This window comes from Narcine bancroftii, chromosome 1, assembly GCF_036971445.1.
Source record: "Narcine bancroftii isolate sNarBan1 chromosome 1, sNarBan1.hap1, whole genome shotgun sequence".
NCBI classification, from domain to species: Eukaryota; Metazoa; Chordata; class Chondrichthyes; order Torpediniformes; family Narcinidae; genus Narcine; species Narcine bancroftii.
Genome location: NC_091469.1, coordinates 290816165 through 291104522, shown reverse-complemented (window position 1 = coordinate 291104522; position 288358 = coordinate 290816165). Strand labels below are relative to the sequence as shown.

The 288358-nt window shown below is 42.8% G+C and overlaps 6 protein-coding genes and 2 long non-coding RNA genes across 16 annotated transcripts; 3 read left to right on the top strand and 5 right to left on the bottom strand.

Moving 5' to 3' along the window:
• Nucleotides 1–6620: 6620 nt before the first annotated feature.
• Nucleotides 6621–57475, bottom strand: LOC138746012 (polypeptide N-acetylgalactosaminyltransferase 18-like). 3 transcript variants are annotated; one of them, XM_069903688.1, is made up of 11 exons: nt 57166–57475; nt 48833–49028; nt 44062–44228; nt 41638–41821; nt 36477–36674; nt 35294–35408; nt 31067–31252; nt 29093–29230; nt 21951–22046; nt 14147–14311; nt 6621–9303 (listed from the first exon to the last, which is right to left on the bottom strand). In XM_069903688.1, exons 1-11 carry the CDS (start codon nt 57386–57388, stop codon nt 9154–9156), a joined length of 1818 nt encoding a protein of 605 aa, XP_069759789.1. In that variant the 5' UTR covers nt 57389–57475; the 3' UTR covers nt 6621–9153. The 3 variants fall into 3 exon arrangements, with proteins under 3 accessions (XP_069759789.1, XP_069759797.1, XP_069759806.1); XM_069903696.1 differs by lacking the exon at nt 21951–22046; XM_069903705.1 differs by lacking the exon at nt 31067–31252.
• A 12108-nt stretch (nt 57476–69583) lies between these two features.
• On the top strand, nt 69584–72405 carry pyurf (PIGY upstream open reading frame). Its single transcript, XM_069903664.1, has 2 exons — nt 69584–69788; nt 72273–72405. Exons 1-2 carry the CDS (start codon nt 69628–69630, stop codon nt 72403–72405), a joined length of 294 nt encoding a protein of 97 aa, XP_069759765.1. The 5' UTR covers nt 69584–69627.
• A 68-nt stretch (nt 72406–72473) lies between these two features.
• Nucleotides 72474–73500, top strand: LOC138746006 (phosphatidylinositol N-acetylglucosaminyltransferase subunit Y). Its single transcript, XM_069903674.1, has one exon. The coding sequence runs from the start codon at nt 72474–72476 to the stop codon at nt 72690–72692; it is 219 nt and encodes a 72-aa protein (XP_069759775.1). The 3' UTR covers nt 72693–73500.
• A 50878-nt stretch (nt 73501–124378) lies between these two features.
• usp47 (ubiquitin specific peptidase 47) lies at nt 124379–273005 on the top strand. 6 transcript variants are annotated; one of them, XM_069903596.1, is made up of 28 exons: nt 124379–124606; nt 171816–172019; nt 177563–177676; nt 178525–178675; nt 188084–188180; nt 189943–190088; nt 190185–190264; nt 193024–193173; nt 195697–195792; nt 195872–196024; nt 203260–203427; nt 205645–205776; nt 207460–207536; nt 211569–211624; nt 212581–212693; nt 214366–214470; nt 214835–215042; nt 216973–217088; nt 229831–229950; nt 232790–233588; nt 252469–252644; nt 256289–256369; nt 257899–258014; nt 259002–259120; nt 264321–264451; nt 268571–268618; nt 270566–270696; nt 271569–273005. In XM_069903596.1, the coding sequence occupies exons 1-28, from the start codon at nt 124568–124570 to the stop codon at nt 271741–271743; spliced, it is 4101 nt and encodes a 1366-aa protein (XP_069759697.1). In that variant the 5' UTR covers nt 124379–124567; the 3' UTR covers nt 271744–273005. The 6 variants fall into 6 exon arrangements, with proteins under 6 accessions (XP_069759697.1, XP_069759718.1, XP_069759691.1 ...); XM_069903617.1 differs by lacking the exon at nt 124379–124606 and adding an exon at nt 135712–135734; XM_069903590.1 differs by lacking the exon at nt 124379–124606 and adding an exon at nt 140648–140961.
• Nucleotides 133788–135386, bottom strand: LOC138751744 (uncharacterized). Its single transcript, XR_011350147.1, has 2 exons — nt 135297–135386; nt 133788–134451 (listed from the first exon to the last, which is right to left on the bottom strand). It is a non-coding gene; the product is annotated as an uncharacterized lncRNA (long non-coding RNA).
• On the bottom strand, nt 155607–169319 carry LOC138745989 (uncharacterized). Of its 2 annotated transcripts, XR_011346645.1 has the most exons (3): nt 169026–169319; nt 167385–167500; nt 155607–155849 (listed from the first exon to the last, which is right to left on the bottom strand). XR_011346645.1 is itself a non-coding variant. In XM_069903640.1 (2 exons), exon 2 carries the CDS (start codon nt 166639–166641, stop codon nt 166021–166023), a length of 621 nt encoding a protein of 206 aa, XP_069759741.1. In that variant the 5' UTR covers nt 166642–167500; nt 169026–169319; the 3' UTR covers nt 165835–166020. The 2 variants fall into 2 exon arrangements, 1 of the variants encoding a protein (XP_069759741.1); XM_069903640.1 differs by lacking the exon at nt 155607–155849 and having other exon boundaries at nt 165835–167500.
• On the bottom strand, nt 229002–263836 carry LOC138745995 (uncharacterized). Its single transcript, XR_011346648.1, has 2 exons — nt 263061–263836; nt 229002–229513 (listed from the first exon to the last, which is right to left on the bottom strand). It is a non-coding gene; the product is annotated as an uncharacterized lncRNA (long non-coding RNA).
• A 1313-nt stretch (nt 273006–274318) lies between the features above and the next one.
• On the bottom strand, nt 274319–288083 carry dkk3b (dickkopf WNT signaling pathway inhibitor 3b). Its single transcript, XM_069903630.1, has 6 exons — nt 287847–288083; nt 286989–287114; nt 280259–280351; nt 277362–277506; nt 275852–276008; nt 274319–274933 (listed from the first exon to the last, which is right to left on the bottom strand). The coding sequence occupies exons 1-6, from the start codon at nt 288024–288026 to the stop codon at nt 274759–274761; spliced, it is 876 nt and encodes a 291-aa protein (XP_069759731.1). The 5' UTR covers nt 288027–288083; the 3' UTR covers nt 274319–274758.
• Nucleotides 288084–288358: the final 275 nt, after the last annotated feature.

Here is a 288358-nt window from a genome sequence, read left to right as displayed (position 1 = left end):
CTTGTGTCGGCTCTGCTGGTGCTTGTGTTGGCTCTGCTGGTCAACTACTGTCTAGCACAGATGGTGTTTCCTCTGTTTCTGTGCAGGTTGAATCCTCTACATTTATCTGTTCCTGCAGTATCTCTGGTGTTTTCAGCAGGAAAATTTCTAAAAGGGACCTAAGGGACATTTTTTTTTCACTCAGTGGATGTTGAGTGAACTGACAGAGGAAGTAGTAAAGGTGGGTATAATTACAATGTTTAAAAGATATTTAGATAGGTTTGAGGAAAGGCTTAGATGGTTATGGGCCAAGCGTGGGTAACTGGAACAGAGGGTGGGGTTGGTACATGAAAGGCGCTGCCAGAGAAATTGGGATTTAAGAGGGTGCTGAGGGCAATAATGGCTCCCGAAGGGCTTTGGGTGCTGAAGTCTTCCTGATTGTGTGAGGGGTTTGGACCTCGAGCTCGGGCAGCCAATGGATCGAACAGGAGTCTGTGTGGCTGAAGAGGCTGTGGGAGGCTAATCCACGGACACTCGGTGTCTCTGAAGGGACTCTCTTTTGCTTCTCTTTCTTTCGTACTGTAAAGGGCGCCGGGCATTTACTGCTGATTGTGAATCTTGTTTGTCTTACGGCAGACTAAATGGAATTTTGTGAAATATCACATCTATTTTATTACATGACCATAAAGAAATCTTGAATCTTCAAAGCAGGGGCAACTGTAATGTTCAAAAGGCATCACCCTCACCACCTCCCCTTCCCCCATGTCTCCTTTCCTTAGCTCTCTTTCTTCCCTTTTCCCTCTCTCTTTTTCTCCTGCTCTGCATTCACAGAGCCACCCCTCCTCCTATCAATTCTCACCTTCCCTCTCTCCCAGCCTCTGCCTCATATCCTTCTGTCTGTTGGTCTGCACTCCTCACCCTGCCATTTCTTTTTTAATTCATATATATCTTTACCTCCTGTGGACACTGCAAGGCTGGCTGAGTTCCTCCAGCATTGCTGTGTTATTACTTCTTCACTGTGTCCTACTTGTGGTGCTCTGTCTGGGATGTCGAGCCAGTCTGGTTGCAAAAGAACTCTGTCACTGCATCTTGGTATTTACAACACAGTAGATGCCGATTCCGTTAGTTAAACTCATGCCGCCCAATTGACCAATCCCTGTACGTTTTTGGAGGGTGGGAGGAAACTGAAGCCTGTGGAGGAAACTCAAGCAAACCCGGGGAGAACCACAGACTCTTTACAGAAGCACCGGGTTCGAACATGGGTCACTGGCACTGTAATACTTCAGCAAAACACGAAAGCCTGCAGACACTTTGATTGTATTTAAAAAAATGCTGGAGGAACTCAGCCAGTTTTGCAGCGGGCTTAGATATATTACCGACATTTTGGGCCTGGTCCCTTCTTCAAGGTATGAGTGAAAGGCAGGCAGGCCCTATATTAAAAATCTAGAGAGGGATGAATGGGAGGGGGAGTACAGACCAACAAAGTACAGGAGAGAGGACAGATGAGAGGCCCAAAACATCGGTATCATATCTGTACCTCCTATGGACGCTACGAGACCTGCTGAGTTAATCCAGCTTCTCTGTGTGTTTAAAAGACAGATGGATGGGAAAGGTTGAGGATATGGACCAAATGCAGGAAAATGACTCTAGGCTAAAATGGGGCGTTGGGCTGAAGGGCATTTTCCTGCTGCAGAACGCAATGACACCATGAATCACGGAGAGTATCAGCAGCCTTGCTGTGGCTGTGGTGTTCACACGTCGGTTCAACCATCAGAGCGGATGAAAGATCATTTCTAATAACCCTTCTCTGATGAAATGTCATCACCTTGAAACGTGAGCTCTGTTTTTCTCTCTCCACAGATGTCACTTGACTGATGATCTCCAATGTTTTCTAGGATTCCCCCACCCCCCATAGCTCCGCTGAGTGAATGTGTTCCGGAAACTGACGACTCATTGTGGAAGAAGATATGTCCAGTGTTCAAACCTGCCTGCTTACAGATAACTTTCAGTTAATCTGTGCTTAACCACTTGTGATCTGTCAATTTAAGCTCTGCTTCATTATAAGAACCAAAATCACATCCTTTGACCCATTGAAAACAACAGGAGTTCTTTAGGCCCATTCAAGGAACTAAAAACAATTAATATTTTATAAAGACACAATATAGAACATTATAGCACAGAAACAGGCCCCTTCAGCCCTTCTAGTCTGTGCCAAACTATTTTTTTTCCTAGTCCCACTGACTTGTATCCTGACCATAGCCCTCCAAACCTCTCCCATCCATGTACATGTCCAAATTCCTCTTAAATGTTAAAATTGAGTCCGCATTCACCACTTCAGGTGGCAACTCGTTCCACACCCCTCACATTCCATCTAAACTTTTCCCCTTTCACTCTTAACCCATGTCCTCTGGTTTGTATCTCACCTACCCCTAGTGGGGGAAAAGTCTATCTACATTTACTCTGTCTACCCCCCTCATAATTTTAAATATCTCTATCAAATCTCCCCTCATTCTTCTACACTCCAGGCAATAAAGTCCTAACCTGTTTAACCTTTCTCTGTAACTCAGGCCCTCAAGTCCAGGCAACATCCTAGTGAATCTCTGCATCCATGGCTCAAATTTCAAAGCTGTTTGAGGAGATTTGGCATGTCATGGGTTGTGGGGCAGGGGTACTGAGGGGGGTGTCACACTGTTTATGGGCTGTGTCCAGGTCTATTATCAATTGTAACCATTGTTCACGTAAGGAAGGTGACTTCTATCTTGGTTTTCATTGCAGGATGGAGTAGAGGAACAAAGACGTCCTCCTGCAGGGGTCAGGGGCTGTTCAAGTTCATGTTTATTTATCATCTGAGGACATTTACAATCAGTTTCTGCAGACAACACACACACACACACAGGGAGACAGAGAGAAAGACACGGAAAAACAAACACACACGCACACAAAATACACAACACATTGTTATCGCATGTATATGTAAAGGTGTAGATCAGATTCCAGCATCTTCCATCTCTCTGTGTCCCCACATCATGATAGATTCAAGGAGAGGATACGTCTGAGGCTGCAGGGAGGAGGAGGTGGGCAGTGAATGGCCGTGCCGTGACGGAGCGGCTGACTAATGCAATTCAATTCAGGGCTGGACGAGAAGGCATGGAAAATGCTGATCGCCATGGAGCTGTGGGTCAGAAACGGACCGTCAAAGCCGGTGCCTGTGGAATGGTGGGTGGGGGTCCCCCGGTGGTTGGGGGTGGGTGGGGGGTCCCCCTCTGCACCTCTGCAGAGGGCGCTGGTGGGCAGCCCAGTGCGGAGAGGAGAGCAGGAACCGCAACGCGCTGTCCCTCAGTCGTCTGGCTCAGCCTCACCGGCTCGGTCCGGGGAGCTGGTCAACCTTGGGCATCCGCACTGACATTTACAGGGAGGGGTGGTGGTTGCTCACGGGTGGCGAAGACTCGCCTTCATCGGTCAGGGCACTGACTGCGGTTGCAGGGACGTCACGTTCCACACCGCAGGCAGTTCGGAATTATTAGGAAGAGGCTGTGTGTGAGAAGGCATTTAAGATCTTGAAGGGTTTTAATAAGGTACATCGTTACAGTCTTTTTCCCATATATAAATATGTATGCTTTATAAAGGGGGGCGCGGCGTGACCAGCAGAGTTTCTCCACACTCCAACCACGGTATCGACACCCTCATGTTCGTCTTCAGATGTTAGAAAGAGCACAAGAACCAAGAATCCTGGACGCAGTCATCAGGCCCAGACTTGGGCTCGGTGACTCCGTCCGAGGGCCAGACCGGTCAGTCACCGCACGCTTGGCATTCAGTGTCCTCTTTTCTTTGGCTTGGCTTCGCGGACGAAGATTTATGGAGGGGGTAAAAGTCCACGTCAGCTGCAGGCTCGTTTGTGGCTGACAGGTCCGATGCGGGACAGGCAGACATGATTGCAGCGGTTGCAAGGGAAAATTGGTTGGTTGGGGTTGGGTGTTTCCTCCTTTGCCTTTTGTCAGTGAGGTGGGCTCTGCGGTCTTCTTCAAAGGAGGCTGCTGCCCGCCAAACTGTGAGGCTCCAAGATGCACGGTTTGAGGCGAGATCAGCCCACTGGCGGTGGTCAATGTGGCAGGCACCAAGAGATTTCTTCACCACAAATCCCATGTTCTCCCAAAGCAACATGATTCGGGAATCTGTTGCCACAGCAACCAAGCAGAAAAATCTATAGTCGAAAGCTCTGAAGCTGAATGGAGATGAACACTGCGGATTAATCAATGGTTTGACTCATTCCAGAATCACTCCATGTACAGTCTGAGAAATTATTCTAATTGCACTCTTTTGATCAAAGTGTGGGAGTGTTGTCCAACTCACCAACATCTAAATCAGTCCTCACCCCACAGACCGCAGTGCAAAATCATTCCCACACTGATCAGACTGCCTTCTCTCACCAGTCCCACATTCACCCCACTGTCCCACTCACTCCCTGCAGCCCTGTATCAGTCCCATACCAATCCCACTGCCTTCTCTCACCCCACTGTCCCGCCCTGCATCCGTCCCACACCAATCCCACTGCCATCTCTCAGCCCACAGCCCTGTATCAGTCCCACAGCCCTGTATCAGACCCACACCAATCCCACTGCCTTCTCTCACCCCACATCCGTGCCAGTCCCACACACCCCTCTGTCCCACTTGCTCCCTGCAGCCCTGTATCAGTCCCACACCAATCCCACTGCCTTCTCTCACCCCACATCCGTGCCAGTCCCTCACACCCCACTGTCCCACTCGCTTCCTGCAGCCCTGTATCAGTCCCACACCAATCCCACTACCTTCTCTCACCCCACTGTCCCGCCCTGCATCAGCCCCACACCAATCCCACTGCCATCTCTCAGCCCACAGCCCTGTATCAGTCTCACACCAATCCCACTGCCTTCTCTCACCCCACATCCGTGCCAGTCCCACACACTCCATTGTCCCACTCGCTCTCTACAGCCCTGTATCAGACCCACACCAATCCCACGGCCCCACTCTCCCCCCACAGCCCTGTATCAAATCACACACTCATCCCACTCTCCTTCTACAGCCCTGAATCAATCTCACAGCCCCGCTCTCTCCCCACAGCCCTGTATCCGTCTTACACTAATCCTATTGCCCTCTCTCCCCACAGCCCTGTGTCAGCGCCCACACTAATCCCACTCCTCGATCTTAATATTCTCATATGATAAATTGAGTATTCATTGTGGGAACATTATAATTGAGCTGAGGGAACATCGAGCATGTCAGAAAAGTTCAACAGTACTGTTTTTTGCAATGTCGGGAAAAATTGCTGAAAAAAATTCACACTGGGCACTGGGCAACTTTTTAGACTGCATGTCCTTGAACGCAACAGTCCCGGGGCTTGGACGTGCAGTTGAGTGGATGACTGCAGGCTTCCTCCAAAAAATTGTTGGGGTCCTGCAGGATAGATTGCGTGCAGGAATTGACTCCAAATTCCTGTACATTCCTCCATTGTGCCGTTACCCGCCTGCAGTTGAAAAACCATAAGTGACTAAACTTTCTGAGAAGACTGATATGGGCAAAACTACCAGCCACCATTATGTCAAATTTCTAGAGGAGCTTTATCAAGAGTGTTCTGGCCGCCTGCATCACAGTGTGGTACAGTTGCTGCAGAGAAATGGATCAGAGGTCAATCCATAGGACCATAGGTGTGGCAGAGAGGATCACTGGAGTCTCCCTTCCCTATCCCCACCCCACCCCCCCCCCCCCCCACATCAACGTGATCTACCAGGATCGACATCTGAAGAGAACGCACAAAATCATTGAGGACCCCTTCCACCCGACACACAGCATCTTTCAGCTGCTCCCGTCGGGGAAGAGATACAGGAGGATCAGAGTCAGCACCACCAGGCTGAGGAGCAGCTTCTTCCCACAGGCAGAGAGAATGTTGAATGACCAAATAAACTGCTCACACTGACCATCCGAGACTCTTATTTGTACAAAACAATATTTATATATATGAAAACTTGTCCTGCATATGTATTGTTTGTCCACGTGTGTGTTACGTCTGGTTGTGTGTCTGCATGCTTTGCACTGAGGACCGGAGAACGCTGTTTTGCCAGGTTCTATTTGTACAGTCAGATGACAATAAACTTGACTTGACCTGAGCAACCATGCCGTCAACTCTAGAGATGACCTGGTAACAGACCCAGGGATGGTCTCGGGAACTTTATCACCATGAAGTGGGTCTACTCCGAGTGTTCCAAATGTACTCAGCGTACCCAGTAGTGTTCTCATGATATATTTTCAGGTAAATTATTGAAACAGGAATAAAAATCATTTAAAAATAAAAGAATTGGAAATTCACTAACCTATTATATAGGCACAATTAAAATTTTGAGATTGGACAACATTTTGGATTCACTTCAAGACAGAATCGAATGTTAGCCTCACATTCTACAGGTACCAAGTGTTGAAGGACAACAGAAACAATGCATAAGTGAGATTCCCAATACAAAGAGTCAAAGGTCCCCAAATCCCTGAGGATTTCCAAAAGTTTCTGGTCTTTATTCCCATGCCCCTCCCTACCTCTGTTCCACTAAACCCCTCCCTGTCTCTGTAACCCCCTCTGGTCCACTACACCCCTCCCTGTCCCTGTAACCCCCTCCGGTCCTCTACACCACTAGACCCTAGCCCCTTTCACACTTACAAGATATTAACAGCCAATCGAACTAAAAGGAGTCTAGAGTGAAAGGAAAATCTTCTCAACGCCAGCATGAGATGACATTATCTCACACCAGGGATTGACGGCCTCGACCCCTAGTACAATCCCTGGCATCTGAAGATGCTGTCGTTGCAATCAGGCAAGTGTAGAATGGGCAATTGCATTGTGGGATTGTAATGACCCAAGTTTTTGCGCAAGTGCAGTAAGAAAAGATTAAAATGAAGGTGTAAACTTTGCTGTGGGAAAGTTGCAGCGGGAGAGAGAGAGAAAGAGAGAGAGAAGAGGAAATATCTAGGAATAGCGGACAATTTTTAAACAGTGTGGGAAAGTAGGTAGTGCTATAGCACTCAATTTATAAAGACTGTGAGGAAAAACAATAGCGGACCTGACTTCCAAGAATGCAGTGCAGCAGAGAAACCCCTCCATCAGTGCTCCATGCATGCAGCCATGCATACAGCCCTTTCTCTGCTGCATGGAGTGCAGGTCCACCATTATTTTTTTTTCATGTTATTTCTATATTATGCGTGATAGCCCTACCAACTTTCCCACGCTGTATAAATTGTACGCAATAGTGCTGCCAACATTCCCATGGTCTTTATAAATTGTGTGTTATAGTGCTATCAACTTTCCCATGCTGTTTAAAAATTGTCCGCTATTGCTATTGCTAGCACTTTCCCTCGGTCCCTTATAAAGGTTTATATAGGTCGGCGCAGCAGCATCAACAGGGGTTGAGGGGCTCATACTGTGCTGTACATAAAGTTTAATTATGTTATAATTAAGGATGATTGATTTTGTTCAAATATTAGGTCAGGATTTAGGGCAGGTTCACCATCACTCAATGCATCATGACATCATCGGTTGAAGGTAGAACAGTCCTAACCCTGGGGATGGCTCCTTGCAAGTGTGAACGTGTGCATGGCCATTTTAGTGGGATGCAAGTGTAAAAGGGGCTCCTTTTTAGGCCAATTAGCCATTAATTCCTGGGATCAATTGCAAGTGTGAAAGCACTTCTGTCACCCCCTCCGGTCCCTATATCCCTACAGACGAGACTGACTGCTCAGCAGGTTCGGGGTGCAATGGATAGAATCTGACTGCACACTTCATCGGCTGACTGTTGGATGGGAAGAGTTCTCCCAATGACTGATCCAGGTGGCTGAAGTCTAGCTGGATCCAGGCCCACAGTGGGTAGGTTCACTTGGAATGTTAGACATGCCTTTCTTTGAGAGCTGAGGCAGTGTGGAACACACTCCCATGGGGAGGGCTCGGGGGAGCAGCAGAGACAGGGAGGCTGGATAAACACAGACGGGGAATGGTGAAGGAGGTACAGGGAGAGGTGGTGATGTGAGGGCAAGGTGAAAATGTCAGTATGGATCGGATGGACAGATGGGTTAGGTTTTGGGTAACAAATGCTTGGAATCTTGCGCCTCAATTTCCTGAATGGAAATCCCACATCTGTTAGAGGCTGAAGAGCTGATCAGAGCTGGGGACAGACAACTTGTTACAGTCAACATAGTCATTGCTAATGCCCTCAAGAAGCTTGATTAAGATATGAAGGCCATTCAGCCCATTGGAAGTTATCTAGACATAGTTCCTTTGCCTCTCAGCTGAATTGTGTTTGCTTCATGCACTTTTTACCAGGTCCATATAGTAGCAACCTCCTGGGTCTCACCAGCTTGACCGTGTCCTCGCCCAAACCACCAGTTGGCCATTTTAAGAGAAGAGCAATTTGCATGGCCCTTCCTTCAATCACCCCATCCTGAGGTCATTCTAAAGAACGTCGAGGATGGAATTTTCTGTGGTGGTGCCAAACTCTTGGTCGAGGCTGGAGCAACAAAGTGGAGGGTCCTCCAGCGTTATGACTGGGGTCACAGGTGAATTCGGAGATCCATCCAGGCCAGATGCTGGATGCTGCTGTGGCCCCCAGACAAGAGCCATGCTTCTGACGGGCCATTCTTCCCTGTGTTGGGCTGCAGGCAGCTTCGCCCACACCTTGCTGGGTTTGAAGAGATGGAAGAGGGACTCAGAGATACACATTGTGCCCCACTTCATGCCCCTCCCTTGTCCTGTCCATAAAACCGTTGGTGGTTGGATCCGGTGCTCGACACGCATTGCATGGGGTTGCTGCCTTGGTGATGTGAGTGACCTCTGAATCAATGGGAGTTTACGGTTTTGTCCACATGGAATGCACTGGGCCACTCTCACTCAAACAGTCACTGCCATCGCAGTTCTGCATGTCAAGGTAGGGATGGTGTCCCATTACACCTTCACCACTGTCCTAAATGACTATTTACACAGACAAAATCTTTCTCCAGTTTGACTCTGCTTCCACCCTACCTCACAGCAGCCGGATGCAAACCCCACACAACATCATGTCACAGATGAGATGTCCGTTCTTCCCGGAAGCTAGAGACGCAACAAATGCAGCCGACACTTCAAGAAGCAGCATTGAGAGGGAAGGTGAAGGAAGCACTCGAGGTTCACTGCAAATTCATCTTGCGCAAAATGTTCGAGATTGTCCAGTGTTGGCCACTGCACTTCTGAAGTGAAAGTTGGTACTCATAGACACTGTCGCTCCTTTCCTCAATCTCCAGGCACTTTCTTGAGACTTTGTTTTGTACTGGACCTCCCTAAAAGAGATCAAATAAAAATCAGAACATTGGAGGAGTCACGTGATGGAGTAGTGGCCGGTAGGGTACAACCAGCCCTCTCCAGAAAAAAGAAAAAAAAGTCAAGAAAAGACAAACCTTAACAAATATAAAGTATAAGAAATAGATGATAAAGATGCAGAGAAGAGAAAGAAGATGGCTCCCAAGAAGGAAAAAGTAAAAACAATGGGGAAAAAAGAAAAAGAAAAGTCACCGGAAAAGAAAGAAGACCTTACCTACATGAAGGAACAGGGAGCCTTGGTGGCGAAGAACGCCTGATCTCCGAGGTTGGTACCGGCCCCGTGGAGTCGTGACCCCCCGACCAGTGGACTGCAAAAATGGCTCTCTGAGCCAAACAAAAGTGCGCAACTGCACAATCAAAGGTAAAAGGAAACACCGATGGGAGGGCGGCTCAGCCGAGGAGCGAGCAACCACGGCGCAACCAGCTGAGGAACGCCCGAAACCAGGGCTCTCACCTGGAAGATGAGGAAGGTGGCAGGAGAGGGAGTGAGGAACCAGGTGAGGAAGAAAGTCGACGGGGTGAACGGCAAGAAGAGCAGCAGCAGGAGGCCGGATAGATGAGCAGCCCAGAAGGGGAGGATCAACAACAAGAGGCCCAGCAAGAAGAGGCTCAACAAAGTGATAATAGCAACTCATCAGAAGAGATGCAGATACAAAGAAGAGAAGAAGAAGACACAAACACAGGTACAGACACAGAAGAAGACAATCTTCACAGAGAAATAGAAGGTAAAACAGATGGACAGAATATAGATAAAGCCTTTTTTGAAGAACAAATGAGAACATTAAAAGAATGGTTGTCATTAGAATTTAGTGCAATTAAAAGAAAAATGAAAAGAATAGAAGATAAAATGCAAAGTTTAGAACGGGTCATGACAGAAATAGAGAAAAGAATAGAAAATGTGGAAGAATGAGAAACGGCTATAGAAATGAAAGTATATGATTTAAGAGAAAAATTGGAAGAAAATGACAAAAAAAATTAAAGAGGCACAAGAGTTGTTATCTCAGAAAATTGATATGTTGGAAAATTATAGTAGGCGAAACAACAATGGGCCTGAAGGAGGGTGAAGAAGGCCAGACATGAAAGAATTTATAAAACAATGGATCCCAAAGGTCCTGGGAACGACAGAAATGCAGGAAGAAATGGAAATAGAAAGGACACACAGAACACAAGCTCCGAAAACACAGACACATCAAAAACCAAGATCCATCTTAGTAAAATTTTTGAGATATACGACAAGAGAAAATATATTGGAGCGGGCAAGGAATAAAGTTAAAGAAGATAATAAACCATTGGAATACAAGGGTAAAAAAATATTTTTTTACCCAGACATAAGTTTTGAACTCTTAAAGAAGAGGAAAGAGTTTAATACAGCAAAACTGATTCTATGAAAAAAAGGTTATAAATTCATGTTAAGACATCCAGCTGTGCTTAAAATATTTATACCCAGGGAGAAAAACAGACTGTTCTCGGATCCGGAGGAAGCACAAGACTTCACAGAGCATTTGCAGGATAGAAGGAGAGATTAAGAGATGTAATAAGAATGAAGAAAGGTGATAAAGTATATATAAAGATGTAAAAACAATGTATATGTAAAGAACTAAAGAGAGAAAAGAGAGGGGAAGGAAGGAAGTACAGGGGAAAAAAGGGAGAGCTTGTTATATGTGTAAAAAAAAGTGTTTTCTGGGGGGGTTGAGGGGGGAGAGAATAACCGTCACTGCGAAATCAGTTGATGCTTGTGAGCAAGATCGCAATCCAAATGGAAAGGGAAGTTGTGGTTGCTCGGCAAGGGATAAGGGGAAACTCAGAGAGGGGGGACATTTGGGGTTAAGGTAATATTGGGTGTGGGAATTATTGGAATATTTTATGTTTTAAATGTATTGTCATACATTGAGTTTAAAAAGGAAAACTGAGAGATGAAAATGGGTAAAAGGGGGATGGAAGTGGTGAGGAAGCGGAAAAGAGGTGTAAACAATATATAAGATGGCCACGTTGAACTATATAACTATAAACATTAATGGAATACATAACCAAATTAAAAGGAAGAGGCTATTAAATTTACTGAAAAAAGAAAAAATAGATATAGCATTTGTGCAGGAAACGCATCTAACTTAAGTGGAACATAACAAATTAAAGAGAGACTGGGTAGGACATGTAGCGGCAGCATCATATAATTCAAAAGCTAGAGGTGTAGCCATATTAGTTAACAATAAACACAAGGTTACGCATGATACAGTATAATTGGTTACACAGGTTATATATCACTCCTCAAAAATTAAAAGAATGGGATCCAACATTATCAGATAGATGTTTTCGCTGTAAGAAGGAAATGGGAACAACAATACATGCAATTTGGGCATGTATGAAAGTGAATACGTTTTGGGAAGAACTAAATCAGATATTAAATAAAATCACAAAAAATAACATACCAAAAAATCCAGAGACCTTTCTTTTAAGTAACATACAAAGTAATGAATTAGCCCTCAAATTGGATAAAGCGCAAAAAAGATTCATCACTGCCTCAGCAGCAGCAAAAAAGTGTATAATGTTAACTTGGAAAATGGAAGAGAGCCTGAGAATACAGCAATGGTACATGGAAATGAATAAATGTATTCCATTGGAAAAAATAACATATAATTAAAAAAAAAATAAAGTCACATTATTTGAACAAACTTGGGAACCATACATGGAACATAACAGAGAGAGCTTGCCTCGGACCTCCACCCCCTAAATAATAAGACAAAACAATTTGATTCAGTATGTAAAAACAGATGACACATTTTTCTTGTTTATTTTTCATTGTGTGAAGACATTGTTTTATGGTTTTATTGTATTGTATATGTTAAATATTTATTGGTTTTGGAGGGGGGTGGGAAGGGGGGAAAAAGGCAGAAAATGCCACTGTATATATATTTTAGTTGATATGGTTTACAGTGTGAAAAATAAAAAATTATTTAACAATCAGAACATTATGGTGCAGAAAATCCACGGCTCCTGGTCTGAGTGTAGTCCACAGCATTACAGGGTTACTGGAAGCTGTGAACGAGGTGGAATAATCCATCTGCATCCACTCTGCAGAAGGACTTTGCAACAACTTGCTTTTGTAATGCGTAGTGTTCACAGGGTTGAAACACGATGGTCTGCAGATGCTGCGATTGAATAAATGCTGGATGAATTTAGAAGGTCTTGTAGAATCCAGAGGAGATAAGGATTTATAATTGACGTTTTGAGCCTGAGCCCTTTTAACTGAAAAAAACAGGTGTCTGAATTAAAAGCTGGGGTGAGAAAGGGGGTGGGGGGAAGAGTGGGAGTGGGAAGGGGAGGAGTCCAGTCCAACAGACAAAAGGTGTCAGTTGGAAATGATAAGAGAACCATGTCTGTGTGGGTTTTCTCTGGGGACTCCGTTTTCCTCCTACTGTTCAAAATGTGTCAGGAATGTGGGTTAATGGGGTGTAAATTGGACGGTACGGGCTCGTGAGCCAAAGTGGCCTGTTACCATGCTGTATGTCTAAATTTAAAAAAAAAATTAAATTTAAATTTAAAAAGGTGAGAACTAATTTTGGCTCTGTGAAAGGAGACAGAGGGAATAGGGAAAAGAGAAACTGAGCCTGGCTAATGTGTATAATGTCTGCGATATCCCCTGTGGAAGGTGTCAGGAAGTTTTAATGCCGTGGGAGGTGGAATTCTTGGCCTGATTTATCCTGGGTCAGTGTCGGAGTTGTTATCCAGGGACAAGAAAGTAATGGTGCAGATGGAGTGCAAAACAGCCACTAATGAATGAAAAAACAAGGTCATTCTGTTCTGCTGTAAACATCTCTTGAAAGTTCTGGCAGTAAAATGTTTCAGTCTCTGTGCCAATGGAAGGAGACCTGGAGGGATCTTTGGGGATGACTGCAGTGTAGGCTGGATCAGCCCACATTAATACACAGCTCACAGCCTCACTGCACTCACTTCGGAGGTTTGAATCTGGAGCTCGAGTGGTCGATGGTTTGAACTGAATTGGAGTCTTGTGCGGCTGCAGAGACTGCAGGAGCGCTGGAGGCAAGTCCACGGACACTTGGTGACTCTGGTGGAACTTGCTTTTGCTTCTTTTTCTCTGACTGTGAGGGGAACTGGGCAACGTTAAAGGCGAATCTTTGTCTGCCTTTAATTATCAAAAAGATTTTAGACATACAGAACGGTAACAGGCCCTTTTGGCCCATGCCGCCAAATTACATCCAATTAACCTACAACCCTGCCCCCACCCCCCATGTTTTGGAAGGTGGGAGGAAGCCGGAGCTCCCGGAGGAAACCCATACAGACATGGGAGAATGTACAAACTCCTTACAAACAGAGTGGGATTGGAACCCGAGTCACTGACACTGTAACAGCGTTGCGTAAACTCTACATTAACCATGCTTAGGGAAGACTAAAGGCAATTTCCTGTAATATTATATTTCTGTTTTATTACATGACAATAGTGACTGACCCAACAAAGAGGCTGTGTGCAATGGGACACCAGGCTCAGTGCTCCGAGAGGCTCGCTGCCCCCGGGTGAGTGGACTAAGTCCGGCAGGCTAATCATTTCCCCGATACACTTCCCCAAGCTGCTGGCAGTGTCCGCAATCATTCCAAATCCCAATGGATTCATCAACGTGTACAGGAACCTGGGCAGTATGCACTGAGACGAGGCTATTTCAATCTGTCATCGCACCTGGGGCCATGAGGTCTTGTGTGGAACTCTGTGATTATGGGTGGAAGGAAGCAGGGGAAGCTGGTTGTGACTCCACGCCCCTGGCTCGCATCAGGGAACCCCGGGACTCTCACCTGAGTGAAAAGCCAGTGGAGCTGCATCTGCTTGCTTTCGGCATAGCCGCACTCGATCAGCCTGGGCTGACCGTTCACCTCCACCAGGCACCGGTTGTCAGCTGCATCAAGGGTGGGACTCAGCGCTCCCACATGAATCTGCTGACTGCTCATGTAGTAGATGGCCTGCAAGAGGACAGATACCTCAGACCCTCAGATCAACTCCAACTGCCCAATGCCAAATGAACCCGCCCAAAGCCACCAAGGTTGTTACTCTGAATTCAGATGAGAGTTTATTGTCATATTCAGAAGTTCAGACCACAGATGCTCTGAAATTCTTGCTGGCCTGCAGCCTCACAAACCTCCCATTCATTGAAGATTTTCTTTTCCAAAAATATACTTATTCACAATAAATTATTTGCAAAACAAGAAAACCCTTTGAATTTTTGCACCCATAATGACCATTTTTACACCACACATTCTCATCAATGAACATTGCTACATCTGTTTTCGCAGTACCCCGTTACCACCACTGTCGCACCTTGTTGTTCCTCTCCATTGGTTGAGGGGCTTCTCCTCAGTCTCAGCCCCTCAGTGCCCGGTAATGGGAGGACTCTAGAATGTGGACCTTCCCTACAGCCCCCTCACATTGGCTGCACCAAGCCTCAGAGCCTCTCATCCATTGCAGACATCAAGAAGGCAGCCAACATCATAAAGGACCCCCTTCACCCTGGTCACAAACTCCTCTCACTGCTACCTTCACTTAGAAAACCAGCACCTCCAGACTCAAGAACAGTTTTCATCCAGGAGTCACGTGATGGGAGTAGTGGCCGGTAGGGGAACTCCAGCCCTCTCCAGAAAAGTTAAAAAAAGATAGAGAAAAAGCAAAGGCACAAACATAAAAACCAAAACAAAATGAAAGTAAAAGTGTGGAGAAAATGGCAGCGAAGAAAGAAAAACCAAAAACAACGGGAAGAAAAGAAGAAGGAAAGACGTCGGAAGAAGAAGGTGAAGGCCTTACCTGTCCGAAGAGGCCCGCCGCGGAGAGAGAAGCCGGCTCCCGCAGGTCAGTGGAAGTCACGGGCTCGGGACTACAAAAATGGCTCGCAGAGCTGAGTAAAAGTGCGCAACCGCGCATGCGCGACTCCTCACGCATGCGCGATGCGCATGAAAAAAAACACACTGACGGGAGGGGGGAACAGCTGCGGAGTCGATCTCCACAGCTGAGAGAGACACCTGCAACACAGCAACAGGTGCAGAACATGGAAAATAACGACAACAAGAAAGAAGAGGGTAAAAAGAAAACAAGGAAACAACAGATGGTCAATCCAGAGGAAGAAGAAGAAGAACAGAAAGAAGTGGAAGAAGAAGAGAAAGGCAAGACAATGGATGTATCTTTTTTTAAGGAATATATGGAAGCAGTGAAAGAATGGCAATTACAAGAATTTAATGAGATAAAAAGAAGAATTAAGAATGCAGAAGAAAAAATGAATAAAATGGAAATGGCCATATCAGAGTTAGGAAAAAGAGTGGAAAATATGGAAAAACAAGAAACATTTGTAGAAATGGAAGTAGAAGACTTAAAAGAGAAATTAGAGGAATCTAATAAAAAAGTTAAAGAGACACAGGAGCTGTTAGCTCAGAAGATAGATATGATAGAAAACTATAATAGAAGAAATAATATAAAGATAGTGGGCCTTAAGGAAGATGAAGAAGGCAAGAATATGAGAGAATTTATAAAAGATTGGATCCCCAGGGTCCTGGGAAGACCAGAATTACAGGAAGAAATGGAAATAGAGAGGGCACATAGAACTTCAGCCCCGAAACCACAACCGCAGCAAAAACCAAGATCCATTTTAGTAAAATTTTTAAGATATACAACAAGAGAAAATATATTGGAGAAAGCAATGAAGAAAGTAAGAGAGGACAAAAAGCCACTGGAATATAAAGGTCAAAACATTTTTTTCTATCCAGACATAAGTTTTGAACTCCTGAAGAAGAGGAAGGAGTTCAATACAGCAAAAACGATCTTATGGAAAAAAGGATATAAGTTTATGTTAAGGTACCCAGCGGTACTTAAAATAGTTATTCCAGGGCAACAAAACAGACTATTCTCGGATCCAGAGGAAGCAAGGAAATTTGCAGAACAACTACAAAACAAGCAGAGAGATGAAGACTTGTAATAAGAGTAAAAATGATCACGATCTATATGTATGTGTGTAAAGGGGTATATGTGTGTATATATATAGTGTGCATACATGAATGTATCTGTATTTAGAGGAAAATATATAGAGTACCGACAAGAATTAATAAGGGAGGGAAATGGAATAGAGGGAATAAGGAGGGAATTAAAAGAGTGACCTTTGTTACATATGAAAATTGAAATCTTTTCTGGGTGGGGCTGGGTGGGGAGGAGTTACGGTCACTGCAAAATCAGTGAATTCGCAAATCCAAATGGAGAGGGGAGATGTGGTTGTCTGACAAGGGACAAAGGGGAACTCGGGAGGGGGAGGGAGAATGGGGTTAAAGAAGTTTTAAATAGGAGAATAAGGAAAATGTTTGATGTTTTAGAAATGTTGTCTTATAAAGTGTTCAAAACAAGAAAGCAGAAATGGATAAGAAGGAAAGGTGATGATGGAGAAACGGAAAGGGAGATAAACAAAGTATAAAATGGCTTCGCTGAACTATATGAGTTTAAATATTAACAGAATACATAACCAAATTAAAAGGAAGAAACTGCTAAATTTACTGAAAAAAGAAAAAATTGATATAGCATTTGTGCAAGAAACATATTTAACTGAATTGGAGCACAAGAAATTAAAGAGAGATTGGGTAGGATAACGTAACAGCAGTGTCGTATAATTCAAAAGCAAGAGGAGTAGCTATATTAATTAGTAAAAATGTGCCAATTAAAATAGAAGAGGAAATAATAGATCCAGCAGGGAGATATGTAATGATAAAATGTCAGATATATTCGGAGTTTTGGAATCTACTCAATGTATATTCACCTAACGAAGTTTATGCAAGATATTTTTTTGAAGATAGCAGATACGCAAGGGAACATATTAATAGGAGGGGATTTCAACCTGAATTTGGATTCAAATATGGACAAAACTGGGAAAAAAATTAACAGAAAGAACAAAGTAACCAAATTTATAATTAAATCAATGGAAGAAATGCAACTTTTGGATATATGGAGGAAACAACACCCAAATGAAAAGGAATATTCATATTACTCGGCTAGACATAAAACATACTCAAGAATAGACCTATTTTTGTTATCAGCTCGTATGCAAGATAGAGTAAGAAAAACAGAATATAAAGCTAGAATATTATCAGACCATTCACCCTTAATATTGACAATAAAGTTAGAGGACATCCCTCCAAGAATGTATAGATGGAGATTAAACTCCATGCTACTCAAAAGGCAGGATTTTAGAGAATTAACTGAAAGACAAATTAAAATGTATTTTGAAATAAACACGGAATCAGTGAAAGATAAGTTTATACTATGGGATGCAATGAAAGCGTTCATTAGAGGGCAAATAATAAGTTATGTAACCAAGATGAAGAAGGACTATAATCAGGAAACAGAGCAGTTGGAAAGGGAAATAGTAAATATAGAAAAAGAATTAGCAATGAAGGAAGATACAACTAAAAGAAGAGAATTGGCAGATAAAAAAATAAAATATGAAACACTACAAACATATAAGGTGGAGAAGAATATAATGAAGACAAAACAGAAATATTATGAACAAGGTGAAAAAATGCACAAAATCCTAGCATGGCAGCTTAAGACAGAACAAACTAAGAAAATGGTATTGGCATCAAGGAATAAAGACAAACAAATCACATATAATCCAAAGGAGATCAAGGAAAACTTTAGAGAATTCTATGAACAATTATACCAAACTGAAAACGAAGGGAAAGAAGGGAAAATAGATGAATTTCTAACTAAAATTGAACTACCAAAATTACAAATAGAGGAACAAAATAAATTAACAGAACCATTTGAAATAGTAGAATACAAGAGATAATAAAAAAATTACCAAACAATAAAACACCAGGAGAGGATGGATTCCCAATAGAATTCTATAAAACATTTAAAGATTTATTAATTCCTCCCCTCCTGGAAGTAATCAACCAGATTGATAAAACACAAAGCTTACCAGATTCATGTAAAACAGCAATAATTACAGTAATACTAAAGCAAGGGAAAGATCCTCTCGCACCTGCGTCATATAGACCAATATCTTTACTTAACACAGATTATAAGATTATAGCTAAACTATTAGCAAACAGATTAGCAGAGTATGTACCGAAAATGGTAAATCTAGACCAAACTGGACTTATTAAAAAAAAGATGCACAACAGACAATATTTGTAAATTTATTAACTTAATTCATGCAGTAGAAGGGAGTAAAGCGCCAACAGTAGCAGTTGCTTTAGACGCAGAGAAGGCGTTTGACAGAGTAGAATGGAATTATTTATTCAAAGTATTGAAAAAATTCAGTTTACCAGAGAAGTATGTTAATTGGATTAAAGCATTATATAAGGGGCCATTGGCGAAAGTGACAGTAAATGGATATATATCAAAGCAATTTAATTTAAGCAGGTCAACACGGCAGGGATGCCCACTATCACCCTTATTGTTCGCGTTAGCTATAGAACCACTAGCAGAATTGATAAGAACAGAAAATAATATAAAAGGGATAAAAATAAAAGACAAGGAATATAAAATCAGTTTATTTGCGGATGATGTTATAGTATACTTAACAGAACCAGAACTATCAATAAAAGAATTATATAAAAAATTCAAGGAATATGGAGAAGTGTTGGGTTACAAGATTAACGTAAATAAAAGTGAAGCAATGCCAATGAATAATGCGGATTTCTCAAAATTTAAGAAGGAATCACCATTCAGATGGCAAATGCAGGCAGTAAGATACCTAGGTATACAAATAAATAAAAATCTCGGCCAACTATATAAACTCAATTATTATCCACTAATGAAAAAATTACAGGACGATTTGGAGCATTGGAAAGATTTACCATTAACACGAATAGGAAGGATAAACTGTATTAAAATGAACATTTTCCCAAGGATATTATACCTATTTCAGGCATTGCCAATACACTTGACAGAGAAATTCTTCAAGGAGTTAAAGAAAATAATAAGGAAATTTTTATGGAAAGAGGGGGGAAACTGAGGATAGCACTAGATAAATTAACAGAATGGTATAAACAAGGAGGCTTACAACTGCCAAACTTTAAAAATTATTATAGAGCCGCACAATTAAGATACCTATCAAATTTTTATCAAACAAGGGAAAAGTCAGATTGGACTAGATTAGAATTAGATAAAATAGGGGAAAAGATACCTGAACACATATTATATAAATGGGATGAAAAATTGGTACAACATAGAAGTTCTCCAGTATTACATCATCTACTCAATATTTGGAAAAAGATTCATGTAGAAAGGAATAAAACAAATTATCAATTACCAAAACTAATATTGACGCAAAATAAGTTACTCCCTTTTACAATAGATAACCTTTCCTTTAGAGAATGGGAGAAAAAAGGGATCAAAAGAATAGAAAATTGTTTTTCAGGAAATAGATTATTATCCTTTGAACAAATGAAAGATAAATACAATATAACTCAAGATACAGTGCTGGCATATTACCAATTGAGATCCTACTTGAAGGACAAATTAGGAAGCAGTCTGAGTTTACCAGAGGGAAGTAACTTTGAATATGTGATTACAGATACAATGATAATCAAAAGATTTATAACAAATATGTATATTAAACTGCAAGAAATGAAGAATGAGGAAACAAATGGTAAAACTAAACAAAAATGGGAACAAGATTTAAATATAAAGATAAAAAAGGAAACATGGGAGAAGTTATGTTCTGGAACGATGAGAAATACAATAAATACGAGGTTACGTATGATACAATATAACTGGATACACAGGCTATACATTACACCTCAAAAGTTAAATAAATGGGACCCAACAGTATCTGATAGATGTTTTCGATGTAAAAAAGAAATGGGAACAACAATTCATGCAATCTGGACATGTGAGAAAGTAGAAAAATTTTGGGAAGATCTAAACCAAATATTAAATAAAATAACAGAAAACAATATACCAAAGAATCCAGAGATCTTCCTCCTAAGTAACATAAAAAACAAAGAATTTGGAATTGATTTGGATGGTGCACAAAAAAGATTTGTTAAGATAGCTCTAGCCGTAGCAAAAAAATGTATTATGTCAACCTGGAAATTGGAAGATAATTTGAAAATACAACAATGGTATATAGAAATGAATAAATGTATTCCATTAGAAAAAATATCATATAGTTTAAGAAATAATATTGAAATATTTGAACAAATATGGGAGCCTTACATGAAACACAGTAGAGAAAACCTACCGGGGACATTCACTACCTAAATTAATGAAAGGAGAAGGAAATGAAAAGAATTGACTCAGTGGAATTTCTTGTTTATTTTTATTGAATGACAACATTGTTTGACTGGTTTAATGTATCCTAGATTTTGTACTTTTAATGGATGGGGGGGGGGAGGTAGGGAGGGGGGGATGGGAGGAGGGGGGGGGAGAAAATAGCACTGTATATATTTGAAAAGGAAAAAGTATGTATCATGGTTAATGTGATTTATGGTGTGAAAAATAAAAAATTTAAAAAAAAACAGTTTTCATCCAACAGCTACCAAGCTCTTAAACCTCCCATTCTACCCTAACCATTGTACCAGGCCCAAGACCACCGCCAAACCATCACCTTCATTTCTTGGACTAATTGTGACTGTGCATATTTATTTATCTCTCCTTTGATACAGTACTCTTTTACTGCCTTGCATTTCTTGAATGTACAATATTGTTGGTGTATCTTACCTGTGTGACTGTAGTGGGTTGGAATGTTGGTACATCTGTACTTTGTACTCATGTACATGACAGTAAACTTTCATTGAAGTGCACATCAAGTTTATTATCACCTGACTGTACACATACAACTAGACAACAGTGTTTCTCTGCACCACGGTGCACACACATACACAGCATATCACAGGATACTGTTTATCATTTCCACAGCTTGCAGGAAGAAGCTGTTTCCAAACCTGGCAGTGCTGATTACATACAACATAGAACATTCCAGGCCCTTCTGCCCATGATCTTATGCCGACCCATGGAAATCTATTCCACAACTATCTAACCCTTCCCTCCCTCACACCCATAACCCTGTATTTTTGTTGCCCATAATGTTCCAGCCTCCACCACCATCCCTGGCAAGGCACTCCAGACACCCACAACACTCTGTATAAAAAATACATACCCCTTGAAGTCTCCCCTAAACTTTGCTCCCTTCACCTTGCACAGATGTCCTGTGGTGTTTGAACTCTGGCCCCGGGAAAAAATGTTCACCCTATCTATGACTCTCATAATCTTGTAGACCTCTATTAAGTCTCCCTGTGGCCCAGGGAAAAAGGTGCTGAGTGTCAATATCTCTCATAATCTCTATTAAGTCTCTTTTCATCCTTCTATGCTTCAAAGAGAGAAGTCCCAGCTCTGCTAACCTTACATCAAAAGACACGTTCTCCAATCCAAGCAACATCCTTGTGAATCACCTCTGCACACACTCCATAGCTTCCACATCCTTCCTACAATGAAGTGACCAGAACTGAACACAATATTCAAAGTGTGGTCACCTCTCATCCTTCTTTGCTCTAAAGAGAAAAGCCCTAGCTCTGCTCAGTTAAGATTACCAATGAGTTATTGAAAATACTCCAACAGGTGACATACCTGTGGTGACATCCCATGGCAGACGTACATAATGGGAGTGTTGTCTGAGGCTGCACCCTGGTCGAGACAAAGGTCACTCAGCAGACCATTTCTGAGCTGCAACACAGAGAGATGGAGGTTGTGACTCTGGGAACTGCTTATTCCAGCAGCTACTCCTAACCCCTCACCCAACTCCCCATGGAGGATCACGCCCAATTCCCAGAGTGGATGCAGGAATTGTCCAGATCCCCACCTCTCCCTCCCTCCTTTCTCATTGGGAATGCAGAAAGAATGGCAAGATCCCAACACCACACTGTGAGGATGTCCCAGTCACTGGTCTGTGGAGGTTTGGGCACATTGGTGGCCAGGCAGCAGGGGCATCTCTTCGAACGTCATACTCAATTCACACCAGGGTGGGTGGCCACATTGTGTTCCCCAGGGTAGGGAGGTCTAAACCCAGAGTGCACAGAGCCAAAAGGTTTTATAAGGGGTGGGCATTTCGCCTACAAACCTGTCCCACCCAATCAACCTACAGCCTCAGGACGTACTCATGGGCTGAAATGGCCTGTTATCATGCTATATGTCTAAATTAAAAATTAATAGGTTGGCCAATTTATAGGGAGCCAAGGGGCACTTTCTTCTCATGAAGCATCTTAGGTTTGTGGAACACAGTAGCAAGAGGAAGTGGCAGAAAAAAAGGGGCCATTGTAACCTTCAAGAGGCATTTAGAGAGCTTCATGGACAGGAAAGTTGTAGAGGGATAAGGCCAGGGCCAGATGTATGCAAACGGAACAAGGTTCAGGGAGGCAACGTGGTCAGTGTGGATGAGGGGTCGAAGGGCCTGTTTCATGCTATAAACCTCTGCAACCCCAGTGCCCATAATAGACAGCAACTATAGACTCAGTTTCACATCTATCTGCTTTTTTTGCCTTTTCATTAGTAAATCAATCCCTGCCCTTTATTATTCATCGTCCAAAAGTTATAAGTACTGCATTTGTCTCCAATTCACATAAAACATAAATTACAAATGAAATATGATTATCTCTGTCGATACTGTCAAACCCATGCAGAGACGTTTGTTCCCGGAGACCCTCTTAACTGCCCTTGAGGACTGAGTGCTCATTCTCCAGGGATACACGGCCACACAGGTGTCCTCAGAAGAAGGACAGGTAGTCAGCCCGAACTGAATCCTTGACTGCCCGCTGCCTAGGCCCATGGATGGTCCTCGACCAGGCCCAGTAGTAGACTAATGAGGACAACTGACCTTCCCTCCTCCGAACCAGGTGCCCAAAGATCAGGATGTGGGGCTGAAATGCAGTCAGAACTTGAGGTACAACCCCTTCAAGCCCGAGAGCATAGGCTGCACCTTCACACACTCCATATCTCCATGAAACACGGTGTCAACCAAGCTGTTGAAGTGATAGACAGCTGATGAGTCCATGAATCGACTCAACTCGTGACTACACCCACCGCCTTTGCGCCACTTCATGGATTTTTCCCTCCATTTTCACACTCGCTGTAATAGACGGGGTGCCATCATTCCCCACCATTATCTTTATGCATTTTTCGACCTTGATAGTTGGGGACAAGTACCATGACCCCATCCTCGTCTTCCAGTCATGTGAAAGAATTCCCAGCCACAGGGGTAATTGAAGTCGCTGACCCAGCACAATTCCTTTAGGGACCAGGTCTTTCAGAAGATGGATCTGGAATATTTACAAGATACAAACAGTCCAACCACTGCAATAGTCCACAACAGGAGATAGCAAGTCTCACGCTGATTGAAGACGTGCTAACTCAGTCTGCCTTAGAACACACCATCCTAGGAGAATAAGGAAAATGTTTGATGTTATAAGAATGTTGTCTTATAAAGGGTTCAAAACAAGAAAACAGAAATGGATAAGAAGGAAAGGTAATGATGGAGAAACGGAAAGGGAAGATAAACAAAGTATAAAATGGCTACGTTGAACTATATGACTTTAAATATTAATGGAATACATAACCAAATTAAAAGGAAGAAACTGCTAAATTTACTGAAAAAAAAAATTGATATAGCATTTGTGCAAGAAACACATTTAACTGAATTGGAGCACAAGAAATTAAAGAGAGATTGGGTAGGACACGTAACAGCAGCATTGTATAATTCAAAAGCAAGAGGAGTAGCTATATTAATTAGTAAAAATGTGCCATTTAAAATAGAAGAGGAAATAATAGATCCAGCAGGGAGATATGTAATGATAAAATGTCAGATATATTCGGAGTTTTGGAATCTACTCAATGTATATTCACCTAACGAAGAAGATCAAAAGTTTATGCAAGATATCTTTTTGAAGGTAGCAGATACGCAAGGGAACATATTAATAGGAGGGGATTTCAACCTGAATTTGGATTCAAATATGGACAAAACTGGGAAAAAAATTAACACAGAAAAAACAAAGTAACCAAATTTATAATTAAATCGATGGAAGAAATGCAACTTTTGGATATATGGAGGAAACAACACCCAAAGGAAAAGGAATATTCATATTACTCGGCTAGACATAAAACATACTCAAGAATAGACCTATTTTTGTTATCAGCTCGTATGCAAGATAGAGTAAGAAAAACAGAATATAAAGCTAGAATACCCTCGGACCATTCACCCTTAATATTGACTGTAAAGTTAGAGGACATTCCTCCAAGAATGTATAGATGGAGATTAAACCCCATGTTACTTAAAAGGCAGGATTTTAGAGAATTTATTGAAAAACAAATAAAAATGTATTTTGAAATAAATACGGAATCAGTGGAAGATAAGTTTATACATGGGATGCAATGAAAGCATTCATTAGAGGGCAAATAATAAGTTATGTAACCAAGATGAAGAAGGACTATAATCAGGAAACAGAGCAGTTGGAAAGGGAAATAGTAAATATAGAAAAAGAATTAGCAATGAAAGAAGATACAACTGAAAGAAGAGAATTGGCAGATAAAAAAATAAAATATGAAACACTACAAACATATAAGGTGGAGAAGAATATAATGAAGACAAAACAGAAATATTATGAACTAGGTGAAAAAACGCACAAAATCCTAGCATGGCAGCTTAAGACAGAACAAGCTAAGAAAATGGTATTGGCATCAAGGAAAAAAGACAAACAAATTACATATAATCCAAAAGAAATTAAGGAAAACTTTAGAGAATTCTATGAACAATTATACCGAACTGAAAACGAAGGGAAAGAAGGGAAAATAGATGAATTTCTGACTAAAATTGAACTACCAAAACTACAAATAGAGGAACAAAATAAATTAACAGAGCCATTTGGAATAGTAGAAATACAAGAGATAATAAAAAAATTACCAAATAATAAGACACCAGGAGAGGATGGATTCCTAATAGAATTCTACAAAACATTTAAAGACTTATTAATTCCGCCCCTCCTGGAAGTAATCAACCAGATTGATAAAACACAAAGCTTACCAGATTCATGTAAAACAGCAATAATTACAGTAATACTAAAGCAAGGGAAAGATCCACTCTCACCAGCGTCATATAGACCAATATCTTTACTTAACACAGATTATAAGATAATAGCTAAACTATTAGCAAACAGATTAGCAGAGTATGTACCGAAAATGGTAAACTTAGACCAAACTGGATTTATCAAAAAAAGACACACAACAGACAATATTTGTAAATTTATTAACTTAATTTATGCAGTAGAAGGGAATAAAGCACCTACAGTAGCAGTTGCTTTAGATGCAGAGAAGGCCTTTGACAGAGTAGAATGGAATTATTTATTCAAAGTATTGCAAAAATTCAGTTTACCAGAGAAGTATATTAATTGGATTAAAGCATTATATAAGGGACTATTAGCGAAAGTGACAGTAAATGGACATGTATCAAAGCAATTTAACTTAAGCAGGTCAAACCGGCAGGGATGCCCACTATCACCTTTATTGTTTGCGTTAGCTATAGAACCACTAGCAGAATTGATAAGAACAGATAATAATATAAAAGGAATAAAAATAAAAGACAAGGAATATAAAATCAGTTTATTTGCGGATGATGTTATAGTGTACTTAACAGAACCAGAACTATCAATAAAAGAATTATATAAGAAATTGAAGGAATATGGAGAAGTGTCGGGTTACAAGATAAACGTAAATAAAAGTGAAGCAATGCCTATGAATAATGCGGATTTCTCAAAATTTAAGAAGGAATCACCATTTAGATGGCAAATGCAAGCAATAAGATACCTAGGTGTACAAATAAACAAAAATCTCGGCCAACTATATAAACTCAATTATTATCCACTAATGAAAAAATTACAGGACGATTTAGAGCATTGGAAAGATTTACCACTAACACTAATAGGAAGGATAAACTGTATTAAAATGAAAATTTTTCCAAGGATATTATACTTATTTCAGGCATTGCCAATACAACTGACAGAGAAATTCTTCAAGGAGTTAAAGAAAATAATAAGGAAATTTTTATGGAGAGGAGGGAAACTGAGGATAGCACTAGATAAATTAACAGAATGGTATAAACAAGGAGGCTTACAACTGCCAAACTTTAAAAATTATTATAGAGCCGCACAATTAAGATACCTATCAGATTTTTATCAAACAAGAGAAAAGCCAGATTGGACGAGATTAGAATTAGATAAAATAGGGGAAAAGATACCTGAACACATATTATATAAATGGGATGAAAAATTGGTGCAACATAGAAGTTCTCCAGTATTACATCATCTCCTCAATATTTGGAAGAAGATTCATGTAGAAAGAAATAAAACAAATTATCAATTACCAAAACTAATATTGACGCAAAACAAGTTACTCCCTTTTACAATAGATAACCTTTTTTTTAGAGAATGGGAAAAAAAAGTGATTAAAAGAATAGAAAATTGTTTTTCAGGAAATAGATTCTTATCCTTTGAACAAATGAAAGATAAGTACAATATAACTCAAGATACAGCGCTGGCATATTACCAATTGAGATCCAACTTGAAGGATAAATTAGGAAGCAGCTTGGGTTTGCCAGAGGGAAGTAACCTTGAATATGTGATTACAGATACAATGATAATCAAAAGATTTATAACAAATATGTATATTAAACTGCAAGAAAAGGAGAATGAGGAAACAAATGGTAAAACTAAACAAAAATGGGAACAAGATTTAAATATAAAGATAAAAAAGGAAACATGGGAGAAGTTATGCTCTGGAATGATGAGAAATACAATAAATACGAGGTTACGTATGATACAATATAACTGGATACACAGACTATACATTACACCTCAAAAGTTAAATAAATGGGACCCAACAGTATCTGATAGATGTTTTCGATGTAAAAAAGAAATGGGAACAACAATTCATGCAATCTGGACATGTGAGAGAGTAGAAAAATTTTGGGAAGATCTAAACCAAATATTAAATAAAATTACAGAAAACAATATACCAAAAAGTCCAGAGATCTTCCTCCTAAGTAACATAAAAAACAAAGAATTTGGAATTGATTTGGATGGTGCACAAAAAAGATTTGTTAAGATAGCTCTAGCCGTAGCAAAAAAATGTATTATGTCAACCTGGAAATTGGAAGATAATTTGAAAATACAACAATGGTATATAGAAATGAATAAATGTATTCCATTAGAAAAAAATAACATATAGTTTAAGAAATAATATTGAAATATTTGAACAAATATGGGAGCCTTACATGAAACACAATAGAGAAAACCTACCGGGGACATTCACTACCTAAATTAACGAAAGGAGAAGGAAATGAAAAGAATTGACTCAGTGGAATTTCTTGTTTATTTTTATTGAATGACAACATTGTCTGACTGGTTTAATGTATCCTAGATTGTATACCTTAAATGGACGGGAGGGGGGAGGTAGGGAGGGTGGGATGGGAGGAGGGGGGGGGGGTGGAGAAAATGGCACTGTATATGTGTGAAAAGGAAAAAGTGTGTACCATGGTTAATGTGATTTATGGTGTGAAAAATAAAAAATTTTAAAAAAAGAACACACCATCCCATATTCCCCACATCAAAAATGAGAGTCGAAGATGTGACACATTTATCTAGACAATGAGATCGCAGAGTGATGAACAGAAATCCCTGGATGCTTCGTAAACTGGCTCCCTGGCAATCCGCCAAAGCCTCGTAAAATCCTTGAAGGTGAGGCCGAGGCTCCCAGGCCTTCGAGATGCCATCGAAAAGTCATCAACAATTGGCTGATGAACTAATCAGTGATGAACTGGTGATGGGGTCACTAATGTTAAACTTTTAATGAGCAAATTAGCTAAAAGATAGTTGTTCTGTGGTGGGGTAAATCCACCCTGGCAAACTGCCAGCTAATTGCTCAAACTGTGTAGTTGGAGACAGCAGAGCTTTACTCACAAGCAACGGGCTTCTCCTGAGCAAGAGGTTGGCTCGAGTACTCCCACACCACATACACAAACCCTCCTTTCCATTCAAATCCCATTTCAGACGTTCAAATCATTTATCTTTCTCCGTCTTTGGCATGGCACGGTTAGCATAGCAGTTAGCGCAATACAGTTACAGCGCCAGCAATCGGGACTGGGGTTTGAATCCAACGCTCTCTGTAAGGAGATTGTACGTTCTTCCGAGTCTGCTTGGGTTTTTCCCGGGGGCTCCGGTTTCCTCCCACTGTTCAAAATGTACCAACCGGGGGAATGTAGGTTAATTGGGTGTAATTGGGCAGCACGGGCTTGTGGGCCAGAAGGGCCTGTTAACATACTGAATGTCTAAATTTAAAATGAGAAAAATTTAAATTCTTGGCAGTGCAGACTGTGACTTCTGCATCGTCGCTTCCACAATGCGATGGCCCCCCCCCTTCAGTCACACCCCTCCTAGAGTGTAGAACTCCCTCAGGCACACCCCTCTGCAGTGGGGAGCTCCCTCAGTCGCACCCCTCCCACAGTGGGGAGCTCCCTTAGGCGCACCCCTCCCACAGTGGGGAGCTTCCTCAGTCCCACTCCTAGTTCTCTCAGACCCACCCCTCCCACAGTTGGGAGCTCCCTTCAGCCCTCCATCAGGGCCAGCACATTACTCTTGAGCTTTTCAAGTGTGATCCAGGAGCAGAGAGCCATGCTGGTCTTTTCAAACCATCTGCTGGAGACTGCTGACAACTCTACAGCATTGACTCACCGTTCCGTAGGCCAGCATGTCTGTGTACCTCCTCATCTGTGTGTAGACATTGTTCAGGTACCACCTGAAACTCTTGCACCGTAACCTCTGTCTCAAGGCTTTCCGTTCTGAAATGTCTCCAATGTCAATTCCCGAGCTCTAGAGAGGAAGGTTCACATTGGGGCAGCACAGTTAGCAAAGCAGTTAGCACAGAACTGTTACAGCGCCAGCGATCCAATTCCAATCCCGTGCTGTCCGCAAGAAGTTTGGATGTTTTCCCCATGTCTGCCTGACCAATACTTTATAAAGCCACAGCATTGCATCTGTGCTTTTGTATTGTATTGCTCTTGAAATTAATGCTAACATTGCCTTTGTATTGTATATTGGGTTTTTTTGGGAGATAGATTGGGGAAGATTTTTTTAGTGTAGGTCACAAACACTTCAAAACAGATCTCGTTTAAAATACTGGAGCTCTGCTCAAGCCAGACACGGTGACTCCTGCAGGCCTTTGCAAAAACTTTAGTGAGTGCCCAAGAGACTTCTCTTGTTTTGAAGAGGAACAGATTAAAGTGATCGGAGGAGTATTTCAGAGCCGCAGGCTGTCTGGGAGTACAGCTTGCTGTTCTCAGAGGATCATGTGGTTTTTTGCAAGCAGAGAGAGTTGAACAGCTTTTTCTCTGAGAGAGAGAGAGAATGAGAGAGAATTCAATTCCCAGCAGCAGCTGGGACTGGAACAGGACAAGCTGGCAAGCTTGTGGAAAAACCCCATTTTGAAGATGGGTTGTGAGTGCTCAGTTCAGCCTGGTCAAAGCCCTTGTAGTTCATGGAAGAGGAGAGGACTGGCTGCCTAATGGTTCGCTTGAAATAAGTGAAACAAAAAGGAACTCTGTGGTGACCTGAAAGAAAGAGGTTATCATCTGGAGAACCCTGAAGGGGCAAGTTTCTTTAGTAAGACACTGATGTGGCTGATTAAAAGGGATCACTTTGAGACCAGGAACAACAAATCTCTCTCTGAAAACCAACAAGAACCTTCCTGAGCGGTAACCATTTACCTTTCAAGCACCAAAGCCTGGTGAACTTCATAAATGTTAAATTCTGTGCACAGTATAAGAATTGACTACAACCAGTGAACTTGGAAGAATGAGAAGTGAGATTCGACTGTGAATCAAAGAACTTTTCTGAACTTATGCACACATTATAGACACATGCACTTTGAATAAGAAGGGGGTTAAGTTAGGTTAGTTAAGTTAATAGAGATAAGTTAAAGTGTGATTCCGTTTTCATGTTTAAAGATAATTAAAAGCAACTTTTGTTTAAGTAACCATTTGTCTTGGTGAATATCTATTGATGCTGGGTTTATGGGTCCTCTGGGCTCATAACACTACCCACTCAACTACGAGTTGACCTTTAGGGCATTGATTGTGTGGATGGCCAGAGGCTTTCTCCCAGGGCTGAAATGGTTAAAACGAGGGGTCATAGTTTTAAGGTGCTTGGGGGGAATGTAAGAGGTAACTTTTCCCACACAGAGAGTGGTGGGTGTATGGAATAGTGCTGCTGACAATGGCGATGGAGGCAGGTACTTTTTTTTAAATCATGGAACTGAGAAAAATGCAGAGGGATGCAGTCGGGAAATATTAGGCAGTTGTTCAAGTTGGTTATTAGGTCAGCACAACACTGTGGGCCGAAGGGCCTGTACTGAAGGTTTCCACGTCCAGTGAATCCTGCACGAGAACTCCCCCTTGTATCTCGACTTTCTGAATTCTCTCCCCCTTGTTATGCAAGTTTTTGTAAATCAAACTGTGATTGCCAGCAAAGGCCCTCACTGATTAATCTCTTGTTGGAAGAGATTGGTTTTACAATCTGTGCTGCAGAGTGCCAAGAGTGCAACAGAGAGTGGATTTTGAACAAGGTGACAGTGGTTCTGTGCGATCTCCCCTCAGGCCATGCACTGTGTGGCCAAAACAGCACAGCTCTCCGTAGCTCCTCGATTCTTACCTCCCGTGGAATGTTCCAGGCCATGTAGACGTGGCCTTTGAATTCGTCCATCCAGACCTCCGCCACCCTAAGTGCATTCCTGCGGACGTGGGCAGTGAGGTCCTCTGTGTAGGGTTTGTGAGCCCTCTCAATGTGTGCAAGCCGGGAGCACGGGAGCACCTCCACACTGCCTCCGCACTGCCAGACCTGCAGGCAAACACCACTGTAACCTCCGTAATGGAGCTTGGCTTTCCAGCAATAAAGCTGGACCCTCCTCACTGCCAGTCCCACAGACAAACACCACCTTTACCCTTCTTCCTGGCAGTGGAGAAACTCAGCAGGTTAAACAGCGATCTTCATATAGCAAAGATAAAGATAACCAATGTTTCGGGCTTGAGCCCTTCACCAAGATATGGCAGGAACCTGAACAAAATGGTGTGGGGGGAGGGGTTAGGGCATGGGGAGGAGCATAGTCCCACAGGCAGGAGGTAATAGGTGGATAAGGGAGGGAGGGCACACCAGCAAACATGGGGAGGGGATAGCTCTGAGAATGGAGAGGGAAAGGGGGTGGAGAGCTGGAGGAAAGGAGATGAGGGAAGGGAGGAGAAAGTGGGCTAGCAGAACCGGAAAAAGTCGATGTTAATACGATCTGGAGAGGGCCCAGGTGGAAGATCAGGTGTCATTCATCCAGTTTAAGGACTGACGCTTTACACGGATTCCCATCGTGGCCCTGGCCGCCCGCCCTCCGGAGCTCTCTACACCTTTGCTGCCCACCCCTGTAGATCAGCAACCCCCAATATTCTGTCTGGGCACCCTCCAACCGGATGGCGTTAACATTGACTTCTCCAGTTTCTGCCAGACCACTCCCTGTTCTCTCTCCCTCTTCCCCATCTCTCGGTCTCTTCCCCTCCAGCTCTCCACCCCCTTCCCTCTCTATTCGCAGAGCCGTCTCCCCCTCCCCCTGTTCGCTGCTGTGCCCTACCTCCCTTATCCACCTATTACCACTTACCTGTGGCCTATGGTCCTCCCCCCTACCATTTTGTTCGGGGGCCTGCCGAGATTTTGCTTATACTTTGCTTAAGCCCAAAACGTTGGTTCTGTATCTTTATCTTTGCAGTATAAAGGACATTGTTTGACCTGCTGAGTTTCTCCAGAATCATGGTTTTACTTCAACCGCGGTGTCTGCAGACTCTCGTGTTTTATTTCTTGCTCCTGGCAGGGCTGGTGAATGAGTTCACACCACACCTCCTGCGCCCAGCAGCATGAAACCCTGACCCTCTCTCGTCAGCTGCAGCCTTTACAGAACACAGATCATTATAGCCCAGGAAAAGACCCTTTGGCCCACACGTCTTGAATTGTATGTGATGCCCAAGGTAAACACTGAGCTGCTTGCATCTGATCCATCCCCTCCATCCCCGGCCTATTCCTGTTTCTGCCTAGTAGCCTCTTCAACACTTTCCCACCACTCTCCGTGTAAAATACTTGCCCCACTCACCCTCCGTAAACTCCACCCACCCCACTCCCAGCTGAAATGCTATGCAAGAGTTTTGCTCCACTCCTTCCCGACCCTTCGCTGGATGTGCACAGGCAGGGCAAGAGCAGACCTTGGGACAACTGCTTGGTTTTCGTTCTCCTTCTCCCCCCTCCCCCCATCACTTTGTCCAGCTCCCATAGACCAATAGAACACTACAGCACGGTAACAGGCCCTTCCGGCCCACGAGCCCATGCTGCTCAATTACTCCCAATTAACCGTCACTCCCGGTATGTCTGGAACGGTGGGAGGAAACCAGAGCCCCAAGGGAGAACATACAAACTCCTTAAGGACAGCGTGGGATTCGAACCCTTATCCCGATTGCTGGTGCTCTAACAGCATTGCGCTAACCGCTACACTAACCTTGCCATCATAACTTTAACATTTTTTTTAAATGTTAAAATTGAGCCTGCGTTCACCACTTCAGCTGGAAGCTTGGTCCACACCTCCACCACTCTGTGTGTGAAGAAGTTCCCCCTTTCACCCTTAACCCATGTCCTCTGGTTTGTATCTCACCTACCCTCAGTGGAAAAAAAAGCCTATCTACATTTACTCTGTCTATCCCCCTCATAATTTTAAACACCTCTATCAAATCTCCCCTTATTCTTCTACATTCCAGGGAATAAAGACCTAGCCTATTTAACCTTTCCCTATAACTTAGTTCCTGAAGGCCGGGCAACATCCTGCTATAGTTAGATGACCAAAACTGCACACAATACTCCAAATCTGCTCACTTAGACATCTCATGGTCTCTCGTTTGGGTTCCAGACTCGATCGGCTCCCGAATCACCCCTCACCCCTACTCCACCACAAGCTGCAGTGAGCATACTCTGTAAGATGCCCTGCAGCTCGTCACCTCCACCCACCCCCCCCACCCTCAAGGACAAGGGTGTATGCACCACCATCTGCAAGGTACCCTCTCCTGGTCTTGCACCATCCTGACGGAGATAAAGTGGCAGCCCATTCCGTCTGGCTATGAATTCTGGAAACCACCTTCCCCTTTCCCCTCCAGCACCATGGGAGCCTCTTCCTCTTCCACCATGATCACTGGGATGGACAGCGAGATGCTGCTAAAATATTTCTCCCACTGAAGGCAGGCCTCAGTCTGAGGTCTAACTCTCCCAGATCTTAATGAGGCACCCACACTTGGTCACCATGGAAATCTACTATCCAAGGGACAGAAAGGCCTTGCTCGTGATTACTGCATTATAAATCCTGAATCCTCACAGAATTATTGACATCTGCCTGCTTCAGGGAAGCCACAACAAAGGGCACAAACCCTCCTTCCACTACCCATCGCTGCAGGTCACTGAAAGCTTTTCAATTATTCATCGCAATAACAATCTGACCCAGTTTTTAAAAATCTCTGCCACACAGGAGATCTTGTAGAGCTGGAGTCTGGCTTTGAGGGCCTGTCTTACAGGCTAGAATCTATAGGACTCACTTCTGAACATGATCTCTCAACATTAGATTTCATAATGCTCTCAAGTGCAGGTGTGGGTGTGCACATAAGCGCATGCATGATGTTAGAGGGAGAGAGAGAGAGAGAGAGAGAGAGAGAGAGAGAGAGTGTAGGAATGGAGAAAAGGGAAAAGAGAAATAGACAGGTGAATGAGAGATTGAACAATACAGAAACGTGCTGAAGAAACTCAACAGGTCTCGCAGCATCAAGAGAAAGTAAAGGGCAATCAGCGTTTCGGGCCTGGGCCCTTTGTCAGGTGAAGGGAGAGGTGAGGGGGAGAGAGAGAGAGAGAGAGAGAGAGAGATTGTTATATAGTTGGGATAATGTGAACTATTTTGTAATCGCGTAATACACCCTTCTCACTGTAGTAACTGTAGTGCACTACTGTGGAGCTTATGTATGTATATATATATATATATATATATATATATGTATGTATATGAGTGTTTGCGAACAGTTTCCTGAGATGGTGGAAGGCATCAGTAAGTAAACTCTCTTCTGTTATTTGAATCTTGCATCTCCAAGTTATTTAAGAAGCCTCCCAAGTCACAGAGATGTTCGTCGCATATTCCTTTAATGGGCTCTAGCCATTGCTGTGGGTATTTCCATGTGAATAATTGAATGCCCTCTCATTTTGAACTGTGACCCATGGATCTGGGTTCTCCCAGAAGGAAACATCCCTGGAACCCAGAAGGAAAGATCCCTGACACATCCACCCCTTCCCAATCCTCTGATCCTTTGCCTGTCTCTCCAAATCCTCTCTTGCTTTACTAAACATCAGCAGATATGAACCCAGCTAGTCCCTGTCACTCAAGCCCTCCATCCGGTTATGTCCAGTGAAGGGCACGGTCAATGTAATGGTGAGCACAGCGCTATTATAGCGCCAGCAATTCAGGTTCAAATCCAGCTCTGTCTGTAAGGAATTTGTATGCTCTCCCCATGTCTGCATGGGTTTTCTCTGGGTGTTTCAGTTTCCTCCCACCCTTCAAAACGTACCAGGAGGTGTAGGTTAATTGGGTGTAATGGGCAGTATGGGCTCCTAGGCCGGAAGGTCCTGTTAACGTGCTGAATCATTAGAATCTAAAACTAGTTTCAGCAAGTCATCTGGCTCCAAGTCCTAGTTGCCATTGAACTGACCTCAGCTTGGGCACAGCTGAAATGAGGAAGTGGTCAGATCAGTGCTGGGGAAGTCATCTCCAAACAAAATCAGACTTTGGACCCAACTGGAGATGGGGGGAGGGGATGCAATAGTTACCCGTATGCTCAGTTCCACATTCTCGCCTCCATACACCTCCATCCCCTCGTCCAACAGTCCAATCTCCTCAAAGAACTGGCGGTCCACCACAAAGCAGCCAATCAGAGAAGGGCTTCTACAAACCAACGCACAAAACATGGAAAGGTCAGAGGGGCCTGCTGAATGTTTGATGTGTTCCTGAGCTCAATACCACCCACAATGGTTTACCAAGGAGCTGGGCTCTGGTTATCCTGAACATTGGGGATCAGTGTCCTGGTTCAACTAAACACTCAGCAGGGGAACAGACATGTCAGGGGAAGTGACATCTAGTGCTGTTCCGCTTCTTGCCAGTCACAGCAGATACTGCAGGGGATTGAGGCCACTTGGCCCACTGTGCTATCCCATCAATCCTGGTCATGGAGGCTGAGGCTCATCTGGACTCAGCTCCTAGCTATCAGGAATGTCGAGAAGGGGAGGGAGAGGGCGAGAGGGAGAGGGAGAGGAGGGAGATGGAGGGAAAGGTAGGAAAAAGAAGGGATGGAGAGTGAGAGATGGGGAGAGAGAGGGAGACAGGATGGGAAGCCGGGGACGTCACAGTGTATACTGGATCTGTTAGCCATGGCTGGTGGAATTTATTCCTGGTAAGAGCAAGGGCTTTGGAGGGAAGCCCTCCATGGGTGGTAGGGCCTGTGCTAGTATTGAGCAACAGAAAGGATTAGTGTGCAGTCCAAGCAGTCAAAGATTACACATCACTGGCTGGAGGAGATGTGATAATCACATCCCTGCAGGTGGGATCTTGTTGTGCACTGGATTCCACTGGGTGGAATGTATTTGAAGGGACATCCCAGAGACCGTTAACAAGTGAGGTGTAAAACCAGTGCTGGCCAGAGCGACACCTTCAGCAGTGTCCAGGGTCAGGGTCCATGGTCCATGGGCAGGTTCTAGGGGCAGTGTCCAGGATCTCCATGGTCCATGGGCAGGTTCTAAGGGCAGGGACCAGGATCCAGGGTCAAGGTCCAGGATCCAGGGGCAGAGTCCAGGGTCTAGGGGTAAGGTGACAAGGACAGATGTGAACAGCGCAGAAGGCCAGATATCCGTAACCCAGGGTGATGTGTGGACAGCCCAGTTGAGGGCCAGATGTGTGCAGCCCAAGGTTTGGTGGGACAGATATGAGCAGGTGACAGGCATTGAGGTGAGGTGTCACCTGATCGGGGCGGTGGCATTGTTCAAAGCCCACCACTCTTTGGGGGGGCTTAAATATCGACACCACAGTTCCCAGTCGAAGCCTTGGGCCGAGAGTGAGTACTCCTCCACCTCAAAGTTGTCGTATTTGATGTTATCGAAAGACGGGGATATGACCCGCCTTCGATCCGCCTTTATCCGTGACAGGATTGGTTCAGCCCTGCAAGGGAAAGGACAGGCACTCGGTTAGCTCAGTGTTGAGTGGCCAAGGTCAGCAGGAGGTCACACACACAGCCCCTCAATAGTAACTGAACCCCCCCCCCCCCACACTCTGGTCCCCAATGTCCTGTAATGAAGAGAATCTGCCTTGAACATCAACCCTGAACCCTCAGAGACCTGCCCTGAAATGGATCACCTATCAAAGCACAGCATAGTGATGGGGTTGGTAGAGTTTCCCATCTTAGGGGATGTTCTCTCACTGGACAATGCAATCACCTTGTGCGTAAACAAACCTCACTGCTATAGGAAATCAGCGGGTCGAGGAGCATCAGTCGAGGAGAAAGAACCAGCCGATGTTTTGGGTTGGGGCCCTCCATTGAGGCGGAGTTCCTCCAGTGGAGAGTTAAATGAGAAAGTCTGCGGACACAGGGGTGAGGAACAACAAACAAGCGAGCTGGAGAATCTCAGCAGGTCACAATCAACAGATCCTCAACAGGATTAGGCCGGCACGGTTGGTGTAGCAGTTAGCAGAATGCCTTTACAGCCTCAGCGATTGGAACTAGGGTTCGAATCCCACGCTGTCTGTAAGAGGTTTGTCTGTTCTCCCCGTGTCTGTGTGGGTTTTCCCTGGGGGGTGGGGTCCGGTTTCCTCCCACGGTTCAAAATGTACTGTGGGGTGTAGGTTAATTGGGTGTAATTGGGCAGCCTGGATTTGTGGGTTGAAGTGGCCTGTAACTGTGCTGTATGTCTAAATTTATTTTAAAAAGTCATACAACGTCCGGAGGAAGGGAAGGGGAGCCAATGCTCTTCCTTGGAATCTGCATGACCTGCCGCCTTCCTCCAGCACCTGTTGGGATGTCCTCCAACATTTGCTAGCCTGCAGTATCTGCTGCATTGCCATGGCATCCACCCTCTCTGCTACTGTCAGTCTGCACGAGAGCTTGTCAGTGATGTGCACAGTGAAACTCCGACAATCCAGCATCCAATGGTTCAGAGATCCTGATGGTCCGGCCTTTGGTTCGCTTGTTGTTCCAGAATGTGAGTCAGCTGGCAGACTCTGGCCCAGAACTATCTGAACCATAAACACAGGAGCAGAAATAGGCTATTCAGCCCATCGAGACTGCCCCGCCATTCAATCATGAGCTGATCCATTCTCCCACTCAGCCCCACTGCCCAGCTTTCTCCCCATAACCTTTGATACCCTGGCTAATCAAGAACCTGTCAATCTCTGGCTTAAATACACCCAATGACCTGGCCTCTACAACCACAGATTCACCACCCTCTGGCTGAAGAAATTCCTCCGTATCTCCGTGGATGCCCTTCAATCCTGTTGTGTCTTCTTGTCCTAGACTCTCCCAACATGGGAAACCACCTTTCTACATCTACCCTGGCCAATTGTTCAACATTCAAAATGTTCCAATTAAATCCCCTTCATTCTCCTAAATTCCAACAAGTACAGGCTAAGAGCTGTCAAACACTCCTTATATGAGAACCCCTTCATTCCTGGAACTGTCCTAGTGAACCTCCTCTGAACCGTTTCCAACATCAGCACATCCTTTCTTAAATGGGCAGCCCAAATCTGCTCTCAATACTCCAAGAGAGGTCTCAGCAGTGCCTTATAAATCCTCCATATCACATCCCTGCTCTTCTATTCCTCTTGACATGAACGCCAGCATTGCATTTGTCTTCTTTACCACCGACTCAACCTGCAAGTTTACCTTCAGACAATCCTGCATGAGGTCTCCGAGATTCCTTTGTGTGGGGTACTTTCAATTTTCTCCCTATTTAGAAAATTGTCTGTCCATTTATTTCTTTTACCAAAGAGCATGACCGTTCACTTTCCGACATTGGATTTCATTCTCTGCCCATTCTCCTCATCCGTCAAAGTCCTTCTGCAGCCTCCATTTTTCCTCAACACTAGCTGTTTCTCCATCGCAGGGTGGGTCAATAGCTACCAGGGTCCACTGTACTTGTATAGTTCCCTTTCATCTTAGCAGGTTCGTGGATCATTTAATACGCTTGGAAATAACGTCAACACACACACACACACACACACACACACACACACACACACACACACACACACACACACAAATGAGAGCAGCATTGGAACACACCAGGCAGTCATGGCAAATTGTGATTAATAACGGTAAAAGCCATATATTCCCAGAATTTGGAAGGTTTTGGAAGGTGTTCAGTGTTGGTGGAGAGTGTGCGAGGGGAAGAATGTGTAATTGTGAGAATGCACAAAGAAATAAAAACAGATGTAAAGCTTCTGGAGATTCATGACAGTAAATGTGGGTCTTCACTGGCAAAGAAAGGAAAATTATATAGGGCAGACAAAAATAGAAGGAAAAATAAATACATGCTTTGTGTCATCTCTCATACAAGGAGTCACAGAAACTCTCCAGTATGAAAAACAATCTGAGGGTCTATTCAGAGTGAGGGACATCAAGGGACCACAGACCGTGAAGTATTTAGACAGTCAGGAAGGTGATTTAATCCACAGGAAATCCCAGGAATTCAGGAAGATCACCGTGAAAATGAAAACTATTGAACCCTCAATAGTTCTCCAATGGTGCTCATGGCCTGACATGTGTCGAACATGACATGATCGTATTGAATGGCGGAGCAGGCTCGATGGGCCATTTTTGGCCTACTCCTGTTCCTACTTCCTATGTTCCTATGTTCCTATGAACACACCCCTGACATTCAGGAAGGTGGAGAGAGGGGCGGGAAGGAACCACACACCATTCATGAACAGATGGAAAATGTCAAAATCACAGACTTGTACCAGCACACCAAGGGCATTAAATATGTTGGAGAGGGATCAACAGCAGATTTAAGAGAGGGAGGATGGAATTTGACAGGTCTGGTGGAGTATTTAGAGATGGCATCAAGTCATTCATTTACAAAGAACCAGGGCAGTTGTCACAGGGATTCTGTAAACGACACCTTGATGGTGTTTTTATACAAATCCATTCGAAATGTGGGCCTGGAACTGGGAGTTAGATCGACAGTATTAGAAGCCTCTTTTAAACTTCACCACCTGGGTAACCCGCCTGGGACCCAGGTGCGATTACTGGGGCAAAGGTGCTGGAACCATCTTTTAAATTGCAGGGGGATCTACTCATTAAATCACCAACCCAGCGATTTAAGGGGGATCCCGCCCCTACAATGACATGTCACGTACTCACTGGAAGTACTGCCGGATGTTCGGATGCTGGCTGCTTGGTAAGGCATGCACGTAAGTGCTGGCATCACCAGAATAAGCGGGTTGGCCATTTTCATTTTCAAATTGCCTGTGGACGTGACCTAGGTAAGTTTAACGGGGTTCCCTGACTATCCCTAAGGTAGGTCAGGGGCCCGGTTGGATTTCGACGGGGTTGACCGGGTTGGACCCTTTCTTACTTCCGTGTTACTGAGGTGCTCACCAGGCAAATCGCCCAGTTAACCCCATTTTACACAGCAGTTTGAAAGGGCCTACTGTCAAGGACCAAACAATAAGCAGTGAAGGGTCAGAGACAGTGTCGGGGGAGCCCTTCTACACATTTCTCCTTCTGCCCTCTTAGCAACCGCATAGACACCAGTCCCAAAAGGTTGGTTGCAGATGCAGCAGGATATCAAGAAGGCAAATATGGAATACTGGCCTTCATTGCTGGAGGGATGGAATTTAGGAGCAGGGACATTATGCTGCAACTGTATAAGGTATCGGTGAGGCTACATCTGGAGAACTGCATGCAGTTCTGGTCTTGTTACTTAAGGAACGATGTACTGACATTGGAGGTGGTGCAGAGGAAGTTCACCAGGTTGAGGGGGTGGGGGGTTGTCCAATGAGGAGAGAATGAGTACTCGTTGGAATTCAGACGATTGAGAGACCTTATAGAAATGTATAAAATTATGAAAGGCATTGATAAGATAGAGGAAGGTAAGTTATTCCCATTGGTGGGGGAGACTAGAACTAGGGGGCATAGCCTCAAGGTTCAGGTCGGAGGGTGGTGAATTTGTGGAATTTGCTGCCCATTGAAGCAATGGAGGCAACCTCAGTAAATATACAAGACAAGGTTGGATAGATTTCTACATTGTAGAGGAATTTAGGGATATGGGGAAAAGGCAGGTCGGGGGAGATGAGCCCATCATCAGATCAGCCAATGAATGGCGGAGCAGGCTCGATGGGCCGGATGGTGACTCTGACTCCTGTACCTCGTATTCTTATGTCCCTGGCCTTTCGAGGAGAAGTGAGGAGAACCTGCACTAAGTGAGTTCATGGCATCAAGAGGAAATGGCTGTTGCTGGGAATGGCTTTGTTGTGAAGTGTTCAAACGATGCTGTTGCTAGGCTTCTGTTGGAATGTGGAGCATGTATCAGGGCAGGCCAAAACAAAGTGATGAGGGGAAGGATGAACTCTGGTGCAGGGACTCAGCGGGACGGGCTGCATCAGAGAGAACGGTTGGCGTTCTGCGCAGGGACTGCAGCCTCCTGTGTGGCCACAGCACGTCATTGGGGATAGAGGCTGCTTTCTTGAGACTCACCTCTTGCCCTTCCTCAAGGGGCAGTTCACAGACCACAGTGTCACATCTGTGCATGGGAACATTACAAAGTTCACTCACTGGCAGATGAATGATAAAAGGGGAAGAGGAGAGTGGGGTTAGACAGGGTGGGGCATTAGATGGTGGGGAGGGGAGGCGAGGAGGAGGGGATGGTGGAGGGGGAAGGTAGAGGGTAGGAGAGGAGAGGGGGAAGTAGGGGGAGGGGCAGGGTGGGGGAGGGTCTGCACAGGGAGGAAGGTGAGGGGAGGGAGGAGAGGAAGTCTGCACAGGGAGGAGGAGGAGAGGGAATAGGGAGGGGGAGGGGTAGGCAGGGATCGATCTGCATAGTGGGAGGGGAGGATGGAGGGAGTGTCTGCACTGGAAGTAGGGCATGGTGAGGTGTGGATGGGTCTGCACAGAGAAGAGGGGCTTTACCACTGGTCACTGAACTCGACGTGGGCATCAAACAGAGCGACGACGGGTGCTGTGGCAGCTCTCCAGCCACTGATGCGGGAACGGATCAAGCCCTCCCGCCTGGCATGGCGCACCACCTTTATAAACCCCTGCCGGTGTCCATTCACCTCTTCCACAAACGCCCCCAAATCCCGCCATAGGGCACCTGCAAGGGGAGCAAACCGGCGCCATGAGTGACTGGCAGACAGCAACAACCGCCTGCATTGCCCGAGTACCTTTCATAGTGCAGCCCTTTTCAGGGGCTTTGCAGTCAACTAAGCAAGACAAACATTTCCACTGACAGAAACATTGGGTGGAGAGGAGAGATGGATGGGTGGAGATGTTCGGGGAGGTAATTCCAGAGGGTAGGATCAGTTCACTGAAATCACAGCTGCCAGAGGCTAGTGATTCAGGTATGGGAAGATAACGAGGCTGGGATCTCAGAGAGCTGCGGTGCAGAAGGGCTGCAGTCAATCCTTTTCATTCCCAAGCCTGACCTGTTCTCAGCAGCCTCATCACTCTCCTCTCCATTAACATCGCCACCCCCAGCGATTCTCCCAAAACCCTTCACAGCGGCCACCTATTAATCTGCCTCTCTAGGGTGTGGGGGTAACTGAAGCCCCCAGGGAAAGTGACAGAAGGAACGTGCAAATTCCACTCAGGTAGAGCCCATGTGACACAGCAGTGATTCCAATGGAGGCAGAGAGATGGTTGACATTTCGGGGCACCCCTCCCCCCCTCCATTGACACTCTCCCCCCATTGGTGGAACAACCTCTTCCTGCATTCCTCTTTTTGTTTCTGTAACTAGGACAGCGTCAGTCTTCAGGGACTCAATGCCAGGCACTGTCGGGGGGGGCGGGGTGGGGGGAAGGGTTTGACACATATCTATCCTGAGGCCTCCATGTTGATGCAATCATGAAGAAGGCTCGCCAGTGGCTATTCCTCATAAGGAGATTTGTTATGTCACCTAAGACTTGCAAACTTCTACAGGTCTACAGAGCGTTCGGACCAGTTGCATCACTGATATGGAAGTGCCAATGCACAGGACAGGAAGAAGGCCACTGAGAGTTGTGAACTCAGCCAGCACCATCATGGGCATCAGTCTCCACTCAATCGAGGATGTCTACAAGAGGCGGAGTCTCAAGAAAGCAGCCTCTATCCTCAAGGACCCACCACCACCCAGGCCATTCTCTCTTCACTCTGCTACCATCAGGAAGGAGGTACAGGACTAACACCCAACGGTATAAAATCAGCTTCTTCCCCTCCACTATCAGATTTCTGAATGGACAATGAACCAAAGACACCGACCGCCTCACTTTCCATTCTTTTGCACTAATTTATTTATTTTAAAAATGTTTTTTATAGCAATATTTTCACCTGTAACACTTTCGCAAAACAATGTATTTAGTGACATCTTCACGACAATAAATTCTCATTCTCAGATTCAACAGCAGTTCAATTTGGAAATGGCTCTGGTGCAGTTCAGTAAGGTTGGGTCATAGAACAATCAAAGCAAACCATTCCATAACCAAGGGAGTTCCCCCTGAATGAGTGGAAGATTCACAGCTCACCAGCACTAACGCTTACACACACAAGAGATTCACGAGAATCAGAATTTCTCATCATGAACAAGTCACAAAATTTGTTTTTCCAAATAAACCACCTTACAAAATAAATAAAAATAGTTCACAGAAAGTCAAATTGAGGCAGCGTCTGTGGTTCATTGATCATTCAGAAATCTGATGGCGGAGGGGAAGAAGCTGTCCTCATGCCACTGAATACTCATCTTCAGGCTCCTGTACCTCCTTCCCGATGGTAGCAGAGTTGAAGAGGGCATGGGGGGGTGAGGGTCCTTGAGGATAGAGGCTGCTTTCTTGAGACAAAGCCTCTTGCAGATGTCCTTGGTGGGGTGAAGACCATCTTGCCTGTGATGTCGCAGGCCGAGTTAACAATCCTCTGGAGTTTTTTTTTCTTGTCTTGAGCCAAAATGCTCTCCAGGGTCCACCTGTAGAAGTTTATGAGAGTTTTCGGTGACATACCGAATCTCCTCAAACACCTCACAAAGTATAGCCACTGGCGAGCCTTCTTCGTGTTGGCATCATCATGGAGGTTCCGGGACAGATCCTCAGAGATGTTGACACCCAGGACTGCTGTATTCATTGTGTGTACAGCAGTGTGTCCCTGACCATGTAAAGCAGAGTACTGACACCAAGGCTCGCAAGGCAATAATTCGTCCTGGAGTGTGGCCAGGGGAGACTTGGACGGTGAGTCTGAGGTCAGCGACAGTGTTGGCGGGAGATGTGCACTGAGGGAGAGACAGTGTTCATATCTCTGCGCAGGGATCAAGGCTGGTTGTGTTTAGCGGGTGCTTGCTGCCCACGTCCCGGAGACAAGCCACCACCCACCGTTATCACTGTTGTCATCGATCAGCACAATTTCCTTAAGCAGGTGGGCTGGGGTTTTGGATATTACTGAGTGCATGGAGCGGAGGATGACCGAAGAGGCTTCATTGACGAAGATGAAGACCACGCTGATCTGGGGGAGGTCGGAAGGGTAGCTGAGGTTCCTACACCTGGAACAAGGCAAACAGAGAGCGCGACGTCACGACAGCTTCTCAACAAACACCCCCCCACCCCCACCCCCACATCATGCCCACAGACAGGTGAGCACTCTTCCCCACCAGAGGAGATTTACCAGAATGTTCCCTCGATTGGAAAATAAGGTTAGCCGAGCTGGCAGCTTTTCTCTTTGGAGGGATGAAAGGTAACTTAATAGAGGTCTACAAGATTATGAAAGGGCATAGATAGTGTGGACAGCCAGCGCCTGTTTCCCATGGCAGGAGTAGCGAACACCAGAGAACTTCTGTACAAAGTGTATTTAATTTCAATTTAGACATACAGCACAGTCTTCAGCCCATGAGTCTGTGCTGCCCGATTTACACCCAATTAACCTACACCCTCAGTATATTTCGAACCAGAGCCCCCGGAGGAAATCCACACAGACATGGGGAAAACAGACAAACTCCTTACAGATAGCAGGGAATTCGAGCCCAGGTCCCAATTGCTGGTGCTGTGTAAGAGTCGCACTAACCGCTACGCCAACCGTGACGAAGGGAGGGAAGATTAGGGGAGATATTTAGGGTAAGTTTTTTTTTTTTTTGCCAGGGATGGTGGTGGAGACTGGAACTTTTAAGAGACTCTTAGATAGGCTCATGAATGGAAGAAACAGAGGCACAAGGGAGAGAGGATGTAATGCTTTTTTTAAAGAAATATATGGGTCAGCACAACATCAAGGGCTGAAGGGCCTGTACAGTCATGTAGTGTTCTATATTCACCCCTCCTTCACAATGGTGATAAATGGAAGGAGAGGTGGAAGAACAGGGCAAGCTCTGTGGTTTTCAAACGTGCTTTGAGTCGTACTATGTGGAAACTCACCTTTCAGCCCTTCAAGTCTGTGCTCACCCATTTACCCTGATCCAACACCAAATCCCATTATATTTTCCACACATTTCCATCAACTTCACGCCCCCCTCCCCCGATCCTACAGCCTCAGCCACACACCAGGGGTCGCTTACAGCAGCAAATTACCCCCTGACCCCAAGCGTCTCGGGACATGGGGTGAACACGGGAAGAACGTGCAAACTCCACACAGTCAGCATTGGAGGTCAGGATCAAGCCTGGGTTTCTGGTACACTGAGGCAGAGGTCTACTCATGCTGCCATGAAGATTTAATTTATTTTTAAAATTTAAACGTCCAGCTCACCAACAGATCCATCTGGACCAGGAGCCTGGGCTGCCCAGTTAACTTCCAGTCCCCCGGTGGATTTTGAGGATTCAGGTCTGGACACTAAATGAAGAAGACGGGCTGTACAGAGTAGCAGAGTGTGGAAAAGGAAGGTGTCCTCCCAAATCTTTATAAGTCATCACTTTGATCCCTGTTCAAATGTGGTGAAACAAGGAAGTCTGCAGATGTTGTGGTTGGAGTAGAAACGTTGGAGGAACTCAGCCAGTCTCACAGCGTCCCTAGAGGTAAAGATATATTACCGAAATTTTGTGTCTGAGCCAGGTTGTTGCCTGGATTGGAGAGTGTTATTTACAAGGAGAGGTTAGACAAACTGGGGTAGTTTTCTCTGAGGCTGAGGGAAGACCTGATAGAGGTTTATAAAATGATTCTTTTCCCAAGGTAGAAACTTCAAATCGTAGAGGTCGGGTTTAAAGTGAAGGAGCAAAATTGTAAAGGTATTTTATAAGGCAGAGTGGAGGATGGCTGGAACAGGCTATTGGGGGAGGTGCAGAAGCAGGTACGATGGGAGTGCTAAGAGGCTTCCAAGCAGAGACAAGGTGGGGAGCAGAGGGGCACAGACCACATGCTGTAGTTGGACTTGCAGATACGGTGAGTTGAAGGCTCTGCTCCATGGTCAACACTTGGAGGAATGGTGGTGATATTAGGACCATCCTATTTGATCTGCTCCCCTTTCACCCCACCACGCACTCCCTTCCTGCACTGGGAGGTGTGGATGATCGACAAAACACACCTCCCCACGAAGGGAACACAGCCCACTGTTCACTATCCTCACCTTGTTGTTTGTTCCTGATCCATCATCAACACTGGGAGATTGAAAACTTGGCTGAATGGTGCACTAACAACAATCTCTCACTCAATGTCACCAAAACCAGGGAACTGATTGTTGACTTCAGGAAAGGAAAACCAAAGGTGTATGATCCAGTGATCACTGGTGGATCAGAAGTGGAGAGGGTGTGTTTGTTCTTGGGGAGTCGGATCTTTCCTGGACCCAATACACAAATAACATCATGTGAAGAAAGCACATCAGCGCCTCTACTTCCTCAGGAGTTGGCGGAGATTCAGTGTGATACCGGAAACCCTGGCAAATTTCGACAGAGATGTGGTGGAAAGTGTGCTGACTGGCTTCATCACGGTCTGGTATGGGAATACCAATACCCGTGAGTGTAAAGCCCTCCAAAAGGTAGTGGACACAGCCCAGGACATCACAGGTAAAACCCTCCCCACCATCAAGAACATCTATGGGGAATGCTGCTATCGGAGAGCAGAAGCAATCATGAAAGACCCACACCACCCAGCACTCTCTTCTCGATGCTGCCATCAGGAAAAAAGTATAGGTTCCATAAGACTTGAACCACCAGGTTCAGGAACAGCTGCTACCCCTCCACCATCAGACTCTTCAATGACACACTCAATCAGAGACTCATTTAAGGACTCTAATTGTGGACTTTATTGATTTTCTTTTGTTCTCTCTGTATTGCACAGTCAGTTTGTTTACATTCGTCATTTGTTTACATTTCTTTATTTGTTTACATGTGTACGTTGTGTACAGTTCTTTTTGCACTACCAATAAGTGGTAAATCTGCCTGGTCCACAGGAAAAAGAATCTCAGGGTTGTATGTCATGTCATGAATGTACTGTACACTAACAATAAATCTGAATCCTGCACTTCCCTCCCACCAGCATGTGGGAGCACTTCACTAAGATGTCAGTGGTTTAAGAAAGAGGCTGACCCCCCACCCCCCCCCACCACCACCGTGTCCAGAGCATCGAGATGGGCTATAGACACTGCATAAAATAATGTACCCCAGCTCTCCCCACCCCACCAGGAGCCACTGCCAGTGATGTGCGCCAGATTTATTGTCATGAGGATGAGGATCATGTGTCCTTTGTGTTGACCACACTCTGTCCATGGCCTGACAACCCTGGGGCTACAGCCAGGGGACTGATTGCAGGGCTGCAATGGGTTTCAGATCTGTTGGGGTTGGTGTGTGAACCAGTTCTCCCATGGAATGGTGCTGCCTTTGTGTTTTAAACACAGAGAGGACGGCTTTGGGAGGAGAGAGGGATACTAAAGGCATTTGTGCTGCTCCAGCGGCTTTGCAGCCTGCAGATTCACAGCTCCCCAGTGCATCAGTCATCGGTGCAGGGAAGGGAGCCAGTGACAAAGAGAGGATTAGCCATTCCTTATAGCATTGTGTTGAGTCAGCAGACTCCACCTGCTCCACACCCCACAGCAGGGCAATTTCCTGCACATCCTCCTTCATCTCCACTAGCCCCTGCACCCCTCCAATATCTGTAACCCCTTCCAGCACCCTACACCTCTCCATGTCTCTGTAACCCTCTCCAGTCCCCTACATCCCTCCCTGTCTCTGTAACACCCTCCAGTCCCGACACAATGCCCTGTCTCTCTAATCCCCTCTGGTCCCCTACACCCCTCCCTGCCTCTGTAACCCCTTTTGGTGCCCTACTCCACTTTTGTCTCTGTAACCCACTCCGATCCCCTACAACCCTCCCTGTCTCTGTAACACCCTCTGGTCCCCGACACAACTCTCGGTCTCTGTAACCCCCTCCGGTCCCCTACACCACTCCCCATCTTTGTAACCCCCTCCAGTCCCCTACGCCCCTCCCTGTCTCCATAACCCTCTCCAGTCCCCTACAACGCTCCATGTCTCTGTAGCCCCCTCCAGTCCCCTATACTCCTCCCTGTCTCTGTAAACCCCTCCAGTCCCCTACATCCCTCCCCATCTTTGTAACCCCCTCCGGTCCCCTACACCCCTCCCTGTCTCTGTAGCCCCCTCCAGTCTCCTATACTCCTCCCTGTCTCTGTAGCCCCCTCCAGTCCCCTATATACTTCCCTGTCTCTGTGAACTCCTCCAGTCCCCTACAACCCTCCCTGTCTCTGTAAACCCATCCAGTCCTCTATACCCCTCCCTCCCTCTGTAACCCCCTCTGGTCCCCTACACCCCTCCCTGTCTCTGTAACCCACTCTGGTCCTCTACAACTCTCCCTGTCCCTGTAACTCCCCTCAAGTCCCCTATGCCCCTCCCTGTCTCTGCAAACTCCTCCAGTCCCCTAGACCTCTCCCTATCTGGAGAAAAGATATACGGAGAGGGTATTAACCTGGAGGATGGATGAAAATTGTGTCAGACCAGGCTTTGGCCACAAGATGTAGGAATTAGGCCAATCGACCCAATGAGTCTGCTCCATTGAGGCTGGAACGTTAGGGGAATTTAAAAGACTCTCAGATATGAACACGAATGAAAATAGAGGGTTATGGGGTCGGAAGGGCTTTTTTTTGGTAGGAATATATAGGTCAGCACAACATTGTGGGCGGAGGGTCCTGAAGTGTGCTGTAACATTCTATATACCTACCCATCGGGCCGGAGGTCGGGAATAGGCCTGTCCAGTGGAAGCTGGTCGCTGAGGTAACCATTGTAACCGTAGTACTGGAACTTCTTCCAGGCCACACGCCGTGCTTCTGGCGATAGGTGGCGGCCCCACTGTGCGAAGAGGGGGGAGTCTGAGAAGGTTTCAGGATCCATCTGCTCCTCGGGGTCCTGCCGGGATTCTGGAGCAGGAAGGGAAAGTGGTCACCAAACAAACAAGTAAAAGGCCCAGTTGCAGCCCAGCCCTCAGTGGCAGCATAAGATGCACCTGGTTAACTGGTCAACATATATAAACATACGATGTACGCAAATGGTCTGGAAGAGGGGACAGTGTAGTGTTTCTACGTTTGCTGATGACACTAAATTGAGTGGGAAAGCAAATTGTGCAGAGGATACGGAGAGTTTGCAAAGAGATACAGTTGGTTAAGTAAGTTAAGGGACTGGCAGACAGTACGATGTTGGTAAATGTGGGGCTACCCACTTTGGAATGAAAAATAGAAGATCAGAATATTCTTTAAATGGCAGCATGCTGACTTGGGAGTGCTTGTGCATGAATCGCAAATGGTTGCTTTGCAGGAGCAGCCAGGTGTCAAGAAGGAATATTGGCTGGAGAGATGGAATTTAACAGTTCTGGTCTCCTTACTTGAGGAAGGATGAACTGGAGGAGTCACGTGATGGAGTAGTGGCCGGTCAGGGAATTCCAGCCCTCTCCCGAAAAGTTTAAAAAAAACACAAAAAGCACAAAGATACAAGATTAAAATTTATAATAAAGTAAAAATAAAGGTGAGAAGAAAATGGCAGCGAAGAGAGAAAAGTCGAAAACAACGGGAAGAAAAGAGGAAGAAAGAATGTCGGAAGAAGAAGGTGAAGGTCTTACCTGTCTGAAGAGGCCCGCCGCGGAGAGAGAAGCCCGCTCCCGCAGGTCAGTGGAAGTCCCGGGCTCGGGACTACAAAAATGGCTCGCAGAGCCGAGTAAAAGTGCGCAACCGCGCATGCGTGACTCCTCACGCATGTGCGATGCGCATGAAAAAAAACACACTGATGGGAGGGGGGAACAGCTGCGGAGTCGATCTCCACAGCTGAGAGAGACACCTGAAGCACAGCAGCAGGTGCAGAACACAGACAAAAAGACAACAAGAAAGAAGAGGGTAAAAAGAAAACAAGGAAACAACAGATGGTCAACCCAGAGGAAGAAGAAGAAGAAGAACAGAAAGAAGTGGAAGAAGAAGAGAAAGGCAAGACAATGGATGTATCTTTTTTTAAAGAATATATGGAATCAGTGAAAGAATGGCAATTACAAGAATTTAATGAGATAAAAAGAATTAAGAATGCAGAAGAAAGAATGAATAAAATGGAAATGGCCATATCAGAGATAGGAAAAAGAGTGGAAAATATGGAAGAACGAGAAACAATTGTAGAAATGGAAGTAGAAGACTTAAAAGAGAAATTAGAAGAATCTAATTAAAAAGTTAAAGAGGCACAGGAGCTGTTAGCTCAGAGGATAGATATAATAGAAAACTATAATAGAAAAAATAATATAAAGATAGTGGGTCTTAAGGAAGATGAAGAAGGCAAGAATATGAGAGAATTTATAAAAGATTGGATCCCCAGGGTCCTACAGCTTCCTCTGGCTGCTCATTGCAGATACAGCCCACCCTCTGAGTAAAAAATTTCCCCCTCCCCCCTCTCACTTTAAACCCATGCCATCTAGTTCTGGAATCATCTTTCCTGAGAAAAAGGCTCTTGAAATCTATGGCATGTCAGCTGAAATGGAAGAGAAACGTCTTCCACAGTGCCTTTAGGTCAAGGGGCTGTAATTTTCCCAGAGGAAGGTCACACCAGCTGTGCTTCCCAGCTGTTCCAGACGTTTAATGTTGTATTTGGTAGTTGTAGCTGGAAAACACAGAGAGAAATTTCTCCTGATGATGTTTGCCTTCACCACATCGGACAGACTGGCCGCAGACTGGGAGAACACATTGCTGAGAACCTTCACCCTGTCCGCATCAGTGACAGGGATCTCCCAGTGGCCGATCATTTCAGATCCGCGCCCCACTCCCACACTGACATGTCTGTCCACGGCCTTGTGCACTGTCCCCCCGAGACCACCCGTAAATTGGAGGAACACCTGATTTTCTGCCTGGTCTCTCTCCAACCAGATAGCATTAACATCGACTGCTCCAGTTTCTGCCAACCCACTCCTCTTTCTCCACCTCTTCCCCAGCCCTTTGTCTTCTTTCCCTCAGCTCTCCATCCACATCCCCCCTCCTCCTGTTTGCTGCTCCCTCCCTTATCCACCTACTATCTCCGGTCTGTGGGACCCTGCTCCTCCCCTGCCCCTCCCCTCTCACCATTTTGTTCGGCTGGCTGCCGACAGTTTTGTTCAAACCTTAATGAAGGGCTCAAGCCTGAAATGCTGGTTATGTGCCTTTATCTTTGCTCTATAAAGTTCACGCTGCTGAAGATCCAGCTGCGCTGGATGGGTCACGTCTCCAGAATGGAGGACCATCGCCTTCCCAAGATCGTGTTATATGGCGAGCTCTCCACTGGCCACCGTGACAGAGGTGCACCAAAGAAAAGGTACAAGGACTGCCTAAAGAAATCTCTTGGTGCCTGCCACATTGACCACCGCCAGTGGGCTGATAACGCCTCAAACCGTGCATCTTGGCGCCTCACAGTTTGGCGGGCAGCAACCTCCTTTGAAGAAGACCGCAGAGCCCACCTCACTGACAAAAGGCAAAGGAGGAAAAACCCAACACCCAACCCCAACCAACCAATTTTCCCCTGCAACCGCTGCAACTGTGTCTGCCTGTCCCGCTTCGGACTTGTCAGCCACAAACGAGCTTGCAGCTGACGTGGACTTTTTACCCCATCCATAAATCTTCGTCCGCGAAGCCAAGCCAAAGAAAGAAGAAGATAAAGTTCACAGTTTGCCCTGTTGAGTTTCTCCAACGTTGTTTGTGAATGCACTCCTGGTGCCCAGGATGGTTAAACATTTACAATCTTCGCCTGGATGTCCTGAGCTCAGATCTCTTGGCACTGTCCTCAGAGGTGTACGTGGATGGACTGGACAAGGGGAGAGGGGTGAATCGGGTTCCTGAACCTTGAACAACTGCAGGTGATGGAAATGGAACAGAAAATGCTGGCAACACTCAGCAGCTCCAGCAGCTTCCACGGGGAGAGAATCAGATGCTTCCTGTCCTGTCAAGCTTTTCCAGAGTTTCCTGCTTTACTACCCGAGCCTCAGTTCCAGAGACCCTGGTTCGATCCCGACCCTGGGTGCTGTCTGCATAAGAGTTTGCACATTCTCTCTGTGACTGCTTGAAATTTCCCTCACCTCGGGGGCTCTGGTTTCCTCCCACATCTTAGAGAGGTGGGTAAGCATCACATTGTAATTATCATCTAGTGCAGATTACCAGCAAATTAATTTAAGGATTGATGTGTGTGTTTATGAGTGAGAGAGTGGGGGAGGGAAGGGAGAAAGAGTGAGAGAGAGAGAATGGGTTGCAGGGTTGGTGAGAAATGAGGACAGAGGAAATTGGATTGATGCGATTGCTTTTCAATGAGCGAAATGGGCTTGTCAGTAATCGTGTTAGATTAACATTAACAATGAATCAGCCTTTGCTGTAAGCACATGGTTTGCTCAGACTGCAGACACAAAGGATTCAGGAAAGCCTATTTTACATAAAGTCAGGGGCTGTATGCAGGAAATGCTCGAGGCCCAGCCACCTTTACAATTGACAAAGCCCTCCCATGGGGTGATGTCCCTGTATAGAGTGCCTTCACCAAGCGTTGCAGGCCCCAACGTGCCTTGCCCACATTCCTCTCCACTGTACCGCGGACGACACACGCCCACACCACCTGACTTTCATCTCGATCCACAGAGGGAAACACGAGCCTTTTGATGATCCCTTCCACCGACTTGTGACAACCTGTTGAGGAAAAGGATGAGCTGCCCAGGAATGCCTGCGATAACTCTGTAGTTTGTGCAGCTGCCAGCTCCCGTGACCCCAGGTTCAATCCTGACCTACGGCGCTGCCTGTGTGGAGTTTGTATGCTCTCCCTGTATCCATGGGGGGTTCCCCTGGAGAGTCCAGTTTCCTCCTAGATGCCAAAGAGGTGTGGGTTGGAAGGTTAATTGGCTCCAATTGTGTGTGGGTGAAGAGTAAGAATCAGGCTTGGGAGGGGAGGGGGAGTTGATGGGAATGTGGGGAGAATAAATAACAATATTAATGGAAAATCAGGTGAGAAGGAATGGGAGGGTGGGATTTCTCTACTGCGAACATAATGGGCTGAATGGCCTGTTTGGTAGTCAATAATCTGTGTAGCTTATCTTTGTGAGGATTTTCAGTTGGTTGTTTTTCCAGACTCTTTTGTGTAGTCTTCCAAAGGCGCTATTTGCCTTGGCGAGTCTGCTGTCTATCTCATTGTCGATCCTTGCATCTGATGAAATGGTACAGCCGAGATAGGTAAACTGGTTGACCATTTTGAGTTCTGTGTGCCCGATGGAGAAAAACCTCCCAAGATAAGCATATACAGAGCCGTTGTCATACCACACTCCTGTTTGGCTCCGAATCATGGGTCCTCTACCAGCATCACCTGCGGCTCCTAGAACGCTTCCACCAGCGTTGTCTCCGCTCCATCCTCAACATTCATTGGAGCGACTTCATCCCTAACATTGAAGTACTCGAGATGGCAGAGGCCGACAGCATCGAATCCACGCTGTTGAAGATCCAACTGCGCTGGGTAGGTCACGTCTCCAGAATGGAGGACCATCGCCTTCCCAAGATCGTGTTATATGGCGAGCTCTCCACTGGCCATCGTATCAGAGGTGCACCAAAGAAGAGGTACAAGGACTGCCTAAAGAAATCTCTTGGTGCCTGCCACATTGACCACCGCCAGTGGGCTGATAACGCCTCAAACCGTGCATCTTGGCACCTCACAGTTTGGCGGGCAGCAACCTCCTTTGAAGAAGACCGCAGAGCCCACCTCACTGACAAAAGACAAAGGAGGAAAAACCCAACACCCAACCCCAACCAACAAATTTTCCCCTGCAACCGCTGCAACCATGTCTGCCTGTCCCGCATCGGACTTGTCAGCCACAAATGAGCCTGGACGTGGACATTTACCCCTCCATAAATCTTCATCCGCGAAGCCAAGCCAAGAAGAATCTGTACAGCATCCATAAATGATTCCCAACAACAAAGCCCTGAATTCCAGATAAATGGAATCTATTGCTTAGTATCTGAAGTAATTTTTAATTTTGGCAGACAATTTTGGCCCATGAGCCCATGCCGGCCACTACACCTGATTGACCTGCATCCCTGGTACATTGCGAAAGGTGTCAGGAAGCCATGGAAAACCCATGCAAACAAGGGGAAAATATACAAACTCCTCATAGACAGCACGGGATTCGAACCTCGGTCCCGATCACTGGCGCTGTTACAGCGTGCCGTAAAACTGCTATACGCGGCAGTCAAGGATGAAGATATTGTTCAGTGCAGTTGCTGGGAGCTCTGCTCCACGTATGTATCCCCGCACCCTGCGTCACAACTCAAAGGAAAGAAAAATATTCTATCACAAGTTAATCTTACAAACCCCTTTTCCATGGAGCCCCAGGGAATATATTTCATCTTCCATGTTTGAGGTTACACATTGATAGAGTCCAATCTGATTTATGCCTGATTTATTACCCATGTGTAGCCCTCTTGTTACCATTCTCAGTCGGGCAAGGGTTTACTGTGAAGGTGCCACCGCGAGGATAAATCCCAGAACACTCCTGGCTTGAAAATTCACACTCCCTCTCACTTGTGGTCTCACCAGTACCCAGCATGGTTGCAGCAGAACCTCCCTCCATCTCTCCAGCAATCGCCAACGTCCCATTTGCCTTCTTGATTACCTGCTGCACCTGCAAACCAACCTTTGCAATTCGCGCACAAGCACTCCCAGGTCCTCCCGCACAACAGCATGCTGCATTCTTTCTCCATTTAATCACAGACCAGTTTCTCCATCCAAAGTTGATAACCTCACATTTACCATCACTGTACTCCATCTGTCAGACTCTTGCCCACTGATATTCCACTCAGTTTACTTAGGTACGCTACCAATCATTTTCAAACTGCCCCCCTAAACTCACATTCCATCTTAAGTATTCCCTATGCTATAAGTGCTCTGTAAGGGGTCGCTTAAAGTAGGATGTGAGTGGGAAGGGAAGGTTGAGAACCACTGCTCTCGACTTAATTGCTACTGAAATATTTTGCTTGGGAAAAATTGTCATTGGCCCATTTCCTTTGGAGTTCTGAAACCGTGCACATAACGAGTCAACTATGTACAATTAAAACTGTGGTTTTCAAACTTTTTCTTTCCACCCACATCCTACCTTAAGCAATCCCTTACTGATCACAGAGCACTGATGGCGTAGGGATTACTTAGTTTAGGGACCAGTTTGCTACACTCTGTCAAATTGCTGATGTACCTTGCGAACAGTCATGGGCCCAGCACCAACCCCTGCACCACTCTGCTCACTAGTGATTGCCAACCAGAGAAACACCTATTGATCCCAACTACCAGTTAACCATTCCCCTTTATCCATACTATTTACCCCACCCACCATTCCATGCATCCTTATCTTATGGATGTCTTTCATGTGGCAACCTTATCAAACACTGTTGGAAATCAATATAGCAATGTCCGACTGCTCCCCTCTATCTACCACACTCGTTACATCCTCAAAGTCCGCCAATAAACTTATCATACAGGACCTGCCCTTCCTGAATCCATGCTGTGCCTGCCTCATGGAACTATTTCTATCCTGATAGCTCATTAGGACTTTCTTCGTGACAGCTTCAAGCATTTCCCTGACAGTTATGATAGGTTAGAGTGACCTGCCTTGAGACTGCATCCTTTTTAAAACAGTGGTGTGACATTCACTGTCCTCCAGCCCGCCGGGACCTGACCAGAGTCTGGAGAAGTTTGGTAAATCACCATGAACTCCTCGACTATAACTTTAAGTGCGCTGGGATGAATTCCTTCAGGACCAGGGGACTGATCAACCTCCAGGCCCACTTGTTTGCTCAGCCTACCTCATTAGTGATGGCGATTGTATCGAGGTCCTCACCTCCCATAACTTCCATAACCTCTCTCTTTGGCTTGTTAGATACATCCTCCACTGTGAAGGCTGACACAAAATAATCATTCAAAGCCTTGGCCATTTCCTCATAACCCAATGTTAGTTCCCCCTTCTCAAGTCAAGTTTATTGTCATCCGATTGAACAAGTACAACCCTTGTCCTCGGTCCCAGAACCAGACATTACACACATATAGGAAAATAATACATATGCCGGACAAGTATTTTATATACAAGAATAAATAATGAATAAATATTTTTTGTATAAATGAGAGTCTCAGATGGTTAATGTGAACAGATCCTTTGGTCATTAGGAAGTACAGTCACTGTTGCTTCTTCCTTCCTGACAAGTGAGGAGATGTTGAGTGTCCACAATAGGTTACTAGTTAAGTGAACAAGGAACTTGGTGCTCTCCACTCTCCCCACTACAGAGTTGTTGATGTGTAGTGGAGGGTGGTCATTCCTGGTCCTCCTAAAGTCCATGATCATCTCCTTCTCACTTTGGGATTGGATATTAATCCTTAACCTCATCCTATAGGACCTCATCCCACTTTTTTCTATCTTCCTACAAGCACTGTTCATCCCTCCCGATCATGTCCTGCCTCCACTCTGAGATATCCCTGAGCCTTGCACCTATCACAGCTTCCCTCCTTGTCCAACTCCCAGGCACTGGCAATCAGGATCTGTAGATGGACACACTTCCCACAGGTGTAGACTCAGGGGCACTGGAAGTCCCCCTGATGTCCCACATCCAACAGGAGGTGCATACTTCTCCCCCAAGTGATGTGCCCATTGCCTGTCTGTACAGACAACAGAAAAATACCTTACCTTTTCTCAGCCATATTGAAGAAGACACTGGAGCCAACGCCTCATCACAAACTCCATCCAGGCACTTAGCATTACCAGCACCTTCTTCCCCGATATGGCCACTCTGCTATACCTAGTCTCCATGTTATTGACTGAGTTGCAAGGTCTGGGATCCCAGATGTGGGGTCTAGTTTCTGGGGCGGGGGTCCCAGATGCGGGGTCTAGTTGGGGGGGGGGGTCCCAGATGCGGGGTCTAGTTACTGGGGGGTGGGGTTCACAGATGTGGGGTCCGGACACCGGGATCCCAGATGCGGGATCTGATTACTGGGGAGGTGGGAGGGTCCAGGATGCAAGATGCAGGGAAGCTGCTCCCGGGTGCGGGGACCTACCTTCCAGGTGCTGCCTGACCAGGACCTCCAGCCGCCGCAGCCTCTCCTCCAGCCACCGGTCCTCGCTGCGCTGCTTCTCCGGCGGCCGCTCGGCGACGGGGTGCTGCCCCTGCAGGTAACGGGCCACCCAGGCGACGTAGAGCAGGCACAGGAGGTTGGTGAGGGCGGCCACGATCACGCAGGTGCCCAGCAGGGACTTGCCTTTCCTACAGCGGCGCGCCATACGGCGTGCAATGCGCAGAGCAGCTCGCCCGGAGGGGATCCCGCAGCTCCGTCCCTGGGACCCGCAGCTCCGTCAGGGGAGGGGGGGGGGGCGGGGGGAAGAGAGATCCGCTCCGTCCCTGGGACCCGCTGCGCTGTGACTCTGGGACAGATCCCACGACGTGTACCGGGATAGTGACGGGCGCTGAGCTCGGTGCGGAGCCGGACACCGGGGTCTCTCTGCGGCTACAGCCTGTTAACGGGCTCCATCTGCGGGCCGACTTGCCCGGTCGGAGCCACCACGCCGCTCAGCGTTTACATAGCGTCCAGCTCAGCCCTTCCTGTCTCAAGGGCATTAAGAGGGATCCGCATTGGGGTACGAGGGAGCGCCGCGCTGAAAGATGGGCGGTGAGGAAGCCCCGCGCTGTGGGAGGGGCATTGAGGGAGCTCTGCATGGTGGGAGGGGTAGTGAGGGAGTTCCCACTGTGGGAGGGGTCAAGAGGGACCCCCCCCCCCCACGCTGTGGGAAGAGCAGGTGCAGGACCTCCATGCTGTGGGGAGGGGCAGTGAGGGAGCCCCGTGCTGTGGGAGGGACAGTGAGGGAGTTCCACACTGTGGGAAGAGGTTGAGGGTGCTCTGGCTGTGGGAAGGGAATGTTGCATCACAGCCTGGTTTTGGGAATTCGAATAAAAGCACAACGCTGGAGAAACTCAGCAGATCAAACAGCATACTTTATATAGCAAAGATAAAGATATATAACGAACATTTTGGGCTTGAGCCCTTTGTTGAGCCCAATGGATCCCAAAACCCAGCAGCAATAGATATTCAACAAAACAGAAGTTGTTTTTAATTATCTTTCAACATGAAAACAGAATCAAACTTTAACTTATCTCTATTAACTTAACTAACCTAACTTAACCCCTTCTAAGTCTAAGCACCTGTGTATGTAATTTGTGTGTAAAATTAAGAAGAGTTATTTGGTTCACAGTTCAATCTCACTTCTCATTCTTCCAAGTTCACTGGTTGCAGGCAATTCTTATACTGTGCAGAGAATTTAACATGTATAAAGTTCACCAGGCTTTGGTGCTCGAAAGGTAATTGTTTACCACTCAGGAAGGTTCTTTTAGGTTTACAGAGAGAGTTGTGTATTGTTCCAGGATTTCCACAACTGAGGTACCACCATTAGTCACCTCAATGTTTTGCTGATGAAACTTGTCCCATCAGGGCTCTCCAGATGATAACCTCTTTCTTTCAGGTCAACACAGAGTTCCTTTCTGTTCCACTTATTCCAAGAGAAATATCAGACAGATAACACTTCCAGCCATCCGTGACTCTGGAGCTTCTCCAACAAGCTTCTCCTGGCTGACACTGTTTCAGTGATTCTCTCTCTATCAGAGATTCCAACTTCCAGCCACATGTCCTTCTCTCTCTCACTTGCAAACAATAGGACTTATTCTTCTGCTCCCATTTGTTGTTTTAGGTAAACAATTGACCTTTGAGTGAGCACTTTGCAGAGAGGTCAGAAGTCTTGTAAAAATGTCCAACACAGATGACCTGTCTCCAGTCCATTTATTTCATGACATTTCAATTAGCACCTACTTGTGAAATGTGCTTAGCATTCTCCATAGTTTCTGTAAAGTCACTGAATATGAATTATTCAGTATTTCAAATAAGATCTGTTTTAAAATGAGTGTATGTATGTAACCTACTCTAATTTTACCAATTTATCTCCCAAAAACATTTCCAAATATTCCATCACACCTTCATCATCTTGGGAATTTGAGTGCCCAGGAAGGCTGCAGAAGGCAGCAAACACAGCTAGGTCCATCACATGGTCTGACTTCCCACCCATTGCAGGCATCTACATGAGGTGCTGCCTCAAGAAGGCAGCCAACATCATAAAAGACCCATATACATATACACTGTGTATGTGTATCATTTGTCTGTATGTGTGTGATGTCTGGACATGTGTTTTGCACTCTTCTGCACTGTGCACCGAAGATCGCTCTTTCATTGGGTTGTACTAGTACAACACGATCTTGGGATGCGCTGGATGGGTCACGTCTCCAGAATGGAGGACCATCGCCTTCCCAAGATCGTGTTATATGGCGAGCTCTCCACTGGCCACCGTGACAGAGGTGCACCAAAGAAAAGGTACAAGGACTGCCTAAAGAAATCTCTTGGTGCCTGCCACATTGACCACCGCCAGTGGGCTGATAACGCCTCAAACCGTGCATCTTGGCGCCTCACAGTTTGGCGGGCAGCAACCTCCTTTGAAGAAGACCGCAGAGCCCACCTCACTGACAAAAGGCAAAGGAGGAAAAACCCAACACCCAACCCCAACCAACCAATTTTCCCTTGCAACCGCTGCAATCGTGTCTGCCTGTCCCGCATCGGACTTGTCAGCCACAAACGAGCCTGCAGCTGACGTGGACTTTTTACCCCCTCCATAAATCTTCGTCCGCGAAGCCAAGCCAAAGACTAGTACAATCAGATGATAAATGAACTTGAATCAGCCAGGTCACAACCTCTTCTCACTGCTCCCTTTGGGCAGAAGGTACGGAAGCATGAAGACCAGCATCTCTAAGTTGAAGGACAGTTTCTTTCCAACAGCCACAGGGTCTTGAACCTCCCCTCGTTACACTGATCCCAAGCCACAGAAGGTCTGCACTATTGCAAGTCAGTATTTTTGCACAAAGTAACTGAATATTTATTATCTATCTCATGCATTTATTTTCTCTTTGTCATTCAGTTGGGAGCGCAAGGACAGATACAACTGACAAGCAGTTAAAGATCTCTCCAGAGGTGCTGAAAAGGGTAGTCAGTGGCTCTGGGTGAGGAGAAAAGATTTCACCTGGGCTCCCAAGTGAATGGCATTGAGGGGAGGTGGGGGTGAGCCCAGGACGTCAGGATCCACTGCTGAACCCTCCGGAGGTGTCGTGGGTCTATCAGTGAAACACCACGCAAGGAAGGTGCCCACTTGCTAACTCGGAAGGTGCCACCACTCCCTTGGCTACCCCGCAGAGTCCAGGCAGCAAGTCTCAGGAGTGCAATAAGGGATATTGACATCTAGTCCTACATTACATACATATAAAGTTCTCATGTTTTTGTGATTTACCTGTTTGGCTGCAGCAAATTGGAACTTTAGAGCAGATGTACATTGTGTGTATGACTAAACTCATTGTTAACTGAAATGTAAACAGAAATGTTAAGATGTTTCTATTCAAAGGGGACATGACAACTTTAAACAAATAATCCTCTTTTTAGTGCGTTGGTTAAGAAATAAATATTTTCGTGGTCACAGGTGAAAGTCTCTTCACAAGGAGGGACCTTTGGTCCACTGTTGGGGAGAAAGAGTCCTCACCCAAACCTCTTGCCGGCGACGACCATTTTTTTGCAAGGCCTCCACGTTCAGTCCAGTTACTGCTCGGGATCCATCCAAAGTTGCACTCCCCCAGAGACTGGATTCTGCTGCAGGGCAGACATCCCTGTCTGGGGCTTGGTCCGGCAGCACCATCTACAGGCAGGGTCTGCTCCTTCACAGTCCCAAACCACCAGCGACTGGAGGGACTTAGCAGGGGTGGGCAGTGGTGGATTAACTACCACACGGGGCCAAGGCTGAGCTTTAGTAAGCAACCGCCCCCACCTCACCCCACTGACCTTGCCGCCCCACGGCCCCCACCAGCAGATTGTGTTGATTAGCCTCGGATTTCAGAGAGTCCTGCATGTGTCACTCTTCAATCATCTTTTTTGAAACGTCATTTGTACTTTGATGAACAATTTTAGAGTTAAATATCTCAAGTTAGACCCCGCAATGTTGAAAACCCCTGCAACCTAGTCGGTAAAATATATTGGATGGACCCTTCATACCCAGGCAGGATAATCACCACACTACATGGTGGGGATTGATGACCTACTCGTGAGTTGGATACCCCAGGGCGTACTCAGGCCTGGAGCTACCGCCTGCCCCGTCAGTCATTGTCATTGTGGTGCGCTGTTAGCCAGAATCAGACACATACAAGGTAAAGACTGCACAACAGGCTTTAACCCACAAAGACTTCCACAGAGCCAGGCTGGCTGTAGCTTCAGTAATTCTGAGTGAGCTTTGGGAGGCCGGCGCAGGCTTATATCCCAGAGGGTGATTGACACCTATCCAGGTGGGGCTTGATCCCTTCTGGCCGACTGATTGACAGCCGGCCAGGTGTTGTCCTGTCCCCTTATACTTCTGCAAGTACAGAGGTTGCCCCCTGCAGTAGGCTGGTGGTGTACCACCACATTCACTCCCTTCTTTAAAATTGTCGCGGGGGGACACACAGTAACAAGGAAATGTACCCACTATACACATACAATATTTACAGGTTGAGATGGTCTGGCAGCCGCCTGGGTCTCTGTGACCATTGTAGGACTGGCTCCTGGTCACTGGTTGGAGGGGAAGTGGGGGGGCTGGCTGCATGAGTCTGTGTGACTGGTGTGGTGCCGCGCGGAGGGATGGCCAGGGGGTGGAGGGGGGCCGGTGTCAACGTATGAGGGTCATATTGGATGGGTGGGGGTTCAGGTTCATTTCCCAGGGCTGAAGCGGGCCCCTGGTGATCAAGGAGGTCCTGCATGCCCCATAGCTGCCTGGGGACAGGGATGTACGCCCGGTCAGCGTCGTCCTGGGCTGGAGTATGGCATGGTGTGGTGGGTGCTCCTGCTGGTGCCAGGTTGAGATGGTGTCCTCCCTGCCACTGACAAACCCAACGTAGGTGTGGTTGTGGTTTGCATGTAGGAGGAAGACCTGCTTGACTAGGGCTTCAGCCTTGTGTGTCCATATGTGCTTACGCGCGAGCACTGGTCCTGGGGACGTGAGCCATGCTGGGAGAGACATTCCAGTCACCGACTTCCTGGGGAATGAGAACAGACGATCATGAGGGGTTTTGTTGGTAGTCGTGCACAGCAGTGACCAAATGGCATTGAGCGCCACAGGCAGGGCATCCTGCCAGTACTCAACGGCCCACCCTTTTGACCTGAGAACCAGGAGGACTGCCTTCCAGACCACCCCATTTTCACGTTCCACTTGCCCATTGCCTCTCGGGTTATGGCTCATCGTGCAACTGGTCGCGATTCCCCTCGCCGTCAGGTACTGATGCAGCTGTCACTCATGAAATTAGATCCCTGGTCGCTGTGGATGAAGGTGGGGTAGCCAAACATGGTGAAGATTTTCCCCAGGGCCCTGATGACGGTGGCTGTGGAGGTGTCTGGGCAAGGGATAGCGAAAGGGAAGCGTGAGTACTCGTCCACTACTGTGAGGAAGTAGATGTTTTGGTTCGTGGAAGGCAGCGGCCCTTTGAAGTCCATGCCGATACACTCGAAAGGCCAAGAAGCCTTTATAACATGGGCCTGGGGTGTGTGGTAGAAATGGGGTTTACACTCCGCGCAGACCCGACAGGCCTCGGTCATCTCCCTGACGTCCCTGATGGTGTATAGCAGATTCTGGGACTTAATGAAGTGGTACAACCTGGTGACACCCGGATGGCAGAGGGACTCATGCAATGCCTGCAGCCTGTCGTCGTGCATAGACGTGCAGGTGTGAGAGAGGGCATCGGGGGAGACTTTAACTTACTGGGGCGGTACTGGATGTCATAGCTGTAGGTTGCCAGCACAACTCTCCAGTGCAGGATCTTGTCGTTCTTGATCTTGCTCTTGTGGGTAGTGTTAAACAAGAACACCATGGCCTGCTGGTCCGTGAGGAGGGTGAATCTCCTGTCGGCTAGGTAGTGGCGCCAGTGGCTGACCACTTCCACAATCACCTGGGCCTCCTTTTCAATGCCCTTTGGAATGCCCTAGCTTGGAGCCGTGGAGGGTCCTGGAGAAGAAAGCGACAGGGCGCCCCTCTTAGTTTAGGGTAGTGACAAGGGCTACCTTGGAGGCATCACTCTCCACCTGGAAGGGGGAGTCCTCAACCACAGCCTACATCGTGGTGTCCGCAATGTCTTGCCTGATGCGGATGAAGGCTGCCTGCATCTTGGGTGGGAGGGGAAAAGTTGTAGCTTGGGCCAGTGGGCGGACCTTGTCTGAGAAGTGAGGGACCTACTGGGAGTAATAAGAGAACAGACCCAGGCACCTGCGGAGGGCCTTTAGCATGGGGGGGGTGGGTGAAGTAACTCCATAAATGGGTGAATCCTTTCTGGATCTGGGCTGATGACTCCATGGGCCACAATATACCCCAGGATGGCGAGGCGGGTGGTGCTAAACACACACTTCTCCTTGATGTATGTGAGGTTCAGCTCCCCGGCCATCTTGAGGAATTTCTCCAGGTTACCATCGTGGTTCTGCTGGTCACGACCACAGATAGTGACGTTATCCAGATACAGGAACGTCGCCTTCAGCTTGTGCTGGTCTACCATGCGATCCATCTCCCGCTGGAAAACGGAGATCCCGTTCGTGACCTGAAAGGGAACTCGGCGGAACTGGTACAGGCACCCATCCGCCTCAAAGGCAGTGCAGGGCTTGTCCTTCGGGTGGATGGGGATTTGGTGATACGCTGATTTCAGGTCGATCATGGAGAAAACCCAGTAGCGGGCTATCTCGTTGACCATGTCAGCGATCCTCGGCAGGGGGTAGGCGTCCAGCTGGATGTACTGGTTAATGGTCTGGCTGTAATCCACGACCATCCTCGGCTTACTTCCCCCTTTGACCACCAGGACTTGGGGTCTCCAAGGGCTGTTACTGGGCTTTATGACACCTTCTGCCAGGAGTCGCCGCACCTCCACCTTGATGAAGTCTCTGTCTGCAGCGCAATAGCACCTACTTCTGGCAGCAATCGGCTTGCAGCCTAGTGCAAAATGTGGGAAGAGCGCCGGTGGGGTGATGCACAGTGTGGAGAGGCCGCAGGTTGGCGTGCTGTGTAACGTGAGTGGAGGTTGGGGCCTCCCGAAGGCAAGGGTGACATTCTGCAGGTGGCACTGGAAATCTAGGCCTAGGATGACTGGGGCGCAGAGTTTGGGCATGACCAGGAGCCTGAACCCTGTGTAAGTCTCCCCTCCCACAGATATATCATCCGAGCAGCACCCGAGGGTAACAACAGTCTTATCCTTGGCAGCGAGGGCAATCAAGCAGGTGGTGGGGTGGAGTTTTAATCTCAGGGAGTGGGCCACGCTCGGGTGAATGAAGCTCTCGGTGCTGCCACTGTCGAACAGGCACTTTATTACATGTCCATGGACTTGCACGTCCATCATAGAGTGCCCGAGGTCGTGAGGGATGTCCCTGGTCAGCGTGGTGGCAGCCAGGACCGTCTCAGAGTCAGAGTCATTGCTCTCCGGTTGTGCGCAGCGATTTATGGCATCTGGAGGCATGGGGAGTGTCGGTAGGGTGGCCTGGTCATCGCTCATGTTGACCATGTCGATGTCGTAGCCGATGGCATCCGGAGGCATAGAGAGCATCAGTAGGGCAGCCTGAACATCACTCGTGTTAACCACGTCAACGTTGGTCATGGGGTGAGGCGTGTGGCAGCCGTTGGTACCCGGAGGCGTGGGGAGCGTCGGTAGGGCGACCTGGTCTCTGTTGTTCTCAATGTTGTTAGGGGCCTTCTGTATCGGCCACTGCCTGGCTCAAATTGGCGGCAGCACATGGGGGCCCACTGCGTGGCTGGCCTCCTTCCCCAGCCATGTTCATTGCACTGGGGGAAGTGATATTATCACGTCCGGCGGCAGTGACGTCATTACATCAGCCAGAAGTGATGTCATGCTGTGAGCCAGAAGTGACGTTGCTGTAGTTCCTGGCGAGTGGCGCTGGCGAGGGCGGGGGCTGATCCAGGTGCTCAGGGCACATGCTGTGACAGTCGCTGGCGGGGCCGGATATTGCACCGTCGAGGTTGGGGATGGTGGAAGTCATAGCGGGGACAATGGCGCCGCCCAGCACATGCACGTGGAGGGCTCCGCGGGGGTGTCACAGAGGGCCACTGAGCTGCCGGCTGTTTTTGAGAGGCACACTTTAGTGAAGTTGCCTTTCTTGCCGCATCGGGAACAATACTGGTTCCTAGCTGGGCAGTTTTGGCGTGATCATCCGTCTGACCCACACCAGGACCCACAATACATACAAGGGCACATGGCGCCTGCTGCAGAGACATTTTTCTCCCTAGCTCGGTCTGGGGCTGCAGCTGTAGTGTGAGAGGACCACGAGGGAGCCTGGGGGAACCTGGAATCGAAGGCTTCGATGTACAGGGCTGCCACTTTACGGTTTGGAACACTTCCACTGTCTTGGTTAGGGCATATTGTCTTCCAGCAGCTTCTGCCGGATGGCCCCCGAGCATAGCCCTCGGACGAAGGCATCCTGGATCAGCCTCTCGACCTCCTATGCACCCACCCAGGTTCAGCCAGACACGATCGGGCCAACTGTCGCAGGTGTCCCAGATAAGACTCAGCTGTCTCCCCGGGTTACTGGGCTCGGATGTTGAGGAGGTACCTTGCACAGACCACATTCATGGAGGGCATGTACAAGTTCTCGAGAATGTCCATTGCGCTCTTGTACGTGGAGCAGCCTTTGATTGCCTGGAAGGCGTGGTCCCCGGGTTTCTTGGCTTGGGTGTTGAGGAAGTACCCAGCAGAGACTGCATTCATGGGGGGCTTGTACAAGTTCTCGAGAGTGTCCATTGCACTCTTGTACGTGGAGCAGCCTTTGGTTGCCTGGAAGGCGTGGGGACCCAGCTTTGACCGGAGTAGGACCAGCCTCTTCCGACCTGAGTCCAGGATGCCGCCTGCATGCGCCTCGATGATTTCCTCGACCATGTGCTGCCAGATCTCGAAGCGTGTCTGGGCTTCCGGGTGGCATGGGTCAACTTTGAGGCTCCCTGTGATGAGGATTTTTTCCTTGGCAGCCATGGGAAAATTTTGTGGGTTAAATTGTGGTGCGCTGTTAGCCAGAATCAGACACACACAAGGTAAAGACTGTACAACAGGCTTTAATCCACAAAGACTTCCTTCCACAGAGCTAGGCTGGCTGTAGCTGCAGTAACTCTGAGCAAGGCCTCGGGAGGCCGGCACAGGCTTATATCCCGGAGGGTGATTGACATCCGACCGGGTGGGGCTTGATCCCTTCTGGCCGACTGATTGACAGCCGGCCAGGTATTGTCCTGTCCCCTTACACTCCTGCAGGAACAGAGGTTGCCCCCTGCAGAAGGCCGGTGGTACACTCCTGCAGGTACAGAGGTTGCCCCCTGCAGTAGGCTGGTGATTCATGGTGGTAATGACATTCTCCCTCAAGGAAGAGTGGGCTCGAGGAATAAATCACCACTCCCTCAGCAGGGAGAAACGTCCCCGTTTCATTTCCCTGCACTGCCAAAACTCAATGCACTGAATTAACATCGTTTCCATTTGTCCACCTTTCCATCCTCAGCTGCTTAAAGTGATCAACTGACCACTTTTGTTAAACCCCTCCTTGTTCCTACATTTCTGTGCTTACAGTCCTCACAGGCAATTTAGACCCCGGGCACGGTCTCGCTATCTCGCCGTCTTTTCCCATCGATGCCAACAGATCTTTCGTCTCTGCACGGCCGATGCTCCTGTGATAGACGGTGCGGAGAAAGTGACTGGAAGGCAGGGGTCTCTCTCTCCCTCTCTCCCTCTCTCTCTCTCTCCCCCCCCTCTCTCTCTCTCCCTCCCCATCTCTCTCTCCCTCCCCCTCTCTCTCTCCCTCCCCACTCTCTCTCTCCCTCCCCTCCCCTCTCTCTCCCTCTCTAAGAAGGGCTGGAGAGTTCGGTGGGTTTGGCATGACTTCCCGTGTAATAAATTTGCTGGGTTCAGATCAGTTTTAGAGACACGTTCCCATACCTCGTGTTCGAGAGCAACACGTGTTAAGTTCACACGTTCAAGTTCAAACAGCTATCTATTTTACAGTGCTACAGAACATAGACCAAGTTTTGTCCATACTTTTGAAACATATTTATGAGGTGTTTGGCGCAGTTTGTTGTGTAGGTTCCATGAGAGTAACGCGAGCCCTTAGTGAGAAGTGGTTACATGGTGCACCAGTGGTTGTGATGGGCCCCCTTATTTTCCAGGCCCCTAGGCTTCAGCCTCCTCAGCCGAATGGTTAATCCGCCACTGGTGTCCACAGGGAGACAAAGACAGTCAACAGTTTGGGTGGAAATCCTCTTCGAAGGAAAAGGAATCTGGCTCTGCAGATGCTGCCTGACCTGCTGAATCCCACCAGAGGTTTGTTGGTTCATCGATAGGAAAAGGTTTAGAGAGACAAGGCAAATGGGCCTAGCATGATCAGGTTGGGCCAAATGGCCTGTTTCCATGATGTAGAACTCTATGACTCATTGACTTACTGGCACAAAGGTGCAACAGTAACTGCACTTCCTGAGGAGACTGAAGTGGGCCACCATCATGTCAAACTTCCACAGGAGCTCCATTAACAGTGTCCTGGCTGACTGAATCACATTGCGGTACAGTTGCTGAAGAGAAATAGATCAGAGGACCATCAGAGTGGCAGAGAGGATGACTGGAGTCTCCCCTCCCCCAATCAATGTGATGTACTGGGATAGTTGACTGAAGAGGGCACGCAAAATCATTGAGGACCCCTTCCACCCTGCACACAGCATCTTTCAACTCCTCCTGTCAGAGAAGGAGGTACAAGGAGTATCAGAGCCAGCACCACCAGGCTGAAGAGCAGCTTCTTCCCACAGGCAGTGAGAATGCTGAACGACCAAAGGAACTGCTCACACTAACCATCCAAGTCTCTTATTTGTACAAAACAATATTTATCTATTTATTTTTATAGATAAAATACTTGTCCTGCATATGTATTGATTGTATGTGTGTTATGTCAGGTTGTGTGTCTGTGTGTTTTTGCATCGAGGACCGGAGAACGCTGTTTGGTTGGGTTGTACAATCAGATGACAATAAACTTGACTTGAACCCCTTCCCAGACCACTGGGAAGCTTTTTTACTTTAATGGGAACATTTTCAGATAAGGCGATTCTGTAGCAGTCAGTGACTAGAGGAGTTCCACAGGGATCTGTATGGTGCTATGGAGAGAGTGCAGAGGAGATTTATCAGGATGTTGTCTGGAATGGGAAAATAAGTCAGATCAAGGTTAGTAGAGTTGGGAGTTGTAAGGTAAAACATCATGAGATGGGAATGTGTAGGGAGTTACCCTGTACAGGGCAGTAACAAGAAGGGGAGGTGTCCTTGTACTCCTGTTAGGTAAAACATCATGAGATGGGACCGGAGAAGGAGTCACCCAGTACTAAGGAGTAACAGAATGCATCCTTGTACTTACAAGATAAGAGAGACATTGATGGATTGAGAGGCAGGAAGCTAGCAGGGAAAGGATAGCAACAGTTTTAGTCATTGGACAAGTAATGATATGATGATGTTCTAAGCACATATCCAAGGGTATAAAAAATCACCATTTTGCTGATAACGGCAGAATGCATTCTCCGACTAACTTGTTAGTCGCAAGTGTTACAATCCGGTAATAAAGAACAAAGAACCCTGATTTCGACTCAGCCTGGTGTTTGTCTCACTCATTCATGAACAAAGCAGACCTAACAGAGTAAAGAAGGATGAGAGGAGATTTAATCAAGGCCAACAAGATTCTTAGAGGCACAACCAGCACCTGTTTCTCAGGGCAGGAATAGCAAACACCAGAGGACACATTTACAAAGTGAGGGGAGGAAAGTTTAGGGGAGACATCAGGAGTAATTTTTTTGTGGGAATGCCTTGCCATGGGTGATGGTGGAAGCTAGAACATTAGGGGTATTTAAGAGATTCTTAGTCAGACACATAGATGGAAGAAAAATAGTGGGTAATGAGATAGGGAGAGATTAGTATTATTTTTAAGGAAATATGGGTCGACGCAACTACAGGGCCAAAGGGCTGTACTGTGCTGTAGTGTTTTACGTTCTAAAATGAGGCAGGACGTTCCCAGAGACAAGTAAAGATGAGTATGAATTTATCATTCCCGATGGAACCAACGTGCTGCAGACTCACAGGGACATAAGATACAACATCTACAATTAGTATAAATTTCATTAGCGCCATCTGCCAAGACAGAACATTTAAGATAATAAGTTAAGAGGAGAGGTAGATAATGAGTGAACATGCCAGTGAGAAGTTCATAGACCCTGTGGGAGTGCGGGAATCAGCGGGATACCATAGGTGAAGGACGGGCTAGAGGGGATGAATGGCCTGCTATGGTGTTGCCCCTTTAAGAGAGGCCGATGTGCGAGGTCACGGACGGCGGTGCCCGGATGCGGAAGCTGTGAGCCGCGTCGCGGTGATGCTTAAAGCGGTGCGGCGGCTTGTCCGCGGAGCCGGGAGTCGGTGGGGTCTTCTTGTTGCCCCCCGTTACTGCAGCGCTGGGCCCGAGGCCCCGGGCCCACAACTCGACCCCGAGTTGATCGCCTGCCTGGTCTGCCCGCTGTCCCGGAGGCGCCTCAGGTCCGGCTGGCCGGTCGGGTCAGGGCTGTCCGTGGGGTGGGGAGAAGGTCACCCTGGGGGCAGAGGGCAGTGTGGGGAAGCTGGTCTGGTCGGGGTCATTGGTGAAGGTCAAATGGATTTGCGGTCAGTGTGGGGTCATTGGGTGTTCACTGGACATTGGGGTCAGAGGTTAATGTGGGATCATTGAGTGGTCACTGGACAGTGGAATTAGGCTAGTGTGGGGTCATTGGGTGGTTTCTGGATGGTGGGGTCATTGGGTGGTCACTGGATGGTGGGGTCATTGGGTGGTCACTGGATGGTGGGGTCATTGGGTGGTCACTGGATGGTGGGGTCATTGGGTGGTCACTGGATGGTGGGGTCATTGGGTGGTCACTGGATGGTGGGGTCATTGGGTGGTCACTGGATGGTGGGGTCATTGCGTGGTCACTGGATGGTGGGGACATTGGGTGGTCACTGGATGGTGGGGTCATTGGGTGGTCACTGGATGGTGGGGTCATTGGGTGGTCACTGGATGGTGGGGTCATTGGGTGGTCACTGGATGGTGGGGTCATTGGGTGGTCACTGGATGGTGGGGTCATTGGGTGGTCACTGGATGGTGGGGTCATTGGGTGGTCACTGGATGGTGGGGTCATTGGGTGATCACTGGATAGTGGAATCAGAGGCCAGTGTGTGTTCATTGGGTGGTCACTGGATGGTGGGGTCAGAGGGCAGTGTGGAATTATTGGGGAAGGTCGCATTTTGTTGGGGGGGGGGTTTCACGGAACAGTATTGAGTACAGGAGATGGGATGTTATGGTGAAGTTGTATAAGACATTGGTGAGGCCAAATTTGGAGTATTGTGTGCAGTTTTGGTCATTTAACTACAGGAAAGATATCAATAAAATAGAAAGAATGCAGAGTTTTACAAGGATGTTGACTGGATTTCAGAAACTGAGTTAAAGGGAAAGGTTAAACAAGTTAGGACTTTATTGCCTAGAGCATAGAAGAATGAGGGGAGATTTGATAGAGGTATTTAAAATTATGAGGGGAATAGATGGAGTAAATGTAGATAGGTTTTTTCCACTGAGGGTAGATGAGATTCAAATCAGAAGACATGGGTTAAGGGTGAACAAGGAAAGGTTTAGGGGGAACATGAGGGGGAACCTCTTCACACAGAGAGTCTTGGGAGTGTGGAACGAGCTGCTAGCTGAAGTGGTGATTGCGGGCTCAATTTTAACATTTAATAAGAATTTGGACAGGTTCGTGGATGGGAGAGGTATGGAGGGCTATGCACTGGATGCAGGTCAGTGGAGTCTATTGGATGATGGGGTCGGAGGGCAGTGTGGGATCAGCAAGGGATGATTTAATTTAATTATAATTTAGAAATAGAGCATGGTAACAAGCCCTTCTGGCCTGCGCAGCCCAAATACACCCATATGACCAATTAAACGACTAACCCATACATGTGAGGAAACCAGAGCACATAAGAAATAGGAGCTGGAGTCGGCCATTTGGCCCATCAAGCTGGGTCCACCATTCAACAAGGTCATTGACTCAACTCCACCCACCTGCCTTTTCCCTATATCCCTTAATTCCTTTTTTATGTAGAAATCTATCTAACTGAACCTTAAATGTGTTTAATGAAGTCACCTCAACCACTTCTCTCGATAGAGAATTCCACAGATTCACTATTCTCTGGGAAAAAGTTTTTCCTCATCTCCATCTTAAATCTACTTCCCTGAATCTTGAGGCTGTGTCCCCTAGTTCTAGTCTCACCAACTAATGAAAACAATTTTCCTGCCTCTATCTTATATCTCCCTTTCATAATTTTATATGTTTCTGTAAGATCTCCTCTCATTTTTCTGAATTCGAGTGAGTATAATTCCTGGTGTTTTGTCTCTCCTCATTGGTCAACCCCCTCATCTCCAGGATCAACCTGGCAAACCTCCTATGGACTGCCTCCAAGGCCAGTCTATCCTTCCTTCATCAGGAAACCCACGTAGAAATGGGGAGAATATACAAACTCCCTACAGACAGGAGTGGATTTGAACCCTGGTGTCTGGTCTAGTGGGGATAGCGGGTAGGTCGTGGTTGTGGATTCTGCAGGGTTGGTCAATTGGGTGCGTTTGCTTGGTTTGATCAGGGAGTGAGTGATTGATAATTTGGGTCTATATGGTGAGTGGGATCAGTGAGAGGTGGCGACGTGGGTGTCAAGATTTAGTGATCTTGGGTTCAAGGACCCTCTTCACTCAGAGCATGTCCTCTACACATTGCTACGATCAGGAAGGAGGTACAGAAGCCTGAAGACGAGCACCCCTTAGCACAAGGACAGCTTCTTCCCCTCCACCATCAGATTTCTGAACGGACAATGAACTTCAGTCACCACCTCACTTTGTCTTTTTGCACTAATTTATTTTTGAGATGTAATTTATAGCAAAACAACAAATTTTGTGGCGTTCACGACATTAAGTTCTGGTTTTAACTTTTCAAATTCTTGTATCTGCAGATACGAAGAATCCTCCAATCAGCTGATCAATGACGAACTTGGAATAGCTTATCCGATCGTCGATGGCATTCCCAACATGATCCCGCAGGAGGCCAGGTTAATTCAGAAAGCTGAAGGCAACAGCAAGCAGTGAAGGTGGCCGTGGCTCCGGGGACACCCCCGGTGGGGGTGCCGTGTGTTTTACCCTGAGCGTCCTGCAGGATGATGCCGATCCAGCTCTCGACCCTGACTGTCCTGGTGCCCCTGCTGTCGCTGGCTGGGTTGCTGTACTCGGCCATGTTCGATGAGGATTTTCCGCAGGGCTGCACCAGTGCAGCCAGTGTTTGCTTCTACAGCCTACTGCTCCCCATCACCATCCCTGTCTACGTGTTCTTCCATTTATGGAGCTGGATGGGGATCAAACTGTTCAGGCACAACTAGCCCCGGCTTATAAACTCTCTGTTCATGAACATCAGCCCTGAAGCGTTCCCGTTGGACAGAAACATTTGTTCCATTGGGTGCCAGTTTCCTGTTGGCATCACTAGAGCCCTTGTTGAATCAGTTCTGCAGGTGCTGTCGGGGGGTAGTTGTTCATTGGTGTTGTGTGTCCCTGCCGTCCCATTGCATTAACTTCAGTTGCAGTGTCTGCATTTGTTGCAGTCCTGTAAATATTTGGCTGGGTTGGACAGTCAATTCCCTGCTTGATAAGAATTTATACTCCTTCTCTACTGGATGACTGTAAGCAATAAGTTGAGGTAATGGATTTGAGCCCTGTAGTGCAGGCTGGAACTTCCTGTGCCGAGCAGAAAAGGGGCTCAACTGCTGGAGTTGCTGAACTCTCTCCCAGTGGAGAGATCCCAAGGCCACTCATTTGAAGAGTGAAGTGGTTGGTGGGGGGGGGGGCTTCCCTCGGGCTAATATTGAACCCTCATCAAACTTCACCAGAACCATTGATCTGATCTTTGTCTCATGACTCTGTGGGATCTTGTTCTGCACCCTTTCCTGCCAGAGCTGCAGATCAGTGCTGGTAAAACATTGGAAACGTCCTGAGGTGACCTGGCAGGTGGTGGGGGTCCATCGCAAACTCTGGCCGCTGACCCACTTCCCACCAGCCAACGATTGGTTACAACCTGGTCGGTTGCCGACTGTCAGTTTACAGGCTGCAAACGACGACTCACCTTCCTGTAAACGGCATGTGTTTTCTGTTTGTAATGTTAGTATGTTAAATAAAAGGAGCTTGAAGCAATAATCTCTGAATTTATTGAGCAGGCTGTTGCAAGAGGTCTGACTGCTTTGTGATTGGAGAGGCCTGAGGTGTGTGGAGCAAACGCTGAGATCCTGTGTTGTCTGCTGATGTGGGGGGGGGAGGGGGGGGGTTACAAAATGTTCCTGACTGACGGGTCAGGGCGGAGAGCAGAGTTGGGCAGGGAAGTGGGAGATACCTCCTCCTTACGGCAGCAGATTTAGGTGATAGACAATCTGCTTTCTCCCTGCCCACCATGTAGAGACCTCTGAGAGTCTTTAGCCTCTCGGCATCGGGTTCGATCACCCTTCTGCCCTTCACATTTTTAAAAAACAATTTTATGACTTCCAAGAGCACTGTACCAGCAGCCAGTTGACAACAGTACTTAGTTGCCCCCTCTACCCCAACAAGATGTTTAAAAGCTCAGACCTTAACCCCTGGGAGTTGACCTGTGTTCGCAGCAGGCAATTTGAAGGGTCAGAGATAGCCTCGCTATGGTTGACCGGGGATCCTTTGATTTGTCCTTGAGGAGAGGGAGCTGACCGTCTCTGGCATCAGTGTAGATTCACTGGATTGATTCCTGAGATGCAGATCAGAGGCGGGGATGATGGGCTGTCGTTCTCCAGAGTTTACAATCTCCCTCAGACAAAGCAAAATCCTGACCACAATGGGCTCATTGAATATCCATGGATGATGGAACAGGTTTGAGGGGCTGAACAGCCTTCACCAACATCGTTGGGTCTTAATTGATAAGGCCACCTGTTAGTGTGTCTACTGGATTGATGAAAGCCAATGGTTTTACCCCTTCTAGTGCCATTTTGATCAGGTGCCTACCAACATTTTGTTCATGATTGAAACATGAAAGTCTGCAGACGATGTGATTGTAGTAAAAAAACACCAAAATACTAGAGAAACTCAGCTGGTCTTTCATTGTCCATAGGAGACAAAGATATATTGCCCTTGTTTCAGGCCTGAGCCCTTTTTCAAGGAATAAACCCCTTTCTCCAGCTTTAAACCTTTCTCCTCGTTCTGGTCTTCTTCCTGCTCTGGATCTTAATATTTCCAACTGCTGCCGTGACATCAACCTCATCGACTTCACTACTCCCCTCTTTATCCAATCTCACCCCCTTGGAACGCCTGGCCCTCCACTCTCTTTGCACCAATCCAAACCTCACCATCAAACCTGCAGTCAAGGGTGGTGCTGCTGTGGTCTGGAGCACTGACCTCTGGCCAAAGCCAAACAACAGCTCTCAGACACCTCCTCCTACTTAGCCCTCTAACAGGACCCCACCAGAACTCAACAAACCACTGTATCACATACCATCTCTTAACTCATTGTTTCTGGTCACCTCCCCGGCACGCCTGTAATGGAAGATTCTAACCGTGTTTCTTACTTTTGCAGCCTTTGCTTCTGCAAGGCTGAGAACCTGCTTGTTTTTAGAATCAGCAGACATAAGCTAAATTCCACCGAGGGGCCAGAGATGCTGTTATCTGAAGAAAGGACATCTGTGTACCAAGAACATTTAATCTTCCTGCTTGTTTTGGCCACAGACTGTCAGAGGCCTAGCCTTGATGCAAAATAAACCATTGTATTCAAAGTGATAAGCTGAAAATTATGTTATTCGATAGGCATGCTAGCTTGCTCGCTTATGCTGTGCTGGGAATAGGTGCTTGGGTAAGCAGTTTTTGGGTAATATAAACCATGATCCCGCTGATGAAGAGAGAGACTCTCCAAGAGGTGGCAACATCTCTCAGCAAGAAGAAGAACTTCTAGAGTCCAGACAACGTTCCGGTCGGGGAAGGTGGAGAAGCTGCTACCCGCCCCCTGACAACCTACTACAAGTGTGCAGTCGTTGCCTCGCTTCGGCAGTTGGGACCAGTCCAGGAGTTGATAAGTATAGTTGGGAAGGGCTTGCATATTCTAGTTTGAAATCAGCTTTTGAATTGTAATAAACATTTGTATAAACTGAACTGCTCTCGGAGAGTGTGTCTATTTTCTTTTGGTAGCTCAAACACTGACCAATCTAAAACGAACAAAATGAAAGGTATAAGTTTACCCAAGATAACGCCTCCAACCTTATTGTTTCCCAACCCTGCTCCGCCCATTTCCACGCACCCATTTGTCCCCATGCTCCTGCCCTACCGAATTGGTCTCTGCTTCCCTTGACTCTGTTTTGTTCCTGCAGTCCAGTCCCTCCCCACCTACATCCGGGCCACTTCACATGTCCTCCATCACTTCCAACAACTTCTAGTTCCCTGAACTCGTCCACCTTATCTTTACCATAAAAAGGCTTATTCCGTGATGTGGGCAATATGTTTCCTTTAGATGCTGAAAAACTGGCTGAGTTCCTCCATCATTTCAATGTGTTTTTACTACGTTTTGCTCATTCCTTGATGAAGGGCTCAAGCTGAGTTTCTTCCGCATTGTGTTTTGGCTTCAGTTGTTGATGTAGGTGCGGGCAGAATTCTATGCATTTCTATGTTCAGGGCAAGGCCAGCATTTATTTCCCATCCCTTGTTGTTTTTGGAGTTTGACAGACACCTGATGGCAGTACTTCTGGTGCTTTTGGATCAGTTTTCCAGCAATGAGGATGAACGGAAAGATGATTCTACATCCGAGCAGGACATGCTGTAACTTTGAGGGGCACGTTGTAGAGCAGAATGGTTGGCGTAGTGGTTAGCGCAATGCCTTTACAGCGCCAGCGATTGGGACCAGACCTGGGTTCGAACCCCATGCTGCCTGTAAGGAGTTTGTATGATCTCCCTGTGTCTGTGTGGGTTTTCTTCGGGGGCTTCAATTTCCTCCCACCCTTCAAAAACTTACTGGGGTGTACGTTAATAGGGTGTAATTTAGGCGACACAGACTACAGTGCTGTACGTCTAATTAATAATTTTAAAAGGTGCACAGAGTGGAGGGTGGGAGGGTGGCAGGGCTTCCGATGGGCATCTGCATATCACTGGCTGACGCTGAAGGTTGGATCTGCTAGAAAAGGTCTTGGGAAGAGGGGAGGTGAAAAGTCTGGTGAAATTCATGTTCCCTGCCCATCACCAAAGTCATGGCTCGGGGGAAATGGGAAAAGCAGGTAGCGTGGCCAATGAAGGCAATTAATCCCTCTGCAGTGAACAGAAGAAATATCCAGCCCATCGAGCCTGCTCTGCTCCTCAATAAGATCATGAATGATCTGGCCGTGGACTCAGTTCCATCCATCCGCCTGTTCCCTGAATTCCACATTCTATGCCATAATCTAGCTAACTCTTGGTTTCTGAGGCAGCCTCCATTGCTTCAATGGGCAGAGAATTCCACAGATGCACTCCTCTCTGGGAGGTGCAGTTCCTCATCCCAGTCCTAAATCATCTCCCCAGAATATTGAGGATCTCTCCCTGGTTCTAGTCTCACCTGCCAGTGGAAACATCTTTCCTGCTTCCACCTTATTGATCCCTTTTGTAATTTTAAATTTTTCTATAAGAATTCTACATTCCAGCGAGAACAGCCCCTAGACACATAATGTCCCCTCAGTGACAAATTCCCACACCCACTCTACACAAAGACCTAACTTCTTAAGTTCAAACCCTATATTGAAACTGATTTTCTTGTGGGAAGCCAACACTTTGTGCAAGAACTGAACTGATGGGAGTCTGACAGAGTTCGGTCCCACTCCTAGGTCAGGCTCCAGGACCCTGGAGGACAGAGATTTCATTCCAACTCTCCCAAGATGAGAACTTAACTACACTTTGCATTAAAGATTTGAGCTCCCTGTCACATATATGGCCCCGAAGTCGGCCGTCCCCACACCCGGCCCTGGAGTCCCCACACCCAACTCCTGTCCACTCACCTTCCAGTCCACGCTTTGTGCTGTGTTCTGTTTGAACACCATTCCCCTCCTGCTTCAATTGATCTGGGATGCTGTTGAAATCTGTGCACTGGGAACACGTCTAACCAAAGCAGCAGAAGGGATTGGGTGTCTGCCAATCTCGCCACCCACCCATCACCTGTCTCATCTATGGCAGAGCCTGTGGGTGTGACACCTCAAGCACAGAACTGTGCTGCAAGATTGGAAAACAAGTCTTAGGCAGGATGAGAGGTGGCTTAATAGAGGTCTACAACGTCATGAGAGGCATAGATAGGGTGGATAGCCAGTGCCTGTTTCTTCGGACAGGAATAGTAAACACCAGAGGACGTGTGAAGTGAAGGGAAGGAAGTTTTGGGGGGAGGGGAGGCAGAGAGCTGTGTGAGCCTGGAATGCCTTGCCGGGATGGTGGTGGAGGCGAGAACATTAGGGGCATTTAAGAGACTCTTAGGCACTGGGATGAAAAAAAAACTAGAGGGTTACAAGGAAGAGAGGGTTCATTGCCTTTTTATTTGGTCGGAACATGAAATTGAGGGCCGAAGGGCCTGTACTGTGCTGTAACGTTCTATGATCTAAGTCATCATTGTCCCACGGCTGTGCCCGAGAAAGGTAAGGATAGATGGAGGGACTATCCCATTTGATGTTGGTGAGCTGTAGTAACTATGGTCATCTGGCTGCTGGTCCAGCGCTCGGGGAAGTCAAGTCATGAAACTTTTAAAAAGTGTGAAGGTATGAGGTCTATTTAATCAGATCTTCAAGCAGATTAAAACACCAAAGCTCAGCTTTGATGTGACCGTTGTTACACTTGAGATTAGTTTGCCCATCGGGTCAGGAGCCAACGACTTCCCCCAATATCGCAGTTCGCCTTTGGTTTCCTCTCTCTGTGAAGTTACCCTGCACGCAGAATCCAGTCAGTGTCCAACGTCGTAGCAGGCAGAAATACTTCCTAAGTGGCATTCTGCTATATTTAACTTTCTTCTGCCGCTGTTGACAGTTTTAATCCATAATAGCATTGTCCGTGTCGGATTTTGTTCCTTCTAGAACTGCCAGCATTTCCTGTCCATGCTTATCAAGTAGATTTAGAAGATTGAGAGGGGATCACAGTGAGACCGTGTAACATTCTGATTAGACTGGACAAGTTAGATGCAGGAAGAATGTTCCGGATGTTAGAGAAGTTCAGAACGAGGGATGGTGTTCGAAGGAGAAGGGGGAAGTTATTCAGGACTGAGATGAGGAGAAGCCTCTTCACTCAGAGAATTGTGGAACTCTCTGCCACAGTACGTTGTTTTTTTAAAAAATTTTTTTATTTTTCACACCATAAACCACATTAACCATGATACATACTTTTTCCTTTTCAAGTATATACAGTGCCATTTTCTCCCCCCCCCCCTCCTCCCATCCCACGCTCCCTACCTCCCCCCTCCCGTCCATTTAAAGTACAAAATCTAGGATACATTAAACCAGTCAAACAAAGTTGTCATTCAATAAAAATAAACAAGAAATTCCACTGAGTCAATTCTTTTCATTTCCTTCTCCTTTCGTTAATTTAGGTAGTGAATGCCCCGGTAGGTTTTCTCTATTGTGTTTCATGTAAGGCTCCCATATTTGTTCAAATATTTCAATATTATTTCTTAAACTATATGTTATTTTTTCTAATGGAATACATTTATTCATTTCTATATACCATTGTTGTATTTTCAAATTATCTTCCGATTTCCAGGTTGACATAATACATTTTTTTGCTACGGCTAGAGCTATCTTAACAAATCTTTTTTGTGCATCCTCCAAATCAATTCCAAATTCTTTGTTTTTTATGTTACTTAGGAGGAAGATCTCTGGATTCTTTGGTATATTGTTTTCTGTAATTTTATTTAATATTTGGTTTAGATCTTCCCAAAATTTTTCTACTTTCTCACATGTCCAGATTGCATGAATTGTTGTTCCCATTTCTTTTTTACATCGAAAACATCTATCAGATACTGTTGGGTCCCATTTATTTAACTTTTGAGGTGTAATGTATAGCCTGTGTATCCAGTTATATTGTATCATATGTAACCTTGTATTTATTGTATTTCTCATCGTTCCAGAACATAACTTCTCCCATATTTCCTTTTTTATCTTTATATTTAAATCTTGTTCCCATTTTTGTTTAGTTTTACCATTTGTTTCCTCATTCTCCTTTTCTTGCAGTTTAATATACATATTTGTTATAAATCTTTTGATTATCATTGTATCTGTAATCACATATTCAAAGTTACTTCCCTCTGGTAGCCTCAGACTGCTTCCTAATTTGTCCTTCAAATAGGATCTCAATTCGTAATATGCCAGCACTGTATCTTGAGTTATATTGTATTTATCTTTCATTTGTTCAAAGGATAATAATCTATTTCCTGAAAAACAATTTTCTATTCTTTTGATCCCTTTTTTCTCCCATTCGCTAAAGGAAAGGTTATCTATTGTAAAAGGGAGTAACTTGTTTTGCGTAAATATTAGTTTTGGTAATGGAAAACTTGATTTATTTCTTTCTACATGAATCTTCTTCCAAATATTGAGTAGATGATGTAATACTGGAGAACTTCTATGTTGTACCAATTTTTCATCCCATTTATATAATAATGTTCAGGTATCTTTTCCCATATTTTATCTAATTCTAATCTAGTCCAATCTGGCTTTTCCCTTGTTTGATAAAAATCTGATAGGTATCTTAATTGTGCGGCTCTATAATAATTTTTAAAGTTTGGCAGTTGTAAGCCTTCTTGTTTATACCATTCTGTTAATTTATCTAGTGCTATCCTCGGTTTCCCCCCTTTCCATAAAAATTTCCTTATTATTTTCTTTAACTCCTTGAAGAATTTCTCTGTCAGGTGTATTGGCAATGCCTGAAATAGGTATAATATCCTTGGAAAAATGTTCATTTTAATACAGTTTATCCTTCCTATTAGTGTTAGTGGTAAATCTTTCCAATGCTCTAAATCGTCTTGTAATTTTTTCATTAGTGGATAATAATTGAGTTTATATAGTTGGCCGAGATTTTTATTTATTTGTATACCTAGGTATCTTATTGCTTGCATTTGCCATCTGAATGGTGATTCCTTCTTAAATTTTGAGAAATCCGCATTATCCATAGGCATTGCTTCACTTTTATTTACGTTGATCTTGTAACCCGACACTTCTCCATATTCCTTCAATTTCTTACATAATTCTTTTATTGATAGTTCTGGTTCTGTTAAGTATACTATAACATCATCCGCAAATTGATTTTATATTCCTTGTCTTTTATTTTTATCCCTTTTATATTATTTTCTGTTCTTATCAATTCTGCTAGTGGTTCTATAGCTAACGCGAACAATAAAGGTGATAGTGGGCATCCCTGCCGTGTTGACCTGCTTAAGTTAAATTGCTTTGATACATGTCCATTTACTGTCACTTTCGCCAATGGTCCCTTATATAATGCTTTAATCCAATTAACATACATCTCTGGTAAACTGAATTTTTGCAATACTTTGAATAAATAATTCCATTCTACTCTGTCAAACGCCTTCTCTGCGTCTAAAGCAACTGCTACTGTTGGCGCTTTACTCCCTTCTACTGCATGAATTAAGTTAATAAATTTACAAATATTGTCTGTTGTGCGTCTTTTTTTAATAAATCCAGTTTGGTCTAGATTTACCATTTTCGGTACATACTCTGCTAATCTGTTTGCTAATAGTTTAGCTATTATCTTATAATCTGTGTTAAGTAAAGATATTGGTCTATATGACACTGGTGCGAGTGGATCTTTCCCTTGCTTTAGTATTACTGTAATTATTGCTGTTTTACATGAATCTGGTAAGCTTTGTGTTTTATCAATCTGGTTGATTACTTCCAGGAGGGGAGGAATTAATAAATCTTTAAATGTTTTATAGAATTCTATCGGGAATCCATCCTCTCCTGATGTCTTATTATTTGGTAATTTTTTTATTATCTCTTGTATTTCTACTATTCCAAATGGTTCTGTTAATTTATTTTGTTCCTCTATTTGTAGTTTTGGTAGTTCAATTTTAGTAAGATATTCATCTATTTTCCCTTCTTTCCCATCGTTTTCAGTTTGGTATAATTGTTCATAGAATTCTCTAAAGTTTTCCTTGATCACCTTTGGATTATATGTGATTTGTTTGTCTTTTTTCCTTGATGCAATACCATTTTCTTAGCTTGTTCTGTCTTAAGCTGCCATGCTAGAATTTTGTGCGTTTTTTCCCCTAGTTCATAATATTTCTGTTTTGTCTTCATTATATTCTTCTCCACCTTATATGTTTGTAGTGTTTCATATTTTATTTTTTTATCTGCCAATTCTCTTCTTTTAGTTGTATCTTCTTTCACTGCTAATTCTTTTTTCTATATTTGCTATTTCCCTTTCCAACTGCTCTGTTTCCTGATTATAGTCCTTCTTCATCTTGGTTACATAACTTATTATTTGCCCTCTAATGAACGCTTTCATAGCATCCCATAGTATAAACTTATCTTTCACTGATTCCGTATTTATTTCAAAATACATTTTAATTTGTCTTTCAATAAATTCTCTAAAATCCTGCCTTTTGAGTAACATGGAGTTTAATCTCCATCTATACATTCTTGGAGGGATGTCCTCTAACTTTATTGTCAATATTAAGGGTGAATGGTTCGATAATATTCTTTAATAAGAGAAAGTATATCCATTGTCTTGCCTTTCCCTTCTTCTTCCATTTCACTGTACTCTTCCTCTTCCTCTTCTTCTTCCTCTGGGTTGGCCATCTGTTGTTTCTTTGTTTTCTTTTTCTTCTCTTCTTTCTTGTTTTCGTTGTCTTCTATGTTCTCCTCTTGCTGCTGCTGTTCTGTAGCTGTCATTGCCGGCTGTGGAGATCGACTCCACAGCTGGTCGCCCCTCCCGTCGGTGTGTTTTTTTGCATGCGCATCGCGCATGCGCGAGGAGTCACGCATGCGCGGTTACGCACTTTTACTCGGCTCAGCGAGCCATTTTTGTAGTCCACTTTCTATCGACCTGAGGGAGCGGGTTTCTCTCTCCACCGCGGGCCTCTTCGAACAGGTAAGGCCTTCTCCTTCTTCTTCCGTTGTCTTCTCTTCCTCTCTTCTTACCGTTGGTTTCGATTTTTCTTTTTTTTGTCGCCATCTTCTTTCCACCTTTATATTCACTTTTCTGTAACTTTTATTTCTGTGCCTTTGTGTTTTCCTTTGTTTTTTTCAACTTTTCTGGAGAGGGCTGGAGTTCACCGTCCGGCCACTACTCCATCACATGACTTCCCCCACAGTACGTTGTTGAGGCATGTTTGTTAGATACTGTGAAAGGGGAATTGGCTGTTGTCCTTGTGGTTGAAGGGGTCGAGGGGTGTGGAGGGAACAGGAATTGGGCTCTGAGCTGGCATGATCAGCCATGATTGTACTGAATGGTGGAGCAGGATTGTAGGGCTGAATAGCCTTTTGCTCCTATTTTGATGACTTTAACTGTCCTTCAGGAGGTGGGGGGTGAACCACTGCCGACAGTTAAATGGTGTCTTTGTTCCAGATTTAGACCCAGACTGGTGAAATATTTCTGCCTATGGGTGAACCCGATGCCTTTGTTCTTCCTGGTGGCAGATGCCGGGGGTGTGGGACGTGCTGTGGGACTATCCCCTGCAAACAACGTAGTGCATGCCCGGCGTATGCATGTCAGACCTGACATTGATGGGCACTCCTCCGTAAAGGTGCCCCACTCTCGGTGCATCTCTGCGTGGGATGGGAACTGCTCTGCCGAAGACCGCAGGAAACTGCAGAGGGTTGTGAACATGGGTCAGGCTGTTGCGCACACACACCTCCCCTTCATCACACACCCCTATCACACTCCCCTCTCCATCACACACCACCCTCCCCTCCATCACACACTCCCTTCCATCATGCACCCCCTCTCCTCCATCACATGCACCCCTTCCATCACACCCCCCTCCCCATTACACATATCCCCTCCCCTCCATCACACACCCCTCTCCCCTCCATCACATACCAGCTCCTATCCATCACATATCCCCCTCCCCTCCGTCACACACCCCCCCCTTCCCTCCATCCACTCAGTCTATAACTCCCACTGCCTTGGAAAAGCAGCCAACACATTAAAATGACTTTCCCCATCCCAGTCACACTCTCTTCAAAACCCTCTCGCCAGGAAGATTCACAGGTGTGAGATAATGCACCCCAAATTCAAGGACATTTCCTTTCCTGCTATTATCAGATTCTTGAATGATCCTCACGTCAGTAAAAATTATCCTGCCTTTGCTCTATCCCAACTCATCTCTCTCTGTGACTCTGCACTCTGGACTGTGTCTGACTTCTTGTACAATGTATGAGATGTCTAACTGGGAAACTTGCAAAACAACCTCTGACGCCCAGCACACGCTCTGTTCTCGCGGCTACCATCAGGAAAGAGGTCTAGGTGCCACCAGACTCTCACACCACCAGGTTCAGGTACAGCTGCTACCCCTCCACCATCAAGCGAAGGAGCCCGTGCTAATATAGGGACAGTTGTGATGAGATCTGACCTGGTGTCAAAACTCAGTCAGGGACTTATTTAAGGACTTGTACTTTTGCACTTAATTAATTTTCTTTTTGTTCTCTCTGTATTGCACAGTCAGTTTGTTTACTTTCATTATCAATTTACAGTTCATTTTTCTACACTTTACGCTGAGTACGGTTTATTTTTTTACACTACCAATTAGTGGTGATTCTGCTGCACCCACAGGAAAAAGAATCTCGGGGTTGTATGTACTCTGACAATAAATCTGAAATCAAAAAGTAATGGTTCCATTATTGTCATGTAATATGACATGTAGAATGTAACATCCATTAAATTCTCTAACCTTTGTCTACCGTAAGGCAGAGAGAGTCACAGAATTACAACTCCTGGTGTTCCTAGGCAGTCTCCCCTCCTAGTCCTGACCAGGCCTGAGCCTGCTTAGCTTCCAAGATCAGACAATCTCAGGTGTATTCAAATCATCTGAACCTGCTCCACCAATTGTGGCTGATCACATGAACTCTGTGCTCTATTCCTGCTTTCCATACCTCTTGACCCCTTTAGCCACAAGGGCCACATCCAACTCACTTTGAATATACAGTATATAATGAACTGGCCGCAACCACTTTCTGTGGCAGGGAGCTCCACTACTCACTGAGTGACAAGGTTGCTCCTCATCTCAGTCCTAAATGGCATTCCCCTTCACCTTAGGCTGTAATCCTTCATTCTAGACTTCCCCAACATCCAGAACATTCTTACTGCATCAGACCTGTCTAGTCCTGTCAGAGTTTTATGTCTCCTCTCATTTTTCTGAGTTCCAGTGAGTACAACCCTGGTCTATCCATGCTTCTTTCAAATGTCAGTGCTGCAACCCAGGGGTCAGACTGATAGAGAAAGGCCATAGGAAATCATGAGGTGAATCATTAACCACAGGATCCCCAGCCTGTTGGCTGACTCCTGACTGGGTTCAGAGACAGATGAAGCTGTGATGTTTTAATCAAAGGGGAATTCAAGAAGGTCACTGCTTTGAAAAGGTTCATTAATTTGACTGTAACTTGTTGAACTATGCTTTGGCTGGGCATCAAGACACTTGCCAATAGGTTTCCCACTGATAAATAAACCTTCTCTGTACTTAGTGAGAATGCTCTAAAAATTGCAGTGTTTCAGCAAGTACTTATATTTCACAAAATGGAAAGGATTGTCACAGTTTCTTTAGTACATGGTTAAATATTCTGTTATGAATTCATTATGAATGCCTATGTTCACATTTTACTTATGGTTTAGAGATATCTTGGAGGATCTTTCCTGGACCCAACATGCTAAGGGCATCATGAAGAAAGCTCATCAGCACCTCTACTTCCTTGGGAGTTTGCGGAGGTTTGGTATTACATTGGAAACCCTGGCAAATTTCTACAGATGTGTAGTGAAAAGTGCTGACCAGCTGCATTACTGTCTTGTACGGGAACACCAATACCCCTGAGTGTGAAGCCTGCAAAAGGTAAAGTCAAGTTTATCCAATGGAAAGTCAACTCTTAAAAAGTAAGAATCAATTTTATATACACGGAGACAAATCCAGAAAACATTTGGCCAATCAGTTAAAAGGGTTTGCTGCTAGAAAAGAAAATTACAGAGATCTGAATAAGTGATGGGAATATCATGATTGACCATGCAGAAATAAATAATACATTGAGAAAATTTTATACTTCTGAATTTCCCAATGGTAGCAGTTTTAGATTGGTTGAATATTCCTATGTTATGTTCAGATAATCAAAAGTGGTTAGATGATTCTATAATCACAAGAGGAGATAGCGAAGGCAATTTTTTCTTTATAATCCACGAAAGCTCCGGATCGTGATTATTTCAAGGCATTTACTTATGTACTTGCACCCAGCTTATGTTCTGCTCTTTCAAATTGGGAAAATTGCCAATGACATTTTATGAAGCCTCAAACTTTCTAATTGTGAAAAAGAACAAAGATCTGTCCAATTGGACCTCTTAAAGGCCAATTTCTTGTCGATGTTAAAATTTTAGCCCACAGATTAGAGGATATCATGCCATCTATCATTTTAGAAGACCAGATGGGCTTTATTAAAAATTGTTACTCACACTTTAACATACATCATTTTTTGAATGTCATATATTCACCTTTCACTGCAGTCCCAGAATGTGTTATTTCTTTCTTTTTTTTTAAAATTTTTTATTTTTCACACCATAAATCACATTAGCCATGATATACACTATTTCTTTTTCACACATATACAGTGACTTTTTCTCCCCCCCCCTCCCTCCTCCTGTAATGGAGGATTAAAACCATGTACCCAGATGCTTTTTGCTTATGTGGAACTGACGACACTGGGTCCACACGCAGGTCACCTTACTTTCAGAACTAGCAGATGTAATTAAACTCAGCCATGGGGACTTATCTGAAGATACACTTTGAAATGGAATTCCACTGTGAGGCCCAGGGAAAGCAGTTGTCAAATGCAACACTCTGATATTGACGAATTGGTCACAACCTGTCTTGCTCGAGAAGTTTTAATAAGTATTTGTATCTACGAGATAAACCAGGAAATTATAACATCCTGGTTCCATAATAATTAATCTTCTAAATTGTAGAATGTAATGTTCAGTTTTGATTTTGACTGACAAATATTAGAAGGAGTAGGTGCATGATTAATTGTTTTTGGGGTATATAAGCCTGTGGTCCTGCTGCTGAAGTTTAGACTCTCCGAGGGGTGGGAACACCCCTTGTCAAGAAGGAAGAACAGCCAGAGTCCGAGCAACGTCCCGGTCGGGGGAGGTGGAGAAGCTGCTACCGGCGCCCTGACAACCTACTACAAGTGTGCAGTCGTTGCCTCGCTTTGGCAGTTGGGACCAGTCCAAGCGTTGATAAGTATAGTTGGAAAGGGCTTGCATATTGTAGTGTGAAATCAGCTTTTAAATTAGTAATAAACTTTTGTATAAACTGAACTGCTCTCGGTGTGTGTGTCTATTTTCTTTCGGTAGCTCAAACACTGTGACCAATCTAAAATGAACAAAATGAGAGGTATAAGTTTACCCAAGACAATTGGCGCTGCGAGCAGGATTGGTCTCAAGATGTTTCGCCGAAAGAAAGAGGTGAGCCCTGAGCAGTTCCTGATTCCTGGATGGACTTCCAAAGACGATGGGTTTGGCATGTTGGCCAATACCTTGTCTTTGTTGGGACCACCCATTAGTTGGGATGAGAAGTTAGACTCATCAAGTGCACCTCTGGGAGAGCGGGTTGCCACTCTCCTTCGAGAAAGTAAATTTCCTGATAAAAAGGGAACGCTGACGAATGGTTTTTGGTTGCTGGCCACAGCATTACGCCACTCCGTTCAGCGTGAAGCAGAATTAATTCAAAGAGAAGTAGAATCTCAGTGCAAAAGAAAGCAATTAGAGGAGGAGCTAGAAGTCCTGCGACAATGCTGTTCCATGATGAGCGAGATTGTTCGCACCAGTCAGGACAGAGCCAAAGAATGGGAAGATAAGCATGTCCAAATGATTTGCCGTAATATTAAACTCCGGCAGCAGCTCTGTGCAGGTAAGGAAAGGCATGGAGTAGAACCCGATCCATATCGTATTCATGCCATGATAAGGAATGGTGACGATCCTGATGTAATTGAGGATTGGGATGGGAATATCTGGAATGACAATGGTAATAATGCAGATACTCCTCAGCATGTGTCTAACATACTACCCTCTCCATCTGCTGTTCACGCCCGCCCTATAAGGCAGCAGATTTCCCAAACAGACAGAAGGGGGGATGATGTAAGGGTAGAGATGGAAGGGATAGATACCCCGGTTTCCCATGTAGACCCAGGGGAAAATACCCAAACCCCTGCTTATGCTCTATGGCCTACTCCCTCTGTTGGATGGCCTCCACCTCCTCCCCTAGACTGGGTGGAGGACCCTGTGAGCCAAAGTGGGAACAGGGGTCGGAAGGAGTCAATGATCCGTGATTTCTCTGTAAAAGAGCTGGCTGCCATTGGAGATCGATTTAGGCAAAAAGCAGGGGAACATCATCCCCAGCTGCTGAGTCCTCCTGGCCCAGCTGTGCTTTCTGCTCCCACTGCTGCTTCTATCGAGCTGGCTTCTCCTGCTCCAGTTACTCATGATGAGGTAAAACAATGGGTTAAACAGGCTCTTAAAGATAACAATAGCATGTGGTCCTGGAAGCCCCCGAACCCTTCTGAAGCCTGAAGGTGTGGGCAGGATTCCCGTGTCTACTCCATCGAGACATGGCGCACACACGGGGATCCGCGGCCCTACATACCGTTAACAATCCACTGGGGTGGGGGTAATGATCGCCAATACTTGGCTTTGGTCGACACCGGTGCAGAGCACTCGGTGATTCCTGGTAATCCCGACCTCTGGACTGGACCGGCCTTTCGAATAGAGGGGTTGGAAGGAGCGGTCACCCTGGCAAAGGAAATAAAAGTCTGTGCCATGGTGGGTGGTAGCCCTTCCCCTGTCTGGTTACATGCCCTGGTGGCTGCTACTGACGAGTGTATCCTGGGTATTAATATGTTGGCCGGGTTGGCCCTTAATACTAGCCAAGGGGGATTTGAATTTGGAATTCGAACTATTACAAAAAAACTAGTAGTGGGTCAGGTTAAGTGGGATCCTGTGATGGTGCCAGCCCCCATGAAACCAGTGTGCATTCCACAATATCATCTCCCTGGGGGGCAGGAAGAGATTACTGCCACCATCGATGCTCTGCAAGAAGAAGGGGTAGTGAGGCCCGCAACGTCGCCCTTTAATAGCCCTGTTTGGCCGGTCCAGAAGCCGGACGGCTCCTGGAGAATGACAGTTGATTATCGTTTTTTGAACAAACATGCCCCACCACTTGCTTCAGCAGTTCCGGACATTGTCACCCTTACTGAAAACATTGCTACTGGGAACTCAGGAACATGGTATGCTGTCATTATTCTTGCTAACGCCTTCTTCAGTATTCTTATAGCTGAGGACTCACAGGATCAGATCGCCTTTACCTGGAAGGGGCACCGGTATACCTTCACCCACCTTCCAGTATCACCTTCCCTCTCAATTCACCATTATATTGATGATGTGGCCTCCTGGAGCCTCTGGCAGAAACAAGAGGGTCGCCGAGTCCCACTGGGATTCTGGTCACGTACCATGCCTGAGGCTGCCACTCGTTATTCTGTTTTTGAACAACAGTTACTAGCCTGTTACTGGGCCCTGCTAGAGACTGAAAGAATGACAGGTGATGCAGATGTTCAATTGCGACCTGCACTTCCTATAATGAATTGGGTCCTGGCTAATGACGCTAATCTAAAGATCGGGCGGGCTCAGCAGTCTTCTATTGTTAAATGGAAGTGGTATATTCAGAGTCGTGCGACCAGAGGGCCTGAAGGGGTGGGCCGCGTACACGAACAGGTGGCTTACCATCCCAGGTCAGGAACTCACTTATCGGAGGAGGGGGATGGTGGCTCCAGTCAGTATGCTGAGTTGAAGGCAGTCACTTTACCACTAGATCCCCATGATCACCCTCTTCGCCTGTTTACTGATTCCTGGGCTTTGGCTAATGGACTTGTGGTATGGATGCCTGATTTGCAAAAGAACAACTGGATGATACATGACCGCCCAGTATGGGGCAAAGAGTTGTGGCAGCTGTTGTGGGATGCTTCCCACCATCGTGAGATAACCGTTTATCACGTTGATGCCCATACCAATATGGCGACTAACATGGCTCAACATAATGCAGTAGCAGATCAGCTTGCCACTATCAGCTGTGCTGATACCGTCCCCCTGGCTCGATGGGCACATGAACAGAGTGGTCATTTGGGGGAGAAGAGATCAGCTATGTGGTCCCGTACACATGCTTTATCCGTCCATCAGGATGATGTTCGCATGGTCGTACGTACATGCCCAGAATGTCAGCTTGTGAAGTTCCATACCATTCCACCTGGTCCACATGGCCGAATAAAACGGGGTGCTCACTCAGCTGCGGTCTGGCAAATTGATTACATAGGCCCCATGCTAGACTGTATGGGTAAATATTACATCCTAGTAATGGTTGACACCTTTTCGGGCCTGGTTTTTACTTTTCCCACCAAGACGGCTGACCAAGCTAGCACTATCCAAGGACTAAACCATTTGATTTATTGTTATGATGTTCCAGAGGAGATTCACTCTGATAATGGCTCGCACTTCTCCGGGAAAGCAATCTGTGATTGGGCAAATGACAACGGTATTTTATGGGTCCACCATATTCCTTATTACCCGCAGGCTGCCGGGTTAGTTGAACAAATGAACGGCTTACTGAAGGAACAAATTCGTTTGGAAACATCACTGGGGACCCAGAAGGGATGGTGCCATGTGCTGCAGCAGGCAGTCGACAATTTGAATCATCGCCCTTTAAAAGGAGGTACACCTTTCCACCGACTTCTTCACGCTCCTGAATTACAGCCTATTCCAGAGGAATAACAGTCATTGCCCCTCATCCCCGAACTAGAGAATGTTGGACAAAAGGTATGGGTGGCACCACCAGGTAGTGGCCCTCCTGTAAAAGGGGAAATAGTGACACCTGCCCAGGGTAACACTCAGTGGGTAGCTATTGAGGGACAGGATGATTTAGTCTGTTTAAACACTGAACGCTTATGGTATCGTGAGTGACATGTGTCAGGCTTCTTTGTTCCAGGTTCTCCATTTTACACACCTGGTGATCTGGCTTAACAGCTGCTTTGATGCCAGCAATTGGATTTGTAATGTCGAGGAAGTTCCAAGTGAGTTCCCCGTGGGAAACACGGTCCGATGCATTACACCAAGGAAGTCCTCGGTCACCAGCCTCAAGTGCAGCTTATATAAATATGTTATTGTTCAGCATGTTTCAAAATCTGTTTGTGAGCTCCAGTACCTGAGTATTGTGGCCAACAAGGATAATTTGAGCCTTGGTTGGAATCTTTTCTCATGGCTAACTGCTACATTTGGGGGGGTGAGCCACACTATCCTCCGTTGGTTGCTCGCGTCATTGCTTATCTTTGTAATTGTTGTTTTGATTTCTCTTTTTTCGCTCCCTCTGTACTCAAATACTGGTTAGGCCTCGCAAATGACAGATTGTGACCAAGGGGTGGGATGTAATGGAGGATTAAAACCATGTACCCAGATGCTTTTTGCTTATGTGGAACTGACGACACTGGGTCCATACGCAGGTCACCTTACTTTCAGAACTAGCAGATGTAATTAAACTCAGCCATGGGGACTTATCTGAAGATACACTTTGAAATGGAATTCCACTGTGAGGCCCAGGGAAAGCAGTTGTCAAATGCAACACTCTGATATTGACGAATTGGTCACAACCTGTCTTGCTCGAGAAGTTTTAATAAGTATTTGTATCTACGAGATAAACCAGGAAATTATAACATCCTGGTTCCATAATAATTAATCTTCTAAATTGTAGAATGTAATGTTCAGTTTTGATTTTGACTGACAAATATTAGAAGGAGTAGGTGCATGATTAATTGTTTTTGGGGTATATAAGCCTGTGGTCCTGCTGCTGAAGTTTAGACTCTCCGAGGGGTGGGAACACCCCTTGTCAAGAAGGAAGAACAGCCAGAGTCCGAGCAACGTCCCGGTCGGGGGAGGTGGAGAAGCTGCTACCGGCGCCCTGACAACCTACTACAAGTGTGCAGTCGTTGCCTCGCTTTGGCAGTTGGGACCAGTCCAAGCGTTGATAAGTATAGTTGGAAAGGGCTTGCATATTGTAGTGTGAAATCAGCTTTTAAATTAGTAATAAACTTTTGTATAAACTGAACTGCTCTCGGTGTGTGTGTCTATTTTCTTTCGGTAGCTCAAACACTGTGACCAATCTAAAATGAACAAAATGAGAGGTATAAGTTTACCCAAGACACCTCCCAAGCCAACCCCCACCCCCCCCCTCATCCATTTTAGGTATACAATCTAGGTTGCATTAAACCAGTCAGACAATGTTGTCATTCAACAAAAATACACCAGAAATTCTACTGAGTCCATTCTTTTCTTTCCTTCTCCTTCCATCAACTTAGGTAATGTTTGTCCCCGGTAGGTTTTCGCTGTTGTATTTAATGTAAGGCTCCCATACTTGTTCGAATATTTCAATATTATTTCTTAAACTATATGTTATTTTTTCTAATGGAATACATTTATTCATTTCTATATACCATTGTTGTATTTTCAAATTATCTTCCAATTTCCAGGTTGACATAATACATTTTTTTGCTACGGCTAGGGCTATCTTGACAAATCTTTTTTGTGCATCCTCCAAATCAATTCCAAATTCTTTGTTTTTTATGTTACTTAGGAGAAAGATCTCTGGATTCTTTGGTATATTGTTTTCTGTTATTTTATTTAATATCTGATTGAGATCATCGCAAAATTTTTCTACTCTCTCACATGTCCAGATTGCATGAATTGTTGTTCCCATTTCTTTTTTACATCGAAAACATCTATCAGATACTGTTGGGTCCCATTTATTTAACTTTTGTGGTGTAATGTATAGTCTGTGTAACCAATTATATTGTATCATACGTAGCCTCGTATTTATTGTATTTCTCATCGTTCCAGAACATAATTTCTCCCATGTTTCCTTTTTTATCTTTATATTTAAATCTTGTTCCCATTTTTGTTTAGTTTTACCATTTGTTTCCACATTCTCCTTTTCTTGCAGTTTAATATACATATTTGTTATAAATCTTTTGATTAACATTGTATCTGTAATCACATATTCAAGGTTACTTCCCTCTGGTAAACTCAAATTGCTTCCTAATTTATCCTTCAAGTAGGATCTCAGTTGGTAATATGCCAGCGCTGTATCTCCAGTTCTATTGTACTTATCTCTCATTTGTTCAAAGGATAAGAATCTACTTCCTGAAAAACAATTTTCTATTCTTTTAATCCCTTTTTTTTCCCATTCTCTAAAGGAAAGGTTATCTATTGTAAAAGGGAGTAGCTTATTTTGCGTCAATATTAGTTTTGGTAATTGATAATTTGTTTTATTTCTTTCTACATGAATCTTCTTCCAAATATTGAGGAGATGATGTAATACTGGAGAAGTTCTATGTTGTACCAATTTTTCGTCCCATTTATATATGTGTTCAGGTATCTTTTCCCCTATTTTATCTAATTCTAATCTCGTCCAGTCTGGTTTTTCCCTTGTTTGATAAAAATCTGATAGGTATCTTAATTGTGCGGCTCTATAATAATTTTTAAAGTTTGGCAATTGTAAGCCTCCTTGTTTATACCATTCTGTTAATTTATCTAGTGCTATCCTCGGTTTCCCCCCTCTCCATAAAAATTTCCTTACTATTTTCTTTAACTCTTTGAAGAATTTTTCTGTCAGTTGTATTGGCAATGCCTGAAATAAGAATAATATCCTTGGAAAAATGTTCATTTTAATACAGTTTATCCTTCCTATCAGTGTTAGTGGTAGATCTTTCCAATGCTCTAAATCGTCCTGTAATTTTTTCATTAGTGGATTATAATTGAGTTTATATAATTGGCCTAGATTTTTATTTATTTGTACACCTAGGTATCTTATTGCCTGCATTTGCCATCTGAATGGAGATTCCTTCTTAAATTTTGAGAAATCGAGGGAGTCACGTGATGGAGTAGTGGCCGGACGGTGAACTCCAGCCCTCTCCAGAAAAGTCGGGAAAAACAAGAGAAAATACAAAGGCACAGAAATACAAGTTAAAGAAAAGTGAGTATAAAGGTGGAAAGAAGATGGAGACAAAAGGAGAAAAATCAAAATCAACGGAAAGAAGAGAGGAAGAGAAGACAACGGAGGAAAAAGGTGAAGGCCTTACCTGTCCGAAGAGGCCCGCTGTGGAGAGAGGGCCCCACTACCTCAGGTCGGTAGAAAAAGAACTACAACAATGGCTCACAGAGCCGAGTAAAAGTGCGCAACCGCGCATGCGCGACTCCTCGCGCATGCGCGATGCGCATGCAAAAAAACACACCGACGGGAGGGGGGACCAGCTGGGGAGTCGATCTCCACAGCCGGCAACGACAGCTGCAGAACACCTGCAGCAAGAAGAGACCACAGAAGACAATGGAAACAAGAAAGAAGAGGAGGAAAGGGCAGCAAAGAAACAACAGATGGCCAACCCAGAGGAAAAAGAAGAGGAAGAATACAGTGAAATAGATAAAGGGAAAGGCAAGGTAAAGGATATACTTGCTCTTGTTAGAGGATACATGGAGTCATTTAAAGAATGGCAAACACAGGAATTCAATGATTTAAGAAGAAGAATAAACAACACAGAAGAGAAAATAAATAAAATGGATATGACCTTAACAGAAATGGGGAAAAAAATGGACAAGATGGAAGAGCGGGCAGTAGCAGCAGAAATGGAGGTAGAAGACTTAAAAAAGAAATTGGAGGAATCTAATAAAAAAACTAAAGAGACACAAGAATTACTAGCCCAAAAAATAGATATAATGGAAAATTATAACAGAAGAAATAACATAAAGATAGTGGGCCTTAAGGAAGATGAAGAAGGCAAGAATATGAGGGAGTTTATAAAAGAATGGATCCCTAAGGCCCTAGGATGTCCAGAACTACAGCAAGAAATGGAAATAGAAAGGGCACATAGAGCATTGGCCCCTAAACCACAACCACAACAAAAACCAAGATCTATTGTAGTAAAATTCCTAAGATATACTACAAGAGAAAAGGTACTGGAGAAGACAATGGAAAAAGTAAGAGAGGGCAACAAACCACTGGAGTATAAAGGGCAAAAAATCTTCATTTATCCAGATATAAGCTTTGAACTCCTAAAGAAGAGAAAAGAGTTCAATACAGCAAAAGCGATTTTATGGAAGAAAGGATATAAATTTACACTGAAGCATCCTGCGGTATTGAAAATATTTATTCCAGGACAACAAAACAGACTATTCTCGGATCCAGAAGAAGCACGAAAATTTGCAGAACAATTACAAAAATAGACTGAGGGATGAAGACGGGTAATGAGAGCAAAAATTATCACGATTGATATGTATGTGGGTAAAGACAAAAATAGACTGAGGGATGAAGAAGGGTAAGGAGGGTAAAAATGACCACGATTGATATGTATGCGGGTAAAGAGGGAAAAGAGTGAATAGAGACAATGGGCAAATGTGAAAGTATCTGTAATTAGAGGAAAACATAGAGAGTATAGACAAGAATTAATAAGAGAAGGCAATGGAATAGAGAGAATAAGGAGGGAATTAAAAGAGTGACCTTTGTGACATATAAAAAGCGAAATCTTTTCTGGGGGGGGCTGGGTGGGGGAAAAGAGCGGTCACTGCAAAATCAGTTGACGCTTGCGAGTGGATTCGCAAATCCAAATGGAGAGGGGAGATGTGGTTGTCCGACAAGGGATAAAGGGCAACTCAGGAGGGGAAGGGGAGACTGGGGATAAAGAAGATAGAAATAGGAGAATAAGGAAAATGTTGGATGTTGTAGGAATGTTGTCTGGTAAAGAGTTGAAAATAAGAAAACAGAAATGGAAAAGGAGGAAAGGTAATGATGGAAAAACGGAAAGAGAAGATAAACAAAATATAAAATGGCTACGCTGAACTATATGACTCTAAATATTAATGGAATACATAACCAAATTAAAAGGAAGAAACTACTAAATTTACTGAAAAAGGAAAAAATAGATATAGCATTTGTCCAAGAAACACACTTAACTGAATTGGAGCACAAGAAATTAAAGAGAGATTGGGTAGGACATGTAACAGCAGCATCGTATAATTCAAAAGCAAGAGGAGTGGCTATATTAATTAGCAAAAATGTGCCATTTAAAATAGAAGAGGAAATAATAGATCCAGCAGGGAGATATGTTATGATAAAATGTCAGATATATTCAGAGCTTTGGAATCTACTTAATATATATTCACCTAACGAAGAAGATCAAAAGTTTATGCAAGATATCTTTTTGAAGGTAGCTAATACGCAAGGGAACATACTAATAGGAGGGGATTTCAATCTGAATTTGGATCCAAATATGGATAAAACGGGGAAAAAAATTAACAGGAAGAACAAAGTAACCAAATTTATAATTAAATCAATGCAAGAAATGAAACTTGTGGACATATGGAGGAAACAAAACCCAAAAGAAAAGGAATACTCATACTACTCGACTAGACATAAAACATACTCAAGGATAGACCTATTCCTGTTACCAGCCCACATTCAAGGGAGAGTTAGGAAAACGGAATATAAAGCTAGACTATTATCGGACCACTCACCCCTGTTATTGGCAATAGAGCTGGAGGACATCCCTCCAAGAATGTATAGATGGAGATTAAACCCCATGCTACTTAAAAGACAGGATTTTAGAGAATTTATTGAAAAACAATTAAAAATGTACTTTGAAGTAAATACGGAATCAGTGGAAGATAAGTTTATACTATGGGACGCAATGAAAGCATTCATTAGAGGGCAAATAATAAGTTATGCAACCAAGATGAAGAAGGACTATAACCAGGAAACAGAGCAGTTGGAAAGGGAAATAATAAACATAGAAAAAAAATTAGCAATAAAGGAAGATACAACCAAAAGAAGAGAATTGGCGGATAAAAAAATAAAATATGAAACATTACAAACATATAAGGTGGAGAAGAATATAATGAAGACAAAACAGAAATATTATGAACTAGGTGAAAAAACACACAAAATCTTAGCATGGCAGCTTAAGACAGAGCAAACTAAGAAAATGGTATTGGCAACAAGGAAAAAAGACAAACAAATTACATATAATCCAAAAGAAATTAAGGAAAACTTCAGAGAATTCTATGAACAATTATACCGAACCGAAAACGAAGGGAAAGAAGGGAAAATAGATGAATTTTTGACTAAAATTGAACTACCAAAACTACAAATAGAGGAACAAAATAAATTAACAGAACCATTTGGAACAGTAGAAATACAAGAGATAATAAAAAATTTACCAAATAATAAGACACCAGGAGAGGATGGACTCCCAATAGAATTCTACAAAACATTTAAAGACCTAATAATACCGCCCCTCCTGGATGTAATCAACCAGATTGATGAGACACAAAACTTACCAGATTCATGTAAAACAGCAATAATTACAGTGATACTAAAACAAGGGAAAGATCCACTCTCACCAGCGTCATATAGACCAATATCTCTGCTAAACACAGATTATAAGATAATAGCTAAACTATTAGCGAACAGATTAGCAGAACAGGTACCGAAAATGGTAAATTTAGACCAAACTGGATTTATCAAAAAAAGACGCACAACAGACAATATTTGTAAATTTATTAACTTAATTCATGCAGTAGAAGGAAATAAAGCACCGGCAGTAGCAGTTGCTTTAGACGCAGAGAAGGCCTTCGACAGAGTAGAATGGAATTACTTGTTCAAAGTATTGCAAAAATTCAGTTTACCGGAGAAGTATATTAATTGGATTAAAGCATTATATAAGGGACCGTTAGCGAAAGTGACAGTAAATGGACATGTATCAAAGCAATTTAACTTAAGCAGGTCAACGCGGCAGGGATGCCCACTATCACCATTATTGTTTGCGCTAGCTATAGAACCACTAGCAGAATCGATAAGAAGAGATAATAATATAAAAGGAATAAAAATAAAAGACAGGGAATATAAAATCAGTCTGTTTGCGGATGATGTGATAGTGTACTTAACAGAACCAGAACTATCAATAAAAGAACTATATAAGAAATTGAAGGAATATGGAGAAGTGTCGGGATACAAGATAAACGTAAATAAAAGTGAAGCAATGCCTATGAATAACGCGGATTTCTCAAAATTTAAGGAGGAATCCCCATTCAGATGGCAAACGCAGGCAATAAGATACCTAGGTGTGCAAATAAACAAAAATCTAGGCCAATTATATAAACTCAATTACAATCCACTAATGAAAAAATTACAGGACGATTTAGAGCATTGGAAAGAGCTACCACTAACACTGATAGGAAGGATAAACTGTATTAAAATGAACATTTTTCCAAGGATACTATACTTATTTCAGGCATTGCCAATACAACTGACAGAAAAATTCTTCAAAGAGTTAAAGAAAATAATAAGGAGATTTTTATGGAGAGGGGGGAAACCGAGGATAGCACTAGATAAATTAACAGAATGGTATAAACAAGGAGGCTTACAATTGCCAAACTTCAAAAATTATTATAGAGCCGCACAATTAAGGTACCTATCAGATTTTTATCAAACAAGGGAAAAACCAGACTGGACGAGACTAGAATTAGATAAAATAGGGGAAAAGATACCTGAACACATATTATATAAATGGGACGAAAAATTGGTACAACATAGAACTTCTCCAGTATTACACCATCTCCTCAATATATGGAAGAAGATTCATGTAGAAAGAAATAAAATAAATTACCAAATACCAAAACTAATATTGACGCAAAATAAGCTACTCCCTTTTACAATAGACAACCTTGCCTTTAGAAAATGGGAAAAAAAAGGGATTAAAAGAATAGAAAATTGTTTTTCAGGAAGTAGATTCCTATCCTTTGAACAAATGAGAGATAAGTACAATATAACTGGAGATACAGCGCTGGCATATTACCAACTGAGATCCTACTTGAAAGATAAATTAGGAAGCAACTTGAGTTTACCAGAGGGAAGTAACCTTGAATATGTGATTACAGATACAATGTTAATCAAAAGATTTATAAAAAATATGTATATTAAACTGCAAGAAAAGGAGAATGAGGAAACAAATGGTAAAACAAAACAAAAATGGGAACAAGATTTAAATATAAAGATAAAAAAGGAAACATGGAAGAAGTTATGCTCTGGAACGATGAGAAATACAATAAATACGAGGCTGCGTATGATACAATATAATTGGTTACACAGACTATACATTACACCGCAAAAGTTAAATAAATGGGACCCAACAGTATCTGATAGATGTTTTCGATGTAAAAAAGAAAGGGGAACAACAATTCATGCAATCTGGACATGTGAGAGAGTAGAAAAATTTTGGGATGATCTCAATCAGATATTAAATAAAATAACAGAAAACAATATACCAAAGAATCCAGAGATCTTTCTCCTAAGTAACATAAAAAATAAAGAATTTGGAATTGACTTGGAAGATGCACAAAAAAGATTTGTCAAGATAGCCCTAGCCGTAGCAAAAAAATGTATTATGTCAACCTGGAAAATGGAAGATAATTTGAAAATACAACAATGGTATATAGAAATGAATAAATGTATTCCATTAGAAAAAATAACATATAGTTTAAGAAATAATATTGAAATATTCGAACAAGTATGGGAGCCTTACATTAAATACAATAGCGAAAACCTACCGGGAACAAACATTACCTAAGTTGATGGAAGGAGAAGAAAAGAAAAGAATGGACTCAGTAGAATTTCTGGTGTATTTTTGTTGAATGACAACATTGTCTAACTGAATTAATGCAACCTAGATTGTATACCTAAAATGGATGGGGGGGGGGTGGGGGGGTGGCTTGGGAGGAGGGAGGGGGGAGGGAGAAAAAGTCACTGTAAATGTGTGGAAAAGAAAAAGTGTATATCATGGCTATTGTGATTTATGGTGTGAAAAATAAAAAATTTAAAAAAAAAAAAAAAAAAAAAAAAGAATTTTAATACAGGAACCCCCCCCGGGATCCGGCACGTATGGGGATTTATGTATTTTCTGGTTGCTTAAGATTGCGTGTTGCGGAGATTGGTGAACTAACTGCTACAGATGCTAATTTTAAACTTTCATATTTTTTACCTATTTCTGCAATTTTTTTTTGCTAGTTAATTGAAGCTGCCAGTTGCTTGAATTCCAGATAATGGGATTTTACTGTATATATTTTGTATATTCCAATACAAAATTAATCACTATCTGAGTAAATTATGAGACTTAAAAAAAAAAAAAAAAAAAATTGAGAAATCCGCATTATTCATAGGCATTGCTTCACTTTTATTTACGTTTATCTTGTAACCCGACACTTCTCCATATTCCTTCAATTTCTTATATAATTCTTTTATTGATAGTTCTGGTTCTGTTAAGTACACTATAACATCATCCGCAAATAGACTGATTTTATATTCCCTGTCTTTTATTTTTATTCCTTTTATATTCTTATCTATTCTTATCAATTCTGCTAGTGGTTCTATAGCTAGCGCAAACGATAAAGGTGATAGTGGGCATCCCTGCCGCGTTGACCTGCTTAAGTTAAATTGCTTTGATACATGTCCATTTACTGTCACTTTCGCTAACGGTCCCTTATATAATGCTTTAATCCAATTAATATACTTCTCCGGTAAACTGAATTTTTGCAATACTTTGAACAAATAATTCCATTCTACTCTGTCGAAGGCCTTCTCTGCGTCTAAAGCAACTGCTACTGCAGGTGCTTTATTTCCTTCTACTGCATGAATTAAGTTAAAAAATTTACAAATATTGTCTGTTGTGCGTCTTTTTTTGATAAATCCAGTTTGGTCTAAATTTACCATTTTCGGTACCTGTTCTGCTAATCTGTTTCCTAATAGTTTAGTTATTATCTTATAATCTGTGTTTAGCAAAGATATTGGTCTATATGACGCTGGTGAGAGTGGATCTTTCCCTTGTTTTAGTATTACTGTAATTATTGCTGTTTTACATGAATCTGGTAAGCTTTGCGTTTCATCAATCTGGTTGATTACATCCAGGAGGGGCGGTATTAATAAGTCTTTAAATGTTTTGTAGAATTCTATTGGAAATCCATCCTCTCCTGGTGTCTTATTATTTGGTAATTTTTTCATTATCTCTTGTATTTCTACTGTTCCAAATGGTTCTGTTAATTTATTTTGTTCCTCTATTTGTAGTTTTGGTAGTTCAATTTTAGTCAAAAATTCATCTATTTTCCCTTCTTTCCCTTCGTTTTCAGTTCGGTATAATTGTTCATAGAATTCTCTAAAGTTTTCCTTAATTTCTTTTGGATTATATGTAATTTGTTTGTCTTTTTTCCTTGATGCCAATACCATTTTCTTAGCTTGTTCTGTCTTAAGCTGCCATGCTAGGATTTTGTGCGTTTTTTCACCTAGTTCATAATATTTCTGTTTTGTCTTCATTATATTCTTCTCTGTTTGTAATGTTTCATATTTTATTTTTTTATCCGCCAATTCTCTTCTTTTAGTTGTATCTTCCTTCATTGCTAATTTTTTTTCTATGTTTACTATTTCCCTTTCCAACTGCTCTGTTTCCTGATTATAGTCCTTCTTCATCTTGGTTACATAACTTATTATTTGCCCTCTAATGAATGCTTTCATTGCGTCCCATAGTATAAACTTATCTTCCACTGATTCCGTATTTACTTCAAAATACATTTTTAATTGTTTTTCAATAAATTCTCTAAAATCCTGTCTTTTAAGTAGCATGGGGTTTAATCTCCATCTATACAGTCTTGGAGGGATGTCCTCTAGCTTTACTGTAAATATTAAGGGTGAATGGTCCGATAGTATTCTCGCTTTATATTCTGTTTTTCTTACTCTATCCTGCATACTAGCTGATAATAAAAATAGGTCTATTCTTGAGTATGTTTTATGTCAAGCTGAGTAGTATGAGTATTCCTTTTCTTTTGGGTTTTGTTTCCTCCATATATCCAAAAGTTTCATTTCTTGCATTGATTTAATTATAAATTTGGTTACTTTGTTCTTTCTGTTAATTTTTTTCCCCGTTTTATCCATATTTGGATCCAAATTCAGGTTGAAATCCCCTCCTATTAGTATGTTCCCTTGCGTATTAGCTACCTTCAAAAAGATATCTTGCATAAACTTTTGATCTTCTTCGTTAGGTGATAATACATTAAGTAGATTACAAAACTCCGAATATATCTGACATTTTATCATAACATATCTCCCTGCTGGATCTATTATTTCCTCTTCTATTTTAAATGGCACATTTTTACCAATTAATATAGCCACTCCTCTTGCTGTTGAATTATACGATGCTGCTGTTACATGTCCTACCCAATCTCTCTTTAATTTCTTGTGCTCCAATTCAGTTAAGTGTGTTTCTTGGACAAATGCTATATCAATTTTTTCCTTTTTCAGTAAATTTAGTAGTTTCTTCTTTTTAATTTGGTTATGTATTCCATTAATATTTAAAGTCATATAGTTCAGCGTAGCCATTTTATACTTTGTTTATCTTCTCTTTTCGTTTTTCCATCATTACCTTTCTTCCTTTTCCATTTCTGTTTTCTTATTTTCAACTCTTTATAAGACAACATTCCTACAACATCCAACATTTTCCTTATTCTCCTATTTATATCTTCTTTATCCCCAATCTTCCCTTCCCCTCCTGAGTTGTCCTTTATCCCTTGTCGGACAACCACATCTCCCCTCTCCATTTGGGTTTGCGAATCCACTCGCAAGCGTCAACTGATTTTGCAGTGACCGCTATTTCCCCCCACCCAGCCCCCCCCAGAAAAGATTTCACTTTTCATATGTAACAAAGGTCACTCTTTTAATTCCCTCCTTATTCTCTCTATTCCATTACCTTCCCTTATTCATTCTTGTCTATACTATCTATATTTTCCTCTAAGTACAGATACATTCACGTATGCACATTGTATCTATTCACTCTTATACCTCTTTACCCACATACATATCAATCGTGATAATTTTTACTCTCATTACCCGTCTTCATCCCTCAGTCTATTTTTGTAATTGTTCTGCAAATTTTCGTGCTTCTTCTGGGTCCGAGAATAGTCTGTTTTGTTGTCCTGGAATAAATATTTTCAATACCGCTGGATGCTTTAGTATAAATTTATACCCTTTCTTCCATAAAATCGCCTTTGCTGTATTGAACTCCTTTCTCTTCTTTAGGAGTTCAAAACTTATATCTGGATAAATGAAGATTTTTTGCCCTTTATACTCCAGTGGTTTGTTGCCCTCTCTTACTTTTTCCATTGTCTTCTCCAGTACCTTTTCTCTTGTAGTATATCTTAGGAATTTTACTACAATAGATCTTGGTTTTTGTTGTGGTTGTGGTTTAGAGGCCAATGCTCTATGTGCCCTTTCTATTTCCATTTCTTGCTGTAGTTCTGGACATCCTAGGGTCTTAGGGATCCAATCTTTTATAAACTCCCTCATATTTTTGCCTTCTTCATCTTCCTTAAGGCCCACTATCTTTATGTTATTTCTTCTGTTATAATTTTCCATTATATCTATTTTTTGAGCTAACAGTTCTTGTGTCTCTTTAGTTTTTTTATTAGATTCCTCCAATTTCTTTTTTAAGTCTTCTACCTCCATTTCTGCTGCTACTGCCCGCTCTTCCATCTTGTCCATTTTCTTTCCCATTTCTGTTAAGGTCATATCTATTTTATTCATTTTCTCTTCTGTGTTGTTTATTCTTTTTCTTAAATCATTAAATTCCTGTGTTTGCCATTCTTTAAATGACTCCATGTATCCTTTAATAAGAGAAAGTACAACCTTTATCTTGCCTTTCTCTTCTTCTATTTCACTGTACTCTTCCTCTTCCTCTTCTTCTTCCTCTGGGTTGGCCATCTGTTGTTTCTTTGTTGCCCTTTTCTCTTCTTTCTTGTTTCCATTGTCTTCTGTGTTCTCTTCTTGCTGCAGGTGTTCTGCAGCTGTCGTTGCCGGCTGTGGAGATCGACTCCCCAGCTGGTCCCCCCTCCCGTCGGTGTGTTTTTTTTCATGCGCATCGCGCATGTGCGAGGAGTCGCGCATGCGTGGTTGCACACTTTTACTCGGCTAAGCGAGCCATTTTTGTAGTCCATTATCTACCAACCTGAGGGAGCGCGTTTCTCTCTCCACCGCGGGCCTCTTCGAACAGGTAAGGCCTTCACCTTCTTCCTCCGTTGTCTTCTCTTCCTCTCTTCTTACCGTTGCTTTCGATTTTTCTTTTTTTGTCGCCATCTTCTTTCCACCTTTATACTCACTTTTCTTTATCTTTTATTTCTGTGCCTTTGTGTTTTCCTTTGTTTTTCCCGACTTTTCTGGAGAGGGCTGGAGTTCACCGTCCGGCCACTACTCCATCACGTGATTCTTCCCAATGTGTTATTTCTTTCGATGCAGAGGAAACTTTTGACCAGGTTGAGTGGAAATATTTGCTTGAGATTTTAAAAAGATTTAACTTTGGGTCTGGTTTCATTAAGCTGTTATATTTATCTCTGACAGCATCTATTCTTACCAATTTTCAAATATCTAAACCTTTTAATCTTCATTGTGATACTAGACAGGAATGTCCTCTACTATTTGATTTGGCTTTAGAGCCTTTAGCTATTGCATTTCTAGAATTTGTAGGAAAGAGACTGTTCATAAAGTCTCTCTTTATGCAGGTGATCTTCTGCATTTCCTTCCCAACCCTGAAACTTCTATTCCTTCCATGTTATTCTTGCTTTCTTGAATTAGTCAATTTTCAGGCTACAAATTAAATCTTCATAAAAGTGAGCTCTTTCCTTTAAATGCTTTAGTACCTACTTATACCGATCTTCCTTTTAAGTTTGTAAGAAATGGATTCACTTATCTTGGTATTATAATTTCAAAAAATTATAAACCTGTTTAAATAATATGTTCTTACTTTACTAAAACAGGTGAAGCAGTCATTATTGAAGTGGTCCCCCTTTCTTTATCTCCAGTGGGATGAAATAATTCTATTAAAATTAATATTTTACCTAAATTTCTATATCTTTTTCAAACTATACCAATCTTTATTCCTAAATATTTTTTTTTTATTCACTTGATTCTACTTTATTGTCATACGTATGGAAGAACAAACGTTCTCGTTTAAATAAAACAAAAGTTTAAAAATCTAAAAGAAATGGAGGTTTGGCTCCACCTAATTTCAGATTTTATTATTGGGCAGTTAACATGCATAATATCGCCTTTTGGATGTATTACAATAGTTGACTGGTCTGCCCGACATGGGTCACACTGGAACAGCACTTCTTTGAGATGCACTACCTTCTTCTTTAAGTTAAATAAATTAATTGATAATCAGTAGTGAAACGTACAGTTAAATTCTGGTTGCAATTCAGGAAATATTTTGGTTTAAGCAGTTTTTTTCTTTCCAGTCCTATTTTATCCAATTATTTTTTTCAATCTTCTATGAATGATTTAACTTTATATGTCTATTATAGAATAGGTATTATAAATTTTAAAGATTTATTAGGAGTAACATTAGAGGATGCTTCTTCTTCACTCAGAGAGTGGTGGCTGAATGGAATAATCTTCTGGAGGATATAGTAGATGTAGAGTCTATTCTTTCATTTAAGAGGAGGCTGGATATATACATGGATAAGAGGGGGATGAGAGGGTTATGGGCAGAGAATAGGCGGGGTGAGCTAGCAGAGTTGTTTAAGTGAACCGGCGTGGACTTGTAGGGCCGAGATGGCCTGTTTCCATGCCATAAAATGTTATATGTTATAAATGTTATATTTATTGACAATAGTCTTCCTTCATTTGAACAATTGGCAAGCAAATTTTATTTACCATAAATTCATTTTTTTTCAGGTATTTGCAGATTAGAAACTTTCTTCACTCTCAATGGCCTGAGTTTCCCAATGCTCCTGACCCAAATATTATTGACACAATTTTTAATTTACAACTTTCACAGAAAGATTTAATATTTTCTATTTATGGTATGTTGATGAAATTGTGTCAAGCTCCTTGAGATTAAATTTAAAAAGCATGGGAACAGGAGTTACATTTTTCAATATCTGAAGAGAGTTGGATTTTCCTCATCATTATATGCTTGTCATTCTCTCTTAAAATTTAAAGTAGTCCACAGATCTCACGTCCAAAGATAAACTTTCTCACATCTATGAGTCCTCGTTGCGACAGAAGTAACAATGGGGATGCTACATTAATCCATAAGTTGTGGACTTGTTTGAACCTTAGAAGATACTAGAGAGAGGTTTTTCAGACTTTATCAATAATTCTTAACTTAAACATAGAGCCTAATCCTTTAGTTGCTTTTTTTGGCACTACTGGATAGTATGGCATGATTTTAATGCCAAATAAACATCAAATAATATCTTTTACTTTTCTTATGGCAAGATGTGCAATACTACTTAGGTAGAAGGATACTGCTTTGCCCACTCATGCCCAATGGTGATGTGAAATTATGTCTTGCTTTAATCTAGATAAAATCCGATGCTCTGTAACTGATACGAATCTGAATTTTCAAAATATGTGGAATCCATTTGTGAACTATTTTTAGAATTTTGAGGAACAAAAAAAATTTAAATGATCATCTTATGTTCTTTTTTCGCACTTTCTTTCTCTGGAGCAGAGTACCAATCTTATCGCCATACAACTCCGGTCTAAGGAGTGGGGATGGATATTTTTATAATATAATAATATATTTCATTCTTTAATTCAGTGTTCAGAAGTGATTAGTGATATAGGCAATGATTATAATAGCTTTGTTTATAGTGGTGTGTTACTTTCTGTACTTATTATGTATTCCATACACACTATGTGTTTACATGTTTTATTATAAAATCACTAAAAAGAATGAAAAAAAAGAAAGCAAGTTTATTTTCACCCGATTGTACAAGTACAACCTGATGAAACAGCGTTCTCTGGTCCTCGGTGCAAAAATATGCAGACACACATACAGACAAACAATACTTATGCAGGATAAGTATTTCTGAATATAAATATTGTTTGTACAAATGAGTCTCAGATGTTTAGTATGAGCAGGTGGTGGACCCAGCCCAGGATATCACAGGAAAAATCCTCCCCACCATCAAGAACATCTACAGGGAGTGCTGCCATCGGAGGGCAGCAGTGATCATCAAGGATCCAAACCACCCAGCACACACTCTGTTCTTGCTGCTGCCATCAGGAAAGAGGTACAGGTGCCACAAGACTCACACCTCCAGGTTCAGGAACAGCTGATCCCCCTCCACCATCAGACTCCTAAACAAACAAACTCAATCAGGGACAAACTTAAGGACTCTCGTGCAATTTATTGATTTTTAAAAAAATTTCTGCATTGCAGTCGGTTTGTTTATATTTCTTTATTTATTTGCATGTGTTTGGATCTTTTTTGCACTACCAATAAATGGTAATCCTTCCTTGCCCACAGGAAAAAGAATCTCAGGGTTGTATGTTGTTATGTTTCTGTGTTACTCAGGAGGCTTCTTAAATAACTTAGAGATACAAGGTTCAAATAACAAAAGAAACTTTACTTTCTGATGCCTTCCACCATCTCAGGAAACTTCACACACACACACACACGCACACACACGCGCACACACGCGCACACACACACACACACACACACACACACACACACATATGGTGCACTACAGTGAGAAGGATGTATTCTTACACGGTTACAAAATAGTTCACATTATCCTGACTATATAACATATGTAATTTCATGTATTTAGTCTGACAACAAATCTGAAATCTGATTTTCTTATATTTGATGTACAATGTCTGTAACTGCACAGCAGACCAGCACAGGCCCCTAGAAATAGGGAGAATACTCCTTGTTTGTGGAGAAGCAGAGGAGATGACCCCCCAAGGACAGTGAGCACGGTGATGTTCCCACAAGGACACACGTGATGAGCTGCTGGTAATCATCATGGTTTTATTACATACGGTAACTGCATAAATGGTATCTGAAATCTTTATACAAAATGATGGTTCCAATTCATGAACAGGTTAAACGTACAAAAATTCTCCACTCACGTTTACAACAGCTGTTGAAATGCAGTTCATTCTGACCTCTTGTTATTATTACTGTCAAGGTGGAAAGTTCTGCATTTATGTAGCACATCCATCGTCTTAGCTGATGCCAATGTGGTCTTTTGAAATGCTGTCACTACTGTAACATATTAAAACAGTGTGAGTGGTTTCTTAGAAACATAGAAAATAGGTGTAGGAGTGCGCCATTTGGCCCTTCAAGCCTACACTGCCATTCATTATGATCATGGCTGATCAGTACCCGGTTCCTGCCTTCTCCCCATACCCCCTAATCCCCTTGGCCACAAGAGCCAAATCTAACTTACACTTAAATATTGACAGGGAACTGGCCTCAACTACTTCCTGTGGCAAAGAATTCCACACATTTACCACCCTCTGAGGGAAGAAATTTTTCCTTATCTCAGTCTTAAAAAAATTTCCCCTTATCTTTTAACTATGGCCCCTGGTTCTGGTTTTTCCCAGCATTGGAAACAACCTTCCTGCATCTAGTCTGTCTAAACCCTTAAGAATTTTATGTTTCTATAAGATCCCTCCTCAATCTTCTAAGTTCCAGAGAATACAAGCCTAGTCTATCCAACCTTTCTTCATATGCGAGTCCCTCCACCCCCGGTATCAGCTTAGTGAACCTTCTCTGCACCCTCTCCAAGGCAAGGATATCCTTCTTCAAATAAGGTGACCAAAACTGCACGCAGTACTCCAGGTATGGTCTCACCAAGGCCCTGTACAGCTGCAGCAGGATCTCCCTACTCCTGGACTCAAATCCTCTCGCTATGAATGGCAACATACCATTCGCCCTCCTCACCATCTGCTCCACCTGCTCGCCCACTTTCAATGACTGATACACAGCAACACCCAAGTCTCGCTGCATCTCCCCTTTTCCTAAACAGATACCATTTAAATAATAATCATATTTCCTGTTCTTACCTCCAAAGTGGATAACCTCGCATTTATCCACATAATACTGCATCTGCCACGTCCTGGCCATTTGCCTAACTTGTCCAAATCACCCTGCACTCTCCTAGCATCCTCCACACAGCTAACCCTGCCACCCAACTTCATATCATCTGCAAATGTTGAGATACTGCTATTTATTCCCACATCTAAGTCGTTGATATATATTTTTCTTTGGCTTGGCTTCACGGACGAAGATTTATGGAGGGGTAATGTCCATGTCAGCTGCAGGCTCGTTTGTGGCTGACAAGTCTGATGCGGAACAGGCAGACACGGTTGCAGCAGTTGCAAGGGAAAATTGGTTGGTTGGGGTTGGGTGTTGGGTTTTTCCTCCTTTGTCTTTTGTCAGTGAGGTGGGCTCTGCAGTCTTCGTCAAAGGAGGTTGCTGCCCGCCGAACTGTGAGGCGCCAAGATGCATGGTTTGAGGCGATATCAGCCCACTGGCGGTGGTCAATGTGGCAGGCACCAAGAGATTTCTTTAGGCAGTCCTTGTACCTCTTCTTTGGTGCACCTCTGTCACGGTGGCCAGTGGAGAGCTTGCCATATAACACGATCTTGGGATGGCGATGGTCCTCCATTCTGGAGACGTGACCTACCCAGCGCAGTTGGATCTTCAGCAGCGTGGACTCAATGCTGTCGGCCTCTGCCATCTCGAGTACTTCGATGTTAGGGATGAAGTCGCTCCAATGAACGTTGAGGTTGGAGCAGAGACAATGCTGGTGGAAGCGTTCTAGGAGTCGTAGGTGATGCCGGTAGAGGACCCATGATTCGGAGCCGAACAGGAGTGTGTGTATGACAACGACACTGAGCCCTACAGTACCCCACTAGTCACTGGCTGCCTTTCTGAAAATAACCCATTTATTCCTACTCTTTGCTTCCTGTCCCTCAACCAATTCTCTATCCACCTTAATACCATACCTCCTATACAGTGCTCTTTAAGTTTATATAGTCTTCTGTGCGGAACCTTATCAAAGGCCTTACTAAAGTCCAGATATACCACATCCACTGGTTCTCCCCTATCCAGTCCACTGGTTATATCCTCAAAAAACTCTGTTAGATTTGTCAGACATGATTTCCCCTTCACAAAACCATGCTGACTCTGTGCGATGATACCACTACTTTCCAAATGTACTGCAATTGCATCTTTAATAACTGAATCTAGCACCTTCCCTACTACCGATGTCAGGCTAACTGGTCTGTAGTTTCCCGATTTCTCTCTCCCTCCCTTCTTAAAGAGTGAGGTTATGTTGGCCACCCTCCAATCATCAGGAACTAATCTAGTATCCAAAGAGGTTTGAAACATTATCACCAACGCATCTACTATTTCCTGGGCTACTTCCTTCAGCACTCGCAGATGCAGACTCTCTGGCCCCAGGGATTTATCCACCTTTAATCCCTGCAATGTAACTAATACAACTTCTCAACTCACAATTATTTCCTTTAGTCCCTCCATCACAATAGATCCCCGATCCTCAATAATTTCCTGTAGATTAGTTAGTGCAACACGAAAGTCTGCAGACCCCATGGTTGAAGTAAAAACATAATGCTGGAGAAACTCAGCAGACCAAACAGTGTCCTTTATAGAGCAAAGAAAAAGATACATAACTGATGTTTCGGGCTTGAGCCCGACATCAAGATAAATTGTGGGGTTTTTGCGCAACAAGATTCTGTTGACAGAGCCAATGCTTTTGAATGTCAAAACTGCACCTTCTTCCCCCACTTCCGCTGGCAGTTCGTTCCACACTTTCAGCACCCTCTGAGTGGTTTCCCCCAATGTTACCCTTAAACATTTCTCCTTTCACCCTTAACCCATGTCTTCTTGTTCTTGTGTCACCCATTCTCAGTGCAGAAAGTCTGCTTGCTTTTGCCGTATCTATGCTCCTCACTTTTGAATACCTCTATGAAATTTCCCCTCATTCTGCAACACTCCAGACAATGGTCCAAGCCTATTCAAACTTTCCCAATAACTTTGCTCTTCAAGTCCCTCCAACATTCTTGTGATTTTTTTTCTGCAATCTTTCAATCTTATTAATATTTTCCCCCTGTAGTTAAGTGACTAAAACGGAACAAAACATTCCAAATGTGGCCTCACCAATGCCTTATACCATAACATCCCAACTCCAATACTCAGTACTTTGATTTATGAAGGCCAATGTGCCAAAAGTGCTTGTTACAACCTGTTGACTTGTGAAGCCATTTTCCTCTTCAATATTTTTTTTAAAACATTTTTATTTTTCACACCATAAACCACATTAACCATGATACATACTTTTTCCTTTTCAAATATATACAGTACCATTTTATCCCCTCACCCTCCCTCCTCCCATCCCACCCTCCCTACCTCCCCCCTCCCATCCATTTAAAGTACAAAATCTAGGATACATTAAACCAGTCAAACAATGTTGTCATTCAATAAAAATAAACAAGAAATTCCACTGAGTCAATTCTTTTCATTTCCTTCTCCTTTCGTTAATTTAGGTAGTGAATGTCCCCGGTAGGTTTTCGCTATTGTGTTTCATGTAAGGCTCCCATATTTGTTCAAATATTTCAATATTATTTCTTAAACTATATGTTATTTTTTCTAATGGAATACATTTATTCATTTCTATATACCATTGTTGTATTTTCAAATTATCTTCCGATTTCCAGGTTGACATAATACATTTTTTTGCTACGGTTAGAGCTATCTTAACAAATCTTTTTTGTGCACCATCCAAATCAATTCCAAATTCTTTGTTTTTTATGTTACTTAGGAGGAAGATCTCTGGATTCTTTGGTATATTGTTTTCTGTAATTTTATTTAATATTTGGTTTAGATCTTCCCAAAATTTTTCTACTTTCTCACATGTCCAGATTGCATGAATTGTTGTTCCCATTTCTTTTTTACATCGAAAACATCTATCAGATACTGTTGGGTCCCATTTATTTAACTTTTGAGGTGTAATGTATAGCCTGTGTATCCAGTTATATTGTATCATATGTAACCTTGTATTTATTGTATTTCTCATCGTTCCAGAACATAACTTCTCCCATATTTCCTTTTTTATCTTTATATTTAAATCTTGTTCCCATTTTTGTTTAGTTTTACCATTTGTTTCCTCATTCTCCTTTTCTTGCAGTTTAATATACATATTTGTTATAAATCTTTTGATTATCATTGTATCTGTAATCACATATTCAAAGTTACTTCCCTCTGGTAGCCTCAGACTGCTTCCTAATTTGTCCTTCAAGTAGGATCTCAATTGGTAATATGCCAGCACTGTATCTTGAGTTATGTTGTATTTATCTTTCATTTGTTCAAAGGATAATAATCTATTTCCTGAAAAACAATTTTCTATTCTTTTGATCCCTTTTTTCTCCCATTCTCTAAAGGAAAGGTTATCTATTGTAAAAGGGAGTAACTTGTTTTGCATCAATATTAGATTTGGTAATTGATCATTTGTTTTATTTCTTTCTACATGAATCTTCTTCCAAATATTGAGGAGATGATGTAATACTGGAGAACTTCTATGTTGCACCAATTTTTCATTCCATTTATATAATATGTGTTCAGGTATCTTTTCCCCTATTTTATCTAATTCTAATCTAGTCCAATCTGGCTTTTCCCTTGTTTGATAAAAATCTGATAGGTATCTTAATTGTGCGGCTCTATAATAATTTTTAAAGTTTGGCAGTTGTAAGCCTTCTTGTTTATACCATTCTGTTAATTTATCTAGTGCCATCCTCGGTTTCCCCCCTTTCCATAAAAATTTCCTTATTATTTTCTTTAACTCTGTCAGGTGTATTGGCAATGCCTGAAATAGGTATAATATCCTTGGAAAAATTTTCATTTTAATACAGTTTATCCTTCCTATTAGTGTTAGTGGTAAATCTTTCCAATGCTCTAAATCGTCCTGTAATTTTTTCATTAGTGGATAATAATTGAGTTTATATAGTTGGCCGAGATTTTTGTTTATTTGTACACCTAGGTATCTTATTGCTTGCATTTGCCATCTAAATGGTGATTCCTTCTTAAATTTTGAGAAATCCGCATTATTCATAGGCATTGCTTCACTTTTATTTACGTTTATCTTGTAACCCGACACTTCTCCATATTCCTTCAATTTCTTATATAATTCTTTTATTGATAGTTCTGGTTCTGTTAAGTACACTATAACATAATCCGCAAATAAACTGATTTTATATTCCTTGTCTTTTATTTTTATTCCTTTTATATTATTATCTGTTCTTATCAATTCTGCTAGTGGTTCTATAGCTAACGCAAACAATAAAGGTGATAGTGGGCATCCCTGCCGGTTTGACCTGCTTAAGTTAAATTGCTTTGATATATATCCATTTACTGTCACTTTCGCCAATGGTCCCTTATATAATGCTTTAATCCAATTAATATACATCTCTGGTAAACTGAATTTTTGCAATACTTTGAATAAATAATTCCATTCTACTCTGTCAAAGGCCTTCTCTGCGTCTAAAGCAACTGCTACTGTTGGCTCTTTACTCCCTTCTACTGCATGAATTAAGTTAATAAATTTACAAATATTGTCTGTTGTGCGTCTTTTTTTAATAAACCCAGTTTGGTCTAGATTTACCATTTTCGGTACATACTCTGCTAATCTGTTGCTAATAGTTTAGCTATTATCTTATAATCTGTGTTAAGTAAAGATATTGGTCTATATGACGCAGGTGCGAGAGGATCTTTCCCTTGCTTTAGTATTACTGTAATTATTGCTGTTTTACATGAATCTGGTAAGCTTTGTGTTTTATCAATCTGGTTGATTACTTCCAGGAGGGGAGGAATTAATAAATCTTTAAATGTTTTATAGAATTCTATCGGGAATCCATCCTCTCCTGGTGTCTTATTATTTGGTAATTTTTTTATTATCTCTTGTATTTCTACTATTCCAAATGGTTCTGTTAATTTATTTTGTTCTTCTATTTGTAGTTTTGGTAGTTCAATTTTAGTAAGATATTCATCTATTTTCCCTTCTTTCCCATCATTTTCAGTTTGGTATAATTGTTCATAGAATTCTCTAAAGTTTTCCTTGATCTCCTTTGGATTATATGTGATTTTTTTGTCTTTTTTCCTTGATTCCAATACCATTTTCTTAGCTTGTTCTGTCTTAAGCTGCCATGCTAGAATTTTGTGCATTTTTTCCCCTAGTTCATAATATTTCTGTTTTGTCTTCATTATATTCTTCTCCACCTTATATGTTTGTAGTGTTTCATATTTTATTTTTTTATCTGCCAATTCTCTTCTTTTAGTTGTATCTTCCTTCATTGCTAATTCTTTTTCTATATTTACTATTTCCCTTTCCAACTGCTCTGTTTCTTGATTATAGTCCTTCTTCATCTTGGTTACATAACTTATTATTTGCCCTCTAATGAACGCTTTCATTGCATCCCATAGTATAAACTTATCTTTCACTGATTCCGTGTTTGTTTCAAAATACATTTTAATTTGTCGTTCAATGAATTCTCTAAAATCCTGCCTTTTGAGTAACATGGAGTTTAATCTCCATCTATACATTCTTGGAGGGATGTCCTCTAACTTTACTGTCAATATTAAGGGTGAATGGTCCGATAATATTCTAGCTTTATATTCTGTTTTTCTTACTCTATCTTGCATATGAGCTGATAACAAAAATAGGTCTATTCTTGAGTATGTTTTATGTCTAGCCGAGTAATATGAATATTCCTTTTCCTTTGGGTGTTGTTTCCTCCATATATCCAAAAGTTGCATTTCTTCCATCGATTTAATTATAAATTTGGTTACTTTGTTCTTTCTGTTAATTTTTTTCCTGAATCCAAATTCAGGTTGAAATCCCCTCCTATTAATATGTTCCCTTGCGTATCTGCTATCTTCAAAAAAATATCTTGCATAAATTTTTGATCTTCTTCGTTAGGTGAATATACATTGAGTAGATTCCAAAACTCCGAATATATCTGACATTTTATCATTACATATCTCCCTGCTGGATCTATTATTTCCTCTTCTATTTTAATTGGCACATTTTTACTAATTAATATAGCTACTCCTCTTGCTTTTGAATTATACGACGCTGCTGTTACGTGTCCTACACAATCTCTCTTTCATTTCTTGTGCTCCAATTCAGTTAAATGTGTTTCTTGCACAAATGCTATATCAATTTTTTCTTTTTTCAGTAAATTTAACAGTTTCTTCCTTTTAATTTGGTTATGTATTCCGTTAATATTTAAAGTCATATAGTTCAGCGTAGCCATTTTATACTTTGTTTATCTTCCCTTTCCGTTTCTCCATCATTACCTTTCCTTCTTATCCATTTCTGCTTTCTTGTTTTGAACACTTTATAAGACAACATTTCTAAAACATCAAACATTTTCCCTATTCTCCTATTTAAAACTTCCTTAACCCCAATCTCCCCTCCCCCTCCTGAGTTGTCCTTTATCCCTTGTCGGACAACCACATCTCCCCTCTCCATTTGGATTTGCGAATTCACTCGCAAACGTCAGCTGATTTTGCAGTGACCGTAACTCCTCCCCACCCAGCCCCCCCCCAGAAAAGATTTCAATTTTCATATGTAACAAAGGTCACTCTTTTAATTCCCTCCTTATTCCCTCTATTCCATTTCCCTCCCTTATTAATTCTTGTCTATACTCTATATATTTTCCTCTAAATACGGATACATTCATGTATGCACACTATATATATACACACATAAACCCCTTTACACACATACATATAGATCGTGGTCATTTTTACTCTTATTATATGTCTTCATCTCTCTGCTTGTTTTGTAGTTGTTCTGCAAATTTCCTTGCTTCCTCTGGATTCGAGAATAGTCTGTTTTGTTGCCCTGGAATAACTATTTTAAGTACCGCTGGGTACCTTAACATAAATTTATATCCTTTTTTCCATAAGATCGTTTTCGCTGCATTGAACTCCTTCCTCTTCTTCAGGAGTTCAAAACTTATGTCTGGATAGAAAAAAAATTTTTGACCTTTATATTCCAGTGGCTTTTTGTCCTCTCTTACTTTCTTCATTGCTTTCTCCAATATATTTTCTCTTGTTGTATATCTTAAGAATTTTACTAAAATGGATCTTCGTTTTTGCTGCGGTTGTGGTTTCGGGGCTAAAGTTCTATGTGCCCTCTCTATTTCCATTTCTTCCTGTAATTCTGGTCTTCCCAGGACCCTGGGGATCCAATCTTTTATAAATTCTCTCATATTCTTGCCTTCTTCATCTTCCTTAAGGGCCACTATCTTTATATTATTTCTTCTATTATAGTTTTCTATCATATCTATCTTCTGAGCTAACAGCTCCTGTGCTTCTTTAGCTTTTTTATTAGATTCTTCTAATTTCTTTTTTAAGTCTTTTACTTCTATATCTACAAATGTTTCTCGTTTTTCCATATTTTCCACTCTCTTTGCCAATTCTGATATGGCCACTTCCATTTTATTCATTCTTTCTTCTGCATTCTTAATTCTTCTTTTTATCTCATCAAATTCTTGTAATTGCCATTCTTTCACTGATTTCATATATTCTTTAAAAAAAGATACAAACATTGTCTTGCTTTTCTCTTCTTCTTCCACTTCTTTCTGTTCTTCTTCTTCTTCTTCCTCTGGATTGACCATCTGTTGTTTCCTTGTTTTCTTTTTACCCTCTTCTTTCTTGTTGTCGTTATTGTCTGTGTTCTGCACCTGCTGCTGTGCTGCAGATGTCTCTCTCAGCTGTGGAGAACGACTCCGCAGCTGTTCCCCCCTCCCGTCAGTGTGTTTTTTTTCATGCGCAGTTGCGCACTTTTACTCGGCTCTGCGAGCCATTTTTGTAGTCCCGAGCCCGGGACCTCCACTGACCTGAGGGAGCGGGCTTCTCTCTCCGCGGCGGGCCTCTTCGGACAGGTAAGGCCTTCACCTTCTTCTTCCGACGTCTTTCCTTCTTCTTTTCTTCCCGTTGTTTTTGGTTTTTCTTTCTTCACTGCCATTTTCTTCACACTTTTACTTTGTTTTTGTTTTTAAGTTTGTACATTTGTTTTTTCTCTATCTTTTTTTAACTTTTCTGGAGAGGGCTGGAGTTCCCCGACCGGCCACTACTCCATCACGTGACTCCCTCCCTTTTCAATATTTTTATTGAAAATGAAATTCCACATTGAAAAATACAGAGTACATAAGAACACATTTAAAAGTAAAAAAATAATACATTACACTTAGATCAAACCAGTTCATCCAAGGTACCCATGTTCCCAATAAAACACATTGTATTACAGTAAAAAAAAATCTAAACTCACTACCAATTTGGCAATGAGAGAGAAAAAAAGAATTCCTAAACAAAGTAATAAATTACCTTATTAGTCAACACTTCTGCCTTCATATTAAATCAGAGATTCTGAAAATAATTCATAAGAGGTACCCACAGTGTTTGAAATTTTAAATTCAAATTGGAAATTGAGCATCGAATCTTCTCTAAATTTAAACATGACATAATGTCACGTAGTCATTGAGTGTGAGTAGGTGGAGCATCGTCCCTCCATCTGAGCAACACTGACTGCCTAGCCATAAAAATGTAAATTAGATGCCATTAGAGTTATGCCGCTCTCTCCAACGATATCAAACAAGGCACTTAAAGGATGAGGCTTAAAATTAACTTTAAAAAGTACAGAAAAAGTTTGAAATACTTCACTTCAGTATTTCCCAAGACTTTGGAATGTCCAAAACATTTGAATAAGTGAAGCATCTCCAGTGTTGCATCTATCACAATGAGGAGATACATCCACATAAGGGCAAGATGGTTTGACTTTGGACATGTGAGGCCTATGGACTACTTTAAATGTAGGAGGGAGTGGCGACCACTGAAAGATGAGGTATTAACCAATTTAAAAATTACATTTCAAGTTTCTTCAGAGATTAAAAGCTGTAGGTCCTGTTTCCAGGCTTTTAAAATTTTTAGAAGGAGCTTCTCATTCCCAACAACATGCCATGAATGTTAGATATTGAACCATTATAAAAAGGTTGTAAATTAAAAATTACATCTATTAAATTCTTAACAGTGCTCGTAGGAAATCTATGTAATTGAGATGGCAAAAAAAATCTCTATTCTGTAAATAAGCAAAAAATGAGTATTTGGTAATCTATATTTAACTGAAAGTTTTTCAAAAGAAGCAAGAATTCCTTCGACAAATAAATCTTTAAAACATTTAATGCCCAATCTATACCATTTTTTAAAAGTTATGTCAAACATGGAAGGTTTAAGGAAATAATTAGAAAAAATTAGGACTAGAAAGAGAAAATCTCATTAAACCAAAATGTTATCTAAATTGTATTCAGATCCTCAAAGTATGTTTCACCACTGGGTTATCAGTTAATTTATTTAAAGATGTAGGAAGTGAGGATCCGAGAAGAGAAATAATAGAAAATTTTATAACAGAATTAGATGTCAAAGAAACCCATATTGGACAGACTTCACAGTTAATATGTAATCAAAATGTAAGATTTCATATATTGACTGGCCAATAATAAAACCTAAAGTTTGGTTAAACCTCCATTCTTTGTAAGTTTTTGTAAATGAACTTTGTTTAGGTGAGGATGTTTATTCTTCCATATCTAAGAAGATAAGATTGAGTCCAGGGAATAAAAAAAAAAGACAGGAATAAAGACAGGAAAAGCCTGAAAAAGGTATAAAAATTGAGGTAATGTATTCATTATAATAGAGTTCATTCGACCAACCAACAATAAAGAAAGGGGCAACCATTTTGTTAGATTTGATAGTGCCCCTCTCAGGTGTTTGATTAAAGTGAGAACATTTTCTTTGAATAAGTTTTTGTAATTTTTAGTGATGTTTGCACCCAAATAGGTAAATTGATTTCTTACAATTTTAAATGCTGCTTTCAAGAAATTATTTATTCTTAGATCCCACTGTCCTGCCGCACTCTGCAGTTCTCCACAGTTTACTGTGGAAGTCCTCGCCTGGTTCAGCCTCCCAAAGTGCAATATCTCACACAAAATTTTACACACAGCACAGTAACAGGCCTTTTCAGCCCATGAGCCTGTGCTACCCAATTGACCTACATCCCCTGGTACGTTTTGAATGGTGGGAGAACGAACAAACTCCTTACAGACAAGTTGGGATTCGAACCCGATCAGTGGTGCTGTAAGAACGTTGTGCTAACCGTGCCGCTCACATTAAATTCCATCTGGCTCGAGGTGATACTCAGCTGCACAGGTAGAACAGGAATTTATGTGGTTGCCCAAGTTACTCACTGGACCCTCACTGCCAGGTGTTGATGGAGGGGAATATACCATTATAATGCTATTGAATGTCAAATGTTGGTGGTTTGACTCTTGTAAATACACTAGAGTGCTGGAGAAACTCAGCAGGTCATGCAGCATGCACAGGAGATACATAACCAATGCTTCAGACCTGAGCTCTACATCAAGTATGAGCATAAAAAGCAGACAGGAACCTGAAAGATAGGTGGAGGAGGGACAGGGAAGAAGCCACAGGTGGAGGACAGGAGAATTGATTGAGGAAGGGGGGTAGCTCTGTGAGTGCAGAGCTGGAAGGATTGAGACAGAGGGATGGGGAAAGGAAAAAATAAGGGATGGGTGAGGGGACTAACAGAAATTGCAGGTCGATGTTAATGCCATCTGGTTGGAGGGAGCCCAGATAGAACATGAGGTGGGTTCTCAGTATAGCAGTGCATGAGCCATGGACAGATATGTCACTAACAAAATGGGATGGGGAATGGAAATGGGTGGCCATTGGGAGATTTGCACTATTGCAGCGGGCAGAGCTGAGGTGCTCAAGGAAGCAATCTCCCAATGTGCATTCAGTTTCTCCAATGTAGAGGAGACCACAACAGGAGCACTGGGTGCAGAAGATGAGCCCTGCAGATTCACAAATCAAGTGTTGCTTCACTCTTGTTGAAAATGGTCTTTGCCAGATACTTTCAATCACAATGGCCAATGAAGATTTTGCTTCCTGCATAATTTTGGGTGTATTTTTATGGATTTTGGGCTGCTGACCACAAATTTTCCTATCACAAACCTATTTTTGTGATTTCCTGTCATATTTTAAGTCTACATCAAGCATACAAAACCATGAAGTTTCAAAGCCATTGAAAATTCATTTTCTGCATTTGCACTTGGACTTTTTCCCTGCTGATCTTGGTGCAGTCAGTGATGAACATGGTGAAAAGGTTTCACCAGGACTTTGCAACCATGGAAAAGCAGAACCAGGGCAACTAGAATCCATCAATGTTGGCCAACTATTGTTGGACACTGACATAGAGGCATCAGATGCTGAGTACAAACAAAAATCGGAGGCAAAACATTTTTTGGTCAGTTGAACAAATGCAATGTGTCAGCATTATTATGCGATTAAACATGCTAAATTCAAAAGAAGTTAATTTAATGTTTCTCTAAAGGTCAAAACCTCCACCATGATCTGTTATTTTCTGCCTTCATTATTTTCAAACAAAGGAAGCTATAATCAGAGAGACTTGTACATGAGGTTTGCTGAAATTTTGTGATATCTCTATTCTTATTGTGGAAGATTACTGCCCTGAAGTCTTTGCAGAAATTTAAAGGAGTCAAGTCTGAACTTTATCAAAAAGAACTTCACCTTTCTCTTTTGTTCCTTGCACATCTGAAGATTTTCCATAAGAATGATCCCCCTAAATGGTTTTCTACTCCCAATCAAGCTTGGAGGTATCTGGAAGATGGAACATCCACTTGGTAGCAAGCTACATGAATTGTTTCCTGGCTATGAGATGTCATGGCTGAAGATATTTTTGGATTCACTTCACTTTACAGAAGATGGAGCAGTGATGCTGTACTGTTCAGGACTGGTTTAAAATTCTATTCTCTGTTGATTAATTTTTCTCTTTATCTTTGATTTGCCAATTGGAATTTTTCCGTTAGATCTCTTTTCTTTTTCTACTTCTCTTCTTTTCTTTTTAATTCTTTGTCCTCTCTTAATTGTCTTGAATTAGTGTTTAGATTTGATATAGTAAAGATGTGATTAAATGATCAGTAAAATTTTCCTTTTTGCAGATTATGTATATTCTTTGCTCTTGTTTAATTTTCTTTCTTTCTGTTTTCTCTCTTTCAACATTCTTTTGCTTAAATAAAAAGTAATAGGGGATTTTCCTTTTTAAAATATATATAGTTTTAATTTTACAGGTTGTCATCTTTGCTTATTTTTCTCATTAATTAATTAATGGTTGCTATTGTACTTGGTTTGTAAAATGCCAATAATTTCTTTTTCAGCCTTGACATTTAATCTTGTTGTTTGATGATATGCTATGCAGAATTCAGTTTGTTTTGTCTATAATGTGTGGGAGTTAATATAACTTTGTTATTCTTATTTGGAGCGCTCTCAGCTGGAGAAAGGGATTAAGGGATGAGTATCTTTAGCTTGCTGCCCTCTTATTAGGTACTTTTTGTGTTAAGTGGGGTGTTGTTAGTTAGTATGAATTTTCTTGAGCAGCTTTGAGTGGTTTTAGAATCTATCACGTGCTCCTTTATTATGGATCATGCTGTGCTCTATTGAATGTGCTTGTATATGTGCGACCAGCTTTCTTATTATTTTTCTTCTCTTTGGCTTGGCTTCGCGGACGAAGATTTATGGAGGGGGTAAAAAGTCCACGTCAGCTGCAGGCTCGTTTGTGGCTGACCAGTCCGATGCGGGACAGGCAGACACGATTGCAGCGGTTGCAAGGGAAAATTGGTTGGTTGGGGTTGGGTGTTGGGTTTTTCCTCCTTTGCCTTTTGTCAGTGAGGTGGGCTCTGCGGTCTTCTTCAAAGGAGGCTGCTGCCCGCCAAACTGTGAGGCGCCAAGATGCACGGTTTGAGGCGTTATCAGCCCACTGGCGGTGGTCAATGTGGCAGGCACCAAGAGATTTCTTTAGGCAGTCCTTGTACCTTTTCTTTGGTGCACCTCTGTCACGGTGGCCAGTGGAGAGCTCGCCATATAATACGATCTTGGGAAGGCGATGGTCCTCCATTCTGGAGACGTGACCCATCCAGCGCAGCTGGATCTTCAGCAGCGTGGACTCGATGCTGTCGACCTCTGCCATCTCGAGTACTCGACGTTAGGGGTGTGAGCGCTCCAATGGATGTTGAGGATGGAGCGGAGACAACGCTGGTGGAAGCGTTCTAGGAGCCGTAGGTGGTGCCGGTAGAGGACCCATGATTCGGAGCCGAACAGGAGTGTGGGTATGACAACGGCTCTGTATACGCTTATCTTTGTGAGGTTTTTCAGTTGGTTGTTTTTCCAGACTCTTTTGTGTAGTCTTCCAAAGGCGCTATTTGCCTTGGCGAGTCTGTTGTCTATCTCATTGTCCGTGAACTACTCTTTGCAGATGATGCCGCTTTAGTTGCCCATTCAGAGCCAGCTCTTCAGCGCTTGACGTCCTGCTTTGCGGAAACTGCCAAAATGTTTGGCCTGGAAGTCAGCCTGAAGAAAACTGAGGTCCTCCATCAGCCAGCTCCCCACCATGACTACCAGCCCCCCCACATCTCCATCGGGCACACAAAACTCAAAACGGTCAACCAGTTTACCTATCTCGGCTGCACCATTTCATCAGATTTATTATTATTAATATGGTTCTAAATACATTTAATTTTATTTATTGGAATTTGAATGGCCTTAATCATCCTATTAAACTCAAAAAGGTGATTAAAAGGTTTCAGGCCAATGTTATCTTTGCACAAGAGATGCACATTCGTATAACATAACATATAACATAACAATTACAGCATGGAAACAGGCCATTAGGCCCTTCTAGTCCGCTCCGAACCAAACACCCCTCTCTAGTCCCACCTCCCTGCACAATGCCCATAACCCTCCATCTTCTTCTCATCCATATACCTGTCCATCCTTTTCTTAAATAATACAATTGACTCCCGGAAGCTCATTCCACACGGCTACCACTCTCTGAGTAAAGAAGTTCCCCCTCATGTTACCTCTAAACCTCTGCCCCTTAATTCTTAACTCATGTCCTCTTGTTTTAATCTTTCCTCCTTTTTTTTAAAAATTTTTTTTATTTTTCACACCATAAATCGCATTAACCATGATACACACTTTTTCATTTTCACACATATACAGTGCCATTTTCTCCCCCCCCCTCCCATCCCACCCTCCCTACCTCCCCCCTCCCGTTCATTTAAGGTATAAAATCTAGGATACATTAAACCAGTCAGACAATGTTGTCATTCAATAAAAATACACCAGAAATTCCACTGAGTCCATTCTTTTCATTTCCTTTTCCTTCCATTAACTTAGGTAGTGATTGTCCCCAGTAGGTTTTCGCTATTGTGTTCAATGTAAGGCTCCCATATTTGTTCGAATATTTCAATATTATTTCTTAAACTATATGTTATTTTTTCCAATGGAATACATTTATTCATTTCTATATACCATTGTTGTATTTTCAAATTATCTTCCAATTTCCAGGTTGACAATCTTTCCTCCTCTTAACGGAAATAGTCTATCCACATCCACTCTGTCTATCCCTTTCATAATCTTAAATACTTCTATCAAATCCCCTCTCAACCTTCTACGCTCCAAAGAATAAAGACCTAATCTGTCCAATCTCTCCCTATACTCTCGATGCTTAAACCCAGGTAACATTCTGGTAAACCTTCTCTGCACTTTCTCCACTCTGTTTATATCCTTCCTATAATTAGGCGACCAGAACTGCACACAGAACTCCAAATTAGGCCGCACCAACGTCTTATACAATCTCAACATCACCTCCCATCCTAGAAGGATGAATATCTCCATGTCACCAACAGCTATAGTTTGTGAGGAGTTTGAGGAGATTTGGTATGTCACCAAAGACTCTCGAAAACTTCTACAGCTGTATGTTGGAGAGCATTCTGGCTGGTTGCATCACTATCTGTAATGGAGGTGCTAACTCTCAGCACAAGAAAAAAACTCCAGAGGGTTATTAACTCAGCCTGGGACATCATGAGCATCAGACTTCACTCCATTGAGGACATCTTCAAGAGGCAGAGCCTTAAGAAAACAACCTCTATCCTCAAGGACCCCACCACCACCCAGGCCATGCCCTCTTCACTCAGCTACCATTGGGAAAAAGGTACAGGAGCTTGAAGACAAGCACTCAGCAGCACAAGGGCAGCTTCTTCCCCGCTGCCTTCAGATTCCAGAATGATCAATAAACCAAAGACACTGCCTTACTTTGACTTTTTGTGCACCATTTTTATTTATTGATGTAAGGTGGTTTATATAAATGTTGGCACTGTGATACTGCCTCAAAACAACCAATTTTGTGACTTGTCCATGATAATAAATTCTGATTTTGATCGTTTTTCTCTCTTTTCTGCATGGCACAGTCAGTTGTTTACATTTACATGTGTACGTTATGTACAGATTTTTTTCGCACTCTCAATAAATGGTAATTCTGCCTGGCCCACAGGAAAATGATTCTCAGGCATGTGACATCATGTATGTACTCTGACAATAAATCTGAAATTTACTGACCCACCCTTCCACTCTTCATCGTAGTCACTTATAAAGATCACGAACGAGTGAAAATAGATCCTTGCGGGACTCAACCAGTCACTGACCTCCAGGCAGAATACCACTATGATTCCCTGCTTTCTACTTGCAAGCCAATTTTTTTTATCTGCACAGCCATGGATCTCATGGATTATTCTGGAGATTATTAAAGCAGCTGATGGTTGTGTCCAGGACACAGTCCTGGCTGAGCAGATTGAACACCAAATCAGCAATGACTCCATACTATTAGGAGCCTGAATGCCACGCATGCGCACTGCACTTCCGTCCTCTGCTTCTCTTGCGCAGGAGGGCTGCTGGCAGCGTGTTGACGTCAGCTGCGTCATATCGATGACGCAGCGCGCTGGAGCAGCGGTCGCCATTTTGGTTGTTGCTCGGGCCGAAACATCGCGGGTCTTTTCCTCTTAGCGGTGTCTGTTGAATCGGGGTTTTGGTTTATTTCGGACCAGTGCCGCCGGCCGAAGGATGTGTCCGCCGTGAGGAACCCCCCCCGCCGTTCCAGCGACCGCTCTGTCGCTCACCACTTCCGAGACATGGTGCCCAGTGAGGAGAACCAGCTGCTACCCCGGGAGGTGAGGGCGGCCCCGGGGTGGGGGTGGGTAAAAGGGAGTGGATGGGGAAGGGGGCGTGGTGTGGTGTTAGGGGGAGGGTGGGGAAGAGCGAGGGACTGGGTGGGGGCGTGGGGTGGGATGGTGTTAGGTCGAGGGGTGTGTGTGTGTTAGGAGAATGGAGGGAGGTGTTGAGAGATGGAGGTTGGGGGGAGGGGAGTGATGGGAGTGCGAGGAGTGAGTGGGAGAGGGTGGGGGAACGAGGGAGGGGTTGAGGGAGTGGAGACGGTGGGGCTGTGGGAGAGGGGAAGGGAGAGGGGTATAGGAAGAGGGTAGATAGGGGGTATAGTGAGTAGATGGGGCTGAGGGGGACAGGAGAAGTGGGCAGGGAGATTGATCGAGGTGTGTGAGGGAGTGGGCATGGAGAGGGTGTAGGGAGAACAGTCGAGTGTTCCAGAGTGGAAGCTTGTGTGGGCAAATAGGGAAGGAGGTTGCAGATCTGAGAGGCAGGGAAGTGGATTACATGCGAAAGTCCAAGTATGTACGTGCTGGGTGTGAATGAGTAGGAAATGGTGGTTTGACCTTGTCTAACCCTCCTTTCTTGAAGAGACTATAAGAAACAAAGTCTGTACTTTTGTTCCCCATTCAGTGAAGGGAGTTGTTCCCTTCGGCCCGAGGTGGTGAAGCTGCCTGTGATCTGTGCTGCTCTGAATTAATATGCAGTTTTATGTGATCTTACTCTGCACCCAGAACTTGAGGATTGTTTCTATTACAAATGCAGCCCTGTGCATTTCTCTTTGATATACTTGGTGTGGGGGTATATCTTAAAAAAGAACAGGGCCTGGTTGATTGACTGCATGAGCTGTGCTATTGGCATGCCCTGCAGTGTGCACTTTGTTCTTGAGGTAGTGGCCATGCACAGTCTCTTGTCATGTGGAGAAGCCCTTGGGTCTGATACAATTTCATCTCCCACAAGTTGCAAATGTGTTTGCCTTCAGTACGAATTGGTTTTGTTTCCAACGTTAGGCATGTTTCCACATGTGGGTTTGAAATGTGTTTTGTTTGTCGAACCACTGCTAACGTTCTTCAGATTTGGCAGTGTAAACTGCTGTGATATGCAACACCAGTGTCATTTACATGGTGCATTAATGTATGGTAAAATAAATTTTGAACCTGAAAATGTTCCAAGTACTTGAAAACTTTTGATTTGTGATGTTTAACAAAGTCTTATCATTTATCCTAGTTTATATAATTCAAGTAGGCTACAAATATATTCACAGATTTATAATTTCAGAATTAAAAGTCTAATATTTAAGTATCAAATTTGTTTTGCTCTGAATTAAATTATAATTTGTTATTTGAATCATAAATTGTGTTGATCCATGCTAAATATTCATTGTCATATCTTCAGCATTCAGCATTGTGTCTCATGTCTCCTCGTGGTCAATAGCTTTCCTTTCAGTTTTCTTATTCATTCTTTGGCAATACTGAGCTTGTCTAAAGTATTGTCTAAAGTATTTAACTACATTATTAAGCTTATGAAAATGTGCTGAGCTAAGCAGCAAGGAAAGAGACCCTTTGTCCCAACTTGTCCTTGTTGACCAGCTTGTAGGGGCATGGGTGAAATGTTTTAAATGTCACAATTGTCTCCACTTCTACAGTTTTCTCTGGCAGCTCATTCACAGAAGTTCAGAATTTATTGTCATGAACATGACATGAAATTAATTGATTTGCAGCAGCTTCACAGGTGCAAACATTGCCATAAATTACGTTTGTAAAAATAAATTAATGCAAAAGAAAAAGTGAGGGAGAAATCTGACGGTAGAGGGGAAGAAGTTTTTTTTGTACCGTTGGGTGTTTGTCTTTGGGCTCCTGTACCTTCTTTCTGATGGTAGTTGATGAGGGAATGATGGGGGTCCTTGAGGATAGAGGCTGCTTTCTTATAGATGTCCTTGATAGAGTGTAGACTGGTGTCCGTGATATCACAGACCAAGTTAACAACTCTGGCGTTTTTTTTTCTAGTCCTGAGCATTAGTGGGTATAAGGCTGCTCTAGTTGTGGATATCCCTATCCTAAAAAGACTGATTCTTCACTGTATTACCCCTTTTATGATTTTATAAACCTAAGTCATTCTTCAGCCTCCTGTGCTCCAGGTGAAAAGTTCCTAGGCCATCCACCTTTCCTGTAACCTAAGTCCTCCAGTCGTGGGCATGTTTTCATTTGTATATCTTGTTACTTTTTTCTAAAGTAAGATGTCTTAAATGTTACAATATCAGCTAATGCAAAGTGCACATTAAGTGGATAATATGGGACACAGATGTTGATATCACCTCAGTGTACTATATAGAAGCTACAAAGCTTCAAATAGAAATCATTTTAGATAATTTTAACAATAGATCGGTAAAGTGTAAAAGGAAAGTTTCTTGCAGTTGTATGTGAATTTGTGTGGTGTTGATCTAAAACTATAGAAAATATTGTAAAGTTGGCATTGCAGTGTGTCTAAACTTAGAGTACACATGTTCAGGGTAAGGGGCGAGGTGCAGGAGGAAGAATACCCTGTCTGAGTGGGTTGTGAAAGGATACTTTCGCATCATGAACAAAATGTTGAGATTAGCCCTCGAATTGCCAGCATGTGGAAGGATGTGCTGGTTAATGGGTATACAGATAAACTCCTACTTATGATGGTCCAACATACCATTTTCAAAGTTATGATGGTTCATAGTGACACCGTTCTTGCGTTTATCGACCTACGATATTTTTGGCTTATGATGGGAGTCGCGGAACCGAATCCCATTGTAAGTTGGGGTTTATGAACTGCATGAACAAAAGAGCTAATTTCTGTGATGAACATTTCTGTGACTAGATGATTTCTGAAAGTGAGTAATGTCTTGAGGGGAAAGGGAAGACGAGCCTAGAACAGTGGAAGTTCACAGGTGCTCTCATGGTGGATCTTGTGTGGGGTTGACTTGTTTCCTGTCGTTCTGGTTGAAGGGTCAGCTGTTTCGAACAAAGGTGAGAAATTTTTTCACTCAATTGCAAATGTTTGAAATTTTTTATCCTAGTGCTGTGGATTCTTAGTCTTTGAGTATATTAGAGGTTGTAGTACATTTTTTGACATTAAAGGAAATCTTTGGATAGAGGGAATAAGATTGAGGGACATTGATTGAATGGACAGCCACAACCATTTCTCCAGAGCAGCAATGGCCAATACCATAGGTTATCTGTTTAATATGAGTGCAGGAAAGTTTAGAGGAGATGTCAGAGGAAGGTTTTTTCTCCACAGTGGTGAGTGTTTGGAATGCATTGACAGTGTGGTGGTGGAGGCTGATATATTAGGGACATTAAAAGAAAAATAGGGGTTATGGACTATGAGGTAGGTGAAGGAAGGATTAGATTGATCATGGGTCAGCAGAACATTGTGGGCCAAAGGGCCTATACTGTTTAGAATAAATCCATGAATCAAGTGGGAAAGTGGATGAGGCAAAGGATGAACTGTAACTTTAAAAGCATAGTGATGGTGATTTGGGCTTCATTCATTGAGATCATGGTTGCTTCTGCACCTCCTCTATTTTCCCACAGTATCCATATCTTTTGATTTCTCTGGGTAATCATAAATTTACTGATCTCCATTATGAATGTGAGAAAAAAAACAAATGCTGGAGAAACTCAGCAGGTCAAACAGTGCCTTTTATGTAGCAAAGGTGAAAATACATCACTAACGTTTTGGGCTTGAACCCTTCATCAAGGTGAATGTGATCAATATCTGAAACTTCAGCCCTCTGGGGTAGAGAGTTCCAAAGATTCAACCCCCTCTGTGAATAAATGTGTTCTCATCTCGGTCCCAAATGGTGTAATTCCTATTGAGATAATATCTACAGTTCCACACTATTCAGCCAAGAGAAACCTCTTTCCTGCATCTAGCGTGCTGACTCTGTGTGAATTTTGCAAGTTTTAATGAGAACAAAACGCAGAAGAACTCTGTATACTGACCATGGGGTCATTTTAAACTAATCCCATCTCCCTGCACATGCTCCATGTCCCTCCCTTCCCTGCCTGTTAATGTGTCTCAACTGTTGCTGTTGTATCTACTTCCACCACTTCCCCGGCAGCATGTTCCAGGCATCCACCATATTCTGCACAAAAAAAACTTGCTTTGCGAGTCTCCTTAAAACTTTCCTGTTTCATCTTAAATCTACACCCTCTCAACTCGGAACTGTCTATACTTTTTGTAATTTTATAATATCTTCAGGTTGTCCTTCAGTCTCCTTGGTTTCAGAGCAGCAACCCAAATTTGTCCGATTTGGCTTATACACTCTGATCCACGTAATGTCCTGGTGAACCTCTTCTGCACCCTGTCGAAAGCCTCTGCTACTTAGTGAAATGTGGCCCTATAATTTTACCTTCTTCTCCAAATGTGCCGAGGAAAGTTTGATACAGCTGCCACGTGATGCCAACTGCTCTCTGTGCCCAAATGTAAGCATGCTATAGTCCTTTATCATCTCTTTTGGGGAGATCAGCATGTACGCTGTTCCCTCTTTACATCACTGCTCCTGGCAATCCTGCCATTTATTGTCTGCTTTCCTCGTGTGTTTGAGCTGTCAAAGTGCAACATTTCAATGTGTGTGTCCAGATTAAACTTCATATGTTCTTGAAATATTCATCTACATTTTAGAGGATGCATGCTTGGGTACCTCAATATCTTTCTAAATAACAAACCTGGAAGTGGTCTCGAATAACCTTCTATTATCTCTCCATGGCATCTATATTCTTGTTTGGTTCAGGAGACCCACACTGTGTACAGTGCTGTAAAAAGTCAATGCTGGAGAAACTCGGCAGGTCAAACAGTGTACTTTATATAGAAAAGATAAAGAAACATAACCAATGTTTTGGGCTTGAGCCCTTCATTAAGGTATGAGAAAAATGTAGGCAGGTGCCCGAACTGTAGAAAGATCAAGATAAATAACCAAGGTATGAGCAAAATGAAGGCAAGTGTCTGGTTCAGGCAGCTGCCTACACTTTGCTTATGCCTTTATATACACTATTTGAACTGCTGGGTTTCTGTAGCATTGTGTTATTACTTCAACCACGGTGTCTGCAGACTTTTGTGTTTTACTTCTGTGTACATTGCTGAATGTACATCTAATGGATTGGCCACACTGCATCCTGTTCAGGTGCAGAACAAATAATGTGCTGCTGAGAACAGAAATCTGTTGTGAAGAAATGACTCCAATTCTCTTGTTTTGAAATACATCAGCTACATCAATGCAAGGAGTTCAAGGGCAAGTTAATCACTATGGACTTTAGTTAGAGTTCTGTGGAACAGGAACAGGTCCTTGATCCAACTCGTCCATGCTGACCAAGGTGCCTATCTGAGCTTCTCCTTTTTGCTCTTTCCATATTCCTCTAAACTTTTTGTATCCAAGCACCTGTCTTTAAACTTTATAATTGTAATTACCTCTACTACTTATTTGGCAGATTGTTCCCTATGTTCATACCCGCTTGGTGGATAACTTGCACTTCAGGTCCCTTTTAATTCTCCCCTCACTATCACAATGCCCTCTGGTTTTAGACTCCCTTACCATGGGGAAAACAGTTATGACTGTTCGTTTTGTCTATGCCTATGATTTTATAAACCTCTACAAGATCACCTCTCAGTCTCTTGGTTCAGGAAGACTGTCTTAATGTAACCAATCTTGCCTGATAATTGCAGCTTGAAAAAAGGCTTACCTATTCCAAATATTCTTCATCTGACTGCCAGTTTTACAATCAATGCTAATGCTTCATCCAATACCATACATTCGTAATTTATTCATCAGCCTCTTGTCTGGCAGCTGGTTAAATATCCTTTTGGAAATCTAAATACACCACATCTGCAGGATGCCTTCTATCAACCATCCTTGACATTCTAAAGCAATTTGCAAATTTGCTACTTGTACTTTTCATAAAACAGGGTTGACTTGGTTGTTTAGAGATGGCCTCTCATTTTTCCATATTGTGTTGCACCATCTTACATATTCACTTAATTTGCCTATTTTCCTTGAAACTTGCTGACAGCCCACACTGCCATGTTGTGTCATCAGCAAAAGGATGTATTGCACATGATTATCCTCATTCAAATCCTGGATACGAATGGTGAATAAACCATCTCCCCAGAATTGATCTCTGTAGCATCTGACTTGTCACATTTACAAACCCAAGAATGATCAGTTTAATTCAGTTTTCCCGTTTTAAATCAATCCTCAATCTAATCCAGTTTATTTACCCCAATCCCATGTGAATTAATATTGTTGTCAATGACCTGTGACTTGCCCTTTGTCAACTTGTTTGCCTTTGAGTGTTCAAAACATTGAGATTTTTCAAACAAGATTTTTTTTCTGTGTTCTTTTTCCCTAATATTATTTCTTCTGCCTCAGTCTGTAAGGGTCCCAGTTTTAGCTAATTTATTTTGAGGCTTTTAGTTTTTATGTTCATTGCTACATTAGTTTTGTACTTTGCTTTTCCCTCTCCTTGTTAGTGTGTTGAAATTGAGAGTGCCCTCTCTGGAAATCTGTGTGGATTGATGGTAGATTTGCTATGTGATTCTTAGAAAACAGCAGAATAAATAAATGTTTTCTTAAAAATCAGTATACTATTAGGCATGACTAATGGATTAACCAAAATTTATGACCTTTTTATAAACAGCAAATTTGTAAAGGGAAATGAAAAACTTAATTTTGCTGTACAAATTGTTTTAATCTTTGGACCTGTGAGCATTTGGTTTTGTAATGGATCCATTGCCCCTTTTGGCCAGCTACAAATCCATAATGATTGATTATTTACTATGGCAATGTGCATTGCAGCTAGGAGTTAATTGTGTACAATGACTGCAATTTTTGAAATCATCGTTTTTAATCTGAACCTGATTGTGTTTTTTTCCCCCACTTCTCCCAGAGCTATTGGTCACTATTGAGGCAGATGTCCCAATCCTCTAGAACACACATGTCAAACTCTGGCCCTATAATTATATTTGGCCCGCAAGATCATTTCAAAAATGTATTAGAGGTGGCCCGCCCTGCAGTGAGAGCCAATGCTGTTTTTTGGTAATGTCACCCCCACCATCCTCCCCCTTCATTGCACATCCTTCCCCACCCCTTAACTATCCCCTCCCCCCTAAAACCACCCTCCTTAAAAGATGGCCAGAATATACTCAAAAAGGAATCCAGAATGGTAAAGTTCCACAAACCTTCTGCTGGGAATCCTAACAACACCCGGGCATCAGATCCACGGGACGCGGAGGGAGCAAGAGTGTTGCAGGTTGACCATGCAAACTTTGAGAACGGGGAAAACAAAATTGTAACACGAGAAGTCTGTCGATGTCATCAGCCGGCAAGCCAGTTGGAAGGCTCCCCGCACAACCAGTCACTTCTCCCACCTGTCGAGCGGTGCGGCGGATTGGTGAGCGCCTGTGATTTCCTGTCGGTGCGACGGACATGGCAGGCTGCGCACGGCCCCCGCTGTTCCGCAAAGGCTGATCGGCAGCGCGCTGGGCCTGAGTGGGTGGGTAAGCAGGGGTGGGCAGAGGGTGTAGGTGAGGAGTAATGGGCAGGGGAAGTTATGGTGGTGCGAGGGGCAGTTAGAGGGAGGGATGAATAGAAGGAGGGGTGGATAGGGAAGAGGTAAAAGGGGAGGGGCAGGGCGAGTAGGGGAGGGGTGATTAGAGGGTGAGAGACAGGTAGAGGGAGGAACAGGTTGAAGGGAGAGGCAGTAGAGGGGCGTGTATAGGATGGGGTGGGTAGAGGCAGAGCGAGTGGAGTGAGGGGTGAGTAGAGGTTGGGTAAAGGACTGGTCAGGTAGAGGGATGGTGGGTCGAGGGTGAATAGAGGCCTAGAGCCTGAGGAGTGAGCAGGAAATGCTGAGTCCTGATGCAGGCCAAAATGGACACAGCCTGTGAATGCTGACTACATCTCCACAGGGATCAAATATGTTTCCCTCAGGTCAAGCAAAGGGTGAACTTGAGCTACCTACTCCTGACCTGTAACATTATCCTCCTAAAGTTATATCCTAAAGTTTAACATTACATATGTTGAAAGAAGAGAAAACATGCAGATGTTGTTGAAAATTTTCAATAAATATTTAGTTCGGCCCTCGACTTAGTCCAAGTTTTTAATTTTGGCCCTCCGTGAATTTGAGTTTGACACCCCTGCTCTAGAATCAGAACTTATTGTCATGAACAAGTCATGAAATTCGGTGTTTTGCAGCAGCGTTACAGTGCAAGCATACATATTATAACCATCTTACAACATTACTATAAATTTTAAAAAAATAGTGCACAAAAGGTAAGGCAGTGTCTTTGGTTCATTGATTATTCAGGAATCTGCTGGCAGTGGGGAAGAACTTGTCCTTATGCCATTGAATGCTTGTCTTTATGCTCCTGCACCTTTTCCCCTCTAGTAGCAGAATGAAGAGGGCATGTCCTGGGTGGTGGAGGTCTTTTAGGATAGAGGCTGCTTTTTTATTTAAAGATACCACATTATGTAGATGTCCTCGATGGAGTGAAGTCTGGTACCTGTGATGTCACAGGCCAAGTTAACAACCCTCTGGAGTTTATTCTCATCTTGGGAGTTGGTGCCTCCATTACCAGGCAGTGATGCAACCAGCCTGAATGCTCTCCATGGTACACCTGCAGAAGTTTTCAAGAGTTTTTGGTGTCATACTCAGGCACCTCACAAAGTATAGCCGCTGGTGAGTCTTCTTTGTGATTGCATCAATGTGAAGGCTCCAAGACAGTTCTTCGGAGATGCTTACACCCAGGAATTTGAAGTTCTTGACCCTCTCCATTACTGAACTCTCGATGAGGACTGGGTCATCTTCCCCTGACTTCCTCCTGAAGTCCATAATCATCTCCTTGGTTTTACTAACACAGAGCACATCTTAACTACTTGAAGATAATCCACCCCTTTCATTCATTATATCTGTAAGATTAATCGAAAACTATTTGAGGTTAGCCTTCATGTAATTAGTAAAACCAACTGATTTTTGACAAAATACCCAAGTGAAAGCTCTTTGTTTTCCTTTTAAAATGTGTGCAGTGGCTAAGACTGTGGTTTTCGCAGTGTTTGTGGAAAATTTATATAATCCATTTCTATATTAACTTTTAGATACTTAATTTCATATTTACTCTGTGTCTCTTAGCCATTATCTGCATTCTGATTTAGACTATAGTCAGTTAGGTTGACCAGCTTACTTTTATATTTTTGAATGTATTCATTCACTTGTGTTCAAAATCATACATGTTCTACCATTTTGAAGAAAGATTCAGAAAGATTGTTGAGAAATAAATTTATCATGATCTTGCTGTGTCTTGAGCAATAGTGTGGTCCTCTCTTCCAATCGTCTGAACATACTAATGCTTCTTGTTTTGTTTCTGTTATCCCACAAAATATCCCTCATTGATTGATGCCCAGTGGTAAATTTATTGGATTCCTGATTATTGGGCTTTGCTGGAAATGTCACAGGCGTATCGTACTCCAAAAAAAAATCCAGCCTGTTCGTCGCCTTTTGTAGCCACGCTGGTTGATACTGAACCAAGAATGATGGACCTGTTTTATCTTCTCTTTTGAAATATGCAGAGCTTAAATGAGTTCTCCCTTTGCTGAAATTCCTTACAATCCAGCAATTCCTTCTCGTATCCCCCAAATGTGTATATTTGTTGCTGAAAATTCAATGACCACAGATGTTAACATCACTCGCCTGCATGTAGTTCCCAGACTTTTCCCTGCAGACCTCTTGAATACAACGTTTGCCACGCTCTAGTCATCTGGCTCCCCATCTGTACTTAATGGTGACTCATAAGTCTCAGCCAGGGCACCTGCAATTTCCTCTCTCGGTTCCTACAGTGTCATTGGAAATAACTGATGTTTTTAAAGAAGAAGGACATTTCTGATGATAAAAATTGTACTAATTAATAAAAATCTTTGATAACCAAAATGCTTTCTAAATTGGAAAGTATGTCTAACTACCAAATTATCAGATTGTTTGGAGAACGATAAAGGCAAATGTGCTCCAAATATTGAGATAAGAGAATGTCTTTTAATGGATTTAATCGCTAAGTCAATCCATCCGGAGGCACCTGAACATTCATTATGTATCCAAATAATCTCAGTAATATAGTAAGTCCCCATTTCTCTTTTGAAGGAAAAATGTCCCCCCTTGTATCTAGTCTTCTGAATGTATTCTTTCTCGAGACGCTGAAAAAAACATTTGATAGGATTGAGTGGGGATTTTTTTGTGCATTGGAGAAATTCAACCTTGGTTCTCAATTTGTTAATTGGATTAGATTAATATATTCATCCCCTACAGCTTCAATTTTTATCTAATTCAATTAAATGTAAACCTCTTAAACTATTTCGGAAAACCAGGCAGTTGTCCTCTAAGTTCACTCTTATTTAATTTGGCTTTGGAGCCACTAGCATTGGCTTTTCAGTGATCAGTTAATATTTTAGGAATCTCTAGAACTGGAATTATCCATAAAGTATCTCTTTATGCTGATAACTATATATATATCCAAGCTTGACCAATTCCAAAGATCTTATCACTTTTTAGACAATTTGGTCAATTGCCAGGTTACAAATTGAATTTGCAGAAGAGTGAATTATTCCCTTTGGATTTTTCCTGCACTTTTGATTCCTCAAAATTATTAAAAATCACTTAACTTTTTAAAGGAAAATTTCCTTACTTTTGTGGATGAAAGAAAAACTACATGGAAGCTGTGACTTTACTGGAACTATCTGAGAGCTTATCAGCATGACCCCCATGATCCTTTGTGGCCTTCCCCCCCCCACCTCTCCCCGGGACCATTGTGATGTCAGCCTTGTGCAAGCCTGCACCTCTGTGACCTGGTTCACTTGCAGATCAGTGCAACCCACTACGTTACCTCCTCCTCTCTCCCCAGATCCAGTGTTTGGAGGTGCTGAGTCCACCATTTGTAAACATTTTGTACATTTGGGAGGCCGATCTCTCCACTGTGGGGCTGTAACAGGTACTGGTTGGTCGAGGTCAAGGTGTGCCAGTTTGAGGCGTCAACTGTGAATGTTTCCTGCCAACCCCCAGTGTCCAAAAGGCACGTGGTCCCATTGTGTTGTTACACCTTGTATGGGTGGTGAAGGGGCATCAGGTGGGCACCACTCCTTATGAAGATGTATTTGCAGTCTTCAAGATCCTTTGGGACTTAGGATGGAGCTGGACCGCGGCGCAAGGTTGGGAAGGGGGCCAGTGTGCCCACCTTCTCGCGAAGTTATGTTAGCAGCACTGTAGGTGTTCCTCCTGGCTGCAAACCACTGGCACAAACTCTCCCAGGACTGTCAGTGGGGCCCCCCATAGACAAGCTCAGTGGATGATGTGGTTAAATCCTCCTTTGGTGCTGTGCGGGTGCCAAGGAGCACCCAAGGCAGCTTGCCCACCCAATTCAGGCCTTGGGGCCACACTATTAAGGTTGTCTTCAAATGCTGATGGCACCTTTCCACCAGGCCTTTAGACTGGGTGGTAGGCTGTGGTGTGATGTCATGGGTCCCTAGGAGCTGTGCCAGCACTGCTCATAGTGCTCCCCCCACCCCCCAGTCCGATGTGATATTAGAGGGAAGGCTTGGCGAAGGCAAAAGTGAAGGGCTTGTGATCGGTGAAGACTGAAATCCTGTCCTTCAAGGAAATAGCGAAGATGGTGTATGGTGAGATAGAGGGCTAGCAACTCCCTGTCGAATGCACTATACTTCTGCTCTGGGGGGGTCACAGGTATCCGTTGAAGAAAGTGAGTGGTCTCCAATATCCAACTATCAGCTGTTCCAGGATGCTGCCAATGGCTGTTTTGGATGCATCGACTGTGAGGGCAGTGGGTACATCAACATGTGGATGCACTAGAAGGGTGTGGTGTTGGTCAGAACGTCTTTAGCCTGGTTGAAAGCTGCCGTAGACCCTGTGTCCCAGCTGAGTTCTTTGGTCTGACTGGACAGGAGCTTAAAAAGAGGTCGCATGATCCTGGCAGCTGATGGCAGGAACTAATGGTAGAAGTTGACTATCCCAATGAACTCCTACAAACCTTTGTCCGTAGTTGGCTCAGCATCAACCTTTGATGGAAGAGGGACTGCCCCATGTTGATCGATGCGATGTCCAAGGAAATCGATGGCTGTCAGGCTGAACTGACATTTTACTGGGTTGATGGCTTGGCTGTAGTCACTCAATCGCTGGCAGAGCAGATGCAGGTGTGGTAGGTGCTCTTATCACAAATGACTGGTGATGAGGATGTTATCCTGGTATATAAAAACAAAATCCAGGCCGTACCCCACTGAGTCCATGAGTCCCTGGAAAGTCTGCATTGGGTTTTTGAGGCCGATTGGAAAGCGGAGGAACTCAAAGACCAAGCGAAGTGATGAGGGCTATCTTGAGGATGTTGCTGGGGTGCACGGGGATCTGGTGATACCCCTGGACCAGGTAGATTTTTGAGAAGATCCTTGCTCCTTGTATATTGGCTGTTGTGAACTGGATACCAGTTGGCTGTCATGGCATCATTGAGCCAGCGGTAGTCTCCACAAGGTCTCCATCCCCCAGAAGACTTCAGCACCGTGTAGAGGAAAGGCCCATGGGCCGTCTGAGTGCCGATTGATTCCCATCTCCTCCATCTTCCTGAACTCTTCCTTGGTGAGCCGCAGCTTGTCGGGAGGAAGCTTGCTCTTCTAAGTGTGTAGTGGCAATCCCTGTGTGGGGATGTGGTGTTGGATGCCATGTTTCAGGTCTGTGGTGGAGAACTGTGGCGTTATAATGGCCAGGAATCCTCCCAGGATTCTGGCAAACTCTGATAAGGTTACCAAGTCAAGGTGGGGGGCCGGGAACTTGGTTTATGAAGGGTGAATGTCCTGGAATTGACCAGGTGGTGCCCTTTCAGGACCACCAGGAGTCAATGGGCTTGAAGGAAGTCTGTGCCCAGTAGGGATTGAGTCACTTCAGCCAAAGTGAAGATCCAAGTAAAATAGTGGAGCTGAAATTGAGCAGGATAGTCCGCACCCTGTACGTGCGTATGCTGCTATTGTTGAGGGACGGTGGTGAGGGACGGTCTGACTACCCAGCGTGGGTGTGTTGGTTCGAGGGCGTTACGATGCTGACCTCCGCCAGTGTCCATGAGGAAACACTGCCCTGAGTGCCAGTTTCATAGATAAAGGAGGCTGTCTTGGCCCCAACGTTTACTGGATGGGAGCAAGGTGGACAGCAGAGGTGGGCTCCAGATCTGATGGTAGAAACACTACTGCTTCGAGTTTGAGTCTCCACCTGTTGAGGCTGTCGCCAGCCTCCTCAGTGGAGTGGGAGAGAGACGAGTCCACTGGGCAAGATGCAGCAACCAGATCAACAGATGCCCCGCCATATTACTTGGCGTGCCACAGAACATTGCATGGGCTGCTAGCCTGTGTGGGTCGCTGAAGTCTTTGTCTGCGAAGAGTAGGTGGATGTTTTCCTGCATCTGTTTTAGAAATATCTGCTCGAACCATAAGCAAGGCCTGTGGCCATCCATTAATGCTAGTCTGTCGTTCATAAGGGCTTGACAGCTTGCGGCGGCTCAGGCTATCCATATGGAGCAGTGGTGCTGCTTGTTTGCTGTTGGAAAGGCCAAAGGTGTGGATAAGGAGCAGCTTAATTGCCTCGTACCTGTTGGCAGCTGATGTAAGAAGTTAATGATTTGTCCGGCAGTTGCCTCGTTGAGCAAAGTGACCATGCAGTAATATCTTGTGGAGTCTGTGGTGATCTGCCTGTCCTGAAACTTTGTACTTGAGTCCTCTGGTGTTGGCTGATCCTGCCCTAGGAAACAGGTGCTGGTAGTCCACCCTATCTCTGCCTCTCTAACCTTGTAGACATCTATTAAGTCTCCTCATCCTTCCGTGCTCCTGAGAAAAGTCCTAGCTATGCTAACCTCATAAGACATAATTTCCAATCCAAAGAACATCCTGGTCAATCTCCTCTGCACCTTCTCCATAGCTTCTACATCCTTCCTATAATGAGGTGACCAGAACTGAACACAATACTCTAAGTGTGGTCTCACCAGAGATTTGTAGAGTTGTAACATGACCTGAATTCAGTGCCTCTATTAATGAAGCCCAGCATCCTATCGGCCTTCTTATCTATCTTATCAACCTGAGCAGCGACTTGAGGAATATATGGATTTGTACCCAAGGTCCCTCTTGTTCATCCACACTTTTTTTATTCATTAGACTCAATTATTTCCTCTTTTATATGCAAAAAGTGCTGAAGAAACTCAGGATCTGCTGAGGACCTGCTGAGTTTCTCCAGCATTGTCCTTCAACCTTGGTATGTTTTTTGAAAGGTAGGAGGAAACCCATGCAAGCACAGATAATGTGCAAATTCCTTACAGACAGCGTGGGAATTGAACCCCTGTCCTGATCGCTGGCACTGTAATAGCATTGCACTAACTGTGCTGCCCAAAGATGATTCTTGCCTTCATCATGCCCATCCCCTATCCAAAAAACACAAATAAGATATGGAGGGAATGCAGTGCTCTCTTACTCGGATACACTCCTGTTTTCTTCTGTGTCCTTGTCGGGATGAAGGTCGGTGCACTCTAGTCAGCTGATTTGTGGTGACATTCTCATGGAAACATTAAATTGCTAATGTGACCATTGAAGGTTGGTCAGCTCCTGTTTAGTTTTCATTCTGCTCCATGGAAGTGACAGACTTGATGACATATTTGTGTATGTGCCAAAAATTGGATTCATAAACTACTAACAAGGGTATTAATAATGTAGCCACTGCAATGGCAAAAGTGTTTAATCAGACAACTATCTTTGACTTGGAATAATTAGAAGAAAATGCAGCTTGTGTTTATTTAGCAGCTTTCATGCCATTGATATCCTTAAACACAGTGCAGTCAATTAAATATTTAAGTGTGGTCACTGTTTTGTGAAGCCAAACACATCCACTTCTCACTTTAGGCACTTTCAGGTGGCCAAGATACCCTGATGTAAAGCCGCATATTCTACCCCTATGTGGCTGTTGGGGGGCCACCTGAAGGTGGAGAACCCGGCCAGGAGCACTTATCTAACCCTCCTCCAGTAGGTATAATCTCCGGTTCCCGGATTTCCCCCGTTACACCTGAAAGCAGCAGTGGGACTATGGCCACAGTCCACAGGAGCCGGCACTCGCTCGGTCGCGGCTCTCCTTCAGCTGGCACGTTCAGGTGACAGAAAGGCGTCTTCTCCGCGGCCACCTGAACGCCCCAGCTGCACTCCTCCAGCCGCGTCTGCCAGTGCATTATCTTCATCCGAGCACCTGAAAGTGACTTTTGAAGGATCTTGTTGTCAATCTTGCTTGTGTGCTTTAGCGGAGCTGTATTTGGGACTAAATACTGATCCCTCAAGTCAATTGTGCCATCCACGTAGACAGTTGATTTATGACCCTCATGAAGCATTTCCCCTGATCTATCCATCGAAGTGTTTGAAATGACCACGGTCTTTTAGGAGTTCTGATTTAATTTTTTTCCATTGACAGAAAATGGTTCCTGATTTTCCTTCCAACCAGCATAACTCTAATTTTAAAACTCCTTTACTTTGCTTGGAATAGTGCCATGGGAATTTTGTTCACCTGACCAGGCAAGCAACCTTGCTTCATCATCTCATTATTCAGAATTGCCCTGTTGTGTCTGGCACTTGAATGTAGTATTATTTGACTCTGAAACAACAGTGCTATCACTGGGCTGTGTTGTCATCACACACTGTGAATGTGTTCCACTGAGCAACCAAAATTGCTGTTTCTTTCTGTATTTCAGAAATAATAGTTTTAACTACAGTGAGCATTATATGCTGCTACTGAAATGGTTGAGGTTTCCATTTGATTGGTGATATGCAAATAAAATAAAACCTTATTGGCCCGTGAGGCAGGAAGTGGCCAGAAAAACAATCTGGTTTGAAACAAGGAAGTTAAGTACTGTGTAATTAGTTTTCTTAGGTGAACCAGTCTTGGCAGCTGCTTCAACTATTTGTTTAATTTCCTATGAACCTCTTGTATTGCTTCCTTTAACAAAACTTGCTGAAAAGAAAATGGATGTTAATTTGGTTTTGTGAAATATTTATTCCAAATAATATTTGAGTTCTCTCCACTTTGCTTTTGTTAATACTGCTGTTGAAACCTGCGGCAGATGCCATCCAACTGTGGAGACTCTCATGTGACCTTCACCTGCTATCCAAGCCTCTGTTGTACGACAGACTGGAGGTCACAGTTTCTCTTGAATTGGCAGTGTGGGAATCCAAACGGAATCTCACTCTGGACGACAGATGTTCAAGATTTTTGGGGATGTTTTAACGTCGTTGAAAGTCAAAGGAAAGAAAGGTCGTATTGTGGAACCTCTGGTAAGTCTGTGAGGGTTGGGACAATTGAAGAGTACGTTCCTGAATTGGTCAAGATTATTGGAAAAGAGATATCTTCAGTTTGAGTTTGGCCACTCCTAGCCATTTTGAAATTTGCAGACCTCTTCGGTTTTGGAATTGCTTCACATCCTTCTATCTTGATCCCTAGCAGGTAATAATGTTAATTGAGATGGAGAATGTGAATCTTGTCAGATCTAAACTGGATTATTTTCCAATTCGATGAAAGTTGCTGTCAAAGAATAAACTTTTGTGTGTGCTACCTTCTGATAGAAGGCATGATCCTTGATTCATTCACCATGGTCTTAATACAAGTCCTCTAAAACTCAAACAATACTGCAGGGGTTGAAGGCCGACTCAAAACTTGACAGATTGTCATGCAAGGTTAAAACGAATAATGTATCCAAAATGCAAAATGGATTTGAGATCTAGTTGAATGGCAGAATAGGCTGGAGGAGCTGAATGGCTTCCTGTTCTTGTGTTCCTATTTGTTGCATTTCTCATGGGGATCATTTGGGCTTCTCTAGAATCAATTGAGTAGCTTGTCACAAGGTTGAAAGGCAATAGTATGAACAATTTTATGAAAAAAGTGTTTTGCAACATTAAGTGGTCCCAAAATATTCTGTTATTTTCTCTATTTTCCACAAAATGCTGTGGTTAACTATACTTGCCTTTGCAATGTCATTTTATTTTCACTCCAGTGTCGTGACTTCCTTATAAAGTTGCAGATTCCAGTAAAGGGTAGTTCCTTTTGTAATTTCATTGGTTGCTTTCATTCTTACAACTGCAGCTGCCTTTTCAGAATGCTGTTTTTAGAATCTTGGTTCTAATGTCCATCGTGGTGTTTACATTTTTATTTCTCTTTACTATTCATCGCATTCCCAAAATAGTTATTTTGGCAATAGTTTTCCAGTCAATGTGTTGCTGAATATTTGAACAGTCATCCTATTTAAGGCCAATGGAAGTTGACCTCGAGAGTTGATGATATCAGATAGAATTAATTTGAACTATTAGCTAATGAATAGAATGGTTATCTTTGGTCTGTTTACTGGTTTCTGGTGTCTGCTAGAGCATCAAATAGCTTTGTACTGTGCTAAACCAAGATGTGTGTGGTAGGTCCTGTTTAACCAATCTGAAAGAATTTTGAGGAGGTTACCAGGAAAGTTGTTTACATGGACTTTAGTAAGCCCTTTGACAAGGTCCCACATGGGAGGTTAGTCAGGAACGTAGACGCTAGGTATTCATGGTGAAGTAGTGAACTGGATTCAAAAATGGTTGGAGTGATGGAAGATGAGAGGTGACTTAACAAAGCTGTACAAGATTATTAGGGTCATAGATAGAGTGGATAGCTGGAACATTTTTCCTGGTTGATAATAGCAGAGGGCATTGTTGAAGGTGAGTGGAGGAAAGTTTAGGGATCGGATTTTTGCTCAGAGAGTAGTAGGTGCATGGAATGCATTGCTGAGGGTGGTGGTGGAGGCTGGTACAATAGTGACATTTGAAAGACTCAGGCAGGCCCATGGATATAAGAAAAATAGAGTTATGGGTGTGAGGAAGGGAAGGGGTTCCATTAACACAGAGTATAGGTTTATAGAGGTCAGCGCGACATTGTGGGCTGAATGGGCCCACGCTGTGTTGTACTCTTCTCTATCCTATGTTATAACTGGTTTTACCAGCATTACCTCATGGCAATTCCCTGACTAAAGAAGGTCAGCATACAATGTGCCTTTGTATTCATCCTATAAACTTCAGTCGCAACCTTGAGGGACCTATGGACACGCACCTCACAATCCCGCTATTCTTCCATGCTCTTAAGATTCCTGCCTTTAACCACACACTCCCACTTTGATCTTTCAAGTGTGTCACTTTGCACTTATCATCTGCCTTTTCTCTGCCCAACTCTACATCCTATACACGTCCAGTTGTAACCTATGACTACATTCTATACTATCCAACCTTTAAGCCTGCTGCAAAATTACTGATCCACCCTGCATTTTTTCATTGATCACAAAGAGCAAGGGGACGCATAACAGATCCTTGCAGAATATGCCTTCTGCAGGCAAGCCAATTCTGAATCCAAGGAGCCAAGGGTCCTTGGACCCCATGCCTCATGACTTTCTGAATGACTCTACCATGGATTGGATCCTTGTTAAACACCTTACTATAATCCATTGACGTTAAAAACTATGTTATCCAGAATTTAAGCAGTTGGCAGCGTCAAGCAACTGAAAAAATCGTGGAAAATAAATAGGTTAAAAATACGGAAGCTTAAAATGGATATCCCTCGCCATTAGATCACCAATCCACGCAACACATGTCTATCAATCCTGTACATCAGATCCATCTTCCTTCATCAATTTATTTTGTTACCTTCACAAAAAACTTAATTGGTGTCATGAGGTACAGCTTGCACCTCTGAGAAAATGATGCCTCTCTAAATGCTCATAAATTCTATGCCTAAGAGTCCTCCCAATTGTTTGCTCACCAAGACTCAAGTCTCTAATTCCCAGGATTCTCCCTTTTTAATCAAAAGGCACTTGCAGGTTGCCAAATTCCCTGCTTGTAAAGCTGCATATTATGGCAATATGTGGCTGTCGGAAGGCCACTTGAATGCGCAGGAGACGCCTGCGAGGCGAACTTGGTAAACCTCCACTGAGAGGGATAATTGCCGCAGCACAATGGTCCCCTCAGCCATCTGAATGCAGCGCCTGACAGCTCCCCTCCCAGCTGCTACTGCCCCCCAGCGCAGAACATCAGGGCAGAGGAAGCTGGCGTGGGCTGTCCCGCACAGGACATCCCCACACTGATTCTGCTGCCCCGCTCTCTCTCAACAGCCCGATATCGGTCCCCACAATGTGGGGCAGCCGGCCCGGGCTGCAGCACAGGTTGGGGTGGCCGGCTGCCCCAACCTTACCTCATAACACTATTTTTCTTTCATCTATGTGCCTGTCTTGAGAGTCTGATAAATGCCCCTGTTGTTCCACCCTGGCAATTCATTCCAAGCACCCACAATTCTCTGTGTAAAACAACGTCTCTGATGTCTCCCCTAAACTTTCCTCTGTTTGCTACTCCCGCCCTGGGGGAGAAAAGTGCCAACTCTCTACCTTGTCGATGCCTCTCATAATATTGTAGACCTCTAAGTCACCTCTGCACTGACCTCGCATTCACCAAGGTACCCCTCCCTGGTGAACATGGAAGCAAAGTATTCATTCAGGTCCTCCCCATTTTTTGGAATACTTGTATTAATAATAGTGCATTATTTCCTGACTTTCTGTGTATCTCTTTTGAAGTTCAGCTTGGATGGTTTTGGGTTCCATTAGCTGCATTTGTTTCAATGGCATCCCGCTCCAACTTCCAGTTCCACCTCGGATTTACCTTTCATGCCTACAAACCTGTTTATTGGTTTTGTATGTGGCACAGAGTTGTTTCTCCCCATTGACAAGCACCTGACATAATTGAAGATGTACAATCCCTCACCCACGTCACATAAGCATTACTACCTATGCCTTCAGTTGCATTGGTCCTAAGATCTGGAAATTCTTCTCTAAATTGGCCTGCAGTCCACTTCCTTTGACATGATTAGCTTAGCAGTTAGCACAACACTGTTATGGCACCAGTGACCTAGGTTTGAATCCCATGCTGTCTTTAAGGAGTTTGTACGTTCTCCCGTGGGTTTCTCCCGCGTGTGCGTGGGTTTCTCCCGCGTGTGCGTGGGTTTCTCCCGCCCTTCAAAGTGTACTGGGGTTGTAGGTCAATTAGGTACAATTGAGCAGCATGGGCCAAAAGGGCCTGTTACTATGCTGTATGTCAAAAATCTTAACTGACAGCTTAACTGTCAGAAAAGGCCTCAATTTGAAATGTTACTTTTGTGCATGTTGCTTGACCTGAGCTCTCCACCTTTGTTGGTCTGATCAAGTATTTGTTTACTCTACAGCCTTTTAACATTTAGCTGTTTGATCATATTTGATATGAACTCAATTTAGAGTGAGCAGTTCCCTGCACCCCTCTCACTTTCACAAAAAGCCCTGTTAATCTCGTTGGATCCTTTATGTGTTGAAGATGCTTCCAACTGACTAGCAATCATAATTCTCAGCTAAGGATACACAGCCTTGTATTGTACTCATGGTGTGGTCCTAATGCAAGACCTGCAAGCTAAATTTTTGATTGCACTTTCCTTTCTAAAAGTAACCAACACCATTTTTTCTTCACTGCTATATCCTCTATTTGCTTGACCCTTGTGCGACTGGAAATTCCATCTCTTAATTTGACCACCACCTAAAGTTAATTTGTTTAGGGAAAAGAATATCACTTCTGGCATTTTTAATATAAATCAGGCATTGTTATCATTTTCGTTGGTTGACAGTGGTAACCATAGATTCTTTGTTTTACTTTTAACCACTATAGCACCTTGTCCTGCTACCTACAGTCATGCGGGTTGGAAGTAGTGTATGCAGCAACTTTTGAGATGGAAAATGTTGATGAAATGCTGGTGTATTACTAATTGTCAACAGCGTGCATGTGGTCAGAATGAACCGAATAGCTTTCTGCATTCATTGCAGCTTTTCTGTTGTTTACCATTATTTGGTTTAGATGATCATGGTTTGATTCTGTGGGCTTAATCATGGAAACTCTGATATTTGATGTCATCTGAATGAGGGTTATCAGCACCAGGGTACATTATATCAAGAGGCATCTCACACGCCATATCACTTGGAGGTCAGCAATGTTTATGTTCATTTACTGCATGTTGACATACTTGGCTATTGTTGTCCATCCCTACTTAAGAAAGGGATGCACAACTGCGTGCCCATGGAGAAAATAACATAATTTAAGAAATAAGTGCAATACTTGGTACAAAATATGGCAACCATATCTAGAGCACTTTGGTGCGTGATATGAAAGGTTGCTGCCTTGAATTCCTATTGTTCATTTGGTGAAGGTACTGTCAGATGAGGAGTTATTGTATTTAGTCCCAAAGATGATGAAGGAACAGTGATTTTCAAGTCTGGGTTGTGTGTGATTGGTTAATAGGCCTGCTACATGACAGGATGCAGGGAGTGCAAGTTAACAAAGTGGAAGGTTAGTTAGGAAACTAGACTTGGTTTTGGTCTTCATTTGGCCTTTGTATTTTGTATAACCAGGGCATACATAATGGTTTTGGACATAATATAGTGATATCTTTTCTGCTGTCGGCTGGTTGATGTTGAATATAAAATTGGTTTATCAGATCACCATCCTTCCTGGATTCCATTCTGAAAAGAGATTTCACTTTGGAATTGTTGACTAAATTAGATTAAAAAATCCCATACCAAGATTTCTACCATTTTAGTCCAATGTGTTGGTGACTTCGCTAATTTTTTCTCTCTTTATTCCTTTAACTTATCCAGCCTTAGTTGACATGTAATTGCCATGTGCAAGCATAAAACCAGCTGCAGAAAGAATTCTGTAGGTCAGCCAGCATCTGTGGAAGCAAAAGAATGGTCATTATTTCAGGTCGAGACCTTGTGTCATTATGTGCAGAATCTTGACCCAAAAAGTCGACCTTTGCTTTGCCTTTACAGATTCTGTCTGACCTACTAAGTTCCTCCAGATCCATCACCTGCAGTCTTTTTTGTCTCTGGAAATATCAAGTAGGTTAATCCCTCATAAATATGAATGGAGGAATTTAACAAAGTAATAAAACATGTAGAGAACTTGAATGTTTTTGTGTTTTATTAGTGTTCGTCAATTTCAGTTAAATGTATTTAGCTAAGTAGTGCCTCAACATTTAGTCTCCAAATGTAATGTGTTAGGATCCTTCAGAAGTAATGCCACAAGAAATAACCTATTTGCACAAAATTTTTTGCTGGCCATTGCAATTTTCTTCCTATACAATTCTCAACCAGGATGCTACTGCTGGATCATTCTGTACTTCTGCAAAGATGGTGGGAAATCTCTAATTACCACACTTGCCAATTATTTTCCCAAATCTCTTGGTATAAAATTGGCATGTGGGTGATGAAGTTCTTGGTGCAGGGGCTGTTGTGAGGTTGTCCTCAAAGGATTTTATCCATTAGTTCATTACAGACTGGTTTGTGTTTCCTGTTTGTTTAGAAGGTTATTTTGTATTTTTCACATCACATTTGTCACCACTATTAGGCCACTGATAGGGGATTCCCTTGTGGAGAAGTGGTCATTAAGACTCTGAATGTTTTGAAACTAAACATCTGAAGGTTGAGTATAAGATCTGCATTGCTGTTTTGTATTTTCAGTGGGAAACAGCTTTTCTTTATTGTTGATCATCAGTTTTTATCCTGATTTAACATTGAAAAGTGGAAAAATTAAGGATCTATGGTTTACATCTTCAAATCTGAAGATCAATTGGACTTGTACATATCTAATCATGGTCTTCTGCAGTTATTCTACACCTGAAGCATACCCTTGATTCTATATCCTCCTGTGCCATTGTTGGGGATAGTTCTGTCCATGTTTACTTGATATTCTAAGCCGCGTTCACCACCTGCAGTAGCTTCCAATAGCATGCATCCCACGCTGTGTACATCCAGCAAGGATGCTTTAAAAGTCCACCTATGGAAGCAATTGAGGGATAAGGGGGACATGCCGAGTCTTTTTAAAAAAAAAAGTAGTAATTGGTGAGCTTTCTTGGCAGTGTTTTGGATTAAACTGGAGTTTACTTACCTCCATTGAAATGTAGAGGAACAGGCTTCAGGATTGGCTGTGGTACATTCCATCTGTAGAGTAACAATTCCATGAATAAAATTGCTGAAACCGCAAGTTCAGCAGGAAGACTTCCCAGCATAATTGGAGGAAGTTAGCATTCTGCTAATGTACTGCATGAGAACTCCAGAATTTGCCTTGAAAGTATTTAATCAGTTTTTTCTAAGTATTTTAATGTCTTCCATGTTTGTTACTCACATTGTTTACTAATTCTGAAGCTTTTTGGTCTTGTGCATAGCTTAACTGGCTGTTAAAAGGTTTCTGTGGGATTGACAAAATATCCTAATCAATAGGTTTATTGATGCTAATGAAGGATTTATTAGAGGATTTATTGTACGTGTAGTCCTTTTGGACATTTCAAGTAGAAATCAAACTCCTTTGTCTTAAAGGTCTCTCTCCCAGCACCCTGGTGTTATTCTGCAGATTGTATTATTAACCCATTTAGCTTTTCTTGATTATTATAAATCTCTGTTCTGATATTTTTGTTCATCCCTCTTTTCTAGTGGCTATATATTATTGATTATAAAAACCAGAAGCACATCTACTGATTTAAAAGTGAAAATTTAATTCAAAATCTATCCCTGAAACTTGATAATTTTTCATCTATAACATTATAGATTTGTCGGATTATGTGACAATGTACACTTAATGGTGTTCTGCTACTTGAGATGGTGAAGTATTTGAGGTGGTGAAATTGGATGCCCAGCAAATGTCTGTTCCATCCTGGATGGTAAAGATATTTCATTGTACTTCTGACTAGCTCTTGAGATGGTAGAAAGTGAATGAGAGGTAAAATGTGCAAATCGCTGAAAATCTGAAATAAAAGCACAAAATATTGGAAAGACTCAGGTGGCATTTGTGAACTAATTAATATGTGAGTTGTTAACAACAGGCCATTGGCCGAAAATGTTTTTCCTTCACTGATAATTGGAAGACTTTGCCATAAGGAGGGGACCTGTTCACCACAGTCTTGGCCTTGAGCCCTTAGTGGCTTGTCTGAATAGGTGTTGATGGGAGACTTGGGAATGAAGTGCCATTAATTGACAAAAATAAGAGATTAGACTCACGATATAGATCTTTGTTGCCTACAGCTTATTTGGTGTGGCTTGTACTTGCTATTTATCAGACAGGACACGATATGGGGTGCAACAGTTAGTGCTGCTGCTTCAGCTCTGGAGACTTGATCTTGTGCTGATTGAGTGGAGTTTGCATGCTGTTCTTGTGATGTGGGTTTCTTCGTTCTAAAGATGTGCCTGTAGGTTAATTGGTTACTATACATTGTCCCTTGGTGTATATCTTATGTTTGCAGAGCTGTGGACAGCATAAGCTAGGGAGCAGGGGTGCATTGGAGTTTTTGGATCTGGAGTTACTAAGGCAAATGAGTTTTGTTAGCAGGTAAGCTGAGGCAGAGGCTCAATGTTATGGGGATAGAAATAGATGTCCCTGTGCAAATCTTCACCTCCATTGGGTCAAAAATGTCACCAAGATTGTTAACAATCTGAGAGTTTGAAAAAATGATCTGCTAGTGGGTAGTAGTTAGTTAGGGAAAAGAGTTTGGCAAGAGCTGGCAAGGGTTATAAGGAAATGGTAAGACTGTTTTAAGAAAAGTTATGCAGTCTGAATGTTTTTTTGATTGAACATTAAATGTGTTCTTTGGGACAGAATGTAGCATCACTAAACAATTCTGTGCATTGGAAATATTTGCTCGATTCACTGATTTTTTTTGAGCTCTCTGCATGAAATTGGCTGAGGAAATCTTGACCTGGTCGAGTGTAATATACAAAGGTCCTGGAGAAATTCAGTAGGTCACGTAGATATAATGAAAGTTTTGGGCCTGAGCCCTTTGACGAGGTATGATCAAAAAAACAGGCAGTTGCCAGAATAAAGGAGAGGAGGGAAGCTGGATCAGAACTGGTCAGAGGTTATAGGTGGGAGGGCAGAAGAGACAAGCTCAGAGGTGATAGGGGAGGAAGTCGCTCTCAGAATGGAGGGGAAGGGGGAGGCAGTTGGAGGAAAGAAGACTAAGACATTGACAGAGAGACGGGGAAAGGGCCCAACGGAAGCTGCAGGAGTCATTGTTAATACCATCTGGTGGGAGATGGCAGAGGTGGAATATTGGGTGTTATTCCTCCAATTTGCAGTTAGCCTTCATTTGGCAGTGTATGTGGTGATGTGGGAATAGGGTGTGGAATTGAAATAATTGGCCACTGGGAGGACCCCATTATTGCAGCAGACAGAGCGAAGGTACACAACAGAACAATTTCCCAGTCTGCATCCAGTCTCTCTGTTGCAGAGGAGCCCACAATAGGAGCACCTGATGCAGTAGATGACCCCACAGACTTATAATTCCTTGGAAGGACTGTTCGGGGCCCCGAAAATTGGTAAGGATGCAAATGTCAGTGCAAGTGTTGCATTTCCTGCAGTCACAGGGGTAAGTAGTAAGGGCGTGATTAGTGGGAAGGTTAAGCTTTGGCTTCTCACTTGCAAAGCTCAACAAATATAAAACTCAAGAAATAGAAGATAAAGTTACAGAGAAGCACTAGAAGATGGCACCCAAAAAAGAGAAAGTAAGAACAATGGGGAAAAAAAAGGAAAATCACTGGAAAAGAAAGGAGGCCTTACTTGCATGCAGGAGCAGGGAGCTACAGTGGTGAAGAGCAGCCAATCTCCGAGGTTGGTGAGTGCCCTGGGAAGTCGTGACCTCCTGACTGGTGGACTGCAAAAATGGCTCTTGGAGTCGAACAAAAGTGCGCAACTGAGCATGCACGAGGAGTCGCGCATGAGCAGTGTGCAATCAAAGGATAAAGTGAACACCGACGGGAGGTGGTCTCAGCCAAAGAGCGGGCAGCTACAATGCGACCAGCTGAGGGACGCCCGGCATCGAGGCGCTCAGTTGAAGGAACAAAATAAAGGTGAGGAAAGGATTGAGGAGTGGGAAGAGGGAGAACGGCAGCTGGCTGACCGACGACAAGATGATCAATACCAGGAGGCCCGACAGACAGACAGACTGTGACCGGAGGCCCAACAGCAAGAGTCCCAGTAAGAGTAGGCCCGACAAAGACATAGAAGTAATTCATCAGAAAAAGCAGAAGAGACACAGATAGAAAGAAGAGAAGAAGAAGACACAAACACAGGTACAGATACAGAAGACCAAGATCTTCACAGGGAAAAAGAAGGTAAAACAGATGGACAAAATATAGATAAAGCCTTTTTTGAAGAACAAGTGAGATCATTAAAAGAATGGTTATCATTAGAATTTAGTGCAATTAAAGAAAAATGAAAAGAGCAGAAGATAAAATGCAAAGTTTAGAATTGGTCATGACAGAAATAGGGAAAAGAGTAGAAAATGTGGAGGAACGGGAAACTGCTGTAGAATTGGAAGTAAATGATTTAAGAGAAAAATTGGAAGAAAGTGACAAAAAAAATTAGAGACACAAGAGTTGTTATCTCAGAAAATTGATATGTTGTAAAACTATAGTAGGTGAAACAACATTAAAAATAGTGGGCCTGAAGGTGGCTCAGGCATGAAGGAATTTATAAAAGGATGGATCCCGAAGATTTTGGGAATGACAGAATTGCACGAAGAGATGGAAATAGAAAAGGCACACAGAGTACTAGCTCTGAAACCGCAGACACATCAAAAACCAAAATCCATCTTAGTAAAATTTTTGAGATATATGGCAAGAGAAAATATACTGGAGCGAACAAGGAATAAAGTTAGAGAAGATAATTATCCGTTGCAATATAAGGGACAAAAAATATTTTTTTACCCGGACATAAGTTTTGAACTTTTAAAGAAGAAGGAATTTAATTTGGTGAAAATGATTTTATGGAAAAAAAAAGATTATAAATTCATGTTAAGACATCCAGCCATACTTAAAATTATTTATACCTGGGGAACAAAACAGGCTGTTCTTGGATCCAGAGAAAGCACAAGAATTCGCAGAACATTTGCAGGATAGAAGAAAGAAGAGATGTAACAAGAAATAAGACTGGCAATAAAGTATATATAAAGATGTAATAATATAAAGTAAAAATAATGTATATGTAAAGAACTAATGATGGAAAAGAGAAAGGAAGGAAGGAAGAAAGGGGGGGAAAGAGAGCTATACACACACACACACACACACACACACACACACACACACACACACACGTGTTTTCTGGGGGGGAAAGAATAACCATCACTGCGAAATCAGTTGATGCTTATGAGCAAGATCACAAACCAAATGGAAAGGGGAATTGTGGTTGCCTGGCAAGGGATAAGGGGCAACTCAGAGAGGGGGGGTGGTTCATTTGGGGTTAAGGTGGTATTAGGTGTGAAGATTGTCGGATTATTTCATGTTTTAAATATGTTGTCATGCATTGAGTTTAAAAAGGGAAACTTAAAAGACAAAAATGGGAAAAAGGGGGATGGAGGTGGTGAGGAGGCAGAAAAGAGGTGTAAGCAAGATATAAGATGGCCACGTTGAACTATATGACTATAAACATAACCAAATTAAAAGGAAGAGGCTACTAAATTTACTGAAAAAGGAAAAAAAATAGATATAGCATTTGTGCAGGAAACTCGTATAACATAAGTGGAAAATAACAAATTAAAGAGAGACTGGGTAGGACACGTAGTAGCAGCATTGTATAATTCAAAAACGAGAGGTGTAGCCATATTAGTTAACAAAAATGTACCAATCAAGATAGAGGAGGAAAATAACAGACCCAGCAGGGAGGTATGTAATGATAAAGTGTCAGATATACTCAGAATTTTGGAATTTGCTCAATATTTATGCACCTAATGAGAAGATCAAAAGTTTATGCAAGATTTTTTTGAAGATTGCAGACACACAAGGAAATATATTGATAGGAGGGTATTTTAATCTTAATTTGGATCCAATGTTGGATAAAACTAGACAAAAGACTTGCAAAAAGAATAAAGTAGCCAAATTTATGGTTAAATCAATGCAGGAAATGAAACTTATGGATATACGGAGAAGGCGACATCCAAGAGAGAAGGAATATTCATATTATTCGAGTAGGCATAAAACATACTCAAGGATTGATATGTTTTTGTTGTCGGCTCATATTCAAGGGAGAGTCAGGAAAACTGAGTATAACGCTAGACTACTTTCAGATCATTCACCCCTGCTATTGGCAATAGAACTGGAGGATATCCCACCAAGAACATATGGATGGAGGTTAAACCCCATGCTAAATTAATTGAATGCCAAATTAAAACATTTTTTGAAATAAACTCAGAATCGGTAAAAGATAGATTTATACTATGGGATGTAATGAAAGCTTTCATTAGAGGGCAGATAATAAGTTATGTGACTAAGATGAAGAAGGATTACAATTTGGAAATACATCAGCTGGAAAGGGAGATAACAAGTACAGAAAAGGAACTAGTGAAAAGGGACAATATAAAGAAAAAGAGAGAATTGGCAGACAAAAACAAAACAAAACAATACAAACGTACAAGGTGGAGAAGAACATAATAAAAACAAAGCAAAAGTATTACGAATTGGGAGAAAAAAAACACATAAAATATTGGCCTGGCAACTTAAAACAGAACAAGCTAAAAGAACTGTATTGGCATCAAGGAAAAAGGACAAACAAATTACAAATAACCCAACAGAGATTAATGAAAACTTTAAGGAATTTTATGAACAATTATACCAAACTGAGAATGAAGGGAAAGATGATAAAATAAGAGTTTTTAGCTAATATTGAACTGCCAAAATTGCAAGAAGAGGAACAAAACAAACTGATAAAACCATTTGAAATAGAGGATGTACAGGATATTTAAAAAAAAGCTGCTGAACAATAAAACACCAGGAGAGGATGGATTTCCAATGGAATTCTATAAAACATTTAAAGAGTTATTAATTCCTCCTCTCCTGGAAGTAATGAATTAGGTAGAAGAAACACAAAACTTACCAGACTCCTGTAAGACAGCAATAATTACACTAATACCAAAGATGGGGAAGGATCCATTAACACCAGCATCATGTAGTCCAATATCTCTACTTAACTCAGATTATAAGAGAATAGCGAAATTATTAGCAAATTATTAGCCGACTGAGTACCAAAAATAGTAAAACAAGATCAAACTGGATTTGTCAAGAAAAGATGGACAGCGGACAATGTCTGTAAACTTATTAATTTAATTCATGCAGTTCAAGGAAGTAAAAAACCAAAGGTGGCAGTTGCCTTAGATGCAGAAAGTCTTTGACAGAGTAGAGTGGAACAGAAGTTCAATCTGCCAGAAAAATATATTAACTGAACCAAAGCATTATATAATGGAGTGTTGTCAAAGGTTGTAGTAAATGGAAATGTATCGAACCAATTCGAATTAAGTCGATCAACTAGGCAGGGATGTCCATTATCCCCCTCACTGTTGGCCTTAGCAATAGAACCATTGGCAGAGCTGATAAGAATAGAAAATAAAATAAAAGGGATAAAAATAAAGGAGTATAAAATCAGTTTATTTGCAGATGATGTCATAGTTTACCTAACAGAACCAGAGATATCAATAAAAGAACTACATAAGAAATTGAAGGAATATGGAGAAATATCAGGGTATAAGGTCAACGCAAATAAAAGTGAAGTGATGCCAATGAGTAATGCGGATTATACAGAACTTAAAAAAGAATCACCATTTAAATGGCAAACCCAAGCAATCCGATACCTAGGTATCAGGTTATACAATAACTTAAGCCACTTGTACAAACTAAATTATCAGCCATTAATAAAGAAATTACAGGCTTAGAACATTGGCAAGAATTACCGCTAATGTTGATAGGGAGGGTGAACTGCATTAAAATGAATGTGTTCCCAAGGATAACTTGAAACGTTATCAATTCCCTTAACAGAGAAATTCTTTGTAAAACTAAAGAGAATAATAAGGAAATTCTTGTGGAAAGTGGGGAAACTGAGGGTAGTGTTAGATAAATTAAGAGAGGTATAACCAAGGTGGTTTGCAGTTACCAAACTTCAGAAATTATTACAGAGCTGCACAATTGAGGTATTTATCAGATTTTTACCAGACGAGAGAAAAACCAGACTGGACTAAGATAGAACTAGATAAAATAGGATAGGAAATAGGAGAGAAGGTACTGGAACATATACTTTATAAGTGGGATGAAAAACTGGTGCAATATAATAGCTCACCAGTATTCCATCATTTACTTAATATATGGAAGAAGATGCATGTAGAAAGGAAAAAAATGAATTGCCAAATACCAAAAATGTTATTGACGCCTTTTACAATAGATAACCTTTCCTTTAGAGAATGGGAGAGAAAAGGAATCAAGAGAATAGAAATTTGTTTTTTGGGAAATAATTTATTAACATTTGAACAGTTGAAGGACAAATATGGAATAACTCACAGTACAATGTTTGCATACCATCAACTGAAAGCTTATTTAAAGGATTGAGATTACCAGAAGGAAGTAGCTTTGAATATGTGATTACAGACACAATGATAATAAAAAGATTTATAATGAGCATGTACATCAAGCTGCAAGAGAAGGAAAATGATGAAATAAGCTATAAACCTAGACAAAAGTGGGAAAAGGACTTAAATATAAAGATAAAGAATGAAACATGGGAAAAGTTATGTTCTGGAACTATGAAGAATACAATAAACCAAGGTTACGCATGATACAGTATAATTGGTTACACAGGGTATATATCACTCCTCCAAAATTAAAAGAATGGGATTCAACATTATCAGATAGGTGTTTTCACTGTAAAAATGAAATGGGAACAACAATACATGCAATTTGGGCATATACAAAAATGAATATATTTTGGGAAGAACTAAATCAGATAATAAATAAAATCACAAAAAAACAACATACCAAAAAATCCAGAGATCTTTCTTTTAAGTAACATAAGAAGTAAAGAATTAGGCCTCAAATTGGATAAAGCGCAAAAAAGATACATTATGATAGTCTTAGCAGTAGCAAAACAAATGTATAATGTCAACTTGGAAAATGGAAGAGTCTGAGCATACAACAATGGTACATGGAAATGAATAAATGTATTCCATTGGAAAAAAAATAACATATAATTAAAAAAAATAAAGTCACATTGTTTGAACAAATTTGGAAATCATACATGGAATATAACAGAGAGAGCTTGCCTCGGACCTCCATCCCCTAAAATGATAAGACGACAAAACGATTAGATTTAGTGTGTAAATGTAGATGACACATTTTTCTTTGTTTTTCCCCTGTGTGAAGACATGTTTTATTGTATTGTACATGTTGGTTTTACTACTGCCCGGACCGGGGCCTCCGTCTGCCTCACTCGACCGAGGCCGGGGCCGCCGTCTCCCCCTTGCTCCTGCCCGTATCGGGGCCGCCGCCGTCTACCCTTCGCCCGGACCGGGGCCGGGGCCGCTGCTGCTCTCCCTGTGCCCGGACTGGGGCCGCCGTCTCCCCCTTGCTCCTGCCCGGATCGGGGCCGCCGCCGTCTACCCTTCGCCCGGACCGGGGCCGGGGCCGCTGCTGCTCTCCCTGTGCCCGGACTGGGGCCGCCGCCTCCCACTCCCTGTCCGGACCGGGGCCTCCGTCTGCCTCACTCGACCGAGGCCGGGGCCGCCGTTTCCCCCTTGCTCCTGCCCGTATCGGGGCCGCCGCCGTCTACCCTTCGCCCGGACCGGGGCCGGGGCCGCCGCTGCTCTCCCTGTGCCCGGACTGGGGCCGCCGCCTCCCCCTTGCTCCTGCCCGTATCGGGGCCGCCGCCGTCTACCCTTCGCCCGGGCCGGGGCCGCCGCTGCTCTCCCTGTGCCCGGACTGGGGCCGCCGCCTCCCCCTTGCTCCTGCCCGTATCGGGGCCGCCGCCGTCTACCCTTCGCCCGGACCGGGGCCGGGGCCGCCGCTGCTCTCCCTGTGCCCGGACTGGGGCCGCCGCCTCCCCCTTGCTCCTGCCCGTATCGGGGCCGCCGCCGTCTACCCTTCGCAACTCAAAACGGTCAACCAGTTTACCTATCTCGGCTGCACCATTTCATCAGATGCAAGGATCGACAATGAGATAGACAACAGACTCGCCAAGGCAAATAGCGCCTTTGGAAGACTACACAAAAGAGTCTGGAAAAACAACCAACTGAAAAACCTCACAAAGATAAGCGTATACAGAGCCGTTGTCATACCCACACTCCTGTTCGGCTCCGAATCATGGGTCCTCTACCGGCACCACCTACGGCTCCTAGAACGCTTCCACCAGCGTTGTCTCCGCTCCATCCTCAACATCCATTGGAGCGCTCACACCCCTAACGTCGAGGTACTCGAGATGGCAGAGGTCGACAGCATCGAGTCCACGCTGCTGAAGATCCAGCTGCGCTGGATGGGTCACGTCTCCAGAATGGAGGACCATCGCCTTCCCAAGATCGTATTATATGGCGAGCTCTCCACTGGCCACCGTGACAGAGGTGCACCAAAGAAAAGGTACAAGGACTGCCTAAAGAAATCTCTTGGTGCCTGCCACATTGACCACCGCCAGTGGGCTGATAACGCCTCAAACCGTGCATCTTGGCGCCTCACAGTTTGGCGAGCAGCAGCCTCCTTTGAAGAAGACCGCAGAGCCCACCTCACTGACAAAAGGCAAAGGAGGAAAAACCCAACACCCAACCCCAACCAACCAATTTTCCCTTGCAACTGCTGCAATCGTGTCTGCCTGTCCCGCATCGGACTGGTCAGCCACAAACGAGCCTGCAGCTGACGTGGACTTTTTACCCCCTCCATAAATCTTCGTCCGCGAAGCCAAGCCAAAGACATGTTGGTTTTGGAGGGGGGTGGGAAAAAAGGGGGAAAATATTTAAAGAGAAACATTTGTATATATTTTGGTTGATATGGTTCACTGTGAGAAATAAAAACATTAAAAAAAAAGAACAAATTGTATGCTGGCCATTGCAATATGAGATCCATTCTGAAATTCTCCAGATTTAAGTGGGAGAAATAAGGACCAATTGAGAATAGAGGTTGTCCCTGAATGACAAATCCAACATTGATATCTTTAACAAAACTGATTGGAGGTGTATGATGTCAGTTCTGTGGAAATGTTTTTTAACCACTAAGTACTTTAGTTGGAATGAATGTAAGATGGCTGTGGAATTGTCTGTTAAATCCTGTTAAGTTACTTGCAAGACTGTAGGCCAAAAGTAAAAGGATAGATAGTATTTTTGGAAGATAAGGCAAGTTAGAATTAAAGCAAGTGAGATCACCGAACATCTGGCAGTTGTAAGTAATTACAGATGTCTGATCTGGATTCCTTTATGTAATTGCCTGTAATGTTGGATAGACTTAGTGAGATAGAAATAGCTTATTGAGTTTGTCATTCACAATGTACACAATCTCAATCCTTTCTTGCTGCTGCTGAACAGGTATTTATGAAGAAAAACTATAATAGTAAACTTATTGAATCAAGTTAACAGTAATCCTTGTCTTCAAAAGTGACTTGCAGTATTGAAGACAGTGCCACAAAGAGAATTTCAAGTGTCTCGATAGCTGTTGGAATAAAACTGTTCTTGAGCCTAGAGGTGCTGGGCTTTTGGCTTATTACCTTTTGTCCAGAGGTAGCAATGAGAAGCAATTGTGACCAGGGTGAAGGGGGTCCTTTATGGTGTAGGCTGCCTTCTTGAGGCAGTGCCTCACGTAGATATTTTCAATGATTGGGAGGTCAGAGACTGTGATGGAGCTGGTTGTGTTTTCTACCTTCTTTGTTTCTCGACAGTTGAATTCCCAAACCAGGCTGCGATGCGAACAGTCAGTATAGTTGGCACAGTGCACCTGTAGATGTTTGGAAGTGTGTCTGACAATATGCCAAATCGCCTCTGACTCCTTAGAATGTTGAGGCTTTGATGTGCTGCCTTCACGAAGGCTTCATGCTGGCTTCAGGAATGAGATATTGACCCAGGATTTTGAAGGTTCTGACTCTCTCTCTCATCATTGGACAGGTGCCTCCATCCTAAATCAAAAAGTAGCTCCTTGTTCTTGGTGACTTAGAGCAATATTGTTCTGGCATCGCAAAAACCCAGGTACTCGATCATTCTGACTCACGTTTCCAATTATTTGGTTAGCCACAATAGAGTCACCAGTGAATGTACCAGTTGATTAGAGTAGGAGTGACTTCCAAAGAAACTCGAACAAAATAAATGGTTAGGTCAAAGAAATGGAGATGATTACAAATATATGACAAGTGATCTCCATGAATTAAAACTAGGTGCTTAACTTAGCAAAGACTGGAAAGAATTCTGCATGATTCATTACTCACTGAAAATTTTAGAGTAAGTTTGAGTCCATCAACAGCAAACTGTTCATGTACTGGCATATGTTCTAAAGTTCTATAATGAGAAGATTGAAGCAGGGTAGGACTGTCCAACTCATTAATTGTTTAGAGCATATTGAGCTTTTGATCTCCATAACAAAACTGTTTCCATCAGTGAGGTTGGACAGTGATTTATTGTTATTTGAGAAAACCATATATTTTTCAGAACAGTGGACAAGGGATGTAGCAATGTGTGTTCAGCACATCTGTTGGAATTTACAAAGAAAAATGTGGAGACCAAAGCCTAAAATGTATTTCCCAATGAGTTTAGAATAAATGATATGTAATCCGATACAGTGCGATTATTTTTTTCCCCCGCTCTCTTTGATAAATATATACACTGCAAGCTGCTTATCGCTGATTTGTGCTGACCTAATTTATTCTAACTACAAGATGTCTGTGGCAAAGAGAGCTGCATTTATGAAGGATCTCTAATCCATAACAATAAGTATCACTGGTAATTGCTTTTACCTTTGCAGATCAGGAGTAATTGACTTGAGGGATTCATTCTACCCCTTCTGCCTTTTATATTTTGAGCAGAGGGAGGTTTGTTCATTGCACAGGGAGTTGGTGAGGCCACATCTGGAATATACTGCACAGTTGTGACCCTTTAAAGAAGGATATAGAAGTATTGGAGGCAGCCTGAAGGAGATTTACCAGGCATTCCTAAGGTGAGGGAGTTGTCCTATCAAGCATAACTGGAGAACTTGGGCTTGTTCAAACATCCTTGAAGAGGAGTCAACAGGTGGATGTTGAGATGTTTTCACTAGGGGGAGTTGAGAGGAAATGGGCAAAGTTACAGAATAAGGAACTAGTATGGGTCTTCTCTCAGTAGTGGGGGAACTGAGAAACCTGATCTACTATGTATTTAAATAGCAGTGTCCCAATCTGAACAGTTAAATTTCTCCCAAATTTCATGTCAGAGGGCTCCTCCTCTCCCATTCCCATTAGAAATAAGGATGTAAAATTGTCTCCAAAGTGTTGATGCTCAATTATTTCATGGATTCTTCATTTTGACATTGAGGTGATGAAATTGTCTAAAGTCGGATTGACCCACATTCCTTGGAATTTCAAAATGCAAGTTCATGAAATTTATACAACTTCTGAAGGGAATTGACAGAGTTGATGGTATTAGTTGAGAGATGTAGAACTGGGGTTAGATGTTTAGAAGAATGAATCATTTGGGACTGAATGGAAGAATAATTTCATCTACTTCAGAGGATCTGGTTCATCAGGGATTTTGTTTTAATTCTGGAAGGGATGGTTTTTTTTAACTCATTAGTAGAAAAGTGGTCTTGAGTGGGCCATGTATCTTTGAATTTACATTTAAAAAAATTACTTCAACATTTATATTGTACTTGACTACACTTAAGCATCCTGTTTCCTATTCTCCATTATTTCTCCTGATGTATACCTTTGAATTTCATAAGATTTAAAATGTGTAATTTTATCTTTTGTGAATCTTAGGGGATGTTTTGGAGTTGCAGACAAAGTATCTTTGATGAAATGAAGAAGAAATTCTATCAGGTAGTATTGGTACTGCATTAACAGGCTCTGAATGGTTGATTGGCATGCGGAAGAGTTGGTTTGGCAATAAAAAGGTCTGGCTGGGGTTTCTAACAAAAAGGCAAATGGAGATGGCTTGTCTTTCCAGATGAGTTGGTTTAATCTTCTGTAACCTAGGAAATTAGAAATTAAGAATCCCTGTGCTCTCCATTGTTTTTTTAAAAAAAAAGTACTGTTGCCAAGATTAACAATTCATTTTATTGTCATGTAATAATATAAACAATATAATATGCACCACATTCATTAACTTTTGCCTGCCATAAAAGGCAAACTCGCCATTAGCATTGCCCAGTGTCCCCAAACAATAAGGGAAAGAGAAGCAAAAGAGAGCCCCTTCAGAGACAGTGACTGTCCGTGGAGACTCCTGTTCAATCAATCAGCCACTTGAGCTCTGGTTCCAAATCTCTGATTTGATCCTGGAAGCTTTCAGCACCCGAGGACCTTTGGGAGACCTTCTTGCCCTCAGTGCCCTCTCGAATCCCAACTCTGATACCGAGTTCACATGAGTCAATCCCCAGCAAGCCCACAGGCTGGTTTGAGTCTTTTGGCTGCAAGTTGCCAGCAGCCCACAGCCTGTGCGAGTCCTTCAGCCACTGGGCCCCTCATTGTTCTGCTGATGTGTTCACCGTCCCAAGCTTCTTCTCAATGGGGTGGTGGGGGGAGAGGTTGTTGTTTTCTTTGTTTCCGATGCTGTGTGCAGGTCCGCTATTACCCTGGAGTCTGCAATCTCTTAAGATCAGCTGCCCAGCGCAGGCGTCGCCATTTTGGACACAGACCTCCATGGTTATTGGATGTTAAAAAAGAAACATAGTTAGCTTTTCTAACATGCTTCAGCAGTGCTGCCATTTTTAACTTTCTGCAGGTTTTAACTGAACAGTAGCCCCAGTCACTACTCCATCTGTGAAGCATTCTCTTTTCTAAGCATGTGTTTTCCTGACTTTCTAGTGCTAGACTTTGATATAACATTTTAAAAGGAAGTTTCTGTAGCTTTTATGATTTAAAAAAATTTGTGCGATCCCTTTTGCAGTGTTTGAATGGCTTCAGTTTGCTTTGACCTCTCTGCAGTGTGGTAGGAGGGGGCCATTTTGAATATGCAGTAAGCTAAAATCTGAACAGCTTTCATTTACATTTAATCAATCTGTGACCAGAGCAAAAAAAAAATCAGAACAAGTTAAAAATGTAATGTGGAGGGGTGTAATCAAGTGCTTGAGGGCAATTGTGAAATATTAAGGCAAATTTCCATCTTTCTACCAATGTTGCCCCACCAAGTCACTAATTCATGCACCTTGTATGTGAAATGTTGTCTAGTTTTCAGATGATATCACAAGTATTTATTTATTTTGTCTCTTTGTTGTTACACAAATCGAATTTCTTTAGCTAAATGCAGTGGAAGTTTAGAGACTCGTGGAACTAGGGGAACAATGACCACTGTCAAGATTCTAAGGATGACAGCTAAAGTTATTCAAAAAGGCAAATGGATTGTGCAAGACTGGAGCATGCAGCAAGACCATATTAGACCCCATGGCATAGTGAAAGCCGTTCTCGTGCTAACTTCAGAATGGGTCTATTCCTCTTGAACGTAGAACATTGCAGCAAAGTACAACCTCAAACCCATAACCCTCTATCCTCTTTGTACCTTGTGCCTGTCTCTTAAATGTCCTAGCCTCCACCATCACCCCTGGCACTGAATTCCAGGTGCACTCTACTCTGCATGAGAGAAAAAAATCCCTGACGTCTACCTTAAACTCGTTAGCTACATGCTTTGCATCAGAATCCAGCTACAATTCCCAGGGCTGAGACCTGCCTGCTTCCCATTTATCTGCAGGTTCATTGACCTGTGGATTTGTTATAGATTTGAGGATAGGCATTGATAGCTTTCTAAGCAGTTCAGTAACTAAATTGGAAGCTATTAGAATAAATGGTACAATGAATCTCTCCCTGCAGATATTGAGTTCACAGGTTTAATTTTCATGCTTATTTCATGCCTGCTTCCTGGTCATTACCTGACTTTGTCTCATTGTAAGCAGCTTTGTGAAATTCCACTGTCTAAATACTTCTCTGGTTAAGCCAAGTTATTTACACATTTTTACATAAAGAAAATTGCATTAAAAATGCTTCAATGTTGTTCAGGTTGATCATGGAACAAATCAACACAGCACAGGCCCTTTGGCCCTCAATGGTGTTCCTTCTAAAAAAAATTCTAAACCCTCTCTACCCCATAACCCTCTATTTTCCTTTCATCCATGTGTATTCTCTTTGGCTTGGCTTCGCGGACGAAGATTTATGGAGGGGGTAAAAAGTCCACGTCAGCTGCAGGCTCGTTTGTGGCTGACCAGTCCGATGCGGGACAGGCAGACACGATTGCAGCGGTTGCAAGGGAAAATTGGTTGGTTGGGGTTGGGTGTTGGGTTTTTCCTCCTTTGCCTTTTTCAGTGACCACCATGTGTATAAAAGTCTCTTAAATGCCCCTAATGTTTCAGCCTCCACCACCATCCCTGGCAAGGCACTCCAGGCACCCACAACTCTGTGTATTAAAAATAACATCCAAAACAGATGCTGGCTGTCCACTCGATCTATGCCTCATAATCTTGTAGACCTCTATCGAGTCTCTTCTCATTCTTCTGTGCTCCAAAGTGAAAAGTCCCAGCTCTGCTAGCCTTGCCTCATAAGAATTACTTCTCAATCCAAGCAACATCCTGGTGAATCTCCTCTGCATCCTCTCCACATCTTCCACATTCTTCCTATAACGAGGCAACCAGAACTGAACACAATACTCTCAGTGTAGTCTTACCAAAGATTTGTAGAGATGTAATATGTCCTCTGCTCCTGAATTCAATCCCCTCCCCCCCATTAATGAAGCCCAGCACCCCAGAGCTGCTCTTAACTATCCTATCAACCTGTGCAGCGACCTTGAGGGATGTGTGGATTTGGACACCAAGGTCCCTCTGTTCATCCACACTCTTAAGTAACTGACCGTTAACCCTGTACTCAGCCTTCTGGTTCGTCCTTCCAAAATGCATTACCTCACACTTCCATTTTTCTACCCAACTCTCCATCCTGTTTGACAACCTTTAACTCCATCCACAACTCCTCCAACCTTTGTGTCATCCGCAAACTTACTGACCCATCCATTCGCCTCTTCATCCAGGTCATTTATAAAAATAGCAGAGAAGAGGTCCCAGAACAGAACCCTACAGCACTCCACTAGTCACAGACCTTCAGGCAAATACTTTTATTCCACTACTATTCTCTTCCTGCAAGTAAATTTTTTTCTTTTTATCCATACAGCCAAATTCCATGATCCCATACCTCATGACATTCTAAATGAATCTCTCATGGGGGACCTTGTCAAATGCCTTGCTAATATACACCTATACTATCCTACCCTCATCAATTTCTTTTGTTACCTCATCAATAAACTCAATTAGACTCATGAGGCCATGCTGACTATCCTTGAGTAGACTGTACATGACTACTTATACTACCTTGACTGTACTGTTACAAACTAACAACCCTTTCAATTATTCTTTGTGGTAAAGGGACTTTCTTAGCACCAACACAGGAACAACATTGGAAAATTCACCAGACTGTGGTAAATTCAAAATATTATTAAACTATTAATAACATAACATTTCTTGACTCTAAACTTATTTAACTCTAAATTTAACCCTACTATGCGCAAATGTAAATATGTGCGTGTATATAGTTCAAAGTCCCACTGTAAAAAGTCAGTCTTTAAAAGTTCAGCATCATTGAGGTCTTGCTTGAAGGTCTTAAATTCTCAGTTCAGAAATAATTAAAAAGCACTTTTAAACATGATATCTTAGTCCTTTTACTCACAATGTGGTTATTTTCTTTCATGATGAATTCACAAACCCAGACAAGGGATAAACAAATGTAGTTATCTTCTTTCACAATGAAGACACAAACTAGACAAGGGTTAAATGAAGTGGCCTCACAAAAATAGACCCAGTAGAAATCTGTCCTCTTTTCCAAAGAGACATCAAAATGGGCTTCCTTATTTCCCAGGAGTAACACACAACAGCTCCAATTCTGGTTACTGTAACTCAACCCTATCTTTCACAAGGTTTAGATCCCTGTGTCAGAGGGTTTTGACTTCTGTACTCTCCGAACAGAACTCTTCCAAAACTGAACTCAGAATGTCTGAATTCGGTAATATAGTTCTCCAAATCATGTGACTGTTACATCATCACCGAGGTGAGTCCCAATTCTTGGAAACCACATGACCATCAGTTTTATTTCTACCAAAATTCTGTTCCTTTTTCAAAACCATTCCATATCCATTAACAACCTCTGACTTCACCTCTGTTCAAGAGGCTAAAACAGATGTATTCCTCAGCTGTTCTTGAATAATTAAGACCCACTTGAAATCCATTAGCTGTCTGTCCAAGACACATCACTAGAGAATGAACATTCCTCTCAGAAAACAATGGTTCTCTACAAATGTGCTGTGACCTGCCTGTGACTCTGTATTAACCCACAGCGAACTGACTAAGAATACAGATACAATATTTTAACTCTATAATTTACTAAGACATTTTTATAAAAGAAATATAGTTTAACCTTAAATTAAAGGTTAACACAAATCCGTTACAGTACATATCTTTCTTTGGCTTGGCTTCGCGGACGAAGATTTATGGAGGGGTAATGTCCACGTCACCTGCAGGCTCGTTTGTGACTGACAAGTCCGATGCGGGATAGGCAGACACGGTTGCAGCGGTTGCAAGGGAAAATTGGTTGGTTGGGGTTGGGTGTTGGGTTTTTCCTCTTTTGTCAGTGAGTACATATCTTTGGCTTGGCTTCGAGGACGAAGATTTATGGAGGGGGTAAAAGTCCACGTCAGCTGCAGGCTCGATTGTGGCTGACAAGTCCGATGCGGGACAGGCAGACGCGGTTGCAGGGGAAAATTGGTTGGTTGGGGTTGGGTGTTTCCTCCTTTGTCTTTTGTCAGTGAGGTGGGCTCTGCGGTCTTCTTCAAAGGAGGTTGCTGCCCGCCGAACTGTGAGGCGCCAAGATGCACGGTTTGAGGCGAGATCAGCCCACTGGCGGTGGTCAATGTGGCAGGCACCAAGAGATTTCTTTAGGCAGTCCTTGTACCTCTTCTTTGGTGCACCTCTGTCACGGTGGCCAGTGGAGAGCTCGCCATATAACACGATCTTGGGAAGGCGATGGTCCTCCATTCTGGAGATGTGACCCACCCAGCGCAGCTGGATCTTCAGCAGCGTGGACTCGATGCTGTCGGCCTCTGCCATCTCGAGTACTTCGATGTTAGGGATGAAGTCGCTCCAATGAATTTTGAGGATGGAGCGGAGACAACGCTGGTGGAAGCGTTCTAGGAGCCGTAGGTGATGCCGGTAGAGGACCCATGATTCGGAGCTGAACAGGAGTGTGGGTATGACAACGGCTCTGTATACACTAATCTTTGTGAGGTTTTTCAGTTGGTTGTTTTTCCAGACTCTTGTGTAGTCTTCCAAAGGCGCTATTTGCCTTGGAGAGTCTGTTGTCTATCTCGTTGTCGATCCTTGCATCTGATGAAATGGTGCAGCCGAGATAGGTAAACTGGTTGACCGTTTTGAGTTTTGTGTGCCCGATGGAGATGTGGGGAGGCTGGTAGTCATGGTGGGGAGCTGGCTGATGGAGGACCTCCGTTTTCTTCAGGCTGACTTCCAGGCCAAACATTTTGGCAGTTTCTGCAAAACAGGACGTCAAGCGCTGAAGAGCTGGCTCTGAATGGGCAACTAAAGCGGCATCGTCTGCAAAGAGTAGTTCACGGACAAGTTTCTCTTGTGTCTTGGTGTGAGCTTGCAGGCGCCTCACATTGAAGAGACTGCCATCCGTGCGGTACCGGATGTAAACAGCATCTTCATTGTTGAGGTCTTTCATGGCTTGGTTCAGCATCATGCTGAAGAAGATTGAAAAGAGGGTTGGTGAGAGAACACAGCCTTGCTTCACGCCATTGTTAATGGTGAAGGGTTCAGAGAGCTCATTGCTGTATCTGACCCGACCTTGTTGGTTTTCGTGCAGTTGGATAATCATGTTGAGGAACTTTATTATGATACATACACAGTAAATATATCACAAATTCAGCACTTCATCACATTGATAAATAAAAATATAATATAAAATAAACATGTGTAAATAATTTTTTACAGGATACCCTTCATTAATCAAACAACTAACAGGAATAAGCTATTTCCCAGCCTGGCAGTCCTGATTTTGATGGTCCCGTACCTTCCTCCTGATGGTAGTCAGTCAAAATTACTGTGTGATGGATGGGATGGATCATCAGTAATTCTTTGAGCCCTATTTAAGCAATGCTCACAGCAAATTTGTCATCAATAGAGAAAAGGGAAACCCCAGTGACCTCTTGGCCGTTTTAATAATCCTCTGTTGACTTGCACTCCGATGCTTTGCAGTTACCATACAATACAATGATGCAGCCAGACAGAACTCTCAACAGTGGTCCTATAAAATGTTATCAAGTTATGCAGCTCAATATGTTGCTTTCTGTCCTTGTAAACTGGTTTACAAGCAAGCCCTTTAATTGTCAGGACTATTTGTTTCACCATATCAATTCAGTAGTTTATTTTCTGATATTAAAATGTGCAACAGTCAAAAAATAGCCCAACTTGTCCATGCTGCTGTCAAAAATCCATACGAGCCAACTCTCACACCTTGTCATCTATTCCTTTCTTCCTCTTGCAGTTATAAAGTTTCCTCTGACATGTTTTCTCTTGTTCATCTCAACTATTATCTAAAATTCTGATTAGTGACTCTACCTTGGTGCTGGAAGAATGCGAGATAGTTTGGCGTCCAGTGAGTCGACATGTTCCATGTTCTTGGTCCTGAGTATGAGTGTTTTCAGCTTTGGGAACTTCCTGCTTACCCTTCTGTGCTGGAAATAAAGCATTCTGTAATTTGCAACTAATGTAGTAAAGAACAGAATATAAATTTGTGTCATGTACTTTAACCTGTTACAATTGTAAGTTATTTCATTTGCCAGCCAGTTGAAATGAGGAAATTATTTTTGTTAACTTTGGGAGCTTTATTAAAGATATTAACATTTAACACAGTACAAAAATATCTATTTGTGGTGTGTTTCTTTCAAATTTCTGTTATCTGCCAATTGGCAGACAAAAATGGAGCAGATTGCGCATGAGAAATGTCTATGTTCTTGCAAGTCTGGTCTCCTGTTGTGCATGCAAGTGGCAGCCAGTGTACACAAATGTTTTTGATGGTGGTGAGAAGGCTTCTCTTCAGGTAAGATGGGACTGTTTGTTTGTATCCACCTGTGGTTAGGTGCCCCAGAACTTCTTAAACCATGCAGCTGTCCCTTAATATTTCATGGTCAATACTGAAATGGGGGTTGGAAATGCAACTTTTTGACTCAAACTGGAGTGAACCACATTATTTCCCAGAGGCTGAAGTAAATCTAAGTCACCTTGCATCCTTAGGTCAGGCTGACTGCCGTGCTTTTATTCTGTGCAATGAACTAGGTACAATCAAGTCACTGAACAAAGAATTTGGTACTTGCAGTAAGGTTCTGATCCTCTTCAATGGTTCCAGCCTTGAGTTTGGACACATGAAGAGGACAACTGTGTTGGTCGTTCCCGTCAGTTTGCATCGTTACCTTGATCTCCATATACAGCTGTACTATCTGTCAAGTTTCAGCCATGAAATAACTTGTGTGACTGCTGCAGCTGTCTTTACTGCCATGCCAATAAGATGACAGAGAGCCCAATGTTATTGCTACATAATGAAAATAGACTGTAGCGGAGAGCGTGAGTGAGGGCCATTTTGGGAGGAAGAGAGAGGGGGAATTAGAGAAGATATTACATTGTGGTGGAAGGGGGAAAGATGTGGAATTAGAAACGATGGAAAGAGGCAGAGATGTATTATGAAGGAAATATATAGTGGAGGGGAAGAAAGAATGAGTGTGCTGAAGTGATTTCCATAATTGTAGCTGCAGGAACCTACTTTCACACAAGGTTGATAGATTCAGATCATTGATGCCAGGATTAGAGCTATAGACTTTTCCACTGATGAATCAGGAGATGGTCTTCAGGGCAGGTGTGTGTATGCTGTGTCAGATGTTGCTCTTGTTACGAGTTCAGTGAACTCCATATACCAGCAGAAATAGAAATACACCAAAGCAATGGTTCCTTAAACAAAATTTGGTACAATTTTTTGGGAATAGAACAACAGGATCAACACTTAACTTTTCACCACTAAGTTATTTACACAATCCCTCTCCCACAACCTAACCTAAGCGCGCGTGTAATGTGTTTTCAAGAAAGTCCTTTTTACTGACCAATCTTCCACTTTCCACGTTTCCAAGGCTACAGTTTCCAGTAATTTTCAGTCCGATGCATAGAATCAAACAGTCATTACATTCAAGCAAACTTCAGTGCTTTACTTACAATTACCAGGCAGGAAAGTTCTGGAGGGTTACATAGAAATGGTTGTTGCTTGTTAGACACCCCAACCAGGAGTGTCTTCCAGAAGTCTTCTTTCCAGGTTCTTCTCACAGAATTCTTCTCCTCTTTGTCACACAGGGAAGACTAGCCACCACTCCTGAGTACACTCAGGCTACCATATTAGAACTCTGCCCAGTCTTGAAAAAGGATACCTTTTCAGCAGGTTCCTCTTCTGTCCAGCTTTTTCTCAGTCTGTTCCCTGCTAACTGACTTCTCTCTCGTTCTCTGCCCTTCCCCTCCTGATGTTCCAGGCACTGTTATTTTTTTGGTTTCAGTTTGTCAATGTTGCAATTTTTGTGCTTTACAAAAAACACATGGCCCCCAACTCTCTGCAAATGTTTCATTTTCTGGGGTATACTTGCAAATGTTGCTAAAGCCCAGAATCTTCTGTTTGCACCTGCCCTCGGAACTCTGCCAAACATTGTTTTGTCTGTAAAATGCATGCAACGTAACAGCTGATCCTTTTATAAGCATTAACCCACTGTGTAAACCCTTCAGTTGTTTCATCTGGTTTCTCGGTGCTCTCAGTGCATCGGTTAAAAGGTTCATATAATACCATGACAAATGTCGCTTCTCCACTTTGTGTGGTCATGATGTAGAAATTGCCAAGGACTGGCAGGGATGTTGCATTCATCAAAGGAGCTTTGGGTGCATCCTTGCATCTTTTCCTCTCTTGTAATCTCTTCCTGTTTCACAGCTCAGAGTGTTTGTCTATTTGAGGAGTCTGGTGTCAGACATACAAATGACATAGGCTGCCTAATGTAGCTGAGTAAATGTGACTCGGACTTCAGTGTTAGCTTGGAGAAAGGCACCGTCAGTTTGCTTATCCTTCCAGTGAATTCGGAGAATTTTGCAGTGGCTGAATTGATGAACTATGCATCATTGCATGGTGCACAAATGCTGGAGAAACTCAGCAGGTCATGCAGCATCTACAGGAAGTAATTGTAGATGTGGTACAATTTCGTTAGCTAGTGGGTGGTGAATCTGTAGAATTTGTTGCGGCAGGTGAATGTGGAGGACAGGTCATTGGGTGTATTTAAAGGAAAAAAATGTAAAAGGTGCCTGGGAAGTGGGGCTGAGTGGGAAAATGGATCAGTTCGTGATTGAATGGCAAAGCAGACTCGATGGGCTGAATAGCCAGTTTCTGCTCCTCAGTCTTATTGTCCAAAGGGTAACCAACAAGTTGGGACTAAACCCTTTGTCAAAATAGCAAAGCATCTAATAAAAAGGTGGAGGAGGGAGAGGAAAGGAGGTGAGGAAGGGACAGGGGGAGGAACATTGGCTAACAAGTGGATACAGGTGAAAAGGTAGAAGAGAAAAAAAAGCTGAGAAAGAGATAGGAGAAGGTAGCTCTCTGAATGGAGAGGGAAGGTGGTGGGGAACTGGAGGAAAGGAGATGGAGTTGGAGACTGGGGGAGAGGGAAGGGGTAGAGACCTGGAGGAAAGGAGTCAGAGAGATGGGGCTACAACCCAGCATTTGCAGATTTTCCTGTTTAACTACCATTGCACGATTAAGTTTTCAAAATTATTTTGCACATAACCTCTGATCCATAAGATCTTATCTCAATAATTGTCAGTAATTATTATTTTAAAATGATCTTAACTTTTAAAGTAATGTATTTTTTAAAGTTAAATTCCAAGATAACAGTGTGCAACTTTATTCCTTCTTATTTAATCTGTGTGAATTCTTCTAACGGAATGGCTGGCCAACCTATTATGGATGCCCCAGGTGGTTCAAAAGTGAAAATCTCATTGGAATTATTCCATCCATATTGTAGAGGCTATTAAATTTTTAGATCAGCAACACCCATCGTACCTGACCTCAAGATTTGGGTCACAATGTTGGGCTGAGAAAATAATTGATGGTGATTTCTCTCCTGTTCAAGCAGCCAAGGAAGGAAATTTACACAAGGACCTAGAGACGGCCAAAAACTAGAGACCATCTGGTATGATAAAGGTACAGCTGGAGACAAGAGTAAAAGATAATGAGCAGAGAGATGAGAGAAGAGGAATTGCTAATCAGCGCAGTGTCTTGTGGTGGAAGTAGTTTCAGTCATATCTATTGAAAGCTACGGTATTTGAAGGGGAGATAAGTTACCAGGCTATAGTTAAAACTGGGAATAATGAAGCCAGTCCAGACACACAAGGCCAAATAAATTGATACAGCACAGAAATGGGCCCTTTGACCCAATGGATCTATGCCAACCATCAAGCATCCATTAACACAGATCTTACAGGAAGCCTGTGAAAAATCTACATCGCACCAGAAGTCAGTTAGGATCAATCCCAAGTCGCTGGAGCTGAGAGATACTGGCCTAGTGTGCCACCCAAATGACCCCACCAAAATCTCACCCTTCGCACAAACATTTGCTGCCCAGCTACCAGTTCCACTCATCTGTCAAAAGGCAGCAGCCCTGATGCCACCCCTAGGAATTCTGCTGCAGAATCTTTAGTCTGGAGATCCCAGTTTGACGTTGTTGAATGCGAGGTTGGAATCTGGATCTTTTTTCTGATATCTATGTGATTTGCATTCTGCAGCTTGCTTTGAATTTGTCATTTCAATTTTATTGTCTGCAATGGTTAACACAGAAAAATTCATGTTGTTTTGTCTTAGGCTAACTTTATAATTGGGTGAGAAACATATGGTGCAGTCAAAAATGGTGAAAGTAAATAAAGTTTGTTTCTGATGTTGAAAGGTTGCTTCTCTGTTAAAATAACCCTATTTCTTTGCAGTCAGAGACGGCAGCAGATGAACCACGGGTGCTGTGCATTGTCCAGGACACCACCAATGCCAAGGCGGTCACTCAGCGGCTCACTATAAACTTGCCTGCATCGACATCACTCAAGCAGCTGTTTGATGACGTCTCGGCTAAAGCAGGCTATGTCAATGGCACCTTTGAGTTGGTCTGGAGTAATGCTCTGAACAACCCTGACCAGGTAATCTTGAGAGTTTGGACACTGAGTTCCAAACTCATCACATCTGTTCTTATAACAATCTCATTTTAGGAAATAATGAGAGTAAGAGATAAATTGCTAATTTCCCTGAAAGCTAATGGGCAAGGTTCACGAGCAAACCATCTGTGGATTATGTTGTACAACATTGGACTTCCACAAAAGTACAGCAAATCTGCATCTTGAATTGTCTATTTGCTTGTAGTTGGGAGTGTCTGTGTTTGCCCTTGAAATCCAGTCATACCTGGAACATGTTCTTGGGTGGTGTCTTGCACCAGGAAACTGCTCCAGTTGGTTTTTGCTGCTCAACACAGGGTCCTACCAGATACAACTGGCAAGTTTTGACCGAGAGTTGTGAATTCACTCCACGGTATCCTTCCCATGAAAGTCCAGTATTTCAGAGAGAGTTGGTTTGCAAGTCCAGTGTGCAGAGCAGGAGAGTAAATGCAAATGAGAGGGAGATAAAGCTTATATTGCATTATTTTAATGCAAGGAGTCTTGCTTGTAAAGTAGATGATCTCAAAGTTTTAACACATACAGGCTTCTGGATATTTTTTGTGAGGTAAGTGGAGGACTTTCAAAGGTGAAATTTTGAGAGTACAGAGTTTGTATGTTCCTGTCAGAATTAAAGGCAAGGTTAGCAGGCTTAGGGAACCTTGGTTTTTGAGGGATATTGGGGAGCTAGTTTAGAAGAGAGAGGTAGGTGTAGAGCAGGTACAGGCAACAGAGCAAATGAGGAATATTAAAAATGCAAGAAAAACCTCAAGAAAGAAATCAGGAAGGCTTAAAAAAAAGAGACATGAAGTTGCTTTTAATGTGAAGGAAAATTCTGTGGGTTTCTACAGGCGTATAAAAGCAAAATAATAGCAGGGGACAAAATTAGTCTCCTTGAAGATCAGAATGGTTGATTTGTACGGAGCTAAAAATGATGGTGAGATCTTAATTTTTTTTTCATCAGTATTCATTCAGGAAACAGGCACAGAGTCGTGGGAAGTAAGGAAAACAAGCAGAGAGGTCATGGAACCTATACAGATTAAAGAGGAGGAAGTGCTTGCTGTCTTTAAGCAAATAAATCCCCAGGGCCTGATAAGATGTTCCCTTGGACCTTGAAGGAGGCGAGAAATTGCAGAGCCTCTGGCAGAAATATTTAAAATGTCCTTAGCCACGGATGTGGTGCCCAAGGATTGGAGGGTAGCTCACATTGTTCTGTTGCTTTTATAAAAAAAAAAACTCCAAAAGTTAGCCTGGAAATTACAGAACGATGAGGCTGATGTCAGTCATGGGTAAATTTTTGGAAGGTGTTCTAAGAGATCAGATGGACAATTATTTGGATAGATGGAACTGAATAGGGATAGTCAACATGGCTTTGTGCATGGAAGGTCAAGTTTAACCAATCTTTTTCAAGGAGGTTACCAGGAAAGTTGATTAAGAAAAAGCTGTGGATGTTGTCTACATGGACTTTAGTAAGACCTTTGACAAGGTCCCATAAGGGGTATTAGTCATGAAGGATTGAACGTTAGGTATTCATGATGAAGTAGTGAACAGGATTCAATAATGATGAGAAGCCAAAGAGTAGTGGTGGATGATTGCTTAGACTGGAGATCTGTGACTAGTGGTGTGCCTCAAGAATCAGTGCTGAGACCATTGTTGTTTGTCATCTATATCAATGATCTGAAAGATAATGTGGTAAATTGGATCAGCAAGTTTGTATATGACACTAAGATTGGAGACGTTATGGACAGTGAAGAAGGTTTTCAAAGTTTGCAGAGGGATCTGGACCAGCTGGAAAGTGACAGATGGAATTTAATGCAGACAAGTGTGAGTTATTGCATTTTCCAAGGACAAACCAAGAAAGGACTTATAAGGTGAATGGTAGGAGACTAAGGAGCGCAGTAGAACAGGGACCTGGCAATACAGAATCATAATTCCCTGAAAAGTGGTATCACAGGTGGATAGGGTAGTAAAGAGAATTTTTAGCATACTGGCCTTCATAAATCAAAGTAAAGTACAGGAGATGGGATGTTAAGGTAAAGTTGTATAAGACATTGGTGAGGCCAAATTTGTGCCGTTTTGGTAACCTATCTAAAGAAAAGATATCAATAAAATAGAAAGAGTGCAGAGAAGATTTACTAGGATGTTGCCAGGACTTCAGGAACTGAGTTACAGGGAAAAGTTAAACAGATTAGAACTTTATTCCCTGGAGCATAGAAGAATGAGGGGATATTTGATGGAGGTATTTAAAATTATGAGGGGGATTGAATGAGTAAATGAAGATGGGATTTTTCCACCGAGGGGTGAGATACAAACGAGAGGACGTGGGTTAAGAGCGAAAGGGGAAAGGTTTAGGGGGAATTTCTTCACACAGAATGGTGGGAGTGTGGAACGAGCTGCTTGCTAAGATGGTGAATGAGGGCTCAATTTTGACATTTCAGAAGAATTTGGACAAGTATATGAATGGGAGAGGTGTAGAGGGCTATGTTTGAGGTGCAGGTCAGTGGGGCAAGAGTGAATAATAATCCAAAATGAACTAGAAAGGCTTGGTTCTGTGCTGTAATGTTCTAAGAAAAAAAAAGCCTAACCCTTTTTGTAAGAAATAGGTAGAGGTGCATGTGCGTTATTCTGATTTTTGAGTCCAGAATAACCAGGAAAGTCATTAGCTGAACTGAATGCAGCTGTGGTAATAATTCTCACCATTCAGAAATGTGACTGAGCACCATGCTAAATTCTTACTACATTCTAACGGTGTTAAAGGCGGACTTGTAATTTTAACATTTAAGTATTTTGACAGGTACATGGATGTGAGAAGTATGGGGGGGCTATGGACTGGGTGTAGGGCAGTGAGACTAGGCAAAAAAAAGGTTTGGCCCAGACTAGAAAGGCTGTTTCAGTTCTGTAGTGTTCTATGGTTCACTGGAAGTGGTTGATTGCATCCCAGGTTTCCAAATTTTGAAGTGGATCCAAAGTCAGCTTGGCATTAGGAGATGGAGGGTGATGGTTGAGGGTTATGTTTGTGATTGGATGCCTGTGACTATTCGTATTTCACAGGGTTCAGCGCTGGGACTCTTGCTCTTTGTATGTGGGTGTAGGAGGCAAGATCAGTAAGTGCTCAGATGAAACAAAAGTTGGAGTAGGTATTTTGTTGGTGAAATGGGCTGAGAATTGGCAGATGAAGTTTTAGTCCAGATATGTGTGAAGCAGTGCATTTTTGAAGATGACATGAGGCTGGGATATCATAAATGGGACGATTCTGGGGAGCTTTTTGTAGATCAGGGGGACCTTGGTGTGCAAGCCAAAAATCAATGAAGGTGGCAGTGCAGGTTAATGTGGTTACAAAGACAAATGGGATACTGGCCTTTATTAGTTGAGACTTTGAATACAAAAGCAAGCAGGTTATCCTCCAGGAGAGGCTGGGTATGTTTTCCTTCGAGTAGAGCAGGTTAAGAGGGACACGAATGAGGTACATAAAATTGATGGAATGAGGAAGGGTAGATTGCAGTTATCTTTTACCTCTGATTAAAACTTGAGGTCATAGATTTTGTTTGAGGGTCAAGATTTAGGGTGGATCTGAGGGGACCTTTGTTTATCCAGAGATTGGTGTGTATCTGGGATACACTGGAGGGAGTGGTGGAAGTAGAGAACTTGAGAGGTGTCTAGACAAGCACTTGAATCATCCACACCTGGAGTTATGGCCAAGTGCTGGAGGGTGGCATTAACACAGATGAGTGCCCACTGGTCAGAATGAATAGTGGGATGAATGGCCTGTTTCCATACTGTATGTCTGATTCTATGACATAACTTTCAAAAAACATCTTTTCAACTGTGTGGGTCGTCTTTGATTACACTTGCACAACCAAAATCTCCTCAACAATAGAATTGTAGAATCATTCAGCATATCATATAATGTGCTGGTTTTCTTTCTCAAAGTATTATCCAGGTAGTCATCCAAAATACTTTAATTTTTTTTAACCCGTTAAAATATCAGCCAGTCCTTTTGAACCATTCTAATAAATCTCTACCTGCAATAAAATCTTTTTCAAGTCAGATACTCAGTTGTGCACAGTGCTTAGTTTGGGGCCAAAATATTTTTCAAAGAAAGAAAAGTCTGAATTTACTTTGCCCTTTGTTTTTAGGGTGAGCCACAGTTATGGAGATCTTTTGAAATGCCATGTTTTAATTTAGGAAATAGCGCATCTTGCACTTTCAGTCCCCAATAAAAGTGGGGGGATCACTTCTAGATGATCAAATTTGTTTTGGTTAAAATTTGAGAGTTAATTTGTAACCTCTGGTTACTTCAGAACAGAATGAGACTTGAGGTGAAGGGGTATTTTGAAAGGCAAAGAGAAAAGTGAGGGTCAACTGTAGGTAAGAGCTCAAGTGTATCTGGAGAGGCAAAAATGCAAGCACAGAGTACACCAGCAAATAGAGGCAAGTTAAAATTAAGACCTTGTTATCTGAATGCATATAGCATTCATAACAAGATAGATTAATTGATGTCTCAAATAGAAATAAATGGATATGATCTGATAGCCCTCACAGACGTGATTGTAAGATAACCAAGGCTGGGAACTAAATTTGACATTTTGAAGGATAAGCTTAAAAGCTAATGATGGGATAAGACTGTTCGTGAATGACTTCAGTGGAGAGGAATCATACTGGTTCAAAAAAAAATGCATCATTTTGGACATGCAAAATAGTGTTGGCAAGAAGTTAGTGGTGTGAGTAGCATATAGGCCTTCATATACTATAATACAGAGAATAAATTAAGGCCGCAGCTAAGAAAGTAGTTGAGGACATTCAATTGTCATAGTCTGGAATATGCCTCTTGGATCATCAAGTGTGTTCCACCGTTTCATGAGATCCTGGCTGATCTGATTGTCGCCTTGATCCTGCATTTTCCTATAATAGCCTTTCACTACCTTGCACATTAAGTGTCTGTCTACCTGTCTTAAAATGATTGCTTCTATTCTCCTTCAAGAATGACCACTCCAGATGTCTCCTTTACAATAATTTTTAATTTTCCTTCTGATGCACTTCTTGTGAACTGGGCTGGAGATTTTTTGCTTCGTCTCCCCTTCATGAATAAACGAGCTGTATTTACTATTTTCAATTGAATGCAACCTTCCCGGAATCAAATGTGCAAAGGGTAATGTTGAGCACAAGTTTGTATTTTATTTGGGATGGTTTCTTTGAGCAGAGTATAGATGAATCAATCAGGGAGCAGGCTGTGAACAATCTTGTACTGAGTAATGAGGTATTAATTAATGGTAAAGATGTGTGATGTGGCTAACAGATCAGACTACAGTAAAGATAAAGGTTTCCGACCTGAAATATCAACTGTTTCCATTTCCACAGGTGCAGCCTCATTTGCTAAGTGTTGATGGCAGTTTGTTTTTATTTCAGATTTCTAGCACCTGTAGTTTTGTAATTCATGTAGATTTTCACCCAGACATGTCTTATTTTACACTCTTAATAGTAATTCCATTTGGCTTCCTTTGTTTAATTGTCCACATTGTTTTGCTCTGTTCCAGAGCCCCCTGGATTATACTAGTGAAAAACCTCTCTCTGATTCTGGATTTGAACCAGGAAAGAAAAACTTCCTTCATCTTACAGACAAAGATGGAGAGCAGCCCCAGTTTGTATCGGTAGGTGGCTTTACCCTTCGACAAGGGGTGAATTGTCGTCGCAGCTGACTAATATTTAGAATTGATTCGCTTTCTGGTTTGTGTAGGTTCCACTTCAGTGAGTTTTGAGACTTTTCTACAAATATGAACAAGTAAGCTTCACAGCCACTTCAGAATATTTGTTGTATGTGTGGTGCTGGAGAGGTCCTGAGGCTTTTGGGTAATATACAATCAGTGAAATATGGAAATGCTCATATGGACAGGCGACATCTGTAGAGAGAGAAATGGGGTTTGTTGCAGTGCAATGATCTTCCATTGGAAAAGTTCATTTTCTCATGAAAGGTCATTGACGTGAACATTAACTTTCTCTCTCCGTAGATGCGGCCTGACCTGTTAAGAAATTGTGCTTTGTTTTTCGGCCTCTGCAATGTTTAGATGATGCACAAAATTAACCTTGCTGATAACACTCAAACCAAGTGAGATCTTTTTTGATCATTAAAGCTCAAGTGCAGTGGCAGGAAAAATGGGCGGGGTGGAGGGAAAACATCCACTGAATCTAATAATAAACACTTTCACCAATTGGTGATTTGATTAACACTAGTACTCTCCTGGAGAACCTAGGGTATCTGTCATGAGACAGGAATCTCATGAATTACTATGTTCTCAAGTCATAACATATTATATTAAACATGCCTCCAGAAGTTCTTTGCAAACTAAAAACCCTGTATTTCATCAAATTTATAATTATGGAGTAATGGTCCATCGACTGTCATGTAATTATTTCATTAGGCTCCCTTCAAGCATCTCTTGGCAATTTTCATCATTTGTAGGCTAGGAGGATGTATTACATGTATGCAATATCTCTGCAGGATGAGTCTGGAACAGCAGAAAGTAGTGGACATGATGACAGCACTCAGGAAAGGATTATTGGCCCTCCACTAAGGGAGAACTCCATGGGCAGTGGAGATTACAGCCATTACAGCTACTCGTACTCTCCCATCTTGGGAAAATCAGAAACTGGTGAGTGATCAAAACACAGCAAATGTTCTCGGCCGCACAACTATACTTTTGTAACAAGCTTTCCATTTATTTTAAAGCTACTGTGCTTTTGAGAAGTTGATTACTTATTAGAAATATTAAAATGTATGAAAAATTAAATTGTTTGAGAATGAAAGCAAAATGTAATCCTGTGTATGCTTAAACCTGCATTAAATAGGGAAATTGTGGAAAAACTATTGTTTCCTGGAGTAGTGTATTTGTTCCCTGAGAGTATTTGAATGGCTAAAGATTTCACCTTGTTGCTTGGTATGGTTCTTTGTGGGTTTGTTATTTCATTCAAAAATTTTGGTCTGCTTAAAACTTAACTGAAACTTTGTGGTTATTTTCGCGTTAGAGCGTGGCAGATGTATTCTGTTCAGAGCCTGTGAGCTTTGGCTGCAGATGAAGTGTTATTCACTAAATAGAATTATTTTTGTTTGCCTGATGTACAGTCTCAACTTCTGCTGCTTGGTCTGTTGAAATAATGCCATCAGACCCAGCAAAGGGAGAGATGTAGTTTTTGACAGCATTGGTTAAGTGATGAGTGATGATTAGAACATAATATGGGAAGGGAATGAATAACTTCCTGCTGTTCAAATCATTCAGTGTCGTGTACATTATGTCTGCTTTGTCAGTTTGTCTCCCGACCTTTCACTAAATTCATGTCTATTCTTGTTACCACAGCACCACTGTTGTGCACTAATCCCATACTCTTATTCCCTTAATGTCTAAATATCTATTGATCCCTGACTTGAGTGTATTCAGAGACTGAGCTTCCACTGTTGTCTTGGATAAAGAACTCCAGAGGTGCTCTCTTCTAAATGAAGAAATTCTTTCTCATTTCCAAATAGCTGGCCACTTACTTTGAAGACTGAAGCCTGGTGCTGGACATCCTAGTAAAAAGAAACATCAATTTCATAACTACCTTCCCATGACTAGTAAGAATTTTGTTTCAATGAGATTACTTTGCATTTGTCTAAACTCAGGAGAGCAGGCCTACTAGTCCACTTAAACTGTCCTTCAGGGCAAACACCCTGTCTCAGAAATCAATTTGGTAAACATTTGCTGCTCTCCCTCTATCAGTCCTTGCATAAGGAGATCTGACATACACAATGTTCCAGGTGTGTCTGACTAGGGCCCTAAATTGGACAAAGACATAGTTTATTGCCTTAATTGCTTTCTGAGTCTGAATGTCGGTTTATGCATGAGTATACGCAAGTTTCAAATTCTCACCACCTAAAATATAGTAAAACCCCAGTATCTGGCACCTAAGTGGGGGGGATTGGTAGATGCCAGATAAGTGAATTTTCCTGTTGGTTGACACTGCGTGTTGCATAATTGGTGAACTAACGGCAAGGACTGCCAGTTTTAAATGCATATATTTTACCTTCGTATGTATGTGCGTAATAGTTGATACCGTCTAAAAGCCGGGTCCCCTATTTTTGACCCCAAAACCTGCTATTTTCCATATATCACATGTAAAAGTGGACCCCCCCCCCCTTATATTTGGTCCCAGCTGCCCAGCCACCGGCACTCCCAATGTCCTGATTGCCATCTCCAGCACTGGCCGCCCACCCATCTGAGTTCCTGTCACCCTGAACAATACTTATCATGGTCAAAAGTAGTGTGCATGTAATAGTCAACAGCCTAAATTTTACCCCAAAAATTGGTCTACAGTATTCGTCCATTTCACGCATATATAAGGTATTTATTTTCTGTGTTTTTTTTTGGGGGGGGGTGGGTGCTGGTTGTTTGAGGCTGCTGTTTGCCTGAATTCTGGATGACAAGAGTTTTACTGTAAAAAAAAAGTTGCCTGTCTACCAAAGTGAATGACCTTCCATTTTTCCATGTTGTGTTCCATGTGCCATCTTGTCCATTTGCCATGACTAAACAGATCTCCCAAAGCCTTTTTGTAACCTCTCAAAGCTGTTTATTAATTAATTTGGACACTTGATCTACTTATCCAAGTAATTGATTTTGATTGTGAACAGCTGTGTCCTAGAAGCACCCCACTCAACTGAAGAGTGACCTGTTTATCCTTGCGCTTTTTTTGACTGCTGACGAACCCTCAATCCAGCCAACATGTTACTCTAAATACCTTGCATGTTCTTTTGATTTAGTAACCAGACACCTCTTCAACTTTCAAAAGGCCACTAATATGCCACATCATCTGGACCCCTTCATCTATTCTGCCGCAAGCACCTTCGGACAAAATTAACAGATTTATCACATCGTCCAATGTGGCGCAACACATAAATCTTGTAAAGGAACCCTTCACTGATTTGAAATGATTTCACTCTAGTTTAAATATTGACATGGTTAACACCTTTCCTGGCTGTTAAAGATGATGCATCATGTGGATTTCTGTTGTTTCACTCAAAGGACGTTAAGGTCCAAGCAGCTGACCTTACAGATAAAAATAGTGCCCGTAAAGGCTGCTTGAGTGGACTGTCACTATTTTTAATTTAAAACTTATTATTATTTTTAATTATCATTATAAAGTGCAAGAGCATCATCTAGTGGTGGCAAGGGTTTTATTCCATATGATTTAAACAAGTTTGCCCATTCCCTGTCTACCAAGTATCTCTGTTCAGAGTGACAAATGACTTGGTGATTGGAGCAGAAGAAATCTAATTCTCTTTGTCCTCTTTAATTTGTTAAGATGGTTGATCAAGCCATCAGTAGCTGGATGTAATCAAATGTACCCATTTCCATTCTTTCCAAAGCTGTTACATCTGATGTTCCTAACGACCTATCCTTGGGCCTCCTCCAATTTCCCATCTACCTGCTGCGTGCCAGCATTGTCGACTGTAAACATGGCAAGTGTTCCCAGTGCCCGCTGACTGTGATCACTGCTTCACCTCTTGACCTTGATTCAGTTAAAGGAGTGCAGAAATTTCCTCCCTCAAAATATAGAGGGAACCTTGTTCCCCTCTCACTCCATCCCTGTCCGTGGCAATTGAACCTCTGCCTGTTTAACTGAAGCAGAGTTTCCTATCACTAAAATTGCCTATTTAAAAAAAATAATACCACCTGATCCCTACCTCACTGCCTATATACTATTGAAACTCAGCTTTGTTGTCTCTGAACAGGGCTATTTAATGCATTTCCAGTAAACCACTATATTTTTTTCTCTTTAAGATGGTGATCCCTTGCCTTAGCTTGGATTGTGTTCACCCACCAGCACTCATGTTGACTTATCTTGGCTTCTGCAAAGAGAATCCTGAACTTGATAAATCTCATCTTCATTATCAAGGCCACGCAGAACAACTGGTTGGTTGTTCACATGAGAATCTTGCAACATAAGTGGAGGGGAAACTAGAATAATAGTATTTTGTCTGACCCCTTTAGTTACTTAAAATGCAGAAGGTTTGTGTTTAAATTGGCCACAATATATGATGGTGGAATGCTTTGAAAAGAATACTGATCAAAGTTTTGCCACTGCTTGGTATTCACCAAGCAGTTTTCATTGAAATAGTCTTGTAGTTTTGGGCTGTTTTAATTGTTTAATTGATTGTTTTGTGTACCAAGTTACAGTGAAAAGCTTTGTTCTTTGTGCTGTTTGGGCAAGTCAATTCATGCGTACAGCAGATAGTTTTACAATAAGTCAAAGTAATGATGCAGGATGTAGAGATAGAGAAAAGTACTGTTAAACAATGCAAGGACATTGTCTTTTACCAATAAGGGGTCCATTTAAAAGTCTGATTGCGGCTGGAATGAAATGGTTTGAATCTGGAGGTTCTTGATTTCAAGCTTGTATATCTTTTGCTCGACGAAAGTGGATAGAAGAGAGAGTGACGGGGTGAGACCTGTAATCTGTTACAGTTTTCCTGAGACAGTGGGAGGCGGTTCAGATGGAGGGGAGGTTGGCCTGTGTGGCAGGGCATCAAAGTTATGGGGAGGAGGCCATGCAGACTTTGACAGAATAGCCTATTTCTTCTCGTATGTCTTATGGTCTTCCTGTCTTAGGCAGAGCAGTTCCTGCCTTAAGCAGTGATGCATCCGGACGTGATACTTTCTGTGAAAGTTGGTGAGAGACCTCGGGCATGTGCTGAATATTCTTAGGCTTTTGAGAAAATAGTGTTGGTGCCTGTCTGGGTCACAGCGTTGTAGTTGGACAAGGGCAGATTGTTGGTGTTAACTACTCCCAAGAACTTGAAGATCTCCACCTCAACACTATTGCTATTTCAGTCTTTTCGGTCTATTTCCCGCTTTGAGAAGGACAACCAAACTTTTTTTAAGACTGATATCCTCCGCCTTTAAATCACTTCACTTATCTCCATAAAAGGTCCAGAGGAGGATTGCTGGTTCAACTTGCTTCCTGTTCCCTCCGCCTAGTGAGGTAGTGTCAGAGGAGGAGCGAAGTTACTCCACCTCCTCTGTAAAAGGATTGCCGCTGAATGCGGCTCCAAAGGAGAGGGCTGATGATGTTGCGATGACACTGTCAGCCTGCGACCCAAGAGCGCAAATTTTAAAGAACCCATATGGTCAAAAAAGGTGATTATGTTGTGCAGAAGATCTGCCTGGGTCCTAAGACTGCACAGATCTCTACTAGTGCTCATACCTGCTCTTAGGTGCCATTTCAATAGAGGCTTCTATCCCTTCCTGACACGTATGTTTGATGCACAGTGGTGGGTGGTGCTACTGGACTTCTCGCCATGCCTCTTCATCAGTTTCGGAAGCCGGCTCGCAATTCACCCTGCATAAAAGCACCATGTGATCTGCATTTTTGGTTGTCAGCATAAAAGGTAAATTTGCCTTTTTTGTGTTTACAAACATGAGCCAGCTATAATGCGGGGTTTCATCTTAAGGGCTAGTGCCTATAGAATCCCTGCAAAGGCTGAGGACCCAAAACTAATAAAGTTTTGACATAACAATTGAAAACAGAGGAAATCTCAAAGATGATCAGTGCTTTTCAATCAGGTCCAGACTTGATAACATATAACCCAAAAGAAATTAATGATATTGATAAACTTTTGAGGATTTGTATAAAGCTGAGGCACCAAGGGACTCGGATAAAGTTGATGAGTTCCTGTCTGCGATTGAGTTGGCCTAGGAGGACCGGAAGGAATTAGATGCCATCTTTTCCATTGAGGAAAAAGAGCAGGCCTTAAAGTCGTTACAAACAAATAAGCTTCCGAGAGAGGATGAATTCCAAGACCTATTAATGCCCTTGATAATAGATGTAGTGAATCAGGCAGCAGAGACGCAGAATCTTTTTCAACAGCTATTGTTACGGTGATACCAAAAAAGAACAGGGACCTGCAAAACCATTTTCATGTAGATCCATTTCAATCAGATTATAAAATAATAGCCAAGGTACTGGCCAAGAGGCTGGGTCATTACCTTCCAAAATTGATAAATCCTGATCAAGTGGGTTTCATTAAGAAGAGGCACTCTCCTAACAACCTGAGTAGACTACATTTGGCACAATCAAAACAAGACCCAAGTATAATAGTCTTGTTAGATACACAAAAGGCCTTTGATTGGCTAGAGTGGCCATTTCTGTTTAAAGTGTTGGAAAAATTTGGACTAGGAGAAATGATTATTAACTTATGACAACCTCGGGCAAAAATTATTACAAATGGACAAATGTCATCGATATTTCCCCTTACGTCCAGCAGGCACGGGTGTCCTTTGTCTCCAGGACTGTTCACCCAAGCATTGGAGGAGGCCATGAGGAAAGATCCAATGATAAAAAGATTCAGAGTGGGCCAGCTCAAGCATAAAATAAATTTAATGGCAGCTGACGTGTTGCTGTATCTGATGGTCCTGTCAGGACTATGAACCATGCTGGAGGATTATGGTACGATATCGGGCTACAAAGTCAATATAGATTAAAGGAAGATCATGACACTGAATAAATTCGACTGTAAAGAATACCAAAGAAATAGTAAATTCACATGGCAGACAGAAGGTGTTAAATACCTAGGAATCAAAATTAACGGTAATCTAAAGAACTTGTACAAACTTAACTATTTCCCTATGCTGGAAAAGACCGAAGGTGATTTAATAAGATGGAGGGACCTGCCCATCACCTTAAGGGGAGGGTCACTTGTGTAACAATGAAAGTGATGCCGAGACTCCAATACTACTTCCAATCTCTACTTGTTGCATTACCACAATATTTCTTAAAGGGGGAACCACCCACTGGGGTGCAAATGGGATTGCACATAATGGGGTGGAAGACGGTGAAGGATTTCCTATGCAAATAGGATACCAAGTTAATAGCGGAAAAAATGGACAAGCCCATATTAAGGCATATAATTAAAATTTGGCACGAGATCAATGAGTGTATTGGAGAGAAAGTGGGAATATCGTCAAAGGGGCCACTGACCCATAATGAATTGTTGCCCATGAATTTGGCAATAAAATCTTGATGATCTGGCATCAGCAGGGAATCCGATACGTTGAGGACTGTTACAAAAGGAGACCGCTTATGTCCTTCAAGCTGCTAACAGGTACCTTTCACTGTTATTCTAGTTAAGATTGTTCCTAAGGGATAGGTGGGGTCCTACAATGACCCCGCCTGCACTTAACAAGGCAGAGGGGATGCTGTGATGGGGCAACTGCACCTAAATTTATTTTGTGAATGTATTCTGTCCTCCCAAGGTGAGAGCCCCAAGTAGGGGCAACACAGATCGAGGGAGAGATGGGAGTCAGACTTGGGCATCACAATTAATGAGAGATGCTGGTCGGACTGGTGTAGAAACAGTGTTTCAGCAGTGATTAATTCTAGATACAGATTAGTTCAATTCAACTTCTTGCATCAGCTCTACCTCACACTGCAAAAGATCCAGGAGGATGTGCTTTAGGTGTGGGCTGGAGTTAGGAACATTTGTCCACGCAACTTTACTGTGTAAAGGTGGGCCCATTTTGTCAGGATTTAGCTAATATACTAACCAAGATAACATTGTATCATTGGACAAAAGCTATAAGCTATCTAAGTTCCAAATTCAACTTTTATTAGTTGCTTTGTCCATAGCAAAAAAATGTATAAGTGATTACCTGGAAGGCTGACCCCCGCACCCCCCCTTGCCCCCAACTTCTTATGTTAGTGGACAACAGAGATGCATAGCTGTATTCCCATGGAAAATAAAATCATGTATAACTTAGAAACTGGCACAGGACCCTGGTCAGAATATGGCAACATATTTGTTGCACATGGGAGCGCAATTGTAGCTGCACCCCTGGGAAAAATACTAATAGGTGGAGTAATAAAAAAAAAAGGGAGTGACTCCACTGCTCCGGATGTCCATTGGAAGTTCTGATGCCGCATCTAATTTTTTTTGATGTTGTGGCCGGTGTGATCACATAGGGTCGGACTGGTGGTTGGTTTAAATTTTTCCTTTCAGGGGTTTTTCTTTATGGGTGAGGGGAGGGGAGGGGAAAAGAAACGTCACATGTTTGTAATTAGTTGGTGGATATTTGTATCTATTGAAGAAATGTGTGATGTTTCTTTTTTTATTGATGGAAAATGAAAAATAAAATATTTTTAAAAATAGGCTGAGGACCTGTGATATCTGTCTGAGGACGACATCAGAACATCATTCAAGAGGGTGAACCCTTTCAAGGCATCAGGCCTGACGGCATCCATGGCAGGGTACTGAAAATCTGCACCAACCAATTAGCTGGAGTTTTCATGGACATTTTCAACCTCTCATTGCTGCAGTCAGAGGTTCCCATATGCTTCAAAAGGGCATCAATCATCCTGGTGTCCAAGAAGAGCAGAGTGAGCTGCCTTACCGACTATCACCCAGTAGCACTAACTTCTACTGTGATAAAATGCTTTGAGAGGCAAAGATCTGGACCCACTGCAATTCCCCCATCATCACAAATGCTCCACAGCAGATGCAATATCACTGACTCTCCACTCAGCCCTGGATCACCTCAAAAACAGCAACTCATACATACGGCTGCTCTTCATTGAACACAGCTTGGCCTTCAATACCATTGTTCCCTCAGTGCTGGTCAAGAAGCTACAAACTGGGCCTCTGTACCCCCCCTCCCCCACTTGGTCATCGGAAGTCTATAGTCAGTACAAATTGGAAACAGCATCTCCTCTTCACTGATCATCAACACAGGCACATCCCAAGGATGCGTGCTTAATCCACTTCTCTACTCATTTTGTGGCCAGGTACAATTCTAATGCTATCTTCAAGTTTGCCAATGACACCACAATTGTCGTCAGAATCACAAATGGCAATGAGGAAGCTGACAGGAGGGAGATAAATCAGCTCATTGAGTGTTGCCAGACCAACAAACTTGTGCTCAATGTTAGCAAAACCAAGGAGATGATTGTGGACTTCAGGAGGAAGTCAGGGGAACACGACCCAGTCCTCATCGAGGGCTCCGTAGTGCAGAGGGTCAAGAACTTCAAATTCCTACTTGTCAACATCTGAGAATCTGTCCTGGAGCCTCCATGCTGATGTAATCATGAAGAAGCCTCACCAGTGGCTATACCTTGTGAGGTGTTTGATGAGATTTGGTATGTCATTGAAGACTCTCAAACTTATACAGGTGTACCGTTGCGAGCATTTTGACTGGTTGTATCACTGTCTGGTATGGAGTAGTCAACTCTCAGGGCAAGAAAAAAAAACTCCAGAGGATTGTTAACTCGACCTGCGACATCATAGGCACCAGCCTTCACTCCAAAGCAGCCTCTGTCCTCTAAGACCCCCACCACCCAGGCCATGCCCTCTTCACTCTGCTACCATCAGGAAAAAAGGTACAGGAGCCTGAAGAAGAGCACCCAGCGTCACAAGGACAGCTTCTTCCCCGCTGCCATCAGATTCTTGAATGAACCAAAGACCCTGTTTATCTTTTTGTGCAGTATTATTTATATTTATTGTTATAAGATGGTTATAATATGAATGTTTGCACTATAATGCTTCTGCGAAATGCCGAATTTTGTGACTTGTTCATGACAATAAATTTTGATTCTGTTTCTTGAAGTCAGTGATCAACTCCTTTGTTTTGCTATTTGGGGTGTAAATTTGTTCAAATTATAGAGAGCACCATTGAAAAGCATCTGTGCAAAATTTTGTTTGTAAAGAAACCACAATTCCCAATGAAGAATTGAAGATGTGCATTTCAATTGTACCTTTTACAATTGCTGAGTGATCAGTTAAGATATTTTGAAGTATAATCACTAGTGTACTGTAAAAGGCATTCAGCCATTTGCAAAAGCAAGTTTCCATAAGTGGCGATGTTTTAATGACAAATAACTCTGCTTCAGAAAGAGGCATCTTTATTGTTGGAACTTGAGTCAAATGAGCAAGCTGCTGATGTTTGTCTTATTAATGTCGATGTCCCATCCACAAATTGGAATGTATACTTAAAATCATGAAATTGATATTTCTGGTGTGACTGTATTTCTGATTCCTGCAGGATATGTAGGATTAGTGAATCAAGCTATGACCTGCTATCTGAACAGCTTGCTGCAAACACTCTTTATGACTCCTGAGTTCAGGAATGCACTGTACAGGTAATGACCAATTTGATTATTTTAGCATTTCACAAAAGAAAAAATGATCAGATGGGTTGAAATGAGGGAGTGCTGTTTTGCTATAAAAATTAAACCTTCCATTTGTAATTCAACTTGGGATAAATATGCTCTTGTTCATTCTCTGGATTGGAGTGTTTGATCTTTCATGAATGCAGTCCCTTGGGCACATGCCACAGATCCTCAGGAACCCCAGGCAATATCTCTAAATTGGTCTCTGCATCACTTGTCACAAGGGTAGTATCAGTTATAATTTATCATATTTGGGATTTAGAGTCGAGAACACATTCTTTCAAGACCTCCAGTTCCACAAAGTTCACAAATGGCAATAGAACAGAGTTAATTTGGAGTCTGTGCCACATTTATTGGATTTGGGGAGGTTAGTGGGAGCATCTTGTCTGCAGTTTAGATATCCTCCTTTTAACTTGAGCATTTGCTCGAGAGCACAAGGAAATTAACAAAAGAGACGCTTGTTTTCCGACTTTTTGCTACCTGGTGAGAGTGTGAAATTATAGTATTGACTATAGACGTTAATAAGTAGAAGCAGGAGTCGGCTATTTGGGCCATCAAGCCCATTCCACCATTTAATAAGATCATGCCTGATCTGGCTGTGGACTCGGCACAACAGCTTATTCCTCATGACTCTCAGTTCCCCTACTATTCAAATGCTATGTCTCTAAAATAAATTTGACGAGGCAGCTTCTGATGCTTCTTTGTGCAGAGAATTCCACAGGTTCGTCGCTCTTTGGGAGAAGCAGTTCCTCCTCATCTCTGTCCTAAACCTACTCCCCTCAATCTATGGCCCTTGTTCTCAACTCACATACCAGTGAAAAGAACTACCCTGTGACTCTTGTATTTTCCTCTCATAATTTTATGTATTTGTAAGATTTTGCTCCCTTATCCATCAAAATTCCAATGAATATGGTTGCAGGAGACATGGTTGTCTTCATAAGCTAACCTCTAATTTCTTGAATCAACCTGGTGAACCTTCTCTTCATGCCTCCAAACCCACTATTTTCTTTCTCAAGTACAGAGACCAGAACTGCATGCAGAATTCCAGGTGCAGCCTCTTCAGTACCATATGCAGTTGTAGCAGAACCTCCCTGCTCTTAAATGTAATACCTAAGGCAATGAAGGCCGACAAATTTCCTTCTGTCCCTGCAAATTGTTTGCAATTCATGCACGCACGCTCCCAAGTCTCTCTGCAAAACATCATGCCAAGATATTTCACCATTACCACATTGCCCAACCTGAAGGTGTTCATGCTGACTTGAGTGTGATTTAAAAAATCTTTCATAACATTTTGATCAGTCAATTAAGACACTACAGTAAAACCCCCCAATATCTGGCACCCTTGTGAATTGTTAGATGCCAGCTAAATGAATTTTCCAGTTGCTTGAAATTGAATGTTGCTTGATTGACGAACTGACCGGGAGGTGGATGCCAGTTTTAAACTTTTGTATCTCTTTATTTTCCACTTTTTTTGTTGCTGGTTGCTTGAGACTGCCAGTTGCTTGAATTCTTGATAATGGGGATTTTACTGTATATTACTGGTTGGCATATATTCAGTCATGAGTTTGTAACTTTTATAAATAACCCTCAGTGTTGCTTCGCCATTCTTTCATAATCTGTCAAATTATGCTCTGCAGCTTCTGACCTAATGATTTCCTAAGGTTGCTGCAGTAGTTTCATGGAGCTGATGTGTTCTAAATGCTTCCTCGGGCTCATGTGGATGTGTTCACAGGTGGGAGTTTGAAGAATGTGAGGAAGATCCCGTGACCAGCATCCCATACCAGCTCCAAAGACTCTTCATCTTGCTTCAAACAAGTAAAAAAAGAGCAGTGGAAACAACTGATGTGACACGGAGCTTTGGCTGGGATAGCAGTGAAGGTTAGCTGTACATTTTGAGCAGCATGGCAGAATATATTGTTTTGCTCTTAATATGCTTTATCAATGCCCTAACTATGATTATGTTCCTCTTGCTAGCCTGGCAGCAGCATGATGTTCAGGAGCTGTGCAGAGTCATGTTTGATGCACTTGAGCAAAAATGGAAGCAAACTGAACAGGTAACTTGTAGATCTACATGTTAAGATGAAAATGGTGGTACATGCCTCCTGTCTTTCAGATTCCAATTCTCTACCAATCTTAATGTATTGCCTTCAGTACCTTGAACCCTTGTCTACCATTACCTTATACTGGAACCAGTTATGTGGTTCTTCGGAATCCAAATGTACTATGTTGACGAGTTTTCCTCATGTTAATTTCATTTACACCCTTGAAGAAATTAAATCCATTTAAGAGTTTCCTTTTCCTGAAACGATTGATACTGCTTTAACATTGAATCCAGATATTTCTCCACAGTGGCTGCCTGACTTGCTGTGTTTCCAGTATTTTCAGTTCTTTTTTCAATTTCTGCAAGCTTTTAATATATTTGAATGCAAGGATAGATGTAAAATACATAATTCACCTTCCATTTTTATTCTCCTATTATTCATTTCATTGCCCCAACTTTTAAGAGGTCAATGTTTGCTTTTGTAATGCTGTCTTTATCCCTCTACATACTTGTACAAGTTTGGGCAATCTGTTTTATACTTTTTGACAGTTTATTCTTAATCTATTTCCTCCAACTTTATAGAACTTTTAGTTGTCTTTAGCTGATTCTCCAAATCTTCAGGCTTGAGAAATTTGTTTACAACATTATGCCTTTTCTTGGGAAAACATTTTCAGCCCTTATGAGATTACTCTCCTTCACCCTTGATGGTATATTCACCATAGTCATACTGGGTGGAATGGGCTCTTTGGTCTAACTTGTCGCTGCCAACCAAGTTGGCATCATAGAAAATAGTTGGCGGAGAAGGTCATTTAGCCCTTTGAGCCTGGATCATCAATTCTCTGCCCCAAGAAGGAATGGACGCTCTCGTTAAATACAAATAAAGATCATAGTAAATGGTCGGGCACTGAGGATAGTGGAAGAATGGGGGGATCTGGGTATACAGATTCACAATTCCTTGAAAATTGCGTCACAGGTAGATAGGGCTGTAAAGAGAGCTTTTGGCACATTGACCTTCATAAATCAAAGTATTGACTATCAGAATTGGGATGTTATGGTGAAGTTGTAAAAGACATTGGTGAGGCCAAATATGGAGTATTGTGTGCCATTTTGGTCACCTAACTACAGGAAAGATATCAATAAGATTGAAGGAGTGCAGAGAAAATTTACTAGGATGTTGCCCGGACTACAGGAACTGAGTTACAGAGAAAGGTTAAACAGATTAGGACTTTATTCCCTAAAACGTAGAAAAAGGAAGTAAGATTTGATAGTGGTATATAAAATTATGAGGGGGATAGAATGAGTAAATCTAAATAACCATATAACCATATACAGCACAGAACAGGCCAGTTCGGCCCTACTAGTCCATGCCGTAACAAATTCCCACCCTCTGAGTCCCACTGACCAGCACCCGGTCCATACCCCTCCAGTCCTCTCCTCTCCATGTAACTATCCAGTCTTTCCTTAAATGCAACCAATGATCCTGCCTCAACTACGTCTGCCGGAAGCTCATTCCACGTCCCCTACCACCCTTTACGTAAAGAAATTTCCCCTCATGTTCCCTTTATAATTTTCCCCCTTCAATCTTAAACCATGCCCTCTAGTTTGAATCTCCCCCACTCTTAATTGAAAAAGCCTATCCACATTTACTCTGTCTGTCCCTTTTAAAATCTTAAACACCTCTATCAAGTCCCCTCTCAATCTTCTACGCTCCAGAGAAAAAGGCCCCAGTCTGCACAACCTTTCCCTGTAACTCAAACCTTGAAATCCTGTCAACATTCTCGTGAACCTTCTCTGTACTCTCTCTATTTTGTTTATATCTTTCCTATAATTTGGTGACCAAAACTGTACACAGTACTCCAAATTTGGCCTCACCAATGCCTTGTACAATTTCATCATCACCTCCCTACTCTTGAATTCAATTATGAAGGCCAACATTCCAAATGCCTTCTTCACCACACTATCTACCTGAGTATCAGCCTTGAGGGTACTATTTACCATAACTCCTAAATCCCTTTGTTGCTCTGCACATCTCAATAGCCTACCATTTAATGCATATGACCTAAGCTTTTTCCAGTGAGGGTAGGTGAGATATAAATCAGAGGACATGGGTTAAGAGTGAAAAGGGAAAAGTTTTGCGGGGGGGACATGAGGGGGAACTTCACGCAGTGTAGAATGAGCTGCCAGCTGAAATGGTGAATGAGGGCTCAATTTTAACATTTAAGAAAAATTTGGATAGGTGCATAGATGGGAGAGGTATGGAGGGTTATGGATTGGGTGCAGGTCAGCAGGACTAGGCAAAAAAATTGGTTGAGCACAGACTTGGAAGGGCTGAGGGAGACCGTTTCTGTGGGTCTATACATAACTTTGCAAAGGGTTACGGGGAAAAGGCAGGTAGGTGGAGCTGAGATTAGCCATGATCTTGAATGACAAGGCAAGCTTCATGGGCCAAGTGACCCTCTCCTATTTCTTAAATTTTGACCTTGTACCTAACCTTAGGGCTGAGGCTGTTTTCTGGATGAAAGTGTCCAGCTGATTTGCTTCCCATCATCTGTTACCATTGTGTCACAGCTCATGACTGTCTTAAGATCAGTATTTGATATAAATACTCAACGTTGGGTCAAAAGGGAGAGGTGTCATTTACATTCATGTTCTATACTCTGATGTGTGTTGGAATTAGTTATCATGCTGAATGTGTGAGAAATGGTGTTGCTTCTCCCGAAATTGTAGCAGCATTTTGTTCATTCGAAGAAATCTTTTTATCTCTTGTTTTAGGCAGACCTCATTAACCAGCTGTATCAAGGAAAGTTGAAGGATTACGTCAAGTGTCTCGAGTGCGGCTATGAGAGCTGGAGAATTGATACATACCTTGATATTCCACTGGTGATCAGACCATATGGTTCTAGCCTGGCGTTTAACAGCGTGGTAGGTGTTTATCAGGGAAGTTCCTGGATGGTGGAGATTCATCAATTAAATTATTTTGTTTTGGATTTGCAAATGCAAACACGTGGCTTCCAGATTTACCAATAAGCATTTTGTGCCAATTTTATACACTTGCAGTAGAAAGGTTAATTATATTCCACTATTCTGCCAACAATTGTAAAAATAAGCTACAATGACTATAAACCAGTCCATGATTAGAGTATAATTCATGTGTTCAGTAATGTGATGGGCAATATAGTTTACATATTGCAATGAAGAATACTCTGGTGTGCACCTCCACATAGATATGTCACTACGTCACCTCCACCCTTCCCTCCCTATCTGACTCTCTCTGCCAATCAACCCCTCAAACTCAACGAATACTGGCTATTGCCAACCCCTGTCCCTCAACTCTACTGGCAATCTCGACTCTATCAGTTCTGATGAAATGTCTCAAACAGAAAAGGTGACTGTCCATTTCCCTCCAAAGATGATGCCTGGCCTGCAGGTATCCATAATCCATCATCTGCAGCCTCCTGTGTCTCTATTTAAAAGAATGTAGTGTTTCTTTCGCACTGCAACATAGTAGCTGCCAAACATGTCCATTTTCTTTTGCTGTGGGACGAGAACCAGTACTGAAATAAGCAGGAATTGTGTGATAGCTTATTAAGCCTAATTGACATTTTGTAATCAGGCTATTTAAAGAGATCCTGTGATAATCTGGTCAGGATCAAATTTCATCCACTACATGCTGTGGATGAATGTTAAATACCTGTAGCACACCACATCCAGTCTATCCCACAATGTGCTTCTAGAGTGTCAGCTGATATACATAGAACATAGAAATCTTCAGCACACAACAGGCCCTTCGGCCCAGTGTTGTGCCATTCAAATAAATTTCTCTAATAACCCTACATTTATCTCAGTTCAATTTACCTATCTAACAGTCTCTTAAAAGATCCTATTGTACTAGCCTCCTCCACTGATGCCAGCAGAGCATTCCATGCACCCACCACTCTGTGGAAAAATTTACCTCTTGCGTTCCCCCTATACTTGCTCCCAAGCACCTTAAAACTATGCTCCCTCATGTTAGCTGTTTCAGCCCTGGGTAAAGCCTCTGGCCATCACCCAAGCAATGCAACTCATTATCTATCAGGTCACCTCTCAATCCTCCATCACTCCAAGGAGAAAAGACCAAGTTCATTTCACCCATCCTCATCAGGCAACATCTTTGTAAATCTTCTCTGCCTTCCCTCTAGAGCATCCACATCTTTCCTGTAATGAGGTGACTAGAACTAATTATTCTATTAAAAATCTATTTGAATTTTCTTTAATCCTGTCTGATGGTCGTATTACATTCCCCATCTCAACTAAAGCCAGGTGACCAAAACTCTGCAGGATATCCCTGGCCCTAAAGTACATCCCTTGTCAGAAAAGTTAAAAAATCAGTCCACAACACAGGATGGCACCTGTTCCAGAGAGAGCTACTATTGCTGGAAGAGACCAAATCCTAACATCTAAACCTCCTCTGTTAATGAATAGCTTGCATTGCGATGCCTTCTTAAACAAGCTGTGCACATTTTTTTTTATTTCCCTTCACCCTATAAATACAAAATTATCACTGAAAGAATGTAATTGGAATACATCTGCATATATATGGTTTCATTGTGGGGAGAGTTGAGAGCACAAAGTACCTTGGTGTGCATATTATGGATGAAGTATCCTGGACCCACCACGCCTCCTCATTAGTCAGGGAAGGAGCAACAGTGTCTACACTTCCAAAGGACTTTGAGGAGGGCATAGTGACCAGTACCCATTTTGGCAACATTTTACAGGAGCACGATTGAGAATGTCCTGTCTGGCTGCATCATTGTGTCAGGCAGAAGCTGCAAAGCATCGAATCCGAAGTCAATACAGAGGATCATCAAAAGGCTAAGAAGATCACTGGGGTCTCCCTTTCCTCTATTGATGACACTCGCTGGGAGTGATGCTTAAATAGGGCTTAAAGAATTATTGATTCCTTCCATTCTTTACCTTTAGATGTTTGCAAGAGCATAGAACCAGAGAACATTACAGTACAGAAACAGGCTCCTTCGGCCCTTTTAAATTGTGCCGAACCATTTTTCCACCTAGTCCCACTGACATGCACCCAGTCCAAAGCCTCCATACCTCTCCCATCCATGTACCTGTCCAAATTCCTTTTAAATGTTAAAATTGAGCCACGTTCATCAGGACAGCCAGCTTGGGCAATAGTTTCTTACTGCAGGCTCTGAGAATGGTGAATAGTGTCCTGTAATCTTGCACCTCTTATTCATGAAAATGAGTAAATTATTCCAGGATATTTATGCATATTTATTTTGTATTATATTTTTATGTTTGAGATTATTATGCACTATGTGAGAAATGTGTACACACTGCTATGTGTAGAAATGCTGTTTCATCTACCGGTATTTGTAAATCAGATAATGAATTTGAATAAATAGCTACTGAGCTAAGGTGTTTATTTTGCCTTTTCCAATACTCCAGGAAGAAGCTTTGCAAGCATTTGTCCAGCCTGAGACTTTGGATGGCCCTAATCAATATTTCTGTGAACGCTGCAAGAAGAAATGTGATGCACGCAAGGTAAGCTGGTTTCAGGTGCTGAAAATTGGTCAATGCTTTTACACTTCACAAAATCTGACATGTTTGTGTTCCCTTGTAGGGACTGAAGTTCCTTCATTTTCCATATTTGCTGACCCTGCAACTGAAGCGGTTTGATTTTGACTACACCACGATGCACAGAATAAAGCTGAATGATCGGATGACATTTCCAGCAGAGTTGGACATGAGTCCTTTCATAGACTTGGAAGAGGAGGTACGCTCAATGCTGCTCAAGGGCCACTTCATAGCTGGGGGGTGGGGTGGGGGGGGAGAAGAATAGTTTTTGAAGATCTTGATTTAGCTGCAAGTTGCAGAAGTAGGAGGAAAGTTCGAATAAAAGTGGTAAAAATGGACAGGGGTTACATTTATTTAACGTTTATCAAAGCCTCATCATATCTGAGGGCACTTTACTCCTTGAGGTATTTTTGAAGGGCACTCTTGTTGGAAAGCAGCAGTCAGGTTCTGCAGTTCAAAATGTTTAATAAATAACGTGGAATTTCTATAAATTATAAATTGGATCTAATCTTTTGAGCATTCAGATTATTAAAAGAACTGAATTAATGTGTCACCCTTTCCACCAGCTGAAGGCTTTGAAGAAAGCTAAGTGAGTCACTGCCTCACTGACAGAGGCCAGGGCTCAATCCTGACACCAGCTACTATCTTTGTGGAGGTTCCACGTGACTGGAGAATTTCTTCCCAAATCCCCAAGATGTGTGAGTTTAATTGGCTGCTGTAAATTGTCCCGAGTGTGTAGATGATTGGTAACATCTAAGGAGGTTGAAGGGAATGCTATGAGGGTAAAATGGGTGCTCTGTTTGGCATCTCTTTCTGATTCTGAATGTGCCCTGCATTGCTTTTGCATCTGTTAACAATTGGATTAACTGCAAATATATTGCTTCATGAAAAACCTTGTGAGTAAAGATTTTGGAGGACTTGACCTAAACTGAGTGGATATAATATGGAAAGAAATCCTTGTAAGGCTTGCTGCTAAATATTAGCTCTGTGCAACAAGCAGCATGGATTCATTGAATAAAAAGTTAGATCAATATAAGGTAGAAAGGAAAAGGGAAATCAAAATGCTGTAGATACAGGAAATCCGAGCCAAAGGTTGGAAACACTCAACAGGCTGAGCAGAACCTGTGGAAAGAGGTTTCAGACTGAACAGGATCTTTGACTTGAAACATGACTTCCTTTTCCAGATATTTGCCTTACCTGAGTATTTCCAGAATTTTCTGTCAGGAATAGAAATAATTGTTGATAGTGTGAGATAAATGGTGGGAGTGTAGAGATATTTGAGTGGAGCATTAGCACCAAAGTAGACATTTATGTGGATTATTTTTGTTCACTGTTTTATATAATGAACCGTATATGCTGGCATATAGGACGGCCCCCAGATTTTCCACCTAAAATGTAGGGTTTGAGCTTTACCCTTTGTATAGGACAACCCCTCCCCCCAAAAAAAAGTCTGCCACTGACCAGGGGATTGATGCTGTCAGAATATTTTAATACCAAAAGGTTTTAATTTTATTTGCATATTTTCTTTCTTTTTCAATATTTTTATTGACATTAAAATTGAAATTCCACTGAAAAATAGAGAACAGAAGGATACACGCTAAAAGTCAAAAAAAGAAAAAAAAACATGGTTTAAATCATAGCATTACATTCAAGGTACCCGCATTCTCAAACAACAGATTATATTATACTAATATTATATAAAAAAAAATCTAAACTCACTACCAAGAAAGAAGTTGTTTGGCAAAAAGAGGAAAAAATAATTTTTTTATCAAAGTAATAAAATACCTTATTCGTCAACACCCCTCAATTCATTATCAAATCAAAGATTATGGGAATAATTCAAAAATGTTTGAAAATTTAAATTCAAATTGGATATTGAGCATTGAATCTTATCTAAATTTAAACATGACATGACATCGCGCAGCCATTGAGTGCAATTAGTTGGGGTAACGTCCCTCCATCTGAACAACACTGCCTGCCTAGCTATAAGAGAAATAAAAGCTAATACCTGCAGATCAGATGCCCTTAGAGTTCTGCTGCTCTCTCCAACAATACCAAACAAGGCAGTAAAAGGATTAGGCTTAAAGTTAACTTTAAAACAGAAAAACATGTCCAAAACATATGAATTAATTAAGCATCTCCATTGTTGCATTTATCACAAGGAGGAGATACATCCACATAAAAATGAGATAGTTTGACTTGGCATATTTTAAAATAAACCATCATCAGCTCCTGTAACAGGCCATTTAAAGCCTGTATGGAGCCAACGGCAGTCAGACTGGGCAGATGGATATGTTAGAAATAGATGTACCTTCACAGAAATTGCTCGAGACAAAAATTGAGAACAAACATTTATTAAACAACAATGCAAAGTTGGGTGCTTCCCCTTACCATGGGAATACACACATACACTGGGGCTCACCCAACTTTTATACAGTGAATTTCAGTATAGGAATACCCTCCCCCTTACATTTTTCTGCCTGCTGGAGAGGTTTGGCATTAGGTAATCCTGCCTGCCTACGTGCTGTTTCTGTGAACTTGGAGGACCAGGGGGTATCCTGTCGGTGTCTTCTCATGTCATTATCCTCATTGTCCTTATTCACAACCTTGCCCCATTCACACCTTTCCGACTCTCAGAGCTACAGTCTCTCCATATGCAGAGTTCGCTAATCCTGTCTAGTGTTTACTAATTTAATATACATAACTTGATAAATCTGTGTAAGGCTTACTAATTATATATGTAGAACTTGGTACTTCTGTCTAGGGCTAGGAGACCCTTATCTCATTCATATTACCTCTACTTCCTACATTCTATTATTCCTTGCCTCTCCTTATCTTATTCATACGGTGGGCTCACTGATCCTGTCGAAAGGACTAGAAGGTTCTTATCTTACATAGGCTGACTCTGCTTCCTGCATCCTAATTTCCATGCTTAGCCTGTTCATACTGGTTTAATCCATCACTCCATGTGTCTGTACTAGTTTCCCCATCTTTCATATTTTCATGTCAGGTTTACTCATCTCTCACAGATATCACGGGGAGCGTTGAGACTTCAAGATTCAATTTATTGTCATGTAATAGAAACAATGTTATATTACACAAAATTGCCTTTTGTCTGTGGTAAGGCAGACAGATTCGCCATCAGCAGAAACTGCCTGAAGCGCCTCTTACAATCAGAGAAAGAAAAGCGAAAGAGAGCCCCCCCCCCACCCAACTCACTGTGTTTCTGTGGATTTGCCTCTGCAACCACACAGAGTCCAAACCAAACTATCAGTAACCAAAGTTCCAGATTCAAACCTCTGATATGATTAGGAACTTGTTAACCAGCAGGACATGTGCAAGTTTGCCCAGTTGAGTGGGCAATACACATTAATGTGCGCACAGGACTGAATTTAAATATGGTCTTTGGAGTTTCTTCACCTCTTCTGCAAAATGACAGGAAAAAATTATAAGCTTCCTTTCTTTTCATTGTCGTCACTTGGGCAGAGGTGAGCCGGGTTGTCAGCATGCGGAAGGCGCGCATTAAGCCTGACCAGGACACTTATGTGGAGGTGAGTCGGTTTATCAGCACAAGGAAGCTGGTCGAGTGCACTTTGTGTCTGACCAGGGCACTTGAGTCAGAGCTGGTGGGATGGGGATAGGTTATGGAGGGGGAGATGGAAGATGGCAAAGGTGTTGAGACTTTGCTGGCAAGGTTCAGGTTTTAAACCTGACGAATAAGTTGTCCCTGATTTTGAGGCAACATTTTAAAGTTTTGAGCGTTATCCTATACGCCGGAGTATACCATAGGTGTTTTTTTAAACTACTTTCAGTCACATCACTGGAAATTTGCAAGCTCAAAGCAGTCTCCAAGTTTCTCACGACAAATAGCAATTGACATTGGCTGACCTTGGGTTGGATTACATCCCTCTGGAAATTATCTGAGGCATAAACAGGCTAAAGTGCAGCAGCTGCTGAGACACTCAGTAGTTCAGGAGTGTGGAGGAGGACTTGATGCTTCAGTTGATGTCCTTCAATTGGAAATGGTGATAATCTGGAATGCTGGTTGTTTTATTCCTTCCATCAGTGCTCCTTCAGTGTAGCCGCAACCAGCTGGATTGTAAATGAGAGGAGAATGCAACAGCGTTGGATCACCTGCCTCTTGTCTTTTGGTAGCTGTGATGCACATTAACAGCACAGGTGCTTATTTGGATCTGCCTAAGGATCCAGCTTAATTCTACTGAAATGCACTCTTTGAGAAAATAACTGTAATAGGGGAGAAGGGGACGGAATTTGGCCTGCTAAAAGACTCTCATTGAATAATGGGAGTTTTAAAGGAGGAGCTATCTCACTTCCACACGGTAAATTTGCATGAGTGGGGATGATAGGGAAATTAAAGCCAGATCTTCGTGGATGACAAACAGTGAAAGCTTCCCTGCACAGGTCACAGCACCACTTCTCCTCCTCACTGTCTATCTCATGATTTAGATCATAAGATAAAGGAGCAGAAGTAGGCCATTTGGCCCATCGAGTCTGCCATTCCATTCTCTGATCCATTCTCCCACTCATCACCACTCCCTTGCTTTCTCCTCATAACCTTTGGTACCTTGATTATTCAGATACCTACCAATCTCTGCTTTAAATGCATCAAACTATCTGGCCTCCTGTCTTGGGTAAACTTGTACCTCTCACTTTGTTCGTTTTAGATTGGTCACAGTGTTCGAGCTACCGAAAGAAAATAGACACACACCGAGAGCAGTTCAGTTTATACAAGTCTTTATTACTCAATCTAAAGCTGAATTCACACTACAACATGCAAGCCCTTCCCAATTATACTTATCAATGCCTGGACTGGTCCCAACTGCCAAAGCGAGGTGACGACTGCACACTTGTAGTAGGTTGTCTGGGTGCCGGTAGCAGCTTCTCCACCTCCCCGGACTGGGACGTTGGTTTGAAATCTTGAAGTTCTTTATCTTGCTGAGAGATGTTGCCACCTCTTGGAGAGTCTCAAACTTCAGCAGTGGGACCATGGCTTATATTACCCAAAAGTTGTTTACTTCAGATCTCATCTCTTTGAACAAATGATTTAATTATCTTCAAGGTCTCCTGACAGTCTGCGACCAACAAAAGACAACTGCATCTCTTGGCCTCATGGTGTAAATTGGATTATGTCTTCTGATGCAACTGCATCCCTCCTTGCATCAGCTGGTCTAAATCCTCCATTACATTCCACCCCTTGGTCGCAGCCTGTCACTTACGAGACCTAACAAGTATTTGAGTACAGAAGGAGCGAAAAAAAGAAACTAAAACTATAATAAGCACAAAAATAAGCAATAATGCGAGCAACCGACAGAGAATATTGTGGCCCAATCCCCCAAATGTACCAGCTAACCATGAAAAAGGATTCAAACTATCCTTGTGGGCCACAATACCCAGACACTGAAACTCATGAACAGATTTTGAAACATGCTTAACAATATCAGATATATTAGTGGATACATTGGGCCGTATCCCCCATGGGCAACTCCCTGGAAACGTCCTCGACATTACAAATCCAATTGCTGGCATCAAAGCAGCGGTTAAGCCAGATCAGCAGGAGCACAAGATGGAGGACCTGGAACAAAGAAGCCTGACATATGTCACTCACGATGCCGTAAGCGTTCAGTATTTAAACAAACTAAACCATCCTGTCCCTCAGTAGCTACCCACCGAGTGTTACCCTGGGCAGGTGTCACTATTTCCCCTTTTACAGGAGGGCCACTACCTGTTGGTGCCACCCATACCTTTCGTCCGACATTCTCTAGCTCGGGAATGGGGGTAATTACTGTTTTTCCTCTGGAATAGGCTGTAGTTCAGAAGTGTGAAGAAGTCGGTGGAAAGGTGTACCTCCCTTCAAAGGGCGATGATTCAAATTGTCGACTGCCTGCTGCAGCACATGGGACCACCCCTTCAGGGTCCCCAGTGGTGTTAACAAACGAATTTGTTCCTTCAGTAAGCCATTCATTCGTTCAACTAACCTGGCAGCCTGCGAGTAATAAGGAATATGGTGGACACATTAAATACTGTTGTCAGCTGTCCAATCACAGATTGCCTTCCCAGAGAAGTGCGAGCCATTATCAGACTGAATTTCCTCTGGTACATCATAACAAGAAATTAAACGGTTTAGTCCTTGGATAGTGCGAGCTTGGTCAGCTGTCTTGGAGGGAAAAGCAAAAACCAGTCCTGAAATGGTGTCAACCATTACTAGGACGTAACGTTTACCCATACAGTCTGGCATAGCGAGCTCCCCGTCTTATTCAGCCATGCGGACCAGGAGGAACAGTGCGGGACTTCACAAGATGGCATGCTGGGCATGTCCGCAAGACCATGCGGACATCGTCCCGATAGATGGGTAAGGCATGTGTACGGGCCCACATAGCTGATTCCTTCTCCCCCAAAAGGCTGGTCTAGGGCCCCATGGTGGAATTTAGATTGTCTTCTGATGCAACTGCATCCCTTCTTACATCAGCTGGTCTAATTCCTCCATTACACCTCCACAGCTGGATTTTGATTTTTTTTTACCCTTGCAGTTTCTCAACTCTGCACCCAAAGATTCTACATCCTCTGACCCTTCTTGCTAAGAATTTCATTTTTAAAAAAACTTAATGGTTTTTTTAAAACCATCCCAACCCCTGCCCATTTTTTGATAGGATGCTCCCAGCTGTGATCCTCCTTCAGCCATGTCCCTGTTATGCCCATGGTATCCTCCTGCCAACTTTTAAACTTTAAATTTATCTGCCTTGTTTTATACACTGCATGTATTTAAACACAACACTTTCAGTCCCGTATTCATCACCCTTCTCCATGTGCCAGCAGCTCGTAATGACACCGATTTGTAGAGTAGAACAGCTGCGCATTACTGGAAATATAAAAACAAAGCAGAAAATGCTGGTATCTGCAGCTACCCTTTACTGTCCTTTTCTGTTACTCTTCTCACAGATTTAGTGAATGTGATCCCTCTGTACTCAATTGTTTTTAGATTGGGATCACACATTGCAATGGTGTTGGCCCTCTTGGGATAACAAACATTTTAGGAATAACAACACATTTGTGAATGTTTTTGTTCTACCTGAATAAGCCTCTTGTGGATACTCTACATGTTTTTGTACAGTGACTTGAATCCTGAAGGGCTTCATCAGGCACCTGCCTGGAGAGTGAACATTTAAAAATTAATGTTAAGGCAAGGCAAAGAGATAATCAACAATGGGTTGGTTTGGGGATTCTAGATTGCACATCTAATGGTGAAGGAGAATAGGATGGAGGATGGTGTACAAGTTGTCATCGGGCTAGTTCTGATAGAAGTTGTGATGGCATTTACTCCAGGCAAGGATGCCACCTGACCTGGGTATCCAGCTTTTTCTTTTTCTTAATATCTTGCTAATTCTGTGATCTACTTAGGATATTTTGCTTTCACAGAAATCTCCTCAGACTGAGAGCTGCACTGATAGTGGTGCAGAGAATGAAGGGAGTTGTCACAGTGACCAGTTGAGCAATGACTTCTCAAATGATGATGTTGTGGATGAAGGGATCTGCCTGGACAGCAACAGTACTGGTGATAAAGCATCAAAGGCAGGCAACGAAAAGGTACATGGTACGATCAGCGACATTGCTCTGGGATTTATTTCAATGGGAATGAAACTCCAGTTCTTTTTAAATGCATTGGTTAAGACCAAGGTGAGATGATGTATTTCGAATCTGAAGATCAATGCTCTTTAAAAATATTTTTATTAAATGTTACAGCATGGTTCATGAAGTCCGTGCCTCCCAATTAACCTGACAATCCTGTTTTGGAGGGTGGGAGGAAACTGGAGGTCACAGGGAGAATGTACAAACTCCTCACAGTGGCGGATTTGAACCCGGGTCACTGGTGCTGTAATAGCACTCTGCTAATTGTGCCACCCTATTAGGCTTTTTGATTTCTATGTATGTAAAATTTTTAATGATTAATAGTTAACAACTTCCCCAACCCCTTCTGCCATTTGGAAAGAACTTCGCTTCTCTTGAATATACCTATATTGAAAGGTTTTGAGGAGTAGGCAGGAGAATGGGGTTGAGAAGTAAAATTCATTAGCCTGATTCAAATAGCAGAGCAGACTTAATGGGCTGAATGTTCTCTGTTCCTATGTCTTATGGTTTTTGAAATGCTATTGGGTTGCCCCAAAAGGTTTTGGGGATGCGCAGCAGAATGGGGCTAATGGGATTCCTCTTTCCAAGAGGCAGCCTTAGCTCTTTCCAAGAGGCAGCCTTAGCTCTTTCCAAGAGGCAGCCTTAGCTCTTTCCAAGAGGCAGCCTTAGCTCTTTCCAAGAGGCAGCCTTAGCTCTTTCCAAGAGGCAGCCTTAGCTCTTTCCAAGAGGCAGCCTTAGCTCTTTCCAAGAGGCAGCCTTAGCTCTTTCCAAGAGGCAGCCATGGCTCTTTCCAAGAGGCAGCCATGGCTCTTTCCAAGAGGCAGCCATGGCTCTTTCCAAGAGGCAGCCATGGCTCTTTCCAAGAGGCAGCCATGGCTCTTTCCAAGAGGCAGCCATGGCTCTTTCCAAGAGGCAGCCATGGCTCTTTCCAAGAGGCAGCCATGGCTCTTTCCAAGAGGCAGCCATGGCTCTTTCCAAGAGGCAGCCATGGCTCTTTCCAAGAGGCAGCCATGGCTCTTTCCAAGAGGCAGCCATGGCTCTTTCCAAGAGGCAGCCATGGCTCTTTCCAAGAGGCAGCCATGGCTCTTTCCAAGAGGCAGCCATGGCTCTTTCCAAGAGGCAGCCTTGGCTCTTTCCAAGAGGCAGCCTTGGCTCTTTCCAAGAGGCAGCCTTGGCTCTTTCCAAGAGGCAGCCTTGGCTCTTTCCAAGAGGCAGCCTTGGCTCTTTCCAAGAGGCAGCCTTGGCTCTTTCCAAGAGGCAGCCTTGGCTCTTTCCAAGAGGCAGCCTTGGCTCTTTCCAAGAGGCAGCCTTGGCTCTTTCCAAGAGGCAGCCTTGGCTCTTTCCAAGAGGCAGCCTTGGCTCTTTCCAAGAGGCAGCCTTGGCTCTTTCCAAGAGGCAGCCTTGGCTCTTTCCAAGAGGCAGCCTTGGCTCTTTCCAAGAGGCAGCCTTGGCTCTTTCCAAGAGGCAGCCTTGGCTCTTTCCAAGAGGCAGCCTTGGCTCTTTCCAAGAGGCAGCCTTGGCTCTTTCCAAGAGGCAGCCTTGGCTCTTTCCAAGAGGCAGCCTTGGCTCTTTCCAAGAGGCAGCCTTGGCTCTTTCCAAGAGGCAGCCTTGGCTCTTTCCAAGAGGCAGCCTTGGCTCTTTCCAAGAGGCAGCCTTGGCTCTTTCCAAGAGGCAGCCTTGGCTCTTTCCAAGAGGCAGCCTTGGCTCTTTCCAAGAGGCAGCCTTGGCTCTTTCCAAGAGGCAGCCTTGGCTCTTTCCAAGAGGCAGCCTTGGCTCTTTCCAAGAGGCAGCCTTGGCTCTTTCCAAGAGGCAGCCTTGGCTCTTTCCAAGTGCCAGCATGGTCTCCTGTGCTGTTACCTGTCTCTCTGATCCTGTGAAAGGCAGTTACATTTATAGACTGATTATTTAATGTTATTTCCCTCCCCATTTAATTTAAACAAGCAGCAGTTACAGGCCCTTCCAGCCCACAAGCCCACGCCGCTGAAGTACACTCAATTAACTTAGCAAACTTGTACATTTTTGGAACGTAGAAGGAAACTGGAGCACCCAAAGGAAACCCACGCAGACACTGGGAGAACAGAGAAACTCTTTGCAGACAGTGACGGCCTCTGGCGCTGTAACAGCACTGCAGTAACTGTTATGCTAACCATGGTGTTCTTTTTGTTCTGCTTTCAGGGTGGCTGGATTTACGAGCTCTTCTCAGTTATGGTTCATTCAGGAAGTGCTGCTGGTGGACATTACTATGCCTGTATCAAATCATTCAGTGATGGCCAGTGGTACAGTTTCAATGATCAGCACGTGAGCAGGGTAAGCAAGCAGTTGAGAACGTGCACTGTTCGAATGATGCTGATTTTTGAATATCCCTCTTTTTTCTGACAACTGTCTTCCTTGAAACCATCCATTCCCAGTTCAATTTATTGTCACATGAAATTCATACAAATCTTTCTTTTTTTCACTGCAAAGGCAAAGTTGCCAAGTAATTGGTGCAATGATCAAAATGGGAAACAAAAGAGAGTTTCTTCTGAGACATCGAGTGTCTGTGAATTTTGCTGCCTGCTCTGATGTCACCACCTCCGGCACCCTCCTAATTTCTGTGGCTGCACAGCCTTTGTTCAGCATTTATTCCAGGCTCGAGATCCTGTACTCGACTTGTACCTCCTCGACCCCTGGCTCTGAATCCATGAAGCAATAGGAAGTCATTAATAACTGAGGCCTCTTAGGAGCCCAGCTTGCCACCGCAGTTTCACGACTCTGGCCTGGTTCCAATCACCTGGCCTGAGGCTTTGTCCACCAAGTCCCGAACCAGAGCCCATTAACAGTGTGCACTCCAGGCAGCAGCCCAGCAGGGTTGACAGAGGCTTTCTGGGGGATGTTCCAATGACTCAGCTCTGCTGACCTTGACCACTGCTGTAGTTTTCCTCATTGTTGGGTTCTCCTCTGAGCTGAATTTATTGTCATGAATGAAGTGTTACAAAATTTGTTGTTTTGCAGCAGCATTACGGGTGCAAAATTGCTATAAATTACATTAAAAATAAATAAATGAGTGCAAAAAGAAGAGAAAGTGAGGGAGTGCCTGTGGATCATTGTCCATTCAGAAATCTGATGGCAGAGGGAAAGAAGTTGTTTTTGTACTGTTGGGTGTTCATCTTCAGGCTCCTGTACCTCCTTGAGGATAGAGGCTGCTTTTCTTTTGAGACACTTCCTCGTAAAGATATCCTTAATGGAGTGAACACTGATGCCCATGATGGTGCTGGCTGAGTTCACAACTCTCTGTAATCCCTTGTCCTGTGCATTGACATCTCTGTACCAAACAGTGATGCAACTGGTCAGAATGTTCTCCAAGGTACAACTGTAGGAATTTGCAAGAGCCTTTGGTGGCGTACCAAATCTCCTAAATTCATCACAAGCTATAACCATTGATAATTCTCCCAATTAGGATGGTGTTCAACAGAGAAGGGACCCCAGAGATGTTTGGGAGTTGCTGTTGGAATGACTTGGGTAGATGTTGCACCACTTGTGGATGAATGAATGTTTGAGTTGTTAACAGTGCCGCATTTAGTAGTTTCTTCTCTTGTGTAGAATTAATTTTACAAAATTCACTGCAGCAAAGGATACCCCCAGGGACAGGAAATGTTGCTGAGTTTGTGAATATTGATGCTTTATTAGAGGAGAGCAGAATAGCTGTTTAGTCCCTTGCTCTAGTTCTGATGTTCATGGCTGATCTTTTATCTCAACACCACTTTTCAAATAAACCCCATTTCCATTGCTTCTTTCATAAATGTAAGTGGACTTAATTTGGTTCAGGTTAAGCTTTTCAAAGATGTTTATATTTCTATCATAGCTATTTGATCAAAAATTTCTTAAAAAGTATGTTTTTTTTTTAAAAAAAGTTCCAAATTAAAGCAGTCTCCAGATGTGATAACTAACCTGAGTATCCAGATTTTCAGGTTACTTTAATGGGATGTAATAATACAATTAATTTCCTTTCAGATTACTCAAGATGATATTCGGAAAACCTACGGAGGCTCTCCAGTGACCAGAGGCTATTACTCCAGCGCCTTTGCAAGGTGACTACTCGACACACACTAAACATTTCTCACTGAGGACCTTTAGGACTTTTGGATCTAAATTTTCATATTGGCAGATTCTGTTGCAGTAAACCCCATTGGGTTGGTTTCCATTTTCCAGAACCGTAAGACCAATAGGAATTCCATAATGCCAGTTATCAGCTTTGCTTCTGCAATCATTCACTCTTACCCATCAGTGGTTTATTCCTCCTGGTTTTAACATTCTCACTTGGTCCTCATCTTAACAGATTTTTGGGGAAATCTGTCTGTTATCACTGCACACTCAGGATTAAATATTGAGACAGGAAAGATGGCAGATGCTGTAATTTTCAGTTATCATTGATGTTGATGTATGGACTCAACGTAGTTGATCATTCCTGCCTCCACAGACACTGTCTGACCAGCTGAGTTCTTACAGCAGTTTGATTTTTGCTCTAGTGTCAAATATAATGATGCTCCCATGAAATGCTTTGTGCTACTTATTGTCATTATAATGGTAACATCAAGGGCATGGAAAGATGATTCTTGAGTTAGAATTTAAAAATTCTTGCTCAAATATCTTTCCATGCCCTTGAGCAAGATTGTAGCCCATGGCCTTGATGTTCCATTACAATGATAGTGAATTAAAGTAGCTTTAACTGAAAGTTTGGTACTTTAGATTTGTCTTGATGTACAGTGATTGGAAGAGCAAGGGTTTATTAAGGACAGCATGGGTTTGTACTAGGGCAGGGCATGTCTTACAAATTTGTTTTTTTTTAAGAGGTCATGGTGATTTTAAGGCTGTGGATGTTGTCCACCTGGACATTTGAGATTTGAGATTCTCTTATTATCATGTATTGAAACAGATATAATATTACACAAAACTGTATTTAATGTGCTGCAAGGCAAAGATTAGCCATCAACAGAAATTGCCTGGAACCCCTTCAAGTCAGGGAAAGAGAAGCAAAAGAGTCCCTTCAGATTCACTGAGTGTCTGGATTCGCATCTAGTGTTCCTGTAACCTCTGCAGCTGTGAAGACTTTAGTCCAAAACATTGGCAACCTGAGCTCCAGATCCAAACCTCTGACATGATCAGGAAGCCTTTGGCATCCAAGTACCCTCGGCACCCTCTCGCATCGCAGTTCCAATGCCTGGTACCCCTTCAGCCAGTCTCCAGTCGTCTGCAGCCTGCTCTCACTAGTGTTGGTTCCTCGCCTCTAGTCGCCAACAGCCCACACGCCTGTGTGTTCTTCAGCCGTAGACCCCTTACTGGATGCCGCCATGGATACCATCCTGTAAGTCTTCTCTGCTTCTCCTCAAACAGGGAGGGTTTTCTCCCCGTTTTCTGCTTCCTCAGAGTCTGCCTAGCTTTTGCGTAATGTACAACCAAGAATTTAATAAAATCAGCCTCTTCTGACTTGAGAGTATATATCCATGCTAGCACTCCAGTTTGAAAAATGCTGCACTGCCTTTAAGTTCAGTTGTTAAGGGCCCCGATCTGCCCTTCAGCTGCACATAGCAATACCAGGGTGTGCAGCGGAGATCTCCTTGTGCCTCAACTAATGTTTATGCTTGAGACAAAACCAAAAGGGGTTTTCTAGTTACATTCTTGTTGCCGTTTACTGCTTATTCCTATGCACAGATTAATTATGTTCAGGTGAATTGACAAATAGGAAACAAAATTTAATTTGGAGGGGCAAAGTGGTTATATTTGCTGGAAAGTACAGTTTTTATTAGAGTGTGAGAAGGGAGACAGGGATGTCAAGATAAATAATAGGAAGTATGAGGTGTTAATGAAATCCTTGGAGTTTTGAAAGGAAAGAAGGGGATTTTGCTGAACATTGACAGCTCGTATGTCAGATGAAGACACATATTTCAAGAAGAATGAGCAACCCTTGAAGATGGCACATAACTGATAGAGAACTTGGGTGTAGACTTGGATCATGTAAGGAGATTGCAGAAGGTTTTCACTTCTAAGGAAGTATTCATGAAGAGGAGTTTGATAGATGCATGGTTTTGATAGAGGGGATAAAGATGTGCTCTTATCAGTGTTAGGATGGTTGATGACCAATAGTCTGAACAAGAACCAGAGAAGTGATCACAGGATGGGACACGTTCCAAATTGGTGAGCTGGAATTTTACCATGGTTTCATACACCATTTAATTTCCTTCCATTCATGCACAAATCCCAAAGGAAATATTTGATAATGACCAAATCATCACTTTGCAGCAAAGACGGAAAATGCTGGAAATACTTGTCAGGTAAGTCTGTGTCGGTGAGAAGAGAAGCAGGGTAACATTTTAGGTTGGAGGCATGATGTCCATTGTTGTAGACTTCCATTATCTGCAGATTTTGTTTTATTTTCATGACTTTCCAATTAGTTGTAAATGGGTAATCTTCAATCCTGAAGTTGTGCCCTTTTGTCCTAGACTCCCTTCCACAGGAAACCTCTTTGCCATATCTACTCTGTCCAAGACTTTCAACATTTGAAATATGAGGTCCCCCCCTTATTCTTCTGAACTCCAAAGAATAAACATTATTACTCCCATGAAACACGATAGGCTGCAGACATTGTGATTGTAATAAACACATCGACAGAGCCAAGGTGCTCAACAAAGCTCTGTCAGCTGCAATAGTGTGGATTTCCCAGTGGCCACCCATTTCAGTTCTCCATCCCATTACCTTGCCAACATGTCTGACAATGGTCTCATACTGCCAGACTGAGACCACCCTTAAATTGGAGGAACAACACCTCATATTCCGACTGGGCACCCTCCAACTGGATGGCATTAATATCAATTTCTCTGGCTTTTGTTTAAACCCGCCCCCGTCATCTCCTTTCCCTGTCTCCTTTTGCTCAGACATGATAGATTCTCAACTGGTCCCTTATCATATCCAATTAACACCTTTTATTGGTCTGGATTCCTCCCTCGTTGTTTGAATTCTGGCATTTTATGATATATCCTGCTTCTACCTTTTCTGATTGTTTTTTTCCTTGAAGGGCTCAAGCCCAAAATGTCGGCAATATATCTTTGTCTCATATAGATATTGAATCGACCAGCTGAGTTCCTCCAGCATTTCGGTGTGTTTACTATTTTTATTCCTTGTTCCTGTTCTGCCTCCCTAACTCCATATAGCTGTCATTTCCTTGTACTCTTAAGAACATTATTATATATTTTTTAACCAAATTTAGGTTTAAAATTAGTAAAATTGTGCAGCATTAATTGCTCTTTGAGGAAGAGCATCTTGTATTTATACCTCTCTGTGATACATTTTTAGATATAACTACTTAAACACCCTGGCTCCAGTTTTAATTCTTTGCCTCCTATTTTTAATCTGCCCAGTCAGGAATGTATCCCATTTGTTCCTTTTTACAACTTTTTTTTAGACACACAGTGCATTTAAAGGCCATTTCAGCCCACGAGTCTGTGCCACCCAATTTTCACCCCTGGGACATTTTGAATGGTGGGAGAAAAATGGCTCCCTGGGGTAAAACCCACACAGTCACAGGGAAAACATACAAACTTCTTACAGACAGTGCTGGATTTGAACCCCAGTCCTGATCACCGGGTCTGTAAAGCCATTGTGCTAACCATGCCACTCCTTGGAGAATGTCGTCATTATTTAATTTTCCGAATCCAGAAAACCTAATTCTACTATCATTTCTGTCATAGTTTAAATTCACTGACTTCATTTGATCAGTACCCCTCCTTCCTTTGGCACACATTGTGAAATTACAGGACAGCGGCAGACAGATGCCTGAATAGAATCCATTCGTGGAATAAGCAAATGCTAAAGCACATTTGCCTCACTATAGTGCTCATGTTTCCCTGCCCTTCATTTGAATGCTATGTCATGTTTGTTCTGCTGTGTCAGTTTACATTTCTGAGAGCATTTGTAAGGAATTCAAAACATGCTGGAATAAATGTGCATTTGGTATGCATATAGATATTTAGTAAGGGATCAAGCTGCAAAGTTATCTGCTTGCTAATGTGGCAAATTCTGAGCTAAGAATAAAATGTGTGTAACAGCTGAAACTTATCTCTCACCAGCTCAACCAACGCATACATGTTAATTTACAGACAGAGGGAGGCTACAAGAAATGCAAGTGAGTGAGTTTATTCCATGTGGGTGAATGGTTCTACCATAGCACTGTCATTCCTTTTGGTGATTGAAGTAGGAATATTTTAAAATATTTTTTCCATTGTGTTCATTGATTCATAGGAAAGTTCAGTCCCTGCGCAGGGATGGGTACCATATCGGTGCTGCCCTAGCCACAATAGCAGGATTCCCTGCCCACTTTGTTCTGTCACCTTCATTTGTTCTGTCACTCAAATTACATCTGGTGTCTGGAGCATCTGAAACGATTGGTGGAACTGGACAGCTATTGTGCTGAGATGTACATCGGAATTGCTGGGATTGTCCCAACCTCTTTTTTTCCTCTCAAAATCTCTTTTGGTCCTTGCATGTGACTGCACAAAGACCAGCCTTGAAATTTCCCTTTCTAACCTGTGTCTGGAGATTAATTTCCATTGTTATGTGAGTTTATCTAATTAATTTCCTTCAGGATTTCCAGCATGTGAATCAGCTTTTCTCTGAAACTTTTCCCTACAGTAACCCATTCCTGGAGGTTCCCCTCTTTGCTCTGGATGTTTGATTGTTCTTAGCAATGTCTGGGCATGTCTATTGGAAAATGGTACAATGTGTTATCAAAATATTTTAAGCTGCTAAGATGTACACATTTTCTTTGCCAAAGACACCCATGATTTTCACAAGTTATCAAACTTAAAATATGTCACCATATCTGAGGAGATTAGGATGGGTAGGTGCCCAGAACCATTCAGGGATCATCCTGAGCTTCTGAATTGAGAGCTCGGGGTTTGTGTTATCCATCCAGCGATCTATCCCAAGCCCGGCTTGTCTCCTCGTTTCAGCGAATAATCCTTTGAATCCTGAAATTATTGCTGCATGCTGACCCATTGTCCAACCACCTAAGAAGGCCATCTTCAATGTTTAGTCATTGCTGTGTTTGGGGTATAGAGCATCATTTTTCTTCTTTGGTAGAGTTCTTGGAGGTGCATGATTTTCCAAAGCACATTGAACGTCTGGTCCAGAAGGAGAAAGAATCGGAAGAACAAGAGAAAAGGCAGAAGGAAATTGAACGTAATACATGCAAGGTATTAAACAGTCATGTCCAAATTTTGAGTCTCCATTGTTAGGCAGCAGTTTTGTGTGTGACATTTGAGTGTACAAATAATAATAGAACCTCTGTAGCAGTTCATTTCCATTGGTGTATACTGGGCTGAGAGGCCAGAGTCAAATCACATAATGAATTTAACACAGATTTAGTAAAAATCAAGAGGGGTACAGGTTTGTGCTAGAAACTTGAAATAAAAATTGACAAGGCAGCCATCTGAGGAGAGAAGAGCTGTGAATGTTTTGGGTTCGAGACACTTTGTCAGGACTGGATGTGAGCTGAAGGTCGCTCCATTGGACTGGGTGGAGGTGCTCCACAGCGCGATCACCCAGTCTGCATTTGGGCCCTCCAGTGGAAACTGTGTCTGATGACCCTGAATGCAGTATGCTGGATTAGACCAGTCTTGATGACGGGTTCTGACCTGAAGCATCAGCCGTTCTTTCTTCCCCACTGATGCTGCTTGACTTGCTGATTCCTCCAGCAGATTGTAAAAGCACAAAAATGCTGGAGAAACTCAGCAGGTCTCACAACGTCCATAGTCCTTGACGAAGGGCTCAGGCCCAAAATGTTGGTTGTATATCTTTACCTCCTATGAATGCTGTGAAACCAGCTGAGTTCCTCCCAACATTCTATGTTATTACTACAATCACAGCATCTGCAGACTTTCACGTTTCAACACGTCCTGCAGATTGTTTTTCTCCAAGATTCTAACATTTTTAGTCTCCTGTGAGTGATATTAGATTAGAAGTGAATTGGTGCATCACCTGGAAAGACTGATAGGTGGGAAGGAAAGTGCATCTACGGTTGCATGGGGGAAGGGTCATTAAAGCAGGGAGTTGTTGGTGGACATGAATAATGGAGCAGGATGTCACAAACATTGATAGATTGCCATGAGGTCATATCAAATTGTCAAATTCAAAAGGCTTTTTTTGCCCATACAGCTTCGTTTGGACCAAACTGAACAGTTCTAAAGCTAGCTTGTGACTAACTCATAGCCAAACTCTGGTGATGTGTATTTAGAGTCGCAAGTTGCAACTCTGCCCCATTGTCTCTGAATTATCAGTAATATTTAAAAACAAATGTTTTATATAGAGATATATCCTAAAGTGGTTCACGGAAGTGATTATGGGACAGAATGTTTCCCATCAGTCACAAAAAAAGATATCGGGGCAGTTGACTGAAGTTTGGGACAAAGTGCCATGCATTGAGAAATGTACTGTCAGAATCTGGGGTAGAGGGGAATTTGAGCTTGGCCTTTGATCACTGAAGACACAGTCATCAGTGGTGTAGTTGATGCTTGTGGGTGATCATGGAGCCAGAACTGGAACCATGCAGGATTTTGGGGGGGACACAAGGCCAAGGGAAGATGTAGGAGGGGTTGGGATGTTGCTGGAAGAGGAGGGATATCAGAATAAGGGTGCAGTTTTTAAATTCAAGATGTTGGTTACTGTTGGTGTAGGATGTGTTTACAAAAGCATGTTCCTGTGAAGAACACTTGTAGTGTTTTAGTCAGGCTTTTAACTAAAATTATAACTTGTTTCAACTGTGAGCCATCAGTTTCTATTGGACAATGTTGATCTTAAAAAAAAAAAGCAGAGACTATTGATCAGTCCTCTCATTGGTTCCATGATTTTTATTTTTCCCTGCAACAGATCAAGCTGTTCTGCATGCATCCTGTTCGACAGGTAATGATGGAGAACAAACTCGAGGTCCACAAGGACAGAACATTACAGGAAGCTGTGGAAATAGCATACAAGGTATGATGATGAGAAAAGGGCTTAAAACAGTTAGTGCAACACTGCTAGAGCGCCAGCGACCGGGTTTGAATGCGGCACTGTCTGTAAGGAGTTTGTTTGTTCTTCTTTTGTCAGTGTGGGTTTCCTCCTACTCTTCGACTCGTACGTGGTTTGTAGGTCAATTGGATGGCACGGGCTTGCGGGCAGTTACCGTTTAATTTTAAACTAATCCTTTTTTAAATCAAATTCCATTTTCATTTGGGGAAACTTAACTCGATCACTTCTGGCCTCAAGCACACTTGGGCTGTTTGTAAGAATGTTAACCACTCTAGTTAATGGTGAATTAGTAGTAAATCATAACATCTGTTTTACTGCCTTTTTGAAGCTCATGGATCTAGAAGATGCTCTTCCACTAGATTGCTGTCGGCTGGTCAAGTACGACGAATTCCATGATTACTTGGAGCGTTCGTACGAGGGAGAGGAGGACACCCCTGTGGGGCTGCTCCTTGGCGGAGTCAAGTCATCATATATGTTTGACTTCCTGCTGGAAACAAGGCGGCCTGATCAAAGTTTTCAACCATACAAATCGGGAGGTAAGTTTCCACCAATGGTGTTGGGGAAGTGACACCATTATTTTCATTTCAAAATGATTGTTGAAAAATAGCAGTAAAATTCCCTTTCATTTTGGTCTGCTGAGAAACCGCTTCAGTAAGGCAGCAACTACAGTAGTTAAGATCATAGAATAGTACAGCACAGAATGGGCCCTTCAGCCTCGATGCTCTGCCAACTGATATAAACCTACTCCATATCAATCTTTCCCTCAGAGCCCATAACCTCCTATTTTTCTTGCATCCATGTATAGGGCCCCCCTTGAGAATGACTGCCATGGATGATGGGAATTTAACCACAGTTTTGAGGGTTAAAATAGCAATATTATTTAGATTTACATAGAAATGGTATTTAGCATGCTCAGGCCTCCCAGATCTGGGGACTGGGGACATCCTTGAGGCTTTCCATTGTCGACAAGTTCGTACCATAGACATAAGAAATGTGAACACCTGCCAGGATAGGGTGGCCCATTTAATTGGCCTCTTAACATTCACTCTTGGTGCAGGGTCTGCTTAGCGTAACATCTACAAAATTGTCTGGGCTATTCTGATAACACCTCGCAAATGTGCCAGCCATACTATTGAGCTGTATGAGGTCATGAGCACTGTGGAAGCTCTTTCACCAGATGGACTGCTTACCAACACCATCTCAAAGGAAATTGGGATGATTATACTTACTTTGCAGGTGTCACTGAAATTCTGAACTTTTTTTTAAGAAAAAAAACATCAAAAGTTCAAAGTTAGTGGCAACGAGGCTAGTTCAATATTTTTGCATGCATTCAGTAGCTATGAAATTTTATCCAGATCTTAAATGCAGGACACAATGACCTCCACAGGATGATGCAAAACTGCAAATGAACAAAATTTAAAGAATCCAGTCTTGATTTACTATTAGATATCTTTATCAGCCAATTTGTTCATTTGTACAATCAATCTTCAGTTGGACATTGAACTGAGCCAGGACTTTAATCGACAGATGATTGAACCCATGTCATGTCAACGTACTGAAATTAGAATATTTTTGTGCTCCGTGAGAAAATCAGGTAAGGTTTGAAAATATTGATCAATGTGTCATGGCATTTTCCAGATCATCTAGTTTCAATACCATCCAATTAATAAAATTTCTTACAAGAACTCAGAACCTGATGACCCAACACTTTATCAATCTCAGGTCTGTAAACCTGCAATTCTCAATCTTTTATTTGGCTGTGCCCCCCTTAGGACTGTTCTGGACAACTTCCCTGCTAAGCAGTCAAGTTTAATTGGTTTCTTCCTTACTTCTACTGACTGCATAAGATATTCTACGATTTCCATCTGTGGCACTCCCCCCCTCACCCCCTCAACCACGAAATGTTCTATGGCTCAGTTGAGAATGGCTGCTGCAAGGAATGCTGTCAGAAGGTATTACAGCAGAAATTCCAAGTGCCCTGTTAGACAAGATGAGGAACAAGCCTTGGATTTTGGAAGGGAGCAGGTTGTTTTCTCCTTGTTTCAGACTGAAGGTGGAAATCTGCTGTGGCACTAGACTATAATGTTAATCCTTGGACACTCAGTATCTCTGAAGGGACTCCCTTCTGCTTCCCTTTCTCTTATTGTTAGGGGTGCTGGGCAATGCTCAACACGATTCTTTGTTTGCTCTATGGCAGACAAAAGTTAAATGATATGATGCATGTTCCATTTTTAATGTATTATTGAATGATAGTGAAAGGAACCTTGAAGTGACTTGAGAAGACTGCAATTTTGAGCTTAATGCCTATCTTCCATCTACCCAGATGGACCAGTTATTCATGGCTCCCAGACTGTGACTGCATTAATTTCAGGATGGAGTAATTAGGGTTACTACAAGTCAATAGCAGAACAAACGTGATATTGCCATTCCTGCCCATCTCATGTTCATCCATTACTTTTTGTTCAGAAGTGATGGTGAAGGTGCATATGGTCGACCTGAAGACGGAAACCCTAGCTCCACCCATCAGTGTTCGTGCCTACCTTAATCAAACGGTGGCCGAGTTCAAACAGATCATTTCCCAGGTAGGAATTGCTGCCTGCTTTGTTCATGAGTTTGTGTATTTTTGTGGTTGCCACAGTACACTGAATGTACAGCTGTGAGAAATGCTAGCCTTTGTCATGCAACAATATGATTAGCAGCAGATGCGTTTCAAACATGGCCAGCTGTCAGATTTAGCATTTCATCTGAACCACATACCTCGTTCAGGAAAGGAAGAGTTCAGGGGTTTATTGCCAGCAGTGAAGGAAATGAGGATTTAAAAAAGTAAAATGCAAGTACAGTATTAAATGATGCAAATATCACGAGGAAAAAAATGCACACAGCAGCTGGTGAGGCGTGTACTGGGGATTAACAAAAGCAGGTTGAATTGCAGTAGTCAGAAAAAAAATTGGGTAAGAATTTGAAGGTCAAGACTTTACAAGGCGATGGGGTGAGGGTATAGGTAGACAGTTCTTGCATTGAGCTAGGACCAACTCAACAAATCATGTCAAGTGGATGTCTCCTGTGCTGTGATTATTCTGTGATTCTAAACAAAAGTTTAAGAGAGAAATTAGAGAGCAATTTAGTTGAAGAAGCAAATGATTAAGCCTCTTCAGCTATGTGAAGTGACAGAAAGAAAAATTTAGATTCCATTAACATTGTGCTTGTAGTATATTCACCCATTTTAAGGAATGGCAGAGGGATTAAAGATTTTTTTGGATCGATGCATCACTAACAGATAGCATTTAACTGTCCTTGAGACAGTGGGGAGGGCTGAGCCACTTTAGTCCTTCTGCAAGAAGATCTTGCAGTGCATTCAGGAAGCAAATTCCTGGAGTCCACTCAGTGACAAGTCCTCCATTTCCAAGATAGCATGGTGTGTGGTGCAACAGGTGCCCTTGTTCTTCACACTAGTAAGGTTAGTTTCTGAGAATATTGAATAAAATAAAAAATGGGATGGAGAAAAGATTGTGGGGTTAGTTGAAGGCCAAGGGAAAATATTGGACATTCCCCATGTGAAGTGTCACATGAAGAGGAACTCAATGCTCAGCTGTTCATGAAACTTGGAGGAAAATAGGAGCAGAAGAAGGTCATTCAGCCAGGTGAGTTGCTCAGTGCTATCTGACATTCCTGCTCCCTTCCCATGCCCTTTCATATCTTTGTGCCAGGAAATTTGCCTGTTATCAACATAATTGTATTCATTGACTTGGCCTTCACAGCCTTCTCTGGCAGGCAACCCCACAGATACCCCTGGAATGAAGAAACCTTTCATCTCAGTCCTAAATGTCTTAACCTGTGTTCTGGGATTGTGACCCTTGATTCCTGACATAGGCCCAAACAGGGGAAATATCCTCTTCACATCCACTCTGTTGTCTTGTCAGAATCTTTGTATTTCAATAGTAATTTCTCATTCTGCTGAACTAAAGGCAAATACAATCCTACCTCCTACACCAGTGCTGCCACCGCAGGGATCAGACGAGTGACGCACTCAGTCAATGGGAAGTATGTGTTCTGTTGGGTGAGGTCAGCACTGTATCTTAGACTAGGTGTGGTCTCATCAAGACCCTGTGTTAGCGTAGCCAAGTTTCCTTGCTCAAATCCTCGTTCAATGAAGTCAAACAAGTCATACAATTGCTTGTATGTTTTCTTCTGTGTCTGGTTTACAAGGTCCACCAGATCCTTAAACTGCAATCATAATGTCTGCGGACTTTCTTGTTTAAAGCCGGATCCTTTTGTCCATCTATCACAATTTAAATATTCTGCCTTTCCAGTTTTCCTACCAAAAGCAGTAACTTTATATCCATCTTATCTTGCATCTGCAATCTATTTCACTCCCTCAATGTGACTAAATCTCCTTGAAGCCTCCGTGTTCTTCTCGTAGCTCACAATCCCATTCATTTGCATCAACAACTTGGAGATATTACATTTGCTTCATTAATGAAAGGCATTGCAGTGTATTGGGAATAATGGGTCCAGCCCTGATCCCTGTGGTACCTGACTAATCTCTGCCTACCACCCTGCAAATGCCCCATTCATCCTTACTGTGCTGAGTTTTGATTTTATCTACCAAAAAAATGCGAACCATCTGAAAATCCATATACACCCAGATCTAGTCTACCACCACCACAAAACTCCCAATTATTTCCCTTTCATAAATCCATTTTGACTTTGATATTCATTAGATGTCCTGTTATCACTTCCTGTATAATCGACCATTTCTACTGATCCTTGGACTGAAAGGCCATGTGAATTGTCCAGGTTTGCTGATGGCACAAAACTGAGTGGGGAAACATCTTGAGATGCCACGCATCTGAAAATGTTTGTGAGCAGGATGTGTGAGTGGCTGAGAAAACGGGTGGAGGATGTTGTGGGAAATTGCGTGTTTATGATTTGGTGCGAAGAATGGAAAACTTTTTTAAATGGTGGGAAACCATTTAGAATCAGCTGGTTCACGAGGCTTAGAAAGTAAACATGCAGGTAGAGCAATCAATTTGGATGCCAAATAGTATGTTAAAGTTTACTACAAATAGTTTGGAGTGATTTTAAAAAAGATTGTAGCATGATTCAGACGAACCCAATATTGTGCCTTATTCATATGATCATAAATACTGGAAATGGACAATATCATTCAGAAAGGTGATCAGGCTCCTTGAATAAAAACAGTGATGATGGAAACACATGGCTCAGGCAACATCTGTGGAAACTATCTCCTCAGAATTTGGAAACCTCAGTTAAACCAGGGATGGCACATTAGAGTTGCAATTAGCGCATTCAAATCTGGTGCTGTCTGCAAGGAGTTTGTACGTTCTCCTCGTGTCTGCGTGAGGTTCCTCTGGATGCTCTGGTTTTTTCTCCCCTTCAAAAGCCTGCAGAGATTGCAGGTGAATTGATAAATTTGTGGGCTGGAAGCCTCGTTACTATGCTGTATGTCTAAATTTAAACCTTGTGCAATGATGGCTGAAAAATGACAGGTGTCCATGGATTAAATAATTCAGCAGAGAACCTAATTAACTGGTGAAACCTCTCAAATGGTTATGGGCGAGAGAGCAGCTCACTGTGGGAAAAGATGAACCAAGATTGGAGTTCAGGTGCCCAGAATGCTATAGAGTCGGGTGATTAAGTAGCACCAGGAGAGAGAATGAAGAGGAATGTTGGCCTGTTTATGCTGACATCACTTTTGCAATTCCAGTAGCTGTTCCTTGATGACAAACTTGTTGGTTGTTTCTTGGGGGGGGGGGGGGGGGGTTTACCCAAGTTGCAGAGTGCTAACTTTTCGCACAATCAGTCCTTGTCCACAGAGGGGTGCTCTAGGCTTTCACATCATTCACGTCAAGTGCCATTTGTGGCTGCAGTATTGTGCATTATCGGTGCAAAAATGACTATAAATTACATTTCCATAAATGCACTGCAGTAAAACCTCTGGAATCCACCAGCCTCAAGCAACCGGCAAAAGAAAAAAAATTGAAGAAAATCATTTAAAAAAAATTTGTAATAAGAATAAAATCATTGGCTTAAAAAAAAATGCCCAAGTTTAAAATTGTAAAAGTACAGTAGATATTCTCTGAAATAACACAAATCTTTGGTGAAGATGGGACCAAATATTCAGCCAGTGGAGTGCCTTGGCTGTGCTTTTCTCGTAGCAGCTGTTTAAATAAAGTTGTGTGAAACAGTAATGGTGTCGCTCAGAGTGAAGAGCTGGTTGAGGCCACTTGCCATTGGGGTGACAACCTTAAAGTGACTCCTTAACCCTGTTGAGCAAGGGTTGTCCCAGTCAGAGGTTTTATAGATAATTAATCCACCACCCCTCCCCCAAGTTTGCAGATGATGTTCAGGTGGCTCTGTGGAGGGGGAGGAACCTGCAGATGTAGTGATGAACCATAGAACTCTACAGCATGGAAAAATGGTACCATGGAATTGCCCTTGTACTCTGTGCTCCACGCATCATTAACCTTTCTGATCCTCTGGGGCACCAATTTTGTCCCTTAATATCCTTTCACTCTTAATATACTTGTAGAAACCCTTCGGGTTTACCTTCACATTATCTGCTAAAGCAACCTCATATCTTTTTGCCTTCCTGATTTCCTTCTTAAATATTTTCTTGCATTTTCTGTACTCTTCTAGTAAATCATTTGGTCCAAATTGTCTATACTTGATGTACACTTCCCTCTTCTTCTTAACCAGATCGCCAATATCCCTTGAAAACCAGGGTTCCCTATACCGATTAACTTTGCCTTTAACTCTAACAGGGACATGCAAAATCTGTACTCTCAAAATTTTGCCTTTGAAGGTAATCCACTTACTTAATCCTTGCCAGAAAACAACATATCCCAATCCAAACTTCCCAGATCCTTTCTCATTTCCACAAAATTTGCTTTCCTATAATTTAGAATTAACTTGAAGCTAATGACACTATGGTCACTGGACCCAAAATGTTCTCCTACACATACATTTGTCTCACTTGACTTGATTTGTTCCCTAATAGGAGATCAAGTACTGCATCGTCTCTCATTGGAACCTCTATAGAATTGATTTAGAAAACTTCCCTGAACACATTTCACAAACTCCCTTTTTTCAGTATGGGAGATCCAGCCAATATGTGGAAAATTAAGATTTCCTACAGTCACAACTTTGTTTCTTACATTGGTCTGTTATCTCTTTCCTACAGTCACAACTTTGTTTCTTACATTGGTCTGTTATCTCTTTACAGATTTGCTCCTCCAATTTTCTCTGACTATTGGGTGGTCTATAAGTATGGTCACAACTTTCCTGCTTTCCAACTCCAGATTTATGGCCTTTGTAGGCAAACCCTCCGGGCTGTCCTGACTTTGCACAGCTGAGATATTTTCCCTGACTAGAAATGCTACTCCTCTTTCATCCCTCCCCCTCTATCACATCTGAGACAGTCCTGCCCTACCTGCAATTGTCTCATTAATATCAATAATGTAACCCAATGTGTCAATCCACACCCTAAGATTGTCAGCCTTTCTAGCAATACTCCTTTTTTTATAATTTTTTTATTTTTCACTCTATGAACCATATTAATCAAAATACACACAAACATTTCCCTCTTGAATATATAGAGTGGTATTTTCTCCCCTTCCCCCCCACTCCCTTCCCTCCTTCCTTCCCACCCACCTCCAAACCCATTAAACATTCAACATATACAATACAATAAACCCATTAAACAATGTCATCGCACATTGAAAATAAACAAGAAAATTGTGTCATCTACTTTTACACACTGGGTCAGTTCATTTGATATTCTCATTCTATCATTTTAGGGGGTGGAGTCTGCGGTAGGCCCTCTGTTGTGTTCCATGTACGGTTCCCAAATTTGTTCAATTAATGTGACTTTATTTTTTAAATTATGTTTTTTTTTCCCAATGGAATACATTTATTCATTTCTATATACCATTGCTGTACTCTCAGGTTCTCTTCTGATTTCCAAGTTGACATGATACATTTTTTTTGCTACAGCTAAGGCTATCGTAATAAATCTTTTTTGCGCTTCATCCAGTTTGAGGCCTAATTCTTTACTTCTTGTATTACTTAGAAGAAAGATCTCTGGATGTTTTGGTATGTTGCTTTTTGTGATTTTATTTAATACCTGATTTAGATCTTCCCAAAACTTTTCCACTGTCTCACATGCCCAAATTGCATGTACTCTTGTTCACGTTTCCTTCTTACAGCGAAAACATCCATCTGATACTGTTGGGTCCCATTTATTTAACTTTTGGGGTGTGATTATATAACCTGTGTAACCAATTATATTGTATCATGCGTAACCTCGTGTTTATTGTATTTCTCGTAGTTCCAGAGCATGGTTTTTCCCATATTTCATTTTTTATCTTTATGTTTAGATCTTGTTCCCACTTTTGTTTGGGTTTGCAGCTTATTTCATTTTCTTTCTGTTGCAGCTTGATGTACATGTTATAAATCTTTTAATTATCATTGTGTCTGTAATCACATATTCAAAGCTGCTTCCTTCTGGTAACCTCAGTCTACTTCCCAATTTGTCCTTTAAGTAAGTTTTCAGTTGGTGGTATGCAAACATTGTACCATGAGTTATTCCATATTTGTACTTCATTTGTTCAAAAGATAATAAATTATTTCCCAAAAAACAATTTTCTATTCTTTTAATCCCTTTTCTCTCCCATTCTCTAAAGGAAAGGTTATCTGTTGTTGAAGGGATTAGTTGATTTTGCGTCGCTAGTAATTTTGGTAGTTGGTAATTTGTTTTTTTCCTTTCTACGTGAATCTTCTTCCAAATGTTGAGCAGATGGTGCAATACTGGTGAACTTCTATATTGCACCAGTTTTTCATCCCACTTATAAAGTATATGTTCTGGTACCTTCTCCCCTATTTTATCTAGCTCTATCCTGGTCCAATCTGGTTTTTCCCTTGTTTGATAAAAATCTGATCGATATCTTAAATGTGCTGCTCTATAATAATTCTTAAAGTTTGGTAGCTGCAAACCACTTTGTTTGTACCATTCTGTCAATTTATCTAGCGCTATCTTCGGTTTTCCCCCTTTCCATAAGAATTTCATTATTATTTTCTTTAGCTCCTTGAAGAATTTCTCTGTTAGGTGAATTGGTAACGATTGAAATAGGTATTGTATCCTTGGGAAGATATTCATTTTAATTACCCTTCCTATCAGTGTTAGTGATAAATCTTTCCAATGTTCTAAGTATTCTTGTATTTTCTTCATTAATGGCTGATAATTTAATTTGTATAGATGGCCTAGATTATTATCTAGTCTAATACCTAGATATCGGATTGCTTGTGTTTGCCATTTAAATGCCTATGAATAATGTGGATTTCTCAAAATTTAAGAAGGAATCACCATTTAGATGGCAAATGCAAGCAATAAGATGCCTAGGTGTACAAATAAATAAAAATCTCGGCCAACTATATAAACTCAATTATTATCCACTAATGAAAAAATTACAGGACGATTTAGAGCATTGGAAAGATTTACCACTAACACTAATAGGAAGGATAAACTGTATTAAAATGAACATTTTTCCAAGGATATTATACCTATTTCAGGCATTGCCAATACACCTGACAGAGAAATTCTTCAAGGAGTTAAAGAAAATAATAAGGAAATTTTTATGGAAAGGGGGGAAACCGAGGATAGCACTAGATAAATTAACAGAATGGTATAAACAAGGAGGCTTACAACTGCCAAACTTTAAAAATTATTATAGAGCCGCACAATTAAGATACCTATCAGATTTTTATCAAACAAGGGAAAAGCCAGATTGGACCAGATTAGAATTAGATAAAATAGGGGAAAAGATACCTGAACACATATTATATAAATGGGATGAAAAATTGGTACAACATAGAAGTTCTCCAGTATTACATCATCTACTCAATATTTGGAAGAAGATTCATGTAGAAAAAAATAAAACAAATTATCAATTACCAAAACTAATATTGACGCAAAACAAGTTACTCCCTTTTACAATAGATAACCTTTCCTTTAGAGAATGGGAGAAAAAAGGGATTAAAAGAATAGAAAATTGTTTTTCAGGAAATAGATTATTATCCTTTGAACAAATGAAAGATAAATACAATATAACTCAAGATACAGCGCTGGCATATTACCAATTGAGATCCTACTTGAAGGATAAATTAGGAAGCAGTTTGAGTTTGCCAGAGGGAAGTAACTTTGAATATGTAATTACAGATACAATGATAATCAAAAGATTTATAACAAATATGTATATTAAACTGCAAGAAAAGGAGAATGAGGAAACAAATGGTAAAACTAAACAAAAAAGGGAACAAGATTTAAATATAAAGATTAAAAAAGGAATCGTGGGAGAAGTTATGTTCTGGAACGATGAGAAATACAATAAATACGAGGTTATGTATGATACAATATAACTGGATACACAGGCTATACATTACACTTCAAAAGTTAAATAAATGGGACCCAACAGTATCTGATAGATGTTTTCGATGTAAAAAAGAAATGGGAACAACAATTCATGCAATCTGGACATGTGAGAAAGTAGAAAAATTTTGGGAAGATCTAAATCAGATATTAAATAAAATAACAGAAAACAATATACCAAAGAATCCAGAGATCTTCCTCCTAAGTAACATAAAAACAAAGAATTTGGAATTGATTTGGAGGATGCACAAAAAAGATTTGTTAAGATAGCTCTAGCCGTAGCAAAAAAATGTATTATGTCAACCTGGAAATTGGAAGATAATTTGAAAATACAACAATGGTATATAGAAATGAATAAATGTATTCCATTAGAAAAAATAACATATAGTTTAAGAAATAATATTGAAATATTTGAACAAATATGGGAGCCTTACATGAAACACAATAGCGAAAACCTACCGGGGACAATCACTACCTAAGTTAACGGAAGGAAAAGGAAATGAAAAGAATGGACTCAGTGGAATTTCTTGTGTATTTTTATTGAATGACAACATTGTCTGACTGGTTTAATGTATCCTAGATTTTGTACTTTAAATGGACGGGAGGGGGGAGGTAGGGAGGGTGGGATGGGAGGAGGGAGGGGGGGAGAGAAAATGGCACTGTATATGTGTGAAAAGGAAAAAGTGTGTATCATGGTTAATGTAATATATGGTGTGAAAAATAAAAAATTTAAAAGAAAAAGTAGAGATATTGGTCAATACGATGCTGGCGTTAGTGGATCTTTCCCCGTCTTTGGTATTACTGTAATTATTGCTGTTTTACATGAATCTGGCAAGTTTTGTGTTTCTTGTATCTGGTTCATTACTTCCAGGTGAGGAGGAATTAGTAACTCTTTAAATGTTTTATAGAATTCTATTGGGAGTCCGTCCTCCCCAGGTGTTTTATTGTTCGGTAGCTTTTTCAATATATCTTGTATCTCCTCTATTTCAAATGGTTTCATCAATTTTTTTTTTTTTGCTCCTCTTCTTGCAATTTCGGTAGTTCAATTTTAGCTAGAAACTCATCTATTTTGTCTTCTTTCCCTTCTCAGTTCGGTATAATTGCTAGTAGAATTCCTTAAAGTTTTCATTGATCTCTGGGTTATATGTAATTTGTTTGTCCTTTTCCTTGATGCCAATACAGTTCTTTTAGCTTGTTCTGTTTTAAGTTGCCAGGCTAGTATTTTATGTGTTTTTTCTCCTAGCTCATAATACTTCTGCTCTATTTTCATTATGTTCTTCTCCACTTTATACGTTTGTAATGTTTTCTAGCAATACTTCTTGATGGTTAAATGTGACTGAAAATAAAGTAAAATGCTTTAAGGCTTATATATTCATGCAAGTGAAGTTTGTTCAGTATAAGTACAATATAGTATTTTTTTTATTTTATACTGTTTATTCTTATTGCAGGTGTGTTAGTTCAGCCAGGAAATATACTTATCCACCATCTCCAAATCCCCAGAGGGGCCAGATACCAGGGGCTTTACTATAAATAGAAATAAATAAATTAGTGCAAAAGAAAAAGGAAAAAAGGTGGTGACTGTTGTTTCTTTGTCAATTCAGAAATCTGATGGTGGAAGAGAACAAGCTGTTTTTGTACTGTTGCGTATGTCTTCAGGTTTTTTGACCATAGCATTAAGAGGAGGGCATGGCCTAGGTGGTGAGGGTCCTTAATGATGGAGCCTGCTTTCCTGAGACACTGCCTCTTAAAGACGTCCTTAATGGACTAAAGACTGATGTCCATGATGATGCTGGCCAAGTTCACAACTGTGCACCCTTTTCCTGTGCTGTGCATTGGTACCTCCGTACCAGACAATAATGCAACCAGTCAAAATGCTCTCCTCAGTACACCTGTAGAAATTTGTAAGAGTCTTTGGTGACATACCAAATCTAAACTCCTCACGAAGTGTAGCCGGCAGCGAGCCTTCTTCGTGATTGCATCAACATGAAGGCCCCAGAATGGATCCAACTCTTCATAGATGTTGACAACCAGCAATTTGAAGTTCTTTATCCTCTCCACTGCTGATTCCTCGACGAGGACTGGCTTGTGTTTTTCCGGCTTCCCCTTCATGAAGTCCACTATCAGTTCCTTAGTTCTGCTAACGTTGAGAGCAAGGTTGTTGCGACACTGTTCAACCAACTGACTTATCTCACTCCTGTACGGTTCCTCATTGCCATCTGTGATTCTGCTGGTGTCAATACTTCTAAATAGCATTGAGAAGCTGAAGATTTATGAGCAAGGTTGCCTCTGTAATGAGCAGGCTTGCATCCATAAATATCGGGCACACAGATGCATGACAGTGTTTCAGTTGCTTGCCTGTCACAGGGCAGCACGGTTGGCATAGCAGTTAGTGCAACACTGTTACAGTGCCAGCGACCCGGATCCCGTAATGTCTGTAAGAGTATGTACGTTCTTCCCATGTCTGCATGGGTTTCCTCTGGGTACTCTAGTTTCCTCTCACCCTACCAGGGTGGGGTGGGGTGTAGGTCAATTGGGTGTTATGGATTAGTGGGCCACCAGGGCCCGTTATAGTGTGTTGTATATCTAAATTTAAACCTTTAATTTAAATCTTCAGTTTCTTGATGGTATTATTATTGTGTGAAAACATTGAAACATTTGCAGTGAGCTATTTGTATCAGACGTTTGGGCTGAATGTATTTAATATGACCAAGTACGATTAATATTAATGGGTTAACTGGCAGCTTGCTGTTCACGATAAAGCGATTTGATAGTGGTATCAGAATCAGAGAGATGCAGCATTGGAAATGGGTCCTTCAGCCCATCCAGAACCATTTACACTCATCCAGTATTAATCTTATATTCACCCCGCCTGCTCACTAACTGTGATCCCTTCCCGGATTCCACCACACACTGGGGACAGTTCTCAGTGGCTAGTTTACCCTCCGACCTGAATGTCATAAGGATATGGGAGGTAATCTACGTTGCAGGGAGAATAGTTTTTAATTTTAATTCGGGGATACCGCACAGTAACAGGCCTTTCGAGATCAGATGGGATAAGAAGATTAAGAAGATGAAGAATTTCTTCCAGAGAACCTGGATCATCATAAGTTTGGTTTCATCTGTTTTCTCTATCACAGAAAATAGATGAAGCTAAAATATTGAATATATCAAGAAAGAGTTATATAAAGTTCTTGGAGCTCAAGGGATCAAGAGATCTGGTGAGAAAGCTGGAATAGGGGGAACAAATTTGAAAGGTCAGTCCTGATTTGGCTTGAAGCACAAAATGTTATTTTAATATTTGCATTGCTTCCCTGGGATGAAAATGGGGGAGGAAATAAATTTAGGCAAAAATATAGAACACTAGGTTTCCTTGTAAAAGAGGAGGAAGTCAAAGAGATTCAGGGAGAGAATTCAGAAGTTTGGGTTCAACAGTAGAAGTCACGGCCAGCAATGGTGCAGGCATTAAATTTGGGGATCCGCTGGAAGACAGAATTGGAGATCACAAAGAGTAACTGTGAGGGTAGTATTTGGAAATTAAAATGGAAATATTTGAGGCATTGCTTAACTGGATGGTCAGTGCAGAGGGCAAAAGGGACATGTTGTATGGACAACAATAGGACGAGCTCAGGTTTACAGTGGGGGGTGAGGGGAGGTGATACACAACGCAGGCTAGCTGGGAATGAATAGTTGGGACATTTAATAAATGCATTGGTGAATGTCCCAGCAGCAGAGGAACTGGGGGAGGGGCAAAGTCTTGTTTTCTCAGGGGGTGGAAATAAGGAAATTGTTTAAGATCAAATGAGATACCAAAAAGAGTGGGACAATTTCAGTAACAGCCGAAAGTGGAATCAAAGAATGGGTCTATGGCAGGAATAGCCTGCCTTTTAGTTTAAAAAAAATTGAATTTTTTTTTCATATATGCCAAGATTCAGTGGAGAATCTCATTTTGCATGCCATCCAGGCAAGTCAACCATTACATCATGCGGCAGGTTGTGCAGGAATAAAAAGTTTAACAATAAAACAAAAACTTGCACAGTTAAACATCACCTTGTACTGATTCAAGATTCCTTTATTGTCACGTATTAGTACGAACATGTGCTATCATCCTTTGTAGCCACACAGACTCCTGTTCGAACCATCGGAAACCCAAACTCCAGATACACACCTCTAACTCGATCTGGAAGCCTTTAGCTCCAGGGGCTCTTCTTGCCCTCAGCACCCTCTTGAATCCTGGCTCCAACCAATACTTGGTTCCCATGAGCCAGTCTCCAACAGCCTGCAGTCCACGTAGATCCCCCCCAACTGTAGATCACCCATAGTCTGAGTGAGTTCTTCAGCCGCTGAGCCCCTCGCTGTTCTGTTGCTGTGGTCACCATCCTCTAGGGTTGTCCTGTCTGATTCTCCTTCTCAACAGGAGGTGGGGGGGGGGGAGTGTTCTTCTCGTCACTGGTGCCCTGTGCTGGTCCGCTACTCCCCTGGAGTCTGCAACCTCTCATGCCGCTACACAGCACAGACGACACCACCGTGAACTCCAACCAATGGGAAGTCCATTCAAGAGTTCTGGTAACGGAAGGAAAGGAAACAATTCAAGTGGGGTTGGCTGGATCATTGCTTCTGGTGGGCCAATGACTACCAAACCTGAAAGTAATTTTGTGGAGCATTTTTGGTCCTTCTGATAGTGGTAGGGTAGAATTAGAGGAGACTGGAGCAATTGTAATGAATGTAAGAGGGAATCAACTAAGGGCAACTCGCAAAACATCGCCATGCTCTTATGCCTTTTTATAATTAAAAGGAAATGTTTTCCTCAAATTCATAAGTTAATAGTTTTAAAGATCTGTTTCCTTATGGGAATCTTTTGCTTTTGTTTTAAATAACAGGCAACAGGACTCTCTGCTGAACACATGCGTATTGTTCTGGAACGCTGTTGCAATGATCTGCATCTGCTTCACGTGCCCAGCAAAACATTGAAGGCTGAAGGATTTTTCAGGAGTAACAAGGTCGGTTTAAAGATTCATCTTGCAGGATAAAGATGTTTTTAAAGGCAGCAGAGGGAACTGGAACATTGCAGCTGTGCAATTTAAGCAACTCCAGTTTAATAACAGTGGAACAGGTAGTATTCAAACCTTTTGGTATTAAGCCAGCTTTAGAAGAACTGTATAGAAAGCGTGATTAAATGAAGATTGATTTTTAATTTTTGTCTTCCTTGTGACAAGGTCAGCACTGACTCAGAGTAGTCCCCACTTTTTCTGTAACCTATTCTCCCTCGCATGCTCATTAATTGCTCTGATGCTCTTGATACCTTCTTACTCCAGTGTCAATTTATAATAATCTACCAATCCGTGACTCTGGGATGGGGGATATAACAAGAGTGCCCAGAGAAGCCTATGTGGAATAAGCAAGTTCCTGACTAACAGCACCAGGGATTTCGATTGGACCTGGGTCACTGGAGCTATTGGGCAGCAGACCTACCCGCTGTGGTATTGCACTGCTGTCATCCAGTAGGCCATTCAGCCCATCGTCTTCCCCGCCATTTAATCATAAACAGGTCCATTTTCCCACTCAGCCCCATTGCCCGGCCTTCTCCTCATAACTTTTGATGCCCTGGTTTATCAAGAATTCATCAATCTCTGCCTTAAATATACCCAATGACCTGGCCTCCACAACCACCCGTGGCAACAAATTCACCACACTCTGGCTGAAGAAATTCTTTCACATCTGTTCTAAGTGGGTGCCCTTCAATCCTGAAGCTGTGCCCTCTTGTCCAAGACTCTCCTACCTGGAGAAATTACCTTGAGTACAAGCCAAGAACTGTTGAGCACCCCTCATGTGTTGAGCCTTTCATTCTCGGAATTGAGATTAGATGGACATTGGACATAGAGGGGACATTGTATATGTTCATGTACGTGCACATGTGAATGTAAGAATGTGTTCCTAATGCACAGTTATATACATGAGGTAATGTAACATGATACAACAGTTTCAATTAATCATTTCCTTTGGAAAAACAATTGATCAAGCATTTATCCTTCAAATAAGCTGTAATTGAAGAGAATGCTCATCTTATGATAAGTTTGCATATTTTTTTTGAGAATCAAGAAATCATTAATCCAAATGTTCATTAATTCATGCAGAACTTGAAACAGTGATCAGACTCTTATAAAACATGCAAAGACAGACTTGCAATCCCACAGAGCTTTGATTACAAAAGGCTTTGCAGTCAATAAAGTTATTTTGAAGTGGAGATTATGTGGCAGCTAGTCTGTGAGCAGCAAACTCCCACAAACAACAATGAGAAAATGATCAGACCTGCTTTAGTGTTCTTGTACAAGCGACAAATATTGGCCTGGGTCACTGGGGGAGAGCTGGTCTTTCATCAAAAACATTGTCCATGGGAAATTTTTACCTCTGTCTGTGAGAATACTCCCAAACCTACTTAAACTTTGCAATTCTCTTGCCACTTAAGATGCAGCAGACCTGCAGTGTTGAATATACTGCAGTGAATAAACAATATGAAGGATAAATCCACCGAAAATATAGTGATTGGTCTATTTTGGACCTCATTGGACAGAAACGGTGGCATGTTTAGCATAGTGGTCAGCGTGACGCTATTGCAACGACCCTGATTTGAATCCTTTACGGTCTAAGGAGTTGTCTGTTCTCCCTGTGTCCACGTGGGTTTTCCTTGGGTGCTGTGGTTACCTCCCACCCTCCATAATATACAGGGTTTTAGGCTAATTTGGTCGTAATTGGGCAGCACGGGTTTAAATGCTGGAATCAGCTTATTGTGCTGTAAATAAATTTTTTAAAATTTAAATACCGCTCACCCAAACCTGTGACCTCTTATTACCAGCAGGAAACACCACTACTTTTAAATTCCTTTCCAAGTTGCACACCGCTCTAACCTGGAAAGGTATCACAATTCATTTATTGTTGCTGCATGAGCATCTTGGAATTTGTTCCCCAACTGCAGTGCAGGCGAGCTTTAACGTGGCGAAAGTGGGCTCAATTTTTAGAATTTAAAAAAGAATTTGGACAGGTGCATAGTTGGAAGTGGTATGGAGGGCTATGGACTGGGTGTAGGTCAGTGCGACTAAGCAAAAAAAATGGTTTGGCATGGACTAGAAGGGCTGAAGGGGTCTGTTTCTGTGCTGTAGTTTTCTCGGATGATTCAAGAAAGCATGTGGCTGCCATGTTTTCAGGGGACACTTGGATAATAAATGCTGCTCTTGCCAATGATGCCACATCTCATAAAAAAGAATTCCAAGGGCACTGCAAATTACTGAATATGTTGAAAATCTGGAATACCAGAAATGGCTGGGATTGCTCAGCATGGTCTGTGGAGAGAAATCTAGCTGAGGACTTGTAATTGTTAGGGGTGAAACACAAGTGTGTAGACGCTGTGATTGTAGTATAAACACAGATGCTAGAGAAACTCAGAAGGTCTCGCAGCGCCCATAGGAGGTAAAGATATATAACTATTTCGGGCCTGAAGGTTGAAGAGCTCAGGCCTGAAACATCTGTTAGATATCCGTACCTCCTATGGATGCTGCGAGACCTGAATTCCTCCAGCAATTCTGTGTTCTTACCTGTAAAAGTTGGCTGTGTTTCTGTCCACAGATGCTGCCTAACCTGCCACCAATGATCCGTTGGGGAGTCCACAAAGCACCCTAACCTCAGTAGTGAAAATGCTGACTGCACAACTTTGAAGCAATTTGCCTTCAATCAGACAGGTTTAAGAACAATGCTAGATTAATAGGAAGGTGAAGCTTGCCATTCGTTTTGTGGGAATGCAGAACGATTCCAGTCCCTGCTAACCTGGGTTTTAATGTGTTCCAGGTATTTGTTGAAAGTGTGGATGCACAGGATAACCAGGCGCCGTTTGCTGAATCTCAGCTCTGGCATCTGCTGGACCAGCATGCCAACACCATTCAGCTGTACGTTTCCTTGCCAGAGCAATCGCCAGGCTTGCAGGGTCTCAGGTGCCTGCATCAGAAAGCTGCAGGAGATCCAGCCAGCCAAGAAGATAGCTGCGAGTCCACAAGAGGCTCTTCAGCCTACCGGAAGCCTGTGGAGGCAATTCTGGAGGAGAGCACAGAGAGACTGAAAAACCTGTCGCTGTTGCAGCATCAGCAGCTGTCGTCCTGCACTTTAGGAGGGAATGGAGAGGGGCTGAAAAGTGCAGAAGGCAGTGACCTTGAAACCATCGAGTCCCCATCACAAGAGACCGAGCTGTCGGCCTCTGTGGACAACAGGGAGCTTGAAAACCGGATTCCCCCCTCTGATGCTGAGGTGCCTCTGCAGTCGGAGGAGCGGTCAGACTCTGACGTAAACAATGACCGGAGTACAAGCTCTGTGGACAGTGATATCCTCAGCTCCAGCCACAGCAGTGACACTTTGTGCAATGCAGACACAGCCCCTATCTCCCTGACCAATGGTCTGGACTCCCACAGCATCACATACAGCCGCCGCTCAAAGGCCGGTGAAGGGAAGAAAGAGATGTGGGATACAGCAGAAGAGGATTCGGGGACGGATAGCGAGTACGACGAGAATGGGAAGGGGAGAGGACTAGCACGGTACATTTACTTCAAAGCGGAGCCATGCTCATCTGAAGATGGATCAGGTGATGGACAGAAAAGTATGTTGTATTCTGTGTTAACTGCTTGTGAAAGGAACTCCTTGTCTGGTATGATTGTGTGTGTCATCTCTATCAACCTCCTAAATACCGCAGGTACAAACTGCAAAGTTTTCATACGGTGCCCTCCATAATGCTTGGGAGAAAGACATCTTTTTCCTTATTTGTAATCAAACAATTCACATGATTAAAGTGCAAATTCCAGATTTTATGTTGATATTACAGCTCTTTTTGTACATAGTCCCGTCATTTCAGGGCATCATAATATTTGGGACATGGCAGTGGTATGTATATTAAAATTCTATTTATGCCATTATATAGGATGATCTTGAAAGTTAAAATTATTGCCTTAAAATCAGGTCGTCCTATACAAAGGGTTTAAAATCCATACCCTGATGACAAAGTCTCAACACCACTGCCATCTTCCCGTCGGCTAAGATGCAATCTCGCACATGCCCCATTAGTTATTTGCAAAGTCTCAGTGCTCCTCCACGGGGTCCATCTGCCCGGTCTGACAATTGTTGGCTCTGTACTGGCTTTAAATGGCTTGTTAAAGGGGCTGATGGTGGTTTATTTTAAAATATCCAAATAAAATTTAAACCTTTAAATGATTTACTTTTAATAGCATCCACTGGACAGCGGTAAAAGACCAGATTTGAGGTTGTCTTATACAAAGGGTATCACTCAAAACCAACATTTTATGTGGAAATTCTGGGGTTGTTTTATACAACGGCATATACAGTAGTACTTTGTTGCCTATCCCTTGCAACGACTGCTTGAAATTTGTAATTCATAGACACCACCAGGTCCTGAGTATCTACTCTGGTGATGCACTGCCAGGCCTCCATTCCAGCCATTTTCAGCTCCTCCCTTGTTTTAGGGGCTGGTCCCCTTCACTTTTCTCTAGCATATGGAAGGCATGCTCAATTGGATTTAGATGTGACTGACTTGTCCAAATAATCTTAAATAAAATCTGGAATGTGTACTTGAATCTCATGTGAATTATTTGTTTACAAATTTAAAACTGTAGATCACAGGCAAATAAAGGAAATAAATGTGTCTTTGTCTCAAACATTATGGAGTTCTTCACCTCAGGCGCTGTGCTCTATTGCTTAACTCTGGCAAAACACTTGTATTTGCATTGATATAGTGACTACTTCCCTTTTTTTTGCCTTTTGGGTGTTGCAGAGCTGGCATTTAATTCCTGTCCCTGAATGGCCTTGCAAATTGGTAGTGAGCTTTCCTGTCCCACTGGAGTCTGTTGTGGTGAAGGAACTGACCTGAAGATTAGAAGATAGAACCTTATAGCCCAGTACAGGCCCTTCAGCCCACGATGTAAACTTTTTTTGAATATTTTTTTCAGATTTTCACACTCATATAAATTCAAATGTACAATGCAATCTCTTCCAACACCAGTATAACATGCAGAGTTCATTTTTATCCCCACTCCACCCCACCCCTCTTGCCTGATACAACTAAAAATAAAATCATATAAATTATACAGATACAAAAAAAAACACAAATACTGTTGGGGTCAATGGCCCCTATAGAAACCGAGGGAAAGGCCTCGGAGAGAGGGGAAAAAAAACAATAACCAAAGGAAAGGAATAAAAAGAAAAAATGACTAACACAGCACGTTGTCTGCTCCACATCCCATTTCCTTGATCCTAATCGTTTCTCTTCTGGGACAGATTGTTTCAGTACCCTTGTTCCGAAGGGGGAATAGTCGTATCTGCAAACCAGTATACTTCAGATAAGGGTGCCATACTCTAACGAATGTGTCATATTTCCTCCTTAAATTGTACATGGTTTTCTCCAGGGGAATGCAATTCCGCATATCTATATTCCCATCGTGTAATGTTTAGTTGGGAGTCAGACTTCCACGTGACTGCTATGTTTCCTGGCAACCTTCACAAACTGAATTTGTTACTTGGAGAGTTTAAAACCCACGCCCATGATGTTTCTCAGAAGGTACAATTTCAGATCCTGTGGAAAATCTGCTTTTGTAATTTTTTTTTCAGAATGTCCCCCAGGAGAATCTCACCTTTGTACACAGCTAGGTTGAATGGATAAAGGTTCCAATCGCCACACCACACCTAAAGCACAAATCTGAGATTTCTGTTTGGATTTATGTAATTTTTGTGGTGTGAGGTACAGTTGATGCAGGAAATTGTATTGCATCAGCCTGCACCTGGCATTAATAACTGCTGTCATGCTGTCCAGACACTGATCTGACCAGCACGACTCATGGATTGTTGTGCTCAAGTCCAACTCCTACCTTAACCTCAACCTATGTAAGCCCGTCTTCAGGCTCTCACTTTGAAATATGAAATACATCATAGAAATAAACGTGCACATTTCCCCTTCAAATTAGAATCTCCATGTCACTGCATAAGGGCAGGGTACTCACAATATCAACTCGGTCCACAACAATCTAACCCTTCATTTTACTTGCATCCATGTGCCTGTATGAGTCTTTGAAATGTCTATTGTACCAGCCTCCACCACGTCCCCAAGCAATGTAATCCAGCTGCCACCTCTCTGTATTTAAAAAAAAAAAATTGCCTCTTTACCTCTTAACTCCTCAACTTCGCACTAGTCACCTTAAACAGATGTCCTCTACTGTTTGCTATTGAGAAGAGAGTTTCAGGACTTGCATGCTTGCAAGTAAGAGTGGTGTGTGTCCCAGAGGGGGTCGGTCTCTAAAATAAGCAAATGACATAAGAACATGAGAATTAGGTGGAGAAATAGTCCCTTTGGCCATTCAATGAGATCATAGGTAATCTGATGATGGGCTCATCTCCGCCTACCTCCCTTTTTTCCATATCCCTTAATTCCCTACTGGTAAAATTCTATCCAACCTTGTCTTAAGTATATTTACTGAGGTCACCTCCGCTGCCTCAACGGGCAGCAAATTCTATAGATTCACCACCCTCTGGGAAAAGCAGTTCCTCCTCATTTCTGTCCTCAATTTACTACCCTGGGTCTTGAGGCTATGTCACTTTGTTCTGGACTCCCCTACCAATGGAAACAACTTACCTACCTCTAGTTTATCTATGCCTTTCATAATTTTATGTTTCCATAGGATCCCCTATCATTCTTCTTAATTCCAATGAATTCAGTCCCAGATGACTCAGCCTCTTTTCATGGGCCAACCCCTTCATATCTGTAATCAACCTGGTAAACCACCTCCAAAGCCAGTGAATCCTTCAAGAAGGGAGACCAGAACTGCACGCAGTGTACTCCAGATGCGGCCTCACCAGTACCTTGTGCAGTTGCAGCATAACTTTCCTGCTCTTAAATTCAACCCCTCTAGCGATGAAGGGCAACATTCCATTTGCCTTCTTTATAGTCTACTCCTACAAACCAACCTTTTGCGATTCATGCACAAGCACTCCCAAGACCTTCTGCACGGCAGTGTGCTGCAATCACTTGCCATTTAAATAATATTAATAGAATAAAATGTTGTAAATTGGATCATCAAGTTTGCAGATGACACTAAGATTGGAGGTGTTGTGGACAGTGAAGGTTTTCAAAGCTTCTGGACCAGCTGGAAAAATCAGCTGAAAAATGACAGATGAAATTTAATGCAGACAAGTACGAGTTATTACATTTTCCAAGGACAAACCAAGGAAGGATGTACACGGTAAATGGTAGGGCACTGAGGAGTGTGGAATAAAGATTCATAATTCCCTGAAAGTGGTGTCGCAGGTGGATAAGGTAGTAAAAAGAGCTTTTGGCATATTGGCCATCATAAATTAAAGCAGAGAGTATAGGAGTTGGAATGTTATGGTAAAGTTGTAGAAAACATTGGTGAGGCCATATATGGAGCATTGTGTGCAGTTTAGATCACCTAACTACAGGAAAGGTGTCAATAAGGTGGAAAGAGTGCAGAGAAGATTTACTAGGATGTTGCCTAGGCTTCAGGCACTGAGTTACAGGGAAAGGTTAAACAGGTTAGGACTTTATTCCCTGAAGTGTAAAAGAATGAGGGGAGATTTGATAGAGGTTTTTAAAATTGAGGGGGATAGACAGAGTATATGTCAATAGGCTTTTTCCAGTGAGGGTAGGTGCAATACAAACCAGAGAACTTGGGTTAAGGGTGAAAGGGGAAAAGTTTAGATGGAATGTGAGGGGTGTGGAACGAGCTGCCACCTGAAGTGGTGAATGCGGACTCGATTTTAACATTTAAGAGGAATTTGGACAGCTGTATGGATGCGGGAGGTATGGAGGGCTATGGTCTGCATGCAGGTCAGTAGGACTAAGCAAAAAAAATGGTTCAGCACAGACTAGAAGGGCTGAAGAGGCCTACTTCTGTGCTGTAGTGTTCTATGGTTCCAAAATTTTGCAAAAAATCTTCCTTCCAAAGTGGATGACCTCACATTTGCCAACATTGTACTCCATCTGTCAGATCCTTGCCCACTCATTTAACCATCAATATCTCTCTGCAGACTCTCCATATCCTCTGCACAATTTGCTTTTCCATTCAATTTAATGTCATCAGCAACTTGGACACACTACACTTTGTCCCCTCTTCCTGATTGTTTATTTGTACTGTGCACAGTTGTGGGCCCAGCACTGACCTCTGTGGCCTCCTGCACACCACCGATTACCAACCAGAAAAATCCCAGGCTCTTAACAGGAGTGTTAGCAAACAGCATGTCACTCTGCACCACAGAGGAAATTAGGGCAATGGAGCATGAGCAAAGTTGAAATATTTAAGGGAGCATTTCTTGAAGGAGGAAAAAGACATGGGAATCTGAGAAAGCCAGAGGCACAAGTGCTATCATTGAAATTAAATAAATGTTGTTATTATAGGAAAGTGGTCAACTAATCTCAACTATGAGCTGGCATGGGGCAAATCGTCTGCTCAATCATGGCTTGGAACAGTTCAGCAGAGGGAAGGGTCCTTGGACCCACCGTGCCCTCACCAACCATGATGCCAACTAATCCCATCTGCCTACACATGGTCTATATCTCTTGTTCAATGTTACTATCAAGATTCCTCTGTTGTCATGTAATATGCATGAAGTTGCCTTTTGCCTGCTGTAAGACTGACGATTGGTGTTAGTGTTGCCAAACACCCCTTACAGTAAGAGAAAGAGAAGCAAAAATGCCTTCAGAGACACTGAGTGTCTGTGAATTTGCCTCCAGCGCTCCAGCAGCCCCTGCAGCTGCACAGACTCCTGTTCGATCCATTGGCAACCTGAGCTCCAGATCAAATGTCTGACATGATAAGGAAGCCTTCAGCCCTTCTTGCCTCAACAGCCTCTCAAATCCTTTCTCTGATACCTGATTCCCATGTGCCAGTACCCATAAACCTGCAGCCCGCTTGGGCCCCCTGACTGTGTCACCTGCAGCTTGTGTGGGTCCCTCAGCCGCTGAACCCCTTGCTGGTATGCCACCGTGGTCACAGTCCTTTGAGATTGCCTCCTCTACTTCTCCTTTAACAAGGGAGGGTGTTCTCCTCGTTTCTGGTGCCCTGCACCGAGCTGCTGCTGCTCCCGGAATCTGGGGAATCTTGGGCACAGACCTCACGATTGTAGGATTTTAAAATACAACACTGTAAGCTGCTTTAACAGGCCTATACAGAGCCGTCAGCATCAGGACTGGGCAGCGCTGCTGTTTTCCACTTTGTAGCCAACTGTGCCATGTGTGCTCAACATTTTCAACTCTGTTACATTTCTTGGTGGCGATATTAGATAGATTTTTTGTATTGTAGAGGAATTGAGGGTGATGAATAAAAGCACTCAAGTGACACAGATCAATTGTGATCTTATTAAATGGTCAAACAGGCTTGATGGGCCAGATGGCTGACTGGTGGAGGTTCTTGCGTTTGTACTTCGCTGGTCTTTCCCAAAGGAGGGACGTCATTTCCATGTGTAACTGTCAATTTACTCTATAATTTAAAAAATCTTTAAAATAAAGTTCAATGTGAGGTCATTGCAATCTTCAATATTCATCTGTTTCCTGTGGCTTGCATCTGCATCTTCCTCTCCTGTCTTGTCACTTCATGCCATCCCCTCCTCCTGACCTTGGTAAGGAAGCAACATCATTTACTTCCACCATGAGGTAGTTGAACAAGGAAATTGCAAATCCCATAATGCGGCAGCTCAGATTGTTTAAAGTCTGTTATTTCTTATCTGCCAATGTTCATCACAGCAGAGATGTGAAAAAATTGAATGACAAAGGAAATTTTCTGCAGACTTCTGATGTTGGCAAGGATTCTTAAACCCAGCTTCTGGTCTCTGGGGAAAATCCTCCCATCACAAAATACCCACAAATTGACCTTGTAAGTACTTAACAACGGATAATAGTGTATCCAGATTACACATCTTGGCAACAGAATAATAAAATTGCATGTTTGTAATCCTGCCTTCATAAAACTTGCCATGAGTAATGCTGCAGGAATTGTGTATTTATTTTAAAATAACAGATTTTCTGAGTAAATGGATTAAGAAGGAGGTGGCCTTCAATTTTGCCATTACTCTACTGTTTAAACAAGTTTAATTCCACCTATGGAGATGTGAGAACATCTTTGTGATATTGCCTTTGCCCCTCACCTCACCACCCCCCCCCCCCCCCCCCACTACCACCAAGCAACAAATGACCCTCACACAGCTTTACTGTAGCTGGTGGTGAGAAGAATTTTGAAGTTGGAAGTGGTCCTACAGGTTTAAGTGTGGGAAGGAAGCCAAGGCGACAGATAAAGGGTCTGCCTTAATTCAAGCTCGAGACAAAGATATGATTTTTGGGACCATAGTTTTCAACCAAGCGCATGCAGTTTTGCACAGGCAGGGTGGCAGAAGTGTTTTTGATACCAATGTAGTACCTGGGAGTGATTCTGATTTGAAATGATGCAGATGTAACCATGCAACACAGCCAGTGCAATTATGGGTGGTTGAGGTTTTGCAAATACAAAATTAGAGGCAGCATAATTTATAGTAAGTGCAGTTGATGCTAATCTGAGCTGGAAATGTATCTTGAGCTGCTTTCAAAGCCGTTTTTGTTCTTCAAAGGAAATATGGAAATGGTTCAAGATATTTTTAGTGCATGAGTAAACTGTGTGGACCACAGACATTTCGACTGCGAAGGACAAATAGTCCACCTTTTTAGGATTTGCTGTTTTTAGGACAGCTTTAAGGTTCAGTCTGAGTCTAGTCGCTCCCTCAAACCACTTCAACATCATGAGCAGATTTTCAGTTTAATGGATTAATTAGATTGAGAATCAAACTTTCAAAGTGATTTAATCCTTTCCTTCTTTACTGCATCAGTTATTTTTCTACGAGACTCTGCTTTAAGAAAAATACCTGCAGTTAGCAATTCTTAACTTTGGTAATCTTCTTAATGGCCACCTTTATTCTTTCGACCAATATTTTCCACTCGCCATTCCCACACTAACACATCTATCCTTGGCCTCATGTACTGCCAAACTCAGGCTATCCACAAATTGGATAAACAACTCTGAATATTCCATCTGAGAATATTCCAACCAGATGGCATTAATATTAACCTCCAGTCTCCATTAAAACCTTCTATGAATCTTTCTCTATCCTTTCTGCCAGCTTCCCACCCCTTTTCTTCCCTCTCCATTCAGAGATCTATCCCCTACCCCCATTTTCCCCCATAATTTCTCAACTTTTTCCTCCTCCCTTCTCACTCGTGACCTCTTACCTGTTTGCCTGTTTTCCCCATCCCTTACTTGCCCCCCACCTTTTTATTCAGGTGCATGTCTGTTTTTTTTAATTGCTCATACCTTGACGAAGGACTCAGGCCTGAAACGTTGATTCCCCGTTACTTCCTATAGGTGCTCCGTGACCTCCAGCACTTGTGTGTATTGCAATCACAGCTTCTGCAGACTTTCCTATTTAACTTCATATAAGTAGATAAGCCTTCAGCTGCCTCACCACCAACTCTGGAATTCTCTCACTTTAAGACAGTTTGTGGGGGAAAAAAAACCTACCTCTTACACCAGACTTTTTTGCTGACCATTCGTTATGTGTCAGTTTATATTTAATAACCATCTCTGACTCATTTGGAAGAGCAGGTCACTTAGGTTCTGACAAATGTCTTTGCCCTGTAACACTAGTTTCATTTCTCTTCTCCCAGATGCAACCTGACCAGCTGAGTTTTTTCAACATATTCTTTTATTTCAGAACATTTCGATCCTTGAGGACCATTGAACAATTTCCACCAATTATCATTAATTTTAGACATTACTCCACATAACTGCTGTTACCCCACATTCCCTTAATAAAATTAACAAAACCTGTTAATTTCAGATTCAAAATGAACAATTACCCCCTTTCCAGCAGTGTGTAACAGATTCCTTCCAGACTGTGTTGAAGTGTTTCCTAATTTCACTTGTGGCCTGTCTCCAAGTGTCAGACTACATCTCTGGACCCCGACTCGACCACTTTATTTTTGATTAATATAATTTCCCTTTAATGCCTTGAATACTTTGTTCACATCATCCTTTAATCTTCTGATGCTATTTTGTGCAATCCCTCTTTGTGATTTTAATTGGTGGATGCATCTTTCTTCCTGAATCATTTTATTCCGAAGATGGGTTGTATAGAACTGAAAACAAAGGTTCAGGTATGGTCTTATCTTGGACTGGAGCATGTTTTAACCCTTTGTTATCTGATTCTGTCCTTCATTCTAGTATTTTTAACAATTTTCTGAACATATCGATGACACATTAATGGTCCACGTATATATTCTCCTGAAGTATCCTGCATCTCAAATCTTGTTAGTTGCTTAAAATTTCAGAATTGGGACATAGAACACCACTGTACAGGCCCTTCAGCCCTCTATTCTGTGCCGAACCATATATTCTTACAAAAAAAAGTAATCCTTTCCTACCACGTAACTCTCTATTTTTCTTTCATTCATGTGCGAGTTCAAGAGTCTCTTAAATACCCCTTGTACTTACTCCAACAGCACCCCTGACACCCACAACTCTTTTTTTAAAAAAAAACTTGCCTCCGATGTCTCCCCTAAACTTTCCTCCCTTCACTTTTTACAGATGTGCTCTGATGCATGCTACTTCTGCCCTGGGGAAAAAAGGTGCTGGCTGTCTACCTTATCCATGCCTCTCATAATCTTTTAGACCTCCATTAAGTCATTATTATTCCAGATCATGTTATATATCTTTTTGTCTATGATAGATCATCGAAAATTTATCTGCCTCTTGGACTGATGGGATTTCTCTCTCAGCTGGCAAAGACCTGATGAGCTAAATGGTCTCCTGCATTGTTTCAGTTCTATATATCCATCTGTCATTCAATGAAAATTAGAAAGAGATGGGAGCAGGTTATGGTTCCTTCTACACTACTGCTTCGGATTCATCAGCACTCATGGGTAAAATAACTGATCATGTCATCATTACTTAGTTTTAGAAAGGAATGGGCTCAGATGTAGATTCCAGCTAGGTTAATTACGCTTGGGTTCCCAAACTTCAACTTGATGGTCTTTCACGTGACGTGATATAGAATGTCTTGGAGTCAGAGTTGTGCACCACACAAATAGGTTCTTCAGCCCTTCTTTTCCATGCAAACGGAGTCCACATGAGTTGGTCCCATTTGCCTATGTTCAGCCCTTATCTTGATAGCTTTCCTATCCATGTACCTCTCCCAATGTCTTTCAAATCCCCACCTCTACCACTCCTCTGGCAGCTCACAAACTGTATGGAGAAAGGTGGCCCTCAAGTCCCCCTTAAAATTTATGCCCACTAGTTTTAGACCTGGGAAAGGTACTATGTCCATTCGCCTTACCAATCTTAACGTGATTTTATATACTTGAGCATTCTACACTCCACAGAAGAAAAGTTCCTGTCTGTGTAGTCTCTCCAAGCACTCCAGCCCTGGTAGTGTACTATTGAACAAATTCTGCACCTTTTCCAGCTTAATATCCTTCCTCGAGCTAGATTTGTGCATGATTTTCTCGTGCAAACTTACCAATGCCTTGTGCAATTCTAATACAAACATCCCAACTCCTGCAATCTGTTTCCTGCTCAATAAAAACAAGCATTGCCATATGCTACCTCCACCACTCTATCAGCCTGCAGCACCACTTTTAATGAGCATTGTACCTATACCTCTGTGTCTACAATGCTCTCCAGGACCCTGCCATTTACAGTAAATGTGTACCCTGGTTTAACCTGCCAGGGTGCCACACTTCACGCATGCCCAAGTTAAATTCCATATGCCATTCTTTGGCCCACTTGGTCTAGATCCTGTTGTAAAAGTAGATAACCATCATTGTCCAGTGTACTGCCAATTTTGGTACATACTGCATATTTATTAATAACACTAATTACATTTTCATCCAAATTGTTAGTTTAGTAGTCAACAGTGGATCCACCACTGGCCTCTAGGTTATAAGCCAAAATAGACTTCCACTGACACTTCAGTCATTTGCTTGGCCTCATCGGAGGTCCAGTGTTGTCCCCTCTCTCCAGTCTACTTTTTGCTTGTGAAGGCTTTCCTGGAGTCGTTTGACAGATTTCACCTCACCCAATCCTTGACCACTGACAGTCCCACTCAGTATCGAAGAAGTTAAAATCACCTTCTTATTACTACCATACTTTCCTTCCATCCCTGTAATTTGTGATCTTCCTACTTTTTTTGGAGGTTGATTGGACATCCCATCAAAGTGACTGCTCCCATTTTATATCCACCCATAGAAACTTGCTGATTGACTCTCTCCATTCCTCCCTCCCCCCGCCCCCAGTGTATATCCTCTCAAGTACAGCTATGGTGGTCTCTCTATTCAAATAAGCAACTCTTCCTCTTACCTCCTCTTCTATCACTCTTGTAGCTTCTGGCCCCTGGTGGATAGAGCCATCAGACGTGCCCCTCCCTCTGGTGAAAACTTATCAGTAACATCTATTAGAGCAATTCCTGTTCACTGTGGATGCCTCGTCAAAACATTTAACATGGTGAATTAGAAATAATTCGCCCTCGCGCTCTGTTAACCCTAAAATCTTTCAGCTGTTGACTAATTACAGACCACAGGTAACTGGTATAGAATTCCTGAATTTTCCTGACCTCATGACTAAAGAAAAATAACAGGGTGATGTTAGCTACAGTTCTAAAGAACAGTTATTGATTTTTAGACAATTTGATATCACTTTTAAAAGAAAGAAATTAAAACATCTGTCTTGGTTTGTTTCTCTGTCAATTTTTGGATCATTATCATTGAATAGAGCACTTTTCAGATGTACAAAAGGTTTAGGAGTCCACATAATTCATTAAAATGGCAGTGTGAATTACAGAAAATATCTCAAAAGCCTGGTGATATGCAGGCCGATATGCAGTCATTTGTCTGCTCCTCTACAAAGATGTGGTTAGACACAGTTGGAGAGCCAAGAGTACTTCCTGAGGTCCACATTATTGATTTACTGGAAAGAAAAGGGATTGACAGAGTTAAATTAGACTCTAGTCAAACTGGAATTTGGAAGGCAATGCAATTGAAGTTTGCAGGATATTAAGAACCACCGATTCAGGAACTGTTTTGCTTCCTACAATGCCGTATGACCTGCTGAGTTTCTCCAGCACTTTTGTATACTTTAGGTTTTTTTTTATACAATTTGATTTTTGTGTGATTGAGGTTTGTTTTTACATTAGCACCGAATAGAAAGGACAAAGGGCCTGCTTCTGTGCTGTAATGTTCTATGGCCCCTCATATATTTCACCTTCTGTTCCTTGTCTTTTATTTAATAGGATCTGTGATTTTTTTTTAAAGCTTTATATTGTCTATGGGTTTTTTAATCTGACACGGAATCTTGTCAGTTTGGGTAAAATCTGGTGCTGCAACACCTTGCATTAATTATTTAACTTTTGCCACTAACAGCTTCATTGTGTGAAGTCAAAACAGACGCTGGAGGAACTCATTTGGTCTCGTAGCATGCTTAGGGGGTAAAGACGTATTACCAACATTTTGGGCCTGAGCCCTTCATCAAGTTAAATGTTGCTAATGTATCTTTACCAATCACAGCATCTGTAGACTTTCATGTTTCACTTCATTGTGGGCGGTCTATAATCTCAATTTGTTGGTCACACTTTTCAAAATCTAGCTTTTTTGGGGGTCACTTTTATTATTTCCTTCAAACCCTATTGAACACATTAAAATGTGAAGTAATTCTTGTTATTCATTGATAACAATTGAGGTGTTTTACCACATCAGTGGCATGGTGCAATTTTTTGTTCTTGTATTAAAATACTATGTAGTACAGGGACAAAATCTTTTATCCAAAATTCTGAAAACAAAACATTTTTTCCATGGATGTTGTCTGCACACCAAAGCTTGCTTTTGGTGCCAAACACGACCTCATGTGATCCACGCTCAACTCCTGCTCTCATCATTTTATAAACTTGTATCAGATCTTCCCTCTACTTCTGACACTCCAGTGAAAACAGCCCAAGTTTGTGCAGTATTTGATCCAGGTGTCATGGTGGTAACTCTGATCCATTTCCAAAGTCTCCACATCCTTCCTGCAGTGGGGCAACCAGATTGTACACAATTGCATAATAACTAATCTGCTCCTCATTCCTGGACCTGCTCTTTGTAAGATTGGTTAGTTCCACTTTCCTGCTCTTTCCCCAACCCTTGCTTCCAGCACCCTTTCAAAGTTAACATTCAAGATAACTATAAAGTGAGTGCTTATTCGGCTTTTTTAGCTAAAGGACCATAAATCAGCCTCCTCCAGACACTGATCATCCCTTTCCAGATAGAGAAGGTTTCACTTTACTAAAGCTGTATCCCATCTCCCCTTAACCACCAACAATCTCAATATCTCCAGTCTTCCATTTTAAAAAAAAATGTGTTTATAACACAGCAGAAGCTGATTCAGACACTGAGCTCATACTGCCCAATTAACCACAAACCCATACATTTTTGGAGGGTGGGAGAAAACTGGAGCACCTGAGGAAAACCTCCACAGGTTGCATAGAGAGCGTAGAAACTACATACGGCGCAGATTCTAACCCTGGTCGTTGGCGCTATAAAGCATAGTTAACCACTACACTAACCATGCTAGGGCCCTGTAGTCTACCCTTGAACATGCTGTCCAAAATTATTTATTCTAGTTTCCTTGCATTTTGAATTCTGTGCCCAATTTAACAACAGCACCATTTGCATTTTTGAAATCACTCTGTAATCTGTATAAAAGAAAAATGTAAATGACAGTTCAAAAGAGTTCTAAATTACAGTACTTTGTGTGGTTAAACTTGTGTGTTATTCTCTGTCCATGGAGTTTTGAGTTAAACTTTGTTTGTAAACCAGATGACCCTCGTCGATTACTACCAAAGTGCAGTAAATAATTCTAATAACAGTAAAGTAATAAAAGCTCATTTTCATCTCCAACAAGAGTCCTTAATTTCATCTGGAGTTTATTACTCCATAACGTGGAGTCCTTGAAGTAAAATAATGTCCATTGTTTGTGAAGGCTTACCTGGATTTGGACCTTTCAGACAGGCGCCCACAAAAGTTAGCTGACCTCACCTAGAAGTCATAAATGCAAGTCTGCCACTGATAAATCCAGCAATCGAAGCCTCTATACCCAGTGAGTGGTGAAAATGTGGTGGATGTGAATAGTAGAAATGAATTTAAGCAGAATTTTTTAAAAGTAGGGATAGAGATGTATGTGTTGGCTTGGAGGAAGCTTGTGTTAAACAAGCCCCAACATGGAACAATTGGGTTGAATGGCCTGGGGCAGGGCAATTTTAGAGGAGTGAAACACAAAAGTCTCCAGAAGCTGTGATTGTAATTAAAAACACACCAAAATTCTGGAGAACTCGGCTGTCTTTTGGGTGCACAGACTCAAGGTGCCTAACAAAACACTCTCCCAATCAGCATCTAGTCTCTACAAGACTGGCCCCCAAACAGTCCTTTCAAGTGAAGCAGCATTTCACTTGTGAATCTGCAGGGATCATCTACTGCATCCGGAGCTCCCATTGTGGTCTCTACATCGGAGAGACTGGGAGATCACTTTGTTGAAAATCTTAACTTTGCAGCAATGGCATTGATCTCCCTACATCCCATACCCACGCTGATATATCTGTCTGTGGTCTCGTATACTTCCAGACTGAGACCATTTGCAGATTAGAGGAACAACACGTCGTCTTCCAACTGGACACCCTCCAACTGGGTGGCATTAGTATCGACTGCTCTGGCTTTCCATGGCTCTTATGTTTTTTACATAGACTTTGCGTGATTTTTTTCCATTCTGAAGTGTCTCCCTACCTTCCAGCAGTGGCCGTTCACACAGGAATGACCAAAACTCCTAATATCTGTATCTGACTGCAGGTTTAGACAGAATACCAGAAGTAAGGTAGGTAAAGAGGTGGGACGTACATTGCGTCGTATAACATGTCCCTCGTGCAGCGTTGTTATCAATGATGCCCCCTGTTGTTCACAGATCACCTGCAGTTCAGTTTAGACCATGGGGATCTGAAAAATCTAAGGGTCGAGGATGTAAAATGTCGGAACGGGAATGAGTCCTTTATTCCAGTTCCAATCCTTGTACACAGACTGCATTCCAGGAAATTGGAAATCATTTCCTGGAATGCTGTGAGTGTGTATTTTTTTAAAAGACATATCTGTCTCTCCATTCTGTTTTGCACAAACATGGTAAATGTTTACCTCGCCCATTATCATATCCAATTAATACCTCTTGTTAAACACTGGATTCCTCCCCCAGCCAGTATTGTCTGAATTCTGAGACTTCCTCCTTCTGGCTTATTTCTTGAAGAAGGGCTCAGGTCCAAAACGTCAGCATATAATCTTCGTCTCCTGTAGATGCTGAAGAGACTGGCTGAGTTCCTCCAGCATTTTGGAGTTTTTAGCACAATTTTACATGTATGTGTTTTCTTTCATTTAATTTTATTTTTCTTGCTTTTCACAAAATAATTCTATTCATCTTTTGTGCATTTGTTGATCTTATGTTCTTCCCTCGATTGAGCTAACAAGAGGCATGGGTGGCTGTGCAAACGAGGGATATTTTCATTGTTTTGCTATTGAATGCCCACAGTAGTATAATGCTAGAATATCTTCTCTAATTTATAAAAGTCATCCATTTACACATTTAATACCCTAGTAGAATATGAATATTACAAGAAAACTGATGGATCAACATGCTTTTAATTTCCTTACAGACCAATTGCATAGAATGAGTCCCTGTGAAAATATTTGCCTTGTTGCTGCTGGCAGGTTTTCAGAATAACTTCTCTCTCCATCACTTTTGACTCATTTCACTTTGCAGCCATTTGTCTCCAAGTCAGCACAGCGAAAGCCTCACCAAGGCCAGCAGGCGAGATGTTGATGAGCTTCCCCCTCGAGCTACTTTTAAAACTAACACCCCCGACACAATAGAATCAGATGAGAAACAAGGACAGGAGTTGGGCATTTGGGCCCTGAGAATCTGCTCATCATTCATCCAGATCGTGGTGGATTTTCTATCTCAGTTCTATTTTCTTGAAGGTTTCCTCTATCCATTGAAATCATCAAAGATATATAGGAAACCTTCAAAAAAATGACATTTGGCTGGTCCAGATCAGTTTAAATGAACTGATGACTGAGCCTCTGGGGTAGAGCATTTAAATTTAATTCCGCAGGTTCACCACTCTGAGGGAGAGAACTTCCCTGCGTCCCAGGCCAACACAGCCTACTTGTTTTCCTAATCTTGGTGTTCAAAATCCTTAGGAGGGAAACATCCTGCACCCAACCTGCCAAGTATAGAGGGATTTTGTTAGAGATCAAACAAGAAATCTGCAGATGCTGGGCTTTTGTGCAGTGCTGGAGAAACTCAGCAAGTCACACAGCATCCATAGGAAGTAAAAAATTAAGGGTAAGTTTTTTTTAGAGTTGTGGTGCCTGGAATGCATTGCCAGTTGTGGTGATGGAGGCTGAAACAATAGGAGCATTTAAATAACTCGGGCACATGGATGAAAGGAAAATGGAGGCTTATGCGATGGAAGGGTTTCATTTTTTTTTAAGGTATATAGAGGTCACCACAACATCAAGGGCTAAAAGACAGCACTGTGCTGTAATGTTCTGTGTAACCATTGTTTCAAGCTTAAACAAAAAGGTGAGGGAAGGGGAGAAGCACAAGCTAATAGATAAAAGGTTATAGGAGTAGACAAGTGGGAGGGAGGAGAACCTGTCATTTTGGAAGGACAAATCAGAAGGCTGAGTACAGGGTTAATGGTCAGTTACTTAGGATTGTGGATGAACAGAGGGACCTTGGGGGTCCAAATCTATAAATCTCTCAAGGTCAACGTGCAGGTTGATAGGATTTCATTCATAGGGGGATTAAGTTCAAGAGTCGAGAGATCATGTTGCAACTCTATAGATCTCTGTTAAGAGTATTCATTTCTGGTCATCTCACTACAGGAAGGATGTGGAAGCTATGGAGAGGGTGCAGAGGAGATTTACCAGCATGTTACCTGGATTGGAAAATAAGTTTTATGAGGCAAGGTTAGCGCAGAAGGATGAGAGGAAACTTGATAGAGGTCGGCAAGATTATGAGAGGACAGCCAGCACCTGTTTCCTAGGGCAGGAATAGCAAACACCAGAGGACGTGTACAAAGTGAAGAGGGGGAAGTTTAGGAGAGACATCAGGGATACGTCTTTTACGCAGAGAGATGTGGATGTCTGGAATGCCTTGCCAGGGTTGGTAGTGGTGGCTGAAACATAAGGGGCATTTAAGAGACTCTTAGACAGGCACATGGATGGAAGAAAAATAGAGGGTTATGGAGTACTGCGCTGTAGTGTTCTATGATCAGATCAGAGGACTAAGAAGGGTAGCTCTGATAGGAAAATGAAGGGAAAGTCGTGGGAAGCTGGAGGAAAGGAGGAGACCGGGAGAGGGGTTAACAGAAATTTGTACATTTCAGTGAGCACTCCTCAGTTTTCCAAACTGCAGAGGGTACGGACAGAGTCTATTCAATCTCCTCATGTGGCAAACACAAGGGTGAAAGCATAAATTGGAGTGGGAATTATACTGCAGCTATTGTATACACATGCATTAAATGCAGCTTTTGGATCAACTGGCTGAAAATAGAAACCTAGTGCAATTGTAGCCCAAGTGTTGTGGGCAAAATTGATGCCATTCGGCACCCAGTGACCTGCAGGGAGGCAGAGGTTCTCATTGAACTGTGAATTGTACTATGGTGTTTGTCTGATTTTTACCATCACAGAAAGTTAGAACTGGTACTTCTTTTCTGTCTTTGGCTTGGCTTCGCGGATGAAGATTTATGGAAGGGTAATGTCCATGTCAGCTGCAGGCTCGTTTGTGGCTGACAAGTCCGATGCGGGACAGGCAGACACGGTTGCAAGGGAAAATTGGTTGGTTGGGGTTGGGTGTTGGGTTTTTCCTCCTTTGTCTTTTGTCAGTGAGGTGGGCTCTGCGGTCTTCTTCAAAGGAGGTTGCTGCCCGCCAAACTGTGAGGCGCCAAGATGCACGGTTTGAGGCGATATCAGCCCACTGGCGGTGGTCAATGTGGCAGGCACCAAGAGATTTCTTTAGGCAGTCCTTGTACCTCTTCTTTGGTGCACCTCTGTCTCGGTGGCCAGTGGAGAACTCGCCACAGAACACGATCTTGGGAAGGCGATGGTCCTCCATTCTGGAGACGTGACCTACCCAGCGCAGTACTTAAGGACATCACTAATAGACAACACAAGGATCCTATTAATCAAGTTCAGGTTTATTGTCATCTGATTGTATGAAACAGCATATCTCTGGACCTTGGTGCACACACAATACACTCTACACACAAATGACATATAAAAATAATTTATGGGTTTCTAGGACTATTCAGCAGTCATACTGCCTGTGGGAAGAAGCTGTTTCCCAGACTGGCAGTCCTGATTGATGCTCTTGTACCTCTTTCTCAAAGATAGTGTCTCAAAGATGGCAAGGACCCTCAATGATTCTCTGAACCGTTTTCAAGCACTGCTTCCTGTAGACAATGTCGATAGAGGGAAGAGACCCGAATGGGTTTTTTTTTAGACGTACTGCCTGGTAACGGGACCTTTCGGCCCATGAGCTCATGCCATTCAATTAACCTGGTACGTTTTGAATGGTGGGAGGAAACCAGAGCACCCGGAGGAAACCCATGCACACACGGGGAGAACTTGCAAACTCCTTACAAACAGTGCAAGATTCAAACCCTAGTTGCTGGTGCTGTAACAGCGTTGTGCGAACCACACAGCTCTTCAGTTTTAATTGACCTCTGATCTGTTTTGGAGCTACCATACCACAGTCTGATGCAGCCAACAGGACACTCTGTGCTCCTGTAGAATATTGTTCAGATGGTGGCCGGTAGCCTTGCCTCACAATGCCACTGAAGTTCTCTGGCCCACAAAAGGAAGAGTTGATGTTTGGGAGTCCCTTTATAGCTAGTATCTTTTTAAAAATCTTCCTTAATCCAGATTTCTGACTTAAACCTTTATTCGAACTCATTTCATTTTGCAATCTTGCATTCACTTTGGACAAGATGGCAGTGTAGACATTCACAGACCCAGATGTCTGTCTCCCTCAATACCAGAATTGGCATGTGACAAACCAAAGTATGTTGAAGCTGAAGGGTGATGGGCCTGTCCACAAGGTGAGCCCTGGTAGCCAATCTGGACCAATCGCGGGTTATTGTCTAGCATTTGTCATGGTGTCACAGAGTGAATGGAATCCAGGGAGCCATCTATCTTTCCAACAGAGGGCCCTGTCCCAGGGCAACAGTGCCAGGGCCATATCCTCTACCTCTCTGACTCCAGCTCATTGTGCAAGTGAATACAGAAGCTTTGATCAAATGAGGAGAAATTGTGCTCGTACACTGTGCATTGAATTCCTGTTTAAGTTTTTATACCAATTTTATTTTTGCAGGTTTGTTGGTCTTTGTAGATAAGCGAATCACCCTGGCTGCATTCAAGCAGCAGTTAGAGCCGTACATTGGAGTTCCATCGTCCCAGTTTAAGATCTTCCGAGTCTATGCTAATAGCCAGGAGTTTGAAAGTGTTCGATTAAATGAAACTCTTTCATCATTCTCTGATGACAACAAGGTGAGAAATGGAACTTGATATGAATTCTAGTGAGTTGCTATGTATAGTTGTATCATATTTGATGAATTAAGTCATCTCAAAGAGGTGTGAGACTCAGAAGTGACTTTCTCCTCAGTTCTTACACCAACCTTGTTTAAGAAACAAAGGCAAAATCACTGGTTCTTTCTATCTTTTTTGTTATATCCTCAGAAGCTTTTGTTTGCTAAATAGTTTTCCCTTCACAAAACCACCGACTCTGAAAATGGTCCTGTTGAGAGACAATCTCTTGTTACCATGTCTTCAATGATGAATTCCAGCATTTAGCTGAGGTGTCAAGCTAACTCATCTGTGCGTCGCCTTTCTGCTCCTCCTCCTTTCTTAAATAGCAGTGTTACATCTGCTTTCCAGTCTGTGAAGTCTGTTCCAGAATCCAGGGAATATTGGCAGACCATTGATGGTCTATTTATTGCAAGAGCTTCTCTTGGAGCCTGGAAAGGAGGGTCAGGTCTGGACAATTGCCCAATTTTGCTTCACTAAACACTTTAGAGGTACAAAGTACCTTGTGTTCCTCTGTCATGTGACTTGTTTTTCTCCATTTATCTTTGTTGCAGGAAAGGAACAGATTTGGTTTTCTTTAGCAGTAGTGCATGGAATGTATTCCATTCACCCCACACACCATTTAAGCTTCAATTTAACATCTCACCCAAGCAATAATATCTGACGGCGCAGCAATCCTTTATACTGCACAAACTTTTCCTCAGTCTCTAAAAGAGTTTGGAACCCTCAGGCAAACATTTTGCTATCTGAGACACATCTTGCATTGTATCTTCAGTTGTGGTTGCAAAAAGAAAGAATTTTGGTGCATCTTTGTATTTAATGACATTAAGATCTCATCCATGATTCAGCTCTCATCTAAACATGTAGCTAAATGTTATATTGAAGGTTTCTTGGTCTCTGCAGGTCAGTATTTTTGACCCTGGAAGAATTCTTCATACCAGTATCATGAGTCTCAGCTTTTTGGTCAATAACCAATCATACGAGCGGGAGTTGTAAGGACTGCTGCAAGTTCCAGAGCATTCAGTTCCATTAGCAATTCTTCAGATAATGCATGCAATTGTGCAGGAAAGCTTGGAGCACTTGGGTACAGGGTTGGGTTCTGACCAGAAATGTGTGAACCTGCAGAGAGGATGCCAGGCAGTGATCTTGGGGAATGAGTGGATCCACTGACCAGAGGCATGCGAAGCAATGGGAACTTCTCAAAGCCCACTGACAAAATAACTTGGCCATCCACAAGTAGGATGCGGATATTCTTTTGAAGGAAAGCAATCCAAAGAGACACTGTCGTTGAGGGAAAATATTTGCCTCATCTGTCGTAAACTGGTGACTCCTTGCCTCTGTTTGCCTGGATGAGTGCAACTGAAACTTGGGTGCTCAATATTATTCCAAACGAAGCACCAGTTTGGTATTCAAACCTCCCTAAATATTCACTTGCTTGACTCTGTGATTAGAATTTATCAGAGTTACTCACCCACATAACTCTGGAGACTACTTCCCAAACTCTACAATAAGGAAGGTTGAAGGCAACAGATGCATGGAAGTTTACAGGCTTTGAGTTTGAGAGTTCATTGTCCTGTGTGTGTGTGTGTGTGTGTGTCTGTCTGTCTGTCTGTCTGTCTCTCTCACTCTCTCTCTCTCTCTCTCTTTCTCTCTCTCTCTCTCTCTCTCTCTCTCTCTCTCTCTCTCTCCTTCTGATCTACCTTCACAGAGCCTCCCTTGACCCCAGTCAATTCTTGCCATTCCTCTCCTCTCTTGTTCATGTCCAATTATCACCTTTTGTCTGTTGGTCTGTGCTCTTCCCCCGCCCAACCTTTTCTTCTAATTAAAAACACGCAAATGCTGAAGGAAATCAGGAGTTTTCAGTATCTATGGGAGGTAAAGATATATAACTGACATTTCAGGCCTGAGCCCTTCTTCCTTCAGCCCAATCTTTTAATTCTGGCAAGTCCCTACCTTTTACTCATACCTTGAAGAAGGGCTCAGGCCCGATCGAAGAAGGGCTCAGGCCCGATCGAAGAAGGGCTCAGGCCCGATCGAAGAAGGGCTCAGGCCCGATCGAAGAAGGGCTCAGGCCCGATCGAAGAAGGGCTCAGGCCCGATCGAAGAAGGGCTCAGGCCCGATCGAAGAAGGGCTCAGGCCCGATCGAAGAAGGGCTCAGGCCCGATCGAAGAAGGGCTCAGGCCCGATCGAAGAAGGGCTCAGGCCCGATCGAAGAAGGGCTCAGGCCCGATCGAAGAAGGGCTCAGGCCCGATCGAAGAAGGGCTCAGGCCCGATCGAAGAAGGGCTCAGGCCCGATCGAAGAAGGGCTCAGGCCCGATCGAAGAAGGGCTCAGGCCCGATCGAAGAAGGGCTCAGGCCCGATCGAAGAAGGGCTCAGGCCCGATCGAAGAAGGGCTCAGGCCCGATCGAAGAAGGGCTCAGGCCCGATCGAAGAAGGGCTCAGGCCCGATCGAAGAAGGGCTCAGGCCCGATCGAAGAAGGGCTCAGGCCCGATCGAAGAAGGGCTCAGGCCCGAAACGTCAGTTAAATATCTTTACCTCCTGTGGACGCTGCGAGACCTGCTGAGTTCCTCCAGCATCTCCATATTTTTACTTTATCGTGTGTATATTGTCTTGTGTATTACAGTGCACAGATGCACCAACATTAATTCTTGCTGCAGTCACCCAGGTAGATAACATACACCAACCATCGTGTAAAGTAAATTACCATAGTGTGCCATGAAACTGGAAAGGGTAATGGATTGTTAAATGTTCATAGTTAATGTGAACAAAGATCTTTTGGTGGCCTTGGAATAGTCTAGTATGGGATGCTTACAGTCAGGTTACAACTGGGGGATGTGTTCTGGAACCCTGAGAAGCTGGATTTCAGGGATCTGTACCTCTACCTGAAGGTAGCAGCAAGAAGAGAACAAGGCCAAGGTGATGGGATCTTTTATGCTGTTGGCTGCTTTCTTGAGCTGGTATCTCATGGTTGGGAGGTCCTGCAGGTTTCCCTCCAAGACACGCACTGTCCTTATAAATTCTTTACCCATCGCTCAGCACTGCTTTCTCAAGGGCTGGTCTTGTAAGTGACACGAATGAATGAAAAAAAGCAATCTTCATTTGGACAGTGCAGGTTCCAGAAATCCACCTCCCCCGAGAAAATGTCTTTTAAATCCCTTCTAATTTTTGTTATTAAATCTATCCCCCTTCCTATTTACCTATTTTTCAAGAAAGTCAAAAAAATGTAAATTCATCCATTGGTGGCTATTATGGAGGGTTTGAAACTGGGATGAGGACTATAACTCAGTGAGCATTAGAGAGCATGGGGAGTTGTAGGTAAAGGGGTTTACTGTGAGATGGGTACAGGCAGGAGGTCTCAGCTTGCAGGCGATACGCCAAGATGGGATGCTGGATAAACATGTAAAATGTCTGACACACTGTGTTCACGTGGAGAGAGCTTGTGCAGAGTCCCTTAACTCTGATCCACACCAAGGGAAAGAGAAGCTGGGGATTCTTGTCAAGCTTGGTCAGCCATTTAATGCAGACATTGGCTGCATGTAATTTTTAAGATTAAGTGCTATAACATGCAATTAACAAAATCCAATCTTCACAAACAACTCTACAGATAACTGTTCGACTTGGACGAGCCCTGCGGAAAGGTGAATATCGTGTTAAAGTGTACCAGCTTCTGGTGAATGACCCAGAGGTAAGGCTGGTTCCTTTTCCTGAACATGACAACTTGGTGACAAACCTGACTGAGATGTTGTTCTCCATTGTCTGATGCAGAGTGAAGACAGGACCAGGAGGGGACACACCTTGTCACTGAGCACAGCCAACACTTTAATTCAATTTGGGCAAATTAATTTTCTTAATATAAAACAACTTTTAACATAATGAAGCAGATTTAATGAGCTCTACTGCGAACTTGACCATTTGAAGTTTAGAAAAGCAGCAACAGTTGTGATTTCTGAATGAATTGGTGGTCTTGGTTTCACCCGGTGGTCTTGTAAGCAGCTCTTAAACCATGTTTTGAAATGCTTTGAAAAGCAGTGAAATGTAGCCTGTGGGACCCATTACATGTGTGTCAGAAACTTGTGAATGCAACTTCAGCTGGTTCATTTTAAATTTCCCACCAGGGTAGTAAAAATGGAGAATTGAGCTGAGGTAAATTTCAGTCTAAATAATTTCATTCAGGAGAAGAGTTTTTCCACAATTTACTTTTCAATTACATTTTTGAGAGCCGCACTTCACCTGGTAGAATAATGTTCTGATGTCAGTGGTTGGCTGAGAGGGCTGTTGTGATTCATGATACAACTCAGGGACGGCACAGTTAGTACAACACTATTACAGCACCAGTGACCCAGGTTCGAATCCCCCACTGTAAGGAGTTTGTCCGTTCTCCCCATAACAGCATGGTTTTCCTCCAGGTGCTCTGATTTCCTCCCACCCTCCAAAAACCATAAGACCAAAAGGCATAGGAGCAGAAATGGGCTATTCAGCCCATCATGTGTGACCCACCATGTAATCATGAGCATTTCCCCACTCAGCCCTAATGCCCAGCCTTCTCCATAACCTTTGGTGCCCTGGCTGTCGATCTCTGCCCTAAACATACAGGATTGGTAGAATTGGTCATAGGGTATATTTGGGTGGTGTGAGCTGTTATTGTGATATATCTCAATATTAAAATTAAATTAAAGTTTGCACTTTGCAGATTTGGGCAGTTCTTGTGATCTCCACTCATGGGCAACTACACTAGTTGCCAAAATGCATTTGGACAGAAAGTGGATGTGTAAGACTTAACAAGGGGGGAAACTGTCCTTCCACTGAACGTTACTGAGCAATTTGTATGGTGTGAAAGTGTGACCCATGTCACTCATGAATGGTGCGAGTTTCCGCCCATCTGCTGATCAGTTTTGGTTCTGAATGAACAAGGGGTTCAACTTTTAATCCTCAAGTAGATCTGCTGAGCAGCGAACTAAGAACAGCAGCTTGCAATCTTATAAAAGCCTTGCTCTCTTGTAAAGGGACTATAATTGCCCTCTGTTCCATTTTGGGGTTGAATCAATGTCTCTGGATGACTTCGGAAGGACAAGCACCCATTGAAAAGTATTTGAAAAGCCTCATTCTTCTGAAACATTGGGGAGTTTTTTGGATATACCTGGATAACAATGGCATTTAGTTTACACAGGCATGTTTGAATGTCTTCATTCGTCGTCATGTGCTTTTGTATTGCAGCCTTGTAAATTTCTCTTGGATGCTGTGTTTGCTAAAGGCATGACAGTGCGTCAGTCAAAGGAAGAGCTCTTGCCGCAGCTGAGGGAGCAGTGTGGGCTGGATCTTGGCATCGACAGGTAAGAATTGGGATGAAGCACGAAATGCCTGTTCCTGAACTGTTTAGCACATCATCATCTGGTCCAGCAGTCTTTTCCAAACTATAATTCTGGTACATTTGCATCCAAATCTCCAACTCACATTTTTATATGGAAATGAGAGGTATTATGAGACCAACACAGATTAATATTTCCAGGTAAACAAGAAATCTGCAACACTGGGGTCTAGTGCAGTACACAAACGTGCTGGAGAAACTCAGCAGGTCACGCAGCATCCACAGAAGGTAAAAAGGCAGTAGACGTTTCAGGCCTGAGACCTTTTTCAGGGATGCTGAAAATCAGGCAGGATCTTTCCAACATGCTTTCCAAATTATGCCTAATTCCTTCTCTCTGGGTGAAATCTATCTGGATTGAAAATGTTTAGCAATGAATAACTAATTAAACTTTTAGTTCCATGGCATGATTCATGTCCCTTCCATGCCCTGAAATACTTTGCAGCCAACAAAGTACCTTTTAACGCGTAGCCCTTGTCAGAACCTTAGCAGCCGATGCTAATGGTTGGCAATGTAATGATGCACAGGTCGAGGTTGGGGAATAAATATCAATCAATGCTCTGTTCTTGAAATTAGCTGTGTGATTTTTTTTTTCCTATAGTACCATGTCCATGAGAGACCTCCCTCACTGCCTTAATTTTTCTTTTCATAGAATTGTAGTACGTGTTTTGGGGGGGGGAGAATTATATAATTATAGCTAAGGAATAGTTTTAGAAAGAGGCCGATTGACGCACGTCCCATTAGATTCCCACCTTCCAGTACTGGGTTCATATCCACGCTTCCACTGTGCACCCAATGCTGCTCAACAGTGGGAGGACTTCTGTCACTACCCTTTCAGGCAGGGACCCAGTCTCACCCACTGCTGGTGAATACAGAGGTTGCCACACTATCATCGCTAGTGTATGTCCTGCATTCTTCCCTGGTACATCTGCTGACTTTAACATCTATTTGACAGGTTTAGACTGAGGAAGAAAACCTGGAAAAATCCTGGAACAATCTTTTTGGACTACCATGTCTATGAGAATGACATTAACATCTCCAGCAACTGGGAGGTTTTCCTTGAAGTACTTGATGGTAATTGTTTTTGTGGGAAAGACACTGCACAGTCTAGATCTGATACAGTGAAAAGCATGGCTGTTTGTGGCGATGTAAAATGGCAGGGTAGTCGGAGAGATGAAAGAAAAACAGAACTGGAGAGGTGCAATTGTGAATAAGAGCAAGAAGCTGTGTTGGATCAGTGCAGTGAAATGCAGCTTAATGCGGAGGACGAGGAAACTTGCAGGCAATTTTACAGACCATTGGCTCACTTTTTTGGTAATTCTTTATTTATCCCACTATGAACCATATCAACCAATATATTTACAGATGCATCTGTTTAAATATTCATAGTGACATTTTCTCTTTTTTTTTACCTTCCCCTTTCCCACCCCCCTCCAAAAACAGTAAATATTGAACATATAAAATACAATAAAACAATATCTTTATACAAAAGGAATACAAACAAAAAAGACATATCATCTACTTAAACACATCAAATCTGATCGTGTTTATCTTCTTATCATTTTAGGTGGTGATGGTCCAAGGCCTGCTCTTTCTGTTATGTTCCATATATGATTCCCAGGTTTTTTCAAACATTGTAACTTTGTCTTTAAAATTATATGTGATTTTTTTTTCCAGTGGGATACAAATAAACTTGGTTATATATTCAATTAATGTTTATAGTTATATAGTCCAACGTGGGCATCTTGTATCTTTATTTTTACTTCTTTTCTGCCTCTTCACCACCTCCATCCCTTTTTTCCATTATTGTTTTTAAAGTTTTTCTTTTTAATCTCAATATATGACAATGCACTTAAAACATGAGATACCCCAACAATCCCCACAAGCAATAACCCTTTAACCCCAAATGAACCTCCCCTCCTTGGATTTCCCCTTGCCCTTGATGGCAACCACAACTCCCCTTTCCATTTGGCTTGCAAAATTACTCGCAAGCGTCAACGGATTTTGCAGTGACCCTTATTCTCCTACCCACAGCCCCCCCCCCCCCGAGAACACTATTTTCCTATACTTATAACAAAGCTCCCTTTTTTCCCTTCTTCCCCCTCTCTTATCCATCTTTAAATCTTTATATATACATTATCTTTATATTTTTATATATTTTCTTGCCAGTCATCCTTCTTGTCACTCCTCCTCCTCTTCTCCTGTCCTGCAAATGTTCAACAAATTCTTGGGCTTTCTTTGGGTCCGAGAACAGTCTATTTGGTTCCCCAGGAATAAATACTTTGAGTACTGCTGGATGTCTTGATATAAAGTTATACCATTTCTTCCATAAGATTGTTTATGCCATGTTGAATTCCTTCCTCTTCTTTAAAAGTTCAAAGCTTGTGTCTGGGTACAAAAATATTTTTTGTCCCTTATATTCCAATGGCTTATTGTCTTCTCTAACCTCTTTCTTGCCTGTTACAGTATGTTTTCTCTTGTCGTATGTCTTAGAAATTTTATCAATATGGATCTTGGTTTTCGATATGGTGGCGGTTTCGGTACTTTCGATTTCTATTTCTTCATGTGAATCTGTCGTTCCCAGCACCTTCGGGATCCATCCTTTTATAAATTCCTTCATATCTGAACCTTCTTTGCCTTCTTTCAGGCCCACTATTTTTATGTTGTTTCGCCTACTGTAGTTTTCGAATATGTCAATTTTTTGTGACAATAAATCTTGTCTCTTTCATTTTTTGTTTGCTCTCTTCCAACTTCCCTCTTTAATCATTTATCTCCATTTCTACAGCAGCTTCTCGTTCCTCTATTTAAGTCATGACCAACTCTAAACTTTGCATTCTGTCTTCAGCTCTTTTCACTTTTCTTTTGATTGAACTAAATTCTAATGATGGCCATTCTTTTAATGACCTCATTTGTTCTTCGAAAAAGTCTTTAACTAAACTTTGTCCTATTTTATCTCCTTTCCTGTTGTTCTTCCTCCTCTTCTGTGTCTATCTATGTCTGTGTCATCTTCTTCTCTGTATCTTCTCTTTGTATCTTCATCCTTCTCTGGTGAGCTGCTTCTGTATACTTGCTGGGCCTCCAGCTGGTGTGTCTCCTGTTGTTGGGCCTCCAGCTGGTGTGTCTCCTGTTGTTGGGCCTCCAGCTGGTGTGTCTCCTGTTGTTGGGCCTCCAGCTGGTGTGTCTCCTGTTGTTGGGCCTCCAGCTGCTGTGTCTCCTGTTGTTGGGCCTCCAGCTGCTGTGTCTCCTGTTGTTGGGCCTCCAGCTGCTGTGTCTCCTGTTGTTGGGCCTCCAGCTGCTGTGTCTCCTGTTGTTGGGCCTCCAGCTGCTGTGTCTCCTGTTGTTGGGCCTCCAGCTGGTGTGTCTCCTGTTGTTGGGCCTCCAGCTGGTGTGTCTCCTGTTGTTGGGCCTCCAGCTGCTGTGTCTCCTGTTGTTGGGCCTCCAGCTGCTGTGTCTCCTGTTGTTGGGCCTCCAGCTGCTGTGTCTCCTGTTGTTGGGCCTCCAGCTGCTGTGTCTCCTGTTGTTGGGCCTCCAGCTGCTGTGTCTCCTGTTGTTGGGCCTCCAGCTGCTGTGTCTCCTGTTGTTGGGCCTCCAGCTGCTGTGTCTCCTGTTGTTGGGCCTCCAGCTGCTGTGTCTCCTGTTGTTGGGCCTCCAGCTGCTGTGTCTCCTGTTGTTGGGCCTCCAGCTGCTGTGTCTCCTGTTGTTGGGCCTCCAGCTGCTGTGTCTCCTGTTGTTGGGCCTCCAGCTGCTGTGTCTCCTGTTGTTGGGCCTCCAGCTGCTGTGTCTCCTGTTGTTGGGCCTCCAGCTGCTGTGTCTCCTGTTGTTGGGCCTCCAGCTGCTGTGTCTCCTGTTGTTGGGCCTCCAGCTGCTGTGTCTCCTGTTGTTGGGCCTCCAGCTGGTGTGTCTCCTGTTGTTGGGCCTCCAGCTGGTGTGTCTCCTGTTGTTGGGCCTCCAGCTGGTGTGTCTCCTGTTGTTGGGCCTCCAGCTGGTGTGTCTCCTGTTGTTGGGCCTCCAGCTGGTGTGTCTCCTGTTGTTGGGCCTCCAGCTGCTGTGTCTCCTGTTGTTGGGCCTCCAGCTGCTGTGTCTCCTGTTGTTGGGCCTCCAGCTGCTGTGTCTCCTGTTGTTGGGCCTCCAGCTGGTGTGTCTCCTGTTGTTGGGCCTCCAGCTGGTGTGTCTCCTGTTGTTGGGCCTCCAGCTGCTGTGTCTCCTGTTGTTGGGCCTCCAGCTGCTGTGTCTCCTGTTGTTGGGCCTCCAGCTGCTGTGTCTCCTGTTGTTGGGCCTCCAGCTGCTGTGTCTCCTGTTGTTGGGCCTCCAGCTGCTGTGTCTCCTGTTGTTGGGCCTCCAGCTGCTGTGTCTCCTGTTGTTGGGCCTCCAGCTGCTGTGTCTCCTGTTGTTGGGCCTCCAGCTGCTGTGTCTCCTGTTGTTGGGCCTCCAGCTGGTGTGTCTCCTGTTGTGGGCCTCCAGCTGCTGTGTCTCCTGTTGTTGGGCCTCCAGCTGCTGTGTCTCCTGTTGTTGGGCCTCCAGCTGCTGTGTCTCCTGTTGTTGGGCCTCCAGCTGCTGTGTCTCCTGTTGTTGGGCCTCCAGCTGCTGTGTCTCCTGTTGTTGGGCCTCCAGCTGCTGTGTCTCCTGTTGTTGGGCCTCCAGCTGCTGTGTCTCCTGTTGTTGGGCCTCCAGCTGCTGTGTCTCCTGTTGTTGCCCCCCCCTCCCCCACCACAGGCCGAGCCGCTGCTGGGCCCCCCACCGCAGTCTGTCCCCCTGCCGGTTGCCGCTCACACTCTTCCAGCCCTTCATTCTCTTTCTCACTACTCTTTTCTTGCTTATTTCCCCCAGCTGAACGCCCCGATACTGGGCATCTCTCAGCTGGCCACTCCTCAGCTGAGTCCCCCTCCCGCAGGCGTTAACCTTTTACACGCTGCGCATGCGCAACTCTTTGCGCTTGCGCAGTTGCGCACCTCTTGGCTGAGAGTCATTTTTGAAGACCACTGGTCGGAAGGACACCACTCCTCTGTGGACTCACCAACTTCGGAGATCAGCCGCTCCTCTCTACGGTGGCTCTCTGCTCCAACGTGATTCTTCTCCAGTGATTTTCCTTCTTCCCTTTTCACTGTTATTCTTACTTTCTATCTTTTGGGTGCCATCTTCCGTCTCTTCTCTGTAACTTTATCTTTCTCTTCCTGTATTTTATGTTTATTGAGCTCTGTTTTTTCACTTTTTTCTTTTCTCTGGAGAGGGCTGGTTCCACCTGACCAGCCACTACTCCATCACGTGATTCCCTACCATTGGCTCACTTCAAGTATTTGTAGAAAGTAGTGGAAGGTTCAAAGTTCAGATGTATTGCCAGAATGCACAAATGAATCAGAATTTACTGTCTTGAACAAGTCATGAAATTCATTGTTTTGCAGCAGTGCTAACAGTGCAAATATAACTTTAAATTTCACTTAAAAATAAATTAATACAAAATAAGATATGGTGAGATCATCTCTGTGGTTCATTGTCCGTTCAGAAATCTGATGGTGGAGGGGAAGAAGCTGTTTTTGTACCGTTGGGTGTTTGTCTTCAGGCTCCTGTACTTCCTTCCTGATGGTGGCAGGGAGAAGAGGGCATGGCCTGGGTGGTGGAGATCCTTAAGGATGGTGGCTGCTTTCTTGTAGATGTCCTCGATGGAGTGAAGACTGATGGCGCTGTTTAGTTCGCAACTTTCTGTAGTTTTTTTTTTCTTTTTCCTGTGGGCCAGGCAGAATTTCTACTTATCGATAGTGCAACAAACTACTCAAGCAAAGATATGTAAACAAAAGAGAGAAATGTAAACAAATAAATTCTAACAAACTGTGCAATGCAGAAAATAAATATTCATTAGTAAATAACTTGCAAAAAGTCAGAGTCCTTTAAATCAGACCCTGAGTGAGTTTGTTGTTGAGGAGTCTGATGGTGGAGGGGGAGCAGCTGTTCCTGAACCTGGTGGGGCAAGTCTCTGGATTGGGCAAATCACTGGAATTTCCTACTTTTTGGAGGTATGGTTACGGGGGGATTTATATTTTTGAAGATGATGGAATTGAGATAAGTGGAGAAATGGCCAGGTGCAGTTAATGTGCTGGGATAGGTTTGTAGGGCCAAGTGACACTCAGACATGGACAGGGGTCAGTGCACAGCAGCTGCTGTGTGTCATTGGTGGGAATGAGGTGGATCATAAAGCTTTGTGAAGTTAAGGCTCCTTGACTTCACTGGTGAGTACAGCTTTAGGGGCAGTGATTAACTTCAGCCTTGTCCTTCCTTGCAGAACCTGAGAAGATGAAATCCCTGTCCCAGTTGGCAGTGCTGACCAAGCAATGGAAGCCGTCACAGATGAAGCTGGACTCTTTTCGAGAGGTTGTCCTAGAAAGCAGCAGTGTAGAGGAGCTGAAGGAGAAGGTTGGTCACTTCCTGCACATCGAAGAGAAAAGTTTTCCCCATGATGGAGCTCCTGTTACCTGGTCCCAACCTCACTACAGCACCAAGTGATGTGAGCTCAGGAAGTGGTTGTGGCCCACACCTGTCCAGCATCATTGTGCTGCTGCATTAGTCACATTGATGGCATCTCACCTGGGTCTTCATGTTTTTGCTCTAGAATATTGGCCCTCAATGTTGTACTGACCTATATGTTCCTACCAAAAAACTAAACCTTCCCTACCTCATAACCTGCTTTTTCTTCGATCCATGTGCCTGTCTAAGAGTCTCTTAATGCCCCTCATGTTTCAGCTTCCACCATCACCCTCGGCAATGCATTCCAGGCACGCACAATGCTCCCTGTATAAAAAAAACTTATCTCTGATGTCTCCCCTAAACTTCCATCCCTTCACTTTGTACAGATGTCCAAAGGAGTGAGAACTTATTGTTACTGTATTATTATTATTGTTGACTAGCCCTTTGATTTGAAGGAAATTTTCTTCTTTCTTTGGCTTGGCTTCGCGGACGAAGATTTATGGAGGGGGTAAAAAGTCCACGTCAGCTGCAGGCTCGTTTGTGGCTGACAAGTCCGATGCGGGACAGGCAGACACGATTGCAGCGGTTGCAAGGGAAAATTGGTGGGTTGGGGTTGGGTGTTGGGTTTTTCCTCCTTTGCCTTTTGTCAGTGAGGTGGGCTCTGCGGTCTTCTTCAAAGGAGGTTGCTGCCCGCCAAACTGTGAGGCGCCAAGATGCACGGTTTGAGGCGTTATCAGCCCACTGGCGGTGGTCAATGTGGCAGGCACCAAGAGATTTCTTTAGGCAGTCCTTGTACCTTTTCTTTGGTGCACCTCTGTCACGGTGGCCAGTGGAGAGCTCGCCATATAACACGATCTTGGGAAGGCGATGGTCCTCCATTCTGGAGACGTGACCCATCCAGCGCAGCTGGATCTTCAGCAGCGTGGACTCGATGCTGTCGACCTCTGCCATCTCATGCTGAGATGAATTGCACAACAGAAACATATGCGTGATGGAGTTTTAAGTGGAACAGCCTTTGCACAGGGGCGATCCCACTCTCTCGGCAGAAGAGACCTTGATCCAGTGGTGCGGACAATCGTTACAGCTGGAGACCTCTTTTGGACCAGTATATCTAAGTGTCTTGTCATGCTCTTAGCGCTCCACAATGTCTGCTGGGCCTGCCTTCTTGACTGTTAATCAGTCTCTTCCACTCAATCTGCCAGGGTCAGACTTCACACGCTGGGAAAGACGGATCCCCTACTTCACCGACTGGTTTAGCCCATCTGCTGCGTTTTACTGGGGTGTGGCTACTGCATGTGCTGCAGCTACTTGGAGCCATTGGTGAGAGCTGACCGTCAGGTTGGGACCAAAGATAGTTGAGCTGCCCGAAAAGGGCACAGCAGTTCCCCCCCACACCAGAGGTGCTGCCCCTCCCTAGACCCCCCATTCCCCCCTAAATTGTTATACGATAAAGATTCTTGAACCCACTGCCTGCAGAGTTGTGGGAACAGCTCATCAGGGCTTTTGAAAGAGGATTGGTTTGTCACTGGAGAAATTAACTCAGGTTTACAGGGAAAGGGCAGAGAAGGAGATGATACTTATTTCAGGCCATTCAGCCCATCAGACGGAAGTCAGTTCCCAACATAGGCATCCCATAAATCCCTTTAAGGGATATATTTCTCCTTCAACCTTCGACCCAGTTAGTCTTGATCAAAGGTCCTGACCTGAAAGGTTACCCGACCATATTTATCCACCAAAGCTGCCTGACTCGATGATTCTCTCCAGCTTCTCACTATTTGCTCAAGATTCCAACATTTTCAGTTTTGTGTTTGCTCTCACCTGCCTATCACCTCCCCGTTGATTTTTTTTTTGCCACTTGGCTGGAGGAAGAGGTCATTTACAGTGACCAATTAACTTTGGTAAAGTGGGAGCAAACCGGAGCACCCAGGGGAAATCCCAAATGGTTATTCTCAACGTGCAAACTCCATACAGAGAGCAGAAGAGTTCAGGATCAAATGCGGACCTCTTGTGCCAACCTAGAGATTCCTCTACTAGGAGGCAGCATTGATGACGAGCTAGAAAAACCCAGCCCTGTGATGATTAACGTAATAGTTCTTTAGCCAATAGCAGTTGACACTGGACTGGAAAGATAAATTAATAGTTTGATTCATTCCCATGTGGCCACTTATCGAACACAGAACATTACAGCTCAACAGGCACTTCAATCCACAATATTGGGCTGTTCTATGGAAACCTGCTCCACATCAATCTAATCCTTCCTCACAGTCCAAAGAGCTGCCGTGAGCATTGTCCAGTGCCCAAAACAATACGAGAAAGAGAAACAAAAAAGAACCCCTATAGAGTCACTGAGTGTCCATGGATTCGTCACCAGCACTCCTGAAACCTCTGCACCACACAGACTCCAACACCGTTCAATCTACCAGCAACCCAAGCTCCAGATCCAAGCCTCCAATGCAATCAAGAAGCTTTCAGTGCCCGAGACCCTTCTTGCCCCCAGCACTCTTTCGAATCCCGGTTCCCATGAGCCAATCCGCAGCACCCCATGCGGGTTCCCCAACTGCAAGTTTCCCACACCTGTGTGAGTCGGTCGCAGTCGCATAATTATCTTTGTTGGGAGTGGTGCTGGCTGCCCCTGATGATGTAAGCGAAGCAATGTGTGGGAGTAATAGCACGCAAGCACGGCTGTGTTAAGCGTCAGTATACGGGTGATGAAACTCCTGCAGGAGGAGGAGAGTGAGAGTGTCAGGTTCATCGTGTGGCAGTGAACTAATGAGAAGGTCAGAGGAGGTGTTTGGGGAGTTGAATGCAATTCTGTGTCTAGTGAATAATAAAAGAAAGTTGACTTCATGGTGTACTGAAAGAAATGAGTGTATTTTTTATTTGTTTGTAAGCTGTGGTAAATTAATGTCATTAATTAGAGGTTCCTCTAATGCTGAGCCCCTTGCTGGTCCGCCACCGTGGTGACCATTCTGTAGGGTCCTCTACTCCTTCTCAATGGGCGATTGGAGGGGGGTGTTCTCCCCGGTTTTGGCTTCCTGCACTGATCCACTGCTCCCCCGGAGTCTGCAATCCCTTGACTGCTGCTGAGCCAGGCACAAACCCCATAGTTGCAAGATTTTACTTACAAACACCGCTGGCTCCTGCAACAGGTCATTTAAACCTTATTTATTTGCTGCTTATTTAAAATATTTCAAAGCATCAGGTTTTAGTTATTCCATTTGCATGAAGTCACCGTCTCTTTCCCTTCAGTGAATATAGTGTTGACACAAGCCCTTCAACCCATCTTGTCCATCTGGAGGCTGAGTCAGATACAGGTCTGCCATCTCTGAGGGTCATCAACTCTCAGCACATAAACCAAGGCATGCTTTTGAGGTGGGGGAGGGGGGAAGGAACGTTTAAATGGGACTCGTGATGCAGGTTATTGGCACAGGTAGGTGCTGGAGTGGGCTGCCAGGAAAGGTGATGGAAGCAGAAGCAGGTACGATAGCAATGTTTGAGGTATTTCGTCAGATGTGAATGGGGACCAGAGACAGAGGAGAGTAGTTTAATCTTGGTGTCATGGTTGGCACAAATGGACTTTCCCTGTGCTGATCTGTGTGTGGTCATGAGAATGAGTTTATTATCACATATGCAAGTGCAATGTACAGATATATTGAAATTCTTATTTCCTGCAGTTAAGCGTGAATATAAAACACAGCAACAAACAGTATTTATAAGTGTAATAAAAACACAAATGCTGGAAGAACTCATCTGGTCTCACAAAGGTGAGCCCTTTTTCAAGGTATGAGTAAAAAGCATGCAGGCGTCTGAATTAAATGGCTGGTTGAAACCAAACAATGAGAAAGGGAGTCCACATTAACAACTAAAAAAGGGACAGGAGTCAGGAAAGGTGAAACCTGCTGAGTTCCTCCAGTATTTGTGTTTTTACTACAATCACTGCATCTGCAGACTTTCGTGTTTCACTCCAGGTATAAGTGTAAGGCAGGTGGGTAAATAATTAACTGAATCTAGTCATGCTGTGGTACAGTATATGTGATATCCTGTTCTGTTTGTTTTTGTCTCTAACAGTTACACGCCATAAGCGAAATTCCCATTGACAATATAGAATTTGCCAAGGTGAGTTGTCTTTTAAAATGTCAAAAGTAAATGCTGGAAGTCTGAAATCAGGCTGGAAATGCTCTGCAGATCTGACTGCATCTGTGAACCTGTTAATATTAGTGCAAAATAAAGTTAAAACTTTAACTCTTTCTCTTTACACAAATATTGCCTGTCCCAAATATTCTCAATATAATCAGTCCAGTTAGTGTTAATGCTGTTACAGCGCCAGTGATCAGTACTGAGGTTCAAATCCCATGCTGTCTGAAAGGAATTTGTACATTCTCCCCACGTCTGCGTGGGTTTTCACTGGGTGCTCTGGTTTCCTCCCACCCTTCAAAGTGAACAGGGGTTTTGGTCAATTGGGCAGCATGGACTCGTGGGCCAAAGGTGCTTATTATTGTGCTGTATGTCTAAATTTATGTCTAAGTTGTTTGATGTTCCTGGTAATTATAGAGTATGCCACCTTTAGTATATGGTGGGGAAATGCTACATGCAGTGCAACAGGTCCATATTGAGGTTTAACCCTTCACTGGAATCCCCTCCCAGCTAACCCTATCAGCATATCCTGGTTACTGAAGTTGTCTCTGGTGCATCTTCAAGTAACAAAGAGGTGCTTGAACATGGTTGTAATTCTCTCCCCTGTCTTCCTGTGGTCCAAGCTGCAGCCATGGACAAGGAGAAGCCTTAGAGACTTGGTGGTCAGACAGCATCCATGGTCAGTGTTTCCAAGGTCCCGAGACGGACATTACTGCCCATGGAAGCTGCCTGGCTGTAATGGAAGATTTAAGTCGTGTTTTTTTTACTTTTGCAGCTTTTGCTTCTGCAAGGCTGAGAACCTGCTTGTGTTTTAGAATCAGCAGACATAAGCTAAATTCCACCGAAGGGCCAGAGATGCAGTTATCTGAAGAAAGGACATCTGTGTACCAAGAACATTTAATCTTCCTGCTTATTTTGGTCACAGACTGTCAGAGGCCTAGCCTTGATGCTAAATAAACCATTGTATTCAAAGTGATAAGCTGAAAATTATGTTATTCGATAGAAGCCGAGCATGCTAGCTTGCTCGCTTATCTTTCTTGCTGTGCTGGGAATAGGTGGTTGGGTAAGCAGTTTTTGGGTAATATAAGCCATGGTCCCGCTGCTGAAGCTTGAGACTCTCTGAGAGGTGGCAACATCTCTCAGCAAGAAGAAGAACTTCTAGAGTCCAGCCAACGTCCCGGTCGGGGGAGATGGAGAAGCTGCTACCGGCACCCTGACAACCTACTACAAGTGTGCAGTCGTTGCCTCGCTTCGACAGTTGGGACCAGTCCAGGTGTTGATAAGTATAGTTGGGAAGGGCTTGCATATTGTAGTTTGAAATCAGCTTTTGAATTTGTAATGAACATTTGTATAATCTGAACTGCTCTCGGTGTGTGTCTATTTTCTTTCGGTAGCTCAAAGACTGTGACCAATCTAAAACGAACAAAATGAGAGGTATAAGTTTACCCAAGACAATGGCCCACTGAGTCCCCCCAGCTCCTCTGTTCACTCAAGTTCCAGGGCCTGTAATTATGTGCTTCTCTGTGTAGAGGCAGTGATTTGTTTTGATCCATTTAATTTTTAAACATTTTTATTTACAACATGGTAGAAGCTATTTCTGTCTATGTAAACCCGTGCTTCCCAATTACACTCAGATTAAACTACAAACCAGTACGTATTGAAGGTGGGAGGAAACCCACGCAGACACCCATGCCTGTACAAACTCCTTACAGGCAGTGCGGGATTTGAACTCTTGTTACTGGCATTGTAATGTGCTAACCATGCCACCCAAATGGATTGAAACATGGATGGGAGAACTATGGAGGGCTGTAGGTCAGATGGACTAGGCAAAAAAAAGGGGTTCTATGGTTCTAAATGTAATCATTGATGTAGGATTTGAACAAGCGTTGGTGATGCATCATTAATGATGCTCTGTCTTGTGTTGCACAGGGCCGGGGAACATTTCCCTGTGACATTTCAGTGCTGGAAATCCATCACGACTTGGATTGGAATCCAAAAGTCACCACCCTGAATGTCTGGCCCCTCTACATCTGTGATGACGGAGCAGTCATCTTCTACAGGTGAGTGGATGCACACCTCCACCGAACCACTGCTTCTACAGATGATCAATGTGTAGATGCCCTTGGCCCATCATGCCTGTGCTGACCATCTCTGTTGAAGCTCATTTGCTGTGAGAGTACCCCCCTACATCACCCCCACCCCAAGCAGTGCTGGGGCTGAGACCAAGCCCTATTATTATGTACCTCCCTGTTTCAGATTCCTTATTTCCATTGATGCCAAGGTTTGCAGTGTAGGCTGAGGAATGCAGAACTAAATCAGTTTAGTTTGGAATGTGAGGTTATCGCAGCACACCTGTTTGTACCTGTGTGGTTGCTCAGACTTTCCTCCGCAGGATTGAGGGAGACTTGCTTCCACTTTGGCTCAGAGGGTTGTGAATGGGATCTGTAGACTCTTCCACAGGAGTCAAATGCTCATGTTGACCCTCTCATCCCTTGGATCATTCTTTCAAATCCCCTCTGTTCAAAACTGCTCACAGTACTCCACATGTGGTCTGACCAATGCCTTGTTATATCTGCACCTCAGCATTACGTCCTATTACCTCCTCATTGTCATTAAACTATTGCTAGCATTGCATTTGCCTTCCATACTACCGACAACCAGCAAGTTACTGGGACTCCCAAGTCCCTTTGCACCTCTCCTTTTTTAATATCTCACCATTTAGAAAATAATCTACTTTATTTCTTCAGGTGAGGGCCTCTGTGTTTGAACACACAAGGAGATGAGCAGTAATCGACTCTGAGCTTTGTTAGACCGTGCGATCAACAGTTTAAGAGTTGGTTTTAACCACCTAAACTTGGGATCAGAATAAGTGAGTGCCAACTGTTGTAATTTTAAGGGTGCTGTCCACAATCTTTGACTCTTCCCCTCCCAGGGACAAGACTGAGACGCTGATGGAAATGACAGAGGAGCAACGCAATGGACTACTGAAGAAAGAGAGCAGCCGGCTGCAGAAGTCAGGCCACCGTGTCAACTACTCTCCCCGCAAAGAGAAAGCACTGAAGATCTATTTGGACAGCAGCCCCAATAAAGACTCCAGCCAGGATTGAGATCTGGCCTGGCCCAGCTCAACCCTGCCGCACACTGGAAACCAAACTGATTCGCCACTGCTGTGTAGAGATCCTGTGCCTGTCCCATTCATCATTAGGTCTACCTGATGATACCAGCACTGATTGGCTTGTTGCCCACCAATCGGAAGCCCATTGGGGATGGCCGACTCGGAGTCACATCCTGCACTCTAATGTAAAGTTTAAAAGGATGTGCAACCCTTAGGGGAAAAACTTGAGTACAACGTGGGCTCTGCACATACTTGCTGGAAAAGCTAGACCCTTCGTAAATGGGCTTTTGTAGCTGAATAAAAGCTGTGCACAGTCCGAAGAATTTGTCATTTATTTTATTCACATTTGAGCACGTATCTCAGTGTTGAATTTTAAAATAAGGTGTATTATATGTGGGAAGGGGAGGGAGAGCTTTGGGGATGGAATGCCATCAGAACTGGAAGGGCATTTATAAACCAACTGAATGAATGTCCTTGGCAACCTTTGCATAGCCCAAGGATCTGTGCGTGATTTAAAGTCTGAACCCTTGCGTATTGCCGGAGGCTTGGTGATTGTAACTTGTCATTGGTTCCCAAGTCAGGATTTTTGAGGATCTTTCCCTTTTAACATTTGGTGGTTGTTGAGTTGGGGAAGCAAGCATGGCCGATAGCTCACTGGGCTCAGGTGAGACACTGCACTGTCTGCCTCAGGTACGCACACCATTGCCACACCATATGTGGGGCACACACTTAGAGGGCTGCTTGGACTTGTATTTTTGAGATGTTTTCTTTCCTGTCTGTTTGGTTGATATTTGGACATCGATAATTTTTATGCATTTTGTTAATTATTTTTGTTTTCCTTCTAAATCCATCTTGTTCCAATGATGTATGCTATACTTCTGTGATGGTTTAATTGGTTTGCGAATTTTGTTCCAAGAGAAAGCATTGATTGTTTGAATTATATGCTGTATTTAATTCACTGGGCAGGATAGCGAATTCATTCTAATAAGTGTAAATCTATTTAATTTGGTTAAAACAAACAGCAGTTGAAAAGATGCTCTTGTTTTCATGTCTGGATCCGCCTCAAACACTGGGAGGTACAAGTTCCACTCTTGCAAACCCTGTGCACCACAACGTTCCTTGTTCCAACTTTGCAGGAGTTTCCGATTTTTAATGACACAAATGATCATCAAAGGTGCATTTTGGTGAATATTTTTTCATACTCAATGCTGTTCACAAATGAAAAACATACCAATAAAACATTTATTCATTCTATTTTCATTCTCAAGTTTGCATTTTATGGCATCAAAATACAGCTGCCTTTGTGCACCAGTTTCCAGGGTGGGGGGGTGGGGGAGGCGCACGCCAGTTTCATGGGGGCTTGTGTTGACCTCCGTAAAGCATAGCCATCCTTTTGCTTCTATGTACTTTGTGTCTGTAAACTTTCAAGCTGCAAGGTTGAGTGTAACCACAGCTCCTTGAAACCATGGCCGTGGGTTAGAATTGTTCACGCCTCCATTCTGGTAGATGTATCCAATCCTGGATCCGCACTGTGGAAACATTATTCATGCTTTGAAGTGAGAGAGGGACTTGGATCTTCCATTCTGTCCCCGGAACCAACCAGTAGTGTTGGGGATAGCGACGGTGTAATTCTCCCGTTGCTCCCACTCCAGCTACAGTGAATGTGGGGACTAAGATTTGGTTCATGTTTTGGACTGCATGAGAGCAGATATTTAACTTGCAGTGGTTCCGAGTGGGAAATTCTGCAACTGTTTGGCAGGTGGGTGGGAACGGGGTGAGCTTTGGGAAACCGTTCCGGCCAGTCAGTGGTGTAGTTGGAGGGAGCCCTCTCAGAACGTTGGCATTCACTCCCACAACAGACAGCCAAAACCACAATGATGTCTTGCTTCATTTGACCACAGTAGCAGTCAGCTTTATTGTTACTGTGGTCAAATGAAGCAAGACATCAGCAGATCCGGAGGGAAGGATCATCTTGCAGCCAGCTGTTCAAAAGAAAGTGGAGCATCTGGATTTTTTTGCGAGGGGATAGAGAAAAGTTAACGTAACTGTGAGCCCACATTGCTGTTCATGTCTTGGGACTTCTTCCCGAGCTTTGGGTAAACTGACTAAAGGAATGATTGAGAGAGGCACTGACATTGAAGAGTTCCAACTCCAGAGAAGGTGTGGGATGAGAGGCCAGTTCCTGTGATGTTCAGCCATGTGAAACAACTGGTTAGCACAACGCTGTTACAGTGCCTGCGATGAGGACCAGGGCTCAAATCCCGTGCTATCTGTGGGGAGTTTGTACGTTGTGTCTGTGTGGGTTTCCTCTGGGAACTCCAGTTTCCTCCCACCATTCAAAATGTACCAGGGGTTGTAATGGGCGGCAAGGGTTCGTGGGCCAAAAGGGCTTGTTACTGTGCTGTATGTCTCAGTTAAATTTAGAAAATGGAAATGTTCCGCATGACCAAAGATCGCTGACTCAGTAACAACAAGCCATGTCATTGAAAAGGGTACTTCTGGATTACAAACAGCAGCAGAAACAGCTTCACAGTTTGCATCAATGTGAACAATACCTGGGTCACCTCTGACAGATAGTCATTTTATTGATGACAAATAGGTTACACAAAATATTGTTAGACAGTTCTAAACCTACAGTGCCGATGGAGTGAGTAGTCCATAAAGTTGTTGCATCAGACCACCCCTCTGACTGACTGGTTCACAGTCAGAAATAGCCCCCAAATCTGACAAACCACCCATCACTGACCCAGTGTTATGTCAAAGAACTGGAGTGTTTTTAATTAACCGATTAGACTAGATCACAAAGCAACTAAAGATGTGACTAATTATGCTAAAAAGCATGACATGTTATTTGACAGATTGTTAAAACAAGCCATTTAGCCTTTTCCTACTGCTTGGCATAGCTACCATGATCTAGCCTGGTTGGCAGTGACGGTCAGCTCCTGGCTGCCTGCCTTCTCCCAGCTCTTCCTCCCGTGTATTCACCAATTCCTCTGGATACTTCCAGTCATGGAGGTCCCCTTTGCAATCTGGCGTGGCACTCACTGCAGTCTGGGTCTTGTTCCCCATCCTTGGACACCCCATGCACCACACGACTGCGAGGCGGCAGTCCCTTGTCGCTGGGGAGGCCGGCGGCGGCAGTTGCCCGTGTGCCATCCTTGCACATGGGTGTCAAGGCGTCACTGAGGTGAGGGTGAGAAAATATTAGCAATTGCCGTGTAGTGCAGACACGATTGTATCTGCCCACCCTTGCACTCTCGACATGAACGCAATTCCCTGGGCTACCCAAGCCAGTCCAGAAAACCCATCATTGTTAATCACCCATATGGTACAAATCACTCCAAGCCAAAGAAATAACAATCTAAAATACATTCAAAACCCCCTCAGGAGAGATGTTCAACCCAATGCTTGACAAGATATCTCCCTAAGTGACCCTTGATCACTTAGGGCTGACAGAACATTGCAAAGTCGGACTGCCACGAAAGCAAAATAACAGCTTCTGGAATTCAGAAATAAGCACTGATGGCCAAGGTTACTCAACAGATCAGGCAGCAGCTGTGAAGCCAGTGACAATCCAGCCTTTCTGGTCGCGAACATTTGTCAGAATGCCAGTGAAGGGGAAGGGAGCATAATTTATTCTCCCCACATTTCCCATCATCTATCACACACTGGGGCCAACTAACCCATCAACCAGCATGCCTTTGGGCTACTCGCAGTGGCACGGTTAGCATAGCAGTTAGCACATTATTACAGCGCCAACGACCCAGGTTTGAATCTGACGCTGCCTGTAAGGAGTTTGTACTGTCTCTCCGTGGTTTCCTCCAGGGGGCTCCGGTTTCCTCCTACCGTTCAAAATGTACCGGGGGTTGTAGGTCGATTGGGCAGCACGGGCTCAAGGTCCAAAAGGGCTTGTTACCGTGCTGTATGTCTAAAACATTTAAAATTTAAATAAAATTTCATGTGGAGGAGAAAAACCAAAGCTCCTGGGGTAAACCCATGTGGTCGGAAGAAGAGCGTGCAAATTCCAAGCAGACAGGATCGAACTTGGGTCTCTGCTGTTGCCCCACTCTGCCCTCACCCCTGGTGGTGCAGCCTCCTACCCTTCTCGTAAACACAGCAATCCTTTGGAACAGGGGCACTTGTCTAAAGATCCAAACGGTTCCATTTCCCACGTGATGAAGTCCAACCATTGGTGGTCAGGGTCGCGACACGGCTGCTCCCTCTCAGCCAATGGTGTGCACACAGGAAACAGGAGATCTGAGAAGAACCAGCATTGGTGGAGATGATCACCAGATAACCACAACCAACATGGTTTTATTTTAGAATGCATGTCTATGAATAGATCTGATTCTCTGCTCAGGTGCAACCCAAGGTCAACATAGGGGATGGCTGTCCCTGTAGCGCCATCTGATTTACTTTTAACGAGCGATTTTGATGTTCTCGTCTTTTTGAGACGAGAACCAAACTTGGAATGTATTTATGTCTGAGATATTTGCTTTCACTTGCGGGAGATTCCTGAACAAAGACCCACAGTTGCACCATAAAATGCCAATCACTTAAAATTAAAGTGCTTCCAACTTTTCTTCTCAGAAGGTGGTGGATCTCTGGAATTCTTGGCCCCCAAGAGTGCTGGGGGTCAGATCATCAGATAGATTTAAAGTGGAGTGGATAAATGTGTGACCGATGGAGGAATTGAGGGTTGCGGGGAACAGCAAACACATATTAGCCATGATTGTATACAGTGGGACAGGATTGAGGGGCCAATTGGCCTCTTGTGAACATTTTACAGTAACTAGACCATTTAGTTTTAAGGTATATATGGGTCAGCATAACATCATGGGCCAAAGGGCCTGGATTGTGCTGTAGAGTTCTATGTTTACATGGCTTCATCTGTGGAGCCTCTTAGATTAAATTATGGGTGACTTCAGGTTAATTCATGTTCAGAGCTGTCACTGCATAATCCCACAGGGAAACGTAGTTCAGCACATTCAGGACTTCACATGGTACTGGACCAAGAGTGGCAGTCCAGGAAAGCTGTTGGTGTCTCAGTTCATTTACAATCCAGTTGTAAAGTAGCACTCAGTAACCTTGCAGTGAACTGGGTAACATTACAGGGAGCGTGAAAACCAGAGCCCCAGCGGGAACTGGGATTCCAATGGGTAAGAGGAGGATGTGGGTGCCGATGGGAGTGGGTATGGGGACCTGGGGGCCCAGGGGAGTGGGTATGGGGACCTGGGAGCCCAGGGGAGTGGATGCAGGGACAGGAGCCCAGAAGAGTGGGAATCAAGGAGCTGTGGAAAGTGGGTGCATGGACCGGGGCCCAGGGGAGTGGGTCTGGGGACGGGGAGTAGTTGGGGGACGGAGTGCAGGAACTGAAGGCCTAGATGACTGCAAAGTGCAAATGTGAGCGGGTGAGCAAAACGTTGAGCCATCGGGTTTTCCCAATAGTCAACCAGCAGATGCTTGGAGTGACATTGCCTATACTGCTTGCACAAAACAGTCCTGAAGCTCAGATTTGGCCAGTGAGGGGAACGGTGCCCAGCCTCCCAGTAGGGACAAGGCTTGTCTGCAGCAGAGCTTCATGGGACAGGAGGCATCCAGGGAACTCACTGGGGTGGAAGGCACAGCACAGGTGTCCAGCGCAGTCCTCCTGCTGCTCACAGATAGATCCGAGCTGCCCTCTCTCGGCATTCGCTTGGCACTCTCCCCAGATACACAAATGATCCCAAGTACACTGGCCATCCCGAGAACAATTCTAGGAAAATTCAAAACCACGTGTCAACCAATACACACGGCCAATATTAATAATGATGACAAATGAACAATTCCAACTTCCCTTCATTAGTAAAAACACAATGCTGGAGAAACTCAGCAGGTCAAATGGCATATAAACTTGATATAGCAAAGATAAAGACACAACCAATGTTTTGGGCTTGAGCCCTTCATCAGGTGTGAGCAAAATGTAGCGCAGGTGCCTGGTTCAGGCATTGGAAAGACTGGGTTCATTCTTTCAGAAGAGTTGGAGGCTGATTTCTGATATTTTTGGGTTTTCTTGTCAATGTTTGAACTTGATGTAGGAGCGCCAGTGTGGGCCGTCCAGACTTACTTCATCAAGATCAGGGCTGACATTCTACCTCTTCATCTTTTTTTATTGAACTCTCATTTTCCTTGATTCCAGTGATATCCAGCGATATTCAGAAAGACCCCCACCATTTTGTTCAGCCGCCTGCCGACATTTTGCTCATACCTTGATGAAGGTTTCAAGCCCAAAACTTTGGTTATACACCTTTATCTTTGCGATATAAAGTATGGACCGGGTGCTGGTCAGTGGGACTAGGAGGGTGGGGATTTGTTACGGCATGGACTAGTAGGGCCGAACTGGCCTGTTCTGTGCTGTAAGTGGTTATATGGTTATACTGGTCAATCTGCTGAGTTTCTCCAGCGTTGTTTTTACTTCAACCACGGTGTCTACAGACTTTCATGTTTTTACTTTATTGTTGGGGTGAATGATGTTGGCAAGATTTCCCAGACAAGACTGGACAAGCTGATGAGAGAAGACAGAAGTTCTGGAATCTAAGTGCTGCTGTGGAACTTGCTGTGACTGAATATTCCAGTCTTTGGACAATAAACGGTAAGGATCGGCTCCTATCTTCACTCAAGGTATTTTATCTAATTTACCCTTGGGACATGGATGTCACTGGCAAGACCAAACATGGACCAAATTTGCTGGAGTTCACATGAGGACAGCCCTTTACTTTCTCCCTCTGGATGGAGCTCCCGTCAACACACTGGGGTGCAAGTGTCTGAACAGCCAGAGGAAGTGGGTACAAATACAACATTCCAGATGCTTGGATAGTTGCATTAATGTAGGCAAATGGGACTAGCCCAGATCTCCAACTTAGTTGGCACAGATAGGTTGGCTTCAAGGGCCTGTTCCACGTTGTGTGAACCTTTTGAATGTTGTGTAGTGAACTACAGGGTGCCTGTTTCAGGGGAATGTGGTGGTGCCTTGGCCAAGGTAGAGGCCAGACCAAACCGACAAGCATTCAGCCCCAACCATGACTACAGAATAACATCTGCTCCTACTTCAAGCTCTGGGCATGAGCGGTCAGCCCCAATGACCCAAGGACGCACCATCACTTGAGGTCAACTTAATGGAATTTAGAAGAATGAGAGGGGATCTTAAGGAAAGATAAAATTATGAAAGACATAGATAAGATTGAGGTAGATAAGCTGTTTCCATTGGTGAGGGAGACCAGAACATGGGGGCAGAGCCTTAATATTCAGGGTATAGTTTTAGGACGGAGATGAGGAGGAATTGTTTTTTTGCCCCAGAGGAATCTGTGGAATTCATTGCCCATTGAAGCAGTGGAGATGACCTCAGTAAATGTATTTGAGGCAAGGCTGGATAGACTTCTACATATGAATGGATCAGGGGAAAAGGCAGAAAGGTGGAGATGAGCCTTTCATCAGATTGGCCATGATCTCATTGAATGATGGAGCAGTGTAGAGCTCGTCGAAAGAATCAAAGACTTGTTGATCCAAACCAAGGCTTTTATTAGCAAAAGACCAGAGCTCTTCACAGGTGGCCGATCAGTCCGGAATGATCCGACCTGGCTAGGGACACAACCCTTTAAGGCCCAGACAGTAGGCGTGGCTAAGCTCTCAGCCAATCGCTGTAAGCACAGTCTAGATACTGTAACTATATACACTAAATACATTGGTGATAGATCTGTACTATCACAAGCAGGCAGCTGGTTTCTTAAGTTCTTATTTCTTATGTTCCTAACCCTTACACACCAATCAATGCAACATGTCCTGCAGCAGGGACCTACAGTGTGTGTGTGGGGAAGGCTTTGAATCTAAGCACCTCTTGCATTGACTACCAGATGGATTGTTTTGTTGCAACTGTATTGTTATACCACACATCGAGCTCTAGTAATCACACTACAGGGTGTGGTGGCAATCAAAACAGCGTAGAAGAGAATCTCCGGGCTGTTGCCTGGAATGGAGGGCTGTCATCATTAGAAGAGATTGGAGAGTTTGGGGTTATTCTCATTGAAATGGTCAGCATTCAGTAGAAGTTCCAGAAATCCTGAGGGGTGTGGGTAGGTTAAATGGACTGGGGAATGTGGAACTAGCAGGCTTGGGCTTTTGGTGAGAGGGATGAGGAGCTGAAGAACAGTTGGGGGGGGGGGGGGGGTACTTGGAACGAGCAACCTGAGGGGGTGATGGAGGCGAGCAAAATTTCCGTGTCTGAAAGGACAGGAATTTGGATGGGGAAGACGAGGAGTGGGTGGGCAGAAAGGTGGCTATAGACTGGCACCATGGTCGGGGTGATCTGGAGGACTGTGCGGCTCTGAAAGATGATGTGGAACCACTCCCATTGCACATTTGAACATCACCCTCCCTGAAGATTTTGTTCCTCCTTCCTCTTCCTCAAATGTTACTTGTTTCAGCTTAACCCTGGAGTAGTCATCGGCCTTGTCCCTGAGATCAGTTCTCACCTCTTCCCCTGCTCTTTGTGGAAAACACTTGGATTCCATGAGGTGGGTCTGGCAGAAATGGTCCTTCCCACAGTCCTCATCCACGATACACTCCTGGAGAGGTTGGGGGGGGGGGGGGGTGGTGGGGGAAGGAGAGAGAAAGAGAGAGAGAGAGACTGTTCCTTCAACAATGGCACCAGGACAAGTTTGTAATGTCCAGAACTTTAAAAGTTGTAAAACATTTCAAGAATGATCACAGGGTGGGGAGTCAGGTGATGGAATAGTGGCCGGTAGGAGAATACCAGCCCTCTCCAGAAAAGAAGAAATAAAGTGAAGAAAATACAAAGTTCAAGAGACACAAAACATAACAAATAAAAGATAAAGTTGTAGAGAAAAGAAAGAAAATGGCACCCAAGAAGGAAAAAGTAAAAACAATGGGAAAAAAAGAAGAAAAACTGCCAGAAGAGAAAGGAGAAGGCCTTACCTGCATGAAGAAACGGAGCCGTCGTGGAGAAGAGAGCCTGTTCTCCAAGGTTGGTTTCGACCCCGCAGAGTCGCGACCCCCCGAATGCTGGACTGCAAAAATGGCTCTTTGAGCCAAACAAAAGTGCACAACTGAGCATGCGCGAGGAGTCGCGTATGCGCAGTGTGCTCACTGAGGAAAAGGAGAACACCGACGGGAGGGGGGCCCAGCTGAGGAGCGGGCAAACACAGCGTGACCAGCTGAGGGACATCCAACACCAGGGCTCTCAGCTGGAAGAAGAGGAAAGCAACAGAAAAGGAAGTGATAGGAAAGAAGAGCAGCACCAGGAGGCCCAACAGATGAGTAGCCCAGAAGAAGAGGACCAATGGCAAGAAGCCAAGCAAGAAGAAGCAAGCAAGAAGAAGCCCAGCAAAGTGAGACAAGCAACTCATCAGGAAAGTGAGAAGAGACATAGATACAAGGAAGAGAAGAAGACATAAACACAGGTACAGACACAGAAGAAGAGGAAGAAGAAGACCAAGATCTGCACAGAGAAATAGAAGGTAAAATAGATGGACAGAATATAGTTAAAGTTTATTTTCAAGAACAAATGAGAACAGTAAAAGAATGGCTGGCATTAGAATTTAGTGAAATGAAAAGTACAGAAGAAAAAGTGAATAGAATAGAGCTGGTCATGACAGAAATAGGGAAAAGATTAGAAAATGTGGAAGAACAAGAAACGGCTGTAGAAATGGAAGTGAGAGACTTAAGAAGAAAATTGGAAGAAAGTGATAAAAAAGTTAGTCACAAGAGTTGTTAGCTCAGAAAATTGATATGTTGGAAAATTATAGTAGACGAAACAACATAAAGATAGTGGGCCTAAAGGAAGATGAAGAAGGCACAGATATTAAAGAATTTTATAAAAGAATGGATCCCAAAGGTCCTGGGAATGACAGAAATACAGGAAGGAATGGAAATAGAAGGGGCACAGAGAACACTAGCTCCGAAACCACAGTCACAACAAAAACCAAGATCCATTTTAGTAAAATTTTTGAGATATTCGACAAGAGAAAATATACTGGATCGGGAAGGAATAAAATTAGAGAAGACAATAAACCATTGGAATACAAGGGTCAAAAAATATTTTTTTTACCCAGACATAAGTTTTGAACTCTTAAAGAAGAGGAAGGAGTTTAATACAGCAAAATCGATCCTATGGAGAAAAAGGCTATAAATGTATGTTAAGACATCCAGCTGTGCTTAAAATATTTATCCCTGTGGAGCAAAACAGACTGTTCTCAGATCTGGAGGAAGCACGAGAATTTGCAGAATGCCTGCAGGACAGAAGGAGAGATGAAGAAATGTAACAAGAATGAAGATCGGCGATAAAATACATATAAAGATGTAAAAATAATGTATATGTAAGAACTAAAGAAGGGAAAGAAGGGAAGAAAGGAAGTAAGGGGGAAATAAAAGAGGGTGAGCTTTATTATATGTGAAGAAAAAAGTCTTTTCTGGAGGGGGTTGGGTGGGAGAGAATAACTGTCACTCCAAAATCAGTTGACACTTGCAAGTGGGTTCGCAATCCAAATGGAGAGGGAAGTTGTTGTTGCCCGGCAAGGGATAAGGGGCAACTCAGAGAGGGGGGGATGACATTTGGGGCTAAGGGGATATTGGATGTGGGAGTTCAAAAAGGGAAAAGTGAGAGATGAAAATGGGGAAAAGGGGGGTGGTGGTGGTGGTGAGGAAGTGAAAATGAGGTGTAAACAGAATATGAGATGGCCATTTTGAACTATATGACTATAAATATTAATGAAATACATAACTAAATTAAACATAAAAGGCTATTAAATTTCCTGAAAAAAGAAAAAATAGACATAGCATTTGTGCAGGAAACGCATCTAACTGAAGTGGAACATAATAAATTAAAGAGAGACCTGGTAGGGCATGCAGCGGCAGCATCATGTAATTCAAAAGCCAGAGGTGTAGCTATATTAATCAATAAAAATGTACCAATCAAAATAGAGGAGGAAATAATAGATCCAGCAGGGAGGTATGTAATGATAAAGTGTCAGATATACTCAGAATTTTGGAATTTGCTCTCTATATATGCACCTAATGAAGAGGATCAAAAGTTTATGCAAGATATTTTTTTGAAGATTGTAGATACGCAGGGGAATATATTGATAGGAGGGGATTTTAACCTTAATTTGGATCCAATGTTGGATAAAACTGGACAAAAGACTAGCAAAAAGAATAAAGTAGCCAAATTTATGGTTAAATCAATGCAGGAAATGAAACTTACGGATATATGGAGGAGACAGCACCCAAGGGAGAAGGAAAACTCATATTATTTGAGTAGACATAAAACATACTCAAGGATTGATATGTTTTTGTTATCGGCCCATATTCAAGGGAGAGTTAGAAAAACTGAATATAAAGCTAGATTACTATCTGATCATTCACCCCTGTTATTAGCAATAGAACTGGAGGACATCCCACCAAGAACATATAAGATGGAGGTTAAACTCCATGCTACTTAAAGGACAGGAATTTAGAGAATTTATTGAATGCCAAATTAAAATGTACTTTGAAATAAATACGGAATCAGTGAAAGACAAATTTATATTATGGGATGCAATGAAAGCCTTTATTAGAGGGCAGATAATAAGTTATGTAACTAAGATGAAAAAGGACTACAATCGGGAAATAGAACAGTTGGAAATGGAGATAGTAAGTACAGAAAAAGAAATAGCAACAAGGGATGATGTAACAAAAAGAGAATTGGCAGACAAAAAAAATACGAAACATTACAAACGTATAAGGTGGAGAAGGACATAATGAAAATAAATCAAAAGTGTTATGAGCTAGGAGAAAAAACAAAATATTAACCTGGCAACTTAAAACAGAACAAGCTAAAAGAACTGTATTGGCATCAAGGAAAAAGGACAAACAAATTGCATATAATCCAATGGAGATTAATGAGAACTTTAAGGAATTTTATGAACAATTATACCAAACTAAGAACGAGGGGAAAGATGATGAAATAGAAGAGTTTTTAGCTAAAATTGAACTGCCGAAATTGCAAGAGAAACAAAACGAACTGATAAAATCATTTAAAATAGAGGAAGTACAGGATATATTAAAAAAGCTGCCAAACAATAAAATGCCTGGAGAGGATGGATTCCCAAAAGAATTCAATAAAACATTTAAAGAGTTATTAATTCCTCTTCTCCTGGAAGAAATGAACCAGATAGAAGAAACACAAAACTTGCCAGATTCATGTAAGACAGCAATAATTACAGTAATACCAAAGATGGGGAAGGATCCACTAACACCAGCATCATATAGACCAATATCTCTACTTAATTCAGATTATAAAATAATAGCAAAATTATTAGCAAACAGATTGGCCGACTGTGTACCAAATATAGTAAAATAAGATCAAACTGGATTTATTAAGAAAAGACGAACGGCGGATAATGTCTGTAAATTTATTAATCTAATTCATGCAGTTCAAGTAAATAAGAAGCCAACAGTGGCTGCAGCTTTAGACACAGAAAAAGCCTTTGACAGGGTAGAATGGAATTATTTATTCAAAGAATTACAGAGGTTCAATCTACCAGAAAAATATATTAATTGGATTAAAGCATTATATAATGGACCATTTGCGAAGGTAACAGTAAATGGATATGTATCGAATCAATTTAAATTAAGTAGGTCAACTCGGCAGGGATGTCCATTATCCCCTTCACTGTTCTCTTCAGTAATAGAACCATTAGCAGAACTGATAAGAGAAAATAAAAGGGATAAAAATAAAGGAGAAAGAGTATAAAATCAGTCTATTTGCAGATGACATCATAGTATACTTACAGAACCAGAAATATCAATAAAAGAACTACATAAGAAATTGAAGGAATATGGAGAAATTTTGGGGTACAAGATCAATGCAAATAAAGGTGAAGTGATACTAATGAGTAATGTGGATTATACAGAATTTAAAAAAGATTCACCATTCGAATGGCAAACACAAGCAATCCGATACCTAGGTATTAGATTAGATAATAATTTAAGCCACTTGTACAAATTAAATTATCAACATTGGAAAGAATTACCGCTAACATTGATAGGGAGGGTAAATTGCATTAAAATTAATGTCTTCCCAAGGGTACAATACTTATTTCAATCATTACCTATTCCCTTAATTCTTTAATAAACTAAAGAGAATAATAAGGAAATTTTTATGGAAAGGGGGGGGAAACCGAGAATAGTGTTAGATAAATTAAGAGAGGTACAACCAAGGTGGTTTGCAGTTACCAAACTTTAAAAATTATGATAGAGCAGCACAATTAAGGTATTTATCAGATTTTTATCAGAAAAGGGAAAAACTAGATTGGACTAAGATAGAGCTAGATAAAATAGGGGAGAAGGTACCAGAACATATACTTTATAAGTGGGATGAAAAGCTGGTATGATATAAAAGCTCACCAGTATTGCATCGCTTACTCAAAATATGGAAGAAGATACACTTAGAAAGGAAAAAAACAAATTACCAAATACCAAAGTTATTATTGATGCAAAATCAGCTAATCCCTTTTACAATAGATAACCTTTCCTTTAGAGAATGGGAGAGAAAAGGAATTAAAAGAATAGAAAATTGTTTTTTGGGAAATAATTTATTAACATTTGAACAGTTGAAGTACAAATATGGAATAACTCATGGTACAATGTTTGCATGCCATCAACTGAAAGCCTACTTAAAGGATAAATTGGGAAACAGACTGAGATTACCAGAAGGAAGCAGCTTTGAATATGTGATTACAGAAACAACGATAATAGAAAGATTTATAACGAACATGTACATCAAGCTGCAAGACAAAATGATGAAATAAGCTATAACCCAAACAAAAGTGGGAAAATGATTTAAACATAAAGATAAAAAATGAAATATGTGAAAAGTTATGCTCTGGAACTATGAAAAATATAATAAACATGAGGTTATGCATGATACAATATAATTGGTTACACAGGTTATACATCATGCCCCAAAAGTTAAATAAATGGGATCCGCTGTTTTCGCTGTAAGAAGGAAATGGGAACAACAGTACATGCAATTTGGGGAAGTGAGAAAGTTTTGGGAAGATCTAAATCAGATATTAAATAAAATCACAAAAAAATACTAAAAAATCCAGAGATCTTCCTTCTAAGTAATATAAGAAGTAAAGAATTAGGCCTCAAACTGGATGAAGCACAAAAAAGATTTATTATGATAGCCTTAGCTGTAGCAAAAAAATGTATCATGTCAACTTGGAAATCAGAAGAGAGCCTGAGAATACAGCAATGGTACATGGAAATATATAAATGTATTCCATTAGAAAAAATAACATATAATTTAAAAAATAAAGTCACATTATTTGAGCAAATTTGGGAACTGTACATGGAACATAACAGAGAGGGTTTGCCTCGGACCTCCACCCCTAAAATAATAAGACAAAATTACTTGATCCAGTGTGTAAAAGTAGATGACACATTTTTTTAGTTTATTTTCATTGTGTGATGACATTGTTTAATGGTTTTATTGTATTGTATATGTTGAATGTTTAATGGGTTTGGAGGGGGGTGGGAAGGTAGGGGGGAAAAAGGGGAGAAAATGCCACTGTGTATATTTAAGAGGGAAATGTTTGTATATATTTTGATTGATATGGTTCTCAGTGTGGGAAAAAAAAGAATGATCACAGGGTTAAATGGATCTTAAGTGGTTTTAAGGAGTATCTTAAAAGATGTGGGGGGGGGGTGAGAGGAAGGTCAGGGAGGAACCAATAAGCCCATAGCTGTTAAAATCATGGAATTGGAGACAGGAAAGAGTGGCTGAGGTGTATGGGGATGGAGAGAGGAGCAAGGCAGGGGAGACAGGGAACTGTGTACCTGAATCCTCCAGACTCTTTGGTCTTCGGGGTCCCTGAGCAGAATTTGCACGCTTCCCCTGTGACCAGGTGAGGGAGAGGTCAAAGCGTGGGGTGAGGGAACTGGGGGTTCAAGGGGGTGGGAGGGTTGGAGGATGGATGGGATGGGGGGGTCACAGGGTGGGGTGGGGGATTGGAGGGTGGGGAGGATCGGAGGGTAGGGGATCTTTTCCATGGGGAGTTGCTGTGATCTGTGGTGTGTTGCTGACAAGATAGTTGGACTCCAATGGGCCCAATGGTCACCTTTATCCCAGCCGCATCCTCCCCATCCCCCATTCACCAGAGGAACCAACCCTCACCGACAGAATCCCGCTGCTGACCCTACCTTCCTGGCATCCTGCCTGATGCCGTCAGACAGCTCTCCTGTTCCAAGCCGGGAGCTGGATTCCCTGCGCTGATTCTTGGGGATGAACTTTGGATCCCAGACTGCCCTCTTTGGCTCCAGGTCCATCTGTGGCCACAGGCAGAAAACCAGTCCTCTTAGTAGCTCAGAAGAGTGAGTCCCTGTTTCCACAGTGGCAGGGTTTATACTACTGACCCCCTCACTATGTGGCTCCAACACCCCCCCCCCCCAATCTCCAGGAGCATATCACATAAATGGGCCATACAAAAACACAATGCTGGAGAAACTCAGCTGGTCAAGCAGTGTACTTTACACAGCAAAGATAAAGTCACATAACCAACATTTCAGGCTCGAGTCCTTCAAGGTATGAGCAAACTACAGACAGGTGCCTGAACCATCAGGAATCAGAATTTATTGTCTGGGCTGCAATGTCAGTATAAACTTGGAGGCAGGGATCCGAACTGAATCTGACTGCTCTGGGAAGGAGGGGGTGAGTGTGAGTTGTCTCTAACATATCCCCCCCCACCCCCCAAATCTGTGGCCGCAGCAGTGACCAGAACCGGACACACCTCCCCACTCCTCTCTGCGGCCACATCAACGTGTCGGGTCCCGACTGCACAGCGAGCGGTCTAGGAGTCCCAGACTTTACCTTGGCTCCTGTCCCACCACGGACCCGACCACCTTCCACCCCTGGACGTGACTGGGAGCCGAGGGAGCGCGCCCTGTGTCACCGGCGGAGGAGGGAGCGCGACTTGTGGCAGAGGGATGGAGGAAGAGGAGGGAGCGCACCCCAGGTCAGGGGGAAGGAGCGTGCCCGGTATCGGCGGGGACGAGGCTCACCTCCCGGGCCGCATCTCGCAGCTTGCCCTGCGTGTCGTCCAGCAGCGCGCCCACCTCCTGCAGCATCTCCCGCAGCCCCGCACCCTGAGCCGGGGACCCGCGACCCGCGATCCCCAGGCACAGCAGCAGCAGGACGCGGTAGAGACGCAGCTGAGAGCCGGTGGTCACGTCCCCAGCCATTCCGATCCCGGTCCCCTCGGGTCGCCCCCGGTCCAGGCTTCGCCAATCAGCTGCACGGCTCCTATCCTCAGCCCCGCCCACGGGCCGTTTTCCGCCAATCAACTGTATGGACGCCGTACTCCGCTCCGCCCACTGGCCGCCTCCCCCAATCAGCTGCGCTGTGAGAACGCACGCCGTGGCGAGTGGGTCACCGGAGACGGTGGGTCCGAGAGGATACCGGGGCGGGGGGTCCGGGCTCTGGTGGGAGCTGCCGAAATGCCCTGGCACGGTCAGCGATCACCGTCCATCTCGGGTTCCCATTGGGGAGGGTCCGGTCAGTCTCGTAGAATCGC

Bases quoted from the DNA above. Each gene is read 5' to 3' on its own strand.
- LOC138746012 (XM_069903688.1), bottom strand. From the start codon at position 57,388: ATGGCGCGCCGCTGTAGGAAAGGCAAGTCCCTGCTGGGCACCTGCGTG. The intron at 31,253-35,293 runs GTAACTATTGCA...GTTTGCCTGCAG, and splicing joins ATGTGGAACTGAGCATACGG to GTCTGGCAGTGCGGAGGCAG. The intron at 14,312-21,950 runs GTATGTCACCTG...GTCCTCTTGCAG, and splicing joins GCCATGGGATGTCACCACAG to GCCATCTACTACATGAGCAG.
- pyurf (XM_069903664.1), top strand. From the start codon at position 69,628: ATGCTTAAAGCGGTGCGGCGGCTTGTCCGCGGAGCCGGGAGTCGGTGG. The intron at 69,789-72,272 runs GTCCGGCTGGCC...TTGTATCTGCAG, and splicing joins CTGTCCCGGAGGCGCCTCAG to ATACGAAGAATCCTCCAATC.
- LOC138746006 (XM_069903674.1), top strand. From the start codon at position 72,474: ATGATGCCGATCCAGCTCTCGACCCTGACTGTCCTGGTGCCCCTGCTG.
- usp47 (XM_069903590.1), top strand. From the start codon at position 140,887: ATGTTCAAGATTTTTGGGGATGTTTTAACGTCGTTGAAAGTCAAAGGA. The intron at 188,181-189,942 runs GTAATGACCAAT...ATGTGTTCACAG, and splicing joins TTCAGGAATGCACTGTACAG to GTGGGAGTTTGAAGAATGTG. The intron at 258,015-259,001 runs GTAAGAATTGGG...TCTATTTGACAG, and splicing joins CTGGATCTTGGCATCGACAG to GTTTAGACTGAGGAAGAAAA.
- LOC138745989 (XM_069903640.1), bottom strand. From the start codon at position 166,641: ATGATTATCCAACTGCACGAAAACCAACAAGGTCGGGTCAGATACAGC.
- dkk3b (XM_069903630.1), bottom strand. From the start codon at position 288,026: ATGGCTGGGGACGTGACCACCGGCTCTCAGCTGCGTCTCTACCGCGTC. The intron at 287,115-287,846 runs GTGAGCCTCGTC...CTGTGGCCACAG, and splicing joins TGCGAGATGCGGCCCGGGAG to ATGGACCTGGAGCCAAAGAG. The intron at 280,352-286,988 runs GTAGGGTCAGCA...CAACCTCTCCAG, and splicing joins TCAGGCAGGATGCCAGGAAG to GAGTGTATCGTGGATGAGGA.